Source organism: Aulonocara stuartgranti, assembly GCF_965226115.1.
Source record: "Aulonocara stuartgranti genome assembly, chromosome: 10".
NCBI lineage: Eukaryota > Metazoa > Chordata > Actinopteri > Cichliformes > Cichlidae > Aulonocara > Aulonocara stuartgranti.
Genome location: NC_138946.1, coordinates 15,881,918 through 16,097,614, shown reverse-complemented (window position 1 = coordinate 16,097,614; position 215,697 = coordinate 15,881,918). Strand labels below are relative to the sequence as shown.

The window sequence follows — 215,697 nt, the reverse complement described above, 5'->3', positions numbered from 1 at the left end:
CAGCAAAATGCTTGACTAATAAAAACCTAGAATGACAAAACAAACCAAAATGTCATTTTCAAACGGCTTTACATTTAAAATGCATTAACTTTACCTCTGACTGTAAATACCAAACATGTCAGTATACATAAAAAAAATCTTTAAGTTACTGTTTTTTCGACCTTGCTCATTTGTGCAATGTAATTAGCCGATCACATGGCAGCAACTCAATACATTTATGTAGACAAGCATGGTTGTTTGAGCTAGTCTGAGCATTTCAGAAACTGTTGACCTACTGGGATTATCCCACACAACCGTCTCTAGAGTTTATAGAGAATCATCCAAAAACAGACAAAATATCTAGTGATCAATGCCTTGTTGATGTCAAAGGTCAAGTGAGAACGCCCAGAATATTTTAGGTCTGCAGAAGAGCATCTCTGAACATATGCTGACCTTGAAGCAGATGGAAAGGAAACAGGAAATGATCACAGAGAGTCACTTAAATTAGATGTTAGAAAAACATCACCTGGTCTGAGTTTCTTGATTTCTGCAGCAACATTTGGATGGTAGGTTCAGAATGAGGTATAAACTCCATGGAAGCATGAATCCAATCTGCCTTGTAAAACTGACTCAGGCTGCTGGTGTAATATTGTGGGGGATATGTTCTTGGAACACTTTGGACCCTTTAGTACCAACTTAGCATCATTTAAACACCACAGCCTACCTACTGTACTGTTGCCAGGTTCATTCATTTATGACCCATCTTCTGATAGCTGCTTCCAGCAGGATAATGAGTCAAAAAAAAAAAAAAAAAAAGGCTGAAAAATGCTAAACGGTGTAGCTGACTAAGAGAAAAACAGGAAGAGTCATTTTTACATACATTGACATTTACTGTGAATGTATGTAGAATGAAGCCAAATTAGTTTGTTCATTAAGAAAACGTGAGGGAAAGAATCACAGTAAGCCCGACTCTTAATTTCCATTGTTTAATGGTCACAGTTAAAGCACGTGATATAAAATAATATTTACACAGACAATACACACACACCCAACAGTTCCTACTACATAAGCATGCTCCCCCAAAGTAGCAAAACACTTAAAAAAAAAAGCCACAATTAAAATTAAAAAGGGAGTAAAGTGCATGTATGACACACGTCTCTGTACAGACATTTCTGATAGGCTGCAGAGAAGCTTTACTTGCCAATCACAGGCACGCTCCTAAAAAGTTTACAAAAGACATAAAGATCCGTTAAAATAAAATAAAAAAGTGCACGCTCACTTGGTAAAGTTGTGCTACACAGTCTCACTCACACAGACACAAACCAGATCTAAAAAACAAACAAAAAACAGGGAGATCCTAAAATATCAACAGTCACAATATACAACCTTTACATCCCCAAAGAGAACATAGCCAAAAACTCACAAATATACACTCTGCCTTTAAACCCCAGCACCCTGACCTACTCTCTCTCACACAGTTAAACATAAACAAAGCTCTAGTTTGTGTGGCATCTGGAGTGTGAGGAGAGACAGTTTACTGAGTGATGAAGTCAAACGTGTTTCTGATTGAGAAGTACATTCCAGGAACCCGGAGTCGGATGTTTGTGCAGGTCAGATTTGGTTGACTTACTGAGGTATTGTGTAGTTAAAACAAACTAAACAAAAAGCAGGCCTCTTCTCTTTTCATTATGCTCAAATAAACTGGTGAAAACCTGCATATGCAGCTTACACTGAGGGAAGAGTCAGAGCTTCACAACTGACTTTCACTGGAATTATTCTGTCGCGACGAAGAGTCTCCGTCCAACGACTTTTATGCTCAGGACCAAATCAGCCGGTTTGACAAGCAGGTGTTGGTGTGATTTATTTATTTATTCTTTCTTTCTTTCTTTCTTTCTTTCTTTCTTTCTTTCTGCCAACATAGTTACCAGATTATACAAGAGGAACCGTTTTCTCCAGCATAAATGGCACATTTTTCTGAAGAGACGTCAAAGCATGAGAAGAGGGGAAACAGAGGCTACATTCCAGCTAACATTACGTTTGACAGCCAAAAATATCAAGTCGACTAAAGGAGAAACCAGCAACGATGTGATGAGTATGTGCACGCTTGGGTATTATTAACATTTCAAACATGTGACCCATGTACATCTCTGGATGACATTTTCTTTTCTTTTTTTGTTTTATCTTCTCAAAGTGTTTTATTTCAGTCTCAGTTAACTGGGACTGTCGTAGCCTTGCCGCTTTTCCTGTGCCGAGACCAGATTCCCATATCACGGATTTTTACAGAAGAGGGAAAAAAGAAACTACTAAACACATCCCTTAAGGCAAGAGGCGTCGGCTTGTTTTGCTAAATAAATCCAAAATATGCACTTGACTTTCGTTTCTGACGGGCACGTTATCTCTCTCTCTTTCTCTCATGCACACGTACACAGATGCACACCTGCTGAGGGTTACATGGTGTGGTAAAGGGTGCTAACAGTTCTCTTCTTAAGCCGCCTCAGCGGGTGAGTCCTTCCGTATTGCTGCCTTGTTGTCAGAAGTGTTGGCCCAGGCGAGTGCAGAGATTCTTGGCCAAAGTTTAAAGGCTTTCCACTGTGAGGATTCGGATTTGATGGTGCAGAGACTGCTGAGGTTTCTCCAGCTTTAGGAAGCCTCTGAGTGGTTGTCTCAAGGATCTCTGGCTGCTGGACAGTGGAGGAAGGAGAGTTGTGAACCCGCTGCTTCTTGGATTCGTCGCTGGCTGAATGGAGTGGGTGTTGTGCCGAGGGTGAAGCTACAGTGGAACGGCTAAGTTCCCAGTCACTCAAGTCATTGGCGAGCAGCTCCAAGCAGCCCAGTTTAGCCAGGGAGGCTGAGCGCTTCATCATGGATGGAGGGGTCAGCCCTGCCTGACGAATCCTGGCTTCCACCTCTTGAACCCTCTTCTGGATACTGCCACCTCGCTTCTGCGCCTGACCCAAACACCTGGCCTTGCACTTTCCAGCCATGCTCACCTGCTGCAGGAAGGCACCCAGCTCACACAAAGTCTCCCACGTCTCCCTCTTGAAAATGTCACTGTGGGGTCCTTCTGTGGGACAATCCCAGTCTGTGCCCGACTCGAGCTCAGTGACGCCCTCCAGACACAGGAAGTTCACAGACGCAAAGGGAGAATGGGGAGAGTGGTGGAAAGGAGAAGAGGTAGAGAGCAATCTAGATTCAGCAGGCTGGAGTTTCTGTCCTTTTGTGCTTTTTTCGTTATCCCCAAGGGCCGCCATCGCAGCATGAGTGCCCTCACTTTCAGCTGGTCCAGACTTCCCATCCTCCTTTCCCTCATCCTTGTGCACCGTGTGAACTGCAGATGCCTGTGAGCAAATAGATGCATCGTGGGAAGTAGACAACGTTGCACAATGGATGCTGTGTGGACGCCGGTGAGAGTTGGAGGTACAGCCAGAGAGAGAAGGCGGTGAAGAAGAGAGAGGCGGGGTCTCATGCTCCTGTTTCATTCTTTGCTCCAGCTGCTGTGTAACACGTCGCACCGACCCTCGTGTCCAGTCACTGTAAAGACAGGCGGGGGCCTCCTCTTCCTCCTCTTTCAATTCTGTTTTTATATCCCCAGATTCCTTGTGTGCCAGAACAACACTATCTTCAATTTCCTGCTTCAACTTCCTCACATCCTGATCCTGGGGATCTTGAGGTTCAGTCTGGCTATCAGAGCCAAGAGGCGAAGTCTCTTTGGGCCTCAGCCCTGTGACCTGCACAGGCATTTTCTGGAAAAAAAAAATCGATATAATATAAAAGACCATTAATTTAAAAGCACAATGAAAGCATTGCTACAATCACAATGTATTTGTGACAGATGTGCCACCAGGTGGCGCAACATAGCTTAAGAACCAAAAACCATTCTGAATAAATCTGGTAAGATTGACAGGAACTGTTATGGGTTCAGTTCAGTCCCAAGTATCTTAAATATATATGTAAAAATATTTCATATTTTGTGAGTATCTCACACAAGAGCAGCCTGGAAACAGATCATAACATCCATACATGTGGCTACATTATACACAGCCAACCCGAGCCCACTGCCAGAGCACGGGTGGAGACTATATGCGGCCCAAATCGGGAAATGTTTAGAGTTGTCTGGGAAAGTTTGCTACAAGCATTGTTTACCTTTCTTTTCCCTTCATCCTTCCCCTCACTGGTGGAGACCTCCTGCAGTGGTGGCTGGTTTTCTTTGCCACAACTCTTCAGCTGGTGCGACTGCTGTGCTGCAGTACAGTGAGTTTTCCCATCTAGACTCATCCCCTTAAATTTTTCCCTGGCACTGAAAAAGTTGATGTGGTCTGCAGTGTGGCCGAACACCAGCACATTTTCATGTGGAATGGCACTAGGATAAGTGATAAAATCGTTAGTGGACAGATGTTGGGCTGCCAAACTGTCCAAAGATGAGCCATATGTCTGTTGGGCACAGTCTGGGTTTTTGACAAGCGCTGGGGCAGAGAGGCAGTCGGGTCCAGCCTGCTTTGTGCTTGGGGTTTGTGTTGCGGTAGGCTCAGGCACTGACACAAGCACTGTTTTTACAGAAGGAGAACAGGACAACACCTGTGGCTTTAGAACTCCATCGGCTAGATTTGGAGATGGAGCAGGAGAGTGGGGGAGGTGGTGAAGGGAGGGAGGTGGATGAGGCTGGCCCACCAAAACACTTTGTGCAACAGTCACCTTATCGGTCTTTGGAGGCTCAGGCACCACAGTGGCGGCCCTTGGTTGAGAGACAGGAGGTAACATGGGCCGATTCCCAGAGTCATATACGCCATTGGACAGCGGAGGAGAGAACAGAGACACAGAAGCAGCTGTGGAGTCAGAACAAGGACGGTCCTGCCGGCTGCTCCGATCTACAGCAGAACGAGATGCTCCAGCATGACCTGATGGAGCTGCCGCACCTTTAAAGGAAGAAGAGCTAAGCTGATTGGAATGGATGCCCGTATCTGGCTGACTAGTTGAGTGTGTTGCTTTGCTGCCAGTAGAACTTCCCAGTGATTCCAGCAGTTCTTTTACCGAGGGACCAGTTATGTTGCTGGCTTGGTTGTGGGGATCTGAGCGGCCCAGGCTGTGGGGCTGTGCGTAGGATTTGGAGAGTGGCTCGTGGTGTTCAGACAGATCACTATCAGAGTGAGAACGCCACAGTTTGTTGTGCCTCTGCTTGCTGCGGAAGAAAGTGAAAATGAAGTAACATATCACTTCTCAGAATTCTTTGCATGAAATTGACAGAGGAATATTTTTGGGGTTTTGTTTTTTTGTTTTACATTGTTTTATAAGATTTTGATAATGCACTTCTTTCTGCCAGTATCAATATTTGCATTACCATGTGTGTGTGTGTGTGTGTGTGTGTGTATGTACCTGGCCATGAGTATTCCCTGATACTCCTCCAACTGTCTCATAAAAGAGGGGTTGGGTTTGGTAACAGTTCGACGCTCTTTGACGTAATCAAAGGCTTTTTTCAAATCCCAGCCGTACTCCTTCATGGCATACGCTATCACTGTGGCCGCAGACCGGCTAATCCCCATTTTACAGTGCACCAGGCACTTGGATCCAGATTTCCTAGGGTAGATATTAAGAATGATTGTCATTCTCGATAGATCTCATTCCTCGTAGGAAAAAAAAGAGAGGATGAAACATCTCAAACTCACTTGGCTCTAGATATAAACTTGTAGGTGTCATTCCAATAGGCTAGCAGGTCAGTGGCCTCCTCATCATACACACGGATGTTGTGGTACTCAAACACACCGGGAAAGAAGTTATCAATCTCCCTTGTTACATTCAGGATGTAATGAACTCTGAGTGACAGAAAGACATGAGCGAGAGGAAAGATGAGGCTTAGATGAGAGAGGGGTATGTAGGTATGTATTGATTTGTAAAACTGAGCTTGTTGGTATAACAGAATGAAGAACTTTTAATTTCATCCTAATAAAGCAAGTTTTAGTTTTTTTGTTCCGAACAGTCAGTTTTGTTGTATTGGGTTTTTTTTCCCCCCTCCGTCCTTACCCACAGTTCTGTAACTCGTCCAGATTGGATGCATTCCACTCAGATCCCTGCAGGAAACAAAAAGGAATCCTCAGACTTGTTCAGCACCTTCCAATAAGCTTTTCAGAATGCTGAAGTCCAGTGAGAAGAAATGATTGACATACAGTGAGTTCTCCAAACCCAACAACAGCAAAGTACCTTAAAACTGTGCTGAATTTAAAATTACACAACACTATCTTGCACTTTGTGAGAATCAGATCCGGGATACAGGCGTGGGAGATCAGAAACATTTTATATTCTCTGCTGCTAAAAGCAACAGAGGTGTTTCAGAGGTTAACCTACCAAGAACACGTGGTCAAAGATCTCCGTAGGACTGTCCATCTGGCCCAGAATGACAATCATCTCATTGTCGATGAACTCCTTGAACTCTCGCAGATTGCATGTCATGTGCATTTCCAGCTCTGTTCGGATCTAAAGAACACATCCAGGACAGAAAGAGACACGTGCAGGCAAAATGTAAAGTCACACAATAATGACTAAAAAAATAAATAAATAAATAAATAAAATAGCATGGCATTTTCCGAACATTTTCTTTGACTGGGAGATGCTCGAAGCAGACTCACCTCTTTGCAGGTGACATTCTCAAGATCTTTCTGCATCATGATTTCCCGCAAACTGGCTTTGATCTGACGCTCAGTCAGCTCTCTTTCTGTAGGTCTGTAGAAACATTATGATGGTGGAAGAATATATGAAATAAGTTCATGTCTATCGGTTTTCCACATAGAGAACATATCTGACAAACATCACTTGGCTACTTACACGTCAGAGAAGAGAACTGGAGAGTCGGCACGGTGTGACTGCACGTCCTGCATGGCGTTCCACTCGTTGATGCGGGTCTGGTCGGAGGAGACCCTGCTCTGATAGTAGCTGACCCAGGTGAGGAACAAGCTGCCTGGAAAGTAGTTATGACTACGGGCCACCTCGCAGGCTTTATGGAGTGACTGGAGGGCTGACCTGTCAGGAAAAAAAAACAAAAAAAAAAACATGACTTCTAAATGAAATGGGAAAAAACAGAAACCAACGAACAATAGAAATATCCACAGCTGTACCAATTATCCAGTATGACTCACCACATGGCTTGCACAGAAACAGGCTTGAATACATGCACCCTGTTGTCAGTTGATACACTGAAACCCCTGTGAGCAGGAACAGAGGAAATATAGTGAGTTAAAAATCTTAGCGATCTCATGTTTAACGTGTCCTGTGCTGAAGAATTTGCTTACCCGTCTCCATCTAGATGTATTAAGGTGTCGCTCCACAGGGGCAAAACCAGCCCAACAGAACACGAGCTGAGTGGGGAAAACAGTTTTCCTGTTATATCTTTAACCAGAACACCAAAACCAGCAGGTACCTAAAATCTCGTGTGTCACTCTCACCCATCTACAGGGCTAAAATCCATTCCTAGCACCACGCTCTCCTCCGTGTCCTGCCGACCATTGGTTGAGACCACCACCATGTAGCGGGTGATCTGAGCATGTGCGCTCTCCAAACGAACCGCCTAGAGAAGGAAAAAACAAAACAAAACGCAGTTTGTGTCTTGACAGTTAAATAAAATCAGTGAGACTTATTTGTGTTTTTATGGGTACCCACCAGTTTGATGTTGTCCTCTGGTCTGAGGAGAGTAAACATCGTCTGTAGGTGCTGCTGGATATCTCCTGGCAAGATGAAAGTAACGCATACATGACGCAAGATGGCAAAAGTTAAACAGTCAGTGGCTGCTGAGGGGGAATTTTCACCTCACCTGCATGTTTGCTGCGCAGCTGGGAGAAACGGGAGGCAGACGAAGAAGTGGAGCCATTTCCTCGAGGCAAGAACAGAGCAGCTCCCTTAACGGTCAGGAAACTTTCACTGATGCTGCACAAAGACAGAAAAGATTGAACGGTGAGCAATATCCACCCACACATCTATCACAAAACTCATCCTTGGAAGACTTTACAGCTTTTACTGACTTTTTGTTAAGTTTCTCCAAGGTCCACTGACAGAAAGCGCAAAGAGCAGAACTTTTGACACTTTATTATTTTCAGACATTTTCAATAAAAATTCTAATTTGTAGCTTCTCAAATGTGTGGATTTTGAGCCCGTCTCCATCATTTGAAAAGTACATTATCCTGGAATGCTGCACAGAATGAAGCAACAGAAATCATTTTGGCTGATGAAAATTTATGACAAGCATTTTTTCATAAATTTATGTGAATTAATGAGTTATGTTGGTCTGAACTGTTACAGTGGTGACATACAGACATAAACACACTTGTTTCATTATGCTGATTTTTATTCCCCCAAATGTAAAAGAGGAAGAAAGAAAAACAAAAAGCAGAATATAAAGTACAGGTGACTTTGTAGTATTAAAGTTGAATGCATTTCAATGGTAGTTATTCAGTTCAATGCTTTCTTAGAAAACACTCATATTTTCCAAAACAACACAATAATGGGACAATTTCTGATTAAGATGGCAGTCCCAGCTAAGCTTCTTCGTGGTCTGAACAACAGACTTACGTAATGGACTTAAGATATCTGACGCCCGTCTATTATTCTGCTATTATTATAAGCAGTATTATTGTCATTATTATTATTACTACTACACACAGGCTTTGTCCCTCACAATGTGAGCTAGAAAGACAAAGTCTCATTGTCTTCTGTGATGATGAGTAAAAGCAAAATCACCAGTAACACCAGCGATCGCTGACTAATTTGTCACTCCATCTGGAGCAAGTTTAAATATAGGCTTGAGCTAAGGAAAGACCGTCAAAGACAGGAAGTCATGTTGTTGTTGTCTGCTGTGATGATGCGGGAGGAAAGGAAACAAAGGCAAAGAAGGATAAACCTGCAATGGACAGCAGTCATTACTGAAGTGACAATTATGGCAAACTAAGCAAACTTTCATGCAAGTTTCCAAGTTAGAAAAAGTGGATGTTAAGAGTCTCTGACACCCACGCTGACTTGCACACACCCAATTTTCTTCATGACATGACGTACAGAACACTGGACAAATATCTGCGCGAGCATAGTGCATCCTAGTTAACCTTTTATATTGAAAAAAGCCATTGATCAACAAAAATCAAGAAGTGAATGCATTGGAATCACTGAAAACGCTGACAAATAAGTCCTTCTGTTGATGCACTGTGCTGCAGGCAGACCAAGAATATGTCAGAGGCAATACAATGCCAGAGAGGACAGAGGCTGACAGCTGGGCTTGCACACAGACTCACACAAGCAAACACTAGACAGATGTCTAACTCAAGTGCTAATGAAGTGTTTGTGCAAATTATATCTTGACATGCTTCTTCCAAGCCATAAATTTCCAATTAAATGCAAGTGTCGTTTCGTGGCTTTCACAATGAAGACAAAATAATCACATCCCCTGATTCTGCTGAAGGTACATCGTGTGCCTTGCTCTGCTGTGCCCCCCCTCAGGATGCATTTAAGGAACAGCTAAAGGTGGGTGGAGAGAAATGCATCCTAGCAGATGAGTAAAAGCATCTGGCAGATATCTCAAAAAGGAAGCAAAGGGAAGGAAACCTGTTCCTGCAGCCACTCGTTCAGCTGCTGTGCTGCTATATCCTTCTTATGAAGTCATTAAGAGAAAAAACACATGTTCATACAAGTGCACACTAAGTCTATGCTGAAGTTTGGAGTAGACCATTACCATGGCACTGCAGGCAATATAATAATTCATGTAGTGTTATCGTTACTATAAGCAAGAAAAGCTCCGGACTGTGAGCACGGCAACTTACAGCTGATACATTTCCACCTGAGAGATCACAGAGTTCTCGGTAAAATACGGTCTGATCTTCACCCCGCAGCAGGCGCAGAAGCAGCCGGCCGACGAGCTCCGCGGGGCGGTCACAACGCCGGGAGGCATCGCTGCTGTCGGAGTGCGGGCAGGGCGCGCGGAGACGACAGTCGACGATGTGCGAAGTAAAGTTGCGAAGACGCAGAAGCTCTGCTCTAAGACCACACGGTGCTTCGTTTTTATTCAATTTTTTTTTTTTTTATCGCAGATTTAGAAAATTAGCTCTAAACCGACAGATTTCATAGAGCGGAACAATCTAATATTATAAAGCGACAAAGCACTAACATATTTAAGAGCGCCTGTGACAGAGCAGGTGCCTCAGAACATCTGATCCATGGTCTGCTGTTTGAAGTGTCTGCAGCAGGCTGCGGTAAATCCTGCCGCTGAGGGGGAGGAGACACACATGGTCCAATCCGTGACAACAGCAGTCTGAGGAAGACTACGAGGAATTATTGGAGACATGGTGAAAGTGTGCAAGAAAGACAGCCACAAGTACCCGGATAAAAGTGTTTAACTGTCAGAATGGCAGTCGGTGGCATTCCTATATGCTTTACAACAGCCTCGAGACGTCACTGAAATTCCTCACGCTGTTCCTGGGTCACCATGTTTTTCCACGTAACACGCAGAAGGAAGTGGCTGCTTTAAAATGATGCCTCATGCACATTTTAAAAACGCCAAATGTAAGAATAACAAATAATGACAATTTCCAGCTGTGTCAACATAACGAATAAGAGAGCTAGACGCTACATAAAAACTCTCCATAATTAAGACATTTTTTCTTTTTAAAATGTGGATGTGCCTATGTGTCTGGCTGACAGCCTGATTGAAAAACTAACCAAGCAATCCCAGAAAGCATGACTTTAGAGAGGCACCCCCCCCCCCCCCCACACACACACACACACACACTTTGAGCTGCTTATCAGCACCTTAACAACACCACAGTATTTTGTCATTTTCTCCACAATAACATCTGAGAGGAAATGTTTTTCTGTTCATAGGCGAGTACAATCTTTAACAGTAATGAATTTTTGCTTCTTCTTAAGGTAACAAACCCATAAAAAATGCAAATAAGAAAGGGTAGAAAGCTTTTAAGCAAGGTTGATAGGTTCAATTGTTATATTAGACAGGGGTATTTCAAAATCAGTACACCCCTAGTTCTTAGAACCATAACCTGACACTGAATGTGTATCCAGCAACAGCATGACAACAACAACAACAGAAAAAAAGAGATTGAGAAACCTGGAAGGAGATTTCAGGCTGCCTGTGAACTAAGTAGAAACTTGACCTTAGACTTGGTTGTGCTGCTTGTTGATCCCTTGTGGTTTCAATTACAAACTAAGGGTAACTATTTGGCCACCAGCTGACTGCCAGTTTATATCCCGGGATAAACAACTGCAGTGTGGTGTTTTTCCTCTTAGGTCGACCTGTGTCTCTGACCCAAGAGGCAACCGATGAACTGGGCTGATGAGCTCAATGAAGCTACAGATTTTGACCTCGTCTGAGAGATCCTTACAAAGAGAAAAGCGTTTATTTATTAGACTGCAGAGTCACATGTGGTTAAATGTATCACAGCATGAACAATAAATGGTGTAACAGTACAGTCAAGCTTTAAGTAGATAAAGAATAAGCAGTGATATATAAAGCAGGAGAAGGGATGGGAAGTGGGATCCTTTTACAAATTGAATGAATTATTTTGTAACTTGTTTAAATTCAATTTATATTGTAAAGCAATGATGTGACATCTGACTGCGTATCTAATCTTACCCATTTTCTATCACTCCTGGCAGTTGCAAACTGATAATGTTGTGAAATTTTTGCAGACCTGAGTCACATGTGAGCGTTTTTTTCCCTGCTCAGTGGTCAGACTCAGAGATAATGAAGCAGGTGTGGTTTTCCTGAACATATCAATAAGGGAACTGATAAAGATCAGAGCTATAAGCAGAACAGATAATGATACAGGTATCTAAAAACTTACCAGTTTCTAAGCAGAGGCAGACACATGTTACAAACAATCACAGGGAGGCCTTCCTCATCAACTAATAACAGCTTAACCTGACAGCCACTTTTCCACTCTCCCTCTCATCTCCCTGTTGGCCTCTCACATCGACCCCTTCAAAATCCCTACCACCTCCCTCCTTACTTTAACCGGTGTTATTGATTAGGGAAAGATCTGTGGCATCTTCTTGTAAGGGCGCTGGAGGGATAGCTAAGAATAATCACGGGGTTGTTCATTCCCACCTTTGGGATTTACAGACTCTCAGCAACCCACATGTTTATGTGTGAGATGTTGAACCCATCTCTCAAGTTCCACCTGGCTATTCTCCCCCTTTGACTGCTGAAATTCAAACCATCCAATAGCAAGTGGCGAATGCCAGGATGTAGTTTTTACATGTAGACACCAGACACTCTGCTGCTCTCATGTTTCCAAACATGCAAACACAGACAGTCACCTTAGTGATCGCAGCTTCACCTTGTGTATACATTCACACACCCAGACTTTACAGTATTTCTTTGAATCACACATAACCTGTTAAACATCTGCGATGAGCATCACACACCGACAAGAAGTCTAATAAATCAGCCTGTTAGCATGACTACAGTATATCTGAATTACACAAGAATGAATACAAATCTGTAGAGGCACACAAATGTATAAATGTAGCACAAATGGAAATGAGTCCCATTCAGACATATAATCCTTTGTTCCACTTTTCCCCTCCTCTGACTACAGAACTATGAGATTATAAGAGATCAGAAATACTCTCCGATTGTAGTCATAATAAATAACCTCTCTTTCTCCTAATTTCCCCTCTGCATGGTCCGCCAGTGATGTTGCTGCTTTTTGCTGATGTCACCAACTTGCTGATGTCACTGGCTTTAATCAGCAGCACTGCAGTGGGGCTTGCTTACGCAGGCAGGCGCGCTGCCTCACTGAAGCCTTATTCCAGTTTGAATGAATCTCACTACCTGTGTCAGAGATGAGCTCTGCTGCAGCTGCTGACTTGTACGGCGCAGCGGGCACAGACGTCAGCAGCGGGGAGGGGGGAAAACGAACAGACTGCCTCTGAGACTTTGGGAACGTGAATTCAGTGGACAGGCTCAGCTTTAGTGAATGGCTGCTGGAATTGTGAATATGCAACATGCAGCTTGAACTTAAAGAAACAGTGAAATGAAAAATGCACACAGCATCAGTTTATTTTTTCCTTTTGCTATACCCTACATGTGTGTTAATTTCTTTACTTTTGAAAATAATTCCCGTCTTTTACCTTCAACTAAAACACAGAAATATGACTTTAATAAGACTCGGCTAGCACTCATTAATAGTTACACTGATTTTTATACAATTAAATGATCTGACAGTGTGGGTGAAGGAGACATGGACAGCTGGGGAAAAAAGTCTCTCTACAGATACTTAAAAGGTGTATTTAATAATCTAGCTCACTTTTATTTCAGATGCTGAAAATAGTCTTATTTCTGCAAAGATTTTAAAGCAAAACAACAAAGAAAAAAAAGGAAAATGAACTCAAAGAACTCTTTCTTTATTACAGTATTCTTTGCCCAAACTAACAATCATACTGGGAACAGGCTCACTTATTCCTACACATCATGCCCTTTCTCATGACCTCTCTAGGATATATCAGAGACTGTGTATTTATGCAGCAGATTGAGGGCTTTCCGTTGGTCTGATGTATGAAATCAGCGACTGTGGAACTCATTAGTTTAAAATTGAATTTGTGAACAAGATTTGACAATTTAACTGAAGAAGATACAAAGTGGCAGTCATATCATTGCGTCAGTGAAAAAGACTGTTGCATACTAATGCCCTCACTCAAAGTCTCACGTAGGAGATACATTCCAAGTAAATCAAAGACAAAATGTTTGGTTTTTTATATATTAAAACAATCCTGACAAAAGCCACAAATTTTCTGCACTTTTTTGTGATACAGTTTATATGCAAGTTTCTCCATCTACCTTAAAACTTCTTGAGTCTGTACACCCTGGACAGGTCGCCAGTCTGTCGCAGGGCTAACACATAGAGACACAGACAACCATTCGCACTCGCATTCACTCACAGATTCACACCTATGGGCAATTTAGATTGCCCTATCCCCACTAACTGCATGTTTTTGGACTGTGGGAGGAAGCCGGAATACCCGGAGAGAACCCAAGCAAACACGGGGAGAACATGCAAACTCCACACAGAAAGACTGATGGTGGAATTGAACTCAGGACCTTCTTGCTGTGCAGCAACAGTGCTGATCACCGTGCCACCCTGCTGATTATATCCAATAAACAAGTATTACAAAATCTGCATTGGTATCAGCTCTAAAAAGAAGTTCAAGACTTTCAGTTTTAGTGACCTACAACCCAGAGCAAATGATCTGCCTAGGAATACAAATAAAGCTTAACCAAATTTTAACATCTAATAACAGCTCACAGGTCAAACAACTACTATATCAAATATATCATCTTGGCCCAGAACATCCCCGCTTATAATGCACCCAAACCTGTAATCGAGCTGTGAACTGGGTATTAAAAACACTACAGGCGTTCCCCTCTGGGGGACAATATCACAAAGCTTCACAATGATAATAAAAAAGAGCTTTGAGGTTACTTTGAAGTCAAGACAAAGTAAGGCTATTCATTCAGCTTCACCTTTTTTTTTTTTAAATATGCTGCACTGGAAAATATGTGTAGGCATGGTAATGTAAAACAACATGCATCACAGGATCCCTGATTTCCATTAAAATATCACACTTATCCAGTTGTGTAAAGAATAAAAGAGAGAAAAATAATAACATTCATTTTAGGAGCTAACTCGGAGTGATATTCGATCATGTACCTGTCTCTGTGCACACAAACATGCACACAGCAAGCACAGATTTCAGTCGCAGCTGCACAAACACAGACAAATCTCAGCTGGATGATGAAGAGCTCCGATGACCAAACAGACACAGAGACTTTGGGAGTGGTTACCAATCTGCCCGTGGATCAACAGTGCAGTTCCCCTGACCCACATAGCAAGTTACTCACAGAGATACTGCTGCCCTCTAATGGGCTGTCTGCAAGCCACTGTTTATTATCTCATTCAGTGCGTGATTTCAAGATTATTAAAGGGCCAAACATAACAGAGGAGACCTAAAAGTGTTCAGTGGCAGAACAAATAAACACAACGGGCAGTGGAAGGAAGTAGCCAATTATCAGGGGACGAAAACCAGTTGCAAGTGTGGCTGAATGAAACTGGATTAACCAGAATTCCAACTCTTATGTAATAAGGGACAGCAGTGGATGTGATGCGATGATGACACAGTACAGGAGCCCTTTTTCAAGTCACAGCAGTATAGAAAGGCAGTCCTGCAGCGTCAGACACATTTTATGATTATTTATTATCTGGGTATTTGGGAAAAGCCTTTTTTTCCTCCCACTTTGTGCGGATCAGGTCAGATCAGGTGAGAGGTCATGGGTAACAACCTAACATGCCCCGTGTTATGAACTGGCTTTTTTTGAGACTGAGAACATACATATCCAGTGGATTTCTGGTCCAGTGAACCAAATGCTTTCAAGTTTAACACACAGAGCTCAATGTGTGTCGGTATCTTACCTCCTCGGCTGAGAGCGGCGGTCATCCTCCCCGCTACCTGACTCCTGGGGAGATAAAATAAGAAAAATACAACTGAGAACAAGAGAAATGCAACAGCACAACATTACAAAGTCAACATATAAGAGTGCAGTCAGAGCCAATATCAGCAGTGTCAACTCTTCTTCTTTTCTAAATAAGGAAATAATATTTTATACACCGAATTGCCAAAAAGCATCCAATCCACAATTTTGCACAAAAACGTAATTTTGGCATTGTTATATTAGATTCCCAACTTCTAAAAGAAAAGTGCCATTTAAAAAAAAAAAAAAAGAAAAAAAAAAAGAAATCACAGGAAAGCCCATCTTTAAATAGAGAAAACGTCACCATAAACAAATTTAGTAAAAACTCAAATGAGCTCTCAATTCATGCAAACAAATGGTAAACGAGAACAGAAAGGAAATCCCACTGTCCTATTTTGGGTAACAAAGACTAACTTGCATATTTCCATGTTCACACACACATTAAAGGCACAAGCATCCAGCTTAACATTCAACACTGCGTGACCTGACAGACACGAGACACAGAGACAGAGACAGAGAGAGAGAGAGAGCGCTTTAACTCAATTTACACACTCTCCAGGAAAATGACCTCAGTCTGTTTTTAAGGTGTGGCTGGACAGGGAATAACACAATCTCTCTGTCTCTCTCGGCTCACATACACGAACATGAAGACATGAAGAGACAAAAAGAAACATTTAAATCCGAAAGTTGTGGAAAACAAAAATGTGCCAAACGTGGATGCTAAGGCTCAGTGGCTGATAAAATACCTGGCCCTTATCTTGTAATGCTTGTACTTATCTTGTTTACACCCTGTGTGAGCTTAACTAGCCTTTAATGACATTAACATCACACAAAAGTAGATTAAAGGTATATATATTTTAATAATAATAAACACATACAGGGCTACTTCAGGGGGTCTAGCCTGATTGGAGATCACAAAAAAAATTTATACAGCCAGTAGATAATTTATGCAGTATCAGTGTGAGAAGGAAGTATAGAACTGTAAAGTTTGGTTCAAGTTATCATATACTGCCAGGTCTTGTGACACTGCTGTGGATCCAGTTAAGTGCAATAACTGCAAAAGGTGGTTCCCAGCTCCTTTAAGCCACAGTGTCCAAAGCAGATTTCCATTGTGGGCTTTCAGAATAAAGATATTTAAAACAGATCCTGTGCAATTAAAAGCAACTCATGTAAACAACCTGATGCTGGAGTAATGGTGTCACAGAAAGTTTCTGCTCCATACGATTCTTTCTTGGTACAGTTTCATTAAGAAACTATTGGTTGGATTGCTAGATGGTGTGCTAGACAACAAAGCGACATAATTAGAACCTCGCTAACTCTTAGTGCTGAACATTTGAGTAATTGGCCTTTTGGAAACGATACTATTAAAATATCTACTGCTGCAAAGATTACAATCATACTGATTTTATTGAGAAACTTTAAAAATTCAAAGCACCTAGTTGTACATGTTATTGAAAACTGAGAACAGGTTAGGGCAGGGGTGCCAAAAATAAGGCCCAGGAGCCAAAACTGGCCCAGCAAAGACTCTAAAGTGGTCCACTGGACGGCTTTGGAAAAAGTGAAGGAGGGCAAAATCTTTGAACTTTAAAGTGTACTTTTAGTTTTTCCAGCTTTCTCCTCTACGGCTATTCATCCTACACCAAAGTAATTAATTAACAGATAAACAACTAAACAAAAAAATGTTCCTGTATGCAAAATGGTTTTTTATAAGTCAGCACCTGAACTACATTTATTTTCTAAAATTTAATCTCAAAGAGACCTGGGATGTATAAACACTGATAAAACCTGTTGAAACTCAGGTACTAAATGTGTAGTTAAACTTCTTTACATTGACAAAAAGGGGAATTTAATTCTATGGTTGTATGTCGCCTTTGATGTAAAATGAGCTTGACATAACGGAGTATGCAGCAGGAGGGGAAAAATGCATTGATGCATTTGTAATATCAACTTTAGTACAGCAGATTAGACAAAGTTTCTGTTACTGTTCTTTGTCCTACAGTACGATATAACATCTAGTGTTTGTTTAGATTGGAAAACACACAGACTTTGCATATTTTGCATATGTATGAAAATGATTGATTTTTTTTCCAAAGCTTATGGAAATGTCAAGCCTGAACATGCGGTCTGGGCAGGGATCTGCATGTCCAGAGATCAGTCTGTGCTTACGTGTTACAGCCAAGATTATCACAATGCAAAAGTGCTTCTACCGTAAAATGAACATGTGTGTATGTGTGTGCTCTGCCTGTAAACGCAGCGAGCAGATACATTCACTCCACATAGGGTGCAAGCTAATATAAAGGGAGGAAGAGTGCTAGTAGACATGTCGCACACAGACAGACACGTCACATCCCCCCCCCCCCCCCCCCCCTCCACGCACACACACTCACGGGGAGGGGAAAAAAAAGCACAGGAAGCCGTAAGTGTCTGTACAATTTGCTACCAAAATATGTATGTGGCTTACAACTTGATAGCACATTTCCACTACAAAAAGCTTCATACACTTCACAACCCCTGTCCTATTTACCTTCCTAAAAATCACACGTGCTTACTTTTACAGCACACACTCATTCCTCAATTCACCATCACTTCTTGAAAGACAGACACTTTAGCAGACAAGACTCCTTGCTACTTGTTGCTCAGTGATAAGACATAAAAGCTCCTTCAACTACATTTCATCGTGGATGACAAATTACCTAAGAAATATGTGTACATAGCACGAAGGTTATCATTATGCCTACTCACAGAACCTGTTTGCTCTGAGCTATAAGGTAAAGGGTCCCTCTAAAGAAATTCCATGACTGACAAAGTTTGTGGAAAAATAGCTTGATTGTAGTTGAGATTTGGGGCAAAGCTGGGAGGAGGGGGAAAAAATACACAGTTCATCTAATCTTCTCCTGGGTCCAAGTAGCAAGTTAACAAGGGAAATTGCTTTCCCCTACTGTGCTCCGTCTTGGAGTAAGCACACACTCTGAATCTACGTTAAAGGCTGTACAGTAAGCCAAGGAATTCACCTTAATGTGTAATTTAATCCGTAAACACTATATGACAATGCAACATACACTGGGAAGTTAATATAGGTCAACTTTTTCACATAATGTCAATAAAACACACACACAGAAGTGTGAAACAGATAACATTTTAATGGTAAACAGAGTGTGCTTGTATATTACTTCCTCCCTCTGTTTCTGCCTGTCTGATGGGGTTCCCTGTTTCTGTAGAAACCAGACAAGCAAAGGGAGCAGCAACAGGAAAACCACCTGCTCCTCTGCTTTGCATTGGGTCCTGCCTTCAGTAAACGCACACACACACACACACACACAAGCAGACAGACAGACAGGAAGAGAGAGGCAGACACATAGAAGGCATTCAGACAGAGAGACAGTCTGGGTACGTGACAGACCCGCAGAGAAAAAGAAAAGACGCGTCCACAGCCTCGTTTACATACAAGGCAGGACACTGCACCAGTGTTGTAAGAATAAATACCTGCACTCACGCGTGTCACTTGACAAATACCAACGCGACTACTTCAATGTATGCAGGTAAAAACCATTACATAATAACAGACATGACTTGTTGTCACACCATCGCTGAAAGTTTCTCTATTCTGGATACTGTAAAAGCAACTAACTGCCAGTTGAGCGTTTACAGTACCGGAAATGTACATACAATGAGCATATAAGCAGCGGTGTGCATTAAAACAAAAGGTGCTGTCATTTTCTTTCAAGTTAACCCTTTTATTGTATATAAGAAGAAATAAGAAGATATTTTCAGGTTAACTTAGCAGCTAGTAGCGACTAATACTGTAACTGAAAATGATGGGTAGCTATATGTCACGCATGCGCAGCAGCACAAAGGCAAGGCAGTTGGGTGACAGTGAGCAGCCGACAAAAAAGACAGCCAAAAATGTAGCCTCAAGTAGCCCTCCGTATCGAGGAGATGTTAGTTTGGTGGAGGCGGTAGAAGGAGTAGAGGAGGCTTCAGGGAAAAGCGGTTCTTACCGAAACGCAGGGGCTGGAGCTGGTGCTGGGGGTCGGTGAACGCTGCACGGTAACCAGCGCCATTCAGCGACCGGGAAGCGGACACCTGAGAAGAAGCGACGGCGGAGACACGAGCATAATTGTGTTGTGAGGGCGAAAGCCCAGTTGAACCTGACTTTTTGATCTTCTCTCCTTTAACCCCCCTCCCTCTCTTTCCCTGTGATCGTACACTGTTTGACTACTCCCCGGCTGTTTCCTCTGTAAGCGCCACCTGCGCATGCGCAACTACCCTTAGCTTGTCAATCCCGATTAACCGTGTGTGTGCTGGAGATAAACAAAGCACTTATGAGGAGTGTCTACAGAGAAGCAATACTACTTCTTAAGAGGTCATTTATTTGAATAGAAGTGTAAATGCACCAATATGTAAACCGCATACAACAATTGCATTACAAGGTTTAAGCCTAGAATCGAATAGAATAGAATAGAATAGAATAGAATAGAATAGAATAGAATAGAAAGCCTACATTGTTATTGCAATTCAATTACAAAGAGATTGGGAGTGCCACCCCAGCTTGATGAAACAAGGTTGAAGCTAAAGGAAAGCAAACTACAAGACTGTATAATAAGTATGTATATAAATAACATAAAATTAATAGAATATTTTAAGGGTTTTATTGTGTGACAGTGTGTGCGAGTGTGTACTGTGATTGTTCACTTTGCATGTTGGTTGAGAGTGGTACTGGCCTTAGGGTACAAACTGTTTCCACAACTGTTAGTCTGAGATTTAGTGACCTGTAGCGTCTGCCTGAGGGCAGAAAGTCAAACCAGTGGTGGCAGGGTGAAAGGAGGCTTTTACAATGTTTTGGGCAGTGGAAACTAAGCAGTCAGCATACTATACTGTGTGGCTTTTCCTTGAAACTACTCACACAGACTACTACTTTAGGACTGTTGTAGTTAAACTAATGAAGCTTGAGGACAAATATATCCTAATACTCTGTAGGCATGCTGCTTTAATTTTAAATAGATTGTATCTTTAATATTTTAAATATAGCAGCAAAAGACATTAATATTGATAGATGTATAATGATCTCAAAGTGCTTCTTAATGCGGTTTATTGATTTAAGAGAGTTTATTTGCATAAAATACTTTTATACATATGCTGCTGTCAGTTTAATTAATTTACAATGATCTGAGACCAAAGACTTTACCAAATCCACTTTCGTAAATTGCTCTCAAATCTGAAAAGCAAGACTAAATTGGAAAAACCTTTGTAGAAAATGGCTAAAGAGAATTAGTCTAAACCTGTTGTACTCATGCTTAAGGCTGGGGAAAAGAAAAAAATGGGGCACCTTCCTGTAGTCTACCAGCCAGCAGTCATATGATATTTTGTAAGCATACGCAAGTAGCTTCCTGTCCAAACCTGTACAGCTACACTGTTATCTTTGTTGCCTGAGGGCACAGATCAAGGATAACAGGAACCTGTCAAAAACCACAGACGTAAATATATTAAATGTGTGTCATCATCAGCAAGTGTAACACAGCCCAGAGACCAGCACGTGGAGGTATGCACAGATTCATCATGCCAGGACTACTACTGCCATTACCTGTTGTGAAATCTGGTTTCACTCTCTCCATTCGTCTGCACAGACTTAATTGTTAAAAATCAAAAACTAAGGCATTAAACAATAATTCACTGTATTTCCTTAAAGGCACTGGTAGTTCCTTTTCTCCCTATTTTCTCTGTTGCACAAAAAGCGAAAATGTTTCTTTTAGTCACCAATATCCACATATCTTAGCCCTACTACGTGAATGTTACTTAAAGCACTTCTTCTGGCCTTATGTAAACCTACCTGTCCATTTAACCAGCACTGCATAGTTCATTTGATCGCCATATAGTCCGTTCATCTATCAGGCAGGTTTGGTCGTGAATCGCAAGGATTAGCAGTAAGGCCACAGGGGAGATGAGATGCAGATTACGGAAGAGATAATGGTGTTTGGATTTAGAGTCACTCAGATGAGGCGGCTGGGACTGAAAGCTACAGCTTTAATCACAGGTGAGCCGTGCGCTCTTTGATCTTATTTAATGGAATGAATTAACGTACAGGTTTAGAAGAGAGCATTTGACAAAACAAATCAAATTAAAATAAATGAAAGGTGTTTGAGATTTATCAGCACTTGATTTCTCAACAGTTAAAAACTCATCTATTTAAGGAGCACTTTGAGCAATGTGAGGCGTCCCTATGGGCCTCCCATTGTTTTTAATAATAAATGACTACTTTCATGCTATTGCACTTTGTTGATGTTCGGTCACAAATTTCAGTACACTTTGGTTTTTGGTCATTGTGGTGATTTATTGTAGAATTTGTTTCCACTTTGGAGGTAAGGAACCTTTAATGAATCAACTCTAGGGAGGTGAAGGAGCTGTACCAATACAGAAAATATTAAAGCCCAGTTCTGCTACAGTAAATTAGGTTTTTAAAAATATATATTTTTCTGCTGCCTAAACTATTAACTAAGCACATGATCAGTTGTGGCCATCTTCCTGATGTACTCATGGATGTTTGTTGTTTCATCCTGGATATGACACTCACTAGTCCTCGGCCTCCTTCTGTCCGCTTTGCAAGCAGCCTCAGGGTGCTGGATTTGGGGTGAAATCATGTATGGTAAGGGGCTTACTAGTTTGTAAATATTTTCACAAATTACAATTAAGATATTGTAATAATTATATTTAAATCTTACAATTGTAATGCATTGTAATGACTGACTTTTTGTAGAAAAGTCAGCCATTCATGTTTTAGTGATGGTCATGGCAAATGAAAATTTAGCAGTGGTAGATAAAACATAAATGCTATACTCAAATACCAATATCATGTACTTTACTATTACAGTGCCACATCTCCGAGGCACATATTACATTTGCTACTAAGCTTTAATTAGCCTACAAGTTACTTTTCAGATCACAATTTGTAGTGCCATTTGAAATCATTGAAAAAACAAGCATTTCAAACTTCCTTATGATGAATTTTAGTAATAAACTAGGCCTTGAGGGTCAGCTGTTCTCGGAAATTCTCAGACTTTATCGGTTGCTAAGTTGAAAACATTTTTGAGCTTGTCACTTTGTGGTTCTCACATGGTAGCTATACTTACACATGTGACAGTACCAAACCAGCAGAAGTAGCGATAATAAACTCAGCTTCAGTAAAATGCTGGGTACATACTAATGCAGCATATTATATGCAGTATAGAATACAAGTAGATACTTACACTTACAAACTCCATTTTGCTGCACATGCACTTTATGTATATAACGGCAGCAGCAGAATTAGTAGGCTAACTTGTTTTATTTGCAACATGTCAGTAACATAACTGAATATAAAAAGAGCATCTTACAGAGGCAGAATTTCAAAGTGGTAAAGCTGGGCAGAGCTTGGTTGAATGTGGCATGTTGTATAAAAGCGCTATGAGTCAAGCTAAGAATCAGTCCATTTACCATGAATAAAAACCAGATCCTATATCACACAAGAGTGGGACAAAATTCATCTGCCAAAAGATCTCCTCAGTTCCCAAGATGGGTTTATTTTGCACAGTCACTGTACATGTACATACCACTACCTCTCCACTACAGCTGCTACAATATTTATAGTAAACTGTACTGATTTATTCTTTTCTTATTTTAAATAAATATATATTTTCTTTATTTATATAGTTCATCTTATTGTTATCTAAGTGTTTCTTGTGTGCAATTTTACCTTTCTATGTGCAATATTGAGGGGGCTCTGAGCCTAAGAATTTAACTGCTGGTAGTAATGTGCCATTGATACCTTTATATGACAAATAAACGACTTGAAAATCTGAAAGTTGAACTTGAAACTTGGATGCTATATAAACATGGCCCTGTCCCTGTGGCTACAGTCAAATTCAAGGTGACATTTTTTTCCCTTAAAATGATTTTTTTTTTTTTCAGTTTAAACATTTGACACATGTTCTATGTACACGAGTTGTAATAATAGCTTATATGAGCGTCAGTATTACCGAATTATGTATTACCTGTCCAGGTAAGCAAGTCGGAGTTTATCTAATCTCCAAAAGTTGATTCTGTTCATCTGGACGTAGCGTTTTGTGGGAGAAACGTTTCGTCACTCATCCAAGTGACTTTATCAGTCTCAGCTGACTGCAGGTTTCCCCAAATCTTATAAACAGTACATTTGCATATTAACTGAAACCAGCCCACTGAAGGAACAATGGGCTGGGAGGTCAGTTCCTCTGAATCGAGAAGGGGGCCTAAGGGTACATCTTTCGCTAAGGGTACATCTTACAATGCTGTGATTGCAGCAATTCCCCAACTCTCTGTGAATGGTACTCATGGCCAATGATCAGTGGTCTTTGATCAGTGGGTTTTGGTCAGTGGTTGTTGATCAATGGTCATGAGAATTTGCATAATTATGATTAAGGAACTGACCTCCCAGCCCATTGTTCCTTCAGTGGGCTGTTTTCAGACATTATGCAAATGTACGATTTGGGGAAACCTGCAGTAAGCTGAGACTGAAGAAGTCACTTGGATGAGTGACGAAATGTTTCTCCCACAAAACGCTATGTCCAGATGAACAGAATCAACTTTTGGAGATTTACTTTCCTGGATGATTGAGAATGCAGATGTTTATCTAATGTTACCTCTATGCGTTAGAAGTCCGTACATTTGTCAAGAGGGTCAAACCCATAACAGCAGCAAATAACACTCCCCAAAAACATGGATATGGCTCCTTCATGCGGTGACCTTATTTACTGCCTGCTGAGTTGAAGCTTGTGTTTGTAGCCGCTTGAAATTGTGTCGAATCTGCTGTGCGAGTCCACAGCCAGCGGAGCAAGATGGCGGTCCCTACGAAACAGTGAGTTGCAGACATGCTAGCATGATTATAACAACATGTTATTATATTGTTTCAGGTTGTTACGGTAAAGCTTAGAGTCGTGCTAAAAGAGCTTATTTCACTATATCAGCCGTGTAGTACCAGCTCGGGGTTTTGTATAAAAACGTCGGCTCTCCTTGCAGCTAGCGACCCAGCTAGCGAAATGCTAACGTTATGCTAGTCTCTCTCATAACTTATTAAACAGCAGCTCCTTAACGTTGGTTATCAAAAAACCCGTTTTGTGTTTTTCATGGTTACCACTCCTCTGTCAGCTTATTATTTTTTTTAATTTTATTTTAACCCGAACAGATGGTTGTAGTTGGGAAGAGTTCACAGCAAATGCTAGTCATTCAAAATACAATTTGGTCTATTTCGTAAAAAAACAAACAAATAATATGCTTGCTTGGTGTCACAGTCAGTTTAAAGCCTTTGCTGTTGTCCCCATTGAAGATGCATAATCATTATGATAACCAGTGAAAGCTTGTCAAATGTGCCGTTGAATCTGTATGCTATACAGATCATTTGTATAACTCTACACATGTATACATCTGTGCGTTTGTGCGTAGTACATCTGTATATTTGCTCTCTGTATAGCAATATAAACATCTGTATACTTATTTGTCAGAATCCGTTCATAATGATTCCCACCTTTTAAACTACCCTTATCTGTGTATAATCGCACTTTTGCACTTACTGCTCTTGCACTTCTGATTCGATGTAAACTGTATTTTGTTACCCTGTACTTATACATGTGTAATGACAACAAAGTTGAATCCTAATCTTAATCCTAATTTAAGAACCTCTGTTTCGTGATTATCCTCAGGTATGGGCTCATTTTGCCACAAAAGAAGGGATTATCAAAGACCACTACCTTACCAAAACCCTCTGTATTCGATGATGACTCCGATGAAGAGGTGGGTAAACAGATTTGTTATAAACAAGACATTACAATTTGTACTTTGTCACTTAGTAAAATGAATTTTATTCAAGTATTTTGTCTAGTAAGAAACTGAAAATAAATAATAAAGAAGTTTATCCACTAACTAGCTTGCTTGTTAGCAGGCTTCTTTCTAAATATACTGAATTTATTTTTGTATGTTTTTTCCCTCAGACCTCAGTTGGGGAAAGCCTGCAGAGAGAATCTATAAAAAAGAAGATGATGAAACAAGTAAGAAGAAAAATTAAAAGATTCAATTAAATTAAAAACAAACAAACAGTGATTTGATGCCTTCATCTTTCTGTCTTCCACTTTCCTTCTTTCTGAAGACGCGTCTGGAGATGCAGAAGGCCCTGGAACAGGACAGTACTGTATATGACTACGATGCTGTGTACGATGACATTCAAAAACAGAGACTAGAGACCAACAAAAAAATCCTGGGAGGCACAGACAAAAAGGTAAATGAATTTATGCTGAATGCTTATAAAGCTGTGCTTGAAAACTAAGCAGCTGGAGTAGTAACAAAACCTCAGTGCTGCTGCTCGGTTCAAGTTGTTTTCTGATGTCCATTTGATGTAATATATGAGATGAAAATTTGTCTGTCTCTCTTTGTTACAGCCAAAATATATCCACCAGTTAATGAAAGCAGTAGAGGACCGAAAGAAAGAGCAAGAACGAAGGGAGGAGAGGAAGATTCACAAGGAAAGAGAAGCAGAGGGAGAGAAGTTTGCAGATAAAGAGGCTTATGTTACATCCGCCTATAGGCAAAAACTGCAGGAACAGGAGGAGGAGGAGGAGAGAGAGAAGAGAGAGGCAGAGATGGAAGGTTGGAGTGATACTTAGCAGTTGTTATTAATGTCTGTGAATGACTGATGCAACTTTTTGTAATCTTTGAGCATTTTGGATATTTTAAATACAAAGTATGTGTGATTTGTTAAAATTTGTGTTTACTTAGCTGCTTTGGATGTGAAGAAACAAAAAGACCTGAGTGGCTTTTATCGGCACCTGTTGAATCAGACTGTAGGAGAGGAGGCAATACCAGATCGCTCTGCGAACAAGTCAGTCATAGCTTCTCATTACTTGCTCACTGATGAACATGTGCATTTTTTTTTTGTTTTGTTTTTTTCGGAGTCTTTATTATATCACTGTTTCTTTTACAGACCTCAAACTTCAAAGGATTCAAAAGACACAGAAAAGACTTCACCTGCTTCCTCGCCTCCATCCAATGAAAATATCCCAAGTTCAAGCAGTGATATCGAGGAGGCGCATGAGCAGAAATCTGGGTTTAGCAAGCCTGGGGGCGGCTCTGCACACTCAAAACGCCAGTACAGGCAGAGGTCACCTTCATCAGGGAGCGGTGACGAAAAGGAGAGGGAAAAGGAGAAGGAGCGAGACAGACATAAAAAGAGCCACAGAGACCAAGACAGAGCAAGGAATAGAGATAGAGAGCGAGAAAGAGACAGAAACAGGGGAAGGGAAAGAGATGACAGGCATGGAGAAAGAAGAAGCGACAGAGATAGAAGGAGAGACAGAGACCGAGGTAGAGAAGACGACAGAGGTAGAGGAGGCAGAGGTGATACCGAAAGGGACGACAGGCATGGAAAGAGGGAGAGGAGCTCCAGAGAAAGAGAACGGGATAAGAATGGGGAGAGGGAAAAGAGAAGGAAACCGGATGAAGACAAGAGGAAAGACAGACATCTGGAGGAAGAGCAGGTACTACGGAAGGAACCAGAGAAGGAGAAGGGCATGAACAAGGAAGAAAATGAACTTGAAAGGAAGGAAGAAGTTGAATGCACAATAGAGAACAAAGATGAGCAGAAAAATCAAGGCGAGGAGAAAGAGGAAGCGGAAGAGAAGACAAACAAGTTTGCAAAGCGCAGCACAGATCAGACTGTGAGTTCGGCAAGAGAGAGGTACATGGCCAGGCAGATGGCCCGCTCTGCATCTAAAAGCTATATCGAGAAAGAGGAGGACTGAGAGCACACACAGAAAACATCTCCAAACTGCACTCTGTGTTTTGAGAATATTTATATTTTGTTTAAAAGACATCCCTTAAAAAAGCAAATGATTTTTTTTTCTTTAAACAGTTAGTGCTAACTGAACCTGTAGGGTGGTTCCTACTGAAAAATAAACATTTTAACATCTTAACATGAAGCTGTATGTAAGAGACTTATTTAAATGTTTAGGGGGAAAATCCTCAAACTGGAGGAAATTGGGAAAATGTATTTTTAAGGACTATTTTTCACTGTGGATTAATGCATACATGGTGGACTAGTGGGGCTTTAAGAATAGAACAGGATGAACTGCAATGTTTGTGTTCATTTTAAAGACCATCCTCCCACTGCAGCAATGTGGATTTTTGATCTTCATAATGTTTCTGAACAGCAGTAAAGCTCAAACTGAGTAAGATGACAGTACTTGTTAGTAGGGTAAGTTTATTGTTGGTTATAGTCTTTTCATGGAACATTAATATGATTATAGTACATTACCAACCTTTTCCTGTAACCACCATACAATGAACAGACTGAAAGTGTGCAAATATTTCACAGTCCCTGGCAAAGAAATGCAGATTTGTGTTTTATCTTTGTAAAAATAAAAATGTTGAATATGAGGGGTTTTTTCTAGAGAGCCTCTTGTATCCTGTCCTAAATGAATGAGTGTAAATCGTACGTTTTATCTCAGCTGCTAAACTGCAGATTTGACTTCTGAACTGGTGATGTGTTCATTCACTTTTTATTTTTCTGGTGTATTCAGTGATGGACTAATAAAATAAGGTCTGATTCACAGTTTCTACTGCTCCTGGTCAGTCTTAATTACATACTGAAATAAGTACAAAAGAATTCAGAGGGTATCATTTTTTATTGCTATATAATCATTGCAAAGGAAAGTTGGAGATATAGAGAATTGACAGTTAAACATATTTATTTGCTTTCACCATTAATGCTGCTGAGTCACTATTATGCCTATTTCACAATATGTTTTACTTAACATGGGCATTTTTTTAATGTATAATTTGCTCAAACACAGATATTGATCACTGTTGAGGAAGTTAGATCACTGATTGACTGATCCTAACTTCATCCAACCTCTTAGTAATAGAATGTAGGAAGGTTAACTGTCAAATAATCAGTTTGCTCATTTGTGTCACAACAATATTAAACAAAAAAGGAAAAATAAAGAAAATGGTTTACATTTTTTGGTCTAAATACTTTGGGGATTCCCCAAGTAATCCCCCCCTCTGAAACCCCCCCCCCCCCCCCAAACTGCACCCCTTAAACTGGCTCTAAAACCTAGTTCTAGTATGTTATAAAGTTACTAAGCACTAATTAGCAGGTATACCTATCTGACCATGGCACCCTAATAGTTTATGAATGGAACTTTTGCTAGCCATTGCTGGTAACTTGAATAATGATAACATTTTGTATTATGAAAATTATGAAAGGAAATGGACAAAAAAGATCACATTAAAAAACTGTCTAAATTCTTTGATCTTTAATAAAATGAGCATTGTGGCTGCTCTACCCGGTGTAACAATTAAGTTTAAAATCCAGGCATCCATGAAAACAGGATTTATGAAGTATAACAGAATTAGAAGGTAGCAGGGCATTAGCTCGCTCGTTTCCATCTAAAGATAATATAACATGTTCTGACTGAGAGATTTCTGAAAAGATTAAAACGTACAGCTCTGGTATCACTTCTGACATAAATTTAGGCAGAAAACTAAACAGCAGTTTGTAGGGTTACTGCAGTTGGGCTAGCTCAGACCTTCCCAAAGTGTGTGTGTGGGGGGGGGGGGGGGCGCAGAGCCATTGCAGGGGAGGCACGGTATGAAAAGGGGGGAAAAAACCAAAACGCTTGGACACTGCTAGCACAAGCGGCCACAGAAACGCAAAGCAGGAGATGAAGCATCGCTGAGTATGTTTCCAACCAACTTCATTCTAAGCCAAAGACTATAAAATATGATGAAGCATGTCTTCCCTTTGGCTTCACCTGCACAAGTGCCAAGGTAGGTCTCGTCAGCAGAATTGGTTTTCCCTGCGTCGGGAGCACGCGCTGGGCTGTTCAAATCCCGGACAAACAGTATCCCACATTCTTGATTTTTAGTTCACAAACACTTGTTGTAATGACTAACTACTCCTGACATGTTGGAGATGTTTGCTCTTTATACAGTAAAGTTACAGCGGGATACAAATAATATCAGGCTGATCCTGCCGTGATTTGTTCCCCTGGTTCAAACCACAGACAAACAGTATCCCACAGTTGTTTATGTTTTTGAACCCCTTTTGCACAGAGAGGCATTTTTTGACAAATGTATTGATAGCAATGTTGAATATTATTACACAGGCAAAAAAACAACTACACATAAAATATTCACAACGTGACGCCTCTGCCTTTGTAAATGGAGGGACAGTAACTGCGTGTGTATGTAAGCCTGTAAAAACTGAAGATAGTCAGATTAACAGTAACAGTATTTTGTCTCTATCCGGCATTCTGCAATTCATCTCATGTAAACAATAACGTGGTGCACAGTGTGACGTGAAAAAAAGGCACATACCTTTGACGTTGTGTGACAAACTCTGTATTTTTCGTCCACACGTAAAGGCAAAAAAGGAGTTTTAAAAAATCTCCGTTTTCGGTGATTCAAAACGCTGTTTACGTGTGGACGAAACAGCTGCGTTTTCAAAAATACCCGTGTAGGTGTGGACATAGTGTAAAAGAGTTAGTAGTTTATTTTATTACTACCTGTCATTTTTAATTGTTTACTAAATGTTTGAGGTGTGAAATAAACCTCAACGGAGCAAAATAAGGGTGTGTGTGGTTGGAGGATGTGTTTGTGTTTCAAATTGGTCATGTGACTGCATGGCCACATCTGATTGGTAAAAAAGTTACCGGAAACTCCACTGGTGGCATGTTATTTAATGTGTTAAACTAATTATTTTTTAAAAAAGTAACGAGTTAAATTTTGCAAATATAGCGGAGTAAAAGTACCGTTTCTTCTTCACAAATGTACTCAAGTAAAAGTAAAAAGTATCGTGCAAAAAAGGTACTTTCAAAGTACTTTTTTTTCCAAAAACTTACTCAAGTAAATGTAACGGAGTAAATGTAACTCGTTACTACCCACCTCTGACTGGCAGCCCTTTATAGAATGCTGCTAATTGGCCATCAAAACATACTATTATCTGGGGTTACATATTAAGCTAAACTAATAAGCTACACAAGCTTGTGTAATTTTCCAACTTTTCTTTTTACCTTATAAATATTTTCCTTATGGCAGCACAGTGTGTGTAACGGTTTATGCTGAGGATGACATCACTTAATGTTGCAAATAATATTTTCTATTGAGAGTAGAGGGGAAAATGAGAATAGACAGAGTCAGAGCTGTTTTATTTTCTTATTCTTTGTGAAAGCCAGTTTAGAGTCACCAGTGAAGATCCGTGTCTTTGGAATGTGGGAATCTGTCCTCAAAAGGGGAGAACACTCAAAGTCCACACAGAAGATCAGGACATTAAACCAGGAACCTTATCCACTGCATCACCACATCACTTCTTCAAACTAAACTCCCAGTGTCCACAGAACTTATTCTTTTACATAATCATTATTCTGTTTTATAGAAATTGATGAACCTGGCCAACTATCAGTAGCATTATCTTTGTATATTTTAATCATTTAGCCTATTATTTCTTTTGGGTATGGATAAATTCATGTTATTTATCAGCATTTATGTTATCTGTGCAGAAAATGCACTACATGGCTGCATTTTGCCTATGCAGGCTGTGAAATAAATAGAAATGCCCAGCAAAAAATTATATGTCTCATATAAAAAATTTTATGAGACAGTATGACTCATGTGACCATTTTGAACCCCACCGCCCATATTTCACAGCCAGCAGAGATAACACACCTGATGTCTGGCTAACAAATAGGAAATTACCCTATGGTGTCTTTTGTTAAGTAAATAATTCATGTATTTTATTATCCTGAGTTAATCATATTAATCCTTCATTATGTGAAGGATTCTTTACATGATCTTATTCATCAGTCTTGGTGTAGACAGCGAGAGCGAAATCTGCAGTGATGTTGGGTTCATTGGTGGATGGGATGATCACATACTCTCCAGGTTCCAGACTGTGGAGTTCAGTGAGATCTCGCCGAGTGCTGTAAGTCTTTTCTGCCTTCACAGGCCTGTTCCTCTGAAAGAAATCCTGTTGCAGGCGTCCTTGTGGGGTCTGGGAGAAATATGAAGGAACTTTAGTGAAATACTCTTCTGAGTCTAAGTATACATTGTTATTAAAATGCTGAATTTACTTTCGGTGCACAGTCAAAGTTTCATATATTTGTTATTGTTTGCACTTACCCCTGGTGGAATCTGTTAATTGGAAAATGGTAAGAATAATATCATTAAACTGTTTCGCAGGAACCATTTTCCATAGTAACTTTAATGAATGTGAAATCAGTGAAGGCATTTTTTTATTGTTATTGTCTTACTAACTCAGCTGCTCAATTAGGAAAAGCGCTTGTGTTTTAATAACAGGGTGATACAATTGTTTTAAAGATTTAGTTTCTTGTCCTTTGGTAGTCAGTTGCAGTATTTAACAATTATTTAAATTAAAGGAAGCGGATTCAGAATGAATACCTTATAGATGGTAAGTGTAGTTTTGTGGCGGTGTATCTCAATGCGATTTCCCTGATGAGGTTTCTGCATCAGGGAGAGCATGATGTTTTTGTCTCCCGGCTCCTTCTTGTCTATAACAGTCACTCGAATGCGATACTGAGGGTTTGTTGCAAAGGTGGCTACAGAGAGGAAACAGTTTATTTGTTAGTTACAGGTTTTAGAAATTTATGGTGGGTTTTGTGTTTGTACAGGTAAATGAAAAATGTAAAAACCAAAATATTCCTTTAGTGATAGTTAAAGTTTAGAAAGGAATGAACTTGTCTTACAGTGTTTCACATTGCCACCTGCAGATGTCCCTGCTACCCAGCTGTCATCGTAAATCATGCAATTCCACTGACATTTTAAGTCTCCATCAAGAAAGTTAGGGGTCTCACAGCAGATGTATACTTTAGCAAAACAGGAACAGAAGTCCTCCATTTGCATCCTGACAGCCAGATGAGCAGATAGAGATAAAATAGGAAATAAACATTAAATATCAAGCAGTAAGACATAAACTCTTTAGTAATGCATCAAAATGATTGTGTGATTGTTTTGTTTGTTTTTGAGTTTTTAAAATGCTTTTTTAAAATATTGAGAGTAAACAGTGTGCAAAATTTCTAATTTACCAGAACTCTCCGTCGTCACGGTCGAAACACTTTTTTTTAACTTCTGGACTTACTTTGTCCCACAAATCTGACCTGAGAACACAAAACAAATAAGTTAATGACAGACTTTAATGCAGCAAAACAGATATATCTAATTTACAATTTCATTTGTCTTGAAGTTCTTAAGTTGTTCTTCTTTATAACAGAAAGCATCCTGTGGTCATCCACCACTATTGTTCTCTGTGGATGTCTGGCCATTTTCATTTTGCACAGCACGCATATGTGTTTTCTCTCTCTCTCACTCTTTTTTTGATTGACCACTGATGTTGTTCCAACTATACTGTTTATCTCATGTTTAGAAATTCAAGTGCTGTGGTTTTGTAAAAAAACAGCTTTTAATTAAATAATAATAATAATAATGAGTTGATTATGTGTAGGTGCAACACTAGTAAAAATTGTGTCATTGTCAGTGGTATATGGACATTGTTTGTTGTTTGATTAAGTCAAGTACTTGTCGCTCCATTTTCCGTTCCACTCCCGTCTGCCCCATGGGTTCATGACTCGCACCAGTCGTACTTTAGAGGCGTTTAATTCCACCTTCAGATGAAATAATAAAGTTTTTTTTTTTTTAAACGAAATTCTTCTTTATCATTATCACCAAGTATTCTTTAATTGACACTGTTACAATTTTGCTGCAATTAACCTCGTACCAAAAGCCCCTTTCCTAGATGGAATATACTTTTGAAACTCAAGAATTTACCTCAGTGATGCCTGTGACAGAATAGGCATGCCTCATCACCAATCCATTGTTGGCCATTGCATCCTGGAAAAGACACGCAAGATAAATTATGTATTGAGGGTTCTTTTGTTTTGATTTTAATTATTGTTGTTTTGTTTTATTGTTTCTCTAGAAATTTATTTCTCACCTTTTTAGTCGAAGAGCAAATCAGTGATTTGCACTTAGTGGCTCTGCTTAGTGTCAGCCAAAGCTCATCGCAACTCGGTGCGTTGGGCTCTGTGGGATAGTAAATCTGGTTCACACCTCCAGTGAAATCTTTGAAGGCATCTGATGATGACCAACCACGCAGGTTTGCATATGAACCACAAAGTCTGAAGGAGACACACAGAGAAAGAAAAATATTTGTAAATCTTTTCTGAACCTTCTGAACTGATTTACGTGAAAGTGTGTGACGTGGTTCTGTACTTGGCATATGCCTTCTCCAGCAGAGGAGCCCAGAACTCATTTCCACATTTCGAGGACGCAAACAGTAACTGCTTGTTTTTCGTTGGCAGATTGTCATCAATGACAACATCTACCCACTTTCCAAACCACCAGAACTGAAACAGAGAAAACAGCTTAATAAGGATTAATAACCAGTGTGTTGTGTTTCTGTTTTGTAAAAGTATTCTTTAGACACATTTATTAATCCTTTGTTACCCGGAAGTGAAATATTCCTGCATAATCCACAAAGGACTGGTCCATTGGTACAACTTGTTCCATCAGATTTGTTTGAAAGGTCAGTGCAGATATTGCAGACACAAACCAGCAGTTACCTGATAAAAGAAGGAAACTAATAGTTTTCTCAAGCTGACGGAGTTAAATTATGGAACAGTCTAAAAGCAGAAATAAAAGAAAGTAACAACATAAACCAAAACTAATTTTAAACAAATATAAGAATGAAGAAAACGGGGTTAACACAGGACCGTAATTGAAGGGATGTTTTGGTTTGTTGGTTTCATTATTTGTGAATCTGCATATTTACACATTCTGTCTTTATTTATATGAAAGAAACTATATTGTGATTTTTTTTTGGTTTTGTTTTGTTTTGGTTTCATTTGTTTGTTTAATTTAAGACTAAAAGAAAATTAAATGAATGAGATGTAAAATTTGAGGGGGTAGGGCCAAATAAGTGTGTACGTCTACCTACTCCCTTTCAAAAAAAATGGAATGATATTATGTAATGATCGTGAACGTACATGTTTAAAATAAAAATGAACTGAACTGTGGAACATAGTTGTCATTGTCATTAGCTATAAATAAGAAAGTTTTGCTTACCCACGTTGCCTTGTCCAAAGTCAAATCGTGACATACCATCTGTACAGAAAGCAGGCTTATCCTTCTTTCCTCGTTCTCTCAATAAATCCTTGAAAAGACAGTGGAGAAAAATGTGATGTTGACAAGCATTTAAAAAGAATCTGTTTTTCCTACTGTACAGAAATGCTAACTAACAATCCATCAGATTTGAAAGTGAAAGAAAAATAAATATAATTAAAATGATTTAACTGCTGGTCGAAGCCATTTCACTTCACTCTCCTGTGAGGGACTCATATCAGGCAGGTCACCCAAAGAAAGACCGTTTGGTGGGAACTCATTGTCCACAAACAGTTCTCCTTTGTGGAGGCAGTCAGCTTTTATCTGAGCGAAGTCCTGATTTTTGAACTTGGCAGGGTTGGAGGGGCTTCCCTCGCTGCCATCTGGGTAACGCAAGTTGACGAGACAAGTTTCAGATTTAGCCATGATGATGATGATGACGAAGTCTTCAGAGAGATTCTGGTGCAAGGAAAAAAAATTCAGAAACACAAAACTCTAATTTAAAGGTTTTTCTTGAAAGAACAGAGATTATTACCTGTGCACGGTGGCAAGCAACTGATTCTTCCTTGCAAGAGAAGCACCTTGGAATTGCCAAATGTGATATGTGCAGCATCTTATATTCACACTGTCTTACGCAAGTTTGAAATCCCACCCCCAAAAATGTAGAACAGCTATTATAGGCTGTGGCTGAGAGGAATGGGTTGGACAACAAAATAGATTTTCTCTGGAAAAAACAGGTGCAAAACCATGACACCTGATAATTTGATTTCTTGTAATTTGCATATTGCTCCATCTGCTGAAATCCAGCATGGGTTTGGACATGTTCACACACAGTCAACAACCAGGCATGAAGTCTAACTTTCAATAATTTGCTGTGCTTACACTTGTATTAGAAAAAAAATTGTGTATACATTCTTACCATGCACACTGTGGCATCAAATAATGTAGTGTTTTCATTTTAGCACAATATAACTGAATAAATAAATACAGTTTGTTTGTTTGCTTTGTTTTTGTGATCAGAATGAAGTTTTCCACGTCTTTTAGGAGAACATGTTAAAATATCATCTTCTTCAAAGGTGCTGCTGCTACTACATTATCCTGTTGAGTCTATCTTTCAGTTAAAATTATTAAATGTAATTAAAAACATTACCAGTAGTTTTTTTTTTTCTTTCCAGCTGGTCACTCGGGTTAATGTTTGTCTTATTTAGTAAATAGAAAAGGAAACTTGTATTGGTATTATGGCAGAAAAAAGGCTGAGGTAATGACAGTAAAAGTTTGGGGTTTGAAATCAAATAAAGGAAATTATATATTTATTTATTACATGTTGGGCATTGGTCCTACAAAAAGTTTTAGATGGCTGTTAGAAGTTGGGACAACTGTCATGAGCATTTTACCTTATTTCGTTAATGTGGTTGTGATATTTACCACTATCATATTCATGTTTTTGGAATAAGAGGCAGAAATATGAGGAGGAGTGTGTTAAAACTATTATTTCTGTTCCTCATTAAAACTGATGTTTTGACAAAACTGTTGGCTGAGTTACAGTGAGCAGATCAGTTTCCAGTGTTTCAATCATTTAACCACATTTCTACACAGTGATCAATACAAATAAATACATCTCAGTATGTCTTTTTCCAGCAGTGCCTACACAAAGAGTGATTGCTGCGTTTGTTTTTCTTGTACTTCACTTAAATATGGGGTGTGCATTTGGCCTGGAGTTTGAAACAAGCTCGCTCTTATCGTAGAGCTGTCACACACATTTTACCATGTTTTAACATGTTAGCGTAACAAAGGATGCCTGACATATTTCTTTGCTGCCCGAAGCTAATACCATATCATGTTCCCTGAAAATGTCGACTGAAAAAAACAAACAAGAAAATCTTATTTAGTTGAAGTGGTTGTGATTGTTACCTGTAGAAATGTTCATTTAGTTGGAATGAGAGAAGAAAATGAGAGAGAGAGTGTTGTGGTTGTGATAGTAATGTACAGTGATGTGTCTGTAAAAATGCAGATACTGTATAGGAATCCTGTACATCACCAAGTCTCAGGTTTTAGATGATGAGGTAATGCAATTTTAAGTTCTTGCTTTTGTAATAAAATACAATAAAGTTTATTATGAAATATTGTTAACTCATTCACTGCCATTGACGTCTATAGCCGTCAATTGCAGTGAATGAGTCAATGGGTTTAACTCATTCACTGCCAATGGCTGGCAGTGAATGAGTTAAATGTCGTCTTGATGCATGCTCAATCATCCAGGTAAGTAATTCTCCAAAAGTTGATTCTGTTCCTATGGACGTAGCATTTTCAGTGGGAGAAATGTTTCGTCACTCGTCCAAGTGACTTCTTCAGTCTCAGCTGACTGCAGGTTTCCACAATCTTATAAACAATACATTTGCATAATGACTGAAACCAGCCCACTGAATGAACAATGGGCTGGGAGGTCAGTTCCTTGATCAATAATATGTAAATTCTTATGTCATGTCCATTGATCATGGTCATGAGAGGTGACCACTGATCATGGTCGCCTCTCATGACCACAATGGAGGCGTGCTGTGTATATATGCACAAGTTGGTAAATTAACTCTGGCTTCAATTGCACTGTCTCCTCATTACATATGGAATATGTAACGGAGTGGAGAGATAGTCTCAATATGATAGAGAACGTACGGTGATATTGTAATCTTGTGGTCCTCCTGTGAGGTAATCAACAATCCAGGACACAAGAGACGCATCAACCTGCAGCGAACTGAAGGTGATCCTGATGTAGCCTGAAAATAGGTCAGAGCTGGTCAAGGATGAGTCTTTCCAGCATCTTCATGACGTGAGAAGTCAGTGCAACAGGCTTGCAATCTTGGGGGTCTCCAGGATGTGGAGTCATTGGTACAGGAATGAGGCGTGACGTTTTCCACAGCACTAGGACCCTCTGCAGACAAAACTCCACAAAGCTGCGAGGCACAGGCCTTCCCATATGGAAAAGATATATATAAATCTTATAAAGTTTGTATCTGTCTTGTGTGAAACTTGTATGAAAAGCATGTAAGACTGAAAACAGATGTAAGATCCCTTGAAAAATTATATAATGAAACTTGTATGTTTTGGATACTTACTAAAACAATATATGAAAGTAATGAGAAAGTGGCCACTTTCATGAGTAATCACATATAAGTTTTTACTATTTCTTTTCCATATGGGTTGAGCTGTCTGCTGTGCCTCACCTCTGCTAATCTAAGTCATTGAACTGAGGGGTGTACTACAAAGGGAGATTAATGGGTTACTGAGGTATGTTTGGCCTAAAATCAGACTTCGAATGCCTCATGAAAGTGGTTCTTTTCTCCTGACTAGATCCCTATGGTAACATACAATTTGTTGAGCACATAACCTGCCCTGAACCAGGTAATATTCAGAGTTAACATGCATGTAAGCACCACAGTGTGGCTCAAGAGTTGGGTGTTTGCCTTGTAATCGGATTGTTGCCGGTTCGAGCCCCAGCTTGGACGGTCTCGGTCGTTGTGTCCTTGGGCAAGACACTTCACCCGTTGCCTACTGGTGGTGGTCAGAGGGCCCGGTGGCGCCAGTGTCCGGCAGCCTCGCCTCTGTCAGTGCGCCCCAGGGTGGCTGTGGCTACAATGTAGCTTGCCATCACCTGTGTGTGAATGGGTAGATGACTGGTTTTGTAAAGCGCTTTGGGGTCCTTAGGGACTAGTAAAGCGCTATATAAATACAGACCATTTACCATTTTTACTTCAACAATGAATGAAAAAAATTTCAGTAACTCTTTTATTCATAGTACATAGCTGTGCTATCTAGATTATCTACTTAAGAGATTTTGAATGACCTGGTCACACTGTAAGGTCTCTGATTGGAGTAGACAATACTGCATTAACCTGTTATGTGCAGAAGAGGGAAATTAGGTATCAAACGCTGCCTTAGATTTGAAGATGCACAAATCCTGAAACAGAAAGCCTGGGCTAGAGACCAGTTTAAGAAAGTTGATGAGTGTTGTCATCAGGGATGGGAACTGATAATAATTTTCTGACTCTCATTCCGTTACAAATATTACGTATTGATTTAATTCCTTGCCGATACTCTTATCGGTTCTTAATACCCACCTTTGAGAGTTACCACCAATACTAAGAAGCATATTGTCTGCACCGGTATTTTCCTCCTCTGACACACTAACAGATAAGTGGGACTGTTAGACAAGCAGACTTCTCAATTCCCATCACTATTTGTCATAATACACTTTATGTGGTGTTCTTTTTCAGGAGTTCAGAAGATAATCTATTTTATTATTATGCATTTAAATAGTTGGGTTGCAAAGCTGTGGACTTCTGTATGTCAGGCAGTTTGCACACAGAGAAGTGAATTACAGGTTATAGCTCAAAGCATATATTAGACACATGACATCGGGAAATGTTTGTGATTGGCTATGGGTGAGCAAATTCCACTGTGTTCTCCTTGTGACCTTTTGCATGTCAGTGGTCTTGGGTTTCCAATCAGGGATCTTGTCCTGTGTGAGAAAACTTGGCAGGTGGCAGCTAGTCCTCATGCAGCAGTCGCCCCTACCTTATGTCGGAGCAGGAGATATTCACCCCTATGCGTACAAACTGCAAATGAATTGTGCATGTGCAAAGCTGTTGCTTCCCTTGGCAACACTGCTCACAAAATGTCAAAGCAGCCTCTCCCTATTTGAAACTGTGTAAGTGTTTAGCCATTTACCTCTCCTGCCTCTGAGTTAACCCTTCACACTGTGTGCTTATATCTAACGAGGAGTGTATCAACTCTATTATTAGCATATATTGGAATCAATGTTAAAAAAGAAACTATCAAAAAACTTCTTTCTAACAGTTACCTCCTACTGAGTTTTTATTAAGTGAGATGATGCAAAGAGAGCTGGATATGTTTTAACTTGCTTTGTAGTACATCCATCTGAACCACGTTTATATTGTTGTTGCCTTTTTAATGAAATTATTTGAAAACAAATGGTGAGACAGTGGAGGTGTCACATGGTGAATGTCTATGTTGCAGTCATATTTATATGAAAAAATGGTAGAAGGGACTGATCACAAAAGATTAACTGGTCTACGGTGATTCTCCAAGCAAATCAAAAAGGGTTATGTTGTCAGCCTTGTCACCCTGACAGAAAATGTCCTGCTTTCCCATTGGTGAAGGAAGACGTTATTCCTGTAACAGCAAGTCTCCTGATTTTGTTGGGTCTAGTTGTACATAGAAATGATGGACCACTGAAAGAAAAAAAAGAGGCTTTTTTTTTTTCAATTTAAATTTGTTAGGGTTATGTCCAAAATCTGCGTTGTGCACAAAAAAAAACTAACCTGAATTGAAATTCAAATTAATACTTCAACAATCATGTTTTGCAGTGTTAGTCAGTAAGTGACTGGCTGCTCCCATATGGGATTAGAACGATGCCACCTTATCCCATAGTTCAGCCGATACGTATATACGCAGCGAACGTCATTGACAGGCTATGACAGCGTCCTTATGTGCTGACCAGTGTTGGTCAAGTTACTTGAAAAAAGTAATCAGTAACTAATTACTGATTACTTCCCCAAAAAAGTAATCCAGTTACTTTACTGATTACTTATTTTCAAAAGTAATTAATTACTTAGTTACTTAGTTACTTTTTAAAAGCACGATTTACAACCTGAATAGGTAATAAAGTGATAGATCTTTCAGCCCAATTCTACTTTTTCTGCATAATACATCATACAAAATGTAATCAAATGGAAAAGTCCCTTTTTAAAACTTGTTTTATTAGTTTTAATCTTTTAACTTTATGCATCAAGCAAAAATTAAATTATATGCAACATTCTCTGACTGGAAGAAATTTGTTTAACATTTAAACCTATTTTCTGCACATTCCAGCACATACATTTTTTTGTGTGTTTACACTCACTCTTTCAAATAGATGCAAGTAAAACACAGCAGAAAATAAATAAAGTCAAAGACTAGCGGTCCTTTTGCTCTATTTTCACCTGTAAAGCAGGAGTGGCGTAGGCGGAGGTTTACCCTGGTGCAGGTGTGCCGCAGCGGTCAGTGGAAGAATCCGCGAGTTTCTCTGTGAGTTTCCCATTACGTGGTAGCGCACTTGGTGCTTGCTTGGAAGTTTAGGGGTTTTTTTTTCGCTGTAAAAAGAAGTTTTCTTCCCACGCGCAACGGAAACTAATGTTTTTGTCACTTTTTATGGAATCAAACTCAAAGTAAGGTCAGTACTTCCACGCTTTAAACGCTGCACGCTCATAATCTCTCCCGCACTGGATATATGATCCACTGTTGATCTGCACACAGCTTTTGTCACGAACATCACACTCGCTTCCGTCACTGTCATGAGACATTCTCGCAAAAAAAAATAACGGTTTTAGTAACGCAGTAACGCAGCGTTCCTACGGGAAAGTAACGGTAATCTAATTACCGTTTTTGCAATACTAATCCCTTACTTTACTCGTTACTTGAAAAAAGTAATCGGATTACAGTAACGCGTTACTGCCCATCTCTGGTGCCGACACCGGTGTTTTAGCTAGCAAAGCGGCGTGGCTGATGTGGAGTGAAGCCACGTTAATGACAACGTGTACAAGCATTGGAGATGTGAGCAGGACAGACGGAACAATTGACAGAAAAAGTTTTGACTTTATACCAGTTTTTAAATTGTGTTGATAGGCCACGTAAAACCAGAGTTGTGATAAAAATATGCAATGTTTGGTTTTCTTCCTGAGTACTGTTTATATTTACTGCGGGAAGAAACGGTAAAAACGGCGTTTTATAAGGAAAACGCTCGAAAGCCTGTGAGCAAAAACAAACTCCACCCCCCACCTTTCCTATTGGTCCAAAAAAGTACCATGTCGACCAATCAAAAAATGATATGGCAACGTGGCATCTTGTTGTTAAGAAACGGGGGGAAGTTTTAGGAGTGACGGCGGTGTTTTGAGATGTGAGAGATTTGAGACGTTCAGCGCAAATCTTGTGTAGTCAGTGTGCAGTGTAGTCAATAATTTTGTTGTGTGTGTCAGAACAATGAGGCGACTGCTGAATGTTACAGGTGTTACAGGAGTGATACATCTCCTGTTGTCAGGCCTGCAGGTATCAGGCTTTTTTTCTCTTTTATCTCATAGTGGACAGAAATGTTTTTTGGAGTGACACAAATAATTTGTGTGGCATCAGATTTGATGCAGAACAGCTGATTGTTCTGTAAATAGTTTGAAATGTTTATTTAAAAGCGCATTGGCTGCGTTAAAAAAAAAAAATAGCTGCAAAAAACTTTGTTGTTTGCCAAACTGAGTTACTTTTTTGAAGAAGTAACTATATAATTAATTGCCCAAAATTGGTCATTATATACTGTATTTTGCAGACAGAGAGTTACAGACTCTCTCCCAGACCACAGACTCATACGATTGCATGGTTGCCGGTTCGAGCCCCGGCTCGGACAGTCTCGGTCGTTGTGTCCTTGGGCAAGACACTTCACCTACTGCCTACTGGTGATGGCCAGAGGGGCCGATGGCGCGATATGGCAGCCTCGCCTCTGTCAGTGCGCCCCAGGGCAGCTGTGGCTACAACTGTAGCTTGCCTCCACCAGTGTGTGAATGTGAGAGTGAATGAATAGTGGAATTGTATAACGCTTTGAGGTTCTTGAAAAGCGCTATATAAATGCAATCCATTATTATTATTATTATTATTATTATTATTATAATACAAGTCAGAGCTTTATAAAAAAAAAGTTGTGTTTTCGAAATTGGAGTTCAAGTTATTTTTACTTCCAATAGTGTTAACACAATACACAGCTCATGAACAAGATTTATTTATAATTTTTTATTGTAAGTGGGCTAAAGCAGTTAATTAAAAGTAGTCTAACATAAATGTAAACGCTGTAATTTGATTATTTTAATAAACCATGTACTGTAACTTGGATGGATAAGATGCCGGCGTGACCACAGTGCACACGTCTGATGTCGCTCACAGTGGTCAAAGGGATTGCTCAGGGAGTTTGTGTGTTCGCTCAGACATGTGAAAAATTAGAGGGAACATTGGTTATGGCTAATGTCTATGCAGTAAAATAAATTTTCTCTGTTTACTTGTGACTTAAGTGACTCTGAATGTGTTATGGATGTTGGTACCAGAGAGGCTGTTCTGAGTATTTCCGAAACTGCTGTTCTACTTGGATTTCCCCGCACAACCAAATCTTTGGACAAGATGGTCCACAAAGACCAAGTATTCAGTGAGGTGCTTGAATGGCCAGGCTACTTCAAGTTGATAGCAAGGCAACAGTAACAGCACTCGTATGCAGGTATTCAGGAATGCAGGAGAGCATGGGTCTAGGTGCCGTTTCTGCCTCTGGGGGCGAGGGTACCTGGACCTGTGGTATAGAGTATGTTTGGGGAGTGTGATTGTGTGTGCAATGTCAATTTGTGTCTATCCTTACGTTGGGTGAGTGCTGAGTATTTGTATATGTGTGCATGAGGGTGGGAATGCATGTTTGCGTCTGTGTGTGCCTGTTTGTCTTTGTCTATATGTCAGGTTGGGTCTTAGACTCCACCTCTCTGGGAACCCCCAGGCCCCCTGAAGTATGGAGGCCTATCTCCCCTCACCACACTCCCTGCCAGTGGCTGATGCCCTCAGGGGTCGGCGCGTTGGTGGTTCTTGGTGTTCGGGGCTGGGCGCTCAGGTATGTACCAGCTCACTCCCGGTGGCTACTTGGCGGGGCCTGGCGCCTGTTGCTCGGTCAGGCCTCTTCCAGCACGTAGGGGGCCCTACGGTTCACTCCGGCACAGCTGGCTGCCAGCAGAGCCGGCGGGCACGCCAGTGCAGCCCCCTCTGGCTTCTGCTCCGTGGCTGCTGGGTGACCCCTCATCTGGGGCTCTTCTCAGCTCTTCCCAGGAGGATGACACGGATGCCCCTCCGGTGGGCCTCCTTGAGCTCTCGCACTCTGGGGCTTCTGGATGTCTGGAGCCTGGATCTCCCCAACCTTTTTTGCGCCACGGACCGGTTTATGCCCGACAATATTTTCATGGACCGGCCTTTAAAGTGTCGCGGATAAATACAACAAAATAAAACTAGTACCGGTACCGAAAAAAAGAAGGTTTATTCATAACACACGTGAAAAGACCCAGGAAAACCGAGTAAACAATAAAAACAATAACAAAATAACGCTGAAAACCGATAAAAACCCTGAAAACTATACATTTCACACAATCATGTGACCATTTTTAACCCAACCAACCGTATTTCACAGCCAGCAGAGATAACACAGCTCATGTCTGGCTAACAAATAGGAAATTACCCTATGGTGTCGTTAAATAAATAATTCATGTATTTTATTATCCTGAATTAATCATTTTAATCCTTCATTATGTGAAGGATTCTTTACATGATATTATTCATCAGTCTTGGTGTAGACAGTGAGAGTGAAATCTGCAGTGATGTTGGGTTCTTTGGTGGATGGGATGATCACATACTCTCCAGGTTCCAGACTGTGGAGTTCAATGTGATCTCGCTCAGACCTGTAAGTCTTTTCTGCCTTCACAGGGCTGTTCCTCTGAAAGAAATCCTGTTGCAGGCGTCCTTGTGGGGTCTGGGAGAAATATGAAGGAATGTCTATGGTGGCGTCTCAGTGTACATTGTTATTAAAGTTATTAAAATGCTGAATTTACTGGTGTACTTTACACAGTCAAGTTTCATATATTTGTTATTGTTTGTACTTACCCCTGGCGGAATCTGTTAATTGGAAAATGGTAAGAATAACTTCATTAAACTGTTTCGGACGAACCAATTTCTATAGTAACTTTAAATAATGAATGCGAAATCAGCGAAGACCATTTTTTTAAATTATCAATGTCATTATTGTCTTACTAACTCAGCTGCTCAATTAGGTAAGTACTTTTGTCTTAATTACAGGATGATACAATTGTTTTAATAATTTAGTTTCTTGTCCTTCAGTATTCGGTTGCAATATTTAACAGTTATTTAAATTAAAGGAAGCACATTGAGAATGAATACCTTATAGATGGTAAGTCTAGTTCGGTGGAGGCTTATCTCTTTGCGATTTCCCTGATGAGGTTTCTGCATCAGGGAGAGCACGATGTTTTTGTCTCCTGGCTCCTTCTTGTCTATAACAGTCACTCGAATGCGATACTGAGGGTTTGTTGCAAAGGTGGCTACAGAGAGTGAGGAAACATTCATCTTGTTAGTTACATTTTAGAAATTTATTTCAAAAATTTGCACAGATAAAAGAAACATGTAATAACTATATTATTATTTTAGTGATAGTTAAAGTTTAGATAGGAATGAACTTGTCTTACAGTGTTTCACATTGCCACCTGCAGATGTCCCTGCTACCCAGCTCCCATCGTAAATCATGCAATTCCACTGACATTTTAAGTCTCCATCAAGAAAGTTAGGGGTCTCACAGCAGATGGATACGTAAGCAAAATAGGAACAGAAGTCCTCCATTTGCATCCTGACAGACGGATAAGCAGATAGAGATTTTTAAAAAAAAGGAAATAAAGATTAAATATCAACCAATAAGACGTATGCTCTTTGGTATTGCATCAAAACGATATGATTTTGATTTTTTGTTTTTGAGTTCTTAAAAGCTTTTTTTAACTATTGAGAGTAATCAGTGTGCAAAATTTAGAATTTACCAGAACTCTCCGTCGTCACAGTCGAAACACTTTTTTTTTACTTCTGGACTTACTTTGTCCCACAAATCTGACCTGAGAACACAAAACAAATAAGTTAATGACAGACTTTAATACAGCAAAACAGATATATTTAATATACAAAAATATATGGCAAAGTCTAGTGCAGCATTTCTTTCTTGAGGTCGATAAATGTTTTCCACTGTGCTGAACACTCTCCTTTAATATGTGACAATGTTTGTCATTTTTTTCATTTGGCTGGAAGTTCTTGAGTTGTTATTCTTTATAATAGAAAGCATCCTCTGATCATCCACCACTATTGTTCTCTGTGGATGTCAGTTGTCAGTTGTGTAGGTGCAACGCTAGTACAAATTGTGTCATTGTCAGCAGTATTTGGACGTTTTATGTTGTTTAATTAAGTCAAGTACTTGTCGCTCCATTTTCCGTTCCACTCCTGTTTGCCCCATGGGTTCATGACTCGCACCAGTCGTACTTTGGAGTCATTTAATTCCACCTTCAGATGAAATAATGAAGTGAAGACATCAGGTATTGGAAATGCTTCAGTAATGGTATCACATTATCACATTCATTGATACTATCACAATTTTTGCAATTAAGTTTTCTTAGCTCTTGTTTTCACTCTTTTCCTATGCTGAATGCAAATTTCTAGGTTCATGGTTTACCTTAGTGACACCTGTGATGGAATATGCATGCTTCTTCACCAATCCAGTGTCAGCCGAAGGACCCTGAAAAAGACAGAACAAGGTTTGTTTTTTTAATCTATTGTTATTGATTTTTGTTGGGGGGGGGGGGGGGGGGGTGTCTGTGTTTTACCTCTTTGTAGGAAGTCCAGCAACAAATCAGTGATTGACACTGAGTTGCTCTGTTTAATGTGAGCCAAAGATCACCATGGCCAGCTGAGTTCATCTCCTTCAGTTTGTAAGTCTGGTTTACACCTCCAGTGAAATCTTTGCAGGCCTCTGATGGATACCCAGCACGCATGTCTGCATACGAGCCACAAAGTCTGAAGGAGACACCCAGAAGGAGAAACATTTTTAAATCAATGACATTCATATCAGAAATGTGACCTTCTAAACTGATTTACATGAAAGTGTGAGAGATGGTTATTTACTTGGCATATGCCTTCTCCAGCAGAGGAGCCCAGAACTCATTTCCACATTTCGAGGACGCAAACCGTAACTGCTTGTTTTTTGTTGGCAGATTGTCATCAATGACAACATCTACCCACTTTCCAAACCTCCAGAACTGAAACAGAGAGGACAGCTAAGAATCAATCAGAGGTGGCAAAAGTACCGAGATTCTGTACTTTGATCTAGATTAGATTTCTGTACTAGGAGTAAAGATACTAGTGTTAAAAAATACTCCAGTAAAGGTTGATGTACTGACTCCACTTCTTCACTTTCTTTTTAAAAGTAATAAAGTACAGGCTCTGAAATGTACCCAAAGTAAGAAAGTAAAATGTAGCTCTTTGGAGGACATTTCTAGGATAAGCTGAACATCAGCAGAGAAACAGAAGGAAAATACAAACACCTACATTTTTTGTTGCCTAGATTGTAGGCGTGACTTTGCCTACAATCTAGGGATTGAGATTCTACATGTAGGGCCGAAAACCAGTTTTAACCCTCTCAAGGCAGGCGTTGCAGATTTGCAACAGTTAAAAACTAACAACCTGATTATCCCACATACATATTTTATGAGTTTTTTTTACTCAGAAGTACCACTGCAGGACTTGGTTGTGCATTAGCAACAAAAGGTTTAATTTGAGCCCGAGGGGGTTAATGGCTCAGAGTGGGGAAAACAACTCACAATAATTTCTATTAAGAGCTCCATTCAGTGATAGTTCAGGCTGTGGTGATTTCATCATCATCCATCCATGACAGTAAAGCAAACTAACCTGTTTATCCTGCACTGACCTGCAAAGTTTTTTCAAGCAACCTTTGAATAACACAGCAAATCTGCCTCAGCTTGTTTTTCAGCAGGTTTCACAGCATAAAAAAACACTGTTCCCCTTGTACTGGGGAAAGGGATTATCTTTCATGTGTTACTGTTTAAGCTCAAATCAGTTTGATGTTTGAAGGCTCGCAGTGACGTGAAACAATAACTCACCTCAAACATGTTAAAACAAAAGTAGCGAGGCTGTTTGGAAAATGTATGGAGTAGAAAGTATAGATATTTGTTTAAAATGTAGGGAGTAAAAGTAAAAAGTTGTCAGAAAAAGAAATACTCAAGTAAAGTACAGATACCTGAAAATTCTAAGTACAGTAATAAAGTATTTGTACTTCGTTACTCACCACCTCTGGAATTATTAACCACAATGTGTTGTGTTTCTGTTTTGTGACAGTATTCTTTAGACACATTTATTAATCCTTTGTTACCCTGAAGTGAAATATTCCTGCATAGTTCTCAAAGGACTGGTCCATTGGCACAACTTGTGCCATCAGATTTTCTTGGAAGGTCAGTGCAGATATTGCAGACACAAACCAGCAGTTACCTGATAAAAGAAGGAAACTAATAGTTTTCTCAAGCTGACGGAGTTAAATTATGGAACAGTCTAAAAGCAGAAATAAAAGAAAGTAACAACATAAACCAAAACTAATTTTAAACAAATATAAGAATGAAGAAAACGGGGTTAACACAGGACCGTAATTGAAGGGATGTTTTGGTTTGTTGGTTTCATTATTTGTGAATCTGCATATTTACACATTCTGTCTTTATTTATATGAAAGAAACTATATTGTGATTTTTTTTTGGTTTTGTTTTGTTTTGGTTTCATTTGTTTGTTTAATTTAAGACTAAAAGAAAATTAAATGAATGAGATGTAAAATTTGAGGGGGTAGGGCCAAATAAGTGTGTACGTCTACCTACTCCCTTTCAAAAAAAATGGAATGATATTATGTAATGATCGTGAACGTACATGTTTAAAATAAAAATGAACTGAACTGTGGAACATAGTTGTCATTGTCATTAGCTATAAATAAGAAAGTTTTGCTTACCCACGTTGCCTTGTCCAAAGTCAAATCGTGACATACCATCTGTACAGAAAGCAGGCTTATCCTTCTTTCCTCGTTCTCTCAATAAATCCTTGAAAAGACAGTGGAGAAAAATGTGATGTTGACAAGCATTTAAAAAGAATCTGTTTTTCCTACTGTACAGAAATGCTAACTAACAATCCATCAGATTTGAAAGTGAAAGAAAAATAAATATAATTAAAATGATTTAACTGCTGGTCGAAGCCATTTCACTTCACTCTCCTGTGAGGGACTCATATCAGGCAGGTCACCCAAAGAAAGACTGTTTGGTGGGAACTCATTGTCCACAAACAGTTCTCCTTTGTGGAGGCAGTCAGCTTTTATCTGAGCGAAGTCCTGATTTTTTAACTTGGCAGGGTTGGAGGGGCTTCCCTCGCTGCCATCTGGGTAACGCAAGTTGACGAGACAAGTTTCAGATTTAGCCATGATGATGATGATGACGAAGTCTTCAGAGAGATTCTGGTGCAAGGAAAAAAAATTCAGAAACACAAAACTCTAATTTAAAGGTTTTTCTTGAAAGAACAGAGATTATTACCTGTGCACGGTGGCAAGCAACTGATTCTTCCTTGCAAGAGAAGCACCTTGGAATTGCCAAATGTGATATGTGCAGCATCTTATATTCACACTGTCTTACGCAAGTTTGAAATCCCACCCCCAAAAATGTAGAACAGCTATTATAGGCTGTGGCTGAGAGGAATGGGTTGGACAACAAAATAGATTTTCTCTGGAAAAAACAGGTGCAAAACCATGACACCTGATAATTTGATTTCTTGTAATTTGCATATTGCTCCATCTGCTGAAATCCAGCATGGGTTTGGACATGTTCACACACAGTCAACAACCAGGCATGAAGTCTAACTTTCAATAATTTGCTGTGCTTACACTTGTATTAGAAAAAAAATTGTGTATACATTCTTACCATGCACACTGTGGCATCAAATAATGTAGTGTTTTCATTTTAGCACAATATAACTGAATAAATAAATACAGTTTGTTTGTTTGCTTTGTTTTTGTGATCAGAATGAAGTTTTCCACGTCTTTTAGGAGAACATGTTAAAATATCATCTTCTTCAAAGGTGCTGCTGCTACTACATTATCCTGTTGAGTCTATCTTTCAGTTAAAATTATTAAATGTAATTAAAAACATTACCAGTAGTTATTTTTTTTCTTTCCAGCTGGTCACTCGGGTTAATGTTTGTCTTATTTAGTAAATAGAAAAAGGAAACTTGTATTGGTATTATGGCAGAAAAAAGGCTAAGGTAATGACAGTAAAAGTTTGGGGTTTGAAATCAAATAAAGGAAATTATATATTTATTTATTACATGTTGGGCATTGGTCCTACAAAAAGTTTTAGATGGCTGTTAGAAGTTGGGACAACTGTCATGAGCATTTTACCTTATTTCGTTAATGTGGTTGTGATATTTACCACTATCATATTCATGTTTTTGGAATAAGAGGCAGAAATATGAGGAGGAGTGTGTTAAAACTATTATTTCTGTTCCTCATTAAAACTGATGTTTTGACAAAACTGTTGGCTGAGTTACAGTGAGCAGATCAGTTTCCAGTGTTTCAATCATTTAACCACATTTCTACACAGTGATCAATACAAATAAATACATCTCAGTATGTCTTTTTCCAGCAGTGCCTACACAAAGAGTGATTGCTGCGTTTGTTTTTCTTGTACTTCACTTAAATATGGGGTGTGCATTTGGCCTGGAGTTTGAAACAAGCTCGCTCTTATCGTAGAGCTGTCACACACATTTTACCATGTTTTAACATGTTAGCGTAACAAAGGATGCCTGACATATTTCTTTGCTGCCCGAAGCTAATACCATATCATGTTCCCTGAAAATGTCGACTGAAAAAAACAAACAAGAAAATCTTATTTAGTTGAAGTGGTTGTGATTGTTACCTGTAGAAATGTTCATTTAGTTGGAATGAGAGAAGAAAATGAGAGAGAGAGTGTTGTGGTTGTGATAGTAATGTACAGTGATGTGTCTGTAAAAATGCAGATACTGTATAGGAATCCTGTACATCACCAAGTCTCAGGTTTTAGATGATGAGGTAATGCAATTTTAAGTTCTTGCTTTTGTAATAAAATACAATAAAGTTTATTATGAAATATTGTTAACTCATTCACTGCCATTGACGTCTATAGCCGTCAATTGCAGTGAATGAGTCAATGGGTTTAACTCATTCACTGCCAATGGCTGGCAGTGAATGAGTTAAATGTCGTCTTGATGCATGCTCAATCATCCAGGTAAGTAATTCTCCAAAAGTTGATTCTGTTCCTATGGACGTAGCATTTTCAGTGGGAGAAATGTTTCGTCACTCGTCCAAGTGACTTCTTCAGTCTCAGCTGACTGCAGGTTTCCACAATCTTATAAACAATACATTTGCATAATGACTGAAACCAGCCCACTGAATGAACAATGGGCTGGGAGGTCAGTTCCTTGATCAATAATATGTAAATTCTTATGTCATGTCCATTGATCATGGTCATGAGAGGTGACCACTGATCATGGTCGCCTCTCATGACCACAATGGAGGCGTGCTGTGTATATATGCACAAGTTGGTAAATTAACTCTGGCTTCAATTGCACTGTCTCCTCATTACATATGGAATATGTAACGGAGTGGAGAGATAGTCTCAATATGATAGAGAACGTACGGTGATATTGTAATCTTGTGGTCCTCCTGTGAGGTAATCAACAATCCAGGACACAAGAGACGCATCAACCTGCAGCGAACTGAAGGTGATCCTGATGTAGCCTGAAAATAGGTCAGAGCTGGTCAAGGATGAGTCTTTCCAGCATCTTCATGACGTGAGAAGTCAGTGCAACAGGCTTGCAATCTTGGGGGTCTCCAGGATGTGGAGTCATTGGTACAGGAATGAGGCGTGACGTTTTCCACAGCACTAGGACCCTCTGCAGACAAAACTCCACAAAGCTGCGAGGCACAGGCCTTCCCATATGGAAAAGATATATATAAATCTTATAAAGTTTGTATCTGTCTTGTGTGAAACTTGTATGAAAAGCATGTAAGACTGAAAACAGATGTAAGATCCCTTGAAAAATTATATAATGAAACTTGTATGTTTTGGATACTTACTAAAACAATATATGAAAGTAATGAGAAAGTGGCCACTTTCATGAGTAATCACATATAAGTTTTTACTATTTCTTTTCCATATGGGTTGAGCTGTCTGCTGTGCCTCACCTCTGCTAATCTAAGTCATTGAACTGAGGGGTGTACTACAAAGGGAGATTAATGGGTTACTGAGGAATGTTTGGCCTAAAATCAGACTTCGAATGCCTCATGAAAGTGGTTCTTTTCTCCTGACTAGATCCCTATGGTAACATACAATTTGTTGAGCACATAACCTGCCCTGAACCAGGTAATATTCAGAGTTAACATGCATGTAAGCACCACAGTGTGGCTCAAGAGTTGGGTGTTTGCCTTGTAATCGGATTGTTGCCGGTTCGAGCCCCGGCTTGGACGGTCTCGGTCGTTGTGTCCTTGGGCAAGACACTTCACCCGTTGCCTACTGGTGGTGGTCAGAGGGCCCGGTGGCGCCAGTGTCCGGCAGCCTCGCCTCTGTCAGTGCGCCCCAGGGTGGCTGTGGCTACAATGTAGCTGCCATCACCTGTGTGAATGGGTGGGTGACTGGATATGTAAAGTGCTTTGGGGTCCTTAGGGACTAGTAAAGCGCTATATAAATACAGACCATTTACCATTTTTACTTCAACAATGAATGAAAAAAATTTCAGTAACTCTTTTATTCATAGTACATAGCTGTGCTATCTAGATTATCTACTTAAGAGATTTTGAATGACCTGGTCACACTGTAAGGTCTCTGATTGGAGTAGACAATACTGCATTAACCTGTTATGTGCAGAAGAGGGAAATTAGGTATCAAACGCTGCCTTAGATTTGAAGATGCACAAATCCTGAAACAGAAAGCCTGGGCTAGAGACCAGTTTAAGAAAGTTGATGAGTGTTGTCATCAGGGATGGGAACTGATAATAATTTTCTGACTCTCATTCCGTTACAAATATTACGTATTGATTTAATTCCTTGCCGATACTCTTATCGGTTCTTAATACCCGCCTTTGAGAGTTACCACCAATACTAAGAAGCATATTGTCTGCACCGGTATTTTCCTCCTCTGACACACTAACAGATAAGTGGGACTGTTAGACAAGCAGACTTCTCAATTCCCATCACTATTTGTCATAATACACTTTATGTGGTGTTCTTTTTCAGGAGTTCAGAAGATAATCTATTTTATTATTATGCATTTAAATAGTTGGGTTGCAAAGCTCCCTGCCGGTGACTGAGGGGGGTCGGTGCGTTGGTGGTTCTTGGTGTTCGGGGCTGGGCGCTCAGGTATGTACCAGCTCACTCCCGGTGGCTACTTGGCGGGGCCTGGCGCCTGTTGCTCGGTAAGGCCTCTTCCAGCACGTAGGGGGCCCTACGGTTCACTCTGGTACAGCTGGCTGCCAGCAGAGCCGGCGGGCACGCCAGTGCAGCCCCCTCTGGCTTCTGCTCCGTGGCTGCTGGGTGACCCCTCATCTGGGACTCTTCTCAGCTCTTCCCAGGAGGGTGACACGGATGCCCCTCCGGTGGGCCTCCTTGGGCTCTCGCACTCTGGGGCTTCTGGATGTCTGGAGCCTGGATCTCCTCCATGCCTGCTTCATGCCCTGGGGGACAGGGCTATGGCCCTCTACACCCTCTAGCAGACCGTTACATGGGAAAACCTTTTGAATACAAACGCGCTGATCCACACAGGTGTACACACGGGTGTTCACTGTCCATAGACATAAACTACACCTTTCTTGGCTGCTACCTCAAAACACATTGTGCGCTGTTGGTCCTGCGTGCTGCACAACAATATTCAATATTTAGTATTTTCTGCTGTTTACACTTAGCTAGATTAATGCAATGGTGTTGTGTTTATTATGCTGCTCTCTCCTTTTTTTTTGCTTGTTTTCTCTTCTTTTTCTCTCAACAGGTGATCCAGGAGATTTTTTTCTTTCTCTTTTTAAGTGCCCTTTCTCACTGTCCCTCTTCCCTTCTGTTTTTCTTTTCCTTCAACTTTCTTTCTCCCTTTCCTATCCCCCAGTCATGTCTGTAACAACTGAAAATAAAATAAAATAAATAATAACAACAGAGGTTGATAAAATGGACCAATACGGCAAGGCCGTGGTGATCCACTTAGTAAAGTAAATCCATTGGGCATCAACAACAACAATTCTGACGGCTAAAGAACCAAATGGGACAGAAAAAAAAAAGGATATATGAGGTGATATAAGGTGATATGAATGGGTTGAAGGGAAGTTAAGAACTGTTAAGAACTGTTTCTAAGAGACAACTTACACCAGGATGCTTTTTTTCATTAAGAGGGAAAAGGGGGAGCAGAAAGAAATACTTTTCTTTCTTATTCTCATGTGTTGTAGATAGTTCAGGAAGTTAAGTCGATGAAGCAGTTTTGGCTAAGTACTGTTTAGAATACCAGAATAGGGAGGGTGGTGTAGGTTTAAGTTTATTAGATAGATTCACATATATAAACAAGACAGTGTACATCACTGTCACAACAGTGTATGTTTTCATTCAAAGGCTTTATGGTTTTTCCTATAAGGGCGGGCCGGTCTCTAGTCAAAATGCCCGGACCGATTTTTTTGACCCAGTCCAGCCCTTTATGCAGCTCATCTGCACTCTGGAATTACCCACATCTTCCTACTCAGAAGGCAGAATTTCAGAGTTCCGAGTATAATCGATAGCACAATGACTGCAGTTTCCTATGGCGTTATTTTTGTGCCACTATTCTGAGCGCACGTAAAAAATATTTTGAGCACACGTAAAATAAGTTTGCAGGTGCAAGTGTTGCATTTTGAGGAGAAATTTATTTTGAGCGAAGAAAAGTTAAATTTGAATGAACAAAATTCATTGCTGCGTGCAAAAAATGTATTTCAGTGTTTGCTATTATCCATACACACACACAAAAGCAGCCCCTCTCGCTCAGTTTTTGCATTTGCGCTTGCTCGCAATGTGTTGCTTGCGCTCTCAGCATTACTGCCCATGTGCGTTCAACTCTTTCTGTACACCGTTATATTTGTGCCACAAAACCAGCCAATCACAGACTTGGATGCAAAAAAATCTGATTGGCGGTTTTGGTCTCCAATCAGCTCAAAATGACGAAATGCAATATCTCAGAATGCATTTCGTCCAAAACTCAAACGAGGCAGTGGCTGAGGAACACAGAGTGGCGGAGTTTGAAATATTACTCTTCATGGGTCACAAAAGCATGTCTTCAGATGGATTTCAACCAGCTCACTTTGAGACACCTGAACAAAGTTCGAAACTGTGAGATAATTGAACTGATCAAGTCAGTTCTTGACAAATTTATTCTCACTTTGTGTTCAGAAAACCAATGATCAACACTGAACAATGTCTAATCCTAACCCTCGGCCTAAACCTAACTATAACCAAATCGTAACCCAAACAATAAAACCCCATTTTGACTCTCAAAAATGCCTTCAAACTTGTGGGGATGGGCATTTTGTCCCCATAAGTAAGTTTTAAGTCTGACATCATTAGCTGTTTCCGGGTCCAAACTTTGCTTCTGGTCCACTCTGCGGCATCGCTGAGAGTTAAAAACTGTCTAGTTTCTTTCATCTTTAACAAAATGATCAGTGTGGCTGCTCTACTAGGTGTAACAATTAAGTTTAACATCCAGACATCCATGAAAACAGAATTTATGAAGTTTAACAGAATTAGAAGTTAGGAGGGCATTAGCTCGCTAGTTTCCATCTAAACATAATATAGCATGTTCTGACTGAGAGATTTCTGAAAAAATTCAAACGTACATCTCTGCTATCACTTCTGACATAAATGAAAGCAGAAAACTAAACAGCAGTGACTTTTGTAGGGTTACTAAAGTTGTACTAGCTGGTATATAAGGATGTGCTACGTGGTGGCTAGCTACACAGCTATAGTTAGCATAATGTGAAACTGGAGGATGGACGCTAACTGTTTTCCACTCAATAAAAGTTAATGTGAGGGTTCCTGATGGTTAGGGACAAATACAAACGCATGGCAGGATGCTGTGAACGGACCAAACTTCAGTTAAGAGAACCACCAAGTTAATCCATCCACAATATGAGGTTAGTCATTAATATACCGCTCCATGGGCTGGGCTGTAGTTACAGTGTAAGGTTTTAAAAACTGAGCTTTAAAACGTGCTGCCGATGAATAGAGGTAACATAAACCTAGAGAGGCTGACAAAATAAAACAACATAGCGCAATGGTGGGACACGGTTCCAGCAGCAGCCTCTGATGTTAACTGGCAGCCCTTTATAGACTGCTGCTAATTGGCCCTCAAGCCATAACATTATCTGGGGTTACATACTAAGCTAAACTAATAAACTACACAAGCTTTATTTATATCAAGTCAATACTGTTGGTGCAGTGTGTAATTTTCCAGCTTTTCTTTTTATACCTTATAAATATTTTCCTTATGGCAGCACAGTGTGTGTAACGGTTTATAGTGAGGATTTCTTAATGTTGCAAATAATATTCTCTATTGAGTTTTTCTATTAAAATTTATATTACGTAGAAGAAGAAAAAAACAAGAACAAACAGAGTCAGAGCTGAAAAATCATCATGTTTTATTTTCTTATTTTTTCTGAACCCCAATTTAGAGTCACCAGTGAAGATGCGTGTCTTTGGATTGTGGGAAGAAGCCCGAGTCCTCAGAAGGGGAGAACATTCAAAGTCCACACAGAAGATCAGGTGATTAAACCAGGAACCTTATCCACTGCATCACCACATCACTTCTTCAAACTAACTCCCAGTGTCCACAGAACTTATTCTTTTAAATAATTATTATTCTGTTTTATAGAAATTGATGAACCTGGCCAACTATCAGTAGCATTAGCATTGTACATTTTAATCATTTAGCCTATTATTTCTTTTAGGATAAAGTCATGTTATTTATCAGTATTTATGTTATCTGTGTAAAAATGCACTACATGGCTGCTTTTGCCTGTGCAGGCTGTGAAATAAATAGAAATGCCCAGCAAAAAATTATATTGGAAGTATTCTAGACCAGCGGCCCGCAACCTTTTTTTGCACCAAGGACCGGTTTATGTCCAACAATATTTTAACAGACTGGCCTGGATGAATACAACAAAATAAAACCAGTACCAGTTCCAAAAAAGAGATTTATTCATAAGATACGGGAAAAGACCCAGGGAAACCTAGTTAACGATAAAAACAATTTAAAAAATAACTATAAAAACCCTGAAAACCATAAATTTCACACCTGAGCCTCAACTATCGTGGCCCAGTACCAAACGACTCACGGACCAGTACCAGTCCATGGCCCGGGGGTTGGGGACCGCTTTTCGAGACAACCCTGACAGTATGAATCATGTGACCATTTTTAACCCAACCACCCATATTTCACCACTAGCAGAGATAACACAGCTCATGTCTGGCTAACAAATAGGAAATTACCCTATGGTGTCATTTGTTAAATAAATAATTCATGTATTTTATTATCCTGAGTTAATCATATTAATCCTTCATTATGTTAAGGATTCTTTACATGATATTATTCATCAGTCTTGGTGTAGACAGCGAGAGCGAAATCTGCAGTGATGTTGGGTTCTTTGGTGGATGGGATGATCACATACTCTCCAGGTTCCAGACTGTGGAGTTCAATGTGATCTCGCTCAGACCTGTAAGTCTTTTCTGCCTTCACAGGGCTGTTCCTCTGAAAGAAATCCTGTTGCAGGCGTCGTTTTGGAGTCTGGCAGAAATATAAAGGAATATCTATAGTGAAAAACTCTCCTGAGTCTCAGTGTACATTGTTATTAAAGTTATTAAAATGCTGAATTTACTTTCGGTGCACAGTCAAAGTTTCATATATTTGTTATTGTTTGCACTTACCCCTGATGGAATCTGTTAATTGGAAAATGGTAAGAATAACTTCATTAAACTGTTTCACAGGAACCATTTTCCATAGTAACTTTAATGAATGTGAAATCAGTGAAGGCATTTTTTATTATTATTGTCTTACTAACTCAGCTGCTCAATTAGGTAAGTACTCATGTCTTCATAACAGGGTGATACAATTATTTTAAAGATTTGGTTTCTTGTCCTTCAGTATTCAGTTGCAGTATTTAACAATTATTTAAATTAAAGGAAGCACATTGAGAATGAATACCTTATAGATGGTAAGTCTAGTTCGGTGGAGGCGTATCTCATTGCGATTTCCCTGATGAGGTTTCTGCATCAGGGAGAGCACGATGTTTTTGTCTCCTGGCTCCTTCTTGTCTATAACAGTCACTTGAATACGATACTGAGGGTTTGTTGCAAAGGTGGCTACAGAGAGTGAGGAAACATTCATCTTGTTAATTACATTTTAGAAATTTATGGTGGGTTTTGTGTTTGCACAGATAAAATAAATATGTAAAAACTATATTATTATTTTAGTGATAGTTAAAGTTTAGATAGGAGTGAACTTGTCTTACAGTGTTTCACATTGCCACCTGCAGATTTCCCTGCTACCCAGCTGCCATCGTAAATCATGCAATTCCACTGACATTTTAAGTCTCCATCAAGAAAGTTAGGGGTCTCACAGCAGATGGATACGTAAGCAAAATAGGAACAGAAGTCCTCCATTTGCATCCTGGCAGACAGATGAGCAGATAGAGATTTAAAATATATATATATATACATAAAATATCAACCAATAAATAATAAGATGTAAACTCTTTGGTAATGCATCAAAATGATCATATGATTTTTTTGTTTTTGAGTTTTTAAAAGCTTTTTTAAAATATTGAGAGTAATCAGTGTGCAAAATTTAGAATTTACCAGAACTCTCCGTCGTCATGGTTGAAACACTTTTTTCGAACTTCTGGACTTACTTTGTCCCACAAATCTGACCTGAGAACACGAAACAAATAAGTTAATGACAGACTTTAATGCTGCAAAACAGATATATTTTATATACTATATATATATATATACTACACATACAGCATTTCTGTTCTTGAGGTCGATAGATATTTTGCACTGTGCTGAAAACTCCCCTTCAATATGTGAGAGTGTTTGTCACTGTTTTTAATTTGGCTGGAAGTTCATAAGTTGTTCTTCTTTATATTAGAAAGCATCCTGTGATCATCCACCGCTATTGTTCTCTGTGGATGTCTGGCCATTTCCATTTTGCACAGCATACCTATGTTTTCTCTCTCTCTCTTTTGTTGACCACTTATTGTTCCAGCTATACTGTTTATCTTATGTTTAGAAATTCTTGAACTGCCTGTTGTAGGTTTGCATACACAGCTTCTGATTAAATTATAATTACTATTTTTTTTTCAGTTTTATGTCTGTCTATTTATCATAACACTGAGTTGATTATGTGTAGGTGCAACGCTAGTACAAATTGTGTCATTGTCAGCGATATATGGACGTTGTTTGTTGTTTAATTAAGTCAAGTACTTGTCGCTCCATTTTCCGTTCCACTCCTGTTGGCCCCATGGGTTCATGACTCGCACCAGTCGTACTTTGGAGCCGTTTAATTCCACCTTCAGATGAAATAATGAAGTGAAGACATCAGGTATTGGAAATGCTTCAGTAATGGTATCACATTATCACATTCATTGATACTATCACAATTTTTGCAATTAAGTTTTCTTGGCTCTTGTTTTCACTCTTTTCCTATGCTGAATACAAATTTCTAGCTCCTTGGTTTACCTTAGTGACACCTGTGATGGAATAGGCATGGCCATTCACCAATCCAGTGTCAGAGACCAAAGCACCCTGAAAAAGACAGAACAAGGGTTGTTTTTTTTAAATCTATTGTTATTGATTTTTGTTGGGGGTTTTTTGTTTGTCTGTTTTTTACCTCTTCGTGGTAAGTCCAACAACAAATCAGTGATTGGCACCTAGTTGCTCTGTTTAATGTGAGCCAAAGATCACCATGGCCAGCTGAGTTCATCTCCTTCAGTTTGTAAGTCTGGTTTACACCTCCAGTGAAATCTTTGCAGGCCTCTGATGGAAACCCAGCATGCATGTCTGCATACGAGCCACAAACTCTGAAGGAGGCACCCAGAAGGAGAAACATTTTTAAATCAATGACATTCATATCAGAAATGTGACCTTCTAAACTGATTTACATGAAAGTGTGAGAGATGATTATTTACTTGGCATATGCCTTCTCCAGCAGAGGAGCCCAGAACTCATTTCCACATTTCGAGGACACAAACAGTAACTGCTTTTTGATCGTTGGCAGATTGTCATCAATGACAACATCTACCCACTTTCCAAACCTCCAGAACTGAAACAGAGAGGACAGCTAAGAATCAATCAGAGGTGGCAAAAGTACTGAGATTCTGTACTTTGATCTAGATTAGATTTCTGTACTAGGAGTAAAGATACTAGTGTTAAAAAATACTCCAGTAAAGGTTGATGTACTGACTCCACTTCTTCACTTTCTTTTTAAAAGTAATAAAGTACAGGCTCTGAAATGTACCCAAAGTAAGAAAGTAAAATGTAGCTCTTTGGAGGACATTTCTAGGATAAGCTGAACATCAGCAGAGAAACAGAAGGAAAATACAAACACCTACAATTTTTGTTGCCTAGATTTCGGCGTGACTTTGCCTCTAAACAGAAAATAAGTCGGCAAGAGGTTAAAGTGAGATTCAGCATGTAGGGCAGGGGTGGGCAACTCCCGGCCTCAAGGGCCGGTGTCCCTGCAGGTTTTAGATGAATCCTTGAACCAACACAGCTGATTTAAATGGCTAAATTAGCTCCTGCAGTTCTCCAGAGGCCTGGTAACGAACTAATCATGTGATTCAGGTGTGTTGACCCAAGGTGAGATCTAAAACCTGCAGGACACCGGCCCTCGGGGCCTGGAATTGCCCACCCCTGATGTAGGGCCTAAAATCAGTTTTAATGGCTCAGAGTGGAGAAAAGAATCACAACTCACAATAATTTCTATTAAGAGCTCCATTCAGTGATAGTTCAGGCTGTGGTGATTTGATCATCATCCATCCATGACAGTAAAGCAAACTAACCTGTTTATCCTGCACTGACCTGCAAAGTTTTTTCAAGCAACCTTTGAATAACACAGCAAATCTGCCTCAGCTTGTTTTTCAGCAGGTTTCACAGCATAAAAAAACACTGTTCCCCTTGTACTGGGGAAAGGGATTATCTTTCATGTGTTACTGTTTAAGCTCAAATCAGTTTGATGTTTGAATGGTAAATGGCCTTTATTTGTATAGCGCTTTACTAGTCTCTAAGGACTCCAAAGCGCTTTACACATTCAGTCATCCACCCATTCACACACAGGTGATGGCAAGCTACATTGTAGCCACAGCTGCCCTGGGCGCACTGACAGAGGCGAGGCTGCCGGACACTGGCGCCACCAGGCCCTCTGACCACCACCAGTAGGCAACGGGTGAAGTCTCTTGCCCAAGGACACAATGACCAAGACTGTCGGAGCCGGGGCTCGAACTGGCAACCTTCCACTTATAAGATGAACGGCCAACTCTTGAGCCTCAATCACCAAGACTTGCAGTGACGTGAAACAATTACTCACCTCAAATATGTTAAAACAAAAGTAGCGAGGCTGTTTGGAAAATGTATGGAGTAGAAAGTATAGATATTTGTTTAAAATGTAGGGAGTAAAAGTAAAAAGTTGTCAGAAAAAGAAATACTCAAGTAAAGTACTGATACCTAAAAATTCTAAGTACAGTAATAAAGTATTTGTACTTCGTTACTCACCACCTCTGGAATTATTAACCACAATGTGTTGTGTTTCTGTTTTGTGACAGTATTCTTTAGACACATTTATTAATCCTTTGTTACCCTGAAGTGAAATATTCCTGCATAGTTCTCAAAGGACTGGTCCATTGGCACAACTTGTGCCATCAGATTTTCTTGGAAGGTCAGCGCAGATATTGCAGACAAAAACCAGCAGTTACCTGTTAAAAGGAGGAAACTAATAGTTCTCCCAAGATGTGGAACATACTTGTCATTGTCATTAGCTATAGGCAAGAAAGTTTTGCTTACCCACGTCGCCTTGTCCAAAGTCAAATCGTGACATACCATCTTTACTGAAAGCAGGCTGATCCTTCTTTCCTTGTTTTCTCAATAAATCCTTGAAAAGACAGTGGAGAAAAATATGCTGACAAGCATGTAAAAAGAATCTGTTTTCCTACTGTACAGAAACGCTAACTAACAATCCATCAGATTTCGAAGTGAAAGAAAAATAAATATAATTAAAATGATTTTACTGCTGGTCGAAGCCATTTCACTTCACTCTCCTGTGAGGGACTCATATCAGGCAGGTCACCCAAAGAAAGACCGTTTGGTGGGAACTCATTGTCCACAAACAGTTCTCCTTTCCGGAGGCAGTCAGCTTTTATCTGAGCGAAGTCCTGATTTTTGAACTTGGCAGGGTTGGAGGGGCTTCCCTCGCTGCCATCCTGGTAATGCAAGTTGACGAGACAAGTTTCAGATTTAGCCATGATGATGATCAAAGTCTTCCGACAGATTCTGGTGCAAGGAAAATAATAATAATTCAGAGACACCTAACTCCGTGTGAGAGCTATCATTGAAAGGAACAGAGATTATTACCTGTGCACGGTGACAACCAACTGATCCCTCCTTGAAATTGCAAGATGTGACATGTGCAGCACACACCCTCTTTTATATATTGACAATGTAATACATAAGACTGGAGTCCCAACCCTAAACATGTAGATTGGATATAATGTAAAAAAAAAAAAAAGATAGAAAGGCCTCACTCTGAGCCTGCTGTTTTGTCAGATTTGATGAATTTCCACAAATCTATGTGGCAGACATGTTAAAGACCAGTTAGCTGATGCCCTTGGCCCTCTCGCTAGCCATCTCTCGCCCACTGTAAGAAACCTCGGAGTGTTCCTGGTTGGCTCTTTTAAACTTGAGAAACAGGTGTCCACTGTGGTAAAAAACAGCTTTTACCAGTTGCGTCAGATTTCCAAAGCAAAGCCATTGGACTACAGGGAGTGCAGAATTATTAGGCAAGTTGTATTTTTGAGGAATAATTTTATTATTGAACAACAACCATGTTCTCAATGAACCCCAAAAAACTCATTAATATCAAAGCTGAATGTTTTTGGAAGTAGTTTTTAGTTTGTTTTTAGTTTTAGCTATGTTAGGGGGATATCTGTGTGTGCAGGTGACTATTACTGTGCATAATTATTAGGCAACTTAACAAAAAACAAATATATACCCATTTCAATTATTTATTTTTACCAGTGAAACCAATATAACATCTCCACATTCACAAATATACATTTCTGACATTCAAAAACAAAACAAAAACAAATCAGCGACCAATATAGCCACCTTTCTTTGCAAGGACACTCAAAAGCCTTCCATCCATGGATTCTGTCAGTTTTGATCTGTTCACCATCAACATTGCGTGCAGCAGCAACCACAGCCTCCCAGACACTGTTCAGAGAGGTGTACTGTTTTCCCTCCTTGTAAATCTCACATTTGATGATGGACCACAGGTTCTCAATGGGGTTCAGATCAGGTGAACAAGGAGGCCATGTCATTAGTTTTTCTTCTTTTATACCCTTTCTTGCCAGCCACGCTGTGGAGTACTTGGACGCGTGTGATGGAGCATTGTCCTGCATGAAAATCATGTTTTTCTTGAAGGATGCAGACTTCTTCCTGTACCACTGCTTGAAGAAGGTGTCTTCCAGAAACTGGCAGTAGGACTGGGAGTTGAGCTTGACTCCATCCTCAACCCGAAAAGGCCCCACAAGCTCATCTTTGATGATACCAGCCCAAACCAGTACTCCACCTCCACCTTGCTGGCGTCTGAGTCGGACTGGAGCTCTCTGCCCTTTACCAATCCAGCCACGGGCCCATCCATCTGGCCCATCAAGACTCACTCTCATTTCATCAGTCCATAAAACCTCAGAAAAACCAGTCTTGAGATATTTCTTGGCCCAGTCTTGACGTTTCAGCTTGTGTGTCTTGTTCAGTGGTGGTCGTCTTTCAGCCTTTCTTACCTTGGCCATGTCTCTGAGTATTGCACACCTTGTGCTTTTGGGCACTCCAGTGATGTTGCAGCTCTGAAATATGGCCAAACTGGTGGCAAGTGGCATCTTGGCAGCTGCACGCTTGACTTTTCTCAGTTCATGGGCAGTTATTTTGTGCCTTGGTTTTTCCACACGCTTCTTGCGACCCTGTTGACTATTTTGAATGAAACGCTTGATTGTTCGATGATCACGCTTCAGAAGCTTTGCAATTTTGAGACTGCTGCATCCCTCTGCAAGATATCTCACTATTTTTGACTTTTCTGTGCCTGTCAAGTCCTTCTTTTGACCCATTTTGCCAAAGGAAAGGACGTTGCCTAATAATTATGCACACCTGATATAGGGTGTTGATGTCATTAGACCACACCCCTTCTCATTACAGAGATGCACATCACCTAATATGCTTAATTGGTAGTAGACTTTCGAGCCTATACAGCTTGGAGTAAGACAACATGCATGAAGAGGATGATGTGGACAAAATACTCATTTGCCTAATAATTCTGCACTCCCTGTATAGTAACTCCCTCTACTCGGGCCTCCAACACTCTTCTCTTTGCCGGCTTCAGTTAATTCAAAATGCAGCTGCGCGTCTTTTAACAGGTACGAGAATCCATGAACACATAACTCCAATTTTAGCCAAATTACATTGGCTCCCTGTTAAATATCGCATAGATTTTAAAATTATTTTGTTCACTTTTAATATTCTGAATAATTTAGCGCCCACCTATCTCTCTGAACTACTCCACTTATACAATCCCAACAGAGCACTTAGATCGTCCAACCACAGGCTCCTAGCACAACCTAGGTCTCGAATGAAGTCGAGAGGTGACCGGGCCTTTGCATCCGTGGCACCCAGACTCTGGAATAACCTCCCTGTCCATATTCGTACTGCCGAGTCTATCCAGTCTTTTAAATCACATCTTAAAACTTATTTTTTTACTTTGGCTTTTGATTCTGTCTAGTTGGCTGGTCTAGCTTGTTGTGTTGTTACCTATTGTTTGTTGTCCTCTTTTATTGTTTTTTTTTATTGTATCATGCTTTTACTGACTGTGAAGCACTATGGTCAACACTGTTGTTTTAATATGTGCTATATAAATAAATTTTGATTTGATTTGATTTAAAGAATATACATGATCACTTGCTTTTATCTCACCCTGTTCCTTAGCACACTCCTCTGTCATACTAATGCTCTGCATGGCCTATCCCTGTGGTGTTCCCGTTTCCTTTTGTGTCATAGCTCCTTATTCAACAAACTTAGACAATGTTTCCACTATGCCTCCTAAACTTCTGAGTTTTTCTCCAACTATTAAACAAGGTATTTAATTTATCTACCGGTAGATAAATTAAATACCTTGTTTAATAGTTGATTCGACATAGTGAAGGCCTTCACTATGTTGAATCATGTTTCTGCAGCAGAGGCAATAAGATACACGTGCATTGCCTCTTTTTATTTACACCATCAGACAATATTGGTGACTTTTGTTCAACGCTCATCTGAAAAGAATGTGAGGTGTAGTGATGGGTCCAGCAACACTAACGCACAGGCGCATATATCAAGCTCACAGAGTGAAACCTGTATCGGTGCGTGTGTCGCTTTAAGAAAAAGTCACGTGATCGATACAGCCGCTGTATCGCTCATTTCCAACGCGCCAAACTGTGTTTAAAAGGTACCGAATCCGCATCCGCCAACGGAATGAGTCACCAAAACAACAACACGAAATTACTCTCGCAAAGATTAAAAAAAAAACAACAACAAACAAATAAAAAAAAATTACACATCTCTCCATAACAAAATGGAGCCCGAAAGAAAAAGAAATGTTTCTGCTGTGTGGGATCATTTTGATCTTTTAACTGCAAATAGTTTGTCTGTCTTTGTTTCAGTGTAATCCATCAGCGATGAGACTTGCAGTGTAAATTATTTATTTCATTTTATGCAGGTTAAATGTCGTATCTGTTCTGCATTTCTTACACAAACATAAACACCTCAGTGTTTAGGCATTACAGAGCCAAACATGAAAATGAGGAGACAAACACACCGAGGATGAACACAGGTAAACCTATATAGACACTGAACAGCTTTATCATCTTTTTTTTTTTTTTTTGTATTAATGTGTGTTATTATTTTGAAAACAAGCATCTAGGAAGACCGTTCTGGATCAGGCAGTCCTGAATTGTATTATAGAGGACTGCCAACCTCTTAGTATTGAGGAGAGTGTCAAAGAGAAACATTCCAAGATCAGAGGATCCTTTAATGTACTGGGGGAATAGGATGACCTTTTCCACCTGGCTTTACATTTTTTGTGTACCCCAGCTTCATCTATGCCTGTCAGTTTTCCAAAACTGGGGAAATGGTGTCAACCCTCCCCCCCCCCCCCAAAAAAAAACACGCAATAAACTGAATGCAAAAACTTATTTTTTTGAATAGAAATTTATAACAAACTCTGAGTCAATTACATTTAAATGGGTGATATTCAGAATACTTTGTTTAATTTTCACTTAATGTCATTCACAATATATTTTAAAGATGTCTACAATATGTAAAAGATATAAAATGATTCCATAGAAAGTACAATACCTTACAGTGTATACAAGAATGACTAGGTCATTAAATCAGTGTCTGTTGTGTCAAGTAAGTTGCCTGCAATGATATTTAAGGTCCAGCAGGTGTCAGTATGGAGCAAAACAGCAACACTGTGTCTACACAGTGTTGCTGTTTTGCTAGTTTGAGGAATGTGCTGAAACGCTTTATGAAGCCTCATCTACCCATTACTAGTGAGGTGATTACAGCCTTAAGAAACATGCTCCGTTTGCCATTTGTCCCTATATTTACAGCCAACTATATAAAATGCTTTGCTCTGCCAGCTGCAGAGAGCGCAACTGTTAAACAATTCTAAGATAAAATCACGAGCTCACTCAGTCATTAAGTAGTGGAAGGAGAGTACACACAACGTAAAGTATTCACCAGTCCAAACTTGTTAAAGACATTTTCCTGAAACAGACGCATTTGAGCTTTAGACTTCAATTTAAGTTGATTCAACTTTATTGCCAGGGCTGACTTGGAGTTGCTCATCTTGCTCATTAGATTCCGATGAAGAGCCAGGAACAGAGCTACCAATTCTGATTGTTGAAACATGTTCTGAAAAGTCAGTGACTTTACACCTAAGCTAGCTAAATTGCCATTTTTTGAATGACTTGAGTTCTGAAAGGTGCTATACAATAAAAATAAATCTAATAGAAGCATGATAAACACTCACCAGCCACTTCATTATTTACAGCAGCCAGACTGCTTTACAACTCAGTAAATGTATGTAGATTTAGTTCAAACCTGACAGTGATTTTCCAGAGTAACAGGGTTGCTGATGGCAGGTTCTCATTTCAAGCTGCTGTGATGCAATCAGACCCAAATCTGATGTTCCCTATATTTTGTCAAGTCCGTTGTTCATTTCAGAGCAGGACTCTTTGCAGTAAATTTTGAGTAAAACTACAGTCACCTGATGTGGTTCAAGTCCAAGTCAGATAATATTGAAAGCCAAGCCATTAAAACACTGAGACTAAAAAGTCTGTATTTTACTGAGCGCCAACCAGGTGTTGTTGAATTAAAATTCAAGCCTATTGTTTAACACAATGAGAACACTGGTTTCATGTCAATAGTTTATTCAAATTACAGCAACATCAGCTCTTAAACATCAAGCAATAAATGCTTTCCATCTTCACATAAAGATCCAGTCCAAGTCCTCTTTTCACCTGAGAGAAAGGAAATAGACTGAACGATGTGCAAAATAAAAAGCCAACACAGATTATAGTGAAAATAGGCTAACAATTCCAAAAAGTTTCTTTATTGCATCATGTTATTTTTCAAACTTCATCACTGCATTTCTCCAGCAGAGGTCACACTAAACAGACCACATTATTGCTAAGACAATTATAGGACTTAAGACATCTGACCCTTTAATCAATAACTCAACATGCATGTATCTTACCGAGCTCTGGATTCATGTATACTGAAGCAGAGTCTCTGCAGCCACTGAATCAAGTTCTGAGACATAAATAAGAGGAAGTTAATGTCAAGAAGCTTTCGTCTAACAGCAGAATGTAACGCTTCCAACTTTCTGTTCAGAAAACCAACAATCACCACTGAACAATCTGACGGTAATTCCAGCTTTTCAGTTTAGGTTTCATCACCACAATTAATGATAGGTACTTGTCATATAGAGGAAAAATGTTACCTGATAAATTCACTGGACAGTGAACTAAGTCATCATTTGACAGACCTGATAATAAAAAAGGGAGACATCAGAATATGCAGCACACTTTGATAAGCATCAATTTCTTTAATTTGAAGAGACTCAGAAAGGTGGATTAGAGACAATCGTCAGTTGTCGCATCTGACGGCACTTCCTATTCCAGGTTTTCATCATTGATACAGCCACTCAGGGCTCATAGGACTCTTAGGAAATGCATTTCCAATTAACTCTCCTTCGCACAACAAAGCACACTGAAGTATCACACAATGATGAATAGCATTGGATTCAATTTTAAACAGATTTTATTTCATTGGACAAAATGTGGAAAGCTTTTTAGGATCAGACACAATTATACAAACAAATCCCAGCAGGATTTCAAATGATGTCAATTCCATGTGGTGCACAGTGAGTACTTTAAAAATCAGTCCTTGTTGTACAAAGGTGAGCTTATCTTTAAATACAGTCAGGTTTGTTATAAGTGTACTTACGAAGACTGGCTAGGCATGTCTTCAGATGAATCTCAACCAGCTCACTTAGAGACATCTGAAACAAAGTTCAAAATGGTGAGCCACTTGAACTGATCAAGTCAATTCTAGACAAATTTATTCTCACTTTGTGTTCAGAAAACCAATGATCACCACTGAACAATCTGCCGGTAATTCCAGCTGTTATCAGTTTAAATTTCATCACAACAGAAGCAGCCAGTTTTTCTTGCTTATGGGCAGGAATGGAAATTTACCTGTGTGTAACAAATCCACATCTGTCCACTAGTTCAGCTGGGAGTGCACGCACCATGCAGACAAACATCCTTCACGGATGCTCAAGTTCTCTTCCTTTACCCGGAGGAGGAAACCGTGAGCGTGTGAGTTCATTTGTTTTGACATGCATCAGAACTACATGGGTTCAGAACTATTAAGCCAACCTATGATCCTGGTTTGTCATCCTCTTGATCTGGCATCTTCCGAGTAGCCTGAAGAGCAAACAGAAGTTAACTTCTACTCATGTGAACAGGCTTATTACCACAGAGCTTTTTTGAGACTGAGGCTCAGAACAGTGAGTGAGAAACATCGTCAGTTATCGCATCAGACGGCACTTCCTATTCACAGTTTTCATCACGGTTACAGATGTATCAGACAAAGAGCTGGGTCCACTTTATGGTCACTCACCTTCCAAGGACACAAGGAGACCACAGGATGACTTGAACAGAACAATTTTTGTACTCATACTGTGACCCAAAAGCGCTAGGTCCACCTGAGAGTGAGAGGAAAATAATTATTATTTTTTAAATCCTTCTATGGTGTTCATATTGTTACTCAGCCATTTGACAGCTTTCTGAGAATTCAAAATTCACTATTTTATGTTCTTCACACAAAGATAAAGAGAATGAATGGGTTTGAAATAATTTGCATAACCACTTTTTATCAGTAGCATAAGTGCGTCAGACTTTCAGAAATATGATTTTCCAGACTCATGGCAGACATGAGACATCGAGGAGGCATTCAATGCTTGCATTAAGATATGCAGAAAGCAAAAAGCACAGGACCAGCAGTCCTCCCCACGTGGCTACAACATCACAACTAAGAACAATGCTAACCTTCAACTTTAACGAACTGAAATCACGACTTAAACACGTTTACAAACTAACCTTTAACGCAGAGCCTTTCATCTAAAACCACGGCAGCCTTCTCACGTATCAATGCACTTCGCAAGTTCAGCGAAACTAGCGACAATGAACCACACTGGACGAGAAGAGACCAAAAGGGCGAACAATGTGCGTTTGGGCGTTTTTATACTGCGGCTGTCGCGGAAATAAAACGTCAGTGCTACTTCGGCTTTCTTCGCATTTTGTCGGAGAAAACCGTCACTCACTTGCTCCAACGCCTCGCTAGGTTTGATAATCCTTTTCTTTTCTTTTCTTTTTTTTAATAACACTTTAATTGTGGTGATAGATACTTTTTTAAATGCGTGTATTTTAACCATTTGAACATTTTTGTTTTATTTATAACAACATGCCGGATTTTTTGTTAGCATTTTAGCATCTAATTACCAGCTAAGAGCTGTATTATAGTGGTCATCACCTACTTTTGTGTGTTATTTATTTGTTTATGTGCTCAAGCTAGTAATTTATGTTTGTCCACTTAACTGTGAATTTTATTTTTTTTCTCCCGTTAACAAATGCAGCTATTTCTTAATATAAAATGTGACCTGTGACCGCACATTGTCGCTGTTTGACAGCTAACTCTGTGTCTCGTCGCTCATTTCAGAGTATGTGGGTCTTCTCTCTGAGGCTGTGGGACCGTCATTTTGTTCTGAATTTGTTTCCTCTGCGGACTTTGGATAACACATCACATCTTCTGAGTGCTTCAGGTAAAGATTTTTACAACTTGCATAATCCTTGACCAGCAAACAGGCCCGTAAGGAATGTTAGTTTGGGGTCTGCAGTGCTGCCATGAGAAGTAGTAGTAATGACAGTAGTAACTTTGTTCAGGTGACTGTCTACGTTTCTACAACATTTGGTGAAAATCCATTAAGATTTCTTTGTTAAAAAGAAAAACTTTATTTGTTTGTGTATTTCTGCATTACTGTCCATTGACTACTAAAAATAGAATTTAAATTTTAAATTCTGACAAGCTTAGAAGGCATTGTGCTGCGTGGATTCTGTAGTTCTGTGGGTGATTTATGAGAAAGGGATAAATACAAGAAGTGCGTCCTCTTGCAGTGAATGAAACGTGTGCTTGTAGTGGTGATAGCGGCTTCTTGAAGGAGGTGTGTGTTCATGCGTGTGTGTACATCGATCAGCTGCATCAGCATGTTGCCACCTGTGAAGAAGGACCGGGTTATTACTCAGCTCCCAAAGGTTAGTCAACACACACACACACACACACACACACATATATATATATATATATATATATATATATATATATATATATATATATATATATATATATATATACATATATATATATACATATATATACACACGCACACACACTCAAACCCCATGATTGTAGTTGAATCTCCTACCCTTACCTTATCGCAAACCTGAACCTAGTCTTAATCCTCAATAAAGGTACTCCACAATGACTTCTGTGTTTATCCCCATGGTAACAAAAATCTCCATGGATACAAAAAGGCACAGGCTGTTAACCTTGCTGCCATCTGGCAAGTGATAAAAAAAGTATCTCCAGCCGTGCAACCTGATCTCAGAGCATGAAGAGACGGAATCTCCAGTTTTACATCATGACTGAAATGAATGTTGAGTCTTTATTCCTGAATGGGTCAGTTTATCCAAGCATGATAAAACATGGACATGTTTTTTTATAGTGTTTTAGTGCAAATGCAGCGCTGCACACCAAAGAAGGCTTCCACCCGCACGTGAAGGCTGCATGCCAGGTCCAGAAAGCAGACACAGTGAGGTAAGGTCACATAAGGATTAATAAACACTCTCTGCCTCCCATCATGCTACTACACACATCTCTACACTGTGGGTTTAAATTATATTAATGAGTTTCTGATTAATTTGGTCTTCTAAATCACATTAGACTGACTGTGTCAGCTGACGCTCCTGCCACATCTGACCACTTTCTGTTGGTGGTGTTTTTAAAGAAAAGGCTAATGGCATTTATTTTTACAAACCACTTTTTTTTTTAAAAAAAGGCCAAAACCATTGACTTTGCTTAGATGTTTACTCCTCGTAAAGAAGTAAATCTGAACAAACTAGTCTCACGTAAATACAGTAAGGTTTATGTAGGATTAGGTACATTTTAGCCTCTCTTTACCATCCCAGTGTGTGAAAAGGGAGGGGGGGGGGGCTATGAATAAAAATAGCTGTAATTCCTGCATTACTGAGGCAGTGATGCAGAACTCCTTAAATTAAGTCTTCACTTCACTTTACTAAATTCCCAATGCTTCCAACATATCAAGTATTTATGTAATTAAATGTTTGAGTGATTTCTCCATGCTGTGGAATACCCTGCTGTGTATTTTCATGATTTTGAGTGAATGCTGACAGTTGTGGATTTCTGTTCTCAGCTTTAATGTTGCTAAGGTCATCGTCGTGGGTGATGTTGCAGTTGGCAAAACCTGTCTGATCAGCAGGTAAGAAGCTTTTATATAGCTACAGCTCTATATGTTATATAGCTTGATATATAGAGACATGATGAACATGACCTCCTGAAATTAAAACTGAATGTCACAATGGGGGAAGAAATGTGATTTAAGTGAACATGAATAGTTTTTGGTGTCAGACTGGCTGTTCTGAGTATTTCAGAAAATGCTGATCTACAGTTTACAGAGAATGGTCAGAAAAAGAATCTAGAGAATATCCAGTGAGCAGTAATTCTCTGTGGAAGAAACACCTTGCTGATTTCAGAGTTTAAAGGAGAACGGCCAGACCGCTGTTAGAAAGACAAAAACAAGTCAAGCATCCACTGGTATGCAGAAGACCATCACTGAGTGCACAGCATGTTGAACCTTAAAGCAGATGAGCTGCAGCAGCAGAAGACCACACCAGGTGTCACTCCTGTCATCCAAGCAGGAGACTGAGATTTACAATTCACAGAACCTGAAAAAATATTTCCTGGTTTGATGATTCTCAATTTGTGCTGAAACATTCAGAGGTAGGGTCAGAATTTAGGGTAAATAGCATGACAACATTGATCCCACCTGCTTTGTGTCACTGGTGTAATGGTGTGGGGCGTGAATTTACCTAACACTTTTTGTTCACCTAAATTACACCTAAAGCATAACATACTAAGGCAGAAACTTTCAATCACACCTAAAGACACTGAGCATGTGCACAGAGCTGAGGCTCATTTGTTTTTCTCATCCTCATTTCTAGGGATGGGTATCGTTTAGGTTTTATCTGATACCAGTGCCAAACCGGTACTTTTGAAACGGTGCCGGTGCTTAAACGGTGCTCGAACCGGTGCTTAAAGAATCAAGAACACAAACTTTGTCCAAAAACCTCTCATGTTCAGCTATTTTTTATAAAAAGGGTTATCCCCTGCAGCTATAGGGCATATATGGTATCACTCTTGACTGGAAGCAGTGGAAAAAACACAAACTTTGTCCAAAAACCTCTCATGTTTAACTGTTTTCCACTTTTTCTTTGGTCTTTTTAGCCTTTTTGGCCAGGGTGAAGGGAGTATCTGCCATCAAACAAGAGGACAGTCGCATGTAGCTATGATGATGTTTGCTAGTTCACCTTACATGCATTAATGTAATAACGTGGTTAGCCTACTCAACGTAAATTACACACGAACATTAAGCTACTCACGCAGAGAAGAACGGCTGCTGCTGCATCATCATCCGTCATCATTTCTGCTACACTGGCAGGGCTAGGGGCCAGGACTCTCCTCTTCGTCTTTTTGGGGGATGTTGCTAACTCCGGGTCTGATAACTGGCAACCCACCCGCAGTAGATGTGCTCGGTGTGAGGTCTCGCAGCAAGCTATCAAATATGGCGCATTTCTCGGCTTTTAAAAAAACGCTATGCATCGCCAGGTGTTTCATCAGATTCGAGGTGTTTCCTCCTTTTCACAGTATCACCTTAAAGCACTTGTTGCAGGCTGCTGAGTTTGCATATTTTACTCTGAAGTACAGCCAGACTTTGACCGCTTCGCTTTGGGCATTTTTAATCTGTAGCTCTGCTCTAAAAGAACGTACGTACCTGGGCCCGCCTACTACGCTCGCAAAGGTGAAATGATTGGCTAGAATCCAAAGTGTATGACATCTTAGGAAAACAAAAGCACCGAAATGAAGCACCGAAATGTGCGCTGCGTTTCGGTCTGGTTACTACCGTTTATGTCAGAACCGATACCCATCCCTACTCATTACAGGTTAATAGTTTCAGCATGCCATGCCATGCCACTCAGGATGAAGACTTTTATGATACCACAAATGTCATTTACATTTAATTACTAATGAATATTTGGAATATTTTGTATTTCAGTAGTAGGATGGAATCAGTTTACTGTATTGTTTGGTAAAAATGCTTAAGAAATGAAGCATTTTATTCAACAAATGTTAAAAAGATTTTCGTTTTACCTTTCTTAGTCTGCCAGCTGTCCCCTGTTGCTCTCAGGTTCTGTAAGGGTGCGTTTGAGAAGAACTACAAAGCGACTATAGGGGTGGATTTTGAGATGGAGCGCTTTGAGGTGCTTGGTGTTCCCTTCAGTTTACAGCTGTAAGTGTACTTCTTAACCAGAGAGAAACATCCAGTTCGTAGACTGAGCCCTAGGGTCATATGAGTAATCTCCACAAAGAAGTTCAAATATGAGCAGTCTGTGTGTAATGAGATCACATAAATAGATAATTGTGGGGCTGTGCAGCATCCGCCTGATAATTTCATGATCTGGTTGTTCAGGCTGCTCAGTGCGACTTAAATGACATGCCTTGAATTCACTATGTCACCTTCAGATGTGCGTGTACCTGCTGTGAGTGCACATGTAGAATCAGTGTAATATTAAGGTAATCATTTTGGCATCTAGTCAACATTAGGACTCTAGTTCACTTTTAATCCCACTGTTTCTTTCACATTCACCAAATATTCCAAAGACGACCATTAAAGCTCTCGTGTGATCTGTTTTAGGTGGGATACAGCAGGTCAGGAGCGCTTCAAGTGTATCGCTTCCACCTATTACAGAGGAGCACAAGGTGAATGAAGATTCAAAATATTCATTTTTGTCTTTTAACTAAAGCTGGTGAAAGATTCGTGTTCTCGTTCTGACCCATATCAAACTGTCTGCATTTCTCCAGCCATTATTGTCGTGTTTGACTTAAGCAGTGTGGGCTCACTGGCTCATGCCAGGTAAGGCGTTTCCATTACAATGTCATTGTCAGATATTTTCTCTAAAAAGCCGATAAAAGGTATGTGTGTGTATATGTGTGTGCATCCAGGCAGTGGCTGGAAGATGCTATGAAGGAAAATGACCCGTCCAGTGTCTTATTGTTCCTTGTCGGTACCAAGAAGGACCTCAGTGTGGGTGAATTTTATGAAAAAATTATGAAACACTGAGATTTGACCTGACATTTTTAATGTAATAGTTGATTAATAAGTTGAAAATGTGAGGTGAGATTGTGAGGATTGTTACTGATTCAAAGCCTTTCATTCAAAATGAAAGGCTTTGAATGATAGGAATTTTTTAGTTAATAATAAAAACTCTTGTCGTCATACATGACAGACTTTAACAGTAATAAAAATATTTCTGCTTTCAATTTTAGTCTTCTGTAAAATGCCAGATATTGGGGAGTTTCGTTCTGATCAGTCAGATTGTTGATAATGGGTTGACTGGTTGCTGAAGTTGCCCTGCAGTGACTCATCACTCTCGCTCTGTCTGTGTTTTGCTCTTCAGTCTCCTGACCTGTTGGCTCAGATTGAGCAGGAAGCCATGAGGCTCTCTGAGGAAATCAAAGCAGAGTACTGGGCCGTGTCTGCAAAGTCAGGTGGGAGATAAACAGTCGGTCATCAAGCCTGAATGCTTTTCATTTTCATGTTTTGTTCTCTCAGTAAACTCTGTGACTTTGTTTTTGTCCAGGAGATGGTGTGAAGGACTTCTTCTTCCGTGTGGCTTCTTTGACTTTTGAGGCCAATGTTTTATCTGAGCTGGAGAGGAGCGGGTCGAGGCATGTTGGTGACATAATCAGTGAGTCCACATTATTCAGTGGTTGTTATCTGGTTGTTAGCACAAAAATGAAAGGGGCTGTGCTTTATCTGTTTATGTTTTTTGTGAGTAGGCAAAAACACATTTAAAAAAAATCTTTTTTGCTTAGACACACGGAGTGTTTTCTAATCTTACCTCCATTGACTGTCACTGGAGTGGCTTTCGACCAACTCACTCCACAGTGGGTCAAAGCCAGACCTTCTCCAGTGAGGTCTGGAGACTCTGTAAGTGCCCCTGTAGCACAGTGATCCACCAAATAAATTGCTATTAATCAAACAAATGTGGTATGCCACTGAAAATTGTTAATACGTATAAAAATGATCTTGGCAGCACTAAAACAAGCCCACTGTGACCTTTACCCCCTCTCATTAAAAAAGAGAATGATTGTGACATAGTAATCTGGGATCCTCTGTCATGAAATCATTCTCTTCCTTTCTGTGTGCAGAGATTATTGCTTTTCGTATTATCCAACTCGCTGCCGGAGGAGTTTCGGGAATGTTTTGAGCAATGTTCCCTCTAAGCTGCGCGCCTGGGCAATTGCGCACTGCTGGCACGATCTCTGCGCAGAAAAAATCTGCGTTGCGCACAAAAATAAAATCTAACCTGAATTGAAATTAAAGTAAATATGTTAACAATTCTGCTTTGCAGTGTTAGTCAGTAAGTGACTGGCTGCTCCAGTATGGGATTAGAACGATGCCACCTTATCCCATAGTCCAGCCAATAATGCGCACCTAATCAATGTCATTGACAGGCCATGACGTCCTTATGTGCCGACACCGGTGTTTTAGCTAGCAAAGCGGCGTGGCTGATGTGGAGTGAAGCCACGTTAATGACAACGTGTACAAGCATTGGAGATGTGAGCAGGACAGACGGAACAATTGATGGAAAAACTGTGGACTTTATACCAGTTTTTCAATTGTGTTGATAGGCCACGTAAAACCAGAGTTGTGATAAAAATAAATGCAATGTTTGGTTTTCTTCCTGAGTACTATCGTTGTTTATATTTACTGCAGGAAGAAACGGCTAAATTGGCGTTTTATAAGAAAAAAGGCTCGAAAGCCTGTGAGCAAAACCAAAAACACCCCCACCCTTTCCCATTGGTCGAAAAATGTACCATGTCGACCAAACAAAACATGGCATTTGTTGTTTAGGGAGGGGGAAAGTTTTAGGAGTGACGGTGGTGTTTTGAGATGTGAGAGATTTGCAACGTTTAGCGTAAATCTTGTGTAGTTAGTGTGCAGTGTAGTCAATTGTTTTGTTGTGTGTCTGAACAATGAGGCGACTGCTGAATGTTACAGGTGTTACAGGAGTGATACATCTCCTGTTGTCAGGCCTGCAGGTATCAGGCTGTTGTTCTCCTTTATCTCATAGTGGACAGAAATTAGTTTTTGGAGTGGCACAAATAATTTGTGTGGCATCAGATTCGATGCAGCAAACCTGATTGTTCTATAAATAGTTTGAAATGTTTATTTTTAAAAAACGCCTTGGCTGCATTTTTAGGTAAACAGCTGCAAAAAACTTTGTTGTTTGCATAACTCAGTTACTTTTTTGAAGAAGTAACTATATAATTAATTGCCCAACACTGGTCATTATATACTGTATTTTGCAGAGAGAGAGTACCAGGACTCTCTCCCAGACCACAGACTCATAGTCATAATACAAGTCAGAGCTTTATTTAAAAAGAAAGAAAGAAAGAAAGCTGTGTTTTCAAAATTGGAGCTCAAGATATTTTTACTTCCAATAGGGACTAAGTTAAGTTATATAGGAAAAAACTCAAATCATTTTGTGTCCTTGATATTTTACACCCCTGAATGCTAACCACTGCTCTGCTATTGATGTTTCCTACTATAACACAAGCAATCTCTGTTTGTTTGTTTATCCACCAACTCCTCCTACACAACCGTGAGCTGAGAAATCAAAAGTCAAGGCACGCGTGTACATCTTGAGCCCCTACAGGTTCTTATATATATTAGATATGTCAGCATATTCTCTAGCAACCACCTAACAACAGGCTAATATGACCCATTTTTAGGTTTTGTGTACTTATGACACTTTATAAAAGCATCTTGATGTTTACAGTATCATTATTACAGATTTTGACACATTAGCTTATGAAGTTTACTGTATTTAGGGATTATATCAAAAGTTTAATGTCAGATAAATAACTGCGTTTTTGGTGAAGTGGTTCCTCACTAAATTTAAGATGTAAATACATTTTACTGCTTATAAACTTACAATCATTCTTATATTGGTCTTCTATACATTTCTATAAACAACACCCACCACCCCTATGTTTTAACTTTTCTTTGTGTAATTAACCATATCAATGTGCCGATAGCATAAACAGACCAAACAGTAATGTAGCATAGGCATGTATTTGTACTGATGAAGGGAGAACTCCTGCGTAACCAATATGCCCCGTGTTCACTGCATCTGCCAGTTCAATGGTGTGACTTCTGTGTGTTAACATAGATATATCTTTGAGGAAATCTAACCGTTTAGATCCATTCACAAATTGATTGTTCTATTGCTTCCAGTGAGAAAAAGAAAGCTCACATTGCTTATACGAATAACATAAAAGTGAAAAAAATTATATGTTTTTATTTATGTTGCTCACAGGGATCACAGACAGCACAGAGACCAGCCATAAACCAAAGAAGAAGCCCAACTGCTGCTGAGATTGGATGAATATCTGCTGGAAATTTTCTGAAGCAAAACGAAATGGGACGTGCAACAGGAAAATTAAGATGAAATGCGGACTGTACGGCTCGCTGTGAATATCATGAGTAGAACCCATGAAAGAAAGGTCACAGTGCTGATAATAACCTGAGAAGGATTCAGCAATAGGTCAAGATGTAAATTCTAAGTGGTTCCTGTAAACAGGCCTGTCAGCTGACTGATCTGAGCAGTGTAATCTCAGGAATGTTTACAGCTGACTGCGGCGACAACAAACAGGCCATTGTGATGTCCCTGATTATGTAAACGTTTATGAGAAGAGGAAGATTATTCTCCACTACAACCACCATTAAATTGCACTTTGTTGATGCCTTTAAAACATCTGTTTGAAGGAGCGTTTTTCTCCTGCTGAAATGTCAGTGATGGGCTGACTGCATTTTTTTAAAAGAAGGGGGGAGTGGGCCTTAGAGGCCTCCTGTCATGTGTCTCTCTGCTGCTAATTTGATGCGTACGCCAACTCCAGTGACCACGGTCACACCCGTTACACATCCCTCTCCTCTGAGATAACTGTTCTCATGATCTTGAAAATGGAGGGATTGTTTGCAGGAATGGGAAAAAGCAGCAAGCTCAATCTGCTTCCACTGAATTTCGTCAGTAAGCCAGACAGCAAGAACGTGGGTGTGTCTTGGATATATTGTTTTAACTCATATTATACAGATTCTTTAGGTATTGAAATCTTTCCCACACCTCCACAGTGTTGTAAATAATATAAAAGAGGCTAAATTAAATTGTTATCATCACATCTCTAACTATAAACCAAGGTAAAATTACATTCTCTATCCTATTGTTGACTCCAAGGTTGGACGTAAGCTGCCAGTAAGGAAATAAAAACAACAGACAAACGTGCCCATCATATCATCAAGAATAAGACACGAAGCTTCATATGAACACTTTTATTAAAGGGATCACAGGTAGAAAAAGCCATCAGCAGTGCTGGAGACCAGCTACTGCCGACAACCAATCACAGCCTCGCTGAGACACATGTGAGATCTCCACCTGGCAAGAAATGTAAAACCCAGAGCATTTACTCCAAAACCATAATTAAAAAGATTATGCATATTATGGGACCATGTTGCTTCGCACACAGCAAAATTAAACACACCTCTGAATACCAGTGCTGCCTGTTTGTACTCTGGCACAAACAGCAAGAGTAAAACTGAATCCATGAATCAGGAGAGAACCAGGGTGGCCATAAACTGTCATGCAGTTCAGAACATTACACAGAGTTCAGGAATATAAGCAGTGGGAAGTCAGTCTGATAGTATATTCGGTTGATAGTGTTAGAAAAACTTTAGCTCATCCACTGGAATATTGGAAATTTTGAAGGCTGTGATATCAGTGAGAAAAGAGATACTGACTCAGACAGAATTACAGCAGCAGCACGTGGCGATCACATCTTTTAAGATGGCAAACATCATAAACCAGTATTCACTGAACTGCACACATTTAACATACACGAAATTCAGATCTGGGTAAACTTTAAAATCAACATCTGACAGACTAATGAAAGTTTCGTCAACAATCTGCCAGTCAGAGAGCAGGTACTAAAAACAACAGTTTTAAACTGAAGACAACTTCTGCATATTGAAACACAAGAAGTCATCAAAAACACCCTGTTTTCAGTGTGGCACTTCATTAATGACCACACAGAACAGGCCACTTAAATTTCAGCAATACATTAGAGGCTATCTACAGGAGCCAATCACACGGTGTCAGCTGATCATATCACAGCGTGTGGTGGAGACAATAATCTGTAACTCATGCCTGACAGAGGCTGGCGTTATAAATCCTGTCACCGGGTGTGTCTGCTCAGTAACATGTGTGTTTGCTTTGACAGATGTGAAGATTGAAGTCTTAAGATTCAAACAAGAAAAAAAAAAAGTCTTTATTCGTTCTGACGCATTCATACAAATATTCAATTTCCTCATTGGCTTGGCAAAGAGCTCTTTTGGCAACTGCTCATAAAACTCCGCCAAACATGACCGGGTTGTTGTTCCCCATCTGTCAGACCTATTTCCTCGATCAAACTAAAACCAATGGCAATGTCAGTGTAGGTCCATATCCTATACGTAACTGCTTCCACATACTTCAAGTGTTTTTTTTCTCCTTTATTTATGTCATTCTACTGACATTTTGAATGATGTATACAGTGTTATTCTGACTGTACAAAATACTATGCAGCCATAGCATGAGGTGGCTGGAGGTGAGGTTATGAAACATTTGATGGGTCGACGGGAAGACGAGATATGGGCTGGGTGACACCAGAGTGAAAACTGCTGCTACAATATCATGAGGTGAAGGGGAAAACATGAAGAGTCAAGGTGAAGATGGGGCTGATGGGATGTTGGGGAGAGAAAGGGTAATGGGTTATCTGGATGAAGAAGCAGTACAAAGGGACAAAGTTGGGTGTGTGGGGGGGTACAGCAACGCCCCCCTTTGTCCCCTATCGGTCCATTTCATCCAGCAGGGGTGTGGCGTCTCCAGTGATTGACATGGGTGTGCTCTCGATCATAGGGCTGGGTGACGGTCGTGGCGTCATCCTCTGAGATTTCTTTCTGCCCTCTGCTTCCTTTTCCTTCAGCCACTGCTCGGCCATCTTGCCCCAGTCTACTGCGGTGGAGCTGCTGCTGCTTGGCCTGCAGTAACAGAGGACAGAGGGAGATGGCTTTATTGGACAGCATATGAAAGGAAACCCAACCGAACATTGGGAGGCTGTTTAGATTTAATATAATTCTTACTACAGGTTTAGCACCGCCTTGTGGCAGAAAACTGCAACATGAACATAAATTGTTGCCTGGCAGAGTGACAAACTTCAAAACAGACATTTCACTTTTAAGAGTTGGAGGTGAGGGAAAAATCTGAACTGCAGATGAAGTCTTAGCACAAATAACTAAGACTGAAGGACTGCCATTTTGTACTTACTTTGGCTGCTGTTGTGGCGTCCGTCCTCGGGATGAGGTGGAAGATGACGGTGTGCCCGATGAGTGGCCGTGGTGACTGCTGTGATGGCCGTGATGTGACATGTGGCTTCCATGTGGGTGGGCGTGGGCATGAGAATGTGAAGACTGAGGGGTGGAGCCTGGGTATTGCGGTGTGCCCAAAGCTTGCTGGCTCGGTGTGGTATACGAGTAGCTGGGCGTCATCATGGGTGTCGCCATAGGTTGCTGAGGTGTGGCAAACACCTGCAGGAAATGAAGTACACATCGATTGTGAAATGAGTCGAGGTAAAACCACATTCAGTCGGCTTTAATGCTGCCAAAAAACTTTTGGGTTCCAATTTCCTTCAGTGATGGGGACCCAAAGGTAGACAATGTCACCAATTCATTCTGATCATGTCAACAAACATGCTAATGTTTTGGTCTTGTGGCCATCATCAGAAATAGTCTGATAGATAATATTTAATGTGGCAAAAACCTTAGGAACTCAATTATTAATAATTAGACAAAGGGTCAATCTTATCTTGTAATTCAGGTTTCCAATAGTGTCCGGGACAGGTCACCATATCAGCTAATGATCCGTTTTCCAAACTGCACCATCGCAAGCTGGTATTTACCATTTCCACAGAACCCAATTTATCTCTAGTGGACACCGTGCACAACTCCCAACAGTCTGTTGGGAGTAATCACAATCCCCAAAACATCCTCTTCTCTTTTAAAAACAAGAAAGCTGTCCTCACATGATAGGCAGACGAACTCCCTCCACCTCCTGTGCTGCCACCGTAGCCGTACTGGCTGGAGCCCCACTGTGCAGGTGTGGTGTTGGGGTTCTGACCCTGGCCCGTGACTGCGGCGATGGCATTGAACATCTGAGATGTCATGTTGCGTGGGAGGGCGTTGACAGCTCGTGTCAAGTCTAGTGAGAAAGGAGGGAATACAGCAGAAAACTGTAAAATTAATAGAGCCTAAATTGAAAATCTAGATTAATAAATTGGGGGAAGACTGCGGGGCTCACCTGCAATGTTAATATTGGCTGGGGTAGCGTTCAGGGAGGCAGGCGTCCTTGTTCGGCTGCTGTTACTGGGAGTGATGCCTTGAATGAAGGAGAAAATGTTTAAACAATCACCTATAATGTATTTTAGGAGCTGTGATACATTTTATAATGTATAGTTATAGCACTTTCATACCTGGCACAGGGTCCTGAAAATGGTCCTTAAACCACCGGAAAAGCCCATTCACCGTAGGAAAAATCTGTGAACGGTAGCGGAATCCATCTGGGGTAATAGTCACATACTCAATCCTATGGAGAGGATAAAAAATAAAGCATTTCACATGAAGGACAACCTTCCTGTTAATCAACCAGAAACCTTTCAACAAATAAATAAAGAAATGTATATTTGTACCACATTTATACATCCGACTTCACATTTTCTTTCATGAAAATAGGAAACAAACATTTCCACATACCGTGGTTTTGCACGTGGTTGGTAGCCCAGGATGAATTTTCCTGGTAGATCTTTGCATGCTGAAATAAAGTAAGGGATGAAGGTGGGCTTCTCCCTCTTTGTCCGCATCAGCAACTCTTCCATTTTCTGACAGATAAAGAACAAGATGAGCAAGATAAGATGTGCAAGCCAAGACAAAACAAACAAACAGCTCACAACTCAATTATAAGAACAATGTCACAAAAAAAAAACAAACCTCAATATACATACCTCCCTGCTTCCCCTGTTGCACTCCTGGAAGTACTTATGCCCCAGCATATCCCGGGCAAATGACGCCATTGGCTGAATGTACCGAGCAGTAATTTCATCCAGATCTTCAAACTCCTGCAGTGAATCAAAAAAACTCTGTAAGCAACACTTCAACAACCCCCCCCCCCACAACAAAACCAGCTTACCTCATTGTTGATCCACAGAGTGTGCCCTAAGCTGAAAGCATTCTCTTTGCCTTCTTCTCTCACATCAACATGCTGGTAGATGCCATCAGCCACCTATAAAACATTATATTTAGTCAGAGTGGAGCATTTGGTACCAAAGAAATCATTTAAGTCTTTGTCGCATCTTACTGCCAGGTCTTGCTTAAAATGCTTGGACACAGCATTTTAAGCAAGAAGCATTTTATTACATTTGTTATTTTCAACCAACCAAAGTTTTAACCCTTCTGCAGTGCTCGTTTTCTTACCTTCCAGGTGACTGTGAGGTGGTTTTCTCCCTTGCTACTGGGCCTAATAATTAAGTCACCCTGATCCAGGGTCTCCATCATCTTCTCTGCCTGGTTGAAACTGATGTTGTGGAAGTTGGGGTGGGCAATCACACGCTTTATATATGCTAAAAAGCCAAAGACAAATGGTATAAGAATTAATTATGTTAAAGTCCACACTACTAAGATTTTAAAAAATGCAGTGCTGTCTGCAACTTCAACAACCAAATATGTTTTGTATACTTCATATACTCACGTGTTCGCTGTTGTTTCTTTTTGAACTCCTCCTCCAGCTTTTGGTCTTCAGACTCTGTGTCAAAGTCATAGTAGCTGTCCTTAGGGAGCTTCCATTCGTTGGCCTTGTCCATTAGATCAGAGGTGCGACACGTGAGGTCAACGCTGAATTTCTCAATGTCGATTTTCATGATTCGACAGTGAACTGTCATGCCCACCTAAAGTAGAAGGAGGGAAAATCTGTTAACACACCAACCAAGGCTGAAGGATGAAAAATAGAAAGTAGTAATAATACAGCTCTATCAGGACTGGGCAGTGTAAGTGGACAAACAGGAAAACAATTGCAGGTGAGATCAACCAAATAAAGGGGGCACAACAAAAAATGCCTCACCTTGACCCTCTCCTCAGGGTGTTTGACCACTTTGTCACTGAGAAACTTGGTGGGAATGAAACCCTGAACACCATTATCTAATCTGGACCGTACTCCAATGGCCTGACCTGGACATGACCCACTGTCAAAGTGGTTCCACACCTGAAGCACCACACACAATCAAAATTATAAACATGATCGTCATGGCATATCTGTAACACAAAGTTCACTCATAAAAAGAAATAAAGAAAACTCGATGTGTGGTACCTCGCTCAGTTCAGGGAAATTGTCCTGCTGGCAGAAGGGGCACTGCCAAAGGCCTGTAGCATCATTACGGATGGCCTGGTCATAGCTCTCTCCCTGAGGGCGCCGGTGAGCGATGCCAGTTACTACACTAGTGATCAGCTTACCTGAAAGAAAGATATGAAAAACCTTAATCATAGGCTAAATTATGAATTACACATTTCTACCATGGCAGACAATTGACCAGCATCACTCCATTGAACAAGTGAATGAGATTCTTATTGATGAACTGAGCTTAATTCGAGGCATCATATCTTAATGTAGTGTATATTACCGATATAAAAGGTCTCTGGAGTCTCCTTGGTGAGCATGTTGAAAACCTCCTCAGTGTTAGGGACTCTGTACGCAACTCGTAAGTCTTTATACCTACAGCTCAGCTCGGCACGGATGTCATACAGAGTAATTCCTTTGTTTCCGTAACCCTGCAGGCACATAACACAGTAGGATGACAGGTTTAAAAATATTGTGACCAGACTCCTGAATCCAATGGTGGTAGAAGACAGAACTCTCCCTTTTCTGAATAAAAAGGTAAAATGGACACATGAAAGACAAATAAAAAGAAATGCTTGTTTTTCTTGTTTTTTCTTTTTTTGGAGTGTTGGTTCCTCTTAGGCGTATTTTTCTTTGGCAGGATAAAGTATGATACTAAATTAGTCAAAGGTACAACACACAGACACTGACCTGTCTCTCAAGCTCTTCAGCAAATGCATCCAAGTCCAGGTCTTTGAGACGTTCGGGATTTTCCAAGATCTCCTCCAGAGCTCCGGCTGGATTGGCATCTTCTGCCGACTCATCATACTCGAGCGCGTCTACAGCCATCTTGCGAGCCCACTCGTATGTCTCAGGGTGGACACGAGAGCCATCCAGGACCTCAATGTAGGAGTCCGTACTGCCAGGAGAGTTTGAGAGAATGAAAAACCGAGGCTGATTTAAAATAATTCACAGAAGCATAATAGACTCAAACATGTGCACATCCAGCCCTTTGAGAAATATCGAAATGGTCTGAAAATTTCAAGACGAAGTTCCAACCTGTCCCCAAGCGAAGCCGTGTCAATTTTGATGAAACCAGCACAGTTGATAAAAACCTTGGGTCCCATGTGACACATTGTGACGAGCTGTGTTCTGTTTTCCAAACGAGTATTGTTCTGCTTCAGAATCTACACAAAATAAAATCACAGTGGTTAATAATGTTATCAATGATATCTTGCACATACGCTTTACATATCAGCAGCAGAAATGTATACCTTGAGAAGATGTGAACCCTTCCTTGGTCCCAAACCACACACATACTGAACAAGGCTCTGAGTATGAGGGTGTGCGATGGCTCTGTTCACATCTACTCCAACCTCATTAACACGGTTGATGAACTCACAGTAAAGAGCATCGAGCAAATCCTCCTTCACCACATGTTCCTAAGACGGACAAGAGAGGACAAACTACTTTTTACATATGCACTGTATGTAGCTGCTGAAAAAAAACAGCAAGTCATGCTATGATTGAAGCTGGCCTACGATTGATGAATTCACATTGACTAATACACGATTACAAGACAGAGATCGAGAAGTGTCTGTCCTGCTTACCCTGTACATTTCTAAGTTTAAAAATTCTTTTTACTAATACTGACATTACAGTGGGACACTGTAAAAACAATTTCACTACAATGGAAAAGGTTTGCATATGAGTTGAGTGTAGAGTTGATAATGAAACTGACATAAATCTAATTTATTATAATTTGTTCCTACAAATGATGCGTTTGACTAGGCTGAAAACTTGACTGAGAGGTTTCTACAGTTTAACTTTGCAGGACAAGCTTTGATTGCAGTAACAGGTGTATATGATGCTACAGAAGAAAACAAAGTAGACAAACATAGCAGTAAAAATCTCATGTTACCCACAAGAGAAAATGAGTAATGGTATCTTTGTAGTGAAGCAGCAGCTGGTATAAAACACCTTGTGATACCTAAAAATGCTAAGACAATACTGAGCAAAAAATACAGGGAATATAAAAAAAATTGATTTCAAAAAGCTCTCTTTGAAAGTACATATTAAAATAAATGGCTTAAGTTTTGCATCCAAAAATGACAACGTTCACAAGGTTAATCTGCCCCTCTCCAGACACACATCCATGCAATACTCAAAGTCCCAGACTTTTACGAGCATGTCTGGAGTCAAAGCAGCAACTGCTGTTGTTATGCATTTCACCAGCAACCCTGTGAAACTCAAAAATCCCCTCTTTCTAACATTACAGTAAAAGCATTTTGAATTTGGATGATTCTTTTTGATTTACCCTGTATATACTAGCCAATCAAAAATCAATGTCTTCATTCACTCACCTGCAGTGGGTGTAGTTTGAGGCAGAGAATATCCTCATCAGTGCTGCAGACCTGAGCATACTCCACCAGCGGATCCTGGATCTTCCTGGCTATTGAAACAGCCTGTCGCAGCAACGGAGGATAATCCCTAAAATCAGCCTGCAGACAGAAAGCAACAGGATCACAAGAAATAATGAGAGCTAACACAGGGTTGAAATTGAACACGCTTGCCGGTTGACTAACAAACAATTAAACCACAGACATCTTTGTGTAATTCTATTGTAGGTGACATAACAAATATGTACCTCAGACTTCTTGCTGTTCATGTACAGCGTGGCCAGTTCATTGTCAACAAGTTCCACTCCTACAGCAGGCAGAGAGGACTCCTGCTCAAGCTCGCCGATAGTTCTCTTGATGTCCTCCATTATCATTTGGGCATCTCTGTAAACACGTTCATGTTTTTAACATTTCTGCTCTACATTGTGAATGCTGTTAAAAATGTGTACAAGCATACATTTAGAAAAAACAGGAGGTAATCTGGTGATTTACCGGTTTTCTCCAGCAACAGCTACTACATGAGGTTTCTTGCCTGACAGAAACCTCTTGAGATTTTCAATGTCACTGGCCTGATTAGACACAATTTAAACAAAGACTTTTAAGTGACTTGTTTTCAACAAAAAACCATTACAGAGGTGCTACAGCTGTGTTTTCTGCTTCTACCTTCTTCTCTCTCTCATCCTCCCTGAAGGCGTTCCTTCTCTTCATGAAGTAGGGTAGACGAAGAAAATCCATCACCTCTCCTTCCCCGTTGATCAGAGCACAGAATACTGGAGTATCTCTGCCAGAGTAAAGTTTATATACACGAAAATCTTACTACTTTTTTTCGTATATGCTATACTTAAATGTCTGTGCTTTGCTGAACGCACCAACAACTCAAGCTACTGATATATACACACCTGCTGGGCGCATAGGCTACACCAAGCACTCTGATGCCTTTTCCCTGATTCTCATCCATCAGATCATCATCTTCCTCAACCTGCTGATCTGGCCTGTACGGAGCCACTTTCAGCCAGTTATACAGTCGGCGACAGCAGGACTTCAATGATAAATTGGGGGGGGGGGGGGGGATAAATCATAATTAGTTTTCAGATTAAAAACACAAATAGATTTTATATCTACGACATCACAAACGTAGTCCAGCTTCTCAGACTGTGCGCTTTTGATTGTCTGTGCAAGACTGATAGGGAATAATAGCACAAATGGAAGAACAGATCACATCAATGTGATAGAAAATTACCCTGATAATGCTCTCTTTGGCCTCAGCAATCAGTTTGCTCTTAAGCTCCTTGGCCATCTGAGGGTAGAGGAACTGATTGAGAGCTCTTTCTATGGCTAAAGTTCGCTGCCTGTTCCACTCCTGCACCTGGTGACTGAACTCGTCCCTGTAGTAGAACTGTTTGATCTCGTCAAAGTACGTCTGGTCCCCTGCATACCTGTGGAGAAGCACAGAAAAAATGTAAAAAACGTGGACAAAGGGCAGAGTGTCTTAATATTTCCATTAATAATTCAAAAGCCTAATTTTTTCCTGACAAGGATGAGAGAAAAAAAAAAGAAAAAAAAAAAGAACACGCTAAAGCCAGAAACTCAAGAAATTAGACTCAACGGGTTTATCCTACTTTACTACTCTTTTATTGCGACATCCAAGCAAGGTTTCTATGCAGGCGCTAAAAATGGGACAACCGTTAGTCACATCAGAGCCTGTGTTTGGTGTCCAAAGGCCAAGGAATGTTCATTAATTACAAAACTGATAGGATTCATAAGAACTCAGGATGTTTTATGATGATGCTTTTTTATGATTCTCCTCAAATGGTGAAATAAATCTAAACATTAATGAGCTTAAAAGATTAGCTTAAAAGATTAGCTTAATCATCAAGTCTAAAACAAAAAACACATATACAGTTACTCTTTCTTAAAGAACTATTTGACACCATTGATAAAATTAGTTAAGAAACAAACAGTATTTTAAATGCAAAGGTGCCAGAGACTTTTGACCACGCTATACTGCACACATGTTTAATTTTCCCAGTGGGATTAATGTTAATAGGGGTTCTGCCTTGTGCTTAGTGGTTGAACTTTACACCAAACAGTTGTCATTAAACTACAAATATTTAAAAAAAAAATTGCGTTTAAAGCACATTCCTATGTGTTTCAGCTTCTGCAGCTAAGCACACCAGAATACTCTAAAGATTTTGATTAATATGCACTAAAAATGTCACTCTATTTACCCTTTAACTCCTATAAGGTCTATGCAGATATCAATGGTAAGTAGCCCCTCATCCTCTGCAAGGCACATCTTCAAGAACTGATCCCCATTCAGTTCTTTTACAGGCTTGTTCTTAAGATACTTGAAAGAGTAGGCAAAGTGAGCTTCGTCTACCTCCTACAGGGAGAAAGAAAGGCAGGGTTAGAAAGAGCATGGTTTATATGTCTTTTTTTTTTTTTTTTTAAACCCAATTCTTATGAATAGCTGTGTACCTTTTTGCCCTTTTTTGTAGGTTTGATGTTAACCTTGGCTCTCTCCTGAAACGTCTGTCGGAGAACATGTCTGACCAGAGGTTCCCGAGCAATCTGCATGGCTACCATATACCTAGTTCCCTCCAGCACTGCCTCTGGAGTAGAGAACTGACTGCAAACGTAATCTTTGGCCAGCTCTACGGGCTCAGCAGGGAACTGCTCTGTCTCGTGACGTTGGTAACTGTCCCTCAGATTTTCTCCAAATTGCTCTGGAGTTAAACCAAACTTTTTAGCCAAGCCATCTGCAGAGAGAAAGAAAGCAGAAAAGAGTTAGTAATCCTCCTTAACCACTGAGATTACATTTTCCAAAGCAGAAAGGGAGACTAACCAAGTCCCACGCTCTGGCAGATGCTGTACATATCCCTACGGGATGCCAACTTGAGATCAGGTCCTTTCTGCTCTTCTTCTTCTTCTACCTCTAATTCCTCCTCATCTCCTAAAGAAAGAGCCATGGTGATTTATTTATTTATTTATTTTAAATATATAGCTATCCATTATTTAGTGAACCACGTTTTTCTTACCATCCTCTGACACTTCTTTGATCTTCTTGAGCCTCTTCTTGTTGGCTTTGGCAGCGTTCTGCATCTTGGGGATGTCTCGTCCGTAGTAGAGCAAAAAGTGATTGTAGACATCACCCAGCTCTTCAAGAGTCTGTACATCCTTCAGCCTTGAATAAGGACAAAGCAGAATTTCAGAGGAGAAATTAAATAAACGATTACTTTTCTAGCCTACGTTTCACCAGTAGGCTCAGTAGTGCTATAAAGTCATACCTCTCCATGTCAGTAGTGTCCAGAGGACGAATACCATCGGCCAAAGGTTTGTCAGGGTCAGCAGAGATCTGCTCAAACTGATAAGATTGCATCTTCTGAAACAGACGGGTCAGGTTCTGCTTCCGGGTCTTTAGCTGAGTCCACTGGTGAGTGGAAGAGGAAAATATTAAAATAGAAACCAGAAAACTTTGCTGTTTTTTTAATGCAGCTACTGGAAGCAATGTAAACGATTACTGATGGATTAGTCTGTATCCATTTCTTATTTGACAACGCAATTATACCTTCTCATCCCACTGCCACACTTTCCACAGGTCATTGATGTTGAGCTCTGGTTCAACATATTCTTTTCTGTAGAAAGCTATAAAAGGAACCTGGGGAAAAAGATACAAGAACTCTTTACAGTGTCCCATATTTTACTCATATTAAAATAACACTGACAAGCTCGTATCTTGAAAGGAATATGCAGCTCACTCTACCTCAAATTGTTGATTCCTCATGAAGTTAAGGGCCTCTTTGATCTTGGCAATTGTGCTGGGACCTTTTCTGCTGAAGTTTGTGGTTGTGCCCCTGTCTAGGTAATCTGTGCTCTCCTGTTAAAGGCATAAAAAATATTTCAGTGAGGCTTCAGGAAATTATGCATCTCTCATCTGAGTTCCTGTATAAAATATCTGCTGTTTTTTCCTCGTCTCTTAAGGACATGACTTTCAAACATTGTTAATCTGCTATAGACAGTTCTTCTGTCCTTCAGAACAAAAGGAACAAATGCCACAGCATGCTAAAATTTGCCAGATTTTCAGCAATAAACTCTTTGGAAATCACCTTGGTGCAAAGATACTATTTTATGGCTGTTACATTGTGAGATTCAGCAAGAGAAATGAGAAAATATTATGTGTGTGCAACAGTCTTCTAGTAACAAAATGCTAGAAAATACTATTTAAAATTGGCTCTTTGCCAAGTTGTCTATTGTGTGTAGAATACCGGTTCACTCCTTGAGTTACGAGCCTTTTTATGCTTGAATGATTCATAGTTCAGTGTTAATTAGCTTAAACAAAAAAAACCATTCCTGAAACTGCTAAGGTACAAGGGCTGGACTGAAAATGAGTGAAAAAGTAGTCAATGCCCAAAGAAAGGCTTTGAAAGATCTTCAGGAAACCTGGAGAACTATTGCACAAGACAAATCTAAAGAAATGAGGAGTGGCTCAAGACTTTTGCACAGTACTGTATGTATGCCATGGGGCATGAAGCCTCTACCTGCATGGAGATTGTAAGAGTGGAAAACCCATGTCTGAAGATCCATTCTGCTTCCTCTTCCAGCTCATCATCCTCAGCAGGTTTGACAGGAATAGCTCGCAGCTACAAGCCAAAAAACGAACAGTCATGAAAGCAGCCTCAGGTTCGCAGAGAATAAGTACGTTTACAATAAATTAACCCCAAAACACACACCTGGAACCGCTCAGGCATGTCTGTGGAGCGGATCTCATTGTCCTGGTCAGTCATGTGACTACTTTCGAGCTCACTTGGCTCGTAGATCTCAAAAATGCTTTTCCTCCCCAGCCTCCTCTTAGTTTGCTTCTTGGGTCGGTCCCAGCCCTCTTCATCTTGATCCTCTTCCTCCTCCTCACCCTGGTCATATGCATCAGCATCAAAGTCAGCAAAGTCAAAGTCGCCACCGAAAATCTCCTGAGCTTCCTGGAGCGCACTGTGGAGACACAGAGAGAGAGCTTGTGACTTTTTATTTTGTGTTTAGTTTGATTAAATATTTCACACTAATTGACACTTGAGACAAAATAACTGAATGCAAAGGAAATAATAGAAAAGTGCATTACCCTGCACTGAATTATATATATATATATATTTTTTTTTTTTATTAAGGAATAAATCACCCAAAGATCTTCAGCATAAACTCCAACACTCACGCATCAGTGTATCCTGAGAACTTCTTGCCCCTCTTTTTGGTGATGGGCTGGCCATCATCATCCACAATGAAGTCATCGATATCTGTGGAAGTATAACACAAACTTACAACCCCACAGCCCAATCCAATAGAACATCTCAAATAAAATGTGTTACTTTCTCATTATTTTTTAAGACTCCAACCTGATTCTTCATCCTCTCCTTCTTCATCATCATCAGGCTGTTGCATAGGTTCATCAACAGCCTCGCCTTCCTCCAGCTCCCCTTCACCATCCGGATAAAATATCTCATCTGCGATCAAGTCCTTCTCGTCATCATCTTCATCATCATCCAGTGTTTTTACACGGTCATATTTCTTCTTCTGTGATTCAAGACAAGTCAGTTCAGGTGGATTCAACTCTTTCAAGTGTACAAAAGTGACTTGAAATTGTTAGATGTAAGGGTAAAAATAAAAATGTAGACAGGAACTTACCCTCCTTTTTACTTTGACACCCAAGTTTTCCTCAATTAGGTCAAGGTCGTCATCATCCAGGTAGTCATCGTAGCCTGCAAAGGTGAAAAGTCTTAAACAGAGGAAACAACTTCAAGCTACCACTGCCAAAGCATGTCTATTCCAGTGTTTAAATACAAGACTGGAAATATTTTTTAATGTAGATATAAAGATTTACTTGACACATTAACACCAGAGTCACTGAAAATCCCATTTTGTCACTTCCTATAAGAACGGCAAATAACTCATCTGTGTTAGACCTTTACTTTCTTTAAAAATGGACAACATGAATGTTAACTGTAAAGCACACCAGCAGAGAACTAGCATTGCATCAAACATCACCCGCCTGGGTAAACACTGGGATGCATCTGGATCCACAACATATGGAGCTAAATGTGAAAGATGCAACATGTGGCCAACAGATGCCTGGAATCTGTTTAAGGTCAGCTCTCATTATTTAGAAACATATTTTCCCCCGACTTTAAATTCTACTGTGCAAAAAGAAAGGCCATAACACTGAAAACTGCAACTACAGTATAAGAAAACAGTCATAAATTTCAATCTATTGCCTCATTAACTATATCTGTATTATATTAGAAATACACTACTGGCTGAGGTACCTGTAAAAATGACAATATGAGGCTATTTTTCAGTTAAGATGTGACAGAATATACTTTGTTTATCCTATATTTGTAAATAAAATGTACTTTTCTGCCAGAGCAGGCATCAGAATTTCAGAGATTTAATATTATGCTAAGAACATAATTGAAAATGTTATATCTTAAAATCTATCAGTGCTCCTTGCTCAACCACCTAAGTAAAAGGTACCGCTTTTCCAAAATTACTAACCTCATTTAACATTTTTCTACTACTTAATTTTTGCAGTAACCTTTAATATATTGGCATATTTAATGTCAACTTCTCAAGGAACCGAGCCAAATGATCACAATTAATCAAGCAATGTGTTTATACAGACTACATTTGGTCTCAGAAAGAAAGAAAGAAATACAAAAAAGCATTTATAATAGGGCAGGAGTGTCAACTCATTACCGTAGAAAAGATATAGTCAAATGTTTTCACTTTTGAGGCCTTACTGCACCTATAACTCAAATCAGCATATCATTTGTTCTGATGTTGGTACTCTAGATTAACCTGCTAATGAAGCCATAATATTGGGTAAATTTGTGTATTTGTGGTAAGAAAAACAAACTTTAAAACTCTGTTGTGGGCAAAGTCACTAAACCTTTGATTCTTTACTTTCCTTCTCATTTCTTCGTATTCTGCTAAAAAACCACTGGCCTGAACGTTAAGACTCCACTAAACGTTAAGACTCCACTAAACATACCATGTGGTGGCTGGCAAACAACACCATAGGATAAAAACGACATCACACCTGCTGTTGCAAGTAACCATTTCTAATGGTCATGCACCCCTCGATTTTTGTAACCTGATGCATAGTGCTGCCGCTGCTGGGTTGGGGACACATTGTCACACCCGATCGTGTCAGGTTTGCAATTTTTTAATGATGTATCAGTACAGAAGCTGAGAGTTGTTGCAACTGCTTAAAAAGACAGATTTTCTGGAAAAACAGGCACTGCCTTTAATTCTCCTTTACATGGTCTCCTGAATAATAGGTGTTGCCTGAGTGGCACCACCTATTATTCAGGAGAATACTGCAGCTGCTACCAGCGCTATAATGGCGAACATAGATGGATAAATGGATTTGATTGTGTCATGACCTTCTCAGCAGAGTGCAGAGTGACCAAAGCGGTGGGTATACTGTGGCCTTATGGTTCTCCTTCAATGCATTACTTATAGGATTCAAAATTGCTGCTTAGTAGGGTACCAACATGGCTGCAAGACTCAAGTAACCAAGATCATCTTCCACTCACTAATATGGTGTGATATGGCATAATAATGGGGCATGAGTGTTTTCACTCTATTGACTGGACAGGTTAAATAGATATATGTAATTAATCACACAGGTTTAACAATTTTTTAAAAACACCAGGTGAACTTACTGCGCTTTTTTTTATGTCGACGCCTCACTTCCTCCTCTGAATCACTCCCTCCGCCACTTCCACTTTTTTCTGCTTCTTCCTCCTCTTCTACCTCGTCTCCATCATCAATGAAGCCACGTAAATTCCCTTTCTCATCCTGGTCTTCTGGGTTATCGTCTTCTTCCTCTTCATCTGCTGAGAAATGACAGATGAGGGGTCCACATGCCATACAACTTCAACACACATTCCCAAATTTAAAGAAATCAGATCTTACCATCTTCTTCCAAAAATCTCTGGTTCTTCTTAGGTTTTAAGTCCTTCTCCTCAAACTCCTCCTCTGACTCTTCTGCCTCACTTTCAATAAAGTCCGACATGACTGCTATTCCTGAGAAAGGGGTTAAAATGCTATTAATAAAAATGTCATCAATCAGGCAATATTGGGTTCTCCCAAAATTCTCCTGACAAAAGCCAAATACACACAAATCTTACACTATACTGGATAACATTGTGCTAGAATAAGAAATGTAATCCTTAATATAAAGATTGCTTAATGTCCCTTTAAACTATTACTTTTTTTTACATATCTCAATGTATTACCAAAGATGTTATAATGTCTCCTGTATTACATATAGATTATTTATCAGGTTATTACTGATTATTAATGACTTTGTGATTAACATGATAACAATTTGATAGTAATGTATAATAGTGCTGTGCAGGAATTTTGATTCTTTACTTTCCTTCTCATTTCTTCGTATTCTGCTAAAAAAGTGTTGCATTCTACTGAGACAATTTTTGATGATGCTTTGGCATCCTGATCCATCCTGATGCATTTCTCATATCCTGTGTCAGGTGTTTGATGATTTTTCTTCTTATTTCTTGAGGACATGTCTTCCAGATATTGTTTATCTGCTGTAGATAGTTTCCCTCAACTATTTATGAATATACTACACACCACGCTGAGCTATGTAAAGTATAAAGAAATGAGGGTTTAGCTTCAGACTTTCACAATAAAGCGAAAGATTACATCTGAAAACGATGCCTTTTGAGAGCTTCATAAAACATATGTGTGTAATGTTGAGAAACAACGCCTAACGTTAACAGCAACAAAAGGGTATATTTTAGTCAGCCCTTTGAATGATTTTATTCTCTAGCACTGTTATAATGCCAGAAAGACTTAACAAGCGGGCTTTAACAATGACTTCACCTAGTCATGTCGCAATGCGTACACACACACATACAAAACACTGGCCGTGATTACCGTACAAACAGCATACTTGCTTTAAATATAACGGTAGAGTGAGTTATCCGGGTGAAATCTTCAAGTTAAAGGAGTAAAAGGTTGTTGTATAAACATTTTTTGTTAATAAAGGTAGCTAAAGCTAACGTCTTCGCTAGCAACGAACGAGGCTAAACGACAATTAGCAATGCTAATAAACTAGAAAGGAACGTTGCTGCTAGTACAACGGTGGCACGTTGTTGCTTTGAAACGTGTTGGCAATAAAAGGCTGCTGTACCTAAAGTAAATTCACCATTACATAAATTAACCAAGGCCTCCAAACCAACTTCGCAGTTTAACGTTGGCTAGTTAACGCTTTAGCATGTCGATATGTTAGCCTGGCATTAGCTGGGAAGACAACAACAGCCATCAGCATTAGTACTAACTACTTGAAAAAGAAGACATCGCAGTGAAGACATAGCATATAATCACGCTAAAAGAAACTTACTTACACGTATCAGTGGGGTAGCGTACTCCGAATATATTAACGGTAACAACTGAGTTGTATTGTATGTTATATTTCGAAGCTTGCACTTGTAAAAATGGCCGAGAACGAGCGGCGTGATGACAATTCCGGGATGCAGTAAGTGAACTTCCAACCTCTTCCGTTGCAAGGTTTTTATTTTTTTTATTTTTTTTTATTAGTAATATAAACATACAAACAAAATGCACCATATATTACAGATTCAGAGAATAGACATTTCTTACATATTAGCAACTTTCATACATAGTGAAAATAAAATATAAAGATGGGGTCACATAATTTAACAAATTATTAACTCACTAAATCAAAATCTTCCATAAAGGAAACAAAAAAAGCAGCCTTTTTCTTTTTAACTAAAGTCAAAGATTTAACCAACAGGTTTAAGTCGTTTTTCCAGTAAGCTAGTGTTGGTTTAGTCTTAAATTCCGTTGCAAGGTAGTGATGTGACGGGGGTGGGCGTGGAAAGGATTTTGGCCGGGGCTTCATTTATGGGAGGAGCTGAAAATGATGACGTCCGAAGCCTCGCTGCCCGGCTGTACCACGTGACTGGTTCATGAAGTGGTTCGAACTTTGCCGCGAGCTATGACAGATATAAACCCCTCAGACTTCATTCAAAAATGTGGGTGTTTGATGGAGAGTTGCGGTTAGTGAGAGTTTGGAGACAGTTTGGAGGTTTATGAGAGTGAGGAGAGAAAGTCAGGAGAGAATGGAGCCAGCTAAGAAGAGGAGGATGTCCTCCCTTGTGTGCGAACATCTTGATTATTTTATTTCTCCCAACAAGGTATGTAAATTTCTACATAAGATGTATTTTCATAATACTGATGGTGCAATACAATTTATGTTAAGCGGCTTTACTTTTGTACAAGGTGAAGTGTTTGCTATGTGCCAGGGAGCTGGGATATAACAACAACACCTCATCCATGCTTAGGCACTACAGAGCTTTGCATGAGAATAAGGGGAACAGCGATTGTGGAGCAAGACCAGGTGAGCCATCAAATGCCATGATAATATAGCATGCAGTAATGTTACTAAATAATATAACAATATTATACAGCTGTTATAAGTTACGTGTGTGATATTTATATTTGTGCTTTGTCTTTATTGTCTTTCCTCAGGAGAACAATCTCAAATAGATGAAGACCTGGTTAGCATGGTGATTGAGGACTCCCAGCCATTTAGCATTGTGGAGGACAAAGGATTTAAAAGACTTGTTAAATCATTAAATCCTAGCTATGTTCTCCCCACTAAAAAGGTCATAAAAGCAGTGAAAATGTTGTTTTTACAGAATAAAATGTGAACAGGCAGGACTGAGGCTCAAAGCCTCAGTGTGTAGCTGTCCATACCTCAACGTTACAAAAGCACAACTACTGTCCACACCCCCAACCACACCTCACCTCACAGTAAATGATCATTTCCATTTTAAGCATTTCCAAATAATCATTTTCCATACTGCCAGTATAAATATACACAGTATACTGCCATCACTACAATATACATGTTTTACACACTCCTTTTGTTGTTGACATTTACAGGCTGTGTGCAAAAGGCCACACTCTTCTAATATTTTTACGTCCAGTAGATGTCCTACTAGAGCAAATGAAGCTTCAAGAAGCTTTGCGCTCATGAAGCTTCATCTGCCCATCACTACCCTGCGGTTTACCTCGATTCTATACACACATAAACAACTAAAATAACACCATGCCATATGACAACCTTTACTATCGTTAAGGTATTTTTTCTAGTATAAATATCATTTAAGATGCCAAACAGTACGCTTAAATAACCCCAAAACCAAATAAGACCGCGCAGATGCCGTTCCGAGCCGCTAGAGGCGCTGTCTCCTGAGCTCAACACTGGCTTACTGTACGTTTTTAATGACGTAGCGAAAAATAAGGCAAATCTCTGAGAAGGATCAACGGCTGGATGTGCTTGGCTTTTAAACAAAGAAGGAATGGGTAAATTAAACTGTGAAAGTATGCCACGCTTTGTACAGGCCATTTTGTTGTTGTTTTCCTGTGTGTTTGGACTCTCCCTTGGCACGGAACTGAGCTTTGTGACCTGCGGATCAGTCATTAAACTGTTGAATTTAAAGCACAACGTGAGACTACACTCGCACGACGTACGCTACGGGTCCGGTAAGTTTGCTGTCAAAACTAATCTTTTCATTCATAAACACTCGTGTTTTTCAGCTAACAATAACTACAGTTATTTTCCTTCGTAACTAAGTTTGCATTGTTGGATAAAAATACAATTCTGACTTTTTAATTTTCATCCATTAACTGTGTCAGTGTGAGTTTGTCATAATGTTCAACTTAACTCCATCATGTTTGCAGTTAAATGTGACACGTTTTAGGAGGTCAGCTCAGTTTCTAAGGTTTTCCTGGTGAGACAAATAAAAACGTTTATGTGCACAACCACAGTTAGAACACAGTTACGACTGTTTCTGTTTCTTTGTGGTCTTTTATTGACAGACAGAAGAAGCGAAGGTGAAATCACATCTCCAACACAAAATGCAGCCCCTCTAAGTCAGCAGCATAAACTGTGTTTACACTGGTTCTTTCCATCTGTACTAGCTGACAGAGCAAGAACCCAGGGTGGTGTTAAATATGTGCAAGTACTAGTCAGCGATAGAGGTTTAGAGGTATCAGTTATAACAACCCCATAAACTCTGAGTACAGATGCAATGACACCTGTACACAGTAAAATACTATCATGATATGTTTCCAAGAAGATGGATGGTATCATGATACAACAATAATCAATAAGCTGGTGCCCTTGCAATGAGAATCAGCGCCTCTGAGTCTGAGGCCTTGATCCTCAGCTGGTAAAGGTTGGAAGGCACACTCCTGGTCAGGAAGTGGAGATGTTCAAGTATCTTGGGGTCTTGTTTATGAGTGATGGGGGGAGATTGCTGGAGATTGGCGCCCATGGTACCAGTCCATTGTAATGAAGTGAGAGCTGAGTGTAAAAGCGAACCTGTTGATTTACCAGTGAATCTTCACCCCTACCCTCACCAGCAGCCATGAGCTCTGGGTAGGGGTCGTCACAGCAGATCATCTGCCACCATGTCACTCTTTTTTCCTCTGTAAGAAACTCTGCATGTCCTCAGCCTTGTCTCTCTAACTTTGTCTCTAAACTGCATGACCTCACGTCTCCCTCTAATATATAAATTTCTAATCCTGTCCATTCTGGTCACTCCCAACAAAAATCAAAGCATCTTCTACTCTGCCACCTCTAGCTCAGCACCCTGTGTTTTTGTCAGTGTTACTGTCTTCAAACCATACATCACACCAGGTCTCACTGCCATCTTGTAAACCTTTCCTTCTCACACCTTCTGTCACAAATCACCCCTGATATTCGTGACGTTTCATTCCTTTTGTCTCCAGTGAATACCTCCACCTCTACTGTTTCCTATTAGAGTACCTGCATGTTTTAATCCTAATATCAGCATTTGGCACTGGTGTATGCAATAATGCGTCACAAAAGGAAATAACAAGAAATGTTACTGTATACTCAGAAAACTCTAGGTATAACATTGTTTCACCGCACTGACTTGTAGTTGCACACCAGCATATGGAATTGTTGTTTGCCAAAAACCGACCAATAAAGCAAACCTAACCTTCATCACATACACAAAGTTCATAAGTTATGCAGAGGACTGGTTTTAAATAACAATCTTCTATTCTAGATGAAATTTTATTTTTTTATTTGAACTGTCTCTAATATCTTTAACAATCCTCTGCTGACTGTGTCTCTGAGGCAGGTAGTGGACAGCAGTCTGTAACAGGGGTTTCTGCAGTAGAAGACAGCAACAGCTATTGGAGTGTTCGCGGGACCAGTGATGCCTTGTGCCACAGAGGTACCCCAGTTAAGTGTGGGCAGACGATTCGCCTCACTCATGTCAACACAGGACGTAACCTGCATAGCCACTACTTCGCCTCCCCGCTGTCATCTAACCAGGTGGGTGGTGGGAGAAGTACAAGGGAAAAGCTGAGAGCTTTGGGGCTATGTGTGGGATTTACCAGGTTTCTCTTTGCAAAAATTGGGGAAGGATGTCAGTGTGTAGAAGATGGACTTTATTTTTTTTTCTTCTTAATCAAAAAAGCTGATAATAAATTTAGGAATTAGGAAGATTAGGAAAAACACTGAAGCGATAAACAGCTGTAACATTTATTAATGTGTAGTCTTGTGTAAACACACACAGACACACAAAAACAGGGTGCCTGCCTTTCACTTTTATTCAAAACTAAACCAACATTTTTGCAGTGAAACTGAGTTGACAGCAGCTTTTATACTTAACAAACTCTCTGGGAAAACAGCCTCGGGTCAGCGTAAAACTCCCAAATCCTGAGAAAGTGTGAGAACACTGTCTGACCAAAGTGTCAGAGGGTTGGAAGACGCGTACCTTAGGAAAACAGAAATTTTAGTTTATATTTCTTTACATTTAATATCTGAGATATTAAAATATAATAAAAAGAAGTGCAATTACAACTGTACATCATATTTTTTCTACATGATAAAGAAATGCTGAAATTGTAATAATTGGGTGTAACAATATATAACCTCCACACACTGTCCAGCTTATCATCATTTTTTATTGACTTACAACATTTCAGTCTGTGTGACCTTCGTCATGTACAAAAAAAAAACAGTTTCCTGGCTAGACATCTCACACTGCATACTATCAATCAGGTAATGAATGAGTCCACTCGAAACTTCAACACAATCTTCAAAAAGCCAAATAACATTTAACATCACCACCTGATCCGAAAACTGGACCATCCATGTCTCCTGTTCTGAAATTGTCACTTAAATTCATAAATTACCTCAATTATAAAACCAGTTTACAACAAATATTCGTACTTTGGACAAATCAGTGATGTATATTTTAAAAAAAAAATACCAACATCCCAATATTAACAAATCACATCTCAAAACAAATCTAATTTTAAAAAAAATTATGAAGAAACTACATTGAGTACAAGTTCTGCAAATTCTTTTCTCTTCAATAATAAATCCCCAGGGGGTGGTGGCAATGCTCAATGCCACAAAATTGTCAGGAGCTCTCATCCACTCATGAAGCCCAGTAATTTGGTATGAGCGGTACTAGTACACCATTCAGTGGACTGGGATGTATTTCACCGAACCTTTGGTGATGAGATAAGACACCAGATAAAAAAAAAATGGTATACATGGCGTTGTGATCTATTAACTGATAAATATTAAAATCTGTGAAGGTTGTTTAACACAGTCAACAGCTATATTTACGCAGCTGGGAAACTGCAAAGGACAGAATAAGGATTTTTGAAAAATCTAAAAATTATAAAAAAAAAGGAAACCATCACTTTCTTTCTCAGGCCTAGAAACTGTTTGGTGACCCCTGGCAACCACAACCAGCAATGCCTCGTGCCATCAGGGTACCCCGTTTAAGTCTGGGCAGATTTGCCTCAGTCATGTCAAAAGATGAGTGATTTGCACATCTGGATTTTTCATATATAAAATCCAAACATGTAAATTAGATTCAGACAGTATCCCACACTGCACAAGTCCCAGGGGCAGCCCCATTCACACAGGGGCAGCCACAGTCACACAGGTCTAGAAACCACTTGGAAACCCCTGACAACCACAAGTTGCTAGGAAAAAAGCTGTATTCCCCGACGCTAACCACAAACGAATAAATTTTTTTAATTTCAGTTGGTCTAGTGTTTGCTGGAGGTTGCAAGGATTTTGGTTTGCCAGGGTACTCCCCAACTGACTTCTAGGTCTGTGTGACCGAGGCTTTAGATGCAGTAAAGAGCAGGACATTGGTCAGATATGGACAGGCGATTGCATCTACAACAGATTTGTTCTCACTCCAGTAAATACCCCTGAAAAAACAGACCGAAGCTGGTTAAGCTTCTGAATAGGATGTGATGTGCACATTCAAGCATCCATGCATGTATCTTCTAAACCATTTATCAGAGTCAGCGTGTGATTAACCCCCTTTGTTTTCATTTGGATTTGGAGGGAAATGAGCCTATTGGGTCAAAGGGGTGGGGTCATATAGGGTGGATGTATCCTGCAGGTTAAGGAATTTTACAGAATTGTGATTTAATAATTTTGTTTGGTTTAGGTGAGAGGTGGCACCTTCAGAGTTTACAGGATGCATAATGATCTAATGCTGGCTGTCAATTTTGAAGACAGTTCTATGGGCTCAGTCTAATATTACATAGATTAGGGGGCTGCCAGGTAAAAGATTGTTGTCTAATCTGACTGATCTAGATATTTTCATTCCCACACACAGCTCAGTAATGTCTAGTAAAGTTTAGTCTGCCGTGCATGCATAAAAACATCAGGAGGTTATTTTGTTTAAAAATGTCTAAACATTGTAGGGTTTCAAAGAGCTTCCACAAAAGAAAGCACCTCATCTTCTTCTTTATTCTGTTTTCACTAGTCCTCTGATCTCTCTCTCATTTTTCACAGGAGGTGAGCGCATTTGGCGAAAACGGAGAAGGAGACCACCTCGATGAGTGGACGGTTCAGTGCGGGGGATCCGTATGGAAGCGGGAGGAGGCCATCCGCTTCCGTCACAGGGCCACTGATGCACTGCTGTCTGTGACGGGGGAGCAGTATGGACGACCGATCCACGGTCAGACAGAAGTTCATGCTATGTCAAGCCCCAGCCAGCACAGTCTGTGGAAAGCCATGGAGGGTATCTTCATGAAGCCCAGTGAGAGCCCAGGAGGCAGTCGAGACTACAGTCACCCACACACAGAGTTCTAAACTTCACTTTTCTTTCTCTGCTTCTGTCTTTTTCTATTTTCCTCTCTACCTATTTCTGTCTCTAATTATATCTGTTCCAGCAGTCCCTTTCCTTCACCAGAACATACTTTGGAAACAATGCAAGAAACTCATAGATCCAGCAGCTAAGCAGCTACACTCAGACTTAATCTGTGAATGGCACTATAATTTGACTTAAAAGGTACAAGAAGACATTGAGTATTGAACGTACTGTTTTATTGTATGCCAACACTAATGTTTTTTTTCTTTTGCATTTTGTAACAAGTATGTCAAACAAGAAGTTGTCCTGTTAGCTTTAATTTATTGTTAAACTATAACACAGAAGACACTGCAGGTTTTCCACATAAAAAAATAAATAAAAGTCGTCCTGTGTTTAGTTGATCTAAAAAGACATTGTTACAGTTGTGCCTTTATGCTAAAAACATTGTAATTGTTTACATAGTGGAGTCTTTATTGTATTTTATGGTATCTTATACCATGTTTTACACAAGTGACAGCGAAGCAGTATTAATACAGAAAATGATTCCCCCCCTTTAAGTCAGTGTTGCATATGATTTACCCCACACTGATAACGCATAAGAAAATAAACAGTTTTTTCTGTGGATATTTGTTAATGTTAACGGGGACCTATACTCCATATTTTTCAGAATTTAAAGTCCAATATAATCTTTATCTTTATTTATTCTGTCCTCTTCCTTGGTGCAGACCCTCACTTCTCAGACAGTATCTCCCTTACCCCTCCCTTCGAGCCAGCTTTCTTCTGATTGGCTACCTCTTACAAACAGTAGGTCTGCACAACAAGTGGGCAGGGATCTGTGCTTATTGTCTGGACTGAATGTCTGTATAAACATGTAAAGGAAAAAATCTGTTAAATAGACTGTAATTTTGACCACATTTAATATGAGCAGAACCCACCATCATATGTGAATGACAGAAAGTTTGGAGAAAATAGGTCCCCTTTAATGCACTGAATGCTGTTTATTATCTTTGTTTGCTCAGAAGTGTAGAGGGAAAGTAGTGTTTGACATTCATGCTGCCTGTGCATTTATATGTGCTCCAGAGGTTCAAAGGAAAAATGAATCTGCAGTGAATACCTCATATTAAAGAGTTTTTTTAATGCAAATCATTGTCAGTGTGACTTCTTTGTTCCATTTCTTACATTATACCTTAAAGCAAACTGGAATTAACTTATGAAGTCCAACCCGTTAATTTCACCCACAATGATAACAGAGTGAAGGATTTGCAGCTAACCCGGGCTGTTAATATCTATCTGGACCATTACACTAAGCATAATGCCTTGTTTGTCCACCTAATGGCATCTTTGGTTCATTATTTGGCGGTTAATGGAGTTCGGGTGCATCTGCTATGAGGCTGTTCTCACTAGAGTTTGACCTATGCCCCCTAATTATCATGATTTAGTGTTAGCGTTGATGCCAGCATTGCTCCACTGGAATCCTCCGTCTGACACGAGCTGACAAACGTGTTAGTTCCCCTCTAGACATTACAGACTGCATCACGCCAAATCGAGTTTTAAGAAGCAGTTTGTCTGTAACACCCACTAAGATTAATGGCCTCAGAGCATTTGTATGAAGGTGATGTCATACTGGGCTTTCACTCTGGGATGTTGCTGTATGTGGGGAATGAGAGGAGCTCAGAGCCAACCATGCTGTCATTCTATTTTTAAGCCTGATATTTAGAAATGACACTGCAACGATGATAGCAAGTGACAAAGCAACAACCTGAGCTTTAAATTATAAACACTAAGTGAAAGCACTGCTGCTTACAAACTTACTTTGAGCCAAAAATTATATGTACAAAAAAAAGTACACTCACTTTCAGTTCTAAGGTTTTATGTGTCTGAACATAATAAAAATACACACAAACATCTTGAACATTTAACGTGCAGGCTGAAGCCTGTGAAGGCTGAAATATAGCTCCTCTGTTTTATTTCTCTGAGTGTTGCACGGTGTGACCTTGGAGGGAATTTGCTGGGGCACCCACTTCTTGGAAAATTGGCAGTTGTCTTGAATGTTTTCCAATTGTTTTCCACTTCAGTAATCTTTCTCACTGTCGTATGATGGACTTCAAATTGTTTGGAATTGCCCTTATAGGTAACCCTTCCCAGATTGACAGGCAGAAACAATTGCTTCTTCAAGATCACTGCCAACACCTTTCCTTCTTGGCATTGTGTTCACAAACACAGGAATCTTCCTGACTGGCCCCAAACTTCTGCTGTTACAGAAGTTCTCACACTTGAACTGATGTTAAGTTTGACCGTTCTGTGCTGCTTTAATTCTTGTAAGTTGTTTCAAACTCTCTTGCACATCTTTCAAAATAAACCACAGTTACTATAGTTTTTCTATCAAAACAAAATTTTATTGCATAAACATATATGGATATAACTTTTTTTTAAATTTTTTTTTTAGATTAAACAGATTAAACTCGTTATTTGCATTTTTAAATATCCATTCAGTTGGTAACTATTGCTGTTTTCTTTCTCCTTTTCTAAGCAGCATGCCAAGGTTGTTTTACATATCTGTGTTAGGATTTGTCTTTACACAATCTACAACTGGTAAAAACATGTTTTGGTAAAAACAAATCTTAAAAGCAACTTTCAAAAACATGAAAATCATGAATTGATCCTGTCCTGATACAGATGTACAGTATAACAATGTAAACATCAAAAGTGTCGATAAAAGGTCTTGTTTCCCTTACATAGCCATGCAAGGATGTCTGAATGGCACAATTATCGGAGAATTGTTAAGATAAAGCGCTCTATGCTGGTTTCAAAAGGGTTGTGATGCTAATCGACAAAGGCGAAGAGATGGCCCATTGGTCAAATGTCAATATCAAAGACGAACCGACTTACAGGAATAAGTGTAGCATACATTATACAGCAGTTTATACAAGGACAATGAGGCAGTGAGAACATTCCAGTAAAACCTAATGTGAAGAAAACACATGATATATTGAATTCAATATAAAGTTTAACCATCCACAGTGAGGCCTACAGACTCTACCCTAGGTGACGTGAAACAGAGATGTTGGTGACGTGACCTTGTATTTGCATATTTATGAAAATGCCCTCTTCCGCACTCTGATTTGATTAATAGCTGGTAGAAACTAGAAAAATGGCTATTACTGTATAAATTGGAAAGTCAAATACAGTATGTGACAGTAGTACATACATACCTACATTTAGACCAAGGCTGTGCCACCACAAAGAAAGATTATTGGATTCCCTGTCTTTCAAAGACATGAAAACCTAAACAAGAACATGCATACTGATTTACAGTATTATACATTTTTGCTGTAATCTTACAAAGCTTTCTTAAATTTTTTATTTATTTTTAAAGAGAGCCCTCTCCCCTCTTACCTTCTTTATATTTTGTCTAAGCCGGACTTGTGGTTGCACATTAGTTTGACTGAAACATCCAGTTTTGTTTCTCTCCGCCCTGCCAAAGTGCTAGAAAACAAGTGAAATTGCTCCAAGTTCTAAGTGGAAACAAACAAGTCTACAATAATATCCCAGGGGAGCACAGTGCAGTCCGCTTACACTGCTGTTATGGCGTGTTGCAATCGGGAATAATAAACACTAGCATATATAAAGCTACATCTACATAGGGCTGGGCTATTTGGTTAAGATAACTGTAAACAATATTTGCTGTAATTTTCACTAATTCCTTAAATTTGTTTATGAAAACGTAACATTTTGCTCAGTCCCCACAATACTGTTCTAATCTCAGCACATAAATAATGATGTTTATTTATTCCCCAGCCCCAAACCAACACCACCGAGTACAGCTTCATCCTCAGATTTAATATATTGTGTCACTGAGATGTTCAACCTTGGCTGTCTCCATTACGCAAGAAGAGGAGCATGATTCTAATCTCCTACAAGGTCTTTCTTGGACTTTTTCATCCCAGTAAGCCTTGTAAAAAATAAAAAATAAAAATCTCTATTAAATCTGAACCATAGAACACAGCATTGACCCCAGAAACTACAACAGGTATCACCTTCAGTCTTTCATCCAACCTTGATCAACTGTTGCAACAATCCAGTTTGGCAAAGAAATGTTTGTTAAAAAAAGTGACCAATACAGACCAAAGTGCCCTTGTGACACTGACACAAAAAACATATCAAAGCTCAGATTTATTGGCGGTGTTCTTCCCCCCTGTAGACATAGTAAACATGGCTGTTCAGGCGTTTACCTGCAGTACTTATTTTCACCACTAGACGGCAACCTTGTCCAAGAAAACAACTGTATTAGACAGCATGTCACAACTCTATCCCTGATATAGCTCAGTAGTTTCTATCTTTCATACATTCTGCTGTTGAGAGGAATAATACATTACATAAGCTAAGTAGTATTATATATACAGTGAAATCCATGGGGAACAAGTAGGGGTAATGTTTGGTATGGCAGTGTGTATTGTGGCATGCTTTTGCTTGGTTTATGTTTACCACAGCTGGGCAGTATTACAGTGACATGCTGAGATGAAACATTTTCTCCCAGTACATTCCTAAACATATTTTTCAGTCCTCACTCCATTTGATTAGATTTTTTTTAAAACCTTTCCAAGCTTACTCGTGGACACCACTGTTTTTCACATCTCACACAAATCTTCCTTGACCAAGCAATCAATCAATGAATCAATCAATGAATCAATCAATACTACTAGTGGGATAGCAATGACTGTTGAGTGGGTTGTCACTGAGTACTGAGTTGTGCTTCTTGTAGATTCACATAGAACGTATGTGACCCAAGACTGGTGGACTAATGTAAATGTTTCACAAAGTCTTTTGTATACATAACTATATATATATATATATATATATATATATATATATATATATATATATATATATATATATATATATATATATATATATATATATATATATATGTGTGTGTGTGTGTGTGTGTGTGCATTTCAATACTGTGCCCACCATTCACTCATTCCACATTCAGTGCAACTTCTGAAGTTGTCCATAATAACCATTATTTGTTTTCTGTAATTAGGAATGGCTCAAAGCACCTGATACACATTTTCGGTAATTAGAAAATCAAGTTTAAAGGGTGGTCTTGTTCTTGAAAACAACAAAATAATACCCTCCCCCCTTAATTTCAGTGTTTTATATAAAAACAGAATTCTTTTGCAGTTCAGGTTCCTTACGATCAGTAAATCCAGTGACTCTATGTGGTGACATCGTCAATACAACTCCTTTCATTTTACTTATTTTACTCATTGTCTGCCTTTGTAAGTTCAGTTCAAATAAAACTTAAAAAAACAAAAAAACAAAACTCAACTGATTGTTTAGAGAAGTGCTTGGGTTGTGGTCCAGCTTTGGCTGCAAAGACAAGATGTGAGGTCATGGCTGTTCTGTCCACTCCCCATGCTCACAGTGCAATTGGTTACTCCATGCCGTTCCGCAGCATCTGATTGGCTGCGATAAGCATGACACTGATGATGAAAGCCATAGCAAAGGCGCAGATCAGGCTTTTCCTGACACACGTTTGCCTATTCTTCTTCTTGGGATGAACTGAGAGAAGTGAAAAAAGAAGAGAAATGAAGAGATTATTATAATTTGTCTTTTTTTTTTTTGTACATCTTATTTTTTGTCATGGTAAATTCAGTTGCTACTGCATTCAGTTTGAAAACAAAGAAATAGAAACTGGACGTTCAAATGAATAGTCTTTGTGACTTCCTGTTTTAGTTAGAAGTCACTCACTTTCATGCACTGTGGTTTGTTTTACTTTCTCCCCGTGTTTTTCCCACCAATTTTGTGCACCACCTGTTACTAATCTAATCCATCTCCCCAGTGTACATATCCCTAGCTCTCCAGTAATAAGCTCCCAGATTGTCTCGTTCCGCTCAGTCGTCAAGTTATCAAACAATTTACTTCCTTCTGTGTGGTATTCTCCTCATTTCTTTGATTTACTACATGGGTTGTCTGTCTGTTCCTCTTTTTTTCTCCCATTACATCTTCTGCATTCTTTGCTATGCCAAGTGGCCATCTGTATATGACCTCAACTTGGCAAAATATTTGAGGTTTGGATTTTATCCTGGCCCTGGTTGCCTCTATTTGGGTCCTTCTGTCATGTAAGGTGTTTGCTTGACATTTCGGGAAAAGAGCTCCCTTGCAGGGAGTTAAACCAGAAGATCAATATCGCTTTTATGTTAGGAATTAGGTGTGGAGTCAGAGCTAAGAGGCAGTCAGCTTAACTCACCCTAAAAGTCAGGTGAAACTACAGCATCTCTAATGCTCTGCCATGCTTTAAAATTTGTACCCGTGAATAACCTTCTAACATTCGCAAGCAGCAGATACTCGAAGTCAACACAGGTGGCCAAAAATAACACCTGGTGAGTTTTATGGTTGCTTGTAGGTAAAATTGATCGGACAATTTCTTGGAAGGTCTTTCTTTTGTGTTAGCATATATGCTAAGCTAACCACTTGCCGGAGCTAGCTTCACACTATACTTAGATCACAGGTGCAAGAGATATCTCACAAGAAAAACAAGCACAGTATTTTCTCAAAATGTTGCATCATGGTATGAAACAGGTAATAGATAGCCCCCTTGGTTTTCTGCTGCTCTCACAGTTGATTGTGTCTTTAAAAAGAAAAAACAAAACAGTTAATTGGCTTTATATGGAGGCAGGCCTTGTTACATGCTGATCTGGTGATTTATAATGGCTATACAACCGCGTCTTGGTGTGCAGCATTAAAAAAGAAGTCAGTGGATGTTCTCACAATCTCAGTGAGGCAGTTTTAGGGGATACAGTCTCCCACCCATATGCAACCTCCATGATCATATAATCAAAGCTCATGTCAAATCTAAGTGACTTCCACTAGCTGAGTGAAAACTCCAACATATTACCAAAAGCTTCAAAATGCAACTAAATGGACCTTTGAGTTGAGACTGTTTTAACACGGCATTCAAGAAAGAATGTGTGAAGGTTTAGAAAATAAAGTCTGCGGAACAATAAAGGTAACGGGCATTTTCTCTCCAAGTGTCTAATGGTCTTCATGAAGAATTCAGCTTTTACCATTTTAACCTGTTCCTCGGGAGACATGTTGGTTCTTTGACTCAAACAAATGCAGGTGAAGTAGCAGCTAACATTTCTGGTTGCCATGTTTTGCAGTTTATCTCGGTGACCCAGATCGTCGAGTTGAAGCGTCTCCAGTGTAAAGACAATCAATTCATCAGAGGCAAAAACTGGTTACAACGCACGCAAAGCTGCAAAGCAAAAACAAAGACAAGAGGCGCAAGGTGGAACTTTTGTTCTGCTTGGGGTGTTTGGGATGACAGGCCCCTGCTTTCCTCCTTAAAGACATTATCTTTGGAGACTGAGAGAAAAAGATGAGCAGAGACAGATGTGTCCTCCAACAGGCCTTGAAGCAGGAGTAACAACCAAAAGTTTCCTTGCTGTCAGCCTGCTTGTCTCAGGTTGTTAGTATCACACACTGCATCAATAAATCAAGTCAGCGCTCAGACTTGGGGATCTAAGAGGAACTGTGAAAGGCACTGGGGTCCCACTGGACAGGACGCAGATGGGAACGAAGCAGCCATGAAAGAGGGAAGCTGAGTATATGGGAAGAGGGTTAAATGTGGAGAGGTGTACAGCTGTCCTTTAGAAGTGATGTCTATACCTCTTCATGTCTTCTACATCCTCCCCCTGCCTATTTTCCCACTCTCAACATTTTTATACTTTCCATTTTGCTCTCCCTAACTCCACGATACAGCCTTCCCTCAACACCAAAAACTTCGTGAAAGAGAGTGCCAAGCCAGCAGTTCCCTGATCCTCTTTAGCTTCTTATCTTCTGTCCCTTCTCTGCTTAGTTTCACCATTTCCCTCCAGCTGTCTCTTTTTAAGGTCTCCCCAAGACTGAGTCCCAGTGGATTCATTAAGGCTTTCTAAGTTTTTCAATGTGTTTGATCTTTCTTTACCTTTGTCTTAGTCTTACTCAGTGGATGTTTCACAGCAGACAGGCAATTTTGGGCTCTGCAGGGTCAGGTTTAGGCTTTCATTTCCCTATTCTCCCTACAGCGACATAAGTTGTTCATAGGCTGGAAAAATATTGCCTGTCTTTCAGCTGTTCAGTCAAACATTTAGCAGGGAGTCAATCTTCAATCTGTCTTACTCCTGGCTTCAAAAACTTACAGACATTAATTTATGACTGCAGGATGTTTAGATTTTATCATCTAAATATTACTTCAGCAGTCTTGATTTTTCATAGTCTTTTTGACATGATCAACACTTTACAGGTGAAACTTCTGTGATGGATATAGCAACAGATTAGAAAATGAAGGATTTCACCTCAAAGTTTTGCTAAACAACACTTAAAAGGTTGCTTCTGCGAGCCTGAGGATTCACCCATAGCACAGTGCTATGTAGTTTTCACTTTGTTCCAGTAGCACTAAGTTTTCTCCTTTCCTCAGACTTTTCATTTCTCTTAACTTTATTTCTCGTGAGCAGCTGGTTTGCTCTGGCACATCATGACTCCCAGTCAAGTCCCATAGCACATTCACTCATTTGTTGAAGTTGTTTTGATTCAGTCAAAAGACTGTATTTAAAGCAAAGGTTTTAGAATTTTACTTGTTGCTGTCGGCTATCTGTACAGTCAAACCTGTCTTTGCAGTCAGAGGAGTTAACCTTCTTTTGGCTTAAGCACTTCCACATCAGCCAAAAGCTCACATACAGTCCATGATTCAGTCCTTGGTTTAGTTTGTAGACAATGATAAGCTGGCTGACAGCACACACTTGCATCAGTGGCTCTCTCTAGACATAGTCAAAATGAAACCAGGGCAGCTGTCAAGATCATGTCTGACTAGACAAGCAGAAAAACAAAAACAATGACTCTGTGCAGGTAAAGTGTGCACGAGGGCTCCTGTAAGAGAACTGATCACTGCAATAATCCTTTGCTGATGGTAAATGGCTAGTATAATGTTTGGAGTGTTGCTTATTTTCTTACACACTGCTGAGATCAGACGACTCGTGCCTGTGCCTCAAGTATGAAGGCATAAAGCTCACCATAGCGAAAAAGTCTGGAATCAGAGAGCTAGCCTGGCACTCTACAAAACTCCACACCTAAACCGTAAATACAGCTATTTGTGGTGTCATGGCAAATAGTTATGAGTGTTATCGTGTGCTTTAATTATTTGCTTGAGACGTTTCACTGAGTTTGCCAAGCAGACTTGAGGAAGTCAACACACAGTGTTCTGCAGCTTAACCGCTTCATTTTGTGTACTGATAAAAGACAGAAAACCCCCCAAAACAAAACACACCAAACTGTGAGTGTTAGAGGCTTTTTGGGTATTATTCTTTGCAGAGAACCAGGTTAGCTGCCAAAGTGAAATTGCATTTCTTTTTTACTCCGTTTACTCATCCATTTAACTGTGGTCAAGTTGGCCAGAGGTATGATTTAGTTTTGTCCAAAACAATAAGTAGCAGCTGCCTTATCTGTCTTGTTACAGGCATTTTGGTGAAGATTTTTCCACAGTCACTGAAGAAACAAGTCAGAGTTTGCATTAAGTTAGCTCACAGCAACTTGTACAGATGTCCTGATCTTATACATGCTGACCATGTTTTTCTCTTTCCATTTTTAATGAATATGGCTAGTTAGCAATGCAGGAAGATGATGCCCTAATTTCCATCCTCCTGAGCTCTGATTGGTTGATTATCTCTCATAAACAGCCACCAGGGATAATCCAGAGATGTGGAGAGAGAAAGAAACTGGTTTCCCCCTGCTTCTTGTCTAATTGCCTCTTGGCTGTAGCTTCATAGCACACAGTAATAAAAGCGATATCGATCTACTCACCAGGCTCTTGGCAAAAAAACAAATATGTGTACTTTGGATTGTTTAATCAGTTCGAATAAGCATAGTGCATGTTGTTATTTGAATCATTAAGAGATTACTGTTTACTGCCCAAAACACCTTTTTATACCAACAAAGTTTCCACGAGAACTGCTTCCTCACCTCCCTCATACTCAGGGCAGTTCCCTGAGGTTTCATTGAGGCTTTCCTCCTCGGTGATGATAATGTTCTCTATGTCCTTCATTGTCAGGTGGTCCCGGAAGGCGTGGAACAGCACCTGCTTCAGCTCATCCAGAGACAGCTGCTGCATGTCGAACTGCAGGGGCACACAGCAATCAATGCAGATACACAGTCAAACACAGGCCGACTTCATGAGGGCAGATAAATATAGAAGAATGAGGTGTAGGAAATGACGCTATATATAAATATATTTTTAATTAGTCAACAGCGTAACGCAGGGATACAGTATGTAGGTAGGAACTGTGTCAGTTGTAATGTAAAGAAAACTGGAGCTATTTTTGGTGCATGAGTCATGATATGATCCTGTTTTTCCTGTTCACATGTATAGGCGGAGAAACTGGCATGTTGACTTCCATGTAGGTGGTCGTTTTGTGTAATTGTTTCATATTATTAATAAGGGTATCAAATATCCATGACTTGAAGTCTGAATCTTTGCCTCTGTCCAACATCTATTCTACCCCCCAACCACCCAGGGGCTCAATCCAGGGATACTCATGGACATATCCCTCAAGCCCAGCATGCAGGCCTAGATTATTTACCTCACTGACTGCCTGAAATACAATCAGTCGCTTGGTTTAGCACGGCAGATGGACACAGAGAGGCAGGCATGGCGAAGACGAAGAAAAGAAGGGTTTGATGGAGAAAGGAAGAGAGAGACACAGAGATAAGAAAACAGGAAAGCACGATGAGGTCAAAGAAAAGGGAGATGTGTGAAGTAGTGGGAGACAGATGGAGAAAACAGAACTGGCAGACAATGGTGGTAAAAAAGTAAAAGAGCTGCGTTTGTGAAGAAGAGATGCTCATTTTAACGAGAAGATAATCCTGCTCTTGCTTTACTGACTTGCTCACTATACGCTAAAATACTAAAACCAGTGTGCTTTATGACTAATGACTTTAGGGAAAACCACAGATGTTGAATGAAAAGGGGAGGGAGGGCTTATAAATGATTTTAGAAGCATGACTGTTAGATTTGTATTGTTGATTGTCATTTATGCTTAGAAATATCTACTCATATATGCTTATATGCTTTGTGTGTATGTAGACGTCATATGTTAATGAACCTATGTATATTCATGTAACCTCAATAAAAGAGCAGCGTTACGGGGGAGTGGACGAGAGCAACTGGGGTCAAGCGAAGGAACGGCGTTTGTCCAGTTCTCTCCCGTGCAGGAGAAACATAAAGAACTTTGCCTACTCGTGTCTTGCTTTTGCTGTGTAGTAGAATTGTCTTGAACGTTCCAGCGAATAGGTTTACGCTGCAAACCTATCAATGACCTTGCGTGAAACCTAAACATGTCTTTGGGACTTACAAATTTTTGGTTAATCCTTACATCACCTGCCTGGTCAGGCTTGAAGTTGAGGCCCATTTCTTGTTTAATCGACAAGTTTCACATTTTGGGGAAAAAACAAACAAACTGATTTGCTTTCTTTCTGGAATTTCAATGTGCAGTCTCATCTCTGTCCATTAAATATGATGCTAAAGCCAGTACATAGTTCGCACAGTGATATGGAACAAAGGGGGAACAGTCCTTTGCCAAATATAGGCTTGTATAGCTCACAAATTACAGAGTCAGAATAAAGGTTTTCCCATTTCCAGACATTAGTGAATACAGCTGTGACAGCATATTTGGACAGATACTGTATGAGAGTGGTATTAAGCTTTTTTTTTAAACTCTGTGTCAGAAAATAATTGATTTATAGCATCATCTTCGAGATGTATTAGTGAGTCTTGTCCTGACTCTGAGATCATTCTTTGTCTTTGTTATTATTTTTCTCTGTGTCCTGTTGTATTTTGTCATACTTACACTTCCTTTCATTGCCTGTCCTGCCCTACTGTCTGTCACCTGTGTCTAATTGTCCTTCATTTATGCGTTTAGTAGCCTCTCCTCTGCCTAATTGCCTTTGTATCGTGTGTCATGCTCTTCAGCATTTCTCTTTGGAAGTTTTTTCTCCCTTAACATCATGATGCTCAGTAGTGGTCCGAGAACGGATTTGAGAACTAAACATAACAGGAAGAAGAAGTTTGATTTTTGTAGTTTTTTCCCCCGCCATGGCCACTACTGAAGCCGCTGATGTCAGTCCTCTCTTTTCCACGGATGCATTCCCAGTGTCCAATCTAAAACCAGTTCCACACATTTCCACTGACTAAAGACGGTGCCAAAAAGCCGGCACCAGCATGGCATCACAAAATTACTGGGCCCAAAATCAGGATCGATGCCAGCAGTGGATAGAGGAGGGGCAAGAGCATCTCAGATGATTTGCAAATATGAAGATTGTTTAAGCTTCTGTTTCTATTTTGTGCATTTAAGCGTTGTGCTCATGTTTTGTATTTTATCTAGGTTCCTAAATGCTAGTGCTTTGATTACACTGAACATTTGAAAATTGTTTTGAGAAGGAACAAAATTCTGTGTCATAAAATGAATTCCTTTTGGTATCATAAAGAAAAAAAAAATCTTACACATAAAAATCCCCAAATTATTAGCTAATTTGGGGAATTTCTGATTTATAACAGATCTCAAGACTGCAAGAAAAGAAAAAAGTGAATCATAACTGATATATTGACCCATTAATAGAAATGTCCTTGAACAGGCATGGATACACATGATAACAAGGACTTGTGTCAGGTCTTTATGTATTTTGCACGTCCACTTCTCTGTGCTCTGCAAATGTGTATTGATTCCAATCTAACTGTTCGTCTTGCCTTTCCTGGGGATTTACGCTTTAATTATGGAAACATGCATTTGGATGCATACTCGCACACAAACCCACACAAATGAAAGCAAACTTGAGACACTGCAGTAAATAACTGCAGACACAAAACTGCACAGACAGACACCCTCTCTGGGTTTCTATCTCATCCTCTTCTCCCTCTCTCTCGCTTTCTCTCTCTCTCTCACACACACACACACACACACACACACACACTTCAACACCCACGCATGCAGATGCTTTTATTTGGTTAGCTAAGGTAAAACAACCCATAGGAGATTATTCACAATTTGGCAAACATGAAACTAAAGCAACTTTTATTTTCAAAAGGACAAAAGTGACAGGAGTGGGTAAAGATAGAGGGGCTGTAAGACACAACAAACAAGATTCAGTGCAGGGGTATGAGTTGTAATCATCTTAGCCAGAGCTGAAAAACAAACTGCAACAACAAATCATAATTCCTGGCTTAAATAAAACTGTCACTCTACCACCCAAAAAGCTGGCAGTGGAACAGGGATCCATCTTCACACGCTTTTCTTGATTTTTCTCTCATTTCTTTCCATGTTGGGAATTTTTTTTTCTTACTTCAATGAAACTCACAGAGGGAGCTGACTGCAATGTAAAGTACCTTCAGGCAAATTTGTGATATTGGTCTATGAAAATAAATTGTCTTGACTTCTGTTAAATTTGCAATTAGCATAAAAAAACCTGTTTAGACTTTTAACTGAATAATGCTGCCTTGTCTGGTGCTCCAGGGCAAATAAATAGGGTTTGGTAGCAGCAGTTGGAGGGCATGAGCTGACTGACTTCTGCTATCTTTCTTGCCATAGCTGTCTCTAAATTGAATAGATACAAGGAAATGGAGGAAAACCTCTTCGGACTGCAGCCGCAGGACAGACGACATGACAGGTGAGGCAGGAGCATGGAGAATGTACAATGTTCCTGACTGTCTATCGACTGGGTGAAATCCACAGTGGTACTTGTTACTAAGCAGCAGAGTGATTTCTCCTCCTGCCAAGTCTCTGACATCCCCCCTCCCCAAACACACACACAATGAAGACCAAGAGTTTTCCTGTTAGAGCATTTTGTCTTTCACTGACTGAGCTCAAATATGTCATTTGTGTGTCTCTCTATATAGAAATGTGTGTTTGTATGTGAGTGAATGGTTGACAGAGAAGCAGCAGGGGATCGCGAGCAGTGACCGGTGACATATCGAAGGAGCCAGGACACATCAATCAGAGGAACAGGTGCTTACACGCCGTCCTTCCTTACTAATCCTCCTGTCCTCGAACAACACAGGCTTGTTTCGTCATTCGTCCACCTGCTTCGTCTTCTGACCCTTTCTCTAAAAAGTCACCCAGAGCGACATCCCGAAAGCAATGTTTCTTTTATTCTGTACACTTCCCCCTCACCACCTAGTTCTTCTGTCTTGCAGCAGTGCTGTCACAGTTAGGCGTCATCTTCAAGTTCAAGTAAAGTTTTTGGTTTGACTGCATGTGGCAGTGCAAAATTGACTTAAAAAAGGCAGAAGCTACAGTCAACCAGAAATGAATAATAGATAAACAAGAGCCACGGGAACAGAAATCAATTGCAGATGTATGTGAGGGAATAAAACTGAAAATAGGAAAATTCTCAATTGAAAGTTGCTGAAACTCACTAGGCATGGTGCCTAGTGAGTTTCAGCAACTTTCAATTGAGAATTGAAAGTTGGTCACACGTGTTTGAAAAGTTGGTCACTTTTCAAACACGTGTTAAAGTAATCCACTTAATCTCACTGCACTTTAAAATATGGGGAAGCAGGGACACAACATTTTTAAAACGCACTAATCTTTGCTTATTAGAATGAACACTGTGGTGTGTTTTTAACAGCTGTAGATGCAGACAGTCTTTCCTTTGGGTTTCAGTTTTCATTGATAAAATAACTCACAGCTGGCTACGCTTAAAAAAGATGAAAACTTAACAAGTTGATGATAGAAATTTAGAACCCTGACTTAAATATCAGTTAATATTTTTAATGAATATTTGACACAGATTAATCATCTCTTTGACACATTACATGACTTGAATGAATTAAACCTCTGAGTGCAGTCCCTGTAAAAATTCATCTCTTGTATTTTAAATGGCACTGACTCCAGAGGTGGCTAAAGTACACACTTTCTTTACTGAAGTAGAAGCACAGACACTTGTGTTTAAAACAAAAACAAACAAACAAACAAAATAATACCAGCACATGAGAATGAAATGTCATGCCAATCTAAATCTATTGAATGTACTTAGCTGGAATCTCTTATGTAAGACACAAGCAGGGAAATAGTTATATTTTCTGCCTACATTGTAGATGGGTGACTATTCAGGTGCCTCCTGAATCGAACCTACAGAGAGGAGTGCTCCAGGGTGCCACCAATTACTCACCCGTGTAGTTCCACTGCAAACCTCACTGTCACTCACACTGAAATCTAAATGGTGCAATCTACCTATGCTCGGTGTGTACACTCTTATGCATCGGGGAGGGGATTCCACATCGTGCCTAGCCCCTCAACAAGCGACCACACCGCCACTAAAGACACAGCATAAAACCTTAAACAAATTAGTAAAAGATAAAACAAATACACCCTAAGTTACAGTACTTTATAAAAGCAAGATTTAAAATACAGAAAATAATTCTGAGTAAAAGACCATAAAACCAGGACTCAGTCGAGGCCAGTCCATAAACGTTTGTAAGATAACAGGCCACAACAAGACAGAATAAAACCGAACAAGACCGCAGCAGTATGGCACAATCCACTTTCTAAAGGGCGATACTAAAATGAACAGCTTTCATGAGCAGACCTGCAGTGCTTAGCTGCCTAACGGTCTCAGCTACCTTGGATGGGAAAAGACTGCCAAATACCTCCATGTGGTAGAGAAGCGCAGCTGTTTCTTATAGGGCCTCTAATTAGCAGCTGGGAAGGTGTGGATGTTAGTGCTGCATTTGCGGACATCACGTAAAAATCTACTTCACTACATTACCTTTATATCTAACCTCTCTTCTTCCTGTCCTGCCCTGTCTTTCTTACATCTTTCTCCATCTCTGAGAGAACTTTTTTCTCTGGCTGGGAAACAGAGTAGCTACAGACACGGTGAGTGACAAACTGCGCACAAACAGTCTGTATATTTGCTGATATTTCTTGAGCTGCATTTGAAATGTTGCATTTGAAATTTCCTGCCACTTAAAAAATGTTGCTCCCTTTATACTTGCTCCTCTTCTGTAGAGCTAGCTAGATACTCACATACTCCAAACTAGAGATGTACCGATCCGATATTACGTATCGGTATTGGTCCGATACTGACGTCAATTACTGGATCGGATATCGGAGGGAAATAAAAAATGTAATCCGATCCATTAAATATCAAAAAACCTCACAAAACTTGCAACATGGCGTAACTCGGCTCATAACCGTAGCACGTCGGAGCAGTGTGCATCACGTGATAGAGCGGCCATCTGGCATTTCATCTCCAAGGAAGTTATCCCAGAGAGAAGTAAAGCAAGTGCGTAAGTTCGTCTCTGAATGTTTATAAAGCATTTCCGCGTTAAGCTTAACAACCGATATATGGAGCGACTGCCTCTTCTCTCTCCCTCCCTCTCCTGCTGCTACTTCAGTCATGAAACTGATCAATGATCAGCTGATCGGCTTTTCTGTCAGGAGTCCGTCTCTCTTGTTTGTTTTTGGCCCACTTCACACCAGAAAGAGGAAACCAGCAACTGAACAACAGCAGCACGTTTAAGCTTAAGCTGTTGTTAGAATTTATTTAATATTACTTTGTACACCAGGATCCTTTTCTACGTAGCTGACGGCTGGTAACTGTGCAGGGGCGGATCTAGCAAAGTTTAGCCAAGGGGGCCGATAGGGCATGAACAGGGAAAAGGGGGCACAAAGACATACTTTTCTTTCTTATTCTCATTTAAAATGTCTAGCTTTTATTAAATAATTATCTGACACCCAAAGTTTTAATTTGATGTAAAATGAATAGAAGTCCATTACTGTATATAGTAACTATTAAGTCTAATATATACCCCAGTAAGCTTTTCCTTTGGGAAGGTACCATCTGTGCAGTCTGCAATTCTGTTAAAGAAAGATGTTGAATCTATTTAATTATTCTTGAAAAATAATTGATTTCTGTGCATTTTCTTTTCACACTGCATCAAATTAAGGTTGATTACGTCGATTAAGTATCATGAGGTGCAGCGTGAGGGGTAGTTCCCTATTTTGTTTTTGCTTTTTTGTTGCTGGGAGTTGGAACCCTATCCGGTCGTTAAGTCTGACGTCACTAGCCGTGTCTGGGCCTAAACTCCGCTGCAGGTCCATATATCAAACGATCACTATGGCATTACTGAGAGTTGAAAAACTGTCTAAAGTCTTTCATCTTTAATGAAATGATCAGCGTTCTGCTCTACCAGGTGTAACAATTGAGTTTAACATCCAGGCATCCATGAAAACGGAATTTATGACATTTAACGGAGTTAGAAGTTAGCAGGAAGTTAGCTCGCTAGCTTCTATCTAAATACAACATAGCATGTCCTGACTGCAGGGTTTTGGAAACAAATTAAAACGTACAGCTCTGTTATCGCTTCCAACATAAATGAAGACGGAAAACTAAACAGCAGTGACGTTTGTAAGGTTACTGAAGTTTGGCTAGCTGGTATATAATGATGTGCTACGTGACCGCTAGCGACACAGCTATGTTAGCTTAATATAAACAAGCTAACTTTTTTTTCCACTCGATAACAGTTAACGTGAGTGTTCTCGGTGGTCAGGAGCAAATGTAATCGCATGGCAGGATGCTGTAAAAGGACCAAACTTCAGCCAGGAGAACAACTGAGATAATCCATCCACAATACGAGGTTAGTCATTCATATACTGCTGCATGGGCTGGGCTTTAGTTACATCCTAGGGTTTTAAAAACTGAGCTTAAATAAATGATTAGCGGTAATAAAAGCCGAGGGAGGTCAACAGGGATCACTGACTGTTTTAGGAGCTTTTTGAGATCAAATAGAAGAAAATACAAAACATTAAACATGTTAATAAAACAAAAGCCATATTAAACACAGACTACTTTAGGCCCGGAAGTAGGATTCGTCATGTCATCACTTAACGACCGGATTAGTTAGGTTGCTTAATATTTACGCTAAGTACTCTTTAAAATACCAGAATAGGGAGGATGGAGTAGGTTTAAGTTTATTAGATTGATCAGTATTGCTGAACTATGAAAAATTTTTTTTGCATACAGGTATAACAGAATACCTTTAGTCTTGTTGTTTTTTAAACTTGAGTATGACTTTGATCATCTGAAAGGCAGGACTCCTGCTGTGTCAAACATTACTTCCTGAAAAAAAAAGAAAAAAAAAAGAAGAAAAATAAATAAATAAATAAATAAATAAATAAATAAATAAACTTCAGTATGAACTTATACAAAATGCAGCAAGATAAAAAAAAAAACAGTTTTATTGATTAAAAAACACTATATCGGATTCATATCGGTATCGGCAGATATCCAAATTTATGATATTGGTATCGGACATAAAAAAGTGGTATCGTGCCATCTCTACTACAAACACAACTTACGGATATCTACACAGCTCTGAAGTTTGCCCTGCTGAAGTGTAGATTTTACTACAGCAAAGTAGAACCAAGTTCAGTCTCTTGAAGATTTGCAGGAGTGTTAAGTAACACTTATTATTACACATATTATTCTGTATGTCAGCTGCAATACACACTACCTAATTATTTTTGTACAACTTGAATGAAAAACAACAACAGCAACATTTGACTTCAGTACCAAACACAACAATTTGACAATTGTTGCAAACATTTGCACATATACTTTTTCCACAGTGAAAACAAAAACAAGGCTACAGCACATTTTACCTGCAATGCCTGGAAAGAATCTGCTGACAGATTTTGATGACATACGATGCTGCTTTCTGAAAGCTGTTGGGCTCATCAGCTATAATTCACAGTGAAGTTACAACTACATGTATAGCAAGAAGTATAGCAATACACAATTTGAGATGTTGTTTTTTTATTTTTAATAAAACATGATGTTTTAAAATAAGTCACTTAAAAATCGTTTTGTTTCATTTAACCCTTTACCTCTAATGAATAATCTAATCCTTTCTGTGCTCTCGATTACCTTTTCTTTCCTACTTAATCTTCTTTTTATAAACTATATCTGTGATATTTTTGTCTCTTTTCCCTGCTCCCTGCCTACTCTGGTTGCCCCACTGGCTCATAAACCTTGCATGCCTCATTACAGGTTTGGGCTTTCTACTCTGGTGGCCAGTGTTTGGGTCCTGTCATCACTGTAACATCACACTATACATGGTTTCTGCAAATGAGGTTAAACATGCTTTGGTGGCAGGAGTAGCTTAGGTGGTTGAGCAGGCTGGCCATTAAATGTTGGGTTGGTTCAATGCCCGATTCCTCCTGTCTGCATGTTGTGCCTGTGAACATGAATCCAGGAAATGCTCCTGGCATGTTTTGGAAAAATGTGGAAGCCCATTAGGACAAAACATGCCTAATGGGCATGTTTTGTAATGAAAGGCTGGCCACAATCATAACACGATGGCGATCCCACAGACCTCCTTCCCACTCGCTCAGCATAAACATATTTCTCATAAGCTATAAACACTGTTAAGATATTGGTTTAAAAACTGTTGTTTGTAAGTGACTGTCTTTAGGTGCTGCAGCTTAATTTGCAATGGAAGAGTGGGTGCTAGCTTTCTCAAATTTAATTTACTGGCTGTCAGAGCGAATGCGGTAACTTGATTCGGGAGTTTTTCAAAGCAGATATCTAAAGCTCAGTGAGATCGCACTCACACCACGCTACAGTGGAAAATCAACAGTGAACCAGAGGAGTTTTTTCAGAGGTACACCAAACAAAAAGAACGCAGAATCACACGACTGCGCAGAAGTCAATAAACAGGTACGCACGGCAGTTCCACTCTCCCCAGTGAAACCATCATGCATCTCTCAGAGCGCAGATATTATTCGAACATACTGAACTGAGTCATTATGGCCCATCACAATGTATCCATCATGGCGGACCTCTTTCATCTCTCTCAACATGATGGCTCTGCCTCTTTTCCCGTCTCCCACTGAGGTCTGTGGAAAATAAACAGGCTCACAAACACACACACAAAATCCCCCCCTTTTGCTTTTCCTACATTGTTTTGCTCCATTCTCTCCCTTGTGCTTCTTGACTCTACTGTCATTTCCCCCATCTCTTCTTCTTGTTTTTGTGAGGTGAACATTTCAAATCACCCTTGAGATGCACACTGTCTGCGACCTTCACAGTTTCTCTTACTCCGTCTGTCACCCCCCCCCCCCTTTTTTTTTTTTCTTGTGTGCTTTTCCTTTGTACTTCGATATCTTTATGTGGGGCATCCCCCCACACCACCCCCACAAACTCCCCATCCCCGCTTATTGTCCAGCTCTTCTCTCTATTCTGTCATCTCTTTCAGCCTCTCTGGCTTGCACACTGTCTGTCTTGCTCCATCTATTTGTCAGAGATTCAGCGTGTCTCATTTATAAAAGGTGTTCTGTTTCACACAGCATTCCTCGTTTTAAAAATTGCCTTTTTTTTGGTTGTTGTTTTTTGCAAGAATTTTCTTTGTTTTGTGAATGCGCGTGAATGGCTCATTGTTTCACCAGTTATATTGTCTAAAGTAACTGAACATTGAAACCTAGGATGAAGAATGCAAATGTGGCCCTGTGTGTGTTTGTAACCTGAAAGGCACACACACACACACACACACACACACACACACACACACACACACACACACACACACACACACACTTCTTCATTTCAATGAGTCACCCTGTTTCTCCTCTCATTTGACTCAAGGAAAGCACTGAACAGCTTCCTGAGCACTGTCGCTGTGCTCATCCAACCGTCCTCGCACTCAGCCTCCTCCCTACACATCAAAAGCGCACGTACACAAACTCAAAACTTTGCACTTTTCATTATTGTTGCATGTCTTACCTACGAGGCACAGAAAAAAGACTCGGAGAGAAGCTAATTTCTGTCTACAACAATTTTCAAAAACAAAGTAAGCACATGCAAATGAGCTTTATTTACTGTGGTGCCTAATTTGAACAGTGCATCCCCAAACTCCTCATTATGATAATGCTCTCTGCAACACATTAAATGATAAACACATGTATGCCCAAAAATCTCCAAAAACGTACATAAAGAAACACACTTAATTCTCAGCAGGTCTCTTTTCCTTTAAGACTCAGATCCAAAAAGGGGGGGGAAAAGCTATGCAAGGGAACAGCAAAGGCAGGTAGGGGGGCTGAGAGTGTATTTTGTATGTGTGTATGTTTTATGCTTGCCTGCAGAGTTCTTGGAGAAACTAGGGCTGTTCTCAAAGATGTAAGACTTGTTCTGACTGTTAAAATACATAGTCAGAGGTGAGGCGGAAGAAGTAAGAGGAAGCATAAGGGATTGAACTGATAAATGATGAGGAGAGTGAGTGATGAGCAACAGACTGTTGACCAGCTGGGAGGAGGAAGCTTTGTCTCTCACCTGCCAGAAGATGTTGTCAATGGTGTTGCCTAGAAATCCTTCTCTGTTGTCAGATGACAGCAGCTTGGGCCCCAGTATCGTCATGAACTCCTCAAAATCCACCTGGCCGTCCCCTGCAGGTAGACAAACACACACACAGAAAAAGAGGAGCAAGGAGACAGACCAGCACAAAAAAACAATCAGATACTGAGACAGGAAGGATGGCAAAGCAGAGTTAAATAATGCATTTTATGACAAAGTTCATTTCTTTCCAGAAACAAAGGAGACAGATCAACAGATGGGTGTGTGCTTTCATCCATGACGAGCACTCGTGCAGCATCGGCCTTAATTCACCTTTCGGATACAATGCGTGGACCTGCACGAGTGTGTGCCTGTGTGTGTCTGTGGGACTGATTTTTGTGACAATTCAGGGATCATTTGGCAGATTTAAATTCAAAAGAGACAACTTTGCGTGTGCTTGCATTATGTATTCTGCAGCCGTATGTTGTTATAGATAACAGTCAACAGGCAGCGCCCCGTGGAATAAATACACGCACTATGGCAGCACATTGTAAACACCATAAAACACCCAGACTTATTACACTGTATATTGCCAATATTGATTTTATGACCAGTTAAAATTGTTATCTAATGTTCGGATTATTACGTGTTATCGTAAGGAGCATATTAGACGCATTAGTAGTCTGGACAAGGTGCGGTAATGTTGTGTGAGAACACCGTTGTGTGTGTCAATTATTTTTTTTATTCCCTCCTGAAAATTATTTGTAATTTGGAAGATATAATAGAGAAAAAAATGATTCAAACAATACCCACAGATAACGCTAGAGAGCCTGAAAATGTTCTATAAACACACCAACAATTCAGTATGTTGAATACAAAATTAAGTTTTCGGTATATGAAGACATTCTTCTGAAGAAAATATATCTTCCTATACTTATTACAAAATTATGCATTTTTTGCAGTAAATGTCTTATTATCACTTTTAAATTATTTTTCAAAAATGACTAGGAGATTACAGACCCATAAAATAAACCATTATCTTGTATTATAGGATACTGCGCACATGAAAGAGCATCAGCTTGGTTCCAAAGCCTGACTACAGCTTCTCAAAAGTAATTTGCATTAACATAATATAGAATAATCTTATTTTTTTAAGACTATTTGCCTAAAGCTGAGGGAAAAGGATAATGCCGGATATCAGAGGATCAAGAATGCTTAAGAACTGATTTAATTATACATATAAAATACATCCGAAGAACTGCGCAGGTTTTCTGACACCTTATAAAATTTCTCATTCTTAAAATAATTTTGCCTTTCAGTCCTTTATGAGCGGTGACATGGGGATGATAGCAGTCAGGGGTAAAGGATTTTAAAAGAGATACTGTCTCTCAGCAGAACAAATGGCAGTGCTGCTCTCAAGCTGCTCATGGACGCAAAAAGCTTCTAGCTTTGACCTTTGATATTTACAGCGAGCCGTGAAATCAAGAGCAGGCTGATAAGAACCGGCCGAAAGACTGACTAGCTGGTTTGTGATTCAGGGACTGCTGATGAGAGATTGCGGCCCTCTGAGAATTTACAAGCAAAGCAGGAGTTTAAGGAGGAGGCAGGTTCTCTCTCTGTTGTCTCCAGGTGAATTAATTTTAGATAAGTGACCACCTGCTGCCATTTAGGCACTTCAAAGTTTGAAGGACACTGTAACTAAAACTAAAACCCCTTTTTAGCCTCAAGCAAGTGAAAGAGGAATTAAGTTCTGCAAGACTGCATTACTTAAGTCATTTACACTTCATTAAAAATGCAACACATTTAAAGATAATGATAAGCTTCTCTCTAAAAGGATAACATTACAACATTTTTTATTCCAATATAAACACAAATATTTTATGTAAAACAGTCGCACATGCAGAGTTGCACTCTGTGTTTTGCATATGTGAAAATGCATGGTTTGCTGCTCCATGCATGCACCCAAGAGTGTGTCCTTATGTAGCATCTTACCATCCATGTCCAGTCTCTGCATGATGATGGCTAACTCCACTTCACTGGGCATGTAACCCAGGGAACGCATGGCCATGCCCAGCTCCTGTTTGGAGATGAAACCATTCCCATCACGATCCAGAACACGGAATGCCTCACGGATCTCTGCGCAGCAAACATACAACACATCGCTGTGCATCACTGTCAGTCTCTCAGCTTCTTTATCTTGTTTGAGGAGATAAGACACATGTTTTAAAAGTTAAACCTACACACTTATCATAGATAAAACTCTCTGTAAATATTTATCTTGTTGAGGTCACTGTGTTGGTTTCTGGTTAGTTGGGAATAAAGTTACAAACTTCTTAATTTATGTTATAAGCTGGAAACTGAAACAGCCAGTGAAATCTCTTTATTGGCATTTCCCAAACCTCTTTCTTGTGTTCATATTAAATTATGTTTTGTTTTATTCATTTACATTAATTCATTCATATTTAAGTTACTTTGATTGATACGCAAAATGCAATTGCGTTAATAGTAATTGTTTCTGTCTCTGGGAACAAAGCAGCATGGTGTCGATTAAATGTCTAGCAGCTGAACTGCACGGATTGTTCATTAAACAAGATTACCATGAACCATAAAAAAGTGGCAAACATCAATATTTTTCACTTCAGCAATCGATCAAATGCCTACTTGTACGTTAAATGGGTCACAACGAGTGACAGTCAGTTCCTCTCAGCTCTATAGAGTTTCTGCTCACATTTTTGAATTTCCAGCCTTAAGCGTGACTGTTTGCATTCAGTCTCACATGCTGCTGCATGATGCAGCTGTTTTCTGCATCGTAGCTTCCCACCTCACAATCTACCACATCTCACAGGTTATTGGCCGTAAAACAACAAATATGACCTTGACCTTGAGCATAATATGGGTGATCATTGTGTTTAAGTGTGATTAAATTCTGGGCAATGCTGCAGAAGGAGCAGTAATTCTTGTGAACTCCTGACAAATGAATGAATGGATAAAGATACAATGAAGGTTCTGTATGGCATGGGCTCACTGGTCATTTGGATGAATGAGCTAAAAGGCTTCCTTGACCTCTTTGTGCACAACCTGCTCAGCTCCAAACAGCAGACAGACAAATTAGCTGCTAACTGATGGACATGAAGCGGCAGGACAGAAGATCATTGAGAGTTTATAGAGACAAAAACAAAGTCCAAACGAAAAAAAAAATGTATATCTATCTATCTATCTATCTATCTATCTATCTATCTATCTATCTATCTATATATATATATATATACTATATTATATATAGTGTGTAATTTAACCCAACAATTTCTGTGCCAAAATCAATGCTAATCATTTTAATCGCAGGTCAAAGTCATGTGACTTATTTGAAATGTTGTCAGGGAAGCTAAAATACATTTTAATGTTTTAAATATGAGGGCAATCCGGTTGTTCAGTGATGACGTGACGAATCCTACTTCCGGGTCTAAAGTAGTTTGCGTTTAATATGGCTTTTGTGTTGTTAACATGTTTAATGTTTTGTATTTTCTTCTATTTAATCTCAAAAAGCTCCTAAAACAGTCAGCGATCCCTGTTGACCTCCCTCGGCTTTTATTACCGCTAATCATTTATTTAAGCTCAGTTTTTAAAACCTTAGGATGTAACTACAGCCCAGCCCATGCAGCAGTATATGAATGACTAACCTCGTATTGTGGATGGATTATCTCAGTTGTTCTCCTGGCTGAAGTTTGGTCCTTTTACAGCATCCTGCCATGCGATTACATTTGTTCCTGACCACCGAGAACACTCACGTTAACTTTTATCGAGTGGGAAAAAAAAGTTAGCTTGTTTATATTAAGCTAACATAGCTGTGTCGCTAGCGGTCACGTAGCACATCATTATATACCAGCTAGCCCAACTTCAGTAACCTTACAAACGTCACTGCTGTTTAGTTTTCCGTCTTCATTTATGTTGGAAGTGATAACAGAGCTGTACGTTTTAATTTGTTTCCAAAACCCTGCAGTCAGGACATGCTATATTGTATTTAGATAGAAGCTAGCGAGCTAACTCCCTGCTAACTTCTAACTCCGTTAAATGTCATAAATTCCGTTTTCATGGATGCCTGGATGTTAAACTCAATTGTTACACCTGGTAGAGCAGAACGCTGATCATTTTATTAAAGATGAAAGACTTTAGACAGTTTTTCAACTTTCAGTAATGCCATAGTGATCGTTTGATATATGGACCTGCAGCGGAGTTTAGACCCAGACACGGCTAGTGATGTCAGACTGAACAATCGGATTGCAAACAACCCGCTCTCTGGTTCGATTTAACAACAATGTTCATACCGTCTCCAGCCTCATAAAATGAAAAACTAAAAATGCAATTGTGAGTCATCAGATGGTGTCAGGGAGATGGACTAATCCATGGGAAAGAAATTAATCATTAACAGGATTTAGCAGGTTTGTAGCTGGTGCTGAAAGGTGCTTCCCTGGTGTTGATAACAGGCTTCCCCATTAACTGGAAGTGCCACAGACAAATCAAGGTGAGAGTGATCTCCCGCCCTCGCTCCCTTTGTCCCTCTCTCCCTGTTCTTGCTCTTTTACATCTTTGTGTACTTAGTGTATTTTACAAACCCCGAGGGAACTGTCCCAATCCCTCCACGCAGCACAATCACCACAAGAACTGCCAAGAGCATTTCCGACTCTCTCCTCCCACATAAAAGGCTTACTTCTATCTTCAAATTGTAAGTAAACACACGGCTTGCAAGGCATCTATCTTTTCATGCAGCAGAATTACTCAAACCTCCGAGGACCGTCTTACAAAATACATTGGTCAATCTCGGGGCTAATTACCTGTCAATCAGTTAGCGCTGTCTGAGAAGAGGAGGGAGCTCTGATTTGGAGTTAGGGGTCGAACTCAACGACGCTATAAAGACGACAGAGGTGGGACAAGCTTTGCAGGACTTTATCTAATATCTTTTAGCGAGCAAGCATTCAGTGCGTTGCGGATCTTTTTTTGCTTCAGGGGTCGGAGCGGGTGCCATTTCACCTAGCGTTCTGCAAATCTTTACAGAAGGAACACAACCAAAAGCACAATTTCCCAAAGACCCCTTAAACAATGAATTTTACATGAAGTTCATCTCTCTGTGTCTCTCTCAGGCCTCGTGTCATTAATATTCTTATCCTGACATGCAGCTCCTTCCTTCCTTTGTGTATTAAGTCAGCCTCAGATCTGTCTCCTATGCCTGTCTTTTCACTGTCAGTTGCGTGAGAGCTGAAGTTCAGTCACAGCCCCCGCCTAAGCCTGTAAATATCCCCTACGGCTGATAACTAGACTCAAGCACCATGCCACTGCCTCCCCCAACAAAATAAAGTGAGAAACAGAGGCGAGGGATTGGGAATGCGGGTGAATGTGCGGCCTCCCAAAACAAAGTGAAATGTATTTGTATGCAGCTCAACAGTGAAGAGTAGATTTTCAACAGGGTACAAATGAGCTAGTCCCTGATATATTACTGTGAAATGCCTGCGTGTGTTCGTGTGTTAGGCTCCAACCCTGCCTGTGCATGACTCGGTATTATGTGGTCAACCCCCAGGACTATACATGTTCTTGATGTGATTGATGAAATGCCTTAAAACTAGAGAAATGATAGGAGGGATCTACACAGGGGTGATTAACTAGCTTTCTATCTGCAGTAACAGATGATCCTAGAAGAACCTTCAGCATCTCTCTGAAGTGGGATTAGGAGTTTTCAAATGCTGGCAGCATATACCACTGATATTTGGTCCACATCAAACAGTCCCATTGCTTACAACGAAGCTGTAGCTGACAGGCACTAGATAAGACCACATCAGGATGTCTGGAACCTAAGAGTCCAGATTCAATTTATATAAAAGCTCTACACACGGCCAGACTACTTTCACGTTCTTGCTGCCCTTGACTAACAAGACACAGACAGAGGCCAACCAGACTAATGATGATGAGACGTTTTACTGTACCCGCTCTGCTCGCAGTAAAGCAACTGTTTTATTGAACTGGGTTGAGTTTAGTTGTGCACAAGGGACGCTGGATTAAAAGATTTATACTACAAAGTACTTCATACTAAAGCTCATTCGAGCAAGCTACAATGGGCCACATGTATAAGCACAAACAAACAGGCACAGTCAGAGAGTCAGAGACAAACGCTCATGCTCTCATTCCTCGGTCTATGGCAGGATTAGCTGTTTGTTTCATATCAAAGCACAACCATAGGGTAAGAAGTCTTTGTTTTTTACACCTGGTCAATCACATCAAATCAGGACCCAGATGTACTGCATGCACAGCACGATTTTGGATCGCTGCAGAAAAGCTGGCACTCAGTGAAGTGCGCCCATGATGTATAAATTCAGTAAAGGCCAGTTTAAAGGAAAACCCTATTTGTTTTCCCAGGTTAAAGCACAATAAAGATAAATTTTCACTCACCAAAGTAATCGCCGGGAAAGAAAAGCATAATTACGTCAGATTAGTTGCCATTTAATTTACCAGCACTACTGGCAGTTAGCACCTACAGGGTTGATAACGATCAACCCTGTAGGACACATCTACTGTTTATTTTGGATGTCGAATTTGATTTAGGAAGTCTTTCTTCCTACTGTGGTGAATGTTTATACGGTTACATGCGCATCAACACAAGAGTCGAGGCAAGTCTTGGGCTGAAACAACCCAGCATTCACTAGAGAAAAATAAACAGCCTGCACATTGCAGCTCTTCATCAGACCTTTATGAGCCAGATGCTCAAAAAGTTAGTTTTCATGATGCAATAAACAGATAAAACTTGGGCCCCACAGTGGGTTAGATGTTGATTCTTGTGTTTATAACATGGCTGCAGTTTTATCACTTTTCTTTCGTGGTCCTTATAAATCTGACTAACTGTGGGGATTTGTTTACAAAGAGTCTATGAACCAGTTTAAAGGGAACACTTGCTGTACTGAATCCATGTTTTTTTTTTAGTAATGTTGCTAGATTCCTCGTAGTAGATTAAGATCTTAACTGATAAAAGTATTGGTCAGAGCTGCAAAAATAAACCTCCTTAAAATAGTCTTTTTCTGGTTATTTACACACACAAACATTACAAAAAGGTGTATTTTTGCTCAAATTATTAATGTGTAGCGTTGCTTTCCAAGAATCTATTTGCCACATCAAAGCCTTTGGTGTGAACACGTAACATCAATTTTCATGGAAGATGAATTTGAATTGAAAACTTAAATTACCATACCAGTATCAACTGGTCATATATACATTCTGTCAGACACTGCTTCCTTCTGAGCCCATTGAATTGATTTTATTTCCTGAGCACTATAATTGGAAACCAATGAATCCAGTCAAGCTCAGACAAAGTGGCTAAATGGAAAAACTTTTCCTCTGGAGACTTGGAGCAGTGTAACTGCATTGTTCTGGCAGCGAATCATTAATTGCTAGTACCTCACACTTCGTTCTGCATCCCCACACACTCCCCCCTTCTCTCGCTCCCTTTGTCAGCACACTCACCTCCCAGCTCCTCAGTGGAGAGGCTGGTTAGCTGGAAGGCTTCGTTCCCCTCTGCCAGGGAGCTGCTCAGGTAGTTGTCTGGATAGAGCAGGCCCGCCCGCACATGGTGGAATGGCATCTTCTCCCTGCAGAGCACACATACACACAATCTAAATAAGCTATGCATGCCACAGGTAAGAATGAGGTGAGAATGTGTGGCAACGCATGGGTATTCTAAGCAGTCATGAGCCCTTTTTTAGAAACACGAGGTCCTGCTGAGGCAACATTGTTCCTTCCACACTTCTAATGTTCAATCCAGTCTCCTCCTTTCAGAATCGCAGTGACAAATTATGTAATCACATTATAATTCAACGGAGTCACAGAAAATATTCCACTACTATTGTTCTGATAATACCCTCATAGTACAGTCAGGCGATTCATCTCCTTTTGTCTTTGTCCTGCTTGGTCTTTGTTCAGTCTCCTTGGTCCACAGAGGAGAAGCGCCACACGCTTGCCAGATATAATTTCTTCTAACCCTCCCTGTCAGATCTACTGACTAGCTGTCCCTCCAGACAGTCCCAAACGCCACCCAACACCTCGCTGAGACACCTCGGGGCGAGACAGGGCATCAATCAACCGTGGCCCACGCTGTTGTATGATCAGAGCCATTCTCTGTTTTGATTCATGAGAGTCATGCCTCTGAGGGCTTGTAATATTTTGACACTTTGGCGATATGCTTCATGTTATATTCCTGCCAATAGTACACAGTGAACTGAGCTGAAGGGAGGGAGAAAAAGAAAGAAAGATAGATGGATAGATAGGTAGGTAGGAAGAGATAGAGATCCCAATAGGATTTTGCGAGCCAGCCACTGCCAGACAGGAGAGATAGATTTGGAAGTGGGGGTATCTATGAGATGGGAAACATGGCAGAAATATAAACCATCTCCTCTCCTTCTAGACTGAAATCCTTTTTGGATTTTGGAATTGGAGCAGAGGGAAGAAAATTACCCAAAGTGTGCAAAGACAAAAACAGCCTAAAAGGTTAAGAGCAGTGCGATTGCCTGTTCTGATGATCTGTGGAGGGCATCAGGGGTGAAAATTGCATATGTGCATGAGACAGAGGCAGACAGCAAACAAAGTGCGTGCGGGGAAGTATTTATGTATCCATAGTTTTGTGCGCTCGGAGGAAATTTGCTCTTCGGTCCATCTGCTCCTGGGTCTACTCGTGCCTCACCTGCACATTAAAGGTACTGCGGTCACCGTGGCAACATATATCTGTTCTGCAGACATCGGTCTCAGCCAACAAGACGCAAACACACACAGACACACTGAGGCCTCATTATTAAACATTTCCAGGTACTACCTGCAGTGGCTGCATGTCACATGGAGAAATAAAATGAAAGCTTAATGTGAGAATATTTGCATTAATTCATAATTAAAAAGTTCAAATGTTTCCAAACAGTTTAATAGAATCACAGGGCTTTCTGCTTCAGCTATACTTACTTTGGTGTGACCAGTGGAGGGTGGTTGTTACTAACTACTGTTGCTTTGTAACAGACACTGAGCTGTTTTCACACATAAACTTCAAATGCATTCTCACTACTAGAGCTCCAGTTGGTTTTGGAGAAGGGTGGTGCTTACTTAGAGCATGCACAAAGAAGACCACATGGGCTTGACTGGTCATCTCGCAGACTTTAAACTATAAGGAGCTGCAGGTAAAAGAGGCTTTGATATCACATCAAAGCTATTCGGACATTTGCTTTGTCACATGCAGCACTACAGAGAAGTGAGAAACAACACAAAAACACTCCAGGGCTGCAGTGCATGTGTGATAATGGCTCATTAATTCTGTTGCTTTTACCCCACATTTACTGCACTTTGCTGCCACGCTGGCTCCTGTTTTCCAAAAATTACTCGAAGGTGCTTTGTGTGGATTGGCAACATCAGTGAAATACAACCACACTGAGATTCAGCTCATTTAGAAACTGGCTTGCATGGCTGCAGGTTCAAATCCTTCATCTTCATGTTCTCACAGCAGAATTTAATAACTTAAAGCAAGGTTTGGGTCATACTTGTCAAGTCATTTTGTTTCATTGTTGCTAAGCTCAGCAGCAGCAGGTAGGTAGTTGAACAGCTTTATAAACTGTCTTCCCCTCACCTAATCACATTATTACTTAAGACTCCTCTTAATTTTGTCTATGTTAGCCTGCTGCCCATTAACGAAATAGTATTAACAATAAATTAAGACAATTAAAATGACTCTTACTTTGTATTGTGGTAGAAAAAAAATGTAATAAAATAACTTAAAATGAATATTTCCCATTAAGTAACCCAGCACTGGGATACACATGACATCTCAGTCTGAACTAAAACTAAAACAATAAACATTGCATCTGGGAAAATGTGCAAAAGATGAGAAGGTGACAATCTCCTAGTCAAATGCAGCATTGATGCCGAATTTTATTGCCACTGACATCATTTTTTTTCATTCGACTTATATCTTTCATGCTCAATTTATTTTTTTATTTTTTCTGTCAGATTTTGTTCATTCACAGTGACATAAATCTAACCCCATATGTGAGCACTATGAATGCTGTCCAGCCTAAAAATGTGGCATTATCTGCATATTTGATAAGACACTCCACCCTCCAGTGCTGCAGTTAAAAGCTATACGATAGTTACTTTTGATTTGGGGGATTCAGAACAAGTCATGTGCATAACCTGATCCTTGCTTTTGGCACATTTGTTCTGATGTATGCATGCATGCTGTTTATTTGTCATGGTTTAGCAGTCTGCTGCAGATATCCAGTATTTAGCCTATGGGAACAAAACGACGACGGCAGTAATGAAGATTTAATGTGTGAACATTAGCCACAGAATAAATTCTCAAATTCTTCAACGACTCAAATGAGCAGGAAATGGGAATTATTCAATCAGCGGACAAATAAATAAGACATATGATATGAAATTAATATGAGAATGTATTGCAACAGTCCATCTGTTCACACAATTGTTCCCCTGACAGAAACGCCCACTCACTCGTGGCAAAAACCAGCAGACACACGTGCACAAAAATCAAACACTTGCACACCGGTCCTTTCTCTCTGTTGTTTTCCATCCTTCTCCTGTATATTTTTGGATGGTGGGTTTTTTTCTACTTGTGAAATCACCCACTGTTGTCACAGAGATGGACATTAGCGCTGACATGATTTAGCAGAGAGCCACCATCTGATAAGCTTCATTCACTGTGTGAGAGCAGGATGAGGAATAGTGGAATAGTGGACATAAAGGCAGGTGTGTTCGTGGGGCATGCAGGGGCAAAGGGGATGAAAGGAGCGAATCAAAGTGGGCTGACTGACAGTGTTTGAACTGTGGGGTCACTTGCACCCCAGGTAGCCCATTTTCAAGTCTGCAATGGTGGTGATCAGAACAGATTTGAGCTCAGAGAGGAGAGGCTGAGATGAAGCGAAACGAGGTACTGTGAGTGAGAGAGAAAAAAAAAAGCGTTGCATAGGGAAAATGGAGAATAATGGTTTTTTTTCTCACCTTCCTCACCTCTTCCCCATGGAGTAAAATGCATTAGCAGAATAGTAGGAAAGAGATGAGGGGATCACACCATTGCTTTTTTTCCAGCAGCATATGCACAGTGCAACCATCAAAAGCAGGCAATCCTACAACAGATTAACAATATCAGATTTTCTCTTCCACATCAAGGAGAACAGGTTTTTACTTCTACTGCAGCCAACAGTTAACCATCGAAACATACAACTACTAACTACAACTAAGCCATTAAACGTCATCCAAGGCTTCTCTGATGTGCACAAGAGCTGTAAGCAGGCCCAGGAGATAGATACCAGATAAACGAACCAATGATCCTCTCTGCACTTCAAGCCAGTAAAACATCATTTTTTCTCTTCATGTCTCCTTCACTTTCAGTTAAAGCCTATGCCACCTGCCAACAACAATGAAAGAGCACAGCTGATCATCTGAAGCACCAGTGCTGGAAACAGCTAAAATGCCACTCTGTGATTCATCATCCTTCAGTTACTATAAACCACAAAGGAAAAAGAAATATGGAGAGAAGGTCTTGTGAATTTATGGATCAAAGAAAGACATGTGTAAGATCGACAAGAAGCCCACAATAAAGTTGTGTCTTATTAGATTTACAGATTTTAAACCAACAGAAATGGTTAATTAAATAATTCACTGTGCCTCTGCACAATGTCACATTGTCAGCATCCCACTGAAGTCACCTTGGGCAAACTGTCTAGCTGTCACTGCACAGCTGTGATATCAGTTGTCTTTCTTCTGCCCATCAAGGCTGTATTCTAAAAACATCTCTCCAACAAGGCGCTGTATGGGCTGTGAATCCTGCCGCCCCAAACCCCCTCTGCTGGAGTTCAACTTGGGTCAATTTCAATCCCCATCTGCAGCTGCTGCGCTAATTGAGCAGCTCTGCTGAGTATGTGATCTTATATCAGGTGTTTTGAAAGAGGCTGTTAGCATCCCACCCAACAAGGGGGAAAAAAGCTGGACACTCATGATAGTGTTCCATACTGCGCGCCTCTGCGGCGGAGGGAGCGCAGCTGGACACACACCACTCCAAGCTGCCAAGCTGCTGATCTGTCACACACACTCACCGCATAATGGGGTGTGCGAGGATTTGAAAATAAAGAAAAACATTCATGTATGCTAATACCCCCCCACCCCCCACCTCAACCTCTTTAAACGAAGACTACACGAAAAAAAAAAAACAAAGTCAAACTAAATCTACACTCCCAATTACCTATAATACCCACCATCCGTTACCATCCACAGGCGAGTCTCCTCCAGGGTATCAGATGATGAATGTGTGTAAGGCAGGTGACAGATTTGGCCATCACGCTTTATGACTGTGGAGTTTTAGAGCATCTGGCAATGAGAACGAATACAACTGGGCTTTAGACTGCAGCCAGTCTCCATTTATCAGAACCAATATGTGAGCTGCTAAAGCCTGAGAGAACCGGAGAACGGCTGAAGAAGCCACAGAGCATAATGCATAGAGTGAGATGGAGTGTTATGCACCCTGCTGCGTACTGAGACAATCATACTGTAATTACACTTATGGCGCGTGTGAGATGGACCTATAATCACCTAATCATATCGATCAAACCCACACAGCGCTCTGACTCGCGCAGACAGAAAGATTTTAAGAAATAATATATATTTTCAGATATGCACACACACACACACACACACACACACACACACACACACACACACACACACACACACACACACACACACACACACACACACCACGCTGTTTTGTCACTTTGTCACCCATTAACAAAAAAAGCACGGCTCACACCTCGTCAACGCATACTGAGGTCTATGTGTGCTCCGCACGCGCATACGCCCACGCGCACACAAGCCCTACACATTCACACGGACGAGATTACAACAGGTGCAGTCGCCTGCGCGTCTCCACGGCGATCAGAAGGACCGACGCATGGGCTCTAGGTCGCGGTAATCACCTTTATCACCTTTAACACGCCGCCCCGGAGGCAGCACGCTAATTGGCCGTGAGGGTATTGCCTACCTGCCCGTGAAACGACTTTTCCTCCGGTGTGCGAGTCACCCCGTTCTGTTAGAGCACCGTTGGCGGAGACGCTGAAGGTGTTTGTGTGAATTGCCAAGATGTGTTTATTCTGTTTGCATCCGTCCTGTGCTCTTGAGGAGTCCGTCCGACAGTCAAAGATGGACTCATTCAGTCTGTGTGTTGGACCTGCCTGGGGAATTCACCAGCGTGTCATGTGTTCCACACTTTTTAGATAGTTATTTTAAAAAATCAACTGGTTAGATGGGGAGGACGCTGGTGGTGGTGATGGTGTGAAATGTTGTCCGTTTTGGCTGAAACACAGACCCACATGAATGGCCTTATGTCCGCTTCCTACATCTCACTTCTCATCGCCATGTCTCGAGAATTTGGGGTCGTTTTGGGATGAAGCAGTTGGTAGGTAGAGTGCCAAATCTGCGTCCTATCAGCTCGCCCAGACGAACGCCACCCAGCCGCCCACGGGTCTGGGTCTAAGAACCGGTGCTGCTGTTGCAGCTGCTTCTCTCAGTCGCCTGTTATAAAACAAATTTTAAAAAGAAAGAAATGAAGAAAAAACACGATCTAATTCAGTCTTCCTTGTCGAATTCAAACCACAGCGTGGATGATGCACGGCGAAAGCTTTGAGCGCAGATTTGTCAAGCAGCAAAGGGACGGGAAGGGATCTCCCGACGCTCCTGGTGCATCTATCACGGCTACTCCTGCTGACAGATTTAACCCATTTGTCAGTCCAGTCCGGTAAGGGAGGGGGCACATAAGGGGGGCGACGGCAGCAGGCTGTGTATAGGTGAGCGGGAAGATATGCGACGCCGTCCTCAGTGGGAGTTGCCCTTCTATCAGGTGTGTGTGTGAGAGAGAGAGGCTGTGAGGTCCGAGCAATTAAGGGTTCAACGAATCACTGAAACAAAGCCCCGGGGAAGTGTGTTTGTGTTTTTTCATTTAGCCATTCTTCACAGCTATAAGAGTCATTGATGACCAATTATGGTGTTTAGGAAGTGACATCAGCCGCAGTACTTAAATGATGCAGTGTGTCTACCCCCCACTCCATCCCTCACTCCCACCACCCTTCCCAGGTCTTCATCTTTTTCATCTTCTTGCAAGATTCAAGGCACCTTCCTCCACCCAAGCCTTTTTTCTTTCTTTTCCTTTTATTTTTAAACCACTGTTATTAGACCTTCCTTTCGTTCTTATCAGGCTGTCTGTGTTTCCAGCCTCTGATGAAAATACCCCCATTTTACACTCCGTATACTAATTATATAATAGACCATGTGAAGCCTCAGCTTCCCCCCATCAGTGGGACCGCAGCAGCTCGATTGCAGTCTTTAGCCTTGAGGTTGAAAACTGTGTCTACCGCGCTGCTCCGCCGTAATATTTAAAAGTAGTTGGAGCAGCCCTTTTCAACACCCGGCGCACTCTCCTCGCGCTGGTCGCAAAGGGTTAATACATTATGCGTTCGCCTCAGGGATGTAGCAGCGTGATGGGCCGCTAGACTGCTGTTTCTCCCTGGGATTTGAGACATCAGTGAAAAGTAAAGACAACACAAGCGAGCCATAAATGTTTCACCGTGGCGCTCTGACGGTGCTGGGTACAGAGTTAATGAGGCTATCGAAGGTTTTGAACCTGACCTACAAAGCTCTGAACTTTACCTCTGTTTTTCTAAAGTTTCCTAAACATGAGCATTTTTCTTGAAGGGGGCGCTGTCCATGGTGCTGAATGGCTCCCCCTTGTTTTCCATTAGAGGCGGGACAAATGAAGGTGAAGTAAAATGCCTCAACATTTAGAAGGATTTGGGATCTATTACGATATTTTTTTTAAAAACACGTAAACATATTATCATACTTCATCTTTAAAATAACACTCTATGGCCACTCGCTGACCTTTTTAAATGTCAAAATCTAATTTCTGTACTTCTCTAATACTTTAAGATCCGCACTTTAAGGACAGAACTATACAAAAGGTGTCTTTAAAAAATAATAATGTATTTTTTTAGTACAGTTGGTGGACACTAAAACACGTACCACAAGGAAACATCTATGTATATATGTAACTTAAACATTATGACAGGACATTGAGAAAGGTGTTGTCCTTTTCGAGGAAATTCTGAGCATCAGACTGTTTATGCCCTGCATTCATGTGAATCTTTATACATCCATGTGCATCACTATGCTGAAATACTTTCTGTATTGGTTTCAAATAGATTTATTTCTTAACATTTCTCATTTTGTCTTATTATTCAAGACACACAAAGGAGCGATTTAATCTTCTTCCTTTTCTGTTAGCCTGGGTTCAGATGTTGGAGGGTAACAAGATGTGCATATATTCTGATGTAGTTCTGCAAGATTTCAAGCTTTCTGCATATTCAAAACGTGTCTTTCAGGATGAGTTTTGTTAATCTTGTCCATCTCAACTCTGAAACACAGAACATGTTGGATTTATTTAATTCAATAGTGGACATTGGTTGCACACAATTGTTTTGCTTTGGCAGAAACTTAAACAACTGAGTTAAATCAACACAACTCATTCATATTCAATAAACCTGTGCATTTTGTGTTGAGAAAACATGATTGAAACATGTCTAGATGAAGTACAGTGGGGCAAAAAAGTATTTAGTCAGCCACCGATTGTGCAAGTTCCCCCACTTAAAATGATGACAGAGGTCAGTAATTTGCACCAGAGGTACACTTCAACTGTGAGAGACAGAATGTGAAAAAAAAAAATCCATGAATTCACATGGTAGGATTTGTAAAGAATTTATTCGTAAATTAGGGTGGAAAATAAGTATTTGGTCACCTCAAACAAGGAAAATCTCTGGCTCTCACAGACCTGTAACATCTTCTGTAAGAAGCTTTTCTGTCCCCCACTCGTTACCTGTATGAATGGCACCTGTTTGAACTCATCATCTGTATAAAAGACACCTGTCCACAGCCTCAAACAGTCAGACTCCAAACTCCGCCATGGCCAAGACCAAAGAGCTTTCGAAGGACACCAGGAAAAGTATTGTAGACCTGCACCAGACTGGGAAGAGTGAATCTACAATAGGCAAGCAGCTTGGTGTGAAAAAATCAACTGTGGGAGCAATCATCAGAAAATGGAAGACATACAAGACCACTGATAATCTCCCTCGATCTGGGGCTCCACGCAAGATCTCATCCCGTGGGGTCAAAATGATCATGAGAACGGTGAGCAAAGATCCCAGAACCACACGGGGGGACCTGGTGAATGACCTGCAGAGAGCTGGGACCAAAGTAACAAAGGTCACCATCAGTAACACACTACAACGGCAGGGAATCAAATCCCGCAGTGCCAGACGTGTTCCGCTGCTGAAGCCAGTGCATGTCCAGGCCCGTCTGAAGTTTGCCAGAGAGCACATGGATGATACAGCAGAGGATTGGGAGAATGTCATGTGGTCAGATGAAACCAAAGTAGAACTTTTTGGTATAAACTCAACTCGTCGTGTTTGGAGGAAGAAGAATACTGAGTTGCATCCCAAGAACACCATACCTACTGTGAAGCATGGGGGTGGAAACATCATGCTATGGGGCTGTTTTTCTGCCAAGGGGACAGGACGACTGATCCGTGTTAAGGACAGAATGAATGGGGCCATGTATCGTGAGATTTTGAGCCAAAACCTCCTTCCATCAGTGAGAACTTTGAAGATGAAACGAGGCTGGGTCTTCCAACATGACAATGATCCAAAACACACCGCCCGGGCAACAAAGGAGTGGCTCCGTAAGAAGCATTTGAAAGTCCTGGAGTGGCCTAGCCAGTCTCCAGACCTCAACCCCATAGAAAATCTGTGGCGGGAGTTGAAAGTCCGTGTTGCTCGGCGACAGCCCCAAAACATCACTGCTCTCGAGAAGATCTGCATGGAGGAATGGGCCAAAATACCAGCTACTGTGTGTGCAAACCTGGTAAAGACCTATAGTAAACGTTTGACCTCTGTTATTGCCAACAAAGGTTATGTTACAAAGTATTGAGTTGTATTTTTGTTATTGACCAAATACTTATTTTCCACCCTGATTTACGAATAAATTCTTTACAAATCCTACCATGTGGATTCATGGATTTTTTTTTCACATTCTGTCTCTCACAGTTGAAGTGTACCTCTGGTGCAAATTACTGACCTCTGTCATCATTTTAGGTGGGGGAACTTGCACAATCGGTGGCTGACTAAATACTTTTTTGCCCCACTGTAAGTTGAGCTCTTGGAATATATTAATCCTTCACAATTTTGTCATTTTTATTCCAACACTATTCAATAACCAGTACTACTTGGTCACTTAAATACTACATGTTGTCTTCATATTACATCAACAAAGTCTAGTTAACATAAAAAATTGAATGGATTTACAACAACTTCCATATCTTTATCTGGGTTGCAGGGGCATAACCCCAAAGTGATAGGTTAAGAGGCAGGGTCCACCCTGGAAAGCTCACCAGTCTATCACATAGAGACAAACAACCATTTGCACTCACACATACATGGGTAGTTTAGAATGACCAATTAACCTAACTCTAATGAGTACAGGACTTCTAACTGTGGGAGGAAACAAGAATCCCCAGAGAGAAGCAACTGCAAGCTAGTTAGATTGTAGATTTGAACCCAGGACCTCCTTGCTGTGAGGCAACAGCACTAACCACCACGCCACCAATCCAGGCTTAACAACAGTAAGAAAGCTATGATTACAAGGCTTGATGCAGATAGCAGCTAGGATGGTGTGTGTATAGTTGTCTGCCTCTTATAACTCCAGTGATTTTCCTGCAGTTTGAAATCTTATGTGATCTTGTGAATTTCATGAGTCCAGCTACTAACCACTCTTACTAGATTCTATCATGTCATCTCAACAAGAACAAATTAAGTTGCTGAATTTCATTAAGACCCTACATGATTTAATTGCGTTCACCATAGAAACATGAAATTATTTTGTTCAAATTACAAGTTAGACTTTTGTAAATGAAACAAGTACCCAATTTCCTTTTTTTGGTATACTTTTTTGGTATACCAAAAAAAGCAGAGGCGGCTGCTCGACTTGAGACTCGAGATGGACGCCTTCCTCAAACCACAATCCAAAGGGCGCGAGACAAAATCACGTGCGGTGTCGCGAGATTTAACATTGCTATATTATTGACGTACTTCACTCGAACAAGATATGAACAACTTAATATACCCTCTCTGCATATCATGTAATTTCTATAGTTACACTGAACTTTAAAGCATGAGGCAATTGTGTTAAATACACGCAAGATGCCTACATAAATCCAAGAGATGGCCAGTCCCCTTTTTTCAGTATATGTTAGTGAAGCTGTAAAAGAAAAACAAGGAACATTAACTTAAGATTAGCGAACCAACTAAGAACACTGGTTAAACTGCAAAACAAAATTTAAACCTTCTCCTCTGTTTTTCTTTCTGCACCTGCAGGTTTATCAACATGCCCTGAGAAGTGAAGGTGATCCTGAGTGTGTCTGGAATACTGAAAAAATAAGCAGCTGCGGGACTTTTGGAAGAGGAATATTGTCCCACTCCTGTCTGACACAGGATTCTAACTGCTGAACAGTACTGAGTCTTCTTTGTTGTATTTTTCATTTCATGATGCACCAGATGTTTTTAATTGCTGAATGGTCTGGACTGCAGGCAAACCAGTTAAGCATCCGACTTTTCCACTGGAAAGTCATGGTTTTGTAATAGCTGCAGTATGCAGTTTAGCATTATCTTACTAATGTATCGAAGGCCTTCCCTTAGAAGAAAATGTCTTCTGGATGGCAGCATTAGTTGCTCTAAAACCTGTATATTCCTTTATGCATGGATGGAGCGTTTCCAGATGTGCAAGTTGCCAATACAGTAGGTACTAATGTACCCCCATTCCATCAAAGATGCAGGCTTTTCACCTGAGCGCTGATAACAAGGCAAGTGGTCATTATCCTCTTTAGTCTGGAGAATGCTTTTTCCATGAGTTCTAAAAAGAAATGATAAATTACAAATTTTGATTAATCTTACCACAAAACACTTGTCTACTTTTGATCAGCTGATTTTAGATTCGCTTTAAGATAGCTGCATGCTCTCATTTGGCTTCTTCTGTGCATGATAGAGCTTTGACCTGCAGTTGTATTTTTTATATTTTTAAATAAATAATGATTGATTTTTAACACTTGGATGAAAATCAGTGACTGCCTGAAGTTTAGAACAAATGGATCACCGAATGCTGCGTCTCCCCTGTTGAGGTTCTCTTCCAGGCTTTTAATGCAACCTTCAGTTGCTGCTTGCTTGTAGGCCTCTGTGCTGGAAAAGCATGCTCTTGGTCACATGATCTCAAAAATATCCTATTTCTTTGATCTGGACAAACGTTTGGGTTGCTTTTGGAGCATCCTTGGGTCATTATCCATTTGCACTGAAACACTGATCAGTTTTGCAACATTTGGCTGAATCTGTGCAGAGAGTATAGCCCTGCACACTTTAGAATTCATCCTGCTTCCTCTATCAGCAGTCACATTATCAATAAACACTAGTGACCTGATTCCACTGGCAGCCATACATACCTTTTCCATAATGCTACCTCCACTATGTTAGACATATAATGTTGTATGTTTAATTAATTTAAGACCATAAGCTGTTTCTCTCCTACTCCTTTATTCCCATCATTCTGGTTCAAGTTCATCTTGGTTTCATTTGTCCAAAGACAGATGTTGCGTTGTTGTTTTTCTTAACTATAGAAATAATTCTGTCATCATGCACTTTTCTTCTTTTTTAGACCTTTTGGGTCTTTAGATGTTGCTAAGCTGGCCAGGTTCCATTGATTGTTGATTTGGCCTCTTCTACATTTTTTAGTATCTCTCTGAAAGGTTTATCTATTTATCTATTTATATTGGCAACCTCACTAACTTACAAGCTCTTTGTTTGGCCCTCATTTTTATCAATACAGTAAAAGCCATAAAACACATTTCAACACTTTTTCAGATGCGACTAACTAATTTTCTCAGAGATTAATAAAATATGCTGATTCTGATTCTTATATCATGTCTGCTTCTTTTCTCATTAAATAACAAGTGGACAGCCCTTACCTGGCCACAAAATAGCTGGACAGTCAGTAGCCCAATTAACTTTAAGCCTTTGAAAATGGGCTGATTATATCTCCAGTGAGTAAACATTTACTAGAATTTTTTTGTAAAACCCCTTGAATCTCAGCTGAAACGTGGACAACATCTGCATATTAATTAACCATGACTGTTTAATTTTAAAAGAACTGTAACAGCATCCAGAAGCAAAAGTACAAAAAAATATATCTTCATCCAACAAAATTATCAACCAAACACTGGTATTGTTTTTTTTCCCTTTTCTCCATGTAGCCTGCATGTATTACAAGTATCTCAAATATAGTGCAGAACTGAGAGCTCTTTAAAATATATATTACCTAATTCCATTTTTAGATGAATGTGGTGTAAAAGGTCTACAATGTAGTCCGTGCCTCTTCTTTACAAGTTAGAACTTTGGCCTTTTTCTGCCACTATTGAACTGTTACAGCAGGGATTCCTAAATACAAAATTCTAAATATAAAATTTCAGAATTGAAAACTCAAATTCAGCCCACTACTGGATTCTGTCCAGTCCCTTCTTTCATCATTGCCATATTTCTGGAGTCCATCTGTCCATCCGTCCTTAATATCCACTTGACCCAGCTGTGCAGATGGTGTCTGGTCATAATCTGAATTTTATGTTGAACTCACTGTGGTTTTCTTCAGTATTGAGAACTCAAATGTCAGCAGTTCTTTTTTATGTTTGCTTCATAACTGGCTTCCACGCCGAGTCTAACAATCTGAATTATTTTCAGCATCCTCATTCATGCTTTTGCATTTCCCTGCTGACTGAATAATACACCTCACCTGGACTATTACATGGATTTCACATTCACAATTGGATCCTGCCAAGTGACCTTGGAGAACTGACAACTGGTGAAACATGCAGCTTCAAATACGAACAGAGGAATGACGAGAAGAAGTTTTAAATCTGAACATCTATCCATTTTCTTGTGCCTATTCAATTCCGAATCAGAGTCAAGCTGGAGCCTATCCCAGCTGTCATAGGGGGAGAGGCAGGGTACACCCTGGACAGGTCAGCAATCCATCACAATGGTCTGAAATGATCATATATATTTAGTTACATCCATAAATTATTGGACACTGACTTCTATTTACATTTACATTCAAAGATCTCATATTACCAGATCACCCCAGTAGAGCGTTTCACTCTCAGACTACAGGCGTACTTCTGTGAATGAGAGGCGGAGCCTTCAGCCTTCAGGCCCTTCTACTCTTGAACCAGCTCCCAGCTTGGATTCAGGAGTCAGACACCCTCTCTACTTTTAAGATTAGGCCTAAAACTCTCCTTTTTGATAAAGCTTTTAGGTAGAGCTAGATCAAGTGACGCGGATCCACCCTTAGTTACATTGCACTAGGGCCAGGCTGCTGAGTATTTCTTCTACACTCACTGTTTTTACTTACTATGTTTTTTCACCATTCTTCATTTAATCATTAGTTGTCATTAATATCTGGCTCTCAACCCCAGCATGTCTTTGTCTTGTCTCCCTCCCCTCACCCCCAACAACAGATGACTGCCCCTCCCTGAGCTTTCTTCCTGTTAAAAGGGAGTTTTTTCCTTCCCACTGTTGCCAAGTGCTTGCTCACAGTGCTTGATTGTTGTGGTTTTCTCTGTATTATTGGGTCTTTTACTTTATAAAGCACCTTGCTGTTATGATTTGGCACTATAGGAATAACTAGGGGTGGGTTTTTATAATCGATTTATTGATTAAAATCGATTCTGGCTTGGATAACGTAAAATCGATTCATTAAAATCCTGAATCGATTTTTTAATATAAATTTATTTTGCCCGAAATGCCAGAATCTCTGGTGACATCTCACAAAATTTCAACAACCACCAAACAGCTAAGACAGTAAATGAGAGCAGGAACATGGATTCTGCACAAAGACTTAGACACACAGCGCGACCCGCGGATCAGAATCAGTTAGATGTCGCCTTTCTCACAGTCGGGGCTGAAAGCCGACAGCTTGCTGATTCTGATCTGTCGGCAGGTCCGCGCTTTGTGTTCACGCCCTTTATGCCCTGATTCTAAAGCTGTTAGTTTGATGTCTCTCCAAACAATATTGACCGAACCAGCAGCAAAAGAAGATCCAAACTAAGCTTCACATAAACATCGTCATGGATTCACTCTGACTTTTGCTGTTTTGCTTCAACCATGATGCACAGCTCTCTCTCTCTCTCTCTCTGTACTTCAACAACAGTTTCCCATCTGTTTTCTTCATTATTCGCTTGTTTATTAAGCACAAGTCTACCACAGCGCTGTCGGCCGACGTTTTTTTTTTCCGTTTTATATACTTCCGAAAAGAAAACCTAATTTCTCAATAGGTTCAATAGGCTTCTGAGCAAATTTAAACTTTTTAAAATTACGCAAAATGCAAAACGGTTAGCCGTGTCTCTAGTAAAACCTCTGTAACTTCAGAGGCAATGTTCATGTGTTGATTAATGGTTTTCTTTCGTTTTTGATGTACTGCAGAATATTTTTATAAAATCCCAGGCCAGGAAAATCACCTTCATGTTTTTCTGTTTTATCCTCAGCTACTTTGACACAAAGGCATCTGCTGTGACGCTTACACCTTTGATAAAGTCTTGCGTGTGTCAGCTTCCTTTTTACAGATACAAAAATATGTAAATCTACTGATCTGAATTATAATATTTCTGACTGTCAGAATTTCCCAGATTCAAATCGAATCGAATCGAATCGAATTAAATCGAATCGTGGATCGAATCGATTCGGGACCTTGTGAATCGGAATTGAATCGATTCTAGAAATCAGTGACGATACCCAGCCCTAGAAATAACACTTAATTGAATTAATTTTCTTCAGTATACCACCAAAGAGGGGCTTAAATCAAATATTCAAGATGTGATTAAACTGCAGAATTTCAGTTTTAATTCAAAGGGTTTAACAAAAGTGCTGCATTAACTATTTAGGAATTACATGATTATATAGCAGACAGAAGCTGCATCCCGGCACTCGGTTCTGCTGTCCTGTATCTCAGCTGGAGGATCATCCTGCTGAACACACTCCTCCTGAGGGGTTGTCAATTATAGCTCCTAGTTTGGACAAAGTCCTTCTCTCCACCGCTGCACCCAGAGTGTCCATGGAGCTTAGGACAGAACTGGCAACCCTAAGGAGCTTGTTAAGTTTACTAACCTCCCTGATGTTCAACCATCAGCATCAGCAAACTGCACCATATAAAATTGCATCTTCTACCACGGACATGTTTTGCTCTCACACACCATTTATTGCTCGGTAATAGAGGCACGCTTTTGGCCTCCTGAGCTTTAATCACTACATAAATGGGACCATGACCAAATCATAGCCCGGAGAGACAGACTTCACACATTTAGATTGTTGACAGCAGAGAGTGCCAACAAATTATACAGAAAGACATGCAATGAAACAGAAAGGTCAGAATTGAAACTCTGACCTGCCATCAAGATGCCCCTAAGACTCAAATCAAGTCAAAACATATTTGGCATGTAAGTAAAATAACAGTATCAAGCGTTTCAAGTTAAACAGGGAAACAGAATTATGCAGGAGCAGATCGTTAAGTGAAACAGGCCAGATTAAGTATACAGACTGAAAGAGTCTCTGTTGAGGTCATAGTACATCAGCCTCCTAGCAAGAACATTAGCATTTCAAAGTCCACGTTCAGATATGGCAGTTTATTTCCTCCACCAGAGTGAAAGGTGATGATAATGTACTGCTTTAATAGCCTCCTCCACAGTTGTGTCGTTATGAGAATGAAAGGACTGTCTTGAAGGACAACAACGTTTGTAATTTCAGTAGAGAAATAATTGAAAATGAACTGTGACCTTATGTTTTGTTTTTTTTACTGCCGTGCAAAAGTGTATAAGACACCATATTCTATATCTGGGTGGTACTTGAAATACTTTTTACATAAACTCTGTCTACTTAGTAAACTTGCAGCTGGCTGAGGAACTGGGCCTTAATCTTGTTTCCTGCTCCCTCATGCAGTGGAAACCTGAGAAACCAGATTACAGTTTCAGATCACTACCCTGCTCGATAATACGTGCGTCATCTCACCAAATCCAACCTCATTTTCATTTGCATTTAAATATTGTCATCATCCATTCCACTCCACCTCCCTGCCATGCTTATTTGAAGTCCTGAAGCAATGATGACCTTCCATGGGGAAAAAATTTATCCTGTCAGCTAGAGTTTAGCACCGTGGGCATCATCGAAAATTAAATTTAAACTCCCTATGCGGGGTAATTCACTTTCACCTATGTACCCAGGATCGGGAACATTATGAGGAGATACTCAAAAATCAGTGATATAGTGCCTTTTTGGCTCTACCATATGTGTTTGCATACATGAATACATACAGGTTGAACAAAGGGACAAAGTGTGTAAGTGAGGAAGAGATCACAAGAAATCTGTGGTAAACAGCTGGATGCCTGAAATGGAACAGACATAAATATACTACACATAACGGTACGGCTGAAAGGTCAGACAGCCAACAATAAGCCTGCCCATCGAGTGTTCTTATAAAACTCTGCCTCAAACTGTTTCCTAAACACAAATAAATATGCTTTCTATAAAAAGTAATAAGCTCAAAAGCCGTAAAGTTCCCTCTCAGAAGGTTACATCTGCAACACCACATGAATAATACAACGCTTATGGGATTTCACATCTAGACCTTTGGAGGAAAGAGTGTGTGCAAGCATGTGTGATGGAGAATGGGGGTGGAGGGCCAGCTGCTGACAGATGTGACACTGAAAAATAAAAAAAAGAGAAAGATAACTAACATCATGAGACATGTAGCTCTGCACAAATAAAATAAAAAACTTCAATCACCACTGCACATGAAAAAAAATCTGAATACAACTTTAATGCCACTTACATCTGAATAGTTTTAAAGTAATCCATCCATTCTCTTCTTCTTATCCTTATCAGGGTCAGAGTCGAGCTGCCTATCGCAGCTATCCTAGGGCACGAAGCAGGGTACACCCTGGACAGGTCACCAGTTTGTCACAGGGCTAACACATTTTTTCAGATAATTATGTGTATTTTAAACTCACATTCATGCTGTTTACACCAGATTCTGACTCATCACACCACTGCTTCAAGGTTTGATGCCTGGTGAGTTTAAATATGCTCTGCTGCATATTGGTTGTAACAAGTAGTTATTTATTGTAATCAGCCGGTACCTTCCCATCATCTGAAAGCACTCTGGTCCTTCTCCTCTGACCTCTGACATGAAGGAGGCACTGTCACAGTGGAAACTGCTCTTTGCTGGATATTTTCTCTTTTTGGACAATTCTCTGCAAATACTGTGGTTATTTGGGAAAATTCCAGTGGATCAGTATCTATATCCCTAAATGCACTAAGGTGCTGCAATGCGGTTGGCGTATTACATAGTTGTGTTAGCAAACAGTCAATCAGTTGTACCAAATAAAGTGGCTGATTAGCGCATATACAAGTAGTGCATATAAAATTAAGATATATTTCCAGAACCATCCACTGTTTCCACAATTTATTTTCAGTGATAAATCCTCCATTTCCTTTGCAAATTGAATTAGGGTGTAACAGTGTGTATCAGTGCCACACTCAAAATGAACTTGGTTTAGCTTGCATGCTTTCATTATTAGGCATATCTAATCTAAAACTTTTTCCACTCTAAAAGTGGTGTATTTGCACAAATGAAAACACAGTTTGAATTGTAATGGGACAGAGAGTGCCTTTGGGAAAGTCAATGAAGCTTTACCTGCTCCCTGTTTGTAAGCTGTGAGCTACACATCTAAAGCAAAGTCTGTCTGACAGCCTGTAATGACATTAGTCACGGTAACTTTAACATAGCTTGTTGCCCCCGCTGCCCACAAGACCATAAAATTAGAAATTACTGCCCCTTTTAGAGCAGCGGCTGGCAAAGTCAGAGTTGGTAGGACAGCTAACGAGTTAACTGTGCACAGGGACTACCTTGATCACCTGCAGGTACTTCCCACAAACATGATGGATATACCCTCAAAATGTAACCCACTGTCATTTGGAGATTACCACTGGTGACTCATCATCTGCTTGAAATAGCTGGATACACTTAGTGATGCACATGAGCGGCACACAAACACTAACAAGCATGAAAGCTCGCACAATAACGGAGCATTTAAATCACCCTGCTACACTGACAGTCAGTGTTTATTATTGTGGATATGTTGATGCAAAGATCCATCTCTTATGTTCTCTGCAGATCTCATTCCTTCGTTTAATTACCTAGTAATGTTTCAGCAGATTAAAAACTCATTTTATCCCAGAGATTTCCTGAGCATTCAATAGAGGCTGCTAAATCCTGGAACAGTTACATATTTAATGTGTTCGAGAGGAACTTTCAGTGTTTCAGTGCCCCTGGCTGCTAAATGCTACCTCCGAAGGTTCATATATATGTATATGTGTGTGTGTGTGTGTGTGTGTGTGTGTGTGTGTATATATATGTGTATATATATGTGTATATATATATATACTGATATAGTGCATGTCCTTTTCACCATGAAATGCTCAAATGTAATGCACCAGCTGCAGGAAACTTTAGTTCAAAAATATCAGAAAATCCAAAAAACCCATATCAGCTGAACCTCAGCAGACACACACCCACACACACACGGCATGAATAAATCTCACACCTTGGTAGGTTTAAGCTGTTCTAGTCTGTTTTCTCTTCTGAGCCAGGCAGCTGCCAGTCCATCATCCCTTCAGACATCCGAATCCAGCAGCAGCAGCAGCAGTTTTCTTCTCATCCCTGTCAAGTTCCAAATGGTTTGAGTTTGAATCAGGTGCAAGTTATATCCAAAAAGTGCAAACGCAGGCACAAGCAAACCAATAGAAATGTTTCACGTATTATTTCCGTGTTCATATATTTGGATCTTTGTGTATAACAGTTTTAAAAGCTACATTAAAGTCACACAGCCATACCTGATTTAATTTAGGCCATTGAAAGGTAAATACAAAAACCCCAGAGTGAGAGATAAGTGGCAAAAAGAAAAAAACAAACAAAAAAATTAATAAATGACATAAAGAGAGAAAAGTACCCTCTTTCTGTGTGAGCATCATCACAAACTAACAAGAAGAGTTCCCCTAAAAAGACAGAAAAAACCCATCACACTGTGTAAAGCACACACACGCATGTGCGCACGCACACAAACACACACAGAAAGAAAGAGCGATATAGAGAGAAGGCTCAAGTCTGTAGACAGTCATTTTTAAAAAACCCATCTTCCACTTAAACAAAGACACATGCACATACACACACCCACACACGCTGGCAACAGACCCAAATGAGGTTTAATTAAAACACGATTAAATTACTTTTAATTCATGATATGGTAATGCTGCTGGCATCCCTGCTGCTCTCTGAGAACGTCTGAGGGATAAAACTAACAGGATTACAAGTTCATCTGAGCTCAAAGCTTTGAGACTTTCTAGGTAAACAAACAATACAGAATACACAATGGTGAAGCAAAAAAGCAAAGTGTCAATTGTGGACATAAAAACACACTCTGAAATTGGATTTCATATTTTCCTGTATTTGTATTGCTTACTTACATTTGCATTCTTTATTATGACAAGTAACTACATCAGGAAACAATTCACTCTATTCAATTAGCAAATGAATATGTAAGAGAATATTTCTAGTCATACAGTATATGTACAAAAGTATTGGTCACGCACACTACACACCTGCAGGAGCTGATCAGCCATAGAAATCCACACCATGAAACGTGGGTTTCCAGGCTTCCATGACTTTCCATGATTTTTGTGCAGATGTTAATAACAGAGGATGTTTGGAACTTGGAGAGTACTGAATCAGCAGAGGACTGATTACATTTATACACGACGTGCCTCAACACATAGTCTGCTCTGTAACTTTATGTGGTCTCCCACTTTGTGCCTAAGCTGTTTTTACACACCTGTGGCAATGTGGCTGAAAACACCTGAATTCACAAATCAAGAGTATTATCACAGTATATAACATAAAAAAAGAAACAAATGTCCAACATTACTTCATTATTTGTGTTCACCGGCATGCTGTATTGTACTGAAGATATCTGAAAAATATCTGTAGTTACAATCAATTTGTAACTTTATTCCTCTCGTAGCAGCTTTGTGCCAAAGGCACCTTATTCCAACAGATACATATCAAAGATAGTAATGCAGAAACCAGATTTTACTTTATCTCATACATTGTGATCTGTCCTCTGTAGCTTGGAGTATGTCCACTGGCTTGAATTTTTAATGTTCAATACACTTCTGTCTTGATAGTCAGCGTCTATAGCAGCATGTCATAACAGTCTGGAGATTATTGCAAGTGAAAAATGTTCCCTGCAGCTAATACTTTCCTTGTCAATAATGCATGAAGTCATATAAATCACAATACGTCTATTTATCTGTCCTCCCCAAGGTCACTCGTTGTCTTCTTCCCCTTCTTCTCACCATGTATTTCTCCTCCTGCACCCCTCATTTATTTGTAAGTATGGCTGTCTAAACATTACCCACATCATCTTTTCATTCTCATTCTCCCCACTGTCTCCTAAATCTTACTCAACCATGTAAATAAATGATGACCATCTTGGCATGATTGTAAGTTCGTTTGTTTTCTCAGAGACAAACACAGGCTGCAAAAATTAAACATTTCTGCTCTGCCGAAGGGCACATCCGTGCATGTGTGCACACTGCAGACTTGTGAACGTATGCATATGTGTGACTGTACACATGCAGAGACACACAGACACACATAATAGTGCAACAGTGCAGCTACACCCCCGAATCCCTGCTGAGCCATCACAAGTCACTGCGCTCTAAATTAAATAACATCAAATTAGATTAAAGTAAATGAAACATCACAGCGGAGCATGGACGAGAGGATGAAAGAGTGGCGTGGGGACAGTGAAGGGAAGGAGAAGTGGCAAAGAGAGGCAGCAAAACTGATTATATGGATTTAAGGTGAAAGAAAGGTCGTGGAGGGAGAGAGGTGAAGATGGGAGAGAAGAGGAAAGGGAAGTAAGGGAGCAAAAATGAAACAGGGAAGGAGTAACACGAGGTGGTGAGAAGAGAGATCAGAGAGGTGAGAGTACACAAGCACACACAGGAGTCAGAAGGACCTTCTGTGTGTGCTGGCTTTCTTACCCATGTGTTCTTTGGGACAAAATTAGAGATAGCACTAATTTCTGTGACAATATTATTCCAGATTTTAGAGTCAGACTGCCACTGAGTTTAGTGCAGCATTACAACAAAAGGCTGTTTTGTTCCATTCAAGTTCTGCTGAAGGGCCATTACAACTCTGTGGAGTGTCGCTATTGCAAAGCAGAGATATTTTGCAAATATTATAGCACCACACACTTTTGCCTGAGTAATGCTCTTTCTCTCTGCCAGTGCGGGGCTCCATAAAGTCCCTGCTACAGCAGGGGAAAAGGAGCACTGTGTTTCCTCAGGTGTTAATATCACCTCTGGGAAGGAGCAGTAAACTGGGGAGATGGAGGCAGATGACCGTGGAGGGTATCTTCATTCGGTAGTGGGCAGTAAATCAACTCCTGCTAGAGGCACAAGGAGGATGAAACAAGAGAAAAGGATAGCACTCCAACTCCTGTTGGCAGTAACTTACCCTTATTTCGTTGACCTCTCTTCTCCTTTAATCTCCCTCTCTTTCCCCCATACTTTTCCACCTCCTGGCCTCTTCCTTTTTACATTCCTGCAAGTTTCCTCCCCCTCCCCATTACATTCCAGTGCTTCTGCAGATTTCATTTAACTGCCTTACCTCATCTGTGCCTCCACCAACCCAATTTTCTCAGTTTTTCGTTGACAGTTGCCTTTTCCCTTTTCCCTTCTCCCCCATCCTCTCTTCTCACCTCCTACTGGCAAAATCTCTCGAGACAAGGAAAAGGAGGTCAGCTTTGTCACAACATAGATTCTCATTTCATTGCCACTGCGATGGGGCTGCCTGGATCTTGGATTGATGGTTTGGGGCTTTTCCACTGGGCTAGAGAGCAGCTGTAAAGCAGACATCATCATTTAGAGAGAAATGAATCTAAAGAAGACCAAAGATAACAAAGTAGAAAGAAGATAAGTCTGTCTTTCAATTTAGGTTGTCATGAACGTAATGGTGGTGTGAGAAAAGTCATTAATGTACAAATAGAGAAACTGAGGCGCAACTATAACATTCATGTGTTTGTCCACCTGATGAATGAAGTCCAATATTTTCTCTTGTTGAAGCTCTATTTTGGTCAAGTCCAGAGGGAAATTTCTGCTAAATGCTTCACTAACACCAGCTGTTTTCTAACCTGTTGTTTGGTGCTGAAACATTTAGTACAGTGAATTTTTCTTATGTTGACTAATGGAAACAGCTGCTGGCTTAAAACAAGACTGAGTAGAACAACAAGTGAATTATGACAGTACAATTATGGGCAGTGAAAATATTTTAAAAAAAGACTTTTTAAATGTTGAGTGCAGGTGCAAAATTCACATCACTATGCTGCAGTGATTAGCAGGTTCATCACGTTGTGGGTACAAAACTGCTGGTTGACTGGTGTCTCTGTGTGGAGACTGCACACTCTCCCTGTGCCCGTGTGGGTGCATCTATCGATTTAGCCTTGTGATATCCTAACAGTCTGACCAAGGTGAAGAAGGACCATCAGCTGGGATCCTTGCTACCACACAAAGCTAAGCATAAGTAACTGGAAAAATGGGCAATATTTCATCGACCTGTTTTCCAATTTACATTTATAGACTTCTCTCATTTTTTACTAGTGCAGCACATGAATTGAACGTGGCATCTCTTGAAATAGCCCTGCGATATACTGTCCAAGATGTACTCCAGCTTTTGCAATATGACAGCACAGGTAGGCTCCAGCTATGAATTGGCGAAGTGGAAAGATGGATGGATAGCTCTGTAGTACTTTCTTTGCTGATTTTTCAGGGCCAGATTTCCTGAAGTGCAGTTTTCTGGCCCATAGTGGCCACTGGTAACATTTTATGGGGCTCTCAGGCACAACAAGGAAAGAAGCATTGCTGTACATTTCATTCCTCCACAATCCATGACATACCATGATGCAGCAGTGCCCAACAACACTAAGGAAGCACTTTTCATAAATTTCAACTTTTCTAATTGAGTCATTATAGCGCAAACCATCCATTTTCCCAACTGCTTAACTCAGGGCTGCAGGGAGGGCTGTAGCCTATCCCTGGCTGTACGATACACATACAGGGTTCACCCTGGACATGTGACCAGTCTATAACACAAGCAACACAGAGACATAGACAACCATTTACTTTTACAGTCAGACCTGCAGCCAATTTAGAATCACAGTTTCACCTAATTTTAGGACTGTGAGAGAAAGCTGGGGTACACACAGGGAATGCATGCAACCTCACAAACCCACAACCTTCTTACTGTGAGGTGACCACTGCACCATTGTGCTGTCCCAGAACAAACCCTCCTGACTTTGATAAATACAGTAGGAACCAAGGAAAGAAGTAACCACCTCAGTAATGCTTACAAAACATTTACACTAGCACAGAAATATCAGGTAGCAACATAAACGGCCAAAGACTGCACAGACACGTTACAATCTTTGACTGTAGTGTGAGAATTTTTCCTGTAAAGAGCTCAGTTACATGCTGTGGTCCCAAATTGGCACTCGGTCATCGAGATTTCGAGAAGCTCTGTCTCAGAGTACTAGGTGTACACTAAACTGTACTAGCTGCTGCTCACTCTGCAAGCATTTTGCATGGTATCAACAAATGGCTAAAGCTCTCTAAATATCAGACATGACATCCATATTTTTGTGCTGAAGTCTGAAGGCTGATCATCCATGGCCATGGTCATTATAGGTCATAAATATTGATTTTCTGTCTTTCCTGTTATGTGCTTTATATTTTGTTTCATGTTCACTAATAATGTCTCTCTGAATTCATCTGAAAGAGACAGAAATAATAAGATGCAGCAAGATTCATTAATACTAATTTATAAAGCGCAGATTAGCAACATCAAGCAGGTGTGAGTTCACTCTCTCGCTCTCACTCTCTCTCTCACACACACACACACACACACACACACACACACACACACACACACACACACACACACACACACACACACACACACACACACACACACACACACACAAATTTGCACAGGTTCAAATGAGACCAGGAACAAGACAAAATTACCCTTGCCCTTGTTGATCTTGAACTGCGGGCAAAGGTCTACATTTGGTTTGGGTTTGACGTCACACATTTTCTGTTCTAACAAAACGAAATCTCCAATACTTATCCACTCATTAGGGTGTTGTAGGAAATTGAGTGAAAGTGAGGGGAAAAAAATCTCTAAATCTTGTTGTACAGGTCTTCGTTCATATTTCATTAGATCTATCTTCTTTGCCGCACCATCTGCCATCAGCTTGAGCAAACATACATGCAGCATGTACACATATCCAGGTGTTCATAATAAACTGCTTCCTCTTTTACTGTGCGTGCCATCAAACACAAATTAAATTTGAGTCTAGGTGTTTAACCTTCGCACAGCTGTAAAATCAAGTGATGGATGGATGGATGGATGGATGGATGGACAGCATACTGAAGCACAGGCTGCTGCTTTTAGTTGCAGAGACTGAAACATGAACAGAGCAGAGCAGGGTAGATGTTCAGGGACAACTTCACCTTGGTATGAACAGCCAATCAAAGACCAAGCTATCTATCCTTTTCATGTGGTGCCAGAAAAACAACAAGCAGAAGAGTGGGTTAGCAGTGATACCATCTCTATGTCACATTGTCAGGGAGCGTCATGCACCCACTTTGCACACACAAACACAAAGCATGGTAAATGGTAAATGGCCTGTATTTATATAGCGCTTTACTAGTCCCTAAGGACCCCAAAGCACTTTACATATCCAGTCATCCACCCATTCACACACACATTCACACACTGGTGATGGCAAGCTACGTTGTAGCCACAGCTGCCCTGGGGCGCACTGACAGAGGCGAGGCTGCCGGACACTGGCGCCACCGGGCCCTCTGACCACCCCCAGTAGGCAACGGGTGAAGTGTCTCGCCCAAGGACACAACGACCGAGACTGTCCAAGCCGGGGCTCGAACCAGCAACCTTCCAATTACAAGGCGAACTCCCAACTCTTGAGCCACGATCGCAGATGGTGGCAACTGATGATGAGAGCTACCTTCAGATTGAAGAGCACTGTTTTTTCCTACATTCACTTCTTCACTTCTTCGAGAGAGCCAATCAAAACACTGAGATTGAATGCGCCAATCGATTATGTGTGAATGCCGGCGCTTCTGTGTGTCCTCATTTGTGACGGTGTGCACGTGCTTGTCAGTACGCATCCATGTGTGTCTCTAAACACAGTATTGATTCTGCAACAAGAAGATCAAAGGCACGTGGGAAGGAAGCTTTTGAGCGAACACTTGGAGGTTAGTTTGTGTCACTCACTGTGACTACAGAGAACTTCACCCGCTTGCTGAAGGTTACCTCTCTTCCTTTAATATTCATGTGGTCTTTTCATGTGTGGCGGATGTTCCAAGAACATGAAAGAGAGCTCGTGGAAAGGAAATTGGGGAGTGGAGGGTTTAGAGAGAGAGAGAGCGAGAGACATCAATCACTTGTTATTTCTGGGATTCAGCCCTAAATGGTGTTAGGAAAAAGAAGGTTTTTCTGCAATTACTATGCCGCTGGTGCTGTGAGTGGAAATAATGAGGGTTGTGTCTAAACTAATTTTTTCATTTCCTCTGTCATTGTCTGCTTAGTAGCTTCATCATAAAAGAGAGACCATGAGCCAGCGACGTAATGTGGAAAGAATGGGGAAATGATAAGCGAGTGGATCCGATAGAGTTTGAGTGAATGAGGTGATTGGACTTTGGATAACATAAAACAAGGCTGGGTGAATGGGCGTGTGTGCGTGTTGTTGTTTGTGCACGTGCGTGGATTTGTGAGCTTAAAATGCACGTGTGTGTACATGTTTGTGTGTAATTATAATGTGATTCAGAAACACACTGGTGGAAGGACGACAAGATCAAGGGCGCACTTAATATGGAGAGATGCTTCCCATTAGCATGACAGCAAACTGAAGAGCAACCAAACGAGAGCACCTGAACACCCTCGCTTTACTCTTTTTGTCACGGCTATTTTCAGGAGAACTGTGAGCAAAAGAGTTTTTTTTAATGTATTTATTTTTTTATTGAATAATCCCTGCTATTGACTATTTAGCCCAGGGGAGGGGTTAGGTCTTCTGCCTTGCCAGACTAAAACTGCTGCATAATAACCTACCGATATAATAAAAAATGTTTCATTCTTTAGTGTAAACAATTTCAAGTACCGTTTGACAAAAAAAAATCGAATTTAATTATATATCTGTTTACACAGCAATAGATGAAAAGTATGAGAAGTGTTAATGACAAAAAGACTTGACAATTACAGTACGGTACATGACTTGAGCCATCATTTCTTTATGTTTTGTATCCAAGGAGCCAGACTTTCTAATGATTTTTAAAGTGCTCTTGAGCAGCAGTTGTGATATTCTTTCGAAGTTTTCTCTTTGCTTTTTCACTCATGTTTTCACTTTTGTACCTGGCAATTTCAGAGGTATGTTGTTTATTTTGTTTTGTTTACTATTTTGTTTATTAATTATGAATCCTTCAAGCATAAAAAGAGAAAACTTTGCAAAGAATTACTTTTAAATTGTATCTGTAATCACTTCATTACCAGCATGTTGCAATCATTTGTATCATTTATTCCTATTTTTTTAGTTAAATTTACAACAAATTTACAGATAACACAGTTTGACAGACATGAAATAGTACTTTTACACCAACAAGGTGATTCTCGTAGAGCTATTACCTGAAAACTTGGCATATCTCTGCATGGTGTGTAGACCACAATTAAAAACAAACAAACATAAAAGCAGGAAACTTTGGACAAGCAGAGGACAAAGAAGTGACACGTCTAAAAATCTATCTACAGCAGATCAACAGTATCAGAAAGAAATAATTGGAAAAAATCTAGCAGAGACCTACATGAGAAATGTATCTGTTCCCTCAGTTGATCCATCTATTTTTCACTGAAACCTCATCAGAAATGGTCAAGAAACCATCGGTAAGGAAGGGAAACGAGGACAAATTCCAAATTACACAAGAACAGGACAAAAAATCATTGGCAACAGCTTTTATAGAGTGAACAATTCAAATTTTACATTTTTTGTTCAAGTTATGGTCAATATGTACATAAGGTGCCAGAGAATTACAACAGTAATTTTCAACATCCGTCTGTCGGAAATTGTCCAAATTGATGGAATTATGAACACAGAAATTCACAGTCTGATTTTGATCCACCATACGGTAAAAGCTGAAAAGGATCATTTTTCAGCATGACAGTGATCCTAAACATAGTGCAGATGCAGTAAAAGCATACCTGGATAGAAAAACACCGAATAGAGCGCTATCAGTCATGATCAGTCAGTATTATTGAAGCCGCGTGCAATCATCTCGACAGAGAACAAAACAAAGGCAGAAAACATCCAATGTCCTTTAGGAAGCCTTGAGAATTATTATTAAAATGTGCCAGAAATTACAAGAAAGTGTGGCTAAGAGAGCCCAGTCTGTGTTGAAGAATAAAGGTGTACATGCCAAATGGCCTTTCAAAACTAGAATTGTACAAACTCTGTTTTTGCTGTGTTTACTTGTTTGTTTGCACATGTTTGAATAAAAATATGTCCTATTTCCCTAGAAAAAAATAAAAGATGTAAAGGGTCACTCAACATTTTTGCACAGAACTGTATGTTATTAATAGTTTTTTCACATTTGACTCGTTCTGCAGAAACTTTACTTAAAGAAATCTGTACGCATGGCTTCTTGACTTAAACGTCTTAGTTTGCTGTGGTGTGGCAGGCCATGGGTACAGTTGAAAAACAGACAATCATTGAGACCTCTGGTCTGGATGAATTTAAAAACTGAGAGAGCATTTTGTGAGTTAATCTTAACAAGACAATCCAATGCAAAGTAAAAAGAAAAGTTAAAAAATGATGCTCTCTTTATCTGCACTTAGTGGATCTTGCAAAACCCTACAGTTGGGCAGGTTGGACTATTAAGAAGGGCCAGTTGTTATCCAGGGGCCGCATGTTTGACACCCTGATTTAGCCAGAAGGATACAACTGAACATATGTCTTGCTTGCTAGTCATTTCCACCTCTGATATACATTCATCCTGACCCTTATATGAATGGAAATAAGTTTGCAGTACAACCTCTGTGCTCTCCTTTAACGGTAAAGCTGAGGTCACAGAGCAGATGTTTTAGAAGGAGACATATCTTTTATTTCTGTACCGGCACAAAGTAATAACAGTCTGACTTTGCTGAAGAGTGGGTAGGCAGCCTAACAGAATACATTTTATATTGCTAAATTGGTTGCATTGCATTCGGGAAGCACACTAAACATTTATACTAAAATGACTCTGATCTTCTGCAGAGAGCTTTTATAACTGACCAGTGCATGTATTCTGTTACTATCCCGAGCTTACAGCTCTGGATAATGCAGGTTTTATTTTTTCATTTCAAATACAAAATCCAGTTGCCTATGGGATCACTGTGTAGACAAAACCTTTGCAGTGCTAAATGAAGCAGGTAGCTGTTAATGTGGAGCTAATCTGCTGTTTGCTAATGAAATTACAATGTTAAGATTTCTCACTCTAATTGTAGATGAGAATCGCTGGCTTTGGACCTCTGTGTTAGCCCCATCAGCCCTCAGTAATGTAATGAGAAAAGTGAATAATTTTTACATTCTCTACAATTAGCATGCGATTGTGTTCTCTGTTGAGTCTAGAGGGATTTGTAATGCTGCTAAAGACATTCAGATATCACTTTTTAATTCAGTCCCTTCACAAAGCAACTGTAGTTCTTTAAAAGTCCAGTCAGAGTGCACTTTAGTAAGAAATTCCACTCTTTTTAAATTGATGAGTGTCTGCAAAATGCCATAAAAGGACATAAGTACATCTGCAACAGGGATTTTATTGCTGCAGAGTGTGTTCCATTTTGTTCACAAATGTAAAGCACTTAATATACAAATACACAACAACTGGAGGTTTAGACTAAAAGCGGAGAACAGCTCGGGCCTGGATATTCTCTGTTAGAAGTGCAAACAAAAATCTACCTATCAAACACAGAGAAACACACACACCAGAGTTTTTGTAATTACCGACAAGAGGATTCTCAAGAGGTCAAAGAAAGCAGAGCAGCGCCCCATTCCACCCCGGGGCCTGCAGTGCCCTTTGGCATCATTAGACCTGCAGTTCTCCCACTCTCTTACCTGCTGGTCACATGATTAGAGAGGAACTAGGCCATAATAGACAAGCAGGGAAAACCACAAGTGCATGAGACAGGGGTTTTTGTGTGAGACAGAGAAAGAGCAAAAGCATAATTGAGAAAAAAAAAGAGAGAGTATTAGCATACTTAGACCACCAGCACATATCAAGACACACAGAGGCACACATACACACACATTTTAATATCTAAATATACATACACAAACAGGGAGAAGCTGCCAAATCTCAGATGACAAGATGAACAGCCCAAGGATTTATGAGGCTGTGCCAAATCAGACACACACACACACGGCTTCCATCTTTTCAGAGGACATTACATTGGCTTATATTCATTTTCTGGAGACATATGCTCATTCAAGCCATAAGCAGTACTTGGTACAGTAAAAGTAACTCTTAGCTTAACTCTAACCCAGATATTAGCTTATTTTAACCTTTAAACAACAGTAAATGTGATACATTTCTTTCCCTATGACATGAGCATACACACATACACTTCCTCACCCTCAGTCTCTCAGTCAAATCTACTGAAATCTCTTAAAGATAAGCAGCACCTGATCCCCCCCCCCACCACCACCACCACCACCACCACATCCATATCTTTTGATTTTATTTACACGTTTTTGAAAAGTGTTACATATAGATAAGTACAGATCTATTTTAGATGGCATCTTCAAACTCTGACAGCGCAAATGCGCACAAGCATTTTATGTTTTCAGAGATAAGGAAAAAATCCTCCTCTCGCACCAGCCTCTGACAACAGAGGCCAGAGCTGCAGCTTGTTGTTCTGTGCAAACATCTATCATTCTGCAGCTTTGTCTGCTGACTCATCTTCTGCAAATTGTCTTTGTTCATTCCAAATCATTTTTTAAAGCAGACAGCTGAAACTGCGGCTCTGGCAGCTCCGACAATCCCCTAATGTAATTAGTAATTTGTGAAATTGTAAACACAGTTTGGCATAAAGGAGACTTTAATTGCAATAACACAATATAGAGCGATTAGACACGATATTAAAATTAGTATTGTTTAATATTTTATAGGTCCCACTCAGAACTTCAACTGTTACTTCATGGACACAAGATGTCTGGAGGTGTCCTGCGATGTTTGGCACTGGGAGAACCTGACAGTGATGGGGTGGAGCCTCTGTTAGTCAGGTTTGTTTTGAGGCCAGTACCTTGGACACAGTATCACAGTGTTATGGAGGGGCCACGGGTTCAGGCCAGACCAAAAAGGACACTGTACGTCCTCAGCACAACTCTACTAAAACTTTAAGTAAAATGAAATCATACAATTCTGCAATAAAAAGGTTAAAGACCCCCTTAGCTGATAAGTTATCGCAGTAATAACCAAGCTTTTCAGTCAACAGTAAATTAGTGCATCAACAGCAGTTGAGAAAAACACTGATTTTAGAGTGGAGGGCGCTATGCAGGTCAGACATCCCTTTTATCTCTCTTTGGAAGCAAAGAGATGTCACACATTAGCTTGTGCAGCTAGTTTTAAAGAATGATTCCAGTCACAAATTGCAAAACAAATGGAAATGTGTCAAGGAGACTCTGCACTGACAGTTAGTGACGCCAACTTGTGCAATTCAGTTCTGCACTTTGAGAAAATGTCTCTCCTGTATTGTACACTTTGCAATCTAAGGCACATATTTTTGCAATTCTATAACGGTGGCTACATTTCTATATTAACATATTATATGTGGTTGATTGCAATTAGTTCAAGATGTGATCTAAAGTGGGTTGTTTAGGCCTGAATTTGTTGTGCATGTTGTGCAGGCTGTAAAGAGGATTATGAATATGAAAGTGTTTTAGGATGGTGGTACATACCTGGGCTACAGGCTTTCAAACAGAACGTGTTATTTTGTTGATATGTCAGAGGTTTCAGTGTTGTGGCTGATGTAATCATATAAGTGGGTGGCTTTCATTGTAAACAGCTGTGTCTGTCTGTGTCTGATATATATATATATATATATATATATATATATATATATATATATATATATATATATATATATATATATATATATATATATATATATATATATATAGACACAGAGCACTATAAGCATTCATAAGCATTCATTTGAAGTCATCTTTCTGCCCACCTGGGAAAAGTAAGTTCAGCGCTCTCTCGCTTTTATCTCTGTTTTTGGTCTCTTGAGAGAAATATATATCTCTTTGGCTACTAAATGCTCCACATGATCACCAGCGAGTCATTAAGTCTGTCTGCTGTATGGTGCTGAGCAGGTAGTATACAGGGGGATACTGGGGGGTTTGTTCTTTTTGTGCTGAAAACAGCTGCCTGTGTCGATGGAAAATTTTGCTGATCACACCACTGAGAGTGAGAAAACAAACATTAAACCAAAATAATGAAATGGAAAATGTTAAAGCGTGGAGCAGGATGATTATTTATCAGTATAGGTCACCCCCTTCACAGTGCACATTGGATCCACCGCTAATATAGAAACAATCAGGGTGCAGTACAGTTAAGTTACTGTAATTATCATATATTACAGTTAAAGGGTAACTCCACCAGTTTTACATATCAAAGTCTGATTACCTCTCTTGGGGACCTGTAAATGGCAATATATGAAAATAAAGTTGCACATGTGTGTGTGTGTGTGTTTTTTTTTTAATCTAAATTGCCTTAGGTGAAGCCATATATGAAAGCCGAGAACGACAGTGCTTCTGTAATGTCTGATGTTAGAGAGTATGCCTATTCCCTGGATGTAGTATATAGGGCAACCTTGATTAGCATAGAAGCAGCAAAACGCTCACAAAAACTTGCACTGATTTGGATCATTCTCTATAAATTTGTAATTTTCCTGGTTATAGAAGTTGAGTGTCTAGAATCACTTAATATCTTGGAAGTTCATCTTTCTTTTCGACCTTGTAATCTGACCAGCCTAACTCAGCGGCTTCCCCTCTTTATCTTACTTGCCTTTTAACAATTACTAATTATCCAGATTGTTAACATCATTTAATGTCTAATAATATGCACACTACTGAGTTAAGGTCTTTGCTTGTGAATTTCTTTTCCCTAAAAGGAATTAATATCATTAACAACTCCCTTCTGCTGTGCTGTAGCTACATTCTCATAATAAAAACTTTTCATAAATCTAATCATCAGAGGCTCAGCCGCAGACATCATAGTGCACTATAACCTATTCATTCATTCAGGTGAAGTTTTTAACACGAAGGCCAACTAAGGGGATCAAATGCATCATGTTACAGACTGAAAATATCTAAGCTCAAGGAAATACTGAGGAAGCTAGGTAATGATTTCTAAATAAATTATTCTGGACTATTCCCTTTCAGAGCAGAAGATACACAGAAAATGCAGTAAAAGTGTACAGTCTGTATTTAATTTCAGAGATTTGATAGCATGGCAATAATAGAGTATAAAAGTGGGCAAAGAGTTAGACTTTGTTGAATAATAAAAATAAATTATTGGACATTTACTTCATCGCTAAAATTTCCAAAAATGATTGAGAGCTTTTATAGACCCTGAAACTATTAAACTGAAAAAAGTCCAAATAAACTTTTATGTGGCAGTTCATGTGTTTCACATTGAAAAATGGATCCTTATCCTCCCCACATTTTAGCCTTCAAAATAAGTAATCAATAAAATGTATTCAATAAACACCTGATGATGCAAGATGTCTAATTATCCCCTGGTTTGGCAGTATCCTGTCCCATTGATCCGCCATTGAATTAACAATGTCACCTCCTGCTGGTGAGCAGTGTAACAGATAAAAAGAAAAAAAGTCCACCTTCAAATTCAGAGTCCGTCCACGTAAACGAGAATTGATTCATTAATATTTCCTCAGTGCAACACACTCACTCACTCACTCACTCACTCACTCACATCACTCACAGAAGAAAAAAGACATCAAATATTTAACAATCTGCTGGCTAATTACCAACATGCCTCGAGCTACTTGCTATCAAAGAATGACCTGCAGCTTACAAAAACTATAAGGCTATTAAGGTAACCTGATTATAGGGAGACCGGAAAAATAAGACTACATAAGCTCACACATGAAATCAATATCTAATCTGACAGAGCCATCCACTTCACAAGATCTGCGGAGCAAAGCAAAACACAGTATGACCTCCGAACAATGAGCAGTGACCATACAGGTTGTTTTCAGTGAGTGGGAGAGATCATAGCGCCCCCTGAGTGCATGCAGGAACACAGATAACATTCATTTCATTTTCAGTAGTGTGTCATAAAGTATCATCCATATTGTTATGTGCTGTTGTTTAAATAATTGAAAACAAGAAAAGACTCAGGTCTCTGGTTCACTAAAAGAGTTGCAAGTGAAGAAATTGCAACTTGGACATCTTTTCATTGTTTCAGTCTGTGTAAGTTGTTTACATATTATTTATATTTTCACCAGTTGTTGTTTTTGTTGTTGAGCATTTTAATTGTAAGTTTTGTATTATAGTTTCTCAACAGTACTTGTTTGTTTTAATTTGTTTACTGGTTTGCGTGCACTTTTTATTTAAGTCTTCTAAAAAAAAAATTGATAATAAAGCATTTTCTATTTAATTATAAACTTTGTCCTAATATGTCCTGGGTTTTAACTATATAATAATAATAACAATAATAATAATAACAACAACAACAACAATAATAATAATAATAATAATAATAATAATAATAATAATAATAATAATAATAATAATAATAATAAAAGTAAACATCATAAAAAACACTTCAGGTCATGAAAATTATTTGAGATTTAGCAATTCAATGACGCATCAATTCAATGACGATACCGGTACTATTGAAAAGTATCGGTATCGGCCATACTGGCCTGTATTTACTTGGTATTGGATTGATACCAATATATGGAGTATCGCACACCCCTAGTATTTAATAGCACTTAATAGCACTTATTAGCACTTAATTTTGATTATTTACAGAAATTTCAGTTAATATTGCTGCCACATAAGGATGAAAATCTAGTGTTACAATAGTGATAGTGCTGCTTGGTTGTGTTTAACTGTTACTAGTGTTACGGCCCTAGCAGGGCCTCCTCCTGAAGTTGCCTGTGTGGGCGTGTCCTACCAGCTCTCCTGCCTTAGGTGCCACCTTTTTCTCTTGTACAGCTGCCTTCCCCCCCTGACAGCCTGGAACCTTTTAGGGGAACATAACAAGTGGGGGCTCGTCCGGGATCTGAAAAGGGAGAAGAAAAGGAAAAGGAGAGCTGGTAGGACACGCCCACACAGGCAACTTCAGGAGGAGGCCCTGCTAGGGCCGTAACACTAGTAACAGTTAAACACAACCAAGCAGCACTATCACGACAAAGCCTGTGATAGACACTTCGGTCTACCGTGTCCATTTAGATATGGACATGTTTTCAAAAACCACATTACTGCATACAGAAGTTGCATTACCAGCAGGGGCAGATAATATATTTGAAGACAAGAAGCCGGTAGTGAGCGAAAAACATTTGCAGCTAATATGTATTTACATGTAAATGTGTTAATAATGTCTGTTTAAACACTTTCTTTTTACTGTTACTGCAGCTTACAGCAATTTACTGCAACTTCTGCATGCGTGTACATTTCATGCTTTGGAGAGGCAAACTGTGAAATGGACACGGTGGACCGGTGTGTCTATTACACATACATAATAATTGCCTTTTTAGGGTTATAAAACCAGTATCTCTCATTTGAGACATTGTTTGCTGTTCTTTGATGAGAAACAAATTGTTTTTTTTACCATCACAGTGGGTACATTCATACAGGATAATGGTATGTCAAACTCTCTAAACATGACAAGTTGCACTAAATATCTACAGCAACATTTCATTGTGATGTTTTTTGTGAAGATTTACAACTTGTTTAGCCTCAGTTTGAGCTACACGTGTTACCCTAAATTCTTCTACATCAAGTACAATTTATCCAGACAACACACAAAATGCCATTGCTAGAAAGCAACTACCTAGCAATGCGTAGCTATCTAGCCAATACTAGTGGTAGCATTGGCAACACCATCTTCACTGACACATTTTCCAGTGACTGGATGAAAACTGAGAGTTGGCCCCTCTATGAAGTCAAGATAGAAACCATTTAGTCTGCAGTGTATTGCATTTCCAATGAAGTATTGCACTGTTATTAGCAGTCTTGGGTGTAACACATTCCAAAGTAAGACATTGCTCATATGAAATCTTTTAAGTAATGCAGTAATGTAACACATTACTGTACTAAATTCAGTGATTACTTTAAGTCAGAATGATGTCATTGCTTGTGTTACAAAGGCTCTTCAATTATCTGAATCTGAATTATTCTTCCTGCACACTTACACTACAATCAGCCGATTGTTCTGGGAGGAGGAAAATTATATGTGACTATACAGCGTTTTTTAATCGGCAAACACTGACATTTGTGTGTGTGTGTGTGTGTGTGTGTGTGTGTGTACGTGTGGCGGGGGTAAAAGTAAATTCATTGTGGTGATCATTTAGAAGTCTTTTCAACCAATTTGTGTTGTCATTTTTGTGTTCATATGCTAAAGCTGAAAGAAAGATCATATAGGACAGAGATTTGTGTTGGTCTGTGGAAATGTAGCCTAAAGTTTATAATTTTTACTTGTAATTATGTCACAGTGTATTTTAGAGCTATTCTCTTAAACCAAAGAGCTGCAAAATGATTTTTCATTGTTCATATAAATTATTATGTTATCTTATGGAGTAACACAAAAGTAACGTAATACGTAGTATAATAAGTTACACTCTTTGTCAAGGAATTGAGTAACTTACTGAATTACTTTTTTTTTTTAAAAAGTAACAAGTAGTGTGTTATAACATGAGCAACAATCCCAACATTGGTTATGAGCACACTAATCTTATACTCATATTGCATGGCCTTCCAGGGTCAACATGTGTAACTACCAAAAATTGTTACACACTGAACTTCTACTGTATCTTTTCCTCCATTACTTTTCTTCGCAACTGCAAATATGGAAAGACCTCTACCTCATTGTCAAATAACCCAAGGCTATATTCCAAACATATCAAGAAATGTATGTATTTCTTTTAGAAACATTCTTATACTGTAAATTCAGACATGTTGTGTGGGTGAGTCTCTGGAAATTTATTGACTTATATTTTGCACTGAGCATTTCTCTATGACTTATGATTTATCTTTGGCTTAATATTTCACAGCCACTATTTAAAAAAAAAAAAAAGTAAACAAAAATACATTGTGTTTTCAGATCCATAAAATTAGTCACACATCAAAAGCAGGAGTGACAAAATGGTTTTACACTCACTGATGTTCGAGTCGGTGTCACAGTAATTGCCTGTCTTCCCAGGCTGAGGCCCTCGTTACCGAAGACAAAATGGCACAAATTCTACGAATCCTCAAGTTTCAAAGTGTTGACTTTTCTAAAGCTTTTACACTAAAGCTTTTCTAATTTACACTAATTGCTTTTGTAACTGCAGCTCTGCTGGATTTACCTCCAGGAACATTTAACATTGATTGTGATAATAGCATTTACAAATTAAATCTCATCAACCCCTCTGAGTTAACTGAAACTTTTGGTTATATATTTTAAATCTGAAATGGATATATCATGTTTTGGAATATAATTCCTCTTTTATTGAATAAAGCCCCACATGGCATATCTGTATTGCAGAATGATTGGATTTTGTGAGGATGATTGGCTTGATTCAATTTGTGCTTAGGATTGCCCAGACGGCTTTGTGTAGCTGCAGATGACACTGATGGTGTGTGAATCACTAAGTGACTGATCAAGCAGGCAGACATTTTTACGATGCAGTGTCTCAGAAAACGCATGCATGTTTGAAGAAGAAAGTCAGGCTTTTATGTGTGTGTGTGTGTGTGTGTGTGTGTGTGTGTGTGTGTGTGTGTGTGTGTGTGTGTGTGTGTGTGTGTGAAGTTGCCCAGCTCCGCTGGCTCTTTTTCTCCTCAGTACTGCATGGATTTGCATCTCATTGACAAAGTTTATCAGCTAAAGAAGACCCTCTTTTTTAGTTGCACCAAAAAGGCTCTGTAACGGCCCATTTAGACCACAAGAAAATCATTGGTTTCCTTAGCTGTACTCTCTGTGTCAATTTAAATGGAACACGAAGCTCTCATTTTCCTTCCTGTTTAGTCCGCTCTGCGGCTGCAGTGATTGCAGTATCACAAATGAAATACTCATAAATAGGTTTGTCTCAGCAAACCACAGACGGAAGAAAAGTAACGCACAACCACGCATATAAATTGCATTGAAACAAGCCCTTTAGGTATAAAACAGAAAGTCTACATCTGTCACTTGTTCCATGGAGTCAAGTGATGCCAGATTTTGACAGATTAGAGGAATCCCAATGGCCTAGATGACTGATGAACAGCATTGACCTTGCAAGGTACAGAGAAATGGTGCACACACAGAAAGACACACCAAAATACACACACACATGCATAACATGTTTATGCAAATACTCTGGGATATATTTATATTTTCCTTTGCTTTGCCTGTTTGTGTGTGTGCTGTTGATACTGCAGTTGTATCTGTGTGCCTGGTGTCTTCATGACTATCACCAGTCAGCAACAAAGTAAAGATTAAAATACTACTGACTAGACAGTCAACATGTGATAATATCAATAGTATTTTGTGTTTAACTGTCAAAATTCAAAAAACATACAGCAGTCATACTTAGGTAGACTGTGGCATTGAAATGATGGTCAGTTTGTATTAAAGGGTGCAAACTGTGTCAAGAAAATATATACACATGTATAAAAATTGTGCCTGTTACTGCTTCATATTACATATCTAATTTTCAGTTTTAACTGATAACTTCTTGGATATCAGTTAAAAAATATCCCCCAGAACATAACACCGCCATAAGCCTGAACTGCTGATACAAGCAGGATGGATCCATGCTTTCATGCATTTGTCCTTTATGGAAAACTCTGACCCTACCAATCCGAATGCTGCAGAGGAAGTCAAGACTCAGAGAGAAAGCAGTTTTTTACGGTGCTATTTTGGTGAGCCTGTGTGAATTGTAGCCTCAGTTTCCTGTTCTTAGCTGACAGGAGTGGCACTTGGTCTAGACTTCAGCTGATGTATCTGCTTTAGGGTTCAATGTGTTGTGCATATCTTGGGTGTAATGAGTGGTTATTTGTGTTACTGCCATATTCATGTCAGCTCAAATCAGTTGGGCCATCCTTTTCTGGTCTCTGGCATTAGCAAGGCATTTTCGCCCAGAAAACTGCTGCTCGCTGGATATTTTCTCTTTTCTCCACCATTCTCTGTAAACCCTAGAGGGGGTTGTGTGGGAAAATCCCAGGAGATCAACAGTTTCTGTTGTCATATGTGTGGCTAATGAGATATTTGCATTAACATGCAGCTGAACAGTGGCCAGTGCATGTTTTTCCATCATGCTCACTACCACTACTGATGTTCAAAAAAATTAAGAGGACAGGGTATCAGTTGATAGAAAAAAGCCAATGACTCACATTTCAACATTCTTTTTAAACGTTGGTTTATAAGCTAATAATTTTTTACAGTTGGAGAATATAAAGTATGACTTACAGTTACGCTAAATAAATATTGTTGGTGTCTATATTCAGTAGCCGCTGCAGATGAGGCATATATCTGCAGGTTAGAGACCAATCAACCAACACTGCAACACTACTTCAATCTTAACGTGTTCAACAGTGATACTTTTGAATGAAATGGGTTAAATAACCTAAGCTCAGCTTCAGTCAGTTGTCATCAGCAGAAAAAGGATGAATAAAGATGAACTTGTCCGTCCTTGCTGTATTGTTCTATAAACCACAGCCCAGTTGCTGCTAGAGTAAGTCACAGGATTACATTCAAGTGTTCTGATTCCATTTCTTTCTCAGGAATTCATTCGTTTATCATCAGGTTCACCAGGATGATACAAAGCAGGGCAGCACATGGCTGCTCAAAGCAGAATAGCCATGAAAGGATGGAAAAAAAAATCAATATCTGGGAAAAAGCAATACACTGTGTACATCCCTTGATACCTGTGGATAACTTGGCTTTTTCCCAAGATCAAATTTTGCAGAAAAAAATGATTTTGTTTAGATTGGATATATGGTCTAATGGGAAAAGATAATATTAAAACCTCTTGTTTGCAATTTCGTTGGATGACAGCACCTTTCACTTTGCCTCCTTCACATGCAGCACACTCATGGAAAGAATGAGGTTTGCATTCCTGCTTTTGCTGAGACGAGGCCTCCAGCATCCAATTATTTCACTCTTTTAAATGCCTTCACAGCAAAACCCCTTCAAAGGCCTATTCGCTCATTCTCGCCGTGTAGAACGTGATTTCACTCCTTTATATCTCCGTGTCCCTTCCTCTCCAGTCAGCCCTGCCTTGAATGCAATTCACAGTCTCTAAATGTACCCTTGCCCATTCTCCACTCTTACTCTAATCTGTGTGCCAAATGCCGTGGGACAGATCGCAGTTAAAACAGATGGAAGAAACAGTCTCAGGGTGTCCAGAGTTAAAGAGGTAAAAAACCAATCTCCAGGCAAAATGAACTCTCTGAATGATACTCATTCTCCCAAATCTGATATTCCTGTGGCTGCTGGACACCACGCTGTGATGAATCCCTGTGAAGGAAACCCTCTCCTTCACCACCAACTTATCTCCCGCACTCTTCTTTAGTTCTTTGAAAATCCTTTTTTCTGTGTAATCATAATCTCATCCTGGCAGATCTATCATTGTCAATGAGACAAAAGCCCCTATAGTAATAATAAAGGTATGTTTCAGGGTTTTTGTTTTTTTAAATATATATTACTATGAAACAACCAGATCACCTCATTTCAGCTTCCTTTGCATGAAAGTAAAAACAAACAAAAGCCGGGGAAACCCTGCAGCAAGGAAACAGAAAATCTGCAATGCAAGTCCTGTGTTGAAATTCAGATACGATCAGTTTAAAAATTAAAGAGCATTGTTAAGCTAACAATGAAGAAAGTATAGAATGAACTTCACCTGAGCAAACCTGGAATTTAAACAGTTTAAACTGTTCATCCAGAGGACAAGCTGGGGACCACTGTCGATGAACCTGTTTCCAAAGAATTGCAGTCCAATTCAGATGCACCGCAATCACTCTCAGAGAAACTGGCAAAGGTTTGGAAGTCGAATTTAAAAACTGTGACAAACATGTTGCAACCAGTCTGAGTCAGCCTGTGCTGATGGGTGTGTCTCATCTGTGTCACGTCTCTCTGCAGTAGGATACCTGACATAACTGGCTGCCGACTGGTTCTATTCCTATTTAAAATCAAAGCTGTCAAGCCCTCATTTCATTCTACAGTTAAATCACAGCAACCATGTCACTATTTGTGGAGGAATGTCTGAATTTCTGTGGGGTTCTGGCTGCAAGTAATTAAGCAGTTTGAAAGAGAATTGGGATTTTGACTGCTTTATCTCAGTTACTCGCTGTATCATTACAAACTAATTGCATGTATCTGCAAACTTCACCCTACATCTGCTCTCCATTTGTCAAGCAACTATTTAAAAAGGGAACAAGACAGCAAGTTCATTGCAAATGGTCACACTAATTTTCTTTGTGCAATGGTTCCCAACCACCATTTTCCCTTGTGTGACTGTAGCATGTATTGTATTTTTCCACTGTTGCATTCTAATGTTATGAGCAATAAGAGATCCAAATGCAGCTTCCACCACTGCTGAAGCCTCTCCCTGTGAGTTTACTTCTGAAGTGGGATTGTGGAAGAAGAATGAAATAGACTCATACCAACAAGTTGCCATTCCAGAGAGCAAGGACCACAGGAGGGTGTTAAACCTTTGTGATGAAGTGTTGTGAAAATCATCCTGCACGATGGCTTACATCCTGATTATGTGAATCAAGTCCACATACGTGTAACGCATAGTAAGTTTAAAACCTTCAGATGCACTCAGTCATTGCGGATGCACAGACAATACAATCCTCTGAGACGATCCCCCCCCCCCAAAAAAAAAACAGCCTGCAAACCAAAAATAAATCAAGACTACCTGAAGATGTGAAGCTTATTTTGTATTGGCATGTGAGAACAAATACAACAAAATTCTGTTTTTTTGTTCTTATAACAGTAAAAAACAGACTTCAGTGACTTTGTTTCTCATCTCCTCTTGAATTTCGTTAGATCGCTCGCCAGGCAGCGATTTCTTGATTATCTCTTCTTGAACAGGTCTGGCAATCATCAGGCAAAATTGAATTCAGCTTTACACAAAATGTGGTTATTCACAAATAATATGTTGGGGTGATAATCGCTTTAAAAAATGCATTTTGTATTTACTCAGTTGATCTTTGTCTAATGTGACTAGTCTAGTGTGGCAAATATTCAAAAAAGGACTTTTCCACAGCACTGTATGTGAGCTTCAAACTAAGTGAATGGGAAACGCGGGTTCGTAGAAGATTTAAGATCTGATCTTTGTGCTGGTGAGAAAAAAATACTCAAGCTGCTTTCATACACATTAATTCATTCAGTCACAGCTGTGCATACATAATGTTTCATAACACACACTGAGAAGCACACATCATTATGCTCACTCCTTTTAGTGTGACTGAGAGTTATTTTATAAATTAAGTCCAAGAGAAGTGCCTCTTTCTTTTATTCACCTCATTACTTATCTCACATTGTTTCATATGAAATTATGATAAATGGATGAATAAACACTCCCCTGTTATTAAGTTTTGACTTATTTATGAGCTTTAGGGTTGATGATTTTTAATCACTAAGGCTTTCGAAAATTCAATTGTATTGTCTAGCAGCCTTAGCTGCTAACAAACATGCTTAAAATTACTTTGGATTTGAGGATGGCTTGGGTGGGCTGCATCTTATTCCCAACTTTTGTCAGGAATGGCTTCTATTTTAAAAGGATTTATCATCTGTCTCGAACGTCAGGAAGAATAATGACATGAAAGTGAAAACAATAAAGTAACATGATCTCTAACCAACTTTATTATAGTTAAACAAAACTAAACTAAAACTTAAACTGAAATTGAAAATGAAAATTTACTTAAGTTCAGCCATTGGATTACCCACTTCGGCTTAGACATTAAAACTGCTTGTTTAGGGTTTGTGAAAAACAGAGTTTCAAGTAAAATTCACCCTTTCACATCATTAAATCACGTCAGCAGGCTATTCAATTCAGGTTTATTTATATAGCACCAAATCACAACACCAGTTGCCTCAAGGTGTCCTATATTTAAGGTAAAGACTTTACAGTAATACAGTGAAAACAGAGAAAAGGACAATTCTTTGACTCCCTATGAGCAAGCATTTTAGCAACAGTGGGAAGGAAAAACTCAATTTTAACAGGAAGAAACTTTAGTGAGAACCAGGATCAGGGAGTGGAGGCCATCAGCTGAGGGGAGGAAGACAAGACAAAGTAACACTGAAGAGAGCCAGAGATTAATAATAGCTCATGATTAAATGCCAGAAGTAAAAAAGGTGAGTGAAGAAGAAACACTGAGTGCATCATGGGAATTCCCCAGCAGCCTGCACAAAGAACCATAAGAATGGCTAATCTTAAAAGTCCAGGCTAATGTCCCATTTCCAGTCAGCTTCTCCAACATTTCCTGCATTATCATAGCTAAACTTCCCCCATCTGTAATGACACCTGGAGTACAAAGCTGTGGTTGCAAAAAGACTTCAGGTATTGTAGAAGTCTATGGGAAAACGGTTCTCTGACTTGGCCTCTGTAAACACTTTTCCATTGAGTTTCTGCTGTCAGTCATTATTGGTCACACTGAAAAAAAACAACATTAAGTCCATTTAGTAAATTTTGATCATATTACATGTCAAAAAGGCAGATTACCCAGGGTAGAGTCACTGGCTAATGACTTATAATTGATAATACATTAGCCAGTTAGCGTGGCGTTTCTCGGTAATACACACCCCTTGCTGGCACATCCTCATTACAAGGTTTCAAAATGGAACTTCAGGATTTCAAGGATTTTTTTTTAAATGGAATGGCATGGGGAAAAGGGAAAAGAGGGGATTGTTCAGACTTTACAACATGCTGTTTTACAGATTTGTATCACAGCAATTACCAGTATGTTGTCATGTTTGGGCTAAAAGAAGACTCAAAGAGCAGACTGCACATACCCACTGCAGTTTTGAAATTTTAATTAAAAGTCAATAAAGATCTTGCAAACAGAGTCACTGCCAGAGAGGAGAAAAGTTAAAGGGTGCTAGGTGTAAGGATCCCGAGATCAGGTTTAGTGGCCTTACTTGGGTAGGGATTTCCTCTTTCAGGTTTGGAGTTCAGCAAGATGTTTCAGGTGAGTGTGACTAACATTGTTTACAAAATTCCTCATTAGAACAGGATTCTTGGGAAACTGGTTCAGCTTTTAGAGAAGTGAAGTTACAAACTAGTAAACTAACTTCAAAGAGAGCCTATTTATCAACTCTGGCAGAGAGCAACTGCACCATCCAGTCCTTAAATAGCAGGATCTTGATGGATTAACTCAGAATGGGTGCATAAGGGAAAATCCAGGAAGTCAGTCTCCACCCACAGGCAAACCAGCGAGAAACACTTGTGCACAACTCCACCTGCAACTCCAACTGGGAGCAAGAAACACCAAGCCTGCCAGGATCAAATTTACACCTAGAAGACATCAGGAGTTACCACACACAGTAAAAACAGAAATAGTAGAACCCTAATCCTAGTAATACTAATATTTCTTCCAATATTTACCTGTAGCTGGATTTTAAGCATTACCTACGGAAGAGGATTAGGGCCACTGGAAGAAAGAAAAAAAAAGCAGGAACGCCTTTTTTTTTTGTTTATCCATACTCTAACTTTAATCTCAGAATTCTGAGATTTAAGTCAGAATTTTTGAGATTTCAAAATTTGTTGACTTCCCCCCCAGAATACTGGAAAAGGGAAACAAAAAAGCTCATCTCCACTTACCTTTTTTCCCCAGCGGCCCAAACCCTCCTCTGTAATCACCAGTGTTGATGAACCCCACATTGAATTTCAGGGTGATATCTGTTTTGTTGGGTTTAGTGTAAAAGTCATTTGTCAGAGTTGTATAGAAGGCCTCTCTAACACAAAAGGGAATGCATCATTTATCTTAAATCGGGTTAAATGAGTTATGTAACGTATCTGTGATGAATGAAGAGATGAAATCATCACCTGCATTTTCTCTCTCCAGCTGATCAATCATGGATTTGAAAATGAGAAATTCAATCTCACTTTGACTCAGTCTGTGCATATTAAATATAAATATATACAGACTCTAAAGTTTTGTAAATTTGATAGGGATTAATCATGGTTATTAAGATGAGTTCAATTTTGATTTTGGAATGAGAGCTGTTAGTCAGATTTTTTTATGCTTGATATCAGAGTTTAAGACCTCTGTTCATGGTATTGACCTAAAGATCTTACCAGATGGTCATCGTCCACTTGTAGTACAGTAGTGTCGGCAGTCCCAAAGTTATCACTTCCTGGATCCTTTGCCTGTAGTTATGCATCTGTGCATTCCCCTCTGTAGAAAGATATTGGAAGCCAGCTACTAGACTTACCTCCTTTTCTGCCTGACCCACTCTCATCCCACCTACTACAGCACTGGAGCTCTGCTCTCAGGAGAAAAGAAGAAAGGAGCTGGTTTAGTTCCCTAGCATTACCTGTGTTTAATCCCAGTCCTAGAAAGACAAAGAGACTCTTTGGTAACCAACCTGAAATTGCTTACCTTGTTTTCATTCTTTCTTTTCATGAAACCTTTTAAGCATTTTCAAATATTACATGTCCTAGAGGCCTAAAGTATAATTTTATATAAAAGTGTAGTTGGTCATATGTTTCAGCTAAAATGAACTGAAGCTGTAGCTTAAATATCACCAATTTCTTTATATTAACGCTTAACAGAAAAATTTTCTCTTGTGTGGGTTTAATTTACCTTTTGATTAGTCGGCTCAGCTTTTAATACTTTCACCTTCTTGCCATTGTCCTTTAGTCTGTCCTCCATGTTCCCAAGCTCTAAACTGGACTCCACCACCCCATCTCTCAGTGCTCTGACTTCCTCCCATATGTCTGCTATAGATCAACTCTCCATGCCCTCTTCGATGTCTATGATACCAGGAAAGTTGTTATTTTTATGATTTCCAAACTGTCTTGTGAATAAATGACTGTGGAAGCAAGTGATTTAGTTCAGCAGTTAGGAAAAGATTCAAGGCCTGATCTCATATACAGTCATAGCTGTGCACATGTTTAACAACACACCATGAAAAGCAGTGAACCTGATACCTTTGCTAGTAACTGAGGGTTATCTGATTTAAGACTAAGAGAAGAACCCTTTTCTTTTGTCTCTCGTTCGAAATATAAAAACAGTGATAAACAATTTTTTAAAAAGTCTTTCCTTGGGTTTAATCAAGCTTTGTTTGATTTGGTTTGTCAGTCAAAAATAAACTCCGTCATGTAGCGCCCTCTGGTGCTGACAAAAATAATTATTTAGTTTACATCCAGGGATTCTTCAGATTAAGACAGACGTTTTTTTTCCTGCTCAACACAAAAACATTTTAAAATATTTGAACACCAAACTTTCACATGCATTCACTTCTACATGCACTAATGTGCACATGAAGTCTTTTACTGACAGAGCTATCATAAAAAACGCGTTCTGTCTGTGTGTTCCTTGATGTGGCTACCAACACAGCTGTGGTTTGTTTTTAAAATTCTAATTCTTATAAATAACACAAATTTAAAGGAACCCACCCGAGGGATTAATAAAGTTCTATCTTATCTTATCTTATCTTAGTAGGAGTGGCCAAGGTGAGTATGAAAGGTAATATTTGTGATTTGGTTCTGGAGTCTTAGTTGCTGGCTTCTTGGATTGGTATCCTAAGGTGTGACTGGCTGGCAGGTGGAATTCCAGAGCTGCAGCGAGTACAACGGTAAAGAGTGGACTTGAGTGAATTAATAGAAAGTATTTTTCATTTACAGGTACAGAGAACCAAGACCTGGGAGACCATGTTTTACAGCCAGGTTTCAGACAGATAACCTGGGTACAGATGGCACAAACAGGAAAGAAACTGCCAAACATGCCATCATGACATGATCTTTGCTTTCAAAGTGCTCTCATTTGGTCATAGATGTGCAAACATAAAGAAGCACACTTCTCATTTATCATGTTCAAGAGAATGTTTTTCACTCAGATGAAATTATGATAAATGGACAAACTGTTCTCTGTTAGTAATGTTTTATTCATAAGCTTTAGGTTTTAGGATTTTTAATCACTATGGCCTTTAGAAAATTAATGTGTGTTGCCCTGCACCCTCTGCTGCTAACATACATATTTGAAATTAGTTTGGATTTTGATCACACATTTTTGTATTGTGACTAGATCTTACCATCAGTTCATCACCACTTACTGACTTTTGTCCAGGTACTGAATTTCTTTTCATATTTTCAAACAACTTTAGTATTCATTTCTAATGTGAGGAAGATTGATACCCTGAAATATGATACAAAAACATGACTTATATCTTGCTGCAAGTTTATAATAGCTTTATTATAGTCCCCAAAATTTAGGTATCAAAACAATTTGTTAGATTGATGAAATGTTCCTTATTTTTTGGATGTTTGTCACACTTAAATGTTTCAGATCATCAAACAAATTTAAATATTAGTCAAAGATACCACAAGTAAACACAAAATGTAGTTTTTAATGGAAGGTGTTTATTATTAAGGGGTAAAAAAATCCAAACCTACCTACATGGCCCTGTGTGGAAAAGCAATAAACTGACTGTGGTGTATCACATCTTTGGAAAGCTGTTCTTCTAACCACACCCAGGCCTGATTACTGCCACACCTGTTTCCAATCAAGAAATCACTCAAATAGGACCCGCCTGATAAAGCAGAGTAGATTGAAAGATTCTCAAAAGCCAGACATCAAGCTGTGATCCAAGGAAAATTAGGAACAAATAAGAAACAAAGTAAATGAGTCTGGAAACGGTTATAAAGCCATCTCTAAAGCTGTGAGACTCCTACTCTGTGGACTGACTAGACAAAAGTTTTTGGAACGTGCGTGTCCCATTACATCTGGCGTAAAAGTAACACAGCATTTCAGAAAAGGAACATCAAACAAAGAGTAAAATATGGTGGTGGTAGTATGATGATCTGGGACTGTTTTGCTGCCTCAGGACCTGCAGATGGATGGACCTGATGGTGGAAATGCAAAGGCTGCAAACCTGTAGACCAGGAGTTGTTTCTCCTACTGTTTAATTTATTTTTACTGCCAGTTTGATTAAGGGTGTGCAAAACTGTTGGTTAGGTTTAGAAGATTTTAGTTTGTCTCAAAATACAGGGATTATTAACACAAAACAGTCATGTCTTGGATTATTCTCACCTTCAAATCATCAAGTGTTGCTATACTGTTTCATTACATAAACATCTTTCCATTGTCTTAATTTTTTTTGCTAATATTTGATTGCTGTAATTATGACACTGACAATTTGTCAGTTTCTTTTAAATGCCTTTTTAATTTCATTTTAGCATGGTTTAGCTTTCTGTTTTAACTCGTTTCCAATAAACAAAATAACATAATGCACAGATAATTTCCACACCTGCATCATCAGATCTAGCAAACTTTCATTTATTGTAGCACACAGCCTTAGCTGCTTTGAAAGCGCTTCCTCACGCTTAAATTGCTGTGTATATGCCTGACTCATAATCTATGAGAAGACAGATCAGACAGGACAGTCACACTGTTGTATTATCATTGTTATGAAATAATATACACAAAATAACTTGGTTACAAATCAGTGACAAAACTCATGAAACTGTAACATTTTGTCACTTCAAATTAAACATAACCCAACATTTTTTGATGTGAAATCATTCTTTAACACTGGATTTGAATCTCATTATAGAAAAATAAAAGACTAAATTACAAACACCTGCTCTCCCCCCAATAACAGATATCAAGCAAATGTGACGTTAATTGAGGACTTACAGCACAAATAAATAAGGTAAAAACAGAAAAAACAAAGCACTTAAGAACACTTCAAAGGAAAATACCATTTACACAATACCAAGGTTAGTGTAACGACCCCATGTTGAGCCCATAATTTAATCTCTCTGATAGGCTGGTCAAATAAACAAACACGATCAATGAGCACATCCAGCCGCTGCTTTTTTTCAGAATATAAAAGAAGTCTAAAGATCGCTGCATTAGTCTTCTACATGCGTATTATTATTAAACCTAATTTAAACGCTGTTAGATACCATACTGCATCTTTGGTGGTGGTGACGGTGAAGGCGTGGGGTGTTTAACACTAACCCTGAGAAGTGTGTGATGTGGGGGAAAAAAAAAAAAGCCATCCATCTGCCACTCTGTCAAGGAATTAAGAGAAAGATATCAAAGTCACCCTAATACTAAGATCAAAAAGCACAACGACACCAAATAAAATCTTAGTGTCTTAAAGTGTAACAGCAAAAAATAAAATAACATAAAATTAAGGCACATCAGCAGTAAAGTACAAAATATAAAACCTTGAAATGGCAGAGCTCAAGATTTTACAGCATTTCTATTAAACAATACAGGCTCCTGTGTGATGATTTCATTGAAGGCATTTCACAAACCAAGTAAAAGAAACACGTAGGACCACCAAAGGAGTCTCCTGACTTGTAATGCAGCTCAAAGTCTCTTCTGTACATAAATTTATATTTCTGTCCATTTCTTTGTGCTTCAGGTACACTCGGGCAGATTTTTCTTTTCTTAAGTACTTAGAAGTAGGGCTGGGCCATATCATACCGTTCACGGTAATACCGGTGTAATTTTGGGCAACGATAGGAAAATGAAATATCGCGATAGAATATGGGTAAAACGCGCATGCGCAGTGCCTTTGTTTACATACGCACATGGCGGCGACGCAGAATGAGAAGAGCGAAAGTGGATCGTTAAATGAAACGGATGAACCAGAATTGGTTTGTAAAAATGCTGCAACTTCAGTGGTGTGGGACTGGTTTGGCTTTCATCCGTCAGATACACAACAAAGCACTATTTGCGGTAGAGCATGCTAGCGGGCCGTCGTTATTACCGTGTTGTTTGGAAAATACGGCACACTTAAAATCAATCCTTTGATTTTTCTGAAAATCGACAGCGCCCCTCATAATCCTGTGTGCCTTATGTATGAATTCTGGTTGTGTTTACTGACCTCGAAACGATTTTATGTGGTACACGGCGCTCAAAAATCTGTCAAATGTTTTAGTACGACTTTGCTAAGCTATGAACCCGCACTGCTTGATGGATTGTCGGAGCATTACGGCTATCGTAGGCAGGAGCCTCGCGGAGTGATACGTACTGTGCTTCAACATAATATTACCGTATTGTGTGTGTATAACCTCTTTTTAAGTTTTGTGGATATTATACATGGTTATGTTGCCGATATGTCGGCCAATTTCCACTGGAAATGCCTTTTGGTTAAACTGTCAGCAAGGAATTTGCATTTGCACTGTTACATTTTTATATAACTTTAATGATACTAACCCCATGTTTGCCTACTGGTGGTGGTCAGAGGGCCCGGTGGCGCCAGTGTCCGGCAGCCTCGCCTCTGTCAGTGCGCCCCAGCGCAGCTGTGGCTACAATGTAGCTTGCCATCGCCAGTGTGTGAATGTGTGTGTGAATGGGTGAATGACTGAATGTAGTGTGAAGCGCTTTGGGGTCCTTAGGGACTAGAAAAGCGCTATACAAATGCAGGCCATTTACCATTTAATGCACATAAAAAGCTGCTTGTTTAAGTGAAAATACATTATTAATGCAAAAAAACCCCATCAAAGTTGTGGAGTTGTAAAGTGTTTTGTCTAGTGTCAATTATATCGTCAGTTATATCGTTATCGCAAATTTTCAAATGTATATCGTGATAAATATTTTTGGTCATATTGCCCTGCTCTACTTAGAAGTACCTAATAAGAACACATACAACAACAGTAGCCAAATATCATTCTCAGTTCAACTCTAATTTATTACATTAATAAAAACCTTTCCATTTTTTCCTCTTTAGCTAATATAACTTAATGTTAATAACAGCGACTGAACATTAAGTTAGCCTAAAGTCAGATTACTGATGTCGACATATCAAATTAAACATGTTTAAAAGACTAAAATAATGTGAAACAACTTTTCACTTGTGGAAAGTTTTTCTCTGTTGCCTTTGTTTTGGCATTTCTTTCACTAAAACATCAACAAAAGTGGACACAAGTCTGGCATTTTATGCATGAATAGGTCAGCGATCTTTGTCAGCTCTCCTGAGCCAGACAGTAGGAGCAGAGAAGCATCCACTGGCAGCACCACCATGTATATATGTTCATGCCTTTTAAAACCAGGCATTTTAAGCAAGAGGAGGATCTGAGTGAGTGAGAAACCAGACGCACTACATCCTCGTATGACGGTATTTTGTCAGTCAGAAGGAAACCACACTGTAAATCACATGCATTTTATCATCTGTTACACTCTAAATGGGGACGTTATTTATAAAGCACAAAACAACCTTAGAAGCTAGAGTGAGACCATAACTTCATCACCAAAGTGTTTAGGTAATAAAATAAGATGAGCAGCAAGATTGTTTTTCATAGATTTCTATATATTGGGGCCAGAGCCTTTCGTTTACATACAGTCTACGTTCAGAGTGTTACTGAACAACAGTTGGTAAATCTGAACTCTAACCCATGCCTGAAGAATATCTTGCTTCTGTGGAAGGAACCCTGTTTACGACATTCATCGCAGCTGACATCACAACTGATCTGAACTTTGCCAACGTTGCAGCGTAATTTCTTTTTTAACACAATCCCAGTCTTAAAGTATTTTAAGGCACAAATGGATATCTCGACATTAAGCAGGCATAGTTCTGTATTTGACCACATTACAGCTAAGTATTCATTAAAACCAAACAAAAAGCATGAAATAAAAACTCCTCAGCAACATATCTTGAAGAAGCGCTCATCCAATAATGCACTCTTTCTAGATGCTGACATGTTGCAGGTGGCAAAACTTAATCTAACAGTCTGCGCAGGAAGCCACACAAGTGTTATTAGTTCATTTCAAAGTCTTTCCAAAGAACATAGAGTTTCTGTCTGTTAGCTTCAGTCAGGTAAACGTTAACCAAACAGGCTGAGGAAGCAGAGCGTCACAGCAACTGCTCCCTCAATTTTAAAGGGCCAGGATCACACTTCTTCAAAGAAGGCCATCTGAGACATGTATGCAGAGTTTCTCTGCAAAACAAGAGAAGCATGAGCAACCATGGAGTAATCAGTAATTCTAAAAATACAAATGCAAACATTTTCAAGTATTTCATATTTGCCACATAAATGCTTTTGGCATTACAAAGTATTTACAACAGTAACTATTTACCAAGTCTGCTTATCCGGTATATCCTTAATTTAACTGAATCATCAGTATACGGCTGCATATTACATTCTGCTATCTTCAGGGCTAACTCGGTGAAACAGAAATGCGAGAATTCGAAGTGCAACGGTTTGTGTTACATGTTAAGATGCAATTTGAAATCATTTTCTTCTATGTGGTAAAATATTGACATAACAAAAGCAATTCCTTTGAAGATGTTTTCACATCAGTATAGTCAAAGGATTGAATTTAATATGAAAGAAAGCCAGGACGATGGATAACCTTTGAGTACAGTACCACTCCACTTTAAACCTTATTTGTCATCATTATAACATTTTCTTTAATCTAGACTTTTCTTAAATTCGTGTTCGAGAGATATTGTGGTGCTCTGGTTGTCCTTTGGATAATGAGATCTGAAATTCCAGCAGTGATTCAAGCTCAACAGGACAAACAGTAATTACCAGTGATGCAGTGAGTACACAGGCCAAATAAAAACTGAATTCAACTGAACTGATTGTGGTGGACTGCGTGTTTCTTATAAACCTAGTTTATGCTGAAGAGTTTTTAAATTAGAACATTTATAAATGTGCTACAAATGAAAACAATCAATGACCTTAGGAGAGAATATAAGATAAAAATAAATGATAAACACAATCTGCTTTTTGCATGTTAATGTTAATCTAGAATTTTTGAAATTTTAAGAAATATTACCCCAAAAAATTACATTTTGCACTTAAACTGTCCAAAATTTCATTTTGAATGAAAAGGTTATGTTTGGATATCAGATGTTTGTTCACAACCTGATTAACCTCCTAGGACCTGGCATCCACATATGTGGGCATCACGTTTTGGGTTATTTAGACCAAAATACTCAATTTTGCTCTACAAGGGCCTGGTATCCACTTACAAGGACATTATACTGCTACTGTTCTATCAAATTTTTAAACGAATATCCTCATATGTGGCTCTCATTTTTCTTAAAAACAAAAATAAGGTAAAAAAAAAAAAAAAAAATCTGGTAATTCTTTGTTTTTACATTCATCAGGTCCCAATCAGCACAAATATCAAAGAAATTCAAAATGCATGCTGTGGAAGAGTTTGGGTCTTAGGATCATTAGTGGGCGTGAGCTGCAGTTACTGGTTTGGTTATACTAACACTCTGACACATAACTAAGCATCAATAAAACTAATGACATTACATGAATGGCTCATACGTACGTTGCTGTGAGCTATGTAGACGGGCTCTGGGATGTACCCCCTCGCCTCACTGTGCAGGTTGTAGAGACTGGCCTGTTGCTGCTGCTGCTCCTCCAGCTTCAGAGACTCGATCTCAGACTTGAGCTCCTTCAGCTGGTCCTGAAGATGTTTGCTCTTCTCCATGTACTCCAGCCTGTATTTATGCATGCCACAGTATCATCAACAAACAGCCAAACTGTCACTCTAAAGTGCCGTTGCAGGGGATTTAAACCCCGGCTTACCTCTCTCTCTCAATCTCCATAGAGAGCCGTTTCATGTCAGAGTCCTTGAAGTCGAGGCGTGCAGGTGGTGACTCGCAGGCAAAGTCGGCTGCTTCAGGAGGAGCAGGAGGAGCAGGGGGAGCAGAATAAGCTGCTATGAGCTGGAAGACAAGCACACAGATGTCATTTAAGTATAAATATTCACAAAGGTAAAGCACATTACACTTTTAAAATCTGGGGTCATATGAGGGCAAAAAACCAAAATAATTCACTGAATTATCATTATCAAATCAAATTCAAATTTTATTTGTCACGTACACAGTCATACACAGTACGATATGTAGTGAAATGCTTGGACAACTGCTTGTGACCTAAAGAAAACAAAAAAGGAAAGGCTATGAATAAGATAGGAAATAAATATGAAAAATTAAAAAGGGTAAATTTAACTAGGAAGGAATAAAATATAAATTAAGGTTAAAAATGAAATAACTGTACAACACAAATTAGAATGAAGGGTAAATTTAACTGGGAAGAATAAGATAAAATATATAAATTAAAGTTGAAAATAAAATAACTGTACAACAAAATACACAATACACAATATAGAACTATATAAGAATGTATGAAGAAATCTAAATATAAATAAATATATACACAATAACAGCAGCTGTACAAGTATTAACTGGAAATGAAGAATATAGTGACCAGTGTTGTGCAAAAACAAAGTCCAGAAAGTCCAGTGTGTGTGTAAGAACCATATGTGGCTGTAGCTCAGGTGGCAGAGCAGGTCAGCCACTAATCAGAAGGTCGGTGGTTCAATCCCAGGCTGCCTCCTGGCTGCATGCCAAATATCCTTGGGCAAGATACTAACCCATGTTTGCCTACTGGTGGTGGTCAGAGGGCCCGGTGGCGCCTGTGTCCGGCAGCCTCGCCTCTGTCAGTGCGCCCCAGCGCAGCTGTGGCTACAATGTAGCTTGCCATCGCCTGTGTGTGAATGGGTGGATGACTGAATGTAGTGTAAAGCGCTTTGGGGTCCTATGGACTAGAAAAGCGCTATAAAAATGCAGGCCATTTACCATGTGTGGGTCAGTACTGTGTGGTGGTGTGATTGAGAGACCGTATCGCCTGCGGGAAGAAGCTCCTCCTCAGTCTCTCTGTGTTGGTCTTCAGGGAGCGGAATCGCTTTCCTGACCTCAACAGAGAGAACAGTCTGTTGTTGGGATGGCTGAGGTCCTTCACGATCTTCCTGGCCTTGGTCCAGAACATTCAGTTTTGTGTGTAATACCACTGCTATTTGAAATCCCTCATTTTGAGCAATAACACATAAAAGCATACAGCTTTCTCTAACTTGGTTACTAACAAAGTCCATTTATAGTGAATGATATAAAACACATTAATGTTTTGTGGGTTTTTTCTCGTCAATTATCCACACTAATAAATATAAATCTGCAATACTAGTAACACCCACAGATTTCGCACCTCTTCTCTTGCCATTAAAAACATTCTGGGAGACATGAAATCGCTAACTTCAAGAAATAAATGAGGGAAGTTATAGAACAATGATAATCCTCCCTAAAAAAATAACTTTGAAGATCTCAAATTGATGGTCCATATTAAGCTCATAAATTACCTAGAGCAGCTAATCAATGGCCTTTGCAGCGTAATAACACGGAGATCAGAGCTTTTATAATGAAAACAAACTCCTTCAATCTACAAAAGAAATCCAGGCATCACAGAGATCAGAGAAGCAGTAGTGTGATCAACGTACAGGGTAGGTTGTTTTGGTGATCTCCAGCAGCTTCTGCTTGGCTCTCCTCTCAGCATCCTTTGCCTCAGTCAGGTCCTGTTTCAGGTGATCAGCTTCCTTCAACCTGGAATCAAAGATTTAGTCAGTTCAACTAAGAGTAAAGTAAATACATGTGATTATTATCAGAGCAGTACTTTTTTCTTTTCTTTTTACAACTTATTCTGAAACAAAAGGAACACAAATGAAGCATTATAGGCTTCTTATCAAAGACATGAAGATCATCATGTGTCTCTCGATGACATGACAATTGGGGGGCTTTTATCCTCCTATCGAAGTGATTTGCAGACCTATTTATGCATAGCACAGTTAGCACATTTATATATAGCAGTTTAGGTTTAGGTTGAGTTTAGGTGATTTCAGTAATTAAGTTTAAGGGATCATGTGCCTTTGAGTTTAACAATGCATGTTTAAACCCAGCCTTAATGTTATAACAGAATCAAGATAATGACAGAGCAACAGACCCAGTTTTTCTAACACATTCATTTTAGAAGTGAACCCCAATGCTGTTGGTGGTTGAGGAGGAATGCTGGGTTTTGAGAGGGAAGAAAACTGGATGGAATCAAAAGCATATCTCGGGTTTCCTGCATCTTTTTTTTTTACTCATTTTGAAAATAGAATAAGTGGAAAACTCTTTTTAAAATTACCACCACATGCCAGCTTCGGCTAAATCTTTGCAGGTTTATGTGAAATATTTTTAGAGGACTTTTATTAATAGTGTTTCATTTATTTAGTTACCAGTTGATAAATGTTATGCACGGACAAAAGTTATAAAGGGATTAAATTTTAACTAATGAAAATATCTCAAATAAAAACTCAAATGATTTCAGACCTCCGCTCAGACTGCTCCACCAGTTTTACAGCCAGCTGCTCCGCCTCCCTCATCTTCTGCTCCATGAGCCTCTTCTCCTCCTTGGTCTTCATGGCTGTGACCTCTAACCTCTGCCTCTCTTGCTCAGCTTCTGCAGCTTTGTGGGCCAACAGCTTCGCTTCTTCCTCAGCAATCTGAGCTTTCTCTGCCAGCAGGTCTGCTGTCTCCTCAGATCGCAGCTGGACAAAATTTATTTAACATTTAATCCAAATTTTTACAAAGTTGCATAAGATAAACTCTGAAAATCCAACAGTTATCTCAGGTACCGTAAATGACAATATTCTCACCAGTGCCTCATTAGCCAGTCGTGCCTCATCCTGCAGCTGGAACAGCCTTCTTTCCATTTCCTCTTTTGCCCGTTCCGCTTCCTCCCTCATCTGTTTCTCCCGTGCCAGGATCTGGCGCTCCATCTACATGGCGGACCATTTAAAGTTTGTTAACCACAATAAAAGATTTATGATGGATCACTGTGAGCATCCTATCTAATGTGATGTTCCAATGGAGTTGAGACCACAGACCTTCTTGCGGGCCTTTTCCTCTTTGGCTTGAGCTTTCATCTGCTGCACTTCAATTGAGTCCACCTTCCTCCTCCTCATAAACAAATCATGATTCCCAATGCACAACTGCAGGATCTAAGGAGTCAGGTGAAACATAATCAGCACAAACTTACGACATACAACATTTAACCTTTAAGTAGATGACATCACAAACACAGAGGCAAACCAACCAGCTTGTTGACACGCAGCTGAGATGAGTAGAACTTGAAAACATCTTTCTTCTTGTCCAGAGGTTTGATTGTGAACTGGAACAACATGAAAACAGAAAAACAAAACAAAACATGCAGATTAACCGAGAGCACAGTTTACAACAGATCAATATGAAAGAAAATATGACACTGAAAGAAAGCAGTTTCCAATATACAGCTGTAAGGCTGTAATAATATAACAAAAAGGCAGTTCAAAATCAAAACCAAATGTCACACAGGCACGTTTGTTAACATACAACTTAAGATGTACATGGAAAATGTTACAAAAATATAAATAAGAAAAGTTAATTATCTGCATATATTAAATAACAATGCCCCTTAAATAAAATGTTATTTTCTTGCATACCAAAGACTCACATTTGTGCAATCAAGAAAATGCAACGCTTGCATGCAAAAGTATGAAATGGAATAAAATGAGGAAAATTCTATCCTTTTTTCTAGCCAGTGAGTTTCTTTGTAAAAACTGGGAATAATTATAAAGATATATACATATAGATATAGATATATAAAAAAAAACAACAACAAAACAGAGCAAGATGCCCTGTGACAGGTTACATTGTTAAGCTGTAACTGAAAAGCTTTTCAGAAGGGTGTCTGGTAGCTGACACACAAAGATCATTTTTGGCCAGGCAGTTCATTGCTGGATAGCCAACTTTATGTTCCTTCCACCATTTGAGAGAATCAGCATCACAGTCTATGTTCCAAGAAGCTTGCCAGTGATCTTTTCTTTTTAGTCGAATGTGCTACGGCTGCTCATCCGAGTATAATTTTAATGAAACATAAACAACATTGTCTCATCCCGCATCCTTTTTAATATGTCTTAAAAACTCAATATATTGTCCAGACTTACACTCAGCTAGTATTTAACGAGTGTTTCCAGGAAATCTGGTATATTTGCACAAACTATGGTTGAAAAGAAAAGGAAAATATTAAAATTAAGTGAATGTCTCTATTTAAAAAAATAAATAAATCATGATGTGATATTATAGAAATCTGTTCACTACTTTTATTACAAATTATAGCAGTAAGGAAGCTGACTAAATATTAACTGATAATTTACTTCTTCCCACTCCGTTTCAACATGTAAATTAATCAGAACGGTAGCTATATTGAAATGTATTGATTTTTTTTGTATATATTTTTTTTCTTTCTTATTTTCTTTTCTAAATGTACCTCTATATTGTTTACATGTTTGAAATAAATTACGAATCAAAGTGTCTGTTAGGACCCAAAACAAATTGCAAGAGGGTTTCTAGTGCAGCAAACCTTGTAACGGAATTCATATAGTAACAGCCAGCAACCCATGGAGGTTGCTGGCTGTTACTCACTGTTGATCACTTTCACTGTTACTGAATCTGTACTCACCAACTCTTCCCTAGGCCAGAATGACTGGATGACATTAAAATGTTGAAAATACAAATTTGTTGGAATAGGACCAAAGATGTGGAATACAATCCAAGCGCGCCCATGAATGCTGCATTTATGTTTTTAATGGATTCTCAGATACACAGACACAGTAATACAAAACAGCCATTTAAAAATACCCACAAGTGTTTCAATTCAGGTGGCAGGAACGTAATGAGAGGCAAAAAAATTGCAGACAAAATATATCAATCTAAGAGTATTTTAAGCATATTATTTTGGATGTGAGCATTATGCCCAGTTTGTCTGCAGGACAGCCCACTCCTTGCCCTTACCTCCTTTTCACTATAGGAGATATTACGGATGCCGCTCCAAGGAAAGGACTTGTTAGGGGCGAGTTTGCTGTTGGGGCTGTAGATGTGAAGACCCTGGGCATCAACTCCAAGTAGGAGGTTTGTGTCCCTCTTATTTTGCTGCCAATATATGTAGAAACACAAATGTTAACCCAAGAGACAGCAAAGTTAAATGTCAGATTCAAAAATGTGAAATCAAGTCATACTAATTCACACTCACAGTAATTTCAAAGTAGCTGACACCATACATCTCAAGATCCTGAGCAATCTTTAGGTATTCCATCTCAGCTTCATCTCTATATGGACGATGTGAAAATAAGAAAGGGGATCACACAATGATACACCGATTACACTTAAACTACATGATCTCGTGCAATCTTTTGCTAAAGGTGTTAATAAGTCTTCACATGCTGGTCTTCAGCAGCCCCCTGGGTCAGCTGTACCTGGCGAGGCCTCTGTGCTCGGCATACCAAGCTGTGATCTTCTCCTCCCACATGTCTGCTGTCATTTGGTACTGCATCACAACCTGGGATAAAGACACAGGATCACAGGGAAAATGTTAATACACTGAATGCACAGATGGTGTCTGACAAACTCGGCCAGAAATGACTGCTAACAAAAGAAAATAATTCTGGGAAGCACCAGTTTTCATAGGTCAAATCTGCACAGAGACCTGTATACTTACTGTTTTTGGCAAAAGCTCATCTTGTGCCAGGAAGCCTGGTTTATGGAAGTTTGTATCAAAGTCTCCATACTGAAAGGGAAACAACAGTAAACAACAAATCAAACATTAATGACACACAGAGGAAAATATTTATTCAGAGTTTGGTTGAATAACATAGGTCATTAGGATCTGTGCAGTAAATAAGTTGCCCTTTATCAAATTTTAGCCCTTTTGTATCTCATGAATGCACTGCTCTTCATGCTGTCCATATAACTAATCTGCATTATATTGATTTTGTTTCATATTTGCATGATGGTCTCCAGCAGCAAATGTACTCCAGGAAACTAATTATTTTCAGATAAAAGAAGGCCGAGCAACTGCTGGTTTAGTGAGAATTTGACCCTCCAAATTTTCTTACCTTAGCTTGGACGGCATATGATGCCAACAGAACTGAAGCTTCAGGGGAGCAGAATATCTCTTCATCTAATATCTGTTTTTTTACCTAAACAAGAGTTTGACAACATGTGTGAACATGTACTGAGCTACATAAAAGCTTCTTAGATGTGAGGTAAATGCTACACACAGGTCGAGTTAAAATTCAAAATAAACTAAAAGAAAGAAATTCACCTAAAGGTTTCACCACAAAGTTATCAGAGTACCTGTAAGAAGAAGAGGTGTTGAGTTATTTCTTGAACCAGCTCTTCTTCTACTTTTTCCGGGAAAAATTTAGCAAGGAAATTAAATGTTATGGGAGAGTCCTTAGGAACCTCCTGGTCCAAGACCTTGATGAAAGATGAAAAGGAAAAGTTATTATATTGTGTTTATACAACCATTCAAAAAAAGTTGGGGTATTGGGCAGAATACAGTGATCTGCAGATCCTATAAAGCCATATACGTTTTACAGAAGAACATAGAAAACATCATGTTCCATTCCACGGAAAACAAATTTCTCAACTCATTTAGAATTTCTCTCTTCCAGCATGAAGAAATATTTGCACGCTGAAATACAACGCTGACTGATCTAGCCAATATAAATGTCTTATTTAAGCAACCTGTATAACCTTCCAAATATCCAGGTGACCTCTTTTTCCGGGAAAGCCTTCCATAATTCCATACTTCATAGTAGAGTCCAGGTACTGCCTGGCTGCAGTTCACCAGCTGAAATCATTTGGTACTCCATGGTACAAAAAAATACGAAAAAGCTAGAATATTAACTAGAATATTAACTCTGACAAGAACGGGACAACATTCATCTCCCAGAAATCCAGCAGCGGCTCTCTTCCTGTTCCAGATTTTTACAGGCTGGTATTAAAAGAATAGTGCATGCTTCACAGTGGTAAACATGACCCTGTCCCAACTTTCCTAAAATGGGACATTTTTGCCGTTCAAAGATTTTATATGCATTTATAGTCTATTGTGAATAACATGTGGCTCTATGAGGTCTGTAAATTATTGCGCCATGTTTTTATTGACATTTTACACTCTTTTTTTTTTTTAATTGGGGGTTTATTTGTTTATTTTTGGATCTCAGAGCCAATCTCCTTAGAATTATTCCTTCACTTACCCGCTTGTCTGGTTTTAGCCAGGCATAGGTATCCTTTACTGTGTACCTAAGTCCAAAAAACCAGGTCTCCCTCAAACCAACAGTTCGACATACCAGGTCAAAGAGGTCTTTACCTTTCCACTTGACCTGAAAAGAAAAGAGTTAGAAAGATATGAGCAAGTGAAAATGCTCAAAGCAAGGGTATTTGCAGCTGGAGCCCTTTAACTGTCCTGTCTCAATATAAAGAAAAATGTAAGAATAATTATTATAAGAATGTTTCAATCCTGGTGTACTGGCAGGGCTCCCTGCAGTGTGTTATAGTGTAGGTGGGACACATCCCCAAGAATCTAATGTATCCTGTGAAATGTAATCTTTCACAGGACAAAAATGAGCTGTGGTTTAAAAAGATAACATATCAATGTTTGTGGGGGGAAAGCAGCGGTATTATTTCACACAGCAGAGGCCCCACATGAGTATAGCCATTGTTGACTGTCATTTACTTGCTCAATCAATCACAAGATAACGTGCGTCAGGATCTATAACTGCTGCTGATAAACTATCTCCTGGGTAAACCCACACATGAGGTTGCATGACATGCGTCTTAGATTACAGCAGTGCCCTTCACGTTTAAAACCAGTGAAAGGCCTCGTACAATTTTGCCCGATTTAACTTTTGCAAGGTGTGATGGACTTTTCAAGCAATTCTTTACTGTTAATCTGGGGGTTCATTTTAAAGGAGCCAAAGATTATATATAAAAATGTAATCACAGTTAATTATTATACTTCGACATATCATACAGGCTCGCATATATCCATACCTCGCAGCTAAACTCCATTTCAGCATCCATAGTGATAACTTTGACTTTAAAAGTCTTTGGCTGCTTCTTCTTTAATCCCAGGATAGACATTTTGAAGACGTTTCGGTCAAAAAGCTGTGGAAAAAAATTAACACAACAGATTATAGAGCTACAAATTACATTTAACAAGTGATACGATGAACCAACTCATGACTACATCATCAAGTAGCACGTTTTTAATGTAATTTACGGTGTTAAGCGCATGGAAGGAACTGCTTCTTGATCATGTTCTCTTTAGCATCCAAACGATAATTTAGTTTTTCCAGCGGTTTTAGAGATACGAAAAAAATTAATCAAAACAACATGCATTAAAAAGTTAGATGGGGCCATTACCGCTTAATAAAGTTTGAAACTTCTGGTGTCCAACAACTCTGAGAAGAGGCAGGGCTTTTGTGTGGGGAGAGCAATGCTAGGCTAACATTTACTACAACAAACAGCAGTTAGCTTCCCAGCTATGCCACGAAAACCGAGCAAAAAAAGTTGTAGAAAGAGCGAAACTTTTGAGAAACTCCCATGATGAAATACATCTAATTAAGCGAAATTCAGATGTTAAAGCTGATTCAAATAACACTTGGGAACAACTGTGCTAACTCTCTCGGTTTTAGGTGGGTTAGCTTTCTGTTAAAATCTAGGACGACTTTCCAGAAGATTTTTGTTTTGATTCCCAAACACTCTACAGGTGGGAACACGAATAGCAACTGTGGATAACGCTACTGCGCATGAGCAAGCGCGAGTTCAAAGGCCTCCTTCGGTGGTTGTTGGGAAATTCTGGTTCCAGGCGTGGTGTGTGGCCGTGAATGCAGCAGCTAGCAAAGATCACATACTATAAAATAAAATGTATAGGAAAGAAAATAATTTGAAAGAATGTAAACGCCTCTTTATGGCGGAAAAAGAGCAGAGAAAGCTGCCTCTTTACCTGAAAGACTTTACTGAGGGAAAAGCGTGCCCGCTCTTTTATACAGTCATTGGTTGCTTCCTGGTGTTGCTGCACAGGCTCTCGGTGTCCCCGATTCAGTTTGCAGCAGTAATCCTGTCTTTATTGTTGGAGTGTGAACGGAGAAAGAAGAAAGATCCAGGGAGACGACCGCTGGTAAACTGGCGCCCTGTCTCTGTATCTTGACACGTATACATATATGTATGTATGCAGCAGATTGTGTCTTCTACAACCGTAAAAGAAATCAGACGAGTGAGTGTTCAAGCCGAAAGAGCCCGTGTTATTTACTACATTGCAGAAGTTATAATAATACAATAAAAAATAATGATAATAATGTGCAGCTGTTGTGTTAATTGATTAATGATTCAGTCTATTCAGACAAACGTATGCTGGTTTTAGTTTCCAAAACTGTTCATTTTTGCTCTTTAATTAGGCTAATGTGAAAGTAGTCAACAGATCTGTTGAGTAGACGAACAAATTAAATTTATGATGACTGGCAGAGCAATTAAAATCTCAAAACCAAAAATTAAATTTGCTAGAAAATGAACCAAAGAATGTACGCTGCCTGTATATTAAGACTTTATCTTACATTACTGGTTGTTATGATTTTGCTTGACTATGTTTGTTTCTTCTCAGCAGGTGTGTATATAATGTCAGCTGTGGCTAACACATTTGAAAATGTGAAAGCAGTTATTCTATCAGCCCATAAAAACACAACATCAAGGGACAAGGTCTCCTTTTACAACTCCTGGGCAGAGAACTATGATCAGGTGAGATAACCTTACCTTTTATATTTTACTAATACTTGCTGATTTTTATTATTAGCCACATCACTGCCTATATGGCTTGTTTTTCTATTCTAGTTCCTTGTAGTTTACATGCTTAAATGTTATCTGTATTGTTATAATTTTAGGCACTAATGTTACATTTGTCACTCTGTTGTTTTGTATGGTATAACCTTTAGTCTACTGTAATTTTTTAGCAATGTTTGACACGTACTAATCTTTTGGATGGATATCTAATGGATAATAGTGAAAATATTGGTACTTTTTTCCAGGTCAATAAAAGAAATTGTTAGCACAGTGCAATTTTATTATAAGAAGAATATGCATCTGAAAATACAATGTTGTGAAATTTATCGTTACATATGTAATATAAAGTAAAAGAGTACAAATTACAGTTCTATAGGATTTATCTGATGGAACAATGTTATGTATGTGTTTCATACATAATTAATGGGTAACTGTTCATGTTTTTGAGTAGGATGTGGCTGTCCTGGATTACCGTGCACCAACTCTGGCAGCAAACTGCATCTCTTCCCATTTCAGTGGAGATCGTGAAGGTGCCGTCGTATTGGATGTGGCCTGTGGTACAGGACTGGTGGCCACACAGGTAAAATAGAAAAAGAACACATGGCCTCAGGGAGAAACTGTAAATCTGCAGTCTTAATGAAGTGATTTGCAATTTAATATCTGACAAATCCTTTTTTGAAAACATTGTTGATATTTGATCTTTTTCAGTCTTAATAAATGTCTAGAAATTTCTTATAATGTAGTGACCTTTTCTTTCTTGATTCTACAACTTAATAACTATGTGTCTGATAACAACCTAAACATGTTGCACAGTTGAAGAAACTTGGATTTGGAAAGTTTGTGGGGGTAGATGGAAGCAAAGCTATGTTGGAGTTGGCAAGACAGAGCGGGTTGTACCAGGATTCGAAGCAGATCATGCTGGGAGAGGAGCCACTGCCTATCCAGTGGGGTATTTAAAGCTTTATTATTATTTTATCCAAGTCATTAATTACTGTGTAATTAAATTTTCGGTTCTCAGGTAAGATGCTTTTAATTAGTGCTTGTGTGTCTCTATTTTTCAGAGCTATTTTAAAATTATCGCATTTCAAGTGATTGTTTTCACGTTTTTTTATTGTTATGAAATCTAAAATCATAATTTTAAAAAGTAAAAGAATTACTGTTATTGTCATATGATATTATTTATCTTTATATTTTATACAACAACTGTTATTGCTTTCCTATGTCATTGTCATTCTCTGTACTCATATTAGGAAATTGTCCTTATTTCTGCTCAAGATAATTTTTATATGTTGTTAAATTATAAATTTAATTGGCTCAAGAGTTGGCAGTTCATCCTGTAATCGGAAGGTTGCCGGTTCGAGCCCCGGCTCTGACAGTCTCAGTCGTTGTGTCCTTGGGCAAGACACTTCACCCGTTGCCTACTGGTGGTGGTCAGAGGGCCCAGTGGCGCCAGTGTCCGGCAGCCTCGCTTCTGTCAGTGCGCCCCAGGGCAGCTGTGGCTACAATATAGCTTGTCATCATCAGTGTGTAAATGTGTGTGAATGGGTGGATGACTGAATGTAGTGTAAAGCGCTTTGGGGTCCATAGGGACTAAGTAAAGCGCTATACAAATACGGGCCATTTACCATTTATAAGGACATGCTTTCATGTTAAAAGATTATGCCCATGTTTTAAGTCCAAGCCTTATCCTTAAAGCACTAATTCCCCTTTTCTACCTTTTGCAGTAGATTCGTTTGATGTGGTTGTGATTGTTGGAGGACTAAGTCTTGGTCATGTCCCTCCTGCTGTGGTCAGAGATCTGTGCAAGTCCACCAAACCAGGTGTGAATATGTTTTTGTTGTATTTTTGTTGTTGTTGTTCCAGTGCTGTCTCACCTACAGTTTCCCATCACTTTACTGAAGATGAGCTCTCATCACTTACTGCACTATCATCTCTTTCCACCAGGTGGCTACATTTGCATGACTACCAGAAGTAACCAGGACAATCTGGAGTACAAAGGCTTTCTTGACTCTGAGCTCAGGCAGATGGAGAACGAGGGGCTTTGGACTTGTGTGGAGGTCACAGAGGTGGAAAACTGGGAGAGAGCTGTGTCGGAGCACGAGGATGGCTACATATCTGGCGCTGTATATCTCTACAAGAAACTATAATTATACATATATCACAAAAGTGTATGGTGGTTTAAAATCACACCAGCAAAGGTGCAAAATAGACTTATTAGAGAAGAAACAAAAACTGGATAAAATTGACGTAAGATTAAAAAGGAAGGCTTGATTTTTGCATTTGCAGAATTAAGTAGGCTCAAAGATGGAAAGCTGCTTTCAACCAAATGAGTATCTTGCAACTGAGTAACAGGTTTTTCCTTATTGAAAGTAAATGAACCATTTTCTAAATAAGTGGTTGTATAACTTGCGTCTGTAACTGTGTCTCTTGTGCATTAATATCTGCCATCCACTAATAACTGAGTTTATGAGGTTACATTTTCTAATTCAGTGATTCAGTTGGCTCAGATGTTAGGTTATCCCCTTTGTGCTTAAAACTTTATTAACTTTATTTGCTATTTGTTTTAAATTTTAAAACTAATCAAGTCGATGAGAAATTGGACAATTATGCTTCTGTACACCACCACAGTGGATTTTATGTTAAGCAACCAAGATGAAGTGTAGATGTTTTACCAATGACATACAACCAGTGTTCATATCCTTGTGAGACCCAGCCTATCCATCTGTTCCATTCCATTCATCCAGTAGTGGACACAAATCACAAAAAAAGTTAAACTAAACCTTTTTTTTCCTCCTTTCCTCCTTTCTTTTTTATCCTCCTCCTCTGGAGGATAAAACATGGATTCTTCAGACCTGATTCTTAGTCTAGAAAGCTAGAAAGACTTAATTTCATTCACCCAAGGACTAACAATATATTTAAATGTTCTTTTCAAATGTTACATTGTATTAGACTAAAGACAAACAAAAGAATGCAATAAAAATGTAAGTGTGAGCCTAGAGTGTATGAATTGTCTATAGAGCAAAAAAAAAAAAAAAAAGACATGCAGGCATCCATCACACACAGAGAGAAGGGGCAGGTAGAAGGTGGGGGAGCCAGAGACGAAGAAAAGGACAACAGGTGGCAGTGTAAGCAAGCTCGAACCATACCGCATTTTGTGAAGGACAAAACAGCAATGTGTATGAAATGTTTAAAAAAAAAAAAAAAACCACGTTTAAAGTGTCACTCAGTATTCCTGCTGGTCCATTTATGCAGAAAATTTCACATCTTTGTCTCTGATATAGCAGTGCTGCTCTGCATGCACTATCTGCGTGCACTATCCATCTGTAGGCTCTGGCTGGATGACTGCTTATCAGTCACCCATTTTGTTATTGGTCATATTTCTCTCTGGGTTTATCGCAGTGCATTATGAGCTGAAGAGATCTTTGGAATAAAAAGAAAATAACATATAAGTCATTTGCTACCTTTTGCCCTAATAGTAAGTCCTAATTTTGCTCTTTCTCTTGGGTGTGTGGATGTTTAATTGTTCGACAATGTCATGTCAAGGCTGTGAAATTGTCTGCTGGCTGTCAGGTTTTGCATGATGCAAAGTTGATTTAAGGTCAGTTTACATATGTAGATTATCTTGTTTTCAATCACACTTTCCTTCACCTCTGCAGAATTTTGTGATGTGGTTAAGATTTCTTGAGCTCTTAGTTTTAGTCACATTTCTGTTGCTGTCATGAGAAAGCTGTGCAATGTCAACAGACCTGGTAAAATCCAGTTTAGCCACTTTTTGTTTTTTGTTTTAATCATACTGAATTTTCAGCACTTTCATGCAAATGTTGCTTGAGGGAAAATCTGTAATACAAAATATGATCACTCCTAATCATGTTTCCTGCTTTCTGCAGAAAAAGGTTACCAGGTTACCTTCTGTTACCACCAGATAGATACATTTGCATGGCCTACTGAAATCACCATGACAATCGTCAATGCAAAACCATGTGAGCTGAAGCTGAGGAGTAAGAAGAGCTCTGGGAAGGCAAGAGGATGGGTGCTTATCTGGTGATGTGTAGAGTAGTGCAATGCTTTTGTAGTACAGTGTAGATTATACAAGTGAAGTCATATCAGGTCTTAAAACATGCTTTAAGACATGCTTGCAACAGGCATAACCTTAGAGAAAGCTTTTGTACATGACACAACATGACAGATGCATATTTCTATTTAAGGAACTGCATTTTGGGCAGCTCAAAATATCACTAAGTAATTAAAACAACATGCATGATCACATGATACGAGCATGATTCACTGAAACTAAATGTTGAATCCTCAACAAACACACAATGCTTCCTCTTTTAACACTGCACACCTGCCTGTAACTTTACTTTCTGCCAAACCAGTTTGTCCTGTGGCTTTTAATTGCCAGGAACAGGACTGAGAGTCCAGGGGGATTCTAAAAGGCCCTTTTCCACCTCGTGCCTCACATTATGTAAAAATTAGCTGGATACTTTTCAGATCAGCTCACAGTCATTTATTGAACAGCAAATGCAAAAGTATCAGTCAACATAGTGCAATGACATTTCACTGTGCCAAATGGCATGATCATTAAAATAACAAAATAACAAAACTTTGTATTTTCAATAATTGAATTTCTTCATAGAGATATTCACCAAAGAGCGCATTCAATAATGTAATGCTTTCAATTAATGTATAATATATAATGTGTATGTGTCTAATAAAATATGTGTCTACTCAAAGGTAAAACCCTGCTGCCCATTTTAAACGAGAACTTTAAAAGTCTGAGGTAAACATAAAAAAAAAAAGATATCTGGTAGCAAATTAATGTTTCACATTTACAGTAACAGTTTAAATAGGAATTTGTTAGAAGTTAATTTGTCGCATTCTTCACACATTTCTTTGGCATGTTGATAAATGTACTCCTGAACTTTTCTATCTCATCCTTTAAAAAGGAAGCATCATGGAGTATATTTATACCCAAATAAAGTCAGTACACACTCACAAACAAAGAAAAGGCAACTTATAAATAGCAGTATAGTAAACTGTCTTTTGTGCCAACATAAGTACACATATTTAATTATATGTAATTATATTATAAGTATGTCTTTGGTGGATTTGAGGATAAATCTTCCCCGTCACTCTTAACTGATAAGGTGTCCATTTCTGCTTCTTTCAGCTGAGACTTTGTAGATGGTACATCACTGTGTTTCGATTTTGTCGAGTCTGCCTTTTTCAGTTGTGACTTTGTTGAAGGTGCCCATGATTTCTCTGACTCCTCTTTTGAGCCCTGCTCAGACATATACTGATAGGATGGAGGCCTTGGGTACTGCTGGGGCTTTGAAGTCACTCCCTCATAGCCATGAGGCCTGGGGTAGTCCACTCCAACAGGCAGTGACTTTGCTGATGGCGCCCTGCTGCGATGAGAACCCCCCAGGTTGGACCCGTTGTAGGAGCGAACCACCTGGTAACGCACAGACGTCCTCTTCTCTGTGTCATGGTCTTTTATGGGGCGTGCGGAGCTGATGAATAAACCGCCTCCCAGAACAAGCAAAACAGATGCTCCCCAGCCAATGTAAAGACAGGCACCAATCTCCCTCTTCTGAGCATCACTGTAGGCACTGTAGAAGTTCTTCACTAAAGCCCCAGCCACCCAAGATGTAGGAATCAAACAGAACAGACCTGCAGCCATCAACATTGCTCCTGCCACAACAGCCACCTTGCCCTTTGCCCCATTTCCAGTTTCATCCAAGAAGCGGGTGCACTTTCCTCCAACAAAGGCCATAATAAGTCCTGCTGCACCTACAGTGATTGAAATGACAGTGAGAGCTCTGGCAGCCTGCATGTCACCACTGAGGGCAAGGAGGGACTCGTAAGGTTTACACTGCATCTGACCTGTGCTTTGGACCACGCAGGCCATCCAAATACCCTCCCAGAAAATCTGGGAGGTGACGATGGAGGTGCCCACAAAGGACGAGACCCTCCACATTGGCAGTAAGCAGATGACAATGACCCCTGCCCAACCGAGGAGGCAGAGGCCACTAGCAAACATCTGCATCCCCATCGAGGCCATAATGTAGGTCTGGAGAAAAAAAAATCTTTTTTGTAAAATCCTTGCAGAGTTTTAAAAGGTGACTTGCTGCGTTTCTTGATTTCTGCTGAGTCTCTTTTGCATTTGCTTGTCTTTTCCTCTGGTTGCTCTTCTCTTGTATCTTTCTGTGAGTGTTTCTTTGTCAGTCCTTCTCAACATGTGCGTACTGTGCGTACTTTTTCTTGCTACTGTTGCAGTGTTGTAAACTATGTATGTCAGGAGAGCCTAGTCTGTTGCAGTTGTTGTCCTGCCTACAGTTTTTTGCTACTGGGATCGAGGCGTGTCTTACTTAAGCCTCACTTCATTTGTTTACAGCATATGTCCCTCCCCTTTTGTACCATGCCTTTCTGCCTCTTCCTTCTTTACTTTTTACTTAAGCACCTGAGAGCATTCGTTCTTTTTTGTCACCTGAGCAGATGCCTATGTGGTACTGAACAGGTGTAGACAGTGCCACACCTACTCTGTAGAAAAAATAAAGGACTGGAAGTTGACAGAGAGAGAGAGAGAGAGAGAGAGAGAAAGAAAATGAATAGGCAATGACATCACCCTCGCTCATTATCTTTGCCTCATGAGAACATTTTGTAAACAACAGCTATGAAGTAGGCAGAAGAGACAGGTATAAACCAACGCCTACCAATGGTCTGTTCTGATGTTAATCTGTCACATACAATACCTCTGCGAAAATGCTGCATTTGATTACCAGGTGATTTAATTTGATTAAGAACTTAATACATGTGTTAGGTCAGAGGCCTCTTCACGCAGCTAATGTATTTGAATAATGTGCGCATGCAGAGTATGTGAAACAGAAGGAGGGTGGAAAGTTTCCTGGGAGAGGACAGGACAGAAGTTTCACTTGAATAGCACACAGTGCAGAAAAACCTGTTCGAAATATGCAAAACCCCCGTACCACACAAGAGAACACACACTTATGTAAACTTGTGTGGCAGAAAATGAAACCTTTTTATCAAGCTCGAAATCATTTTTAATCTCTATGACTTATAAAGGTTAGACTTTACAGGGGCTATAAATTATTTTCGGAATTAATTTTATGGTTAAGCCTGATACAACACAGTGCATTTAATTTGAAATCTTTTTAAGGTTTACCTATTTGAACAGAGATATTTTGTGTAGATAAGCTCATGTATTGTAATTTGTACCACTGTGAATGACTTTTCCCCCCTTGTTTCCTCAGAAACAGAAACTATGCACGGTTTTAATGATTAAGCTGATTCAGGAAAACACATTTGAACATTCTTTGAGTCTAACTGTCCTGGCCTTGCCAGTCCCCTAGACATCATAGAGGACGCGGGTAAGAGCTCGATGATGGCTAAGCTAATGTACATTATGGACAACACCTTTCACCCCCTGCATACAACTGTGGAGTCCCTGTGCAGCTCCTTCAGCAGTAGATTGTTACTACCGTGGTGTAAGATGAAGAGCTATCACAGGTGCTTCAACAGAGAGCACAGTACCCACACAGGATACGTACTTTTTAAGTGTATTACATGTGTATTACTATCGGTCCCACTGCACATTATGTACATATAAAAAATTGGGGTATATGTTACTGTATATACTACATATCTACATAGTATAGTAGTTTTTGCAAATTTGCAAATTAAAAAAAAAATTCTAGTATATTTTTAATTCACTTTTTCTTTCTGTCCCTTGTGCTACTGTAACAAGGAAATTTCCTTCGTGTGGGACTAAATAAAGTCTCTTCCTATGTATAATTAGCTCAACTTTATATCTACTGTCTGAGACAATAAGGATTTTAAAGGAACTGAAACACTGGTTTAATGTGCGTTCACTAAAATGCTACACATTATTTTTTTTTTAAATGTTTTTTAACATCAGATACAAAGAGCCAAGTTTTCAGTGATGTATTTAAGAATATTTTTTATCCTGATTTTGGTGTTTAATTCAGAAATCCACAAAACTAAATAAAGAAATGAACACATACTAAATAGCATTACATAAATGCTAGCATCCAGTGTCTGTTTTTCAGGCTCTTTGATGAGAAGGAAATGTCCCAAAACCGGTTTGTAAAGATTCTTTCAAGGACACTCGCAAAACCAGATCTTCTGTTTGAATTTCTTTACTGTTTGTCACTAGTGTGACTCATCTTATGATGAAATTTAAAAAAAAAACACAAGCAATGTCACATGCACATTTAATACAATTTTATTGACATACAGTCATCCATAATACATATATATATGTATATATATATATATATATGTATCCATCAGTATTCCACTAGTTTAACAGAGAAAGCAGTCAAAAAAATGAGGTCTAGAGTTACAAGGGTGTTAATACGGATTTACAATGGTTTTAATTAAACAAGCATCAGATTTCAGACATAACCCTGAAAGAAAGTATCCCATATTGATATAAAAAAGAACAGAAAATAAAAATGTAAAAAAATCTCTGGTAGAAAACATAAAAACAACAGATATATTCAAAAACAGGCTGAAAATACTGCATGTGTGTATATTTTGAAGAAAAAAAGCTTAAGTTACACAGTCTCACTCTAAACATTTCGACTTATTTTAATCACAGACATTGTAATTCTAAAAGGTGGACTCTTTAAGATATCCAGCAGAATGCTCGCTATCTAAACATATTCCTTATGACTATCAACAGAGCGAGCCTTGGAGTACCTAACGTCATAATCAGTGGCATTGTTGGGGGGACAAGAGCTACAGAGCAGGCCCCCTCCCAGGATCAGAACCCCTGCAGTTCCCCAGCCGATGTACAGAGATGCTCCCAGCTCTCTCTTCTGTGCAGCAATCAGGGTAGGGTTGTAGAAATCACGAATGACGGTGTTAGCGGTCCAGCAGACTGGAATAAGCACCAAGAGGCCGGCAATGATGAAGACAATTCCAGCAGCTACTGCCACTCTGCTCTTTTGCACTTCGTCTTCGACAAAATTTGTGCACTTGCCTCCAACCACCGCAAGCAGAATCCCAAAAACTCCAGCGATGATGGCGATGACAGTGAGTGCTCTGGCAGCCTGCAGGTCTTGAGCTAATTCTAGCATAGAATCATAGACCTTGCACTGCATCTGGCCTGTACTCTGGGTCACACAGTTCATCCACAGACCCTCCCAGATGACCTGAGAAGTGACGATGTTGGCACCAATGAAAGCGGTGACTCGCCATTGTGGGAGTCCACAGGTGATGATCGACCCAAGAAAGCCGATGACTCCCAAAAATAAACCAACAAGCTGTCCACAACCAGCAACCATGTTGATCCTGTCAAAGAAAAAAGATTGAGCGTCCTTGAGAGCTTTGTGTGTGAAACAAAAGTTCAGCAGGTAGTTGTTTCAGCTGATCACTCAGAGAAGAAGCTGACTGTGAGTTCCTTGCTCAGTGGTTAAAATTTTAAAGGAGGTGACAGAGGAGGTGTTTTTCTAGTGCTGTATGCAAGGTCAAACAGGTTTGTGAAGAAATGTCACCCAACCAGCTTTTTTCAACACTTGTAGAAAAGATAGCAGTTTCATGTGCATAACAAAGGCCAATATAATGGGAAAAAAACACCAAAAAACACCAAAACGAGTTACACAGAAATACAGACTGCCACCAATGTCATCAATTTTTTATGTTCTGTGAAACAATAAAATGAATATTTTGAACTGGCATATTTATGAGAACACTAGTCACTTGGGTGATACTAAATACCAAACAGGGATTTACCAAATGAACAATGCTAGAAAAATGACGCACATGACTTTCAGAGTGAGCTCATTGTCAACCGATACCTGTAGCTCATAGGTTAATAGATGTCAATAGATGTAGGTGTTTCTACACTGAAACTGTCTGTTCTTGTGACTGAGTGAGATGAAAAATTGCATTTATCGAGCTCAGCTGTGTTTTAAAGAGTGCTTTAAAGTGTATCTATGAATCACACACACTTACAGCCGAATCCCTTAGGGTTGCCATACAAGGTCCTGACCTCCTTAGGTTGGAGGACCCAAAACACCCCCAAAAAACACTTTGACTTATATCAGAGTTATAAGTCCAAAGGTTACACACACAGTTCTTGGGTGTGAGTTACTTCCTCTTTTAATTTTAAACTGTGACACAGGTGTTCATTGAACTAGAACTTCAGCAGTGAATGAGACAGGATTTAGATTAGGTCTAGTTCTGGTAAAGTAAAAGATTATGTTCAAAGTTTTATGCCCTGGAGGCCAAGAGTTGTATATAGAGAAGAACATGACTTAGAAAAGGACATTTAATGTCACATTTTGTCTAAGATGGGGAGAATTGTCCCATATGTGTTTATTTCTCTTCTCTTTTAAGAGGACATACGCACTTAACTGGGTGCGGTCTACTTCCTCTTTCTGATTCTAAAAAGCATGTTTGATAAAATACTCTTAGGAAAGCATATTTTGAGTGATTCTAAGTGTGTGAATGTTGTGAGTACTGGATTTGAGTGATTCTGTGTGATTTGTACAAAATAATAAATAAGTAATAATAACACTACGTAGGTTCATAGCAGAGTGCGGGAAAAAGAGGAAGTCTGAGAGAAGAGAGTGTGTGTGTGTGCATCAAACAGCAAGTCTGAATATAGCTTGTGAGCTGGTGAGAGACGTTGCAACATGAAAGCAGAGGAATTAGAGACTGAATGTCTTAAGAAAAAGTAATAAAATGATATTAATTACATGTTTTAGTGTGTCAATACAGGTGGACTCTTCTCAACCTAAACACATGGGAACAGCGGCAAAAGGATAGATTAACAGAATTGGGATGAGAAACAGGCCAGGCTTTGGCTTAAAATTTTTTACAGTTTGATCTCTCAAACCATTCTGAATTGAGCTGTTAGGAGAAGATCTCTGTCTGTTTTTATGCTTATATCTTATATCTTACCCTGGGTGTGTTTAATAAAATTAAAAGTGTTGCGCACACACATAAAGAGCATTGAGATTAAGTAAATAAAGATTAAGTAAAGGTAATATAAAGACTAGAGCCCAGAACATGATATGGTGAAACAACTTTGAATGATAAAAGGAACATTAGATGAACACAGTAGATTAGCAGGTTGTGTAGCAGAGAGAGGCTTTTTGTTTTCTATCCTTTACAGGAGAAGATTTCAGGACCACAGCGACCACAGGGGTCGCGAGAATCCTGGAAGCCCGAGAACGAATGGAACCAACCAGAGAAAGGAGAAGAACAGAGCACAAAGACACCTAGTTGTTTACATTGCAAAGAAGATCAAAAGCTTGTTAGACACAGGTTATAATGGGAGCATGAAAGTAATGAGAGGGACTTTAGGAATAGTTGCAGGATTTTTATGTTATGTAAATTGCCCAAACACAGTGTTCAGGCTGGATATGCGCTACGCGTTAAAGGGGGCGAAGAAACCAGGCCTAAGTTTTAAAGATGAAACGGGTTAACTCTATAGCGGATGTTTCCAAAGGTTGACAAAATGATCTAGGACCTTTTACCAGAAAAGCTAATTGTATCTTTTGGAGGTTACAGTGTGCACTGAGGGAAGTCAGGAGTGGTTTTAAACTACACTCAACAAAAATATAAACGCAACACCTTTGTTACTGCTCCCATTCCCCATGGGATGGACGTAGAGACCTAAAATTCATTCCAGATACACAATATAACCATCCCTCCCAAACAGTGGTCACAAATCAGTCCAAATGTGTGGTAGTGGGCACATCTGCTATATTGAGATAATCCATCCCACCTCACAGGTGTGCCACATCAGGATGCTGATCTGACATCATGAGTAGTGCACAGGTGTACCTCAGACTGCCCATAACAAAAGGCCACCCTGGAATGTGCAGTTTTGTCTCACAGCAAAATGCCACAGATGCCACAAGCAATGAGGGAGCGTGCAATTTGCATGCTGACAGCAGGAATGTCAACCAGATCTGTCGCCCGTGCATTGAATGTTCATTTCTCAACCATAAGCCGTCTCCACAGGCGTTTCAGAGAATATGGCAGCACATCCAACCGGCCTCACAACCGCAGACCTCGTGTAACCACACCAGCCCAGGACCTCCACATCCAGCAGGTTCACCTCCAAGATCGTCTGAGACCAGCCACCCAGACAGCTGCTGGAACAATTGGTTTGCACAACCAAACAATATCTGCACAAACTGTCAGAAACCGTCTCAGGGACGCTCAACTGCATGCCCGTCGTCCTCATCGGGGTCTTGACCTGACTCCAGCTCGTCGCCGTAACAGACTTGTGTGGGCAAATGCTCACATTCGATGGCGTCTGGCACGTTGGAGAGGTGTGCGCTTCACGGATGAATCATGGTTCACATTGTTCAGGGCAGATGGCAGCTGAGAATGTCCCAGTTCTTGCATGGCCAGCATACTCACCGGACATGTCACCCATTGAGCATGTTCGTGATGTGCTTGACCGGCGTATACGACAGCGTGTACCAGTTCCCACGAATATCCAACAACCTCGCACAGCCATTGAAGTGGAGTGGACCAACATTCCACAGCCCACAATTGACAATCTGATAGACTCCATGCGACGATGTGTTGCACTGCATGAGGCAAATGGTGGTCACACCAGATACTGACCGGTTCTGGGTCCCCAGACCCCCAATAGCGCAAAAAACTGCACATTCCAGGGTGGCCTTTTGTTGTGGGCAGTCTGAGGTACACCTGTGCACTACTCATGATGTCAGATCAGCATCCTGATGTGGCACACCTGTGAGGTGGGATGGATTATCTCAATATAGCAGATGTGCCCACTACCACACATTTGGACTGATTTGTGACCACTGTTTGGGAGGGATGGTTATATTGTGTATCTGGAATGAATTTTAGGTCTCTACGTCCATCCCATGGGGAATGGGAGCAGTAACAAAGGTGTTGCGTTTATATTTTTGTTGAGTGTAGTTGAAAAGGGGGTGTAGGAAGTAGATTTAGGGCAGCTCACAGCCCGGCGTAAATGCAAGGTGATGTCACAGAGCTTGATTTATTTGTTTGATTTATTTTTATGACAAAAATAATAAGGAAACATTGAAAACATACAACCCGTTGAGGGGACAGATAGGGTTGGGCAATTGAAAGGTTTTGTTTTGTTTAGCATAATTTCTTTTGTTATATTTTAGCTTTTAACATGGAACACGCCTCTCTGGAGCTTCTCTCCTGATGCTACCCCGCCAAAAACCCATCTCCATAGAGACTGTGTCAGCTCCCAAGCAGACAAATACAAACTAAAAGCGAGCAAACAAACAAACAAACCATCACAGCTCTTCACAACTTAAACATAAACAATCACAAAGAAAGAACAGTACATAATCCACATCTGAACTAAAGAGTAAAACAGTGAAATGTGGATTATTAAATATTAGGTTTCTCTCCTCAAAGTCTCTGTTATCTCACCACAACCGGTCGCAGCAGATGGCCGCCCCTCCCTGAGCCTGGTTCTGCCGGAGGTTTCTTCCTGTTAAAAGGGAGTTTTTCCTTCCCACTGTTGCCAAAGTGCTTGCTCACAGGGGGTCATATGATTGTTGGGTTTTTCTCTGTACCTATTAAGCGCCTTGAGGTGACTTTTGTTGTGATTTGGCGCTATATAAATAAAATTGAATTGGATTTAATTGAATTGAAGTAAACTTAATGGGATAAATTACAAAGGAGCTGAAAGGTCAAATAAAATGCAACTTAAGAAAACAACAGCAAATAGAAAAAAACGATGCAATAGAATAGAAAACACAACTTAACCAAATAGAATACCATAGAAATGGTAAAAAACAATCTCACAAAACACAATAGCTGTTAGTCATCATATTGGAAGAGTAGAGAAACCATATGATGTGAATGAACTTGCTGCTTGTGGAATCGAAACGTCTGACCCCACAAATGATCCCTTGCACCACATATGGAGGTTACATAACAAAGCAATTCCTAAAATGTAAATATAGTCTTCAAAGATGTTGCTTGTGATCCATCTGTAAATATAAAATGAATATCCAAACGCTTCTAAGCTACAAATGGAAATGGTTTATGTAGAGTGTGCAGTGTCTGAGAGAAACTTATGTTCTCTAATTTAAAGTTTAAGAAAATAATGAAGAATAGAAATATATTCTGGACTCATCACAGAAAGTACAAATATGCAGTGAATATGTCAGTTTCTTAAGATAGAATATACCTTTTAAAGTTGTACCTCTTTAAATTTCTGCTCTGCATGAATATATTCTTTAAAACAAACACAATTACCTGCATACATTTTTGTTACATCTGCTAATTATCTCAAGCAACTAGTACCCCAGGCATTCTCTTGCTTAACCCTTGCAAAACATAAAGGCAGACTATGGACTACACAGTTAAATGTGCTAAACATTTTAGAGGAGTTGTAGCCAAAAATTTCAGTTGAGTGCAATTAACTGTTGACATATATGATGAAAATAGAGCTTCAAAGGATGAAATCACCAAGACTGAATGTTGTGGGCCAGAGAAAGCATCCAAAATGAAACGTCTTTAAGAAACACTTTTCTTTCCTAGTTCCTTATATGGACTCAACAGTTAACTTAGAACTCTCTACTCTCTACCACATATCAGCGTCTCTCAGGGAAGCAGAGTGTGCCTTTATCAGGACAAGCTGCACAATAACAGAGTGCTGAACCACGTGGATGCTAACATGACGTAAATGTGAAACAAACTTTAAGCATGCATGGAAAATATGAGGGATTAATGCTTCTTTTTTATTCATTTTGAGACAGGCTGTGTTGTGTGTGCTAGCATACAGTTGTCACAATACGGCTGTGTGCAGGCAAGAGTACGACCCAAACGCAAACTCGCAGAGACAAAAAGTAAACATGCCAGGACTCGCTGGCAAGCTGGAAACCCGTGCCAGCCCCCTGTATGCAGATTGCAGTGCGGCAACCCACATAGACAATTGGCTGCTTGGGATCCTGTGACGCTCCATGAAGCAATTAGTGGCTTGATTGTGCTGAAGATTCTTCACACTGTGGGCTGCTGCCGAGGACTGAACATGCAGTTTGTCCCCCTTGCCTCTCTTTTTGAACTTTGCTTGTTAATCTCTATGGTTGAACTTAGCTGGAGCAGATTTTTGTGGTGTTACTGCTTGTGAGGTTAGCCTTAGTTTGCTTTAGTTTTTCACTCCCGTGTGTGTGTTAGTTGTGTGCTGATTATATGCCCAGTGGTCTGCTGAATGCAGCCCTGTCAGTTTTCTGTTTGAATTTTGCAATAAAACCTTTATTTCACTTAGTTTCCTGTGTGAGGGCTTATGTATGTTACTCCTCCCTGTCCCCTAGCAGAGGGGGTCGTAACACAGAGCACTGTTATGAGTGGAGGACTGTAGCAGCGCACACAAGAGGAATTCATGAGTCAACACACTGAAAATAGCTACCCCATAAAAGTGAAGAAATAAGTCAAAACCTTACTACCACAGATGTACAGGACTTAAGGCACAGAAAAGTGCATTAGCCACTGTAAATATCAACACTTCATCGAGTTCTTTTGATTCCTCAGAGGCATCCGATAGAAGACAAAACAACAAAACACTGCTCAGTAGACCATTTATTACTTCTAGAAGGGAGATGCGTCCTGCATGACACGCTGCTGCAGATCTCAAAATGGTGGTGTGCCCCTAACAGTTTTATTACAGAAGCTCTCTCATTCTAGACTAAACAATTCCAGTAACTTTCCACAGAAAATGGTTTCCTCTTATCTTTAATTTCCCAGGCAAGCATGAGAGAGAGTCTGCAGCTTTCTACTCCCCTTTATTTTCAGGGCTGTGTCCACTTAATACTACACTATATAACTTTATAACACTTATTAATAAAAAAGAATAGCATAATTGAGGCACTGAAAATGATTTATTCCCAACAGTCCCTCCTTCGATCTGATCAGAGTAGATCGACACTACTAAAAGTCATGAAGCATGATCATGTTGTCTTCAGATCCCCAACAGCCCTGTTAACCAACCTTAACAAGCATCCTCAGATAGAAGGCACACCACCACAAATTACCCAACTAAGCTGTAAAAACAGATAAGGAAACCCTAATGGACATAATACATCCCTTCCATTGCCCAAGGACAGATGCCACCCACTCCTCCAATGAATCATCAATTCCAAATATTCATGCATTTATTCTATTCTATTTATTAATTTTCTTAAATGATGTCCTGAATCTTCCCAGGGCTCTAGTTACAGAACCATCTGGGATCATGTTATTGGGAATGAAAGTGCAGCACATATCTCCAGATATTACACACTAGGTGAAGAGTCTTGACCACGGACACAACGACCGAGAGTGTCCGAGCCGGGGCTTCAACCGGCAACCTTCTGATCACAAGGCGAACTGACAACTCTTTAGAGTACGTGACCTCACATTTAGTTTCACCCTTTGGAGGACAGGAGCTGCACAGGAGGCCTCGTCCCAGGCACGGGAGTCCTGCAGATGTCCAGCCAATGTAGAGCGAGGTTCCAAGCTCCATCTTCATGAAAGGTTTGTAAAAATTATTCATGATGGTGTTAGCACTCCAGCAAACTGCTATAAGCACGAAGATGCCTGCAATGATGAAGACAACTCCAGAAGCTATAGCTATATACTTTGCTCTTTTGCTTTTTGTCCCGCAGTTACTTGACAGACTTATTTCCAATCACACCAAGCAAGACTGCAAAGAACCCGATGATGATGGAGATCACGACAAGTGCTCTTGCAGTCCGCAAGTCTTGAGGTAATGTGAGTACAGAACTGTGGACTTTACATTTTATCTGGCCTGTACTCTGAACCACGCAGTACATCCACAAGCCCTCAAAGATGAACTCAGCAGTGATGTTGTTGGAACCAATGAAGGCTGTGACTTTCCATGAGGGGAGAGCACAGGTGGTGATGGGCCCCAGAAAGCCGATGATAGCCAAGGTCAAACCCAGACACTGCCTACAGTCTGCTCTCATGGTGAAGTTCTGTAAATCTCTTCAAGGAGGAAAGTGTCTTCTTGAGAGCTGCCGTAATTTATATTTGACAAAACTGCTGCTCAGTAACTTAGAGGGGAAGTGGAAAGTGCATTCCTCAGATACTAGTCATATTTTCTGAAACTCTGTTGCAGAAGTTCCCATGAATGTGTGGTACTTAAAGGTTGTGTTGTTTTCACTCTTCTGTCCACTTCATCCCAAACCAGCTTAATGTTGTTTGAGTCTGAAGACTGTGTAGTACAAAGCAATGAACAATGATAAAACAAACAAATACAACCTTTTTTAGATAAATACAATTGAACAAGTTAAAAACCACTAGATACACACAGATATATATAATCCAGGACATTAAAAGGCATTAGTGGTTATGAGAAGCCAAATGGGAAGTTTTAGAAAGATATTTTATAGAGGTTACAGAGTTTGCCCATTTGAGATGTTCAGGCAGGGAATTCCATAGTGGCCGGATTTAGAAAAGAACATCCATGCTGCCATCTCTTCCTTGAAAACTGTAACTGTAGCATTTTATTCATTCACTTTGCACCAATCCTGGTCTCTCTGTAAATGCCCACGGGATCTGTGAATTTTCCAAGTAGGATAGCAGAGTCACCAAATGGAGTACACTCAAGCACTGCACCTAGTGACTCCAAGAAGGATGTGTACATAACCGCATATGACAGTCAGGGCCCACTGACCAGCCTGAAGGCGGAGAAAAGAATCCCCCTTGTCTGCCAATTAAAAACTCCAACGAAAAGACAGCAAGATGAGGTGATTTAAGAATACCTTTCTATGACAGCCACCTCTTACCAAGGGCAATTCGAGACTGGAATAGAGTCCAATCCCTCTCCAGGATACTGGTACCAGAGCTTGAGCTATGCTTTAAGGTGTCACCAGTGCGTCTCAACCCCATGCACTAGCTCAGGCTCCTTCCCCACCAGAAAGGTGGTATTTCACGCCCCAACAGCCTGCCTTGATTAACACAGACCTCTGCCATTAACTGCCACCAACCTCTGCAGCACTGGAGCTTAGAATTTCTACTGTTGCCTAGTGGTTCTGAAAAGAATTCAGAGTCTTCAAGATGAAGAGAAAAATTTCATATAGTAGCATAAAAGTGCACAAAAACAATCTGTATGTTCTTTAAAAATGTAAATAGTTCGAGCACTTTATTTCCTTCTATCGTGGTCTGTACTGCATATAAAACACCAGGACACAACCACAAAATACACCCGAAACACCACAGAAAAGCAGCAGTATCAGTCACTTACATAAATACATAGCAACGAAGGTGTCTAAGTCATTATTAGGGATTCAAATATGCCACTGCACTCTGGCACATAGACAAGGCAGTAGGAACAGAAACGAGAAAACACAGAGGAGTCCAAGCAATAAAATCAAAAAGGGGAATTGAAACTCAATAATGCAGCAAAAACTAAAATTTGCATTGTCAGCTGATATTTGTACCTTGAAGGGAAAGAACAGAGAACAGAATTTTGCCAGATTTTGACAAAATCAATTTTAAAAACTCTGTTTTTGAAAATGCTTTGAATAATGTGTGTTATTATAATTGTTGTTAAACTCATCACATCACACTGCTGCTCAAATATATGTTGTATTATATTGTTTTGCCTTTTTTACAATATTTCATATTAATCAAATATCATTTAACACATAAATATTCTCAGTATATAATACATTTAGTGCATGTGAATAGGTGGAATACTGTGGTATGTACATTAGTGATGTGTCGGTCGCGAACCAAACGGCTCTTAGAGCCGACTCTTTGAGGTGAACGACGTGAGATTTTTTTTCTTTCTCTCACCCTCTCTCTCACACTTTTTTCCCTGCTTCTATGGAAGCCCGTTTCCGCCACTAAAAAAAAAAAAAGCTAGTATCCATAACTCGAAATTTCGAGTTATTATCTCGAAATTTCGAGAAATATAACTCGAAATTTCGAAATATAATCAATAATCAAAAATATACGTGAATGAGGTCGCTTTCTTGTTACCCGGAAGCATATGGCGCAGGACCGCGCACTCAAAAACGGATCCCAACAAATTAAAGTATGTTTGCTGATAGTAACACCATGTGATTCAGCTAATAACACAGGGATTTCATCATTTGTGAAGCCAGGCTGAAAACACTCAGCAATCTGTGCATTCACGACTGGATGTAATACCGGTAGCTTAGCTGTAGCATTTGTAGCTGAGGGCTTCAGCTTCCGGGTAACATGGAAATGACGTCATTCACGTAGATTACTGATTGGCAGCGCTAACTCGAAATTTCGAGTTGCTTTTCTCAAAATTTTGAGTTAATATGTCGAAATTTCGAGAAAATAACTCGAAATTTCGAGATAATAACTCGAAATTTTGAGAAAATAACTCGAAATTTCAAGAAAATAACTCGAAATTTTGAGTTATGGATCCTTCTTTTTTTTTTTAGTGGCGGAAACGGGCTTCCATACACTTCACTCAGCACACGAGCCTTGTGCTTTGCGCTGGGAAGAGGGGGGAGGGGCGGTAGTTACACTCGCAGTAGCACAGGAACAGAGCAGGAGGGAGAGACAGAGAAAGAGAGCCAGGGACAACAACAACACATTAGAAAGGTATAGTAATCATCCACAACTATTCTCAGTTGCGGATGATAAAGGATTCAGAACGTTTATTCATGCAGACCCATATGACAGAGAATGTGCATCTTCTTTTTGTTTTCACATTTTTTCACATTTGAATTTAATTGTGTTGTGGTTTGCAGCATTTTGTGTTGTTTCACTTTAAATTTGTTTAAAAGGAAAAAGCTGAAAATTTAAATAGTTAAAAGTTGAAATGTACATATTTGGTTTTTGTATTATATGATTTATTTATTACATTTTATGTGGAGTGAATAAATAAAAGTATATTTACGGTGGCCCCTAGAGGCAAAACACGTACGAACTCCAAAACACATACAGACTCCGAAGCTCGTACAAAACACAACAGAAGTGCTCCAGGATGCTAGGGGCAGTGTTGAGCTGTTGTTACATAGTGGCTACACAAGCCAGGAAGTACCAACGACCGGATTTGGTGTGTGGTAGTAACAGGTAAATGAACATTGTATTAAATTATTTGAATATATATGAGTGCTTCTGTATAAATACACAAAGAATACACATATGCTTTCAATTGTGTAATTTAAGTGATCTAGTAGCTCTGTTTTGGAAGTTCAGTTAACGCTAGAAATGTGTTTTTGAGTTTGTACGTGTTTTGTCTCTAGGGGCCACCATAAATATTTATATATAAACATATATAAATAAAACCACATTTTTTTTACATTAATAAGTCCTTTTGTGCATAATTTCATATTGTT

The 215,697-nt window shown here is 39.7% G+C and overlaps 13 protein-coding genes, 2 long non-coding RNA genes and 1 pseudogene across 33 annotated transcripts; 5 read left to right on the top strand and 11 right to left on the bottom strand.

Moving 5' to 3' along the window:
• Positions 1 to 951: 951 nt before the first annotated feature.
• Positions 952 to 19,746, bottom strand: ssh2b (slingshot protein phosphatase 2b). Of its 2 annotated transcripts, XM_082547947.1 has the most exons (15): positions 19,486 to 19,746; positions 15,429 to 15,472; positions 7,775 to 7,887; positions 7,624 to 7,688; positions 7,410 to 7,531; positions 7,257 to 7,322; positions 7,104 to 7,169; positions 6,793 to 6,987; positions 6,597 to 6,690; positions 6,316 to 6,444; positions 5,995 to 6,041; positions 5,640 to 5,786; positions 5,350 to 5,550; positions 4,123 to 5,155; positions 952 to 3,722 (listed from the first exon to the last, which is right to left on the bottom strand). In XM_082547947.1, exons 1-15 carry the CDS (start codon positions 19,546 to 19,548, stop codon positions 2,427 to 2,429), a joined length of 3,681 nt encoding a protein of 1,226 aa, XP_082404073.1. In that variant the 5' UTR covers positions 19,549 to 19,746; the 3' UTR covers positions 952 to 2,426. The 2 variants fall into 2 exon arrangements, with proteins under 2 accessions (XP_082404073.1, XP_082404072.1); XM_082547946.1 differs by lacking the exons at positions 15,429 to 15,472; positions 19,486 to 19,746 and adding an exon at positions 9,768 to 10,179.
• Positions 19,747 to 24,197: 4,451 nt separating this feature from the next.
• Positions 24,198 to 28,094, top strand: nsrp1 (nuclear speckle splicing regulatory protein 1). The gene is made up of 7 exons (XM_082547949.1): positions 24,198 to 24,350; positions 25,192 to 25,282; positions 25,480 to 25,536; positions 25,635 to 25,763; positions 25,924 to 26,131; positions 26,261 to 26,363; positions 26,466 to 28,094. The coding sequence occupies exons 1-7, from the start codon at positions 24,331 to 24,333 to the stop codon at positions 27,280 to 27,282; spliced, it is 1,425 nt and encodes a 474-aa protein (XP_082404075.1). The 5' UTR covers positions 24,198 to 24,330; the 3' UTR covers positions 27,283 to 28,094.
• A 2,579-nt stretch (positions 28,095 to 30,673) lies between these two features.
• LOC309715110 (calpain-1 catalytic subunit-like) lies at positions 30,674 to 35,297 on the bottom strand. Its single transcript, XM_082547948.1, has 13 exons — positions 35,190 to 35,297; positions 34,847 to 35,113; positions 34,619 to 34,706; positions 34,001 to 34,116; positions 33,767 to 33,900; positions 33,489 to 33,672; positions 33,323 to 33,385; positions 33,074 to 33,159; positions 32,584 to 32,655; positions 32,245 to 32,402; positions 31,940 to 32,097; positions 31,661 to 31,672; positions 30,674 to 31,532 (listed from the first exon to the last, which is right to left on the bottom strand). Exons 1-13 carry the CDS (start codon positions 35,265 to 35,267, stop codon positions 31,335 to 31,337), a joined length of 1,614 nt encoding a protein of 537 aa, XP_082404074.1. The 5' UTR covers positions 35,268 to 35,297; the 3' UTR covers positions 30,674 to 31,334.
• Positions 35,298 to 43,729: 8,432 nt separating this feature from the next.
• LOC309716144 (calpain-1 catalytic subunit-like) lies at positions 43,730 to 48,996 on the bottom strand. The gene is made up of 13 exons (XM_082549782.1): positions 48,889 to 48,996; positions 48,546 to 48,812; positions 48,318 to 48,405; positions 47,700 to 47,815; positions 46,436 to 46,569; positions 46,138 to 46,327; positions 45,987 to 46,049; positions 45,732 to 45,817; positions 45,307 to 45,378; positions 44,965 to 45,122; positions 44,663 to 44,820; positions 44,369 to 44,380; positions 43,730 to 44,237 (listed from the first exon to the last, which is right to left on the bottom strand). The coding sequence occupies exons 1-13, from the start codon at positions 48,964 to 48,966 to the stop codon at positions 44,040 to 44,042; spliced, it is 1,620 nt and encodes a 539-aa protein (XP_082405908.1). The 5' UTR covers positions 48,967 to 48,996; the 3' UTR covers positions 43,730 to 44,039.
• rab34b (RAB34, member RAS oncogene family b) lies at positions 45,981 to 78,427 on the top strand. 6 transcript variants are annotated; one of them, XM_082549794.1, is made up of 13 exons: positions 45,981 to 46,068; positions 56,057 to 56,147; positions 69,969 to 70,071; positions 70,424 to 70,561; positions 71,032 to 71,123; positions 71,740 to 71,805; positions 73,792 to 73,893; positions 74,299 to 74,363; positions 74,466 to 74,517; positions 74,607 to 74,688; positions 75,062 to 75,152; positions 75,245 to 75,352; positions 77,990 to 78,427. In XM_082549794.1, exons 4-13 carry the CDS (start codon positions 70,481 to 70,483, stop codon positions 78,046 to 78,048), a joined length of 798 nt encoding a protein of 265 aa, XP_082405920.1. In that variant the 5' UTR covers positions 45,981 to 46,068; positions 56,057 to 56,147; positions 69,969 to 70,071; positions 70,424 to 70,480; the 3' UTR covers positions 78,049 to 78,427. The 6 variants fall into 6 exon arrangements, with proteins under 6 accessions (XP_082405920.1, XP_082405922.1, XP_082405921.1 ...); XM_082549796.1 differs by lacking the exons at positions 45,981 to 46,068; positions 56,057 to 56,147 and adding an exon at positions 69,439 to 69,520; XM_082549795.1 differs by lacking the exons at positions 45,981 to 46,068; positions 56,057 to 56,147 and adding an exon at positions 69,534 to 69,790.
• LOC309716142 (calpain-1 catalytic subunit-like) lies at positions 54,240 to 62,258 on the bottom strand. 4 transcript variants are annotated; one of them, XR_014279375.1, is made up of 14 exons: positions 62,007 to 62,258; positions 61,664 to 61,925; positions 61,440 to 61,527; positions 61,236 to 61,351; positions 59,570 to 59,703; positions 59,272 to 59,461; positions 59,121 to 59,186; positions 58,866 to 58,951; positions 58,239 to 58,310; positions 57,893 to 58,050; positions 57,586 to 57,743; positions 57,309 to 57,320; positions 56,813 to 57,168; positions 54,240 to 54,986 (listed from the first exon to the last, which is right to left on the bottom strand). XR_014279375.1 is itself a non-coding variant. In XM_082549777.1 (13 exons), exons 1-13 carry the CDS (start codon positions 62,126 to 62,128, stop codon positions 56,971 to 56,973), a joined length of 1,662 nt encoding a protein of 553 aa, XP_082405903.1. In that variant the 5' UTR covers positions 62,129 to 62,258; the 3' UTR covers positions 56,007 to 56,970. The 4 variants fall into 4 exon arrangements, 3 of the variants coding, with proteins under 3 accessions (XP_082405903.1, XP_082405904.1, XP_082405905.1); XM_082549777.1 differs by lacking the exon at positions 54,240 to 54,986 and having other exon boundaries at positions 56,007 to 57,168; XM_082549778.1 differs by lacking the exons at positions 54,240 to 54,986; positions 57,309 to 57,320 and having other exon boundaries at positions 56,007 to 57,168.
• Positions 67,098 to 69,474, bottom strand: LOC309716159. Of its 2 annotated transcripts, XR_014279377.1 has the most exons (8): positions 69,350 to 69,474; positions 68,871 to 68,955; positions 68,627 to 68,674; positions 68,444 to 68,537; positions 68,193 to 68,247; positions 67,687 to 67,731; positions 67,441 to 67,496; positions 67,098 to 67,204 (listed from the first exon to the last, which is right to left on the bottom strand). It is a non-coding gene; the product is annotated as an uncharacterized lncRNA (long non-coding RNA). The 2 variants fall into 2 exon arrangements; XR_014279376.1 differs by having other exon boundaries at positions 68,444 to 68,674.
• A 557-nt stretch (positions 78,428 to 78,984) lies between the features above and the next one.
• On the bottom strand, positions 78,985 to 96,083 carry supt6h (SPT6 homolog, histone chaperone and transcription elongation factor). Of its 2 annotated transcripts, none has more exons than XM_082548655.1 (37): positions 95,943 to 96,083; positions 94,486 to 94,596; positions 94,233 to 94,406; positions 92,194 to 92,267; positions 91,905 to 92,082; positions 91,724 to 91,805; positions 91,251 to 91,506; positions 91,059 to 91,160; positions 90,284 to 90,397; positions 90,089 to 90,178; positions 89,808 to 89,950; positions 89,559 to 89,704; positions 89,366 to 89,473; positions 88,999 to 89,279; positions 88,749 to 88,903; positions 87,761 to 87,956; positions 87,420 to 87,559; positions 87,184 to 87,301; positions 87,013 to 87,089; positions 86,769 to 86,904; positions 86,485 to 86,622; positions 85,396 to 85,563; positions 85,181 to 85,308; positions 84,833 to 85,040; positions 84,426 to 84,573; positions 84,116 to 84,258; positions 83,870 to 84,010; positions 83,501 to 83,696; positions 83,227 to 83,372; positions 82,943 to 83,035; positions 82,758 to 82,871; positions 82,510 to 82,634; positions 82,230 to 82,342; positions 82,058 to 82,135; positions 81,783 to 81,958; positions 81,029 to 81,288; positions 78,985 to 80,742 (listed from the first exon to the last, which is right to left on the bottom strand). In XM_082548655.1, exons 2-37 carry the CDS (start codon positions 94,583 to 94,585, stop codon positions 80,550 to 80,552), a joined length of 5,238 nt encoding a protein of 1,745 aa, XP_082404781.1. In that variant the 5' UTR covers positions 94,586 to 94,596; positions 95,943 to 96,083; the 3' UTR covers positions 78,985 to 80,549. The 2 variants fall into 2 exon arrangements, with proteins under 2 accessions (XP_082404781.1, XP_082404782.1); XM_082548656.1 differs by having other exon boundaries at positions 94,233 to 94,403.
• Positions 96,084 to 96,738: 655 nt separating this feature from the next.
• On the top strand, positions 96,739 to 97,514 carry LOC309716349. The gene is made up of 3 exons (XR_014279415.1): positions 96,739 to 96,755; positions 96,841 to 96,958; positions 97,090 to 97,514. It is a non-coding gene; the product is annotated as an uncharacterized lncRNA (long non-coding RNA).
• A 304-nt stretch (positions 97,515 to 97,818) lies between these two features.
• Positions 97,819 to 103,877, top strand: sdf2 (stromal cell-derived factor 2). The gene is made up of 3 exons (XM_082548325.1): positions 97,819 to 98,109; positions 99,738 to 99,934; positions 102,437 to 103,877. Exons 1-3 carry the CDS (start codon positions 97,926 to 97,928, stop codon positions 102,734 to 102,736), a joined length of 681 nt encoding a protein of 226 aa, XP_082404451.1. The 5' UTR covers positions 97,819 to 97,925; the 3' UTR covers positions 102,737 to 103,877.
• Positions 103,878 to 107,688: 3,811 nt separating this feature from the next.
• caln2 (calneuron 2) lies at positions 107,689 to 137,736 on the bottom strand. Of its 2 annotated transcripts, XM_082549887.1 has the most exons (6): positions 137,155 to 137,736; positions 131,595 to 131,719; positions 126,087 to 126,230; positions 124,095 to 124,207; positions 112,737 to 112,890; positions 107,689 to 108,299 (listed from the first exon to the last, which is right to left on the bottom strand). In XM_082549887.1, the coding sequence occupies exons 2-6, from the start codon at positions 131,710 to 131,712 to the stop codon at positions 108,172 to 108,174; spliced, it is 657 nt and encodes a 218-aa protein (XP_082406013.1). In that variant the 5' UTR covers positions 131,713 to 131,719; positions 137,155 to 137,736; the 3' UTR covers positions 107,689 to 108,171. The 2 variants fall into 2 exon arrangements, with proteins under 2 accessions (XP_082406013.1, XP_082406014.1); XM_082549888.1 differs by lacking the exons at positions 131,595 to 131,719; positions 137,155 to 137,736 and adding an exon at positions 128,417 to 128,637.
• A 41,508-nt stretch (positions 137,737 to 179,244) lies between these two features.
• nf2b (NF2, moesin-ezrin-radixin like (MERLIN) tumor suppressor b) lies at positions 179,245 to 194,319 on the bottom strand. Its single transcript, XM_082548657.1, has 17 exons — positions 193,940 to 194,319; positions 193,568 to 193,681; positions 192,772 to 192,897; positions 191,867 to 191,989; positions 191,626 to 191,709; positions 191,229 to 191,297; positions 190,987 to 191,069; positions 190,764 to 190,839; positions 190,526 to 190,663; positions 188,790 to 188,864; positions 188,581 to 188,694; positions 188,350 to 188,472; positions 188,024 to 188,241; positions 187,156 to 187,258; positions 185,409 to 185,548; positions 185,149 to 185,320; positions 179,245 to 183,797 (listed from the first exon to the last, which is right to left on the bottom strand). The coding sequence occupies exons 2-17, from the start codon at positions 193,655 to 193,657 to the stop codon at positions 183,750 to 183,752; spliced, it is 1,782 nt and encodes a 593-aa protein (XP_082404783.1). The 5' UTR covers positions 193,658 to 193,681; positions 193,940 to 194,319; the 3' UTR covers positions 179,245 to 183,749.
• mettl27 (methyltransferase like 27) lies at positions 185,557 to 198,405 on the top strand. 6 transcript variants are annotated; one of them, XM_082548667.1, is made up of 6 exons: positions 185,557 to 185,596; positions 195,180 to 195,310; positions 195,804 to 195,932; positions 196,166 to 196,301; positions 197,077 to 197,172; positions 197,297 to 198,405. In XM_082548667.1, exons 2-6 carry the CDS (start codon positions 195,191 to 195,193, stop codon positions 197,497 to 197,499), a joined length of 684 nt encoding a protein of 227 aa, XP_082404793.1. In that variant the 5' UTR covers positions 185,557 to 185,596; positions 195,180 to 195,190; the 3' UTR covers positions 197,500 to 198,405. The 6 variants fall into 6 exon arrangements, with proteins under 6 accessions (XP_082404793.1, XP_082404792.1, XP_082404790.1 ...); XM_082548666.1 differs by lacking the exon at positions 185,557 to 185,596 and adding an exon at positions 190,603 to 190,642; XM_082548664.1 differs by lacking the exon at positions 185,557 to 185,596 and adding an exon at positions 194,406 to 194,696.
• Positions 198,406 to 199,317: 912 nt separating this feature from the next.
• LOC309715489 (claudin-4-like) lies at positions 199,318 to 201,723 on the bottom strand. The gene has a single exon (XM_082548661.1). It carries the CDS (start codon positions 201,414 to 201,416, stop codon positions 200,439 to 200,441), a length of 978 nt encoding a protein of 325 aa, XP_082404787.1. The 5' UTR covers positions 201,417 to 201,723; the 3' UTR covers positions 199,318 to 200,438.
• Positions 201,724 to 203,602: 1,879 nt separating this feature from the next.
• Positions 203,603 to 204,836, bottom strand: LOC309715499 (claudin-4-like). Its single transcript, XM_082548677.1, has one exon. The coding sequence runs from the start codon at positions 204,682 to 204,684 to the stop codon at positions 204,052 to 204,054; it is 633 nt and encodes a 210-aa protein (XP_082404803.1). The 5' UTR covers positions 204,685 to 204,836; the 3' UTR covers positions 203,603 to 204,051.
• Positions 204,837 to 210,686: 5,850 nt separating this feature from the next.
• Positions 210,687 to 212,340, bottom strand: LOC309715717 (claudin-4-like; annotated as a pseudogene). The gene is made up of 2 exons: positions 211,743 to 212,340; positions 210,687 to 210,731 (listed from the first exon to the last, which is right to left on the bottom strand). The product of its transcript is annotated as a claudin-4-like (transcript).
• Positions 212,341 to 215,697: the final 3,357 nt, after the last annotated feature.

What these genes read in the sequence shown, in the direction of transcription:
- rab34b (XM_082549794.1), top strand. Translation starts at nt 70,481, where the DNA reads ATGCGTGTGTGTACATCGATCAGCTGCATCAGCATGTTGCCACCTGTG. An exon ending in GTTCCCTTCAGTTTACAGCT is followed by an intron (nt 73,894 to 74,298) that starts GTAAGTGTACTT and finishes GATCTGTTTTAG; the next exon opens with GTGGGATACAGCAGGTCAGG. An exon ending in GGCTCACTGGCTCATGCCAG is followed by an intron (nt 74,518 to 74,606) that starts GTAAGGCGTTTC and finishes GTGTGCATCCAG; the next exon opens with GCAGTGGCTGGAAGATGCTA.
- LOC309715499 (XM_082548677.1), bottom strand. Translation starts at nt 204,684, where the DNA reads ATGGTTGCTGGTTGTGGACAGCTTGTTGGTTTATTTTTGGGAGTCATC.
- nf2b (XM_082548657.1), bottom strand. Translation starts at nt 193,657, where the DNA reads ATGTCTATCCTGGGATTAAAGAAGAAGCAGCCAAAGACTTTTAAAGTC. An exon ending in CATATGCCGTCCAAGCTAAG is followed by an intron (nt 191,298 to 191,625) that starts GTAAGAAAATTT and finishes TTTCCCTTTCAG; the next exon opens with TATGGAGACTTTGATACAAA. An exon ending in TCTCCTATAGTGAAAAGGAG is followed by an intron (nt 188,865 to 190,525) that starts GTAAGGGCAAGG and finishes ATGTTGTTCCAG; the next exon opens with TTCACAATCAAACCTCTGGA.
- supt6h (XM_082548655.1), bottom strand. Translation starts at nt 94,585, where the DNA reads ATGTCGGACTTTATTGAAAGTGAGGCAGAAGAGTCAGAGGAGGAGTTT. An exon ending in GCTGTTGCTGGAGAAAACCG is followed by an intron (nt 86,905 to 87,012) that starts GTAAATCACCAG and finishes ACGTGTTTACAG; the next exon opens with AGATGCCCAAATGATAATGG. An exon ending in ATTTCCCTGAACTGAGCGAG is followed by an intron (nt 84,011 to 84,115) that starts GTACCACACATC and finishes GTGGTGCTTCAG; the next exon opens with GTGTGGAACCACTTTGACAG.
- nsrp1 (XM_082547949.1), top strand. Translation starts at nt 24,331, where the DNA reads ATGGCGGTCCCTACGAAACA. An exon ending in ATGATGACTCCGATGAAGAG is followed by an intron (nt 25,283 to 25,479) that starts GTGGGTAAACAG and finishes TTTTTCCCTCAG; the next exon opens with ACCTCAGTTGGGGAAAGCCT. An exon ending in TGGGAGGCACAGACAAAAAG is followed by an intron (nt 25,764 to 25,923) that starts GTAAATGAATTT and finishes TCTTTGTTACAG; the next exon opens with CCAAAATATATCCACCAGTT.
- LOC309716144 (XM_082549782.1), bottom strand. Translation starts at nt 48,966, where the DNA reads ATGCTGCACATATCACATTTGGCAATTCCAAGGTGCTTCTCTTGCAAG. An exon ending in CTGGAGAAGGCATATGCCAA is followed by an intron (nt 46,328 to 46,435) that starts GTAAATAACCAT and finishes TGTCTCCTTCAG; the next exon opens with ACTTTGTGGCTCGTATGCAG. An exon ending in AACGGAAAATGGAGCGACAA is followed by an intron (nt 45,379 to 45,731) that starts GTACTTGACTTA and finishes TTGTGTTCTCAG; the next exon opens with GTCAGATTTGTGGGACAAAG.
- sdf2 (XM_082548325.1), top strand. Translation starts at nt 97,926, where the DNA reads ATGGGTAAATTAAACTGTGAAAGTATGCCACGCTTTGTACAGGCCATT. An exon ending in CGACGTACGCTACGGGTCCG is followed by an intron (nt 98,110 to 99,737) that starts GTAAGTTTGCTG and finishes TCTCTGAGGCAG; the next exon opens with GTAGTGGACAGCAGTCTGTA. An exon ending in CCCCGCTGTCATCTAACCAG is followed by an intron (nt 99,935 to 102,436) that starts GTGGGTGGTGGG and finishes CATTTTTCACAG; the next exon opens with GAGGTGAGCGCATTTGGCGA.
- mettl27 (XM_082548662.1), top strand. Translation starts at nt 194,744, where the DNA reads ATGTATGCAGCAGATTGTGTCTTCTACAACCGTAAAAGAAATCAGACG. An exon ending in CCGTAAAAGAAATCAGACGA is followed by an intron (nt 194,793 to 195,176) that starts GTGAGTGTTCAA and finishes GTTTCTTCTCAG; the next exon opens with CAGGTGTGTATATAATGTCA. An exon ending in GGGCAGAGAACTATGATCAG is followed by an intron (nt 195,311 to 195,803) that starts GTGAGATAACCT and finishes GTTTTTGAGTAG; the next exon opens with GATGTGGCTGTCCTGGATTA.
- ssh2b (XM_082547946.1), bottom strand. Translation starts at nt 9,895, where the DNA reads ATGCCTCCCGGCGTTGTGACCGCCCCGCGGAGCTCGTCGGCCGGCTGC. An exon ending in CAGGGAATACTCATGGCCAG is followed by an intron (nt 5,156 to 5,349) that starts GTACATACACAC and finishes TTTCTTCCGCAG; the next exon opens with CAAGCAGAGGCACAACAAAC. An exon ending in AGGATGAAGGGAAAAGAAAG is followed by an intron (nt 3,723 to 4,122) that starts GTAAACAATGCT and finishes TTTTTTTTCCAG; the next exon opens with AAAATGCCTGTGCAGGTCAC.
- LOC309715110 (XM_082547948.1), bottom strand. Translation starts at nt 35,267, where the DNA reads ATGCTGCACATATCACATTTGGCAATTCCAAGGTGCTTCTCTTGCAAG. An exon ending in TTGCTTGCCACCGTGCACAG is followed by an intron (nt 35,114 to 35,189) that starts GTAATAATCTCT and finishes TCCTTGCACCAG; the next exon opens with AATCTCTCTGAAGACTTCGT. An exon ending in CTGTCACAGGCATCACTGAG is followed by an intron (nt 33,160 to 33,322) that starts GTAAATTCTTGA and finishes TTTCATCTGAAG; the next exon opens with GTGGAATTAAACGCCTCTAA.
- LOC309716142 (XM_082549777.1), bottom strand. Translation starts at nt 62,128, where the DNA reads ATGTTTAGGGTTGGGACTCCAGTCTTATGTATTACATTGTCAATATAT. An exon ending in GTTGGACTTACCACGAAGAG is followed by an intron (nt 59,187 to 59,271) that starts GTAAAAAACAGA and finishes TGTCTTTTTCAG; the next exon opens with GGTGCTTTGGTCTCTGACAC. An exon ending in AACGGAAAATGGAGCGACAA is followed by an intron (nt 58,311 to 58,865) that starts GTACTTGACTTA and finishes TCGTGTTCTCAG; the next exon opens with GTCAGATTTGTGGGACAAAG.
- caln2 (XM_082549887.1), bottom strand. Translation starts at nt 131,712, where the DNA reads ATGCCATTCCACCATGTGCGGGCGGGCCTGCTCTATCCAGACAACTAC. An exon ending in CTCCACTGAGGAGCTGGGAG is followed by an intron (nt 126,231 to 131,594) that starts GTGAGTGTGCTG and finishes TTTGCTGCGCAG; the next exon opens with AGATCCGTGAGGCATTCCGT. An exon ending in TTGACAACATCTTCTGGCAG is followed by an intron (nt 112,891 to 124,094) that starts GTGAGAGACAAA and finishes GTGCCCCTGCAG; the next exon opens with TTCGACATGCAGCAGCTGTC.
- LOC309715489 (XM_082548661.1), bottom strand. Translation starts at nt 201,416, where the DNA reads ATGGCCTCGATGGGGATGCAGATGTTTGCTAGTGGCCTCTGCCTCCTC.